The sequence below is a fragment of the Gallinula chloropus genome, assembly GCF_964237585.1.
Source record: "Gallinula chloropus genome assembly, chromosome: 19".
NCBI classification, from domain to species: Eukaryota; Metazoa; Chordata; class Aves; order Gruiformes; family Rallidae; genus Gallinula; species Gallinula chloropus.
In genome coordinates, this window is record NC_140104.1 from 8867478 (window position 1) to 9145293 (window position 277816).

Consider the following 277816-nt stretch of genomic DNA (forward strand, 5'->3'; position numbering starts at 1 on the left):
GGGTAAGAAACATTTGTTGTGTAGCTTTTTTTGGTGACTTTGGAAGAAGTGGAAGCCTAGGTAGGGGTTTTACAGAGATCCTTGCCTAGCCTGCTTAGGATTTTAGAGTCTTCTAATTGTGCTATTTCAGTACAGATTTCAGATCCCAAAGCTATAGCTGGTGCTGTGCCATCACTTCTGAATGGTTCCTGTCTTCACCCTGCCCACAGTCAGCTGCCCCTTACTGCCTCTTCCCTCCCCTTCTAACCTGCACTTCACTTTTACCTGGTGTGAAGGAAACCACTAGTATTGGTCACCTGTGATGCAGAAGACATCAAAATCAGGTCATGGTGGCTGTAGTGGCAGCAGGTGCACATAGGTGGGCTGCCTTCCATCACATCAGGCAGCTGTGGTGCTGGGTCACTGGGCTGCCCGTGTAGTTTACAGCAGGACATCCTCAGCCCTGAGCTGTTTTTGTAGCTGTTGTAGGTGTTTTGCAGTGCTTCCAGTTCCACTCCCTTCTCTCAGATGGCTTTGAGAGCCAGACTCTGTGGGTGTAGAAGAGTCTTTGGCTCTGGAGTTCAGCACTCAGCCTGACAGATGTTCCCAGTCTCCATGAAAGCCAAGTAGGAGAGGAGGGAGGCAATCAGCTGGACAGCCCTGGAGTCCCTTCCCATGTGTCTGAACTTGCAGTGGATGTGTTTCTTTGGCAGTCTTTCTCCTCTTAAAAAGGAACACCCCCACCCCTCCCCCCAATTCTGGAGCATTTGCCTAAAATGACACAGCTGTGGCTGAGAGGAGTCTGGATCCACCACGTGTGGCATGCCCAGGTTTCCCTGTGTGGGAACACAGAAGGTTGTGGTCCCTCAGACAGCTGCCTCCTGCCTGATGGTACTATGGCAGTGTACCAAACCCAGGGCAGCCACCAGGGGATGTGTCTGTGTCCTCCTGCTCCAGGGCTTGCCCCCTCTCCTCTCCCTTGGCTCTAGAGGCAGAACTTGGGTTTGTGGCTTCTGCTTTGCTTGAGTTTGAGTCAGCTTTAAGGGGAAGAGCTGCACCAGTGAGTGAGCTGGGTCTGCCTAGCATGAAAGCCAAAACTGCCTTGGGCTGAGTCCCTGCCTCCTTCCAGTCCTTGCTGATGAGAGGAGAGGCAAATCCTTGAGGTGCTGGGCAGATCCTCTTCCTGCTGTCTGGATGACTCTCTCTTTGGTCATGCTGTTTCTGCTGCTAAACAGATGGGCTGAGGCAGCAGTCTCCTGCCTGTCTGCTAGTGAGACCTCTCTCTGTCCTTCCAAAGGCTTCTGTGCCTCTCTGAAGGGAGGGGAATGCTTCACAGCTCAGTGCTGGTGCTTTCTCTGGGTTTTCAAGGTTTCACTTTCCTTGGTACAAGTGCCCATGAAACCAGCTGGTGTATTAAGCAGGAGGAGGATGAGAAATGGGAAGTACCACGTGCAAAGTACCAGCCTGAGCAATAACTCACCCTTGTGTGTCTGATCCAGGTGACTGTACCCGGTGAGGTGGTGGATGTTGCATGTGGAGTTGATCACATGGTAAGCATGGTGAAGTCTTTCACCTAGAAATACTGCACTGCACTGAGAAGCTGAGGGGAAATGGTGATGATGAGCTGCTTGGGAAGGAAGACTCACTCCATGGAGCCAAGCAAGAAGCGACTGTGAGCAGAGACAGCTGTAGAAGTGCCTGGGTGTGTTGAAACGTGCTGGCCTGGCAGCAGGAAGGAAGGACGTTCCCTGAGGAGCCTGGAAGTGCAAGGAGTGCTCTGGCTGGTTCTTGATGAGCTGCCAAAGAGCCTGAGGGCCAGCCCACAGCTGGTGAGTCCCTCTGCCTAAGGATGATGGGCATCCCCCTCAGGGGGGACTGGTGCGAGATGAAATCTGTACCACAGGATGCTCATTTATGGACCCTTTCTCTGTGTGTGTCAGTGTTGGCTTGAACCAAACTATTTCTGAAGGGGGAAGGGTTTTTAATATATATATATTTTAATATATTTAATATAATACTTTCTATGCAGAAGAAAACTCATGTTGGCTGTTGGAGTCCAGCACAGCTGGTCTCAGTGTGCACCACCAGCTGCCCTCTGCTGCTCCCCGCAGAAGCTGGATGCAGAGCCAGTGGCCTGGAGGTGGTGGTGTGTGCTCTCCCCAGGCTGTGGCAGCCTCTCCTCGTGGACTCTCAACGCTGAGCACCCAAGGAACACACCTGATAAACTGCAAGAGTGAGAACTTGTTTGCAGGGCAGAGGTGCTGCTAGCTGAGCCTGGCAGACGCAGGGTGGGCTGTGTGTCCTCCAGTGCTGTGGAAGGAGCCTGGTGGTGACAGCAGCCAGTCCGGTTGGTGTCAGACAGTGGCCAGGAGCCATGAGCCACGCTCCCTGCTCATCAGGTGCTTTTCTCTTCCCGTGCTGAGGGCAAGGCACAGCCTTTCACTTGTGTTTTGGGGAGTCCCTGCGCGCTCTCAGTCTCCAGGGGTGCGGTGGCTCTGGGTTGCCAGGAGCCCTTTTAAATGAGCCCGGCTGTGTGGCTCTGTGGCAGGGAAGGAGTCTGCAGGGCCAAGCAGCAGAGCCTTCTTTCTGCTTGGCAGAGATGGAGATGGGATGCTGCAGGGGTTTGTGCCTGTAGCAGGCGCGTATCAAATCTCACACTGCAGTGTGGGAGACTTGCCCGCTGCAATACCCCAGACACCGGGCAAGTAGCACCATTTCCTGCTGTGTGGGATACTTCTGCTCTAAATTACTTTGGGGAACATCCAGGCTAGTGTGTTTTTAATAAAGTGATCAGCTTGACTTCACTCATGGGCTGCTCTGTCTGTGTTCTGTGCTTGAGTGCCTGCCTGGTACCCCTGGAGGCACCCAGGGCACATCCCACACGCCTGCCTTTTGGCATTCTGCGCCTGTTGTGTAATTACCAAATCCTGGGGGCTAAACTCTACCTTGAATGGCTTTGTGCAAAATGTAAGAGAGGGGAAACAAAGTCCCCAGAACCAGAGATGTGCGTGAATTGCTATTACCTACTGGGTAAAGGGTATTGCTGTGGTGGGCTGAGCCAGCACGAGCAGGAGGAATGGTGAGGTTGTGGCAGAGCCGCAGCCCGTGTCCTGCAGTTGAGAGCACACTCAGAAGGTGGTGAAGGATGGGCACGGGTGGTTTCCAGCCCCAGGAGGAAGGAAGGCTCCTGGCCAGCAGAATCTTACCACTGCAACCCATCCTCAGAGCTGGAGAGGAACCAGGTATGGCCTCAAGCAAAGGCTCTGGTCCACACGACCGTGCAAGAACACCAGTAAAAAACACTGAAGACAAGATTCAGAGCTTATTTTAATAACCCCTTCCCATCCTCAACCCCTTGTCAGCTCACCTTAGGGCTGTGCTACTTTGGTTTGTGTGTTGAAAGCGGCTCCACAGACTTTATCCCCTCCCCTCCTCCTCCTGGGGCAGCACCTCCTGCACCCTGTGGGTCCAACCCAGCTCCGGGTCATCTCCAACAGCAAGTTACAAATCAGGGAACACAGAGCTGGGGCACGAGCTCCAAACATGTGGAGGTTGGGGTGTGTGTTGGGGGGTATGTGGGGGGGTGTATAGGAAAATCCCAGCATGCAGATGGAAAAGCCCATGATTTGCTGCACTGCTGTAGATGTGCTCTTCCCTGGACTGCTCTGTGGGCAGGAAGTAAGACAAATGTTTCATTTGAGAAGAAATGGCTCAGAAAATAGAAGAGTAAATACACTCTTCTGCCCTGTTATCCCTCAAAGCCACAGCCTGAGAGGCAGGCACAGTGCCAGGAGCCTGCTTGGTGTAACGACCTCCTGTCATTCCAGGGACGTGTGGGACGGCAGCTCTGCGCTCTTGCCCTTCAAAGCAGCAAATTCGCCAGCTCCAAAATACACCTGGATCCCTAAATATACCTGGGGGGGGGGGGGCAGGCCAGGAACACAGGGGGAGCAGCTCAAATTAGAACTAGAATCACCTCCTTGATTTCGCATTGATTGGCAAGAGTAATTCCCCCTCCAAACAGCGCGGTGCTCGCGGGTTTGGCTTAAAAATAACCTTCAGGACACGTCCAGCTCCCAGCACCCAGTGTCAGAGCAGGGCTGGGGGTGCTGCTGGGGTGCAGGGGTGAGAGATCCGGACCCAAATGCCCCATCCCCAGCCTGCCATGCCGGGGGTGCTGCCAGCAAATCCCTGCAGGAGATCTGCCCTTGCCAAGGGTCCCAAACCCCCTGGGCTGCCCCAGAAGCCCCCAGCACGGCCAGGCTGGGCTTGTCTCGCAGCGCCCTGCCCGATGGGAGCGAAGCACCTGAAAGGCTGGAGAGCTGATTATGTCAGGTGCCTGCCACAGCACGTGTCGTTTTTCCCCACTTCCGGGTTCGTTTTCACAGTTTCCGGTTTCGTTTTCCTACTTCCGGTTTCGTTTTTACATTTCCGGTTTTGTTTTTCCATCTTTCATTTTTTCCGGTTCACTTTTGATGTCCATTTGTTCATTGGTTTATATTTACATGGCCCTTTTCCTCATTTCCCCATTTCCGGTTTCATTTTTCCCATTTCCGGTTTCGTTTTCCTATTTCCGGTTTCGTTTTTCTATTTCCAGCTTTCATTCTTCGGGTTCACTTTTCATGTCCATTTTTTTATTTTTTTCTTTGTTTCATATTTACAGTTCCCGTTTCTCATTTTCCCCATTTCCGGTTTCGTTTTTCCTATTTCCGGTTTTGTTTTTCCTATTTCCATCTTTCATTTTTTTCGGTTCACTTTTGATGTCCATTTTTTCATTTTTTCTTTGTTTCATATTTACATTTCCCTTGTCTCATTTCCCCATTTCCGGTTTCGTTTTTCTATTTCCGGTTTCGTGATTTCTATTTCCGGGTTCGTTTTTCCTATTTCCGGTTTTGTTTTCCCACATCGCGTTTCGTTTTCACAATGTTCGGTTTCTTTTTTTCCGTTCCCGGTTTTGTTTTTCCCATTTCCTGTTTCGTTTTCCTACTTCCGTTTTCGTTTTTCTCATTTCCGGTTTCGTTTTTCCCACTTCCGGGTTCGTTCGTGAATAAATATGAAACAAAGAAAAAAAAATTTAAAAAAAATGGACATCAACAGTGAACCCGAAGAATGAAAGCTGGAAATAGGAAAACGAAACCGGAAATAGGAAAACGAAACCGGAAATTGGAAAAATGAAACCGGAAATGGGGAAAAATGAGGACAAGGGCCATGTAAAGATAAACCAATGAACAAATGGACAGCAAAAGTGAACCGAAAAAAATGAAAGATGGAAAAACAAAACCGGAAATGTAAAAACGAAACCGGAAGTAGGAAAACGAAACCGGAAACTGTGAAAACGAACCCGGAAGTGGGGAAAACGACACGTGCTGTGGCAGGCACCTGACATAATCAGCTCTCCAGCCTTTCAGGTGCTTCACTCCCATCGGGCAGGGCGCTGCGAGACAAGCCCAGCCTGACTGTGCTGGGGGCTTGTGGGGCACCCCAGGGGGTTTGGGACCCTTGGCAAGGGCAGATCTCCTGCAGGGATTTGCTGGCAGCACCCCCGGCATGGCAGGCTGGGGATGGGGCATTTGGGTCCGGATCTCTCACCCCTGCACCCCAGCAGCACCCCCAGCCCTGCTCTGACACCAGGTGCCTGGAGCTGGACGTGTCCTGAAGGTTATTTTTAAGCCAAACCCGCGAGCACCGCGCTGGTTGGAGGGGGAATTACTCTTGCCAATCAATGCGAAATCAAGGCGGTGATTCTAGTTCTAATTTGAGCTGCTCCCCCTGTGTTCCTGGCCTGCCCACCCCCCCCCCCCCCAGGTATATTTAGGGATCCAGGTGTATTTTGGAGCTGGCGAATTTGCTGCTTTGAAGGGCAAGAGCGCAGAGCTGCCGTCCCACACATACCTGGAATGACAGGAGGTCGTTCCACCAAGCAGGCTCCTGGCACTGTGCCTGCCTCTCAGGCTGTGGCTTTGAGGGATAACAGGGCAGAAGAGTGTATTTACTCTTCTCTTTTCTGAGCCATTTCTTCTCAAATGAAACATTTGTCTTACTTCCTGCCCACAGAGCAGGCCAGGGAAGAGCACATCTACAGCAGTGCAGCAAACCATGGGCTTTTCCATCTGCATGCTGGGATTTTCCTATACACCCCTCCCCACCCACACACCCCCCAACACACACCCCAACCTCCACATGTTTGGAGCTCGTGCCCCGTCTCTGTGTTCCCTGATTTGTAACTTGCTGTTGGAGATGACCCGGAGCTGGGTTGGACCCACAGGGTGCAGGAGGTGCTGCCCCAGGAGGAGGAGGGGAGGGGATAAAGTCTGTGGAGCCACTTTCAACACACAAACCAAAGTAGCACAGCCCTAAGGTGAGCTGACAAGGGGTTGAGGATGGGAAGGGGTTATTAAAATAAGCTCTGATCTTGTCTTCAGTGTTTTTTACTGGTGGTCTTGCATGGTCGTGTGGACCAGAGCCTTTGCTTGAGGCCATACCTGGTTCCTCTCCAGCTCTGAGGATGGGTTGCAGTGGTAAGATTCTGCTGGCCAGGAGCCTTCCTTCCTCCTGGGGCTGGAAACCACCCGTGCCCATCCTTCACCACCTTCTGAGTGTGCTCTCAACTGCAGGACACGGGCTGCGGCTCTGCCACCACCTCACCATTCCTCCTGCTCGTGCTGGCTCAGCCCACCACAGCAATACCCTTTACCCAGTAGTTAATAGCAATTCACACACATCTCTGGTTCTGGGGACTTTGTTTCCCCTCTCTTACATTTTGCACAAAGCCATTCAAGGTAGAGTTTAGCCCCCAGGATTTGGTAATTACACAACAGGCGCAGAATGCCAAAAGGCAGGCGTGTGGGATGTGCCCTGGGTGCCTCCAGGGGTACCAGGCAGGCAGGGTTCACATCACTGTGAACCCAAACACTCAAGCACAGAACACAGACACAGACAGAGCAGCCCATGAGTGAAGTCAAGCTGATCACTTTATTAAAAACACACTAGCCTGGATGTTCCCCAAAGTAATTTAGAGCAGAAGTATCCCACACAGCAGGAAATGGTGCTACTTGCCCGGTGTCTGGGGTATTGCAGCGGGCGAGTCTCCCACACTGCAGTGTGAGAGTTGATACGCGCCTGCTACAGGCACAAACCCCTGCAGCATCCCATCTCCATCTCTGCCAAGCAGAAAGAAGGCTCTGCTGCTTGGCCCTGCAGACTCCTTCCCTGCCACAGAGCCACACAGCCGGGCTCATTTAAAAGGGCTCCTGGCAACCCAGAGCCACCGCACCCCTGGAGACTGAGAGAGCACAGGGACTCCCCAAAACACAAGTGAAAGGCTGTGCCTTGCCCTCAGCACGGGAAGAGAAAAGCACCTGATGAGCAGGGAGCGTGGCTCATGGCTCCTGGCCACTGTCTGACACCAACCGGACTGGCTGCTGTCACCACCAGGCTCCTTCCACAGCACTGCAGGACACACAGCCCACCCTGCGTCTGCCAGGCTCAGCTAGCAGCACCTCTGCCCTGCAAACAAGTTCTCACTCTTGCAGTTTATCAGGTGTGTTCCTTGGGTGCTCAGCGTTGAGAGTCCACGAGGAGAGGCTGCCACAGCCTGGGGAGAGCACACACCACCCACCTCCAGGCCACTGGCTCTGCATCCAGCTTCTGCGGGGAGCAGCAGAGGGCAGCTGGTGGTGGACACTGAGACCAGCTGTGCTGGACTCCAACAGCCAACATGAGTTTTCTTCTGCATAGAAAGTAGTTATTAAAAACCCTTCTCCCTTCAGAAATAGTTTGGTTCAAGCCAACACTGACACACACAGAGAAAGGGTCCATAAATGAGCATCCTGTGGTACAGATTTCATCTCGCACCAGTCCCCCCTGAGGGAGATGCCCATCATCCTTAGGCAGAGGGACTCACCAGCTGTGGGCTGGGCCTCAGGCTCTTTGGCAACTCATCAAGAACCAGCCAGAGCACTCCTTGCACTTCCAGGCTCCTCGGGGAACGTCCTTCCTTCCTGCTGCCAGGCCAGCACGTTTCAACACACCCAGGCACTTCTACGGCTGTCTCTGCTCACAGTCGCTTCTTGCTTGGCTCCATGGAGTGAGTCTTCCTTCCCAAGCAGCTCATCATCACCATTTCCCCTCAGCTTCTCAGTGCAGTGCAGTATTTCTAGGTGAAAGACTTCACCATGCTTACCATGTGATCAACTCCACACGCAACATCCACCACCTCACCGGGTACAGTCACCTGGATCAGACACACAAGGGTGAGTTATTGCTCAGGCTGGTACTTTGCACATGGTACTTCCCATTTCTCATCCTCCTCCTGCTTAATACACCAGCTGGTTTCATGGGAACTTGTACCAAGGAAAGTGAAACCTTGAAAACACAGAGAAAGCACCAGCACTGAGCTGTGAAGCATTCCCCTCCCTTCAGAGAGGCACAGAAGCCTTTGGAAGGACAGAGAGAGGTCTCACTAGCAGACAGGCAGGAGACTGCTGCCTCAGCCCATCTGTTTAGCAGCAGAAACAGCATGACCAAAGAGAGAGTCATCCAGACAGCAGGAAGAGGATCTGCCCCAGCACCTCAAGGATTTGCCTCTCCTCTCATCAGCAAGGACTGGAAGGAGGCAGGGACTCAGCCCAAGGCAGTTTTGGCTTTGATGCTAGGCAGACCCAGCTCACTCACTGGTGCAGCTCTTCCCCTTAAAGCTGACTCAAACTCAAGCAAAGCAGAAGCCACAAACCCAAGTTCTGCCTCTAGAGCCAAGGGAGAGGAGAGGAGAGGGGGCAAGCCCTGGAGCAGGAGGTAGGAGAGGGGGCAAGCCCTGGAGCAGGAGGTCACAGACACATCCCCTGGTGACTGCCCTGGGTTTGGTACACTGCCATAGTACCATCAGGCAGGAGGCAGCTGTCTGAGGGACCACAACCTTCTGTGTTCCCACACAGGGAAACCTGGGCATGCCACACGTGGTGGATCCAGACTCCTCTCAGCCACAGCTCTGTGATTTTAGGCAAATGCTCCAGAATTGGGGTGTGGGGGGGGGGTGGGGGTGTTCCTTTTTAAGAGGAGAAAGAATGCCAAACAATCACATCCACTGCAAGTTCAGACACATGGGAAGGGACTCCAGGGCTGTCCAGCTGATTGCCTCCCTCCTCTCCTACTTGGCTTTCATGGAGACTGGGAACATCTGTCAGGCTGAGTGCTGAACTCCAGAGCCAAAGACTCTTCTACACCCACAGAGTCTGGCTCTCAAAGCCATCTGAGAGAAGGGAGTGGAACTGGAAGCACTGCAAAACACCTACAACAGCTACAAAAACAGCTCAGTGACTGAGGATGTCCTGCTGTAAACTACACGGGCAGCGCAGTGACCCAGCACCACAGCTGCCTGATGTGATGGAAGGCAGCCCACCTATGTGCACCTGCTGCCACTACAGCCACCATGACCTGATTTTGATGTCTTCTGCATCACAGGTGACCAATACTAGTGGTTTCCTTCACACCAGGTAAAAGTGAAGTGCAGGTCAGAAGGGGAGGGAAGAGACAGTAAGGGGCAGCTGACTGTGGGCAGGGTGAAGACAGGAACAATTCAGAAGTGATGGCACAGCACCAGCTATAGCTTTGGGATCTGAAATCTGTACTGAAATAGCACAATCAGAAGACTCTAAAATCCTAAGCAGGCTAGGCAAGGATCTCTGTAAAACCCCTACCTAGGCTTCCACTTCTTCCAAAGTCACCAAAAAAAGCTACACAACAAATGTTTCTTGCCCTCAGAATAAAAAAGACCAGGTAGAGAATATACTCTTGGCCTTGACACTGCCATCCTTACCCTCCATGGGAAATACTGGTCTTCCAATCTTCCAGTTCCCAGGCACCCTCTTAGATTCTTGCCCCATACAAACAGCTCTCCTCTGTCTACACAGGGAAAAAAAAAGAAGAAGAGGAATAAAATAGGGCAGAGTCATTAAAAAGGAAGAATTCTACTTGTGATGCTGGCAAGTGGGGCTACAGTGCTTCTGGGAGGAGAAAGGGTGATACACACAGTGTGGAAGCCATCGAGTGCAGCTCCAAGTGCAACAAACGTGCTTGGGGGAAAGGATGCCTAATGAGCAAGTTCTGGGCACAAGTCTTTGCTTCCCCCTCTCACAGCTCTTGCTTTGGAATTTTATTTGAAGAAAGAGTGCAGCAAGAAGAGATTCCAGGGAATCATTTGTGAAGTGAATCACTTGTGCTGGAAGTCAGACAATTCCAGCTGACCCACAGCAGCGATCAGCACAGCAAGTCGGGTGAGCAGGGCAGGGAGATCTGTCCCCAGCCATCACCTGGGGCTGGTGATTCAGCTGCCTGGCACAAGTGACCTTCTAACAGCAACAGGGAAAAACAACTTGTGTTCAACAGAGTTGGAGAGTTTAAGCCTCTCAGCAAAACACACAGATCTCAGATGTGTTCAGATCAGCCCCACAGCAGAGACAATCAACACATGATCTCTAATGTCAGTACAATTTAGTTGGAACAGTTTCTAATGCTGGGGTGTTCAGGGGGAGACAAGTCCCAAGTACCCTGTAACCTGACAGCATCATGAACCCCACTGCCCCAAGAAGGCCCACACATGCTGGCACACAGCACAGCATCTCATGAACTGTTCCTTCCACACCAAGAACACAGGATTTCTGTGCTGCTGCCCTCTGCTGCACGTTTTTAAATGGCTTTCAAATGCAAAACTTCCTTCAAATGCAGCATATCACACCCTCTGCTTGTCCAACACCTAGGCCTTCCCACCTCAGACTGCTAACTCTATTGGTCAGAAGAGCCAAGAAATGCCAGCACCTACCTTTGATTTACACTGGGGTTTAGTTTGTTCATTTACCACATGAATTCCTGCTGCTTCTACAGTGCAACTGGCTGGCATTCTGTACAGGGAAATAAGAAAACCTTCCCAGGTTTCCTGTTTGGGAGACATTTTTTGTTTGCCTTAGAAGAATAACCCTGGCTTAATTAAAGCATAAGTTAGCAGAGTGCCAGTGTTAGAAACCAGGCTCACACCTGTAAACCTGCTGCCTACCCCTCCTGTTGCATTCCCAGTGTGCTTTTTAGGTTTAAAGAAATATGGGTGCTTTTTTGGGTTTATTTTTCTTTCTTTTCATCTGCCAGTAACAGGGCACTGTGACTTCTCCACAGCAGTATGACCAGAAACTTACTTGTAAGTGCTGCGAAGTGGCTGAGTCCACAGCGAACGTGAGCGACGCGGATGTCCGGGCTGAAGTCTGACCAGCCAAAGAGGCTGGGTGGGATCATCTCTGGCACTGCTGTCTCCAGGAGGTTTGGTCCTTTCCCAAGAATCCCATATCCCCAGACAAAAACATTTCCTTCTTCTGTATTACAATAAGAACACAGTCAGTAAGAATCACAGAATCCCAGACTGGTCTGGGTTGGAAGGGACCCCAAGGATCACAGAGTTCCAATCCCCCTGCCACAGGCAGGGACACCAACCTCCAGCCCTGGAGCTACACAAGGTTGCCCAGGGCCCCAGTCAACCTGGCCTTGAACACCCCCAGGGATGGGGCACCCACCCCCTCTCTGGGCAGCCTGTTCCAGCCCCTCACCACTCTCTCTGGAAAGAACTCCCCCCTAAGATCCAATTTCAACCTTCCTTCCTTTAGCTTCACTCCATCCCCCTTGTCCTGCCATTCTCTACCCTTTGAACAAGCTGATTCCCCTCCTGTTTCTCTGCTCCCTTCAGGGACTGGAAGGCTGCAATGAGGTCCCCCCACAGCCTTCTCTTCTCCAGGCTGAACCAGCTCAGCTCCTTCAGCCTCTCTTCGTAGGGGAGCTGCTCCAGCCCTCTGAGCATCTTTGTGGCTCCTCTGAACCCTCTCCACCAGTCCCCCATCTTTCTCGCACAGGGGCCCCAGCTCTGGACACAGGTCTCCAGCTGAGGCCTCAGGATGGTGTGCTTGTGAAATTCATGCCATGACCAAGAGTTAATCAGATCCAAAGGGATAGTTCTTCTCTCCCAGAGCAGTCTAGCACCTTTTGATCATTTAAAAGCACCAAATAATGCATTCCCATTCAAATGTCTTTTTCCTATGCTGTGCAGAAGGATCAAGCTTCACAGCAAAAAAAACTTTCGTGGGAAAAAATGCCACCACAGTGAGGTCTGGATAAAAACCTTCAGCTTACTGACTGCTGGGGCAGAGGCTGAATGCTTTATTAACACCACTTTTTCCTTTGAGGGATGGCCAAACGAGTGGTAGGCTCCTGGCTCTGTCTGGCATTCTGCTGGGTGCCTGGGAAAGGCAGCAATCAGGCACAGATAAGTTGCCACGTCTGCTAACTCTGCTCCTTTCACACTAGAAGCTAAAATGTCTTGTCATCACAGAAACCACACCATACATAGAAACATCTTCCTTGAGATGATCCTTCATGCAAACAGTGCAATCCTTCCCCTCAGTCCTTTATCCTGGGACTTTCAAGCTGTGCTTGGAATGTCCAAGCTGGGCCATTGGCAATTCAAAGCAGCGTTCACTAAGAAGTCTGCTGCAGAGCTTCACTGGTCCCAGAACTCCTTCATTCCCAGCCTGGTTTACTAAGACTTACATGTCAGATTTATATTGAATCTGAAGGGCTCTTCTTTCCTTCAAGTGCTGCCTTCCTTCCTCACCACATCCATCTTCATTACAGGCCACACAGGGCCCACGTGTCAACAAACAAGGTATGAGAACAGCAAGCAGCAACCATGCTCTTGTTATAGTCTGTGTTAAGTGCTCACAACATGTACTGGGAGCAATCCTCTGCTGCTAGTGAAAATAGCTCCCCATGTACCTTCTTAAATCACATGTTTCTCAGTCTCTGTTTCCAGCAAACAAGATGCTTGCTCCAGGACCAGGAGGTTACAATGAGTGTTGGGTGACTGCAGGCTGAACACGAGCCAGCAGTGTGCCCAGGAAAGCCAATGGCATCCTGGCTTGTGTCAGACACAGTGTGGCCAGTAGATCTGGGGAGGGGATTGTGCCCCTGTACTGGGCACTGGTGAGGCTGCACCTCGAGTGCTGGGTCCAGTTCTGGGCTCCTCCCCATCAGAAGGACATTGAGGTCCTGGAGCGAGTCCAGAGAAGGGCAACCAGGCTGGGGAAGGGGCTGGAGGGCAAATCCTCTGAGGAGCAGCTGAGGGAGCTGGGGGTGTTCAGCCTGGAGAAGAGGAGGCTGAGGGGAGACCTTCTCCCCACCTACACTGACCTGACAGGAGGGTGCAGAGAGGTGGGTGATGGTCTCTTCAGCCAGGGGACAGGAGATGGGACAAGGGGCAATGGGCTCAAGCTGCCCCAGGGCAGGGTCAGAGCAGGTGTGAGGGAAAAGTTCTTCCCTGAAAGAGTTGTTGTGGCTGGAACAGGCTGCCCAGGGAGGGGCTGAGTCACCTTCCCTGGGTGTGTTTAAAAAAAGGGTAGATGAGGCACTCAGGGATCTGGTTTAGCTCAGGATGGGGATGGTTGGACTTGATGATCTTAAAGGTCTTTTCCAACCTTGTGAGTCTGTGAGGCCTTGCACTAAAGAGGACACTCACCTGTTAGCACAATATTGCCAGTCCCTCCACATGCAGCCTCCTTTATCTTCCCAATCTTGAATGGCAAATGTCTGGGAACATTCACCTGTGGGAGGTTGCAAGAGAGTTGTTACAGACAAGGTAGTAAACTGAAAGCCAGACATTTTCATCTTGCTCTCTAGTTCTGGTTAGAGCTTACAGTGAAATCCCCATACAGACAGGCTCTAGTGCCTGAATGGTAGAAGGGATGCAAGTCAGAAGATTAAAAAAACTACATGAAATTCATTAAGGCTGAGTGCAGACAAGGTGAAAAAAGTTACCCACTGGAAAGCTTATGTGCATGCCAACAAAGCTGGGAGTGCTTAACACCTGCCTATAGCCCTGGCTCTGCAGGAAAGATGGTAAGTGAGCACATTTGCAAGTTTTCATAACAGACAAGATCACTACAATTTGGTCTGACCTCCATGAAGCACCCAGACAGAAAACTACCACACTGTTTAATGAAGTCATTGTCTTGAGGCCTCAGGGGTCTCAGAAATTAGCCCTACACTACAGACACATCAGGAGAGGCACAGGAAACAGAAGGTGCACGTTTTATTAAAGCCATGCTAACCCAACTGCTTCTTCTTAGCCTTCTGCCAAGAATAGCTTGAGTATTAACTAATTCCCTGACTCCATTCCCTGCACTGACTGCAAGAGGAGACCATCTGCCTAGTTACCTCAGTACTACAGTGCTTTGTGTCAGGTCAGCACTGTATTTTTGCCCCACATAAGTTTGCTCCAAAAGACTTACCTGTGAGACACTGGGATCTGTTTAGGACTCAGCCATAAACCTACTAAGGTTGGCTGAAAAAAATCACCCACACACAGGTTGACTGGAAGGGACTTCCAAGGGTCATGTGGATCAACAGCAGGCTCAAAGCAGGACCACTCCAAACTCTGTAATTAGTCAAGAGACTAATTCCTGATGTCCTGAGACCAGCACAGGCACTTGAGCTGGATCCCAACGTGGTACAAAGTCCATGGGATGGGGAAAGGAGAGCACAGGGTGTAATCTTCCTTTGTGACAGACTAAGAAACCAGGGTGAGGTGGCAGAACCCTAAGCCTATCAAGAGCTGGGAAACATCCTGGCCTAGAGCTACACAAACATTTCAGACAGATTAGGTTTGTAAGCACAGGTAAAACCAGCCTGGTAGTGGTGTTAGTTTGTATTGATTGATACTGCTGTCAGAAGAGCCCTGAGCAGGGAGAAGCCTGTGATTTTTAACTCTGTGCACAGCACCTGAACTGAACCATGGAAAAACACCCCCAGGCCAACTGACCTGGGTGGTTTCTGTGATTGATGCCAACTGCAAGTATTCTGAATTTCCCCAACCAAAGACGTCTCCTTCATCTGAAACAGCCAGGCAACAGTCCCCATAGGAAGAGACCTGGATAATGTTTACTCCAGCAATGTCACCACGTAGCTTAGTAGGAACACTGGTGATGTTGTAGTGTCCCAGACCTGAAAGAAAAAAGCAGGGAGATGAAGATTTTTTCATTTTCCAGACATACCTATGTAGGAACAATTTTGTCAGGTTATCACCTTCCAAGAGAAATCTTTCTGTCCATCTTCTTTAACTACCAGCTTCAATGGACAAGTAGCCACAAACACCAGTTCTACTGGCCAAAGCTACCTGTCTAGAGCACAAAACAACCCTACACAATCACACCTGGACAACAGTCTAGGACCTCATCTCTCTCATCTGCATGGACCAAAGTGTTGGAGAGAGCAGTAACCAAGCCAGGTAGATATCCTGACAGACAAAGTTTCACAAACCAGCTGCATCTGGTCTTCTGCAAGGAAAGTCATGATACTGCAGCACACTGCAATCAGTTTAGACAACAGTAGCAAAAGAGGCTGGGAACCAAACCTGTGACATGACAAGTAACTGCCTGGACAAGAGGCCAGAACGTGGATGACAGACAAGATGGATACAGTAGGTCCACACAAGAGAACCATGGGCAGAAGCCAGCTTCAGGGTAAGGAGGACTAAACAGCAGGAAGGACTGGAAGTCCTCAGACAGCAGAAGCCACCAGAAAAAGGGCCTGGCCAAAGGTCCCCTGCTAAGGCCTAAGCCGCCTCTGTCAGTTCAAAAGGGGCAAGAAGCAAAACAGACCCTGAAACAAGACTCAGGAAGGCAAGGCCTGCACAGCACCAGGGAGCCTCCCATGTGCCAGGGTTTAGCCCCAGCCAGCAGCTCAGCCCCAGCAGCCGCTCGCTCCCGGCCCCCATGGGATGGGGAGAGAATCAGAAGTGACAAAACTCGTGGGCTGAGATAAAGACAGTGTAACAGGTGAAGGAAAAGCCCTGTGCACCAGCAAGGCAAACCCAGGCATCCCTTCCCTGCTCCCCAGGGCAGGCAGGTGCTCTGCCATCCCCAGCACAGCAGGGCTCCATCACATAACAGGGACTGGGAAGACAAACTGAACATGCCCCTTCTCCTCCTTCCCCAGCTTTATGTGCTGAGCATGACACCACACGGTCTGGAACATCCCTTTGGTTGCTGGGGGCAGCTCTGTCCCCTCCAACCCCTTGTGCCCCCCCAGCTACTCACTGTGGGGAGGGGTGAGGAGCAGGAGAGGCCTGGGCTCTGTGCAAGCACTGCTCAGCAGGAACAAAACCATCCCTGGGTTACCAACCCTGTTCTCAGCACAGACCCAGAGCACAGCCCTGTACCAGCTACAGGGAAGAAAATTAACTCTATCCCAGCCCAAACCAGCACTCTATCCTGCTTCCACATTCCTTTACAAGCTTCAAAGAGTAGACACATTCTCCTCAGACCACATGCTTGGGTCACCAGTGTGGCACCCTAAAGCTCCTCTAAAAATGCATTGGTTTGTCTCTTGGTTACAAAAGAGCACCGAGAACATCTGCACACAGCTGGAAACATATCAGCCCCTTTCTGTGCACACAGGCACAACAAAAATACATCACAAGCTCTGAATGAAGAGTTCCCTGAAATGCAAGCTGAGCTGAGCTCCTACCTGTTTGTCCATCAGCTCCCCATCCACATGCATAGACTTCACCTTTCTTGGTTCTAAACAAGCTGTGGTCCTGCCCACACACAACCTGCACACAAACAAAAAGTCAGAGCTGGTCAGGAGAGGCCACGTGTTCAGGATTGATTTAACACCACATTACTGGAAGAAAAATTGAGTAATGAACCTCTACAATGCCCATCCACTCAGATTTTGACCTTTCTCTCCAGATCAAATAGCTTTACAGACAGGGAAGGCTAAGGACAGCATGATACAGCAAAGAAAACAGCAGAACTGTCTTTGTGGAGAGTGATGCTGCCATTGACTCATTCCAAGATCCAAAACAAGACCTTATAGTTAACAGCAAGCTAAGTTCAGCAGCACAGCACAACACCACAGCAAAGAGTAAATAAGAGATCTCCCTCCCTTAGTGCTACCACAGGGCTCTCAATGCCAGCTACCAACTGCTATTGATTCCTTGCCATGTAAGCGCTCTAGGAACACATCTGTTCTCCAATTGACATTTCTGTTGAACTAGCAGTTGTGTCTGTCACAGGCTTGGCAGGAATTAAAGCCAAAGATCTTCAAAAGCAGACATTAAAAATTAGCCAAAGATTAAAGTGATCCACAAGAGAATGGCTACCAAGAGAACTAAGCACATAATCACTGTCATCAAAGTACAAACAGGTACCAATTAGTTGAGCCCTTTGAAAAAAATAAAATCATGAAAAATCCAAACAGAAGTGTACAGGCCTAATTCAAAGCATCATTAGAATGTGTCATGGCACACTCATCACATGGACCTATACAAATCCCAGAATCCCAGGGGTTGGAAGGGACCTGGAGAGCTCATGGGGTCCAACCCCCCTGCCAAAGCAGCTCCCCAGCTCATATTGCACAGGGCGGCGTCCAGACGGGGCTGGAATCTCTCCAGAGATGGAGACTCCACAACCCCCTGGGCAGCCTGTCCCAGGGCTCTGGCACCCTCACTGGGGAAAAGTTCTTCCTATGCTCTAACTTGCAGCCATTGCCCCTTGTCCTGTCCCCACAGAGCACTGAAAAGGGGCTGCCCATTTCCCCCTGCATCCCATCCTTCAGATATTTATCAACATTAAGAAGGTCCCCCCTTAGTCTTCTTCTCTCCAGGCTGAACAGCCCCAGCTCCCTCAGCCTTTCCTCAGAGGGGAGATGCTCCAGGCCCTTCATCATCTCCGCAGCCTCCTCTGGACTCTCTCCAGGACATCCCTGGCTTTTTTATCCCAGGGAGCCCAGCACTGGACACAACACTGCAGGTGGGGCCTGACCAGGGCAGAGCAGAGGTGGAGGATCCCCTCCTGTGACCTGCTGGCCACACTCCTCTTGATGCCCCCCAGGATCCCATTGTCTCTCTCAGCCCCCAGGGCACATTGCTGGCTCATGGCCACCCTGTCATCTACCAGCACCCCCAGGTCCTTCTCCACAGAGCTCCTCTCCAGCAGCTCACCCCCAGCCTGTCCTGATTCCAGCAGTTATTCCTTCCCAGGTGCCAGACTCTCCACTTGCTTTTGTTGAACCTCATCTGGTTTCTCCCTGCCCAGCTCTCCAGCCTGTCCAGGTCTCACTGGATGGCAGCACAGTGTTCCTGCCTGTCAGCCACTCCTCCCAGCTCTGGATCATCAGGTACTTGCTGAGAGCAGATGCTGTTCCCTCATCAATAACCCTTTTTTTCCAAGGATGCTGCATGAACAGGAGCAGAGTACTGCTGCAGTGCCACAGGCATGCTAGAGAACTGCTCCTGTGGCTGGAAATACTGGAGCTGTTTGCAGCCTCAGTGGCATCTAAGCTGCTCTGCAGCCCCTTGCTCTCTGAGGAACCTGTCCCAGGGAAACGCTGACTGGTCTGAGTGGATGGTATCACAGCTCCCTCATTTTCTGAGGAACTCATGTGTTTCAGTTTGTGCTCACTGCCTCCTGTCCTGTCACCAGGCACCATTGCAAAGAGCCTGGCTTCATCTTCTTTGCACCTTCCCTTTGTCAAGACACACACCCCAGCCTTCTCTTTCCTAGGCTAAACAATCCCAGCTCTCCCAGCATTCCTCACAGAAGAGGTTCTCCAGTCCCTTCATCACCTTAATTGCCCTTCACTGGGCTCCATCCAGTGTGTCTATGCCTCTGGTCAAACTGGGGAGCCCAGAAACAGAACTAACACTCTCAGTGTGTCCTTGCAGTGCTGAGTAGAAGGGAAGGGCCACCTCCCTGGACCTGCTGGCTGCTCTCCTCCTAATGCAGCCCAGAATACAGCTTGCCTTCTCTACAGCAAGGGCATACTGCTGGCTCACAGCCAACATGGTGTCCTCCAAGGAACCCCAGTGCCTTCTCTGCAGAGCTGTTTCCCCTCTGGTCAGCCCGCAGCAGCGGCTGGGGCTCTTCTGGCCCAGGTGCAGGACTTGGTCCTTCTCCTTGCTGAGTATCACAAGGTTCACATCAGCCCATCTCTCCATCCTCTGGTGCATCAGCCAGTCCTCACAGTTTTGTGTCATCTGCAAACTTCATGGGGCTACACTCTGTCCCATCATCCAGATCATTAGTAAAGATGTTAAACAGGATCAGAGCCATTATTGACCCTTGGGGTGCACCACTAGTTACTGGCATTCAACTCATCTTTGTGCCACTGATTACCACTCTCTGTACTTGGCTGTTCAACCAGTATTAATCCACCTTCAGAACTTTATTCACAAGATTCTCTTACCTGGACAACTCTGCTGTCAAACTCCTTCAGCTGGTGAATCAGATAGCTTTCACTGGACACCATCAAACAACCACCAAGAAGAGAAAAGGCAACAACAAAGGATTTCAGAGACTGCAACTGAGAAATGGCAAGGTCAGTCTGCCTTTACTGAAAGCCACTGGGCTAGGACAAAAAGAGAGTCTCTTTCACATACTCCCTTATATAGCAGGCTTGGTTTTGGGGCTACTGCATGTTTGGAGCTGCTGGGTGGGCTGTTACTAGCTGGTAGGGTGGAATTCTGAACAGTCCAATGACTAACTGCCAGTATCATGGCAAAAAGAAAAAAAACAAAAAACAAATGGGCTGAAGTACAGCTATTTTCTTAACCTCTACAGGCCAAGTCTTGCAGATCAGAGAGTGCAATAAGCAAGATCTCTTCTAGGCCCTGCCAAGAAATCAGTAGCTTTCAACATTTTGCCATTATCCACCTACATCACTACTGTCTTATAAAGCATTTTGAGAATATGCTTTGGTGTGGCCCACAGAAACCTTGTAAAGGAAGAGAACTGCAGATTCAAAGGCAGTTACAGTGAAGAGATTCAACAGAAGGATGCCTCTTCCATCATTAAACAGCAATTCTAACAGCCACTCCCACTCTGAGGGGCTAAAGGGGGAAAGACCAGCTACCAACACCAATTACCTCAGCCTATTTATGATGGGTGAGTTTTCTCACCATGTCCTGCCACAACTTGTCACCTGCTGACATCTTCTGTCTGTTGTGAACACGCTGAGCTGACTGCTCATGCCCAGCCTGCATTTAAAGCCAGGCTGTGTACATGGTGCCTATAGCATGAAGGTCTGGCTGTCCTCAGGCTCCTTCCTCTCAAGTGGCACCCCTATACCACCAGATTTCTCCCACCTCCAGGCTCTGTAGGGTTGTTTTCAGGCAATTATATTTTTAAACATTAAGTAGTTCAGGATTTTTGAATTCTCACCTGTAAACTTCATCTTCAACAACCTTCCGGCCACACTGTCCATAAGAATTGTTCCCCATGGTGAAAACTGAAAAACAAGGATAAAAAGCACTAGTTTTATTCCTGCCTGATCCCCTGAAAGCACCTTTCCAGGTACACAAAACATTTTCATGCACTCCTCAGCATGGGAAGTGGAACAGAGTATACTGTAAAAATTGCCATAAGCTTCCTTCAAACCAACTCCACTTGAATTTAAGTGACTGAATCCATTTTTGCCAACAACATCCCAGTGATGCTGTTGCAGGCACAGCAGTGGGACCTGGAGCCCATTGGCTGGTTTTCAGTAATTGCCTAGTTCATCCTGCCGTTGCCAAGGAGACTCAGAAGTAGATCAGAGCTCCCAAAGGAGCGTTAAATCAACAACCAACCAGCTCCCCCACTGATAAGCAGCACCAGATCGCTCAGCAGCACTGAAGCCACCACACCAGAGAATTCCCAGAGACAGAGGGAGACAATTCACACCCAGGATCTTCAGTATAAAGGCCTATTAATTAATCAATCACTTTTATAAGTGCTGCACCCTGGAGCATCGAGGGGAGAGTAGCACAGGAGTATTGGCATAGTCATTGAAAACTGAATTCAAAAACACATCTGACTGAACAAGACAAATGCACTACACTCAAACAAGGCCTGGGGCTAGATAAACAAGCCATGTTTTGCAACACTTATAGTGAAAAAGCCCCCAAAACATGTGCAGCTTGAGCAAAGCAGAGCTCAGCACACAGTTATCAGCTCAGGGCTCTCCCTCCCAATCACAATCCCACAGCTCCCTGCATCACATCTGCAGTGCACTCAGCCCACCTGGGTTCTAGCTCTAACAGAGAGAAGACAATCTTCTCCAGGGCTGTTAATGAAAGCATCATCAGCATCCCCTGTCACCAGCACAAGCAGTACTATACCTCCTTCACTATCTGTCAGGATCAGGGAATGGGCTCTCCCACAGGACACCTGCAAGACTCGAGTCTGCTGCGGCTTCTCCAGCGGTAACGGGATTGGAGATGGCTCCAGGACATATTCATAGCCCTTAGCTTAAGGGAGAGACAAATTTCACAAGTCAGCAGCTTCCACAAAGCAAATTAATCATGTATTTGCTGATCCCCTTGTACATACACACACTCCTTGTTTTGTTACAAAGCCAGATATATTTTAGAAAGCCAAGACACTCACCAAAATAAAAGGGTGCCTGGGATTCATGATGGGGAGGAAGAAGTTAAAATCCAAAGGGATGGGTGAAGCCAATAGTCACTGCTGTATCAAAAATCCCCCATACCTAGAGGCTGAAGGCTATTAAGGCTTCAGGTGGGCAGAACTGAGAAGCAGAGGATTTCAGCCATATGTTCAACTGCTTGGGTGAATAAGGCTGGATTACTGGACAGCTTAACACCAAGCTCAAACTAAGTGCTCTGTGCAGCTGGGGGTATCACAAACAAGGTACAATAGCAGCAATCACCAAAAAAACCCCAACCCAATATGAAAGGCAAACAAAAAAAAAAAATCTCAGGGCTTCATATTTAAGGAACAGTAGATTAAAGGCTCTTCCAGAAAAAAGGATTGCAAGAAAGATTAACAAGCCTGGCTCCACAGGGGATAGGAGATCTAACGTTTACAAAAGAAAATTACAGGCTGTACTAGAAAAAGAAGATTTAGTAACCTGAAGAATATATAATCAGTTATGGTCAACTGGGAGGGGGGGGGAAAGAGGAAAAAAGGAACAGCAAAATATAAATCAGTACTAGGGAAAAGGTTAAGGGGAGATAAAAAGCTCTGATATCAAAGGAAGCCGCTGCAACATGTGAAATCAATTCCCAGAGGACCCAAAGCAGCATTCTGCTCACACACTGCAGTGTCTGAACCAGTTCTCACTGCCTTCAGTTGAATAAAAAACCAAACCCAAACCAGGAAATCCACACCCCCCCTTTACAGTAAGGCACCACCTCACACTAGGATGGGCATCACGATGGGCTGCTGGCAAATGGGGGGTCTGCCATGCAATGTAGCAGGAACTGAAAGGCAGCAAAGTTGGTATCCAACTAAAGAGGCATGGAAGGCACAAAGCAAAAAAAACCCCTTTTCCTCCCTCTCTGTTCCTTCCAGCAGTGACACAAGCTACTGGGATCTGTGGGAACAGTTACTGGTATCTGAGGGATTTTGGAGAAGAGAGGCAGCGAGGTAGCTAAGACCAAGAGTAAAATATTAGTAGTTTAACTTAGTAACAGAGGAAGTTAGAGCACAAAATAAAGCCAGCTAAAATTCAGAGTGTTGCAAATTCCCCTGGAAATTAAGTATCTACAGGGACAGAGTGTTGGAACTAGCAGGTACCAAAGCAAAGCAGGAACTGGCAAGTCTGTAACACCGAGTAAGGAGCAGCACATCCAAGAGGAAGCTGTCTGCCAGAAGACAAATAGGGAGCAGTAGCAATCCCACTGATCTGAACTGGGCTTTCCATAGATCCTACCAAACTCTGAACGCTCCCTGACTTAGAAGGGCTTGAATCACAGAATCACAAGGTTGGAAAAGACCTTTAAAATCATCAAGTCCAACCATTCCCATCCTAAGCTAAACCTGGTCCCTGAGCGCCTCATCTACCCTTTTTTAAACATACCCAGGTAAGGTGATTCAGCCCTTCCCTGGGCAGCCTGTTCCAGGCCCCAACAACTCTTTCAGGGAAGAACTTTTCCCTCCCATCTGCTCTGACCCTGCCCTGGCACAGCTTGAGCCCATTGCCCCTTGTCCCATCTCCTGTCCCCTGGCTGAAGAGACCATCGCCCACCTCTCTGCACCCTCCTGTCAGGTCAGTGGAGGTGGGGAGAAGGTCTCCCCTCAGCCTCCTCCAGGCTGAACACCCCCAGCTCCCTCAGCTGCTCCTCACAGGATTTGCCCTGCAGCCCCTTCCCCAGCCTGGTTGCCCTTCTCTGGACTCGCTCCAGGACCTCAATGTCCTTCTGATGGGGAGGAGCCCAGAACTGGACCCAGCACTCCAGGTGCAGCCTCACCAGTGCCCAGTACAGGGGCACAATCCCCTCCCCAGACCTACTGGCCACGCTATTTTTGATGCACCATTCCTTAGCAGATCATGCTTTTATACACCATAATGAGAAAAACTGCTTCTAATATGGTTTTCCCCAATTTTTTTACAGAGGAACGTGGTCAAACAGTTAGAGGCAGGCAGTCGGTAAGGGACAGAAATTCATGGGGTTCTGTACTTGTCTTAGGCTGAAGGTGGCACAGAAATCATCATTTTAAACGTGTCTGAGTTTTATAAGACTGAATAACACATTTTTCCTTCAAAATGCAATTCGATATTAAAATAAAAACCCCAATAGGGTCACACGAAATTCCACTGACTGTATAAAAAGATCTCTATGGGAAAGGAGTTTATAAATGCAGAGGCAAGTGAAGTGAGCAAACCATCCGGCCAAAACTGTTGTATTAACCAGTCCACTGCATCAGCTCCTATCAAACTACAGGGATTCAAAGCAACACCTTAATGGACACACATACTTCTGTGGAATAAACAGCTATTTCTATTTTAGTTACATCCAGGCAAAAAACCCTAAATGCAGCACACAGAACAGGTCTGTACTTTGACCAATAAGAGCACACACAAAAGACCTGCCAAGTTCAAAAATAAAAGAGAAACCTTTAAAAAATATAAATAAAGCACAATTCTGCAAAGTCCTCCAGACATTTTTCAGGCCTTCTAACACAAATTTTCCCACACCACCCATATCACAGAATCCCAGGGGTTGGAAGGGGCCTGGAGAGCTCATGGGGTCCAACCCCCCTGCCAAAGCAGCTCCCCAGCTCATATTGCACAGGGCGGCATCCAGACGGGGCTGGAATGTCTCCAGAGATGGAGACTCCACAACCCCCTGGGCAGCCTGTCCCAGGGCTCTGGCACCCTCACTGGGGAAAAGTTCTTCCTATGCTCTAACTTGCAGCCATTGCCCCTTGTCCTGTCCCCACAGAGCACTGAAAAGGGGCTGCCCATTTCCCCCTGCATCCCATCCTTCAGATATTCATCAGCATTAAGAAGGTCCCCCCTTAGTCTTCTTCTCTCCAGGCTGAACAGCCCCAGCTCACTCAGCCTTTCCTCAGAGGGGAGATGCTCCAGGCCCTTCATCATCTCCATAGCCTCCTCTGTGGTGCTCTATCAGGCTTCAAACCACCTCAGTCCTTACTTCGATCTCTCCTGCTTCGCTGGAATCCAAGCTGGGAGTCCTTGTTCAGCCCCATGCCCCACACTTTGGTGATGTCCGTGGTTCTAGAGGCCAGCAGGGTGAATCCGTAGCCGCAGGCAGCAGAGGATATCTGTGGAGACAAACCCCACACGGCTCCGTTAGAAACTCGGGCTCCATTGAAGCGATCAGCATTCCTCACGCCTTCACCACACCCAGACCCCCCCACGCTCACAGGTCGCGTGAGCTTTGCGAAAATGACCAGAAACACCCTTCAGCGCCCGGCACAAGGGTGCAAACCCCAGGCCAGACGCGCCCAGGCGGGACAAGCGGCGCTACCGCCACCCTGTCGCGACACAGCAGCCGCCAGCCGCGGGCCCACCTTCTCCTCCGTTTCCAGGCGGTAGGGCGTGGATTGGATCCGCCGCGGCTTCTTCCAGCCCGCGTCCGGCTTCACGAAGCTGGGGACGCCGAGGGCGCCCGAGTAGCTGAAGCCCCACACGAAGACGCGGTCCTTCCGCTTGGCCGCCTTCCCCGCGTACTGGAAGACCGGGGCGGCCTCCTCGGCCTCCCTCAGCTGGCGGACGCTCTGCGGACCCGCCGGCTCGGCCAGGCCCCTGCGAAGGGCCGGCGGCCGCCACCGCGCCGCCCTCAGCGCCCGCCGCATCGCCGCCCCCAGCGCCCCTCACGCCGCCGCCGCCATCTTGCCAACCTCTCACCTGCGACCCCGCTCTCCACGCGCGCATGCGCCGGGAGACACGAGTCGGCCCCAGCGCGCGGGGGCCTTGTCTTAAAGGGGCTATGGCGGCCGTGGCGAGGGGAGGGGCCCGGCTCTGAGCTGCTGCTACGGGCAGGCCAGACCCAGACCCAGACCCAGACCCAGACCCAACCACAGGCTCAGAACTGAACCCAAACCCAGCCCAGACCCAGGCCCAGACCTAAACCCAGCTCAGAACTGAACCCAAACCCAGATCCTAACACAGACCCAGACCTAGTCCCAGGCTCAGAAACAGATCCAGATGCAAACCCAGACCCAGATCTCACCCCAGACCTGAACTGGGACCTGCCTGGGTGGCAGAGGCAGCACCTGGGCACAGCCCTCACACGGAAGGGATGCAAAGGGTTACTAAAAGACCTTTGTGAAACCAGCTGTAGCCAGAACAAGAGCCCTGAGCAAGCAGCACATCCTTGATTGTTAAAGTCCTGTTATTATTATATCTCTCTCTCTCTGCTATCCCAGTAAACTGTCCTTATCCCAACCCATGAGGTTTTGGTCTCTTGGGTTTTTCTTCTCCCTCCCTTTCCCCCTCCCTCAATTTCCACACCCCTTTCCCCCCACACCCCCCAGCCCTTCCCTGAAAGAACAAGCAGCTGTGTGGTGCCTGGCTCTCAGCTGGGGCAAAACCACTATAGCGAGGAAGAGCACACAAGGATAATGAGGAAGAGCACTCCTTGATTCAAATTAGTTGAGAGGCAGAAATATCATAGAATCATAGAATCACAGACCGGTCTGGGTTGGGATGGACTCCAGGGGTCACAGAGTTCCAACCCCCCTGTGGCAAGGAGGGCCTGGAGCTACACAAGGTTGCCCAGGGCCCCATCCAACCTGGCCTTGAACACCCCCAGGGATGGGGAACCCACCCCCTCTCTGGGCAGCCCCTTCCAGCCCCTCACCACTCTCTCTGCAAAGAACTTCCCCCTAATATCCTAATATCCAATTTCAACCTTCCTTCCTTCAGCTTCACTCCATCCCCCTTGTCCTGCCATTCTCTACCCTGTGAACAAGCTGATTCCCCTCCTGTTCCTCTGCTCCCTTCAGGGACTGGAAGGCTGCAATGAGGTCCCCCCACAGCCTTCTCTTCTCCAGGCTGAACCAGCCCAGCTCCCTCAGCCTCTCTTCATAGGGGAGCTGCTTCAGCTCTCTGAGCATCTTTGTGGCTCCTCTGAACCCTCTCCACCAGTTCCACATCTTTCTTGTACTGGGTCCTGGACACAGGACTCCAGATGAAGGGAGAAAGAAGGTGGGACCACAATTCCCCAAATAGCTATGAATATGTATTAGATTTCCCAGAGATTTGTTGAACACATACACAATGCTGCACCTACAGCCTGGTGTGCCTTGGCAGGAACGATCCCCAAGCGCCCAGCACTGCTTGGCAGTTACATTGGACTCTGAGTGTTAAGTGAGTTACTGTGTTTCAACACTGCGCTCCCTGTTGTGAAGCAGCCCCAGTCACGCTGTGATGGCTGCTGCCCTTCCTTCCCCCAAACAAACATCCTGCCTGCTGCCACCTTTTGCAAAACACCCTTGCACAACCCCCCTTTCCTGCCGCCCTGCTGCAGGGCTGCTCCCTGCTGTCTGCACTGACCAGCTGCCCAGGCAGGAGGTGAAATAAGTCTATAAAGTGTCTCTCTTTTATTGGTGAAAAATGCAAAATAATTCAAAATACAAAGAGGGGATAAAGGGGGTCTGGTGGTGAGGGGTCCCTGGTGGCTGTGGAGGCCTCGGTTCCCCAGAGCCAGCAGAGTGGTGCTGGGTCCCTCCTCACATTAGGACACCTTGGGTGTGTCATGGATGAAGATGGGCACAGGCTCTGCCGATCCAGCCAGCAGCTCCCTGGGATCTGGCTCTGCCAGAGGCACCTGGATGCCCTGCGTTGACTGGGATCCAGGGCCAGACCACACAGGGGCCAGTGGAGATAAAGCGTCATCTGGGGTGAGGGCGAAGCTGGGGCCTCAGAGGATCTTTCTGCGGGTGCTCTCAGTGCAGCGGTTCAGGATGACGTCTTTGCTGGGACGGGGAGGAACAGCAGGCTGAGCCTTGGGTTTGTTCTCCTCTTGCTCATTTGTCTCAGCTGTGGGTAAAGCAGATGGGTTAGAGTTCTCCACCACCCAACACCTCCATGTGAACATTCAAAATCTCCCTCTTCAATGGCCACCAGTGCTCCCGCCTCTCCTCCTGTCTCAGCCACAGGCAATGGTCTCCCCGAGGTCGGGATGGTGGGATGAGCCCACCAGTTCCCAGCTGGAAGCTCTTCCCAGCTGGAAGCCCAACTCTACATGTGCACGAGGAGCTGCTCTCTCTTGGAAGGTCATAGGTCCTGCACAGGGATTCCCAGATCTAAAGCATCTACCTCAAGAGCAGCCTTCTTCATGCAACGCTTCCCTCCAGGCACTTTGCTGACACCTAACCAAACCAATGGTAGCAGCAGCATGAGGTTGGGTGCACGGAGGAAAGCACAGGTCCTAAATGTGGGCTGACCTCCCACCAGGACCACATTCTGCTCCTTCTCTGCCAAACCCATGACCAGAGGTAAGAAACCTCCTCCTCGTGCACACCTTCCTGCTGGAAGATGTGTGGATGGGCACGGTGTGACCCCCCTGTGCTGCCCTACTCCAGCAACCAGCGCTGGAGGGCACAGGCCATGCCTGGGGGACTTCAACCCACATCCAGGGCGAAGGCCCTGCTGAGACTTACTGATGACATTGGCCTCATTCTGAAAGTTTTCCTTCCTGTTCCTCTGGCTCTGGATGTACTTCTTGCTGTTCCTCCTGTAGGTCTCCTGGCTGATCTGCTTCCGGCTCTGCTGGTGGATGCTCTTGGCGTTTCGGATGGTGGATCTGCAGCCAATCAGACACAAAGCATTCAGTTTCTGTGCTGGCAGCAATCACACCTCACACTCTCTCACTGAGGATTTCCCCATCCCTGACTCTCTCACAGACCTGCTGCAGCCAGACCCCATGCTTCCCCCTCTGCCTCACTCAGACCCTGATATCTGCCCCCCATCAGAGGCAGCAGGTGGATGCCAGCCCTGGAGGGCAGCCTTAGGGGAGACAGGATGTACAGCACCTGGAGCAGTGCTTTGGAAGCAAATACTGAAGGGGGAAGCCTGAGCACAAGTCTGGAAAGTAATGATGGGGATGGTGAGGGACACGAGGCGTGAGGCTGGAAGGACAAGATGGGCATGAGGTTTGTTGAGGAGAGTTCAAGCAAGTCCTGGAAGTGATGGATAGCTCCTGTTTTGGATGGACATCGAGCATCTATTCAGGCTGCAAGCTTAGCCCAGAAAGGAAACTGTGCAGAAGGAGGAGGAGAAATGTGCCTGGCTGGAGGACCTGCTGGAGCATGGAGTGCACAGCCCTGTGTGGGCAATGCCGGGGTGCCCCTCTCCTAGTCAGGAATCAGGGAGCATGGAGCTGGTTTTGTGGCAGCCCTGCAGGATTTGCCTCCTGGTCTGCCTTTGTCCCACTCATGTCTCTGCTGCCAGGATGGACAAGAGACACTACAAACCACTGTCTGGTTTCATTTCCCACCCCTTGAAGAAATGGGTATAAAAAAGCCAGGGATGTCCTGGAGAGAGTCCAGAGGAGGCTACGGAGATGATGAAGGGCCTGAAGCATCTCCCCTCTGAGGAAAGGCTGAGGGAGCTGGGGCTGTTCAGCCTGGAGAGAAGAAGACTAAGGGGGGACCTTCTTAATATTGATAAATATCTGAAGGATGGGATGCAGGGGGAAATGGGCAGCCCCTTTTCAGTGCTCTGTGGGGACAGGACAAGGGGCAATGGCTGCAAGTTAGAGCATAGGAAGAACTTTTCCCCAGTGAGGGTGCCAGAGCCCTGGGACAGGCTGCCCAGGGGGTTGTGGAGTCTCCATCTCTGGAGATATTCCAGCCCCGTCTGGACGCCGCCCTGTGCAATATGAGCTGGGGAGCTGCTTTGGCAGGGGGGTTGGACCCCAGGAGCTCTCCAGGTCCCTTCCAACCCCTGGGATTCTGTGATTCTATGTTTCTGCTGCCAGGATGAACAAGCGACACTACAAACCATGGTCTGGTTTCATTTCCCAGCCCTCGAAGCAAAGCATTAGTCCCTTTTCCCCCTGCCCAGGGATGCTCATACCTCCGTGGAGGAGCACTCCAGTTCCTCAGCCCACTCTTCATGGATGCATTCTCCTCCCCGGATCTCTGCAGGTACATGGAGGGGTAATAACCCGTGCTTTCATCCTTCCTGCAGCACAACACAAAACCACATTGTTTGGAGCCTTGGCTCTATGACCTCTACCTCCTTGCCCCTGTCCACAGGATTGCTGGAGCTGGGCTATTCCTTCTCGTGTTCCTTGCAGGGTTGGGGGGCTGCAACTGTCCCCCCCACCTCGTGCACCTGTGGCTCTCCCTAAAAGTGTAGCTTGAGTGCTAAAAGCAAAGTAGGCAGTAGGCAGAGTGATGGCTCACAGCCTTCAGGCTGTCACCAGCTCATACTGGGGTGGGTCATGGAGCTCCTGCAGCATTGCTCAGGGCCTCCAGCCAGACACTGGACAGTGCTCAGGGGACAGCCCCTGCTCCCTGACCACCTCCTGCTCCAGCCCAGCAAAGCTGCAGACCCCAGGAGATCCTGTGGTGCTGTTCACCCGGGCATGGCTGGGGCAGGAGGATGCTCAGGGTTTGCAGCCCCAATGGTGACTCTAGCTGGGTCCCCACAGGACAGCCTGAGTTGGCCGGGAAGGCCAGGGCTCAGATGGAAGCTAATGCTGGGCCAGAGCACTTGGAGGCAAAATAGCAGATCATTTATCCATCTACCTTGGATATTTGTCAAGCCCCCAGCAGCCCCCAACAGCCACAGTTAGTGTCCAGCAAAGCCAAGGGTTACTGAAATAGCCCTGCCAAAGGAAGTGCTGGGCAGCAGCCATGCACAGTCCATGGCTTTCCCAGCTCTGGTGTGTGGCTGGTTCATACCCTCCCTGTGCCCAAAATCCCACTGGCCTGTGTTGCTTATGACATCTCTCACCTGATGACCCACCAGCCATCAAGGAGCTTATGGATAACTTCGATGGTATCGCCCTCCTTCAGAGTCAGCTCATCCTCCTCCACGGCCGTGTAGCTTTTCTGGACGACATACCTCTCACCTGCACACAAAGTCAGGGCAGCAGGTTGCATGTTACCACCCTGGGGATGGGGCACATCCTCTCCAGGTGCTGAGGAGACGACGCACCAGAGCATCTACCCTATGGTTTAGGCAAGACCCAGGGTGCTTCAGGTCTGCAAATCCAAGTTGGGATTCAGACTTGCCCCAGCCTTTGCGGAGCCTGAGGCTCACCCCAAACCCCCCAGGAGAAAGCTGGTGAACACAAGTGGTGGGAGTGCTGCTACCACTAGCAAAGAGCAGGTTCATTATCTGGGTGATTAAATGAGGAAGGAGGAAGTGCTGTTAAGAGTCTGTTAGTGGCAGTGCTAATAGAGTCGTGTTTTAAAAACCACGAAGATGAAGGCAGAGAGCAATCAGCATGAGTCTGCAGGGCTGTCCCTCTGCTCCGCACGATAAGGCTGTGGTGGGCGATGAGGCGGGCTGATACGGGGAGCCTGTGCCTCAGCTCGGGTGCTGCACTGTGGTCCGTGCTCCCCCAGCCACCTTGTACCCCACTAGCTCAGCGTGGTTGGCCAGAACCAGCATCTAATGCTGATCTGCAGGTCACGGGAACCTCCTGGGGTGCCTCAGGCTCTGAGGCATGGGACTTACCCCTCCCAGCAACATCCCTGTGGCCAGTGGTCCTGCTGCAGCGTGGGCTGCCCGAGGTGGGCCTGGCATTGAGCCATCCCCACAGGGAGCAGGGGTGGGCTCTTACCCTGCTCACCCCAACGTTTTACCTGCGTAGTTGGGCTCCTGCTCTTCAGACTCATCGGGACCATCCATCGGCTCCAAGTAGGCAGCTGGTACCCAGCCCCGTTTGTTCTTCAACTGGCAAAACCACCAGCCTGCAACAAAAGCAGCCGTGGGCAAGAGCAGAGGGGGCTGTGGGGGCATCACAGGGGCACCCACACCAGGTCTGGACTTGGCTGGGGCAGGCACTGGCCTGGGAGGAAGGACAGCACTGGCGCCAGTCTCTGTTTACATGGCGCAACTGGGGAGCTCGGTCAGTTTATCCTGTTTCCTCCTGGGTGGGAAATTTCATGGGTTGAGGCATGTGAGGGGCTTGCAGTGTTTTCTAGGATTGCTCCACACCCTCCCCAGCCATCATGTGGCTCCATGTGAGTGTGAAACACATCCCAGGGGGTAGGAAGTGAAAGCCTCTTGATGGATTTGCTCTGAGCTCCTCTCCATCGGGAGACCCTGATACACCAGCCTACCCCTTAACACGTGCACTGGTGCAACTAACACACATGCTGCGCTTGGACACGAGAGGCAAGATGCGAAAATGATGGCCAGGAAGGGGGCTGGCCTTCAGGGGGGCTCTCCAGGGGGAGGCACAGACACGTACCACTTTCACTCTTCTCCACAACGTCCACCATGTCCCCAGCTTTTAGAGCCATCTCGGACCTGGAGCTCTTCTCGTAGTCAGCGATGGCTCGGTAGGTTTGCAGGACAATGGGGCCCGTGATGTCTATTGGGGAGAAGTGAGAGGCATTCCCTTTCCCCACTTCCCACACAGAAATACCCTAGTGCAGGCAGGCCAAAAGCAGCCCCAGTACAGCCCAAAGGGCTCTCCCAATCCCTTCTGGTCCCAAACCAGCTGGATCCCAGGACAGGGACTCATTCCCCCGAGGCTGCGGTTTCCTCCTGTGCTCAGGGCACCTGCTGCAGGATGGCTGCCCCTCTCCTGGCCAGGCTTTGCCCCTCTCCCGGCCAGGCTTTGCTGCCACTGAGGCAACCACGTGCACCCCTCCAGTGCTTCTTACCGGTGGCGTTTTTCTTGGCATCCTTTGGCAGGAGAAAGACCTCAGGCTTCTTGATCCTAGAAGGGGCAGAGCAAAGCTCAGTGCTGACACCCCCACCCTGCAGCGTGCCCTCCCCAGGGCTGGGGATTTCCCCTGAAGGGGAAGGTGGTTGGACTCACTGGCTGTCTGTGACAGGGTTCATGTCGTCAGGACGGACCTTGAAGAAGCTGACCACGTGCTGGCACCGGGAGATCTTGTGGGGCAGGTTGACCAGCGCGTAGCAGTACTCGGTCAGCGTGCCCTGCCTGTTCTGGGTCGAGCGCTGCCCGTCAAACCACTTCGGGGCTGGGGCAGAGGGGAAGAACCAGTGTCCCATTTTTACAGATTTCCCAAGCAGGCTGCTCTGCATCATTAATGTAGCCCTGAAGGTGGGAGGATTCAGCCCCACGGTGCCCCACAGCTGCCTGGTGCCCCTAATGCAAAGCTCTGTGGGAGCATGGGCCGGTCTCCATTCTGGCTGCTCTGCCCCCTGCCACAGCAGGTGCACAGGGGCCATGCACCGTGCCAAAAAAGCTGGGGAGAAGCTGACCACGGGGCCACAGCTGTGTTGCAGGAGCTCTGCAGCTGCAGGTTCTCCCGTTTCAGCAGCATGGCTGGGAGGTGAGCATGCTGCTGTGCTCCATTGCTCCCAGTCCTGACTGGTGGGAACTGGGGTGAGCAGTTTGTCTCAAATACTGCCTTGCAAGGTCACAGGACCTGAAGAGGTGGGATGATGCTTTGTGGATCAGGACCCGCGTCCTCCAAAGGCTGGAAGGGTTGGAGAGTCCTGTTCTCAAGGCAGCTGCCCCACAAATCAGACCTGGTGCTCAGGTGGGGTCCCATAAACCATTGGATGCTGGCAAGTGTGGGCTGGTTCAGTAGCCACCCTGACAAAGAGGATACTGTCCTTATCTGACCAGGATGGTGACAGCAAGCGGGGCTGGGCAGAGGCAGCACACCTTCTTGCAAGGCCACTGAATGGGGTCACTGCTCCATCAGTTTGGTTGGGGGGGTCAGATGACCACCTTGGACCCCCATCCCCACCACTCATTTCTGGAACACTCTGCAACTCAGGACTGAGTCTGCACAAGATACAATATGTGTGTCCCCCCCCCAAACTGGGGATGTCTGGTGCATGCCCACCATCCCAGGACCACATCTTCGTGCTGACCTGTGCTGGATCCCTGGGCAGTGATAGCTTCTCTCTCTCAACTTCTGACCTCAGCACGGAAGACTAACAGCCTTTCTACAGCTGCTAAGTTCTACTAACTGTAACCTGTTGCTCTGAAGACACAGTGTGGTGAGGGTTTGCTTGCAACCCCTGTAATTCTACCCACTTCTAAGTAAAGTTGTGCTTTGCCTGGATGTCCTGGCTGCTAACAGAGATGAGCTAAGAGAGGGTGAGCCCAGCCCCTGGGCAGGCAGAAAGGGTTACCTCCATGCATACCCATCTCCTGGGACGGGACAGACAGGTCTGAGAGGAGGGTTGTGTCTGGCTGCACCCAGGTTACTCTCAGAAAGGAGTTTAGAAAGCAAGGGGGTCTGAGCCCCCCTGGTTTGCCCACCTGGTGGGATGTGACACGTGGGCGATGGGGAGCAGAGCACCGTGCACTCATCCCCTGCAGCCTGGAGAAGACCCCGTGTGACCCTGTTTTGGTTCCGGGCTGACTCCCACGTTCATGCTCACACTGAGCCCAGGTGCTGGGCCACAAACACAGTGGCTGCATCAGAGGGGACTTGGCAGAAACAGCCGGATGGCTGCTCTGTCCCCAGCACTTTCAGTTCCCCAAACAGGACGAGGACACCCTGAACAGCCCCGCTCAGCAGCATGGGAAGGGTCCTGACACAGCGGCGTTAGTCCGGCCCCGAGGGAGCCCCCCCAAATTCATACCCACTCTGCTGCATGGTGCAGGATTCCTGCTCCTCGAGAGGGGCTGACCACAACCTGCAGCTCTTTCTCATGCTCCTTCCTGCCTCCTTGAAAGGAGGAAATCAAACAAAAGGGGGAATTTTGCTGACCTGAGCCGTGCTTGGGGCCAAACCATCAGCTCTGTGGCTCAGGATCCTGCCCGTTCCCTGCCACTGAAGACACACTGCATGGCTTCCTCTTACAAAACCCCCCTGTTGCCATAAGGGCAGGAAAACCCGATACCAGTGATGGTGTCACTGAAGCAGGGCTCAGCTCAGCTCAGCTCAGGCTCCCCAAAGCCAGGGTTGCAGCCTCCAGGAAGTGTCAGCAGGGAGGAAGGACGGGATCTCCAGGGCTGGTGAGTGCTGGGAGGAACCGCTGCTGCCCAGACAGCCCTTTCTGGTTCACGCCCGGCGGGCAGGAACAGAAACCACACCAAGCACCTGCGTGGGAAGGAGCCTGCGGCAGCCCTGGGGCCAGCAGGGACTTTCCCAACCCGCTGCAATCTCTGTGTCAGCGCCCAGCACCCGGAGCCTGCGCCTCACCTGGCAAGTGTGGGATGATCCTGTTCTCCACATTGATGTCCCCGGATTCGATGGGGAACATCTCCTTCAGCGCCTTCTGCAGGGCAGAGCCAGGCACGGCTGTGAGGTGTGAGGATGGTACTGGGGGAGCCCATCCTCACCCCCCACCACTGTGGCATCCCCATCCCTGCCTGTGTTCCTATCCCCTTCCTGGGCTCTCACCCTGCTGCCCACTGGATGGAGCTTGGGGAACCCCACCATGGCAGCGCTCCCCGCAGGAGGGGCAAGGGAGGTTGAGGCACAGGGAGCCAGAAGCCTCTTGTTTTGGGGCAATTTCAGCTAGGAATTTGCCCTCCTCTTTGTTTGCCCCCCACCCCTGGGAGGACTCACGTGGAACTCGTATATCTCAGTAAACCGGCGGTAGACAACCTTTTCGGAGAGGTCGTTCCACTTCACCAGGAACATGTAGACCTGAGGGGGGAAAGCAGGAGTGCTGCAGCTCTGCAGGTGAGTGGAACCCCGACCCTGCCATGGCCAAAGCCCCCAGGGAACCTCACAGATGTTTCTGTTTCAGATGAACCTCGTGTTTTTCTTCCACCACCACAAGGCAGGTAGCTCTGCCCAGCAAGCTGGGCACTGGGGAAGCTCAGCTGGGACAAAGAGGGGACATAAACACGCAGACAAGTGCAAATCAAAGAGGGAAAAAGCCCTTCCCAAGCCTGCAAGGCAGCCAACGGCTTGTAAATGAGGTAGTCAAAATCTTACATGCCTGAGACATTTTAGGCTCTGGCTGCCTCCAGTCGATGCCCTCAGCCGTGACCACCCCAAGGAAGGATGCTCTTAGGCCCTGGGTCACTTTTATCTAAAGATTTGCTGGCTTTTCACCCCAGCCAGCCCCGGCTACTCAGCTTGTGGGGTGGTCGCTGGGTACTCACATAGTGCTGGCTGGGGAAAAACCTTTTCTCGTAGCCCAGCAGCTCGATGTGCCGGATGAAGGCAGCCTCCATGGCTGCTCCTGCTGCAGTGTCCCACTCCGGCCCCTGCTCCTGAGTGCCCGGGGCGTCTCGGCGTCGTCTCCTCCCCTCTGCCTCTGCACAGCTCTGCTTCACTGCTAAAGCTCCGGGGAAGCGGAAGTCCTGCTGCAATCGCGCCCGTAATTGTTCACCCGCTGTGGTTTGTATTGAGTCGGTGTTTCCCATGGGGAGTCCCATGGAGCCCGTCCCCTCCAGCAGCTCCAGGGCTGGGGAGGAGACGGGTGGTGGGAGGAGACCTGTGGGATGCCCTGGAGGCACCTGTGAACTCGGGGGACAGTGAAGGGACAGGGACAGGGTGGGGGGCAGCAGCCCCAACAGCCAGGTGGCCCCTCTGCCTGCTGAGGCTGCCTGGGATGGCACAGGGTGCTGCAGTGTGTTTCATAGGGAGTCAAGCACAGAGAAGGGGCTTAGACACAGCAGCCAGAGGAGCCTGTACCCTCCTGAGCAGAGCTGGATGGGCTGAATAAGCATGTAAAGGGCTCCCCGAGCCCAGGGATGACAGCACTGTCCTCTGCATGGCTGGGAGCCCATCCTGTGCTCTCAGGCCAGGTGAGGAACCTGGGGGGCACGGTGCAGGCGGGACGATGCAGCTGTAGGGTGTGCCAGAGCTCCCACCCTCACATCTGTTTGCTTTCAGTAATCTGCAGCTTCCCCAAAATCTGCCACTAACGAGCTCCCCGAGGACTCGAGCCAGCCCCAGTGCTGCAGCTCCGCTCACTGCTGTACCCAACCACAGGGAGACCTTGGGGGGGCTGGAGATGGACCCTGCCTCCCACTGGGAGCGCATGAAGGTCCCTGGCAAAGCCCCTCTGAAATGGCAGCACACCAGCACCCTCCTCCTCCTCCACCCTCCTTCTCCTCCACCCCAGCTCTGAGCAGAAAAGACTGAAGGGAGGCGAGGGGTGTGTGCACCGACCCCACACTGCCCACAGGCAAAGCTGCACTGGCAGCACTTCTGTCCCCAGCAAGAGCACCTTCCACTGCAACAGGCACCAGTGCTGTGCTGTCCTGACACAGCCAGGACCTGCTCTCAAAGGGATGCATGGGAAGTGCCCAGCTGCAGTTGCTGTGAGCTCTCAGACCCATCCCTGACTCCCTTTCTGCAGCCCCTCCAGGGAGCCCGAGCTCTGGCATCCCCAGGCAGCCCAACCTCACCACGAGCTGGTCCTCAGCCCAGACCCATGCTCATCCAGAGCAGAGATAACGTGGTGAGCGAGGCAGCACCTGCATCCCTGTTCCTGGCTGGCAGCAGCCCCCAGGCCCCAGCAGAGCTCACTCTGGCTCTCCCCACTCGCCATCACCAGCAAACCACAGGTACAGCCCCTCTGTGGGCCAACCCTTTGTTAGCTGGAAGGACAAGGGCTTGCTCTGACTGCACTAAAACATCAAACACTAACCTGAGCTTTCTCCTGAATCTCAAGTACGTGGCTGTACCAGTGTCACCATCACAAACACAGGCACTGATTTATTATTTCAACATGAGGACTTCTTTGTACAAAGTGTAAAATTATACAGCCAGCAACATTGCAGATGAAACCTCCAGGGCTCCTTGGATTCTGCTCTGCTGACAGCTACATCACTGCTGCTTATGCAGAACCGCCTGTCATGAAAGCTAATTTCCTAATTAGGACTGCTTGGGCTAAATTTAAAACTGCTCTACAGCCAGGGCATTACTGGAAACCACTGAATTCACACATTTCCTCCCATTTCCTCAGTCCTCATCTTCTGATGCAAGATATGAAATGGAGCTTGTAGATGGCTTCAAGGCCAGGTTGGATGGGGCCCTGGGCAACCTTGTGTAGCTCCAGGCCTGGAGGCTGGTGGCCCTGCCACAGGCAGGGCCAGGTGGCATAGATCCTGTTCTAATATAAGATATTTGGAAGGTATAAATATTGGTGCAATTATTTTGTCAGTCTGATTTCTACTGGCTCTACCTCAGAGTGTCTGTGACCACAGAGAGACTTGGGTGCTGAACTGCTGCGAGCCCAGGGGGGGACAGACATGCCACACACCACCACCCTGGCTCCCAGCATCGCCGAGGTCTCCAGTCCTTCCTGTAAAACACTGCACTGGTTTTCACTTCATTTTTCCCCAGTTCCTGCACACGGAGCTGCAGGATGTTCCACTCTCAGACGTGTCAAGGCCCCAGCCCACAGCTGTCACTCGTGTGCCTCACCCTGGCTTCTCCCAGTGAGGACTCTGTCAGCAATTTGCAGCCTTACTGGGAAGGCAGCTGAGAGCAAAGAAGGGGCAGAACACCCTTCTGCTTTTTCAAAAGGGGAAGTGAAGAGGCAGCTGGCACCCCGGGGAAAGCAGCCTGCACTGGTTTCCTCTTTCTAAACATCTCTAGCAGCCAGTGTGGAACTGCTGTTGCCCCAGTAACAGCCATTAGGGAGGGGCCTGAGCAGGGCCTGTCAGTATAGTATGCTCAGCAGTGAAACACATCGGTGGTCAGGATCTGGGATGGTGCCCACAGAGCCCAGTTAACAGGTAAGTAAAGTCACAGGCTGTTTGCTGAGGCAGGATGGCAGCACCACATCATAGAATCATAGAATCCCAGGCTGGTCTGGGTCAGAAGGGACCCCAAGGATCACACAGTTCCAACCCCCTGCCACAGGCAGGGACACCAACCTCCAGGCCTGGAGCTACACAAGGTTGCCCAGGGCCCCATCCAACCTGGCCTTGAACACCCCCAGGCACGGGGCACCCACCCCCTCTCTGGGCAGCCCCGCCCAGCCCCTCACCACTCTCTCTGCAAAGAACTTCCCACTAATATCCAATTTCAATCTTCCTTCCTTCAGCTTCACTCCATCCCCCTTGTCCTGCCAGTCTCTACCCTGTGAACAAGCTGATTCCCCTCCTGTTTCTCTGCTCCCTTCAGGGACTGGAAGGCTGCAATGAGGTCCCCCCACAGCCTTCTCTTCTCCAGGCTGAACCAGCCCAGCTCCCTCAGCCTCTCTTTGTAGGGGAGCTGCTCCAGCCCTCTGAGCATCTTTGTGTCTCCTCTGAACCCTCTCCACCAGTTCCACATCTTTCTTGTACTGGGGCCCCAGCTCTGGCCACAGGACTCCAGCTGGGGCCTCAGGAGGGCAGAGCAGAGAGGGACAATCCCCTCCCTGTCCCTGCTGCCACCCCTCTGCTGATGGAGCCCAGGATCCCATCGCCCTTCCCAGCTGCCAGAGCCAGTGCTGGCTCAGGGGAAGTTTCTCATCCCCCATCACACCCAGGTCCTTCTCAGCAGGGCTGCTCCCCAGGAGCTCTTCTCCCAGGCTGTCAATATGTCTGGGATTCCTCCAGCCCAAGTGCAACACCTCATACTTGGCAGTGTTGAACCTCATCAGGTTCCCCCAGTCCTACCTTTCCAGCCTGTCAGGATCCCTCTGGATGGCTCCTTTCCTTCTGTAGTGTCTCCCACACCACTCAGCTTGGTGTCAGCCCCAAACTTGCTGAGTCACTGCTGGTTCCATCGAGAGAGCTGGAGGGTACGACTGGGACGAGTGTTTTCTGCCTGGAGCTGCCCCTGGAGCTGTCCCTGCTGCTGCCGCCGCCATCCACACCCCTGAAGGCTTGAATGAGAACACCCAGACCTGCACAGAGCCACTGGGAAAACACAACAGGTGTCCTGTGGCTCTCCCTTGCCTCCAGAACAGAGCACATGCTGCTCTGAATTCATCTGCTCCCAAAGAACACACACTTTAAGGCTCTGACATTACCCTTGAAGATGCACAACCACCTCACCTGCCTGGATTTCTGTCTGAAAGGCTTCACTGAACTTCCTCCAGTGAAGGAAGTAACTGCTACAGCGTGTCCTACATGCCTACACAGTTACTGCTCATTGGTGTAGGGTATGTAAATGTACACTGCATGGACAGGCAGGAATACCATGGGAAATGTCTTTATTTCTTAATCAGGGATAAGGTTCACCATTAGTGCATAACTCAGTCATCCCAAGCTCATGCCAGGAAAAGAGAAGCCTTTACAATGCTCTGTGTCTTCTCTATAGAGATTATCATATAGCCAGCACTTTACAGCTCTCCAAAGTTTGTGGAACTCCAAAAAATGCACACATGGGTCTCTTACATGATGTGGGGTGTAACCAGGACTACAGAGGACTTAACTTCTGGCAGGAGGACTTCCAGCAGCTTGCAGGGTAGGGTTCATTACTGTAGATGAAGGGAAGGACGTTCCCCCCAGCCTCCAGGCCAGGAGCTCTATAAGGTCCACAAGGACTGCAAGGCCAGACCCACTGTACATAAACCATGTGATACTCTGATAAAAACATGCACTTACTACTTGGGATGAATGGAACAAACTATCACAGGGTTTCATTTCCTAATCCACACACTGAAGTACTGACCATTTCACAGTCCACCTCATTAATGGGAACTAACGGTCAAGTGAACCAGTTTATCTTTTATTTATAAAAAAAAGTATGAATTGTGGTAGATATTGTAGGAAAAATTAGTTCAAATATACAGATACTATTGTCCAATCAGTGAATAAAGGAGTAAGAACTGAAAGATTCATGATTCATTCTTTTTCCATAGTAAAACCCAACAAACTGAGCTACTTGTGGGAGTTTTTCTTCGTTACAAAAGCTGAGCTGCATTCAGGTAGAGTGAAATTCAGCTTCCTTGGGAAATGCAGACAGCCTCTGTTAAGTCCCCCTTGATTTTAATCCCTGTTTCCTTCCCAGGATTACTACCATCAAAATGAGTCCTTATTAATATATCCCAAAGTCAAACCAGCTATTCCAAATCTCCAGTCGTTCTTAATGCTTTAAGTCAATTCACAGAACTGCTGAAAAAGTAGACATTTCTATCTAAAAAGTACAAAAAGGGGTTTGTATAGAAGGTACTTCTCTTGTACAGTTATATTACACAGCTCCAGCCAGTCCCAGCAGGCTCTCCTCAGAACTGGGTGCTCCAGACTAGATAAGAAAGATGAAAGAAGTGAGTTAGTTCTGTCAGATCTCATTACAAACATGAGCAGTTGGTGCTTTTTGGAATTCTTTAGGCCTCTAGATTCACAAAGCCTGCAGAGGCTTAATATTGCTCTCAAGAAATACCAGATTAAATGCATGCCTGAGTGATCTCTGAAGAATTTAAATCCAGTATTCACTTTAGTGTAAATTCAGTGGATAGCCTACAGCAGCCAGAACTCTGAAGCACCAAACTGTGGCCAGTGCTCAGCTGAAACTTCTGTGACCTTTAAGGGACAAGTGAGAGGGCTCTTTATACCTCCACTGGGTGATGTGCTTCCTCTGACAAATCAGATGTTTTTCTTCAGTCTATTTTCTCCTGCCACGGTCACTTTTATGACAAAACTGCCCAAAGCAGACCTCACCAATTTATTAGGGAGATGAGTGCTGTATTTGTAAATTCTCAGGGCCCAGAGAGGTGGCATTGCTGGTGTGTCAGTCTCTGTCCCCAGATTGTACCAAATCACCTCTGGATTTGTCCCCTCAGTCTCCAAAACAGCTGGATAGGGGCTGGAGGGAAGCCCAGAGGCCTCACCCTCCTCCAGTCACTGCTTCAGGTGAGGGGCACGCTGCACCATCACTCTCTGCCCTGCAGAAGTGAAGAACCAGAGCTTGGTTTTGCTGATTGTCCGTGCCCTCTGGACTGGAATAGCGTACAGAGGTTTTCTTCTCTGGGAAGAGGAAAATGCCTTTTTCTTACTGAAGCTACACAGGTTACAGCTAGATTATACTAAACAAAGGCATCCAACTTCATATCAGTGAAGTTCCTAGAGCATCAAACCCTACATGACAAGGAAAATGTTTGGTTTGGAGTATTATAAAGAAAAATGGAAATGGGAAGAAGTACTGCAGAGCTGTGGTAGGTTCAAATTGCCATGGTCTCTGAATGAAGAGCAGACCCACAGCCTTCTCCAGCTAGTGATGTTTCAGTCCTGTTTAACATCTTCATGGGATGTAGGACAGGACCTTCATGAGGGAACAGCATCTACCCTCAGCAAGAACCCCATGATCCAGAGCTGGGAGGAGTGGCTGACAGACAGGAACACTGTGCTGCCATCCAGTGAGACCTGGACAGGCTGGAGAGCTGGGCAGGGAGAAACCAGATGAGGTTCAACAAAAGCAAGTGGAGAGTCTGGCACCTGGGAAGGAATAACTGCTGGAATCAGGACAGGCTGGGGGTGAGCTGCTGAAGAGGAGCTCTGTGGAGAAGGTACTGGGGGTGCTGGTAGATGACAGGGTGGCCATGAGCCAGCAGTGTGCCCTGGGGGCTGAGAGAGACAATGGGATCCTGGGGGCATCAAGAGGAGTGTGGCCAGCAGGTCAAAGGAGGGGATCCTCTGGATGCTGACCTGTGCAATGTGAGCTGGGGAGCTGCTTTGGCAGGGGGGTTGGACCCCAGGAGCTCTCCAGGTCCCTTCCAACCCGTGGGGTTCTGTGATTCTATGTGATAATACCATTAGCACTGTTCCCTGCCTCCACCAAAATGGCTTTTTTAGGACTGAGTGGAGTCAAAATAGAAGGAGAGAGAGAATCAGATGTTTTTGCACTGGAAGTTAAACTAATCTTTCAGTAAAAGTTAATGGAAAGGACAAAAAAGAAGCCTTTCAAAGGAAGCCAGTTTGCCATCACAGCTCATAACTCGACCAAGCATCCCAACCCAGACAATACTGCAATCACAGTGAAGAGCTTTCCCGCCCAATTAGGATTTGGAAAGATACAGGCTTTACCAGGAATCATAATGCTCCTTCACATAATCATGCTGGAGCAATTTGTAAACACTAATTCCCTAAGCTTTCATTTACTCTGCTGCTGAGGTATGTAATTACCATCACCCACCTTTATTTATAGACCCCATTTTCCTAGGACTGCCTGCCTCATGAGTTGGAAGACCATCCTGTACATTGTGTTTGGCTAGGGCAGTGAAAGCATCCTGTGTTTTCCAGGTGAAAACCAAAGACAAATGAAATCATTCACATTCCATCCTGTATCTCAGCCCTTTTCTCCCCAGCCTGAAGGATAAAACCATTATTCCCTGACTTTAAGAAAAGAAAAACTTGCTTTACCCAGTCCTGATGAGATCTACCACGTTGGGTCTGGTTCTTGCTTTATTTGAGAATTGTCTTCTGTTTCTGTAATATCTGTTGAGAAAAAGCAGTAAAGAATGAAAGAAGAAAGGAAACTTCTCAGCCAACAGTTGTTGGCCTGGAACACCCCCAGGGATGGGGCACCCACCCCCTCAGGGCCAGGTTGGATGGGGCCCTGGGCAACCTTGTGTAGCTCCAGGCCTGGAGGTTTGTGTCCCTGCCTGTGGCAGGGGGGTTGGAGCTCTGTGATCCCTGGGGTCCCTTCCAACCCAGACCAGTCTGGGATTCTATGATTTACTGACAATAACTGAAGACACTTACCTCCTACAGATACTTCTATTAGGCTTGGTTCAGCTGGCTCTTAAATGAAAAAAAAAATATAGTCAATTGAATATTAATATAGTTTCAACAATATGAACCAGGTTAAGTATCTTAGAAAAATTCGGGAAATTCAGTTTTCCCTGAAAAGCAGCCTATTTTTTTTTCTCTTATGATCAGACTCAAATACCTTTGAGATAAATGCATGTATCCAAAGAGAAAATTATTTCTTAAAAAACCCCAATACTTACTATTTTACACTAAACACTTTATCTTCTGAGTAAGACTCACTGGCAGACATATCACCAAGCCCATGCAGATCATAAGATGCATTTGTAGGGAATACACCAAGGTTGGAGCAGCTTTACACAAACTGCTTAATATAAACCAGGAATTTTTTTTAAAAAGATAACCACTTCTGGTTATTATGGTCTTCTATGTGTATTTTGGGGAGAGGGAAAGGGCAGAACAGAGGGCAAAAAGTATGTTTTAATTCCATGGTGATTTTTTTGGTGCCAGTGCTGATGGGTTACAGACGTACAGGTGCTGGGAAAGCCATTTAACCTCTTTCACCCTGCAGCTGAGTTAAGGACTCCTCCAAGTGTGCTCACTATCAGCAGCTCTTTCCTTCATAATTATTTCTACCATACAAGCATGCATTACTCTTAAATTTGCTCTTATTTTCCCAGTTTCTTTGAGTACCAGTTCATTCAGTCAATCCCAGTCCTTCCCATACTACACCAACAGGTTTTCAAAAGGACCATGAGCATTTAGAAACTACCCAGGGTCAAAAGGAAGCTGCTCAATTACATTTACCCTAGCTATTGACAGCATAGAATTAAGTTCTCTGTTCAGACTAAGATAGGAGATGTGTGTGCAGTCCCAACAGCCTGGCAGGGGTTGCAGAGCTGTGCAGTGAGCAGAAATTCCACGGAGACCCCATTTAGGCCCATGTTACATAGGTAAACTTCACCTGGCTGAAGAGCTGCCTGGTGCAGGCACATGCTTTGAGCTAAGCAGACACCAGTAAATGGATATTGAACTGGGTTTATACACCACCCCTACTAATCCCTCTTCTCAGTTCCCTCATCTGCAAAAAATCCAATCAAGGAACATGCCAAAGACACAGCTTGAAGGAAGCAATGACTCTTTCTAATAATTTATTAATATTTAATAGCTATAAAAGTCACCATTGTGCACCATCTGTCAAAATAAAACGGCTCATCATCATGCCCAGGACATGACCACTAATATCCCTGCCAGTGAAGATGGAGAAGGCCATACCCAGGTTGTATATCCAGGCCTGGAGCCTGTTGATCCAGGCCTGGAAGTTGGTGTCCCTGCCTGTGGCAGGGGGGTTGGAACTCTCTGACCCTTGGGGTCCCTTCCAACCCAGACCAGCCTGAGATTCTCTGATTCTGTGATTCTACACCCTACCCCTTCTGCAAGGACACACGTCACGCTGGGCATCACCTGGCAGTACTGGTGCTGGTGGTGGGGCGTCTGCTTCAGCTTTCTCCATCAGCTCTAGGATTACAGACACACACAATCACTGTTTGACTTCACAATGAAAACCAGTCCCACATGTAACATAAGGGCAATCTTACTGCTCTGATCTGCAAGTCCTGGAGCTTGTGGCATGAACTAACACTTCTGATGGAGCAGCAGTGTGAGGCTTTTTGTTACAGGAAGAACATTCCCTATCTTGCCTGCAGGCACCAAAACTCTCCTTGCAAGGCTTCACATGTCCTTCAGAACAAGAATAAAGCATCACACCTACATAAACAGTAGGCTCAGTGACTTTCAATCATTCCCCTTGGTATCTATCAAATATCAGATCATAATTAATTGACAACTTTGATCAGAATTAATGGACAAGGACATAGCACAGAAATCACATGCTCAGGGACAGAGTTGCTCATCCAGTGCTGGCAGATGATGGGGTATCTGTTGTTGTTATCCAGCCTCAGTCCCAACACATGCCAACAGTTACACTGGACACACCACAGTTTAACAGGTTCTTTCACTGTTGATTCCAGCCACTGGAAAGGCTGTTACACCTCTGTCTGCCTGGAAGGGTCCCTCTTACAAAGGGAAGAGGTGTGCCTAGGAGTTACTAGTTGTAGTATCTCCCCAAGGAGAGTTGATACCTGCAGACCTCAACATGCCAACTGGAATATACTGGTGGCTGGGGCTCAGGCTGGGTAATGCCAAACCAGCAACAGCAGGTTACCCGGCCTCTGAATCTCTAATCTGACCTCAGCTGAGGAAGAACATGACAAGGGACACTGCACTGACAGTGTCTTCCAGTTTGTTTTTTCTCTTAAATAGAAGACCTAAAAAAACCAGGTCACAATTATTTCAGGCAACTTAAAAATACTAAGCCCTTCCCTCCCCCAAGCAATTCATTAACACAGTCATTACATCTCAGGTAATTACACTCTGCCTCTCTAACTGTTACAGTTTCAGCAGAATGAAGATTATTTTTTTTTACTGGGACACAATTGTGCAGCTACTGAAAAGTTCTTGCTTATTAACTGCTACCACAAAGGGTCTGAACCAAAAATACAGGTACTGTTGCTCAGTCAGGGTCCAAAATCTCTTTGGGGCTCTGCTGGTAAAAAATACACACTCAGTGTTTATTTTCAGGCCAAATTTAATGCTAAAATTACACTGCTCTGTAAATTCATCCCACTGCTCTCAAATTACTGCATGTGCATGTTTAGTCATGAGAGGGACACAGACAAGAGATCCACAGAACTGAAGTGCTGTGGGACCTCTGCCACTAAGCCAAAACACTGAAAATACAACATAAAAATACATTTGCCATCAGCATCTCATAAATACTTACGATTGTTAATCACAAGTCCTGGAAATGGTCTGTAAAAATAACACATAAGAATTAAAAATTACTGATTATCCAATAGACTGCATGGGCTCTCCCTCCCAAGGCACTGTCACCCAGCTTTCATGATCCTTCTGGATCTCTTCCAGCTCAGGATATGCTATGATTCCATTAACCTTTTGTAAAAGGTCATGCCAAAAAATGAATGAAAGTCAAATAAAACAGAAGGAATCCTGAGAGCAGCTCCTGGGCACTGTGGTTTGTTCACTAAGATTTGGAAAAGTGACACACAGAGGAAGATCTCAATCTTTCCCTGGGTCACCACTAATTAATTGAGCTCTTCTTCAGAGCTCAATTAAACACATCAAGAAGGAGTCCTTTCAGTTACACCACTTCATGACTAAAGGTTGAGAATTCAGGCCACTTACTAAAATACATTGAAGCATTTCCCCTCTCTCTGAAGATAAACCAAAGCTTTTAGATTCTGTGTAGCAGGATCTACAATTTGAGAAGCTACAAAAATATCTATTTTTATTTTCAGTCCCTGAACCAGCTCTTAGCATGATTCCAAAGCTTCACCTATTTTGCATCATGCAAACAAAGAGACCTTGTATCTACCCAAGTGCATGTGTATATGTCTTATATTACAATCCTTATACTGTAATTGGACAACACAGTATTTAAAAATACAGCAGCACACAAACTCATTTTGTAGGGAAAAAAAGCATTTATGAAAGAGCTTACTTTAAGCCAGGCTTATTAACTCAACTGAAATATTTATATATTTAAAAACCATGAACAGCAGTACTACTACAAACATGCTATTTGCTGTTAAGAGCCAAGGACTCTGTTACATAATACAAACAGACTGTGACTCAGAGTGTGCTGTGATAAATATTAATGACATGACATTGGGCATGTCCCCCAAAGAGTTATCATCTGTGCTCGTGCTATGAGCATCTGGGCTTTGTTTGGCTTGACATTGTGTTTCCACAGTTTAAGGATTCTATTCTTTTGAAGCTCAATTTATTCAAGCTACAGGTTGTCCTCACAACAGCAGCACAACCTCCTCAACAGCAGCACAACCTCCTCAACAGCAGCTACATACCTAATGACAGTAAATTTGATGAACTCTGCTGATTCCAAAATCTTCCTCATGGAGCTGATTTCCAGGTAACTGGGAGCTTTGAAGGCCACTCCTGGAGGCATCCCATCCACCACCACACAGCCAGGGTTGATGGTGATTTTTCTGTACGGGACTTTGACAGGAAAACTCATACCAATGGCTTCCCCTAAGTGAGAGAGGTCATGTGCACTTTGAACACACTGTATGACATGGAAGGAGAATTCTTCAGATTAAGAAATTAAATGCAAACCCAAGCCTTCTACTCTGCCCTCCTGAGGCCCCAGCTGGAGTCCTGTGGCCAGAGCTGGGGTCCCCAGTACAAGAAAGATGGGGGACTGTTGGAGAGGGTTCAGAGGAGCCACAAAGATGCTCAGAGGGCTGGAGCAGCTCCCCTACAAAGAGAGGCTGAGGGAGCTGGGCTGGTTCAGCCTGGAGAAGAGAAGGCTGTGGGGGGGACCTCATTGCAGCCTTCCAGTCCCTGAAGGGAGCAGAGAAACAGGAGGGGAATCAGCTTGTTCAAAGGGCAGAGACTGGCAGGACAAGGGGGATGGAGTGAAGCTAAAGGAAGGAAGGTTTAAACTGGATCTTAGGGGCAAGTTCTTTCCAGAGAGTGGTGAGGGGCTGGAACAGGCTGCCCAGAGAGGGGGTGGGTGCCCAGTCCCTGGGGGTGATCAAGGCCAGGTTGGCTGGGGCCCTGGGCAACCTTGTGTAGCTCCAGACCTGGAGGTTGGTGTCCCTGCCTGTGGCAGGGGGTCGGAACTCTGTGATCCTTGGGGTCCCTTCCAACCCAGACCAGTCTGGGATTCTATGATCTCACACTATGGAAGTTTATTATTTACAACTCCAACAGCTCAACATAAGAAGAGCTCAGAGACTGTTTCAATTCACATAGAAAGAAAAGAACAGGAAATCTAAGGGAAATTGCTACACGAAGGAAAACAAAATGTTTCCTGCAATGCCATGAAAACCCATTCCACACAGCACCAGTGAAGGACTATCAGATAAAGAAACTCAGGTCATTATTGCTGCACAGTGCAAATACAAAGTAAAAGAAAAAACTCTGCACAGCATAAAAAAGCTAAGTTTCATTTGTAGAATTACTCCAAGTATTAAGAGGTCAGGATTATGAAGCCCTAAGAAGAATCAAGATAATTGTTTCATCCGTGTTCACACAAAAATAAAGAGGGGGGGGGAAGAAGCACAAAGCAATGGATCCTCTCAGGACTTTTTGTTTCAAACACCAAACAACCTCCATCAAAAGGAATATTTGGGAAGCAAAGTCAAAGCACAACATTCACATGCAATCCTCAAATTTGTTTCATTTATCCTCATGATTCAATATGAACAACATGAATTGCATTCACACCCATGTAAAAAATGGGGAGAAAAAAAGCAATTACCAAATTTTCTGCTAAAAAGATCATTTACTTGCTCTCTCAATTGTCTGGCCTTCTCTACTTTTGACAGTCGCTCACTTTCATCATCTGGAAGAAATGGTTAGAATAGTGTCAGAATTAAGCAGATATTGGGGTTTTTTTCCTCCCTGAAGCTTGCTTATCATTGCATGTTTACTCAAGGCAGGTATAGCCAAGCAGTAGTCCAGAATCAGAGAAATATGCAAAAATAGATGGTTATTAAGAAATCCATGAGAAGTTTCCAAGTAGTTATATAGTCAACATCAAGTTTACTGTCTTAAGATGGATTTTGTAACTTAGATTTGATTTTCTTACAGTGCATATTGTGGCAGGGCAAGGTAAAAGCTCAGTGGTCATTCAGTGGATGGCACAGCAACACTCCCCATGGTTTCTAATGAATGGAATATATGCACAAGGCAGCTGTAATCAACATTAAAACAAAGCAGGGCAGTGTACATGGTGATTCAACTCAGCCTGAGTACTGAGCTCTTGAAGATGCCAAGGAAATTGCAAATCAATATTTAAAATGAGATAAAAAACATGGATACTTCTCAGTAGGTCTGTGGAGGGGATTGTGCCCCTGTACTGGGCACTGGTGAGGCTGCACCTCGAGTGCCGGGTCCAGCTCTGGGCTCCTCCCCATCAGAAGGACATTGAGGTCCTTGAATGAGTCCAGAGAAGGGCAACCAGGCTGGGGAAGGGGCTGGAGGGCAAATCCTATGAGGAGCAGCTGAGGGAGCTGGGGGTGTTCAGCCTGGAGAAGAGGAGGCTGAGGGGAGACCTTCTCACCACCTCCACTGACCTGACAGGAGGGTGCAGAGAGGTGGGTGATGGTCTCTTCAGCCAGGGGACAGGAGATGGGACAAGGGGCAATGGGCTCAAGCTGTGCCAGGGCAGGGTCAGAGCAGATGGGAGGGAAAAGTTCTTCCCTGAAAGAGTTGTTGTGGCTGGAACAGGCTGCCCAGGGAGGGGCTGAGTCACCTTCCCTGGATGTGTTTAAAAAAGGGTAGAGGAGGTGCTCAGGGATCTGGTTTAGCTTAGGATGGGAATGGTTGGACTTGATGATCTTAAAGGTCTTTTCCAACCTTGTAAGTCTCTGATTCTCAGATATGGGCTGGCCCAAGAACATTCCAGAATAAACTCTCATGAGTTAGAAAAAACTTAACATCTCTGCAAAGCCAGAAGGTTACATCCTGCTCTTTCTTGGCTGCAATTGTATTTTAGTGAACCAGCCTGGAAAGCAGCAAGCTGCAGACTGAGGAAGTGTCTCCAGGAATGTCAGCACAGAGAGTCTGATGTGAAACCAGCTGGTGTACACACCTGGTATGGTCACCTGAATGATGTTAAGGTCTTCAACACCTGCAGCTGTGTTCACCGCTGTGTTTGTCGTGCTGCTCGCTGTATTTGCAATGTTGGATGAATTGATTTTTCCTACAAGTAAGAGAATCAATTACAAATAAATAAATAAGAGAAACCCAAAATTTGGGATGTCACATGTGAAGAAAATACTACAAAATAACAGGTATTTGCCAAGTTTTCAGAGCAGACCAAGTTCCATTTTCAGCAGGGGAGCATCTTCCAACCTTGGGGTTAGACCTGATGATCTCTTGAGGTCCCTTCCAAGCCCTAAGATTCTGTGATTCCAATGAGACATATGAACTGAAGGTTCACACTGCTCTGCCTTCCAACCAAAGGGGAGAAAGAGCTACATTAAAAATAATGTTCATGATAAGGATTAGTGGTGGACTCGGCTGTGCTGGGTTTGTGGTTGGACTTGATGATCTTAAAGGTCTTTTCCAACCAAAATGGTTCTATTTACCTTGACCTAGCTGATTTTCAAGAAAGTTTATTAAAAAAAAGGGTGCATGGAGCATCTATTCTGGTGTTTCTATTAGCAGAAAAATCATGTCACTTGCAGCTACTCCAGTACCACCTCCTGATCCACATGTTCACTGAGAGGAAATCCCTTAGTTCCACTGCTGAGCCGTGCTGTCCAGTGGCACAAACCAACTTAGTTCAAGTAACTCATCAAAGCTTTACTAACCCTCAGTAACAGCTAATATATGCCTCAAAACAGGAACAGGCTGCCCAGAGAGGGGGTGGATGCCCCGTCCCTGGGAGTGTTCAAGGCCAGGTTGGATGGGGCCCTGGGCAACGTTGTGTAGCTCCAGGCCTGGAGGTTGGTGGCCCTGCCTGTGGCAGGGGGGTTGGAGCTCTGTGATCCTTGGGGTCCCTTCCAACCCAGACCAGTCTGGGATTCTGTGATTTAATCCATGACCCCCCGGCACAATTTTCTACTGGCTACCTGCACTCCCATCTGTGGAGCACTTGGCATTTAGATGACCTATGCATCAGAGGCAAATAATTTATCTCTAGACCCAAATTATTTCTGTGAATCACATGGTACTGGTTACATTTTGATAAAAGATACCAAAGCAAATATTAAAGGCATGATTATTGTGAGTAACATTAAAAAAACTACTCCCTTGCTACAGCTGCATTTCAATTGTACCTGGTGCATGCTTTCCCCATCTTAACAAACCAAACATGCAAACCAACAAGCCAACAAGGTAAAATGAATCTTTCAGGAGTTCATTACCACCACAGAGCTCCCCTGATCTGGGTGTTTAACCCTTGAAGACACGGTTATTTAAAGTGCTAAGCAGTTGCAAAACTCACTTTGGGGGCTTCTAGCAGAGCTTTCCTTAACAGCTGCCTCAAACATCTCAGGCCTGCAAACAGATCAAACATTTCATGGGCAATAATCAAAATCACTCTGTTAACACTAAAGAAAATGCAATTCTCTGATATTAATTAATTAAGACAAGCATTAAGTGATACCCTCTATGCCAAACAGCCTCAATAATGGTTGAGGCTCTGCAATTTCTCTTGCCACTGTTTCTACAATGCCCCATGGGTATCTAAACCTCCTCTACACAAGTGAAATCAATTCTTACATCTCCAACCCAGAATTCTCCTTAGCTCTTACTAAACTGCCAACAAGTTGTATGAGCAAACCCTAAGTGCTCCAGGCAGTAGGAACTAAATCAGCCATGTGGTAACTGCAATGAACTACGAAATCAGGACTTAACTCTTCCTCGTAAAAGTCTGTGGGTGTCTCTCAGAACAAAGAGATGACTGTGCTCCACCTCTAGAAGAGCTTTCTGACCATTTCCTCATTTACTGGAATATTTTGAGTAATTCAGCAACCTAATTTTATTTTTTCATCTACATTTTGATCCTCAGAGAACAGATTATCAGAGACATATGGGAATCTTACTTTTTAATAATGAACTTTATCTTAGCTTTGTTTCTCAGGATCTTCTCTAGTCTTGGAATTCCAAAAGTAGAAGGTCTGCGGAATGGCACCCCCTCAGGAAGTCCTTCCACGTAGAAAACCTCTGGGAAGGATTCAAACAGTGCAAAGGGCACCTTCACGGGTTCAGTCATCCCCAGTGCCTCCCCTGAAATGCAAGAGAGGAAATGAGCTACCAGCAAGGTAACTGCTGCACCCAGAGCAAGAAAAACCTCAGGTATAAGTGGTATATAATAATCAGGACATGGATCCTAGATTAGGCAGAACCAGCAGGCTTTGACTATCCCCTTTGTTCAGTCCACTGTTACAAACAAGGCTGAGTGAGCTGGGGCTGTTCAGCCTGGAGAAGACTAAGGGGGGACCTAATTAATGTTGATAAATATCTGAAGGATGGGATGCAGGGGGAAATGGGCAGCCCCTTTTCAGTGCTCTGTGGGGACAGGACAAGGGGCAATGGCTGCAAGTTAGAGCACAGGAAGAACTTTTCCCCAGTGAGGGTGCCAGAGCCCTGGGACAGGCTGCCCAGGGGGTTGTGGAGTCTCCATCTCTGGAGATATTCCAGCCCCGTCTGGACGCCGCCCTGTGCAATATGAGCTGGGGAGCTGCTTTGGCAGGGGGGTTGGACCCCATGAGCTCTCCAGGTCCCTTCCAACCCCTATCATTCTGTGATCAAGCTAGGCAAAGGCTGAAATCATACGATGTCCCATGCATAAGCAGAGTGAAGGCAACTCAGATGTGCCAGGATGAGGAGTCACTATGCCTCTGGGTCATTAAAGTAGTAGTAATCCAGCCACAACTTCTCCATTTCCAAACCGAAATAAAGCAACAAGTAGAAATGTGACCCAGAATCGCAAGCAACCTACATGAGAATGGACTCAAATGAGCCACAGGGATTGCAGGACCTTTGGAACGAACATGTCAACACATCTATCTGATGCATGTTCAGAAGACAGACTCTATCTCAGTTAAAAATGATCAATAAACTTACCACATTTTTCATTAAAAAGATTTTCAACTTTCTGCTTCAAGTCGGTGATTTTGGCATTCCATGCCTCTGCCAGGAGGGAATTGGAAGAATTAAATCAAGACCAACAGATGGAATCAGTCCTTGAAGATGGCAGGATGAATGTGTGCCCATTCCCACCACACTTACCAAAAGAAAACTCTCTTCCTCGTGGCTTGAAACTCACATTGGACCCGTTGGTTTGAGAATTAGTTCGAACATCTGTTGTTTGGGGTTTGTTAGGACCTGGAAAAAACACATTACAGATATGCAGCAGAGAGCAGAAGACAGACATCATCCACAAAGAACACAGACGTGATTACTGAAGAAAACTTAACTTCCAAATGAAGAGCAGAATTAAAAAAAAGCCCTTAAGAAGTTCTTCTAGGGTTGTATTTAAGCATCTGATATTACCAATCACATCTCATTTCTTTGCTCAGGACTACAGCAGTTCCCACAGCTTTGCCTGGAATGAAAGCCCCAAGCAAGCTGTCAAACCCCAACATTTTACAAACTCATTTCCTGCATAAAATCCAGTATTATTCAGAAAAAAAACAAGACACCCACACGCCACACCTCCCATCCCCAACTTGCAGCCATTGCCCCTTGTTCTGTCTCCACAGAGCACTGAAAAGGGGCTGCCCATTTCCCCCTGCATCCCATCCTTCAGATATTTATCAACATTAAGAAGGTCCCCCCTTAGTCTTCTTCTCTCCAGGCTGAACAGCCCCAGCTCCCTCAGCCTTTCCTCAGAGGGGAGATGCTCCAGGCCCTTCATCATCTCCGGAGCCTCCTCTGGACTCTCTCCAGGACATCCCTGTCTTTTTTATCCCAGGGAGCCTAGCACTGGATACTAATGAAACCATTTGCCATGTGAGGAGCATCTATAGGTTAATTATGGGCTGTGAAAACTGAGAACAGAAAATATCTGAAGAAATATTTAATGTTGTTTCTTCCATACCTTCTTCAACAGTAACTTCAATCTCTGGAACGTTTGAATTGCCTGCAGGACTTCGGGACCTTCTTGAACTCTTTGGACTGGTTGCTGGAAGTCAATACAACACAAGGTATAATGCACAACCCCCTGTAATGTATAACCTGCCCAGCTAAGGAACTAACAGCTGAAATCTGAACATGCCAACAGCCTGAAGAATGACCTGTGTCTGCACTAACACAACTCTGCATTCTGAAGTCTGAACAACACAGAGGCGCTCACAGCCTGGCACAGCAGGTTTAGTGCTCTTCAAAAATAAAAAAGCAGGTAACCCATCCACATTTTCACTCTAGCAATTTGGAACAGAAGACTTCATTGCTTCTAAATAAAAGGAACAGCTTTGGTACTTTTTACTCTCTAAATAAGGAAATTATTAAATTCTAAGTATTTCAGAGACAAATTTAAAAGATTTCCTTTAGTATTCATAGAATCCCTGCCACAGGCAGGGCCACCAACCTCCAGGCCTGGAGCTACACAAGGTTGCCCAGGGCCCCATCCAGCCTGGCCTTGAACACCCCAGGGATGGGGCATCCACCCCCTCTCTGGGCAGCCTGTTCCAGCCCCTCACCACTCTCTCTGGAAACAACTTCCCCCTAAGAACCAATTTCTACCTTCCTGCCTTCAGCTTCACTCCATCCCCCTTGTCCTGCCAGTCTCTACCCTTTGAACAAGCTGATTCCCCTCCTGTTTCTCTGCTCCCTTCAGGCACTGGAAGGCTGCAATGAGGTCCCCCCACAGCCTTCTCTTCTCCAGGCTGAACCAGACCAGCTCCCTCAGCCTCTCTTCGTAGGGGACTACTCTCTTCTTGTATTGGGGCCCCAGCTCTGGACACAGGACTCCAGCTGGGGCCTCAGGAGGGCAGAGCAGAGAGGGACAATCCCCTCCCTGTCCCTGCTGCCACCCCTCTGCTGATGGAGCCCAGGATCCCATCGCCCTTCCCAGCTGCAAGAGCCACTGCTGGCTCATGGGAAGTTTCTCATCCCCCATCACACCCAGGTCCTTCTCAGCAGGGCTGCTCCCCAGGAGCTCTTCTCCCAGGCTGTCAATATGTCTGGGATTCCTCCAGCCCAAGTGCAACACCTCACACTTGGCAGTGTTGAACCTCATCAGGTTCACCCAGTCCCACCTTTCCAGCCTGTCAGGATCCCTCTGGATGGCTCCTTTCCTTCTGTTGTGTCACCCACACCACTCAGCTTGGTGTCAGCCCCAAACTTACTGAGGCTGCACTCAATTCCATCATCCATGTCATTGATAAAGAGCTCCGGTCCCAAGACAGACCCCTGGGGGACCCCACTTGTCACCCGCCTCCACCTGGACACAGACCCATTGACCACCACCCTTTGCCTATGTTCTGTCAACCAGTTTCTTATCCACTGGATGGTCCACCCATCAAATCCACATCTCTCCAATTTAGAGACAAGGATGTGGTTGGGGACTGTGTCAAAGGCCTTGCACAAGTCCAGGTAGATGACATCGGTCACCTTCCTTTTATGTAGTATTTTCTTAGAAAACTTCAGTTCTCAGCTTTAAGGAAATATGGTTCAGCTTAATGAGGTTAAATTCCTTTTCAGTCAGTTAAATTTAGTTTCATTTGGTTTCATTAAGGAACTGTGTATTCAGGTTACAGCTGTGAGGAAACACAGTGTAGGCCATTAACAGCAAAATAAAGAGATGCTGAAACTGGGAAAGTTCAATTTCTGTGCTGGAAGAGTCTTCAAGTTAAAAAAAAGTAGATGAACTTATGTTCTGAGTAACTTTTTCAAATAACAGCAGATTTTTCAAATAATCATGCTAGATCATCTTAAATAATGCCTTTGGTTTGCAACTCCTCTCTCTCAGCCTGCTAAGGGAGCAGAAAGTATTTACACAGTGATGGCTGCAAATAAGCCTTAATCACTTACCATTAATGTTTATTTTACTAGCCAGTCCTGGAGGCAAATAGGAGGTGACAAGCTCAGGCCTAAAAGTTGAACAGAAAACAATCCAATTAATCACACAAGTGAGAACAATAACCCAGCAAAACATTAAAAATTCTTTGGATTTCAGTTGAGTTCCAATTTCTATAACATCTTCTGTCTCTAAGGAAATTCTGATGGGTGACTCTCCATTTACTATTTTTATTAGAACACAAAGCTGCATCATCTACTCTGCAATTTTCTTCTAAATTTACTTCAAGCAAACTCAAAAAAAAAAACCCCAGGAAAAAAAAGGCTCCAGGTACAAGGCTTTTTTTTCCCCTAGCTCACTGATGCATGGAACATGGAATTTATCTATTTAATTTCATAAGGAAGGGATATCCTTATATGAGATAAACACACATGCAAAGTGTTCTTTGTTTCACAGAATCACAAGGTTGGAAAAGACCTTTAAGATCATCAGGACCAACCATTCCCATCCTAAGCTAAACCAGATCCCTAAGTACCTCATCTACCCATTTTAAACATACCCAGGGAAGGTGACTCAGCCCCTCCCTGGGCAGCCTGTTCCAGCCACAACAACTCTTTCAGGGAAGAACTTTTCCCTCACAACTGCTCTGACCCTGCCCTGGCACAGCTTGAGCCCATTGCCCCTTGTCCCACCTCCTGTCCCCTGGCTGAAGAGACCACCCCCCACCTCTCTGCACCCTCCTGTCAGGTCAATGTAGGTGGGGAGAAGGTCTCCCCTCAGCCTCCTCTTCTCCAGGCTGAACACCCCCAGCTCCCTCAGCTGCTCCTCAGAGGATTTGCCCTCCAGCCCCTTCCCCAGCCTGGTTGCCCTTCTCTGGACTCGCTCTAGGACCTCAATGTCCTTCTGATGGGGAGGAGCCCAGACCTGGACCCAGCACTCGAGGTGCAGCCTCACCAGTGCCCAGTACAAAATTTTGTAGTAGAAGGAGAATTTTGGCAGCATTTAAAGCCTTAAGTTTCTGGGAAGAAAAAAAAATCAACTAACTTGAAATTCAGGAGGACAAAAAAAATAAAAGAACTGAATTCCAAACATACTTTTTAACAACAAATTTGATTTTGCCACTTCCACGGACAATTCTCTCAAGACGTGGAATTCCAAACCAGGTGGGACTCCGGAAGGGGATTCCTTCTGGCAAGCCTTCGACGTACAAGTACTCAGGGTTTGATTCAAATACAGGATAGGGAACTTTCAGTGCCTCTGAAAGCCCCAGAGCTTGGGCTGAAAATAAAGATTTAAGGAGAGTTTACACACTCAAAATGGGTGGGGTTTTTAGCTCAAGTGATTTTTAAGAAGCTTGGCTTACAGAAGCTCTGCTACTCAGAGATAATAAGAAAACCCCAAAAGGAATATTTCAATAGATTTTCTGTTATTTTCTGCAGGATAATTGTAAATGTCTCCACAGAGCACTGAAAAGGGGCTGCCTATTTCCCCCTGCATCCCATCCTTCAGCTATTTATCAACATTGATAAGGTCCCCCCTTAGTCTTCTTTTCTCCAGGCTGAACAGCCCCAGCTCACTCAGCCTTTCCTCAGAGGGGAGATGCTCCAGGCCCTTCATCATTTCCGGAGCCTCCTCTGGACTCTCTCCAGGACATCCCTGTTTCTTTTATCCCAGGGAGCCCAGCACTGGACACAACACTGCAGGTGGGGCCTGACCAGGGCAGAGCAGAGGGGGAGGATCCCCTCCTGTGACCTGCTGGCCACACTCCTCCTGAGCCCCCCAGGATCCCATTGTCTCTCTCAGCCCCCAGGGCACACTGCTGGCTCATGGCCACCCTGTCATCTACCAGGACCCCTAGGTCCTTCTCCACAGAGCTCCTCTCCAGCAGCTCACCCCCAGTCTGTACTGATTCCAGCAGTTACTCCTTCCCAGGTGCCAGACTCTCCACTTGCTTTTGTTGAACCTCATTTGGTTTCTTGGATCATCATCTGTCATGCAATTGGAAAAGCTATGGCCTAGAATGCTGTTTTAAAGTCATTTTTGTCAGTTGTAGGGAAGAGTCAATAAAAACTACCTGACAGGAGTCAAGATTTCCACCTCTGCCCTAGCCTGGTTCTGGTGTTTAAAGAATTACAGCAAGACTTAAAACTCTTTTTACAGATGGCTTTTAAAAGACAGCAACATCCTAAACCAGCTCATTTCACATGTGACTTACCAAACTTCATATTAAATATCTCTTCTACTTGCTTTCTTAGCTTTGTGATCCTGACATTCCAATCTTCTTTGACTGAAATACCAGAAATAGATATATCAGAGTATTTCCCAGTTCTAGACTGGGAAAAAAAAGTGTCTGAATCTACTTCTTTCGAATACAAGAAACTGTCAGCTATCAACACTATCACTTCTGAATATACAAGGAGTAAGAATTACTAGCAGCAGCTGAAATGATACATGTAATTCCCTCTGCAGAATGGAAAATCTGCTGAAATACAGAAATTTAACATTTGCAATGTTGCCCCAAAGTGGGAGAGTTTGTTCTTCATAGCCTTTGGGTATTATTCTAGTGGCTCTTCCAAAGTTGGACTTAATTAATTAACGGCAGTGCATAAGAATAACAGGCTTTAGAAGAGAAGCTGAGGATGGAAAGCCTGCTTTGCTAAACATTTTGATCAGCATAGAATATCTTCCATTACGTTTGAGACTGGTGGGGGGCTGAGCCTAGGTGATTCCCTTCCAACCCAAACTATCCTGTGATTCTGTGTCTGTTCTCTAGTACAAATGAAAGTAAATTATAGGAGGAAATCATTTGTAGCTCAAGTAAAGAAGAAACCAAAGCCCATTAGCAGCAATAAAACACATTGCTTTTCTGACAAATGGCATAATTCATTACTTCTCATCATAACCCACTAATTACAACTAACTGCTCCTGAGCTAACCCCATTCAGAGCTGTGGCAGCATGCAGGAAGGAAACTATACATATTTCTCTTCTTTCCAAATAGTATTAGTGACTAACAGATTACATCACCTTCTTTGCTCACAGAATCACAAGGTTGGAAAAGACCTTTAAGATCATCAAGTCCAACCATTCCCATCCTAAGCTAAACCAAATCCCTAAGTACCTCGTTAACTCTTTTTTAAACACATCCAGGGAAGGTGACTCAGCCCCTCCCTGGGCAGCCTGTTCCAGCCACAACAACTCTTTCAGGGAAGAATGTTTCCCTCACATCTGCTCTGACCCTGCCCTGGCACAGCTTGAGCCCATTGCCCCTTGTTCCACCTCCTGCCCCCTGGCTGAAGAGACCATCACCCACCTCTCTGCACCCTCCTGTCAGGTCAGTGGAGGTGGGGAGAAGGTCTCCCCTCAGCCTCCTCTTCTCCAGGCTGAACACCCCCAGCTCCCTCAGCTGCTCCTCAAAGGATTTGCCCTGCAGCCCCTTCCCCAGCCTGGCTGCCCTTCTCTGCACTCGCTCCAGGACCTCAATGTCCTTCTGATGGGGAGGAGCCCAGACCTGGACCCAGCACTCAAGGTGCAGCCTCACCAGTGCCCAGTACAGGGGCACAATCCTCTCCCCAGACCTACTGGCCACACTGTTTCTGATACAAGCCAGGATGCCATTGGCTTTCCTGGCAGCCTAGGCACTTTCTAAATTCTTAGACTGTTAATGCAAGAGGTATTAATTTTAAATTTTTCTTTTGGTTTGTGCAATCTGAACTTCTTATTTGACCAATTTCATGGGTATTTAACACCTTCATATGTGTGAGTGTGTATACACACGTTTAATAAAGGAAACTGCTGATTAATTCTGAGGGCACCAGATTACTACTTTGCAACAGAATTATATTTTGCTTAAGAAAATAAAGGTCTAATTTCCTTTTAGCAAGGTAAAGTACAGCATCTGCAGTAAGATCCTCAGCCTGGGAAATGGTTTTCACTGGGCTCTAAGCCCAGGAGGACACTTACCTGCCTGACCCTGATAAGCTTGGTGGGCACTGGTAATCATAGAATCCCAGACTGGTCTGGGTTGGAAGGGACCCCAAGGATCAGAGAGTTCCAACCCCCCTGCCACAGGCAGGGACACCAACCTCCAGGCCTGGTGCTACACAATGTTGCCCTGGGCCCCAGTGTAATGCCAGCCTCACCTCTAAGCTAGTGTGAAAAATCAGCCTAGTACAAAAAAAGCAATGTTATTCTGAAGATATAAAGTGAGTCCCTGCACACCAGCTCTTTCAGAAAGAGGATTTGATTAGATGGCTTTTACTGCTGTCATCAGCACCTGCTGTTTTGACTTCATTGTCAAATTGCCAGTTATCATGTCAAATTTGACAACAATCATGGTTTTGGCAAGAAACCAAACCAATCAACGCTGCCTTTTCCTCTGTTCCATACTGAACACAGTCTTTTCTACTGAGCTGCCCTCTTGCTGAGTATGAGCCTTCTCCTAAAAACCACCAAAATCCACAAGACATGAAGACATAAGACAACTACTGATGACAGGATTATTAAAGCATGGGTTTTTTCTTTCCACAGAGAGCTCAACACAATCATTTCCTGAAGCTGCAGATTATCTAGTGAAATGTCTGTGTGAGTAAACCCTAGCAAGCCCTGCTCTGGGTGTGTGTTACTGCTCCTAATAGATTTGTACTCTAGGTTGTACGCTTTTGTAGCAAGAAAGTATCAATACCTAATTCAGAGAAATCAATCATCTTGGGAAATAAAAACAAATCTGGACTCTCTTCCTGTCTTAAAAGTATTTCACACTTAGAAGAAGTCATTACAGTTCCATACCAACAGAGAAAAAAAAACCAAGTCAGCTGTAACCTCCTGTAAGACTTCAGAGCTCTGAGTCACACCACCTCTCCTGAGTGTAAAGGCGACCCATCCTGCTTTTCCAAGAGCTGGAGTGCACCATGATGAAGAAAGCCATCCATGCTCATAATGATCAATTTATTCTGCTCAACCCTCACCAAGAACACATCAGCACACTCATCACAGAAGGGTTACTTCTTGAAAAATGTTGTATTGACCTGAATTTGTGACCAGTCCATTCCATTCCCACCTGTCTTACCTGGGGTATTTGATCTGGGTTGAATGACTTCGGGTGACGGGAGTGTCAGCAGCTCTGGCCTGCAACCAGAAAGTGAGGAACCATAGAATCCCAGACTGGTCTGGGTTGGAAGGGACCCCAAGGATCACACAGTTCCAACCCCCCTGTGGCAAGGAGGGCCACCAACCTCCAGGCCTGGAGCTACACAAGGTTGCCCAGGGCCCCAGACAACTGGCCTTGAACACCCCCAGGGATGGGGCACCCACCCCCTCTCTGGGCAGCCTGTTCCAGCCCCTCACCACTCTCTCTGCAAAGAACTTCCCCCTAAGATCCAATTTCAACCTTCCTTCCTTCAGCTTCACTCCATCCCCCTTGTCCTGCCAGTCTCTACCCTTTGAACAAGCTGATTCCCCTCCTGTTTCTCTGCTCCCTTCAGGGACTAGAAGGCTGCAATGAGGTCCCCCCACAGCCTTCTCTTCTCCAGGCTGAACCAGCCCAGCTCCCTCAGCCTCTCTTAGTAGGGGAGCTGCTCCAGCCCTCTGAGCATCTTTGTGGCCCTCCTCTTGAGTAATCTGCCCATGATTGACACCAATTAAACACTACTACTTATTACAGCTGTTACTGAAGAGTTTGCATTTCTCTATTACATGTTTTACTCTGGGGAACGTGCTCCAAAGCTGTTTTGGAAGACTTGCCCAGATTGGAACCAACCACTTGAAAATGCAGAACATTTAATCTGCCAATCTGGTAGCCAGACACCAAATGCTTCATGATTTAATAAAACCAAGTGCTTGGCTAGACAAAGTACCCCAACTTCCCCCCAAAACCAATACTATGTTTAGGCTCTAAACCAAACATTTACCTTTTGATGACAAATTTGATTCTGTTGCCCACTTGAATGATCTTTTCCAGGCGAGGGATGCCATACCAGGAGGGACTCCTAAAGGGGATGTTCTCTGGCAGCCCTTCAACATAGAGCTCAGTAGGGTGGGCTTCAAATTTTTGGTAGGGAACAGCTTTAGGTTCAGTGCTCCCCAAGGCCTCAGCTGTTAGAAGAACATACACCCAGTAACTGGACAGTTCAGACATCACCCTTATTAAAAGCTAGCTCAGCCACCAGGCTCTTGCCAGCAAGAGTGTAGATCCTGAGACAATGCAGGATATCTAAACCAAACACAGTCCAAGTCTCAGAGCATGAAAACCATAAAAATTTACTATATTGTAGCTTGTTGCTATTGGGCAGACACAATGGACATTACTGGGTTCCTCACTGGGGGATACCAGAGGGTTTCTGCCAAGTTTTTATCCTATTATAGAGTACCATGTAATACTTTATTCTAGCTCTTGTGAAGTAAGACTTTTTATTAGAGATAGCACAAAGATTCACCTAAAAATGTTCTAATACTAATTTTAATGATACTGCAGTGGATGTAAGTAAGGAAATAGCAGTTTTATTCACCACCAAAGGAAGACCAATCCATGTAGGAAGGTGTCCTGGTTTTGAAGCAGTTACAAGAGCTGTGCATGTAAGACTTGATTATTTTTTTTTTTTAAGTAAGAATTTACACTGTTGTATCATCAGCAGAGGAATACATCCCTTACCTCCAACTGCCAGGATTTTAAATATTAAAAAAAAAAAGCTGATCAAAGGTTTCATTCATGCAGGAAATACTGAAAGCTGCCTTAGAGAAATGCAAAGCCATAAAAGAAAATAATAATAATACTGTACTCACCAAACTTTGTACAGAAGAGTTGATCCACCATCTTTCTCAGTTTGGTGATTCTGGCATACCACTCCTCTTTCACTGCATTTGAGTGACACAAAACACACACATTCCCTAGTTATATCTTTCAGTTGTTCAGTTTATAGCAGACATAACCAGCCCACATTTTCAAGTAACCCAGAAAATACTATGCAGAAGAATTATGGAACTAGGAGAATCGAATAATAAAGCTGTACAAAAATCCACTGAAACAGTGACATCCTCTTGCTACAAAACATACCCTGTGTGACCTGAAAAGCCACAGTGCTTTCATCACAGAATCACAGAATCATAGACTGGTCTGGCTTCACTCCATCCCCCTTGTCCTGCCAGTCTCTACCCTCTGAACAAGCTGATTCCCCTCCTGCTTCTCTGCTCCCTTCAGGGACTGGAAGGCTGCAATGAGGTCCCCCCACAGCCTTCTCTTCTCCAGGCTGAACCAGCCCAGCTCCCTCAGCCTCTCTTCGTAGGGGAGCTGCTCCAGCCCTCTGAGCATCTTTGTAGCTCCTCTGAACCCTCTCCAACAGTCCCACATCTTTCTTGTATTGTGGCCCCAGCTCTGGCCACAGGACTCCAGCTGGGGCCTCAGGAGGGCAGAGCAGAGAGGGACAATCCCCTCCCTGTCCCTGCTGCCACCCCTCTGCTGATGGAGCCCAGGATCCCATCACCCTTCCCAGCTGCCAGAGCCACTGCTGGCTCATGGGAAGTTTCTCATCCCCCATCACACCCAGGTCCTTCTCAGCAGGGCTGCTCTCAGACTCTCACTGTTCACCTTAACTACAGCCTTTGCTATACTTTTTACAACAGAAGCCTAGGAGTATGTCATACAAGATAATGGTGCTGCAGCAGTGCAGTTCCTACCATTCATATGGCTGAGTCCCTGTCTGAATTCCTCTGGTGTTACTAGAAATTCACAGTTCAAGCAGGCTGAGGTTAGCATTTTGGGATTGGGAGGGATTTGTTTGCTACCACTGCTTTAGGCTATACGAGCTTTCAACACTTGGCTTAATTGGACAATTAAAAAAACCCACCCTGAAGCCCAAGAGACAGAAGAATACAACTGAAGAGAAAGAAACAAGTGGAGGAAAGTAGTGCCTATAGGAAGCCACAATTCTTTCAAAACTTTATTATTTTTATTTCCACACATAACTTTTCTCTCCCAAGTTGAGGGGAAAGGAGTTCATGGGTGCTATTCTAACAAAAGTCTCTTCTTGTAGTTGTTTTTTACCTTTGGATGGGTGCTCAATGGAGAGAAAATGTGTAAGAAAATATTCCTGATGGCAAATGTGGTTAGGATGCATTTGTCACCTTCCCTGGGTGTGTTTTAAAAAGGGTAGATGAGGTACTTAGAGATCTGGTTTAGCTTACTATGGGAATGATTGGACTTGATGATCTTAAAGGTCTTTTCCAACCCAGTGATTCTCTGATTCTGTGTCTTTGCTGTGAAAATGGAACCCCATCACCTGAGTAAGTCAGATCCTGCAATTATAAATGTCACCATAACCTGTATGTATTGCATTTCAGCCCATCTAATGTTGGCAAAGAGCATATTTAAGCAATTATTCACCAAATACAGACAGTTCCCTGCCCAGTAAACTAGATCATCTCTGGGAACTACCACTTTTTCTCTACAGATACATATTTCCTTCTGACTTGCTGAATCAAAGCAGGTAATAAAGCATTAGTAACACTGCCCTGAATAGCCAGGGACAAGCTCTGGTCAATTTGTAGCTAAAGAAAGTTCACAACAAGAGGAGTTATTTGCAAGGTGTAAAGAGGAGAAGCAGCTGGCAGCCACTACTAGGACTGACAGACAGGAGATCACACTGCACTTGGACAGCTCAGATGTTTGTACAGACTTACCTCCTGCAACTGGCTTGTCCAGGGGTACATCTTCTTGTGTCAAATTCAAGAGCTCGTGCCTAGAAGATTGAAGACACACTTTGATAAAGCAGAAGTTCCAGCCTCAAGTTCTCCAACATTAAATTCCAATTAACACCAAAGCATCATCAGAGCTGTTTGGAACTCTGCTGATAAAACACATTTCTCATGCCTGATACCCATGTCCCCCTGAGCTGTACCATTTCAAGGTAACATAAGTATTCCACTGAAATTATCTCTGAGGTCTAAGAGCACTGAAATGAAAAATGTAGCCTCTGATAATTAAAATCTCAAAGCAGATATTTTCCCTAATACATCTAGTTGTATCTACATTAGAACAACAACAAACAAATGATGTTTCCCTCAGAGCTGAACTGGTTTCTGAGCTGCTCTGGTCACCACACAGCACAGAACTGATGAAGAGCATAAATTCATTGCTGCACATAGATTAATTACCTGATTTGAAGTGAGGCAGAAGGTACATCATCTTCCTCTTTTCTGCAAGCATTAGGATGAAAGAAACTGAGCATATACCTCTCAAATTTGAGGAACTAAGCACCTGTGCTAAAGGCAGCACACACAGAGGCATGGGCTGTCACTGCCACCGATTCTAAGCCTGACCACTGCCATCAGCACATGCCTATCCACTTTGAGAACTCTTGGACTAGGCCCTACACCACTGAACAATAGCAAAGTGTCAGGTATTACTCACAGAAGCCTCATCTGTGGTGTGACACATCACATATGTCTGACTCCACCCACTACCAAAGCTTCCTACTGGTCTGGCACTGCCACAAACAAGCACTGGATCTGCAAGTGCTCAGCAGCACTGGGATCCAGCACTGGCATCTGCAGGCACCAGCACCTCTCCCTGCACACTCTGAATTCAGGCTCAGTCCAGGTTCCCTTCCAATCCTACCTGCCTCTCTAGAAAGCAATGTCAGGGATCTTCTAGGCAAGACACCAAGGCAAGAAAGGATAAAAAGAGGAAGGAAGGAACCCAGAACATCTCATGAGTCTCATGTCCTCACTTCGAAAGCAGACAATACACTGCCAGACAAGTGTGGGCCAGTCACTGAGCCCTCAAGCAGCTGCTATGTACATCTAAGGTCTCCCTTCACTACACTATCTGATCTACCTCCAGACACACCAAGAACAAGCATCCAACAATCACAGGAACCAGGAGGTATTTTGGCCTCAAGCCTGCCCTGGCAGATGCTCTATACAGATACAGCCATAGACACCTTGATACAGCATTCCAGCAAGTCAAAAAAAAACCACAGGCTGAAATTCAAATTGGGATCATACAGTCAGAATCCCAGGGGTTGGAAGGGGCCTGGAGAGCTCATGGGGTCCAACCCCCCTGCCAAAGCAGCTCCCCAGCTCATATTGCACGGGGCGGCATCCAGACGGGGCTGGAATATCTCCAGAGATGGAGACTCCACAACCCCCTGGGCAGCCTGTCCCAGGGCTCTGGCACCCTCACTGGGGAAAAGTTCTTCCTATGCTCTAACTTGCAGCCATTGCCCCTTGTCCTGTCCCCACAGAGCACTGAAAAGGGGCTGCCCATTTCCCCCTGCATCCCACCCTTCAGATATTTATCAACATTAAGAAGGTCCCCCCTTAGTCTTCTTCTCTCCAGGCTGAACAGCCCCAGCTCACTCAGCCTTTCCTCAGAGGGGAGATGCTTCAGGCCCTTCATCATCTCCGGAGCCTCCTCTGGACTCTCTCCAGGACATCCCTGTCTTTTTTATCCCAGGGAGCCCAGCACTGGCCACAACACTGCAGGTGGGGCCTGACCAGGGCAGAGCAGAGGGGGAGGATCCCCTCCTGTGACCTGCTGGCCACACTCCTCCTGATGCCCCCCAGGATCCCATTGTCTCTCTCAGCCCCCAGGGCACACTGCTGGCTCATGGCCACCCTGTCATCTACCAGGACCCCCAGGTCCTTCTCCACAGAGCTCCTCTCCAGCAGCACCCCCAGCCTGTACTGATTCCAGCAGTTATTCCTTCCCAGGTGCCAGAGTCCAGTAGAAAACGAGGAGTGATTCCTTACTTTTTAATGACAAACCGGATCCGCTCCTTCGCTAGAAGGATCCTCTCCAGCCGGGGGATGCCGTAGGTGGACGGGCGCCTGAAGGGAATTCCTTCTGGCAACCCTTCCACATATAAATCTTCCACGTGGGACTGGAAGAGTGGGTATGGGATTGACACTGGACCTTTTGCTTTTATTGCTTGAGCTTTATTTAAAATAAGAAAAGAGAGAGAGAACAAAACCATTGTGTTAGCTACTCAAATGAGCTGTCTGACACCACATTACAATCAGCAGGCAGGCAGTAATCCCCCTCAGCACATTTAAACATGCAAGCCCTCATACTTGTGGTGGTATGGTTTTGTTTTATAGGAAAAAATCACTCTAAGTCACAGCAAAGAAGCTGCAGACCTGCATACATATGCAGATTCTCCTCTTTTGCCTTTACTCTGTAAACATTTAATAACAGAGACTGCACCTGTTAGTGTGAAGCTTCAGAGTATTTTGGGTTTGTTTAATAGCACATTTTGAAAGATGAAATTATCTGGACTTAATTATAAACCAAACATGTTTCGGTTCATTAGCTCTGATTATTGTTACTCCTCTTGAGTTACAAGACATTAATGCCTTGGAAGAGGAGAACACATCCCTTATTTTGGGTGAATTCTTAAAGCTTCAATGCATTTTTAGCAATCACTAATGAAATCAAAAATCTACTTCCAACACAGTGGAATAAAAGCATGGCTTTACTAACTAAATCTCTGAAGCAAATTAAAAGCAAACAACAGATCCACCCACAGCTGGAAAATAACCTCAACATATTTCCTGAAGTTCTGAGGACCATAATCATATCACTACACCTATCAGGCTGGCAAATACTGGAGAATGGCTTGATGGTTTGCAAGTACCAAGAGGTCTGATTGCTTTCTACTCACAAGGGTATGTTAATTTTGTAGGCCATGCAACAAGAACTCTCTATCTGACTAGGATGGGGCCCTGGGCAACCTTGTGTAGCTCCAGGCCTGGAGGTTGGTGTCCCTGCCTGTGGCAGGGGGGTTGGAACTGTCTGATCCTTGGGGTCCCTTCCAACCCAGACCAGTCTATGATACTATGATTCTATGACTGGTCTGCAAATAGTTTGGCTCAGTCTGTTGTTTTGCTATGGAAATGAGATGCAAACAATTATTTGAGGAGAGAAAGGCCAAATGAAGAGTTTGGTGATGTTGTGCCAGAGTTTCTGAAAGCAAAACTATTCAGCACACCTTTTCAAGCAACTTACTGTACCATGGGCCAGACATTGGTGCATATAACATGCTCACATTAACTCACAAATTCTTCAAAGCAACAAAACAATGTAGGTTTTAAAGGCCTAACAGTATGTTTGGGTAACATGTTCTTTCAGCCACCTGGAAGCAGAGCAGCTCTAGGTAAGAGAAGCTTTGAAAACACTGTGTGTATCTTATGTTCTGATGAGAACTGAAGAGCAAAAATTTTAGATACCTGTGACAAGAACTGTGTTTCAACTAGGCTTAGTTTCAACTGCCAAATATAAGCAGGCCAAAACTAGAGACTGAGAACAGAGGGACTAAAAAAACAGAGCCATTTAGAATTATTATTTCACTTAAGGACCCAATGGCATTACAGAAGAAAGGCTGGCTCGCTCAAATCCCTGTGCCCAAGACATAAGCACACTGAAGCTTCCAGGAAACTGAGCCCAACTGAAAAATAAAAATCAAGTTTCACACTTAGGTGCCAAGCAGGCACCCAATTTTGAAATGATTCTGCTTATTAAGAGCTACTTTTAAGTCCTGTGATACCATGTAACCTCGTGGTGCTGTCAGTACTAGTGTGCTCCTGAGCCAGCAGTAAGGCTGTGGTTTATGGTGCCAAAAGGACTAGCAGCAATTGTTTGGACAGGAGTGTAACACATACCATATTTTTTTTCAAACAGCTCTTCAACTTGTTTTCTCAAGTCTGTAATTCGTGCATTCCACTTCTCTGCAAAGGAAAGATGAGGAGATGTCAGAGAACAAATGAAACTGAGAATATCTTATCAAAATCTATGTTGCCACTAACTGAAACAGGCAGTGTTCTTTTACTGCTCTCTGGCACACAGGTCCCCGTGGAGTAAGAAATAGGCTTAAATTACCTTAAAACACAGGGATACATTGAGAAATAAATAGAATAGTATGTTTACTATCTGCACAAGTTTTGGAGGTAATCTTAAATCAAGTTTAAAAAAACCCCAACAATATAAACCAGGCTAAAGGCAAATCCAAACCCAGTTTCTCTTTGTTATCTCAGTCAGCAGCAGCACCATCGTCAGTTTGCAGCCAACGTTGATAATTATCTAAATTAAAATTCTTAATTAATGAAGCTGGATAAAGCCAACAGAGAGTGCATGAAGTTGTTTTGGTGTAAATCTGTAAACTATCTGGGTCGGGAGGGTACCATGTCTTCCTCTACCTTAATCCAGTATTTCTCAAAGTCCTGATGTTGCAAAACATCTCCATAAATCCTGCTTCTGAAAGGAGACAGAAATTCTCCAAATCCAATCTTGTGTGCTCCATGGAGAGCTGGATTGAATTACAGGATTTTAACATCTAATTCTCTGCCTGTGACAAAGAGTGCAGGTTTTCACAGCTCTTTGTACTCCCTCAGTTCTTGCAGGAAAACACCACAGCTCTTTTGTAGATGTTACCAGATGCTGTCTGGCCTTTTAAGAACGAGTTAATAAGCATGTCAAAATGGCATAGAATCATAGAATCACAGAATGGCAGGGGTTGGAAGGGACCCCAAGGATCACAGAGCTTCAACCCCCCCTGCCACAGGCAGGGACACCAACCTCCAGGCCTGGAGCTACACAAGGTTGCCCAGGGCCCCCGCCAACCTGGCCTGGAACACCCCCAGGGATGGGGCACCCACCCCCTCTCTGGGCAGCCTGTTCCAGCCCCTCACCACTCTCTCTGGAAAGAACTTGCCCCTAAGATCCAATTTCAACCTTCCTTCCTTCAGCTTCACTCCATCCCCCTTGTCCTGCCAGTCTCTACCCTTTGAACAAGCTGATTCCCCTCCTGTTTCTCTGCTCCCTTCAGGGACTGGCAGGTTGCAAATGCCCTTGTTATGTTGAGTAGCTTGCCTTGATCCCTGTGGACACACAAAAAGTTTGGGTCTTTTTGGTAGTGCTCATTCATGATACCTTCTGTAGAGTCCTCACTGCAGAAATGCATTTGCACCCTGTAGTTACTCTTGCTAAAGATTTGCTGTAGGTTGGTAGCCCTGCCTATGGCAGGGGGGTTGGAACTGTCTTGATCTTTGGGGTCCCTTCCAACCCAGACAAGTCTGTGATTCTATGATTCTGTGATTCATTTGGTTATCTTCCCAAACATGTCTCACATGAGCACATCTTCAGTTCATGTATGAAAAGAAAGCAGCCAGACAGGCTCCTGACCTCTGGTTTGCCATAATTCAGTTCCCTAGTGAATTCAGTCTGATCTTCTTGTCCAAGAAATCACCTGACAAAAATCTAGACTTATTTCTATTTTAGTAAATTATTTAAAGTGTCTCTTTAGATGGTCACTTTGCATAATAAGAAACAGCAGAGGTAGTCTGTGATGATGATTATACTGCTTCAACACATTTACAAGGAGTCCTGGACTCTTAAACAAATACTTACTCACGCGTGTCTCACTCTTGGAGTAGAAAGTTGTCCAATTCCTTTTCATAAAGCAAAACAGAAACATAAAACATAATCTTATTTTTATCTTACCAAAATTGAACTCTCTCACTTTCCTCCTCCCAGTACTGATGGCTTCATTAGCTGGCTCAGTGTTCTTCGGTCTCTTGTGAGGGGGCAAGTAGTCATCATCATCTTCAGGAAATACAAATATCAGTTTTAATGTCCATAGAACTCACATGCAACGCTGGAACTGCTTTGATTTTCAAAACTCAATGCAAACATTGAACTGTGTTTTATCAAGGCAAAAAGCAATGCTTCTTCTATATAGAACACGTTGCCCAGGGAGGTGGTGGAGTCACCAGGGCTCACATGTCTTGCACTTACACAGTTATATCATATTCTCTTAAATAAAACCTTTCCAGAGGGAAGTTATCACTTTTGTGGTAAATGCCATGTCTACTCCCTTATTACTGTTTCTGTTGAAATAACTTTACTACAGGACTACAAAAGGAGAAAGTAACACCAGAAGTGTCAAGTAAGTCCTACATCATACTGCTTAACTTCTGAACTGCTAATTTGGTGGTCTTAATGTTACCTATTCCAGAAGCAAGCATTGCAAAAGCCAATCTCAGAAGTGTTTTAAAGCAGTTAGAGGACATGCAATTCATAAATACAAGAGCTACAACTGACCTCCAAACAACATCCAAGCACAAAAGCAACATGGACACTGGTGAGTGGCTTTAGTGCCATTTAGAAGAGAAAGGGAGGTTAGTAAGTGTAAAGGTTTTGATCTCATATTCATTGATATCAGAGAAATAAATTGAAGCTTGGCTTACACCACCTCTAACACATCATTTCTGTTACAGCACAATTCTTCCCAGAAAACAGCACTAAGCTCAAAATTTTATATAACTTCAGTGTGCAACGTGTTCTGCAGAGTAAGTGGTGTAAAATCTTTATTAAAATCTTAAATTCCCAGCTGTTAAATACTGAGTATTCTTCATTACCAGTGCTTGGAAAAAACCCCTGTGAAAGATATAACTCTGTCAGGCATCATTTCAATACCAGCCCACTAAGTCCAATATGCGACCACATACTCTGGTTTGCTCCAATTTCTGGACTAGATACATCTAACCAAGCAGTGCATGATGCAGCTTGTGGCCAGCACTGGCACATAATCCTATTTATTGAGTGCCAAGTGATGCAGGAACTGTAAAGCATTTGGGACATTAGTGCAATGAATGAAGTGGACAACTAACCTTCAATGGTGACCTCAACCTCTGGATCCTCATGGGTTTCCGAAGGGACGTGCTGGGAGGAATCTGAAGGGGGGAAAAACACAACTGCTCAATGATGGACACAGCAAAGATTTTCAATTAAACACTCCATATTTTTCTATTTAACCTAACACTTGTCAAAAAAGCCCTCTGGCTCAATGAAAGGTTTCACAGGGAGGTGGTTGAGTGACTTTCCCTGGATGTGTTTAAAACAAGGGTAGATAAGGTGCTCAGGGATCTGGTTTAGCTTAGGATGGGAATGGTTGGACTTGATGATCTTAAAGGTCTTTTCCAACCTTGTGATTCTGTGAAATGTTTTGCATTCACAGCATGCAACAAAACCAGAAGCAAAGACATTCCACCATAAGCCTTTAAGCAGCTGTAGACAAGGGTGTGGAGGTGAGGATTAGAGTTGCTACATTGCCTGTGCAGCAGTGTGGAGTTGGTGTTAATGACAGTAGAAAATTCCTTATGCTTGGGTTAATAGGATTAATACAATCATCAATATTTTCCCCTTTCTTATCAAGGATTACTGAAAATATAAACAAAGGCTGGGTGCCCCTACAGATGATATATTTCTTTACCATTTACACAGCCTCAACAGTTGTTGCACTGGGATGATTTCCAAAACAGGCTACAAGGCCAACAGTGACAAATGAGAGGGGAACACACAGTACTTTTGTTGGGGCAGTCTGCACCAACATAATAAAGGATTAGGCCTATCAATATTCAGTGGGAAAAAAAGCAATTTGCATTTAACTGCAGTCAAGTTTAAAAAAAAAAGGAAGTTAATTATATGGGAAACTATTTAAAACTAAGTAGCAGTGTGTGAAGGAATAAATTTTAATGATTCTGGAAGATCAGTGTTGTGCTTGTGCATTTTGAAGCACATCTTCTTTCAGATCCCTATAAGCTAGGAGTATGACATCACTTTGGGAGCAAGTCTGAATGAATCTCTCTTTCCAAGCTCTTCACGTGATGTTGTGTATGGCAGAGATTGAGCAGGATCTGCTGAGGCACCTTGACTGGAATGTATTTGAATTACAACAAATATATCACCTAGTTCAGAGAAAACAGGGTGTGATGCTTCAATCTAATTCAGAGTGTGGGCTGGGGAGATCACAGAATCACAAGGTTGGAAAAGACCTTTAAGATCATCAAGTCCAACCATTCCCATCCTAAGCAAAACCAGATCCCTGAGCACCTCATCTACCCTTTTTTAAACACAACCAGGGAAGGTGACTCAGCCCCTCCCTGGGCAGCCTGATCCAGCCACAACAACTCTTTCAGGGAAGAACTTTTCCCTCACATCTGCTCTGACCCTGCCCTGGCACAGCTTGAGCCCATTGCCCCTTGTCCCATCTCCTGAAGAGACCATCACCCACCTCTCTGCACCCTCCTGGCAGGTCAATGTAGGTGGGGAGAAGGTCTCCCCTCAGCCTCCTCTTCTCCAGGCTGAACACCCCCAGCTCCCTCAGCTGCTCCTCACAGGATTTGCCCTCCAGCCCCTTCCCCAGCCTTGTTGCCCTTCTCTGGACTCGCTCCAGGACCTCAATGTCCTTCTGTTGGCTCATGTTCAGCCTGCAGTCATCCAACACCCCCAGGTCCCTCTCTGCCTGACAGCTCTCCAGCCAGTCTCCCCCAGCCTGTAGCGCTGCCTGGGGTTGTTCTGTCCCCTGTGCAGCACTCTGCACTTGACCTTGTTACACCTCATCCCACTGGTCTCAGCCCATGAGTTCAGCCTGTTCAGATCCCTCTGAAGAGCCTCCCCACCCTCAGGCAGATCAACACTTCCTCTTGTTACTAGCAAATGCAAAACACAACGAAAGGAAAGGAGGAAGTAAATAATCTTTTAGTAGATGTGAACATAATGTATGGTTATAAAAAATTATCACATCAACTGATCCCTTAAAAAAATTGTTGATTTTTTTTTGAGAGCATCAGAAAAGTTTAAAAACACTAACAATCTTGGCCAATTTCAGACCAGCCACAAAGACTTGCAAACAGCCCATCTAGTTCAGTACCAAGTCCCTGAGCAATAGTCATAATTAAGAGAAACATGCAAAAATGTTGAAGTAGATGGTAATGAAGTCCTGGAAGAAATCACCTGGGAGGTTAAAAAGCAAAACAAAGCAAAAAAGCCAGAAGCCAACCTTGTAAAAATGTGGAAAGAGAATGGTTGGAGGAGATGTACAACTGTAATTAAGGTGCCCTTTTTTACAAATATTTCTGTAATAAAAGAATCTAATGATGTTAAATCAATCTCTAACCTTCTACAGGCATTTCCACATCTGTTCCTCCACTGCAGTCAGAACCCAGGTGGCTTCCTTTAGACAAATATAAAGTAAAAAAAATACCACAATAAAAATACAAAAAAGAACTTTTAACATTGGCTATTGAAAGCAAGGATTTTCCTAAGGAAAAATCCAGAACACTAATGTTCATGTGAACACCACAATTTCTGCCTCTCAAACTGCTGCCAGCAGGAGCACTCTGATGTTATAAAGAAATTCAGGGGTTGAAACACAGATTAGGATTTTCTACTGTTTGCAAATGAGCATCTGAAAAGTAAAATTTTGGAGTAAATTTATTCCAGATATTGCTCACAGACAGTGAAACTCCTTCACCTAATCAGACTGGCATGTACTTTGGCCTGTAGATACCCATGCACCTCACACACAGCTGAAAGAAAGAAATGATCAAGTTGTACTCATAATACATAAGCACAAAAACTATCCAACTTTATAAGCAGTTGTGAAACATACTGAATTTCATGAGAAACACATCACTACTGCTTTAGTGATCAACCTGATGGCCCTTTTCCAATTTAGAAAAGGAAGAAATGAGATTCCCTCCTACATATCTCTCCACTTGGGCAACTAAAATGTTCATTAGTAATGAAATTTAAGTGCCAATGCCCTAATTCTTACTTCAAATCAAGGAAGCAGAGCCTTGAAAAGTAAATTACATTTAATTTCCAAAACAGATGTGAGGAAAAAAAAAAACCACAAACTGAAAGACTTACCTGTGTAACTCTTTGCAAGAGCAATTTTTTCATCCATCTCTGAGATTTCAGAAGGGCCTGCTTGGGAACAAAGAGAACAGCTTTTAAATTGTGTCTCACAAACTAACACAAGTAGCTCTTAACTTCTTATATCATTGGCTCATTTCTGTAACACTGAACTCAAGAAAGACCATTTTGAATGTTAAGATACCAATCCATACTCATCCAGTTCTATGGAATAAAACCACTGAGAAACTAATGGCAGGGGTGGGCATTTCTTGTACTACTGAACAGTCAGAGAATCATGCAGAACAAGCTTTCCCTTTTTTTGTGGTGTTAAACTCATTTTAAACATGAAATGTTGATGATTCTGCCTTTTATTTCAATGAATTTTTAATCAGTTTTCCCCTGTTTGTTAAAAATTTGTATTCCTAAGGAGTCATTTTTGACTTGAAAATTTCTCCCTCCATTAAACAGACAAATTCAGAGAGATTAATATCATTGACACCACTTCAAAGGTTGTTTGCTTTTCATCACAACACTTCTTTGGATGGCTGTATTGCATTGAAAAGGCAGCTGCAGAAAGTGGCACACAAAGGACACTTGAAAGAGGTGTCCAAGGCCAGGCTGGATGGGGCCCTGGGCAACCTTGTGTAGCTCCAGGCCTGGAGGTTGGTGGCCCTGCCTGTGGCAGGGGGGTTGGAATTCTGTGATCCTTGGGGTCCCTTCCAACCCAGACCAGTCTGGGATTCCATGATTGTAAGAGGCACAGAGAGAAGCACTTCAGCAACCAACCCTTTAATGAGATGAACACATATGAAAGTTACTATCATTACCTGGAATATTATACTGATAGTAGTCAGGATCATCTGATTCCTCCTTCACTGTTACTGTTGCCATTTTCAAAGAGATTCCTGTAGAAACAACAAAAGAATAAAAGGTGAAAACTAATAATAACCAGATTCTTAAAAAAATACATTCCCAAGGAAAACAGCTACCAAGATCCTAACTGGCCTCTATTAAAAATAACAGAAAGCCCCAAGAAAAAAATCCACTGCTTTCCAGGAGCTGAGACACTGCCCAGTTGAACTAAACCAATGGTAACAAAGGGAGCTGCTGATTTCTTATCTTTCAGTTCGGTCACAACCAGAAGGGATTGAGGATTGAGTGCTTCCCTATGAACTAAGGATCCTTACAAATGCTATCTTGGAGCTGAAGTATTAAAAAGAACGATCTTCTTCCTTTGTGCCCACTAACAATCAGCACCACATTTTGCTGTTTATTCCCATTTTAGGGAGAAAATGGACAGTCTGTCATTTTCAGTATTTTAGTAATATTAACAAATCTAGTTTCTCCTCATTAGGGATCAAGTGATCTTGAATTAGAGCAAAATAAATCCCAGATTTTCTTCTTCTCTATTTAATGAATTATTTAGAAAGAGAAATTATTGGTGTCTAGAATATTTCAGAACATTCTTCCTCCTAGGAATGCAAACAATTGGCTAAGTGGGCATTTTTAAGAGAAAAAAATGTTTACTCTCTCACAAAGGGTGCCTTTTTTCCACTTTTTTTTCTTGGAGCTTCCTTTCTTTGCTTAAATTCACCCAGAAAGGGATTGGGGGCTTGGGGAGGTTTTTGTGGGCTTTTTTCCTTTAGGTTTTTTTTTTGTTTGTTTGGGGTTTTTTTAACCTCAAAGAAGGACAAAGTTTTGAACATACCTGACTCCTCGTTTGGTTCTGTTTTCACTTGAATAGGAGGACAACTAGAAAAATAAACACATCAAGCATACTGATATTATAAAAATCAAGTATCACATTGCTGGCAAGTTCCTCAAGCTTTACAGGTTGTCAAGTAAAATCAAATCTCCCAGTAAAACCCAGTGCATCTTAGCTTGTCTGATTTATCTCAAGGGAACTGCCAGGAATCTCCCATCCCTACATCTTCATGACACACACCTCATTCAAAGCATGTTTGCTATTTTACAAGAAGCAAAGAACACTTGCCATTTTGCTCCCTGGCTTTGTATCAACCCATTTCTTATTCATTTATTCCACATATAATCTCTTCATTTAATAACAAACAGAAGAAACTATGTTATTTTTTTAATTGAGGAGGGGGAAGGTAGCAACATTACATCTGTTCCCCATCACTTCCATCTCTTAAAACATGACAAACTTCCCCCTGATTGACAGACTGTGAATTAAGGCACTCATCAGGCTAATTAAGCCAAGGGGAAACTTTGCCATCTGCTTAATTTCAAACAGTTTCCTTACAAATAATGGTCCAAGACAAAATTAAAACTCATACTTTTTATAATCCCTGGCAAGGAAGAGTTATCCAAAGGTCAGCTGGACAGGAAAAGCACATGGAGACAGATATATTATATGAAAATACATAGTCAATAACAAAAAACCCCGTATTATTTTAAATTCACCTTCCACCTGGAGGTAGAATTGGATGTGAAGGATCTGCCATATGAGCCCCTGAAAGTTAAAAGACAATCTTTGAATTTCCTGCACTCCATTTACCTTCAATACACATTGAAAATGTACCAGTGATTTCATGAAACAAGCCTTTATTTGAATTTAAAAGCTTCTGTTCCTATTTTTTGTGTTCACAGATAGGAAGGCAAGATCTCTCATCCAACTGCTTTATTAATCCATAAAGCAATACCAGTATAATTGCTTCCAATGTATGTTACCATCATGCTTTCCACTGCTGCCTTTCATGACACTGGGTGAAAATCTTGGGAAATAAAGTTAAGCAGAGCTTCCACCAAAACTCTGCTAAAAGAAAATGGATTTTTTTATTGAGATGAGTCCTAAATTACAACTAGACACAAACAGTTTATAGAAAGTCATTTACCACACTGAAAACCCACCTTGCTTTATTTACAGAGATCTGTTATTACCAGAATCTCTGTCATTTCCCAGTCTTCTTATTGGGGACAGGCAACACATTTCTTATTTTATTAATCCAGCATCAACTTCTGGCTGTTTCACCTCAAAATTGAAGTTTCCCCTTCTGATTATATTACTAGAGGGACTGCTTCATCCTCCTCATAAAACCAACCCTCACATATATGAATTTGGCAAGTAAAGCAACGTGATGCCATGAAAGGAGCAGGAAAAGAGACTTTCATAGGAGCTGCAACACCTCACTAACCACTTCAAAAGGTTAGATCTATTTTTAAAATGAGATATACATGCCAAAATCAGTATTGAAACAGGGAGCACTGCAAAGTCTTGTCAGCTTCTAAAACTGCAATGTACAGTCCTTCATCAGTTCACCACTTCTTCCCCTAGGATACTATCCAATTCACATCATATTTAAATTCAGCAATAGGAAAAAAAAAATGTCTCTCTAATGAGTTGCTCCTGGCAGAAAGCAGGAAGCCAAAGGTTGGAGGTCCATAAGTAAGGAAACTCAGAGTCTAGGAATTTCTACAGTATCCCACTTGATGCACATGACCAAGGCTGGTGTCTAGGTTGCTTTCTACTCTAAAACTGTTATCATCAGTGTGAGTAAGCAGTAACTTACCTAGGTGTTTCTTTGGCTCTAGGAAAGGCCTGTGTGGAAATACAGGAAGAAAAACAATAGGAAACACATCATTACTTAGCTGGTAGTACAACACTGAAGAGACAGCACTGCTGTTTAAGAGAAACAGGTGCAAGGTATTTAATTAAAATTAATCTGAGAAACTTAAGTTGAGAAGCTTAACATGAGCCAGCAGTGGCTCTGGCAGCTGGGAAGGGCGATGGGATCCTGGGCTCCATCAGCAGAGGGGTGGCAGCAGGGACAGGGAGGGGATTGTCCCTCTCTGCTCTGCCCTCCTGAGGCCCCAGCTGGAGTCCTGTGGCCAGAGCTGGGGCCACCAGTACAAGAAAGATGTGGAACTGGTGGAGAGGGTTCAGAGGAGCCACAAAGATGCTCAGAGGGCTGCAGCAGCTCCCCTATGAAGAGAGGCTGAGGGAGCTGGGCTGGTTCAGCCTGGAGAAGAGAAGGCTGTGGGGGGACCTCATTGCAGCCTTCCAGTCCCTGAAGGGAGCAGAGGAACAGGAGGGGGATCAGCTTGTTCAAAGGGTAGAGACTGGCAGGACAAGGGGGATGGAGTGAAGCTGAAGGAAGGAAGGGTGAAATTGGATATTAGGGGGAAATTCTTTCCAGAGAGAGTGGTGAGGGGCTGGAACAGGCTGCCTAGAGAGGGGGTGGGTGCCCTGCCCCTGGGGGTGATCAAGGCCAGGTTGGATGGGGCCCTGGGCAACCTTGTGTAGCTCCAGGCCTGGAGGTTGGTGTCCTTGCCTGTGGCAGGGGGGTTGGAACTGTGTGATCCTTGGGGTTCCTTCCAACCCAGACCAGTCTGGGATTCTATGACTTAAATTAAGTACAAAACCAAGTGGACAGACCAGCACAAGTGAGAGTAAATAACCTTTTGATGATAAAAGAGATCCCCGACTTGTTTTCCAAAATCCATTTCAGTGTTGAAACATCATAATTTGATGGATGTTTAAATGCAAGTCCTTCAGGCAGGCCCTGCACTACCACAGCAGACTGGTCCCTCTGAATCTTCTCATATGGCACAGGTACTACTGTTGACTTGCCTAAAGCTTTACCTAGATGGGAAGAAAAAGAAAAAAAAGCAGATATTTATGAGGTCAAGAGCATGTAAGTTAGCAAAAGGCAAAGTCCCTCATAAAACCTGTGGAGAGGACTGGAGCCAAAGCAAGGTGCAGGTGTGGATCTCTAAAAAAGTTAACAGCAGAACAACTGGAAGATTAAGATCATGCAGTACATTCCTCCCAACTAGAATCAAACCTCAGAAATCCAGAGCAGCTGCTGTGAAGACATTAAAGCACCCACCATAGCAAAAGCAGAAGTAGTCCTCCACAGACTTTCTGAGAGCTTCCAGTTCCACAATATCCACTGTCAGTCTGCTTGCAGGTGGTACAACCTTGGTTTTCTGCAGTTCTGCAGCCCTCTCCTCTTCTGTACCACCTGGCAGTTAAAAATAAGACAAAAATAAAAGAAGTTATTAAAAATTCCTGTACCTGGGCCTTCCAGTTTATGCTTGAGAGGCATTCCTGCTGCAAAGCCCTAAGAACTTACCTGCCTCAGAGGGAAATGCACTTATCTATGCACATGGACAATGAATAAATTTAAATTTACACCAAAATTACACCTTACAATCTTTGTAACTATCACAGGTGTAAGAATGATGTGTTACAAGACACTTCCAAGCAAGTAGGTAGAAATCTCTGTTAATCCCAGGGAGGAACACACAGTAGAAATAAAATGCAGAACTGCCCCAAAAAAAGGAGGACTGAAAGAGTTCACAGGGAAAAGTTATAATGCCTGTGTGGAGGGTCCCACAACTCTAGTGCTGTGCATGGTGCCTAATTAAGCAGGTACGTTAGACCCAGATTAGTTTATGCTCTGTGTGCACAACTGGGCTTTTTCTAAGAGGAATCTGCCTTTTGCCACAACAGCTCCAAGGTACCTCAGCTCTTTCACCTTTCCACAGGGATTTTAATTATACATAGAATCATAGAATCACAGCCTGGTCTGGGCTGGAAGGGACCCCAAGGATCACAGAGCTCCAAACCCATTTAAAATGTCATTTAAAAGAGAACCACCTCCTTTCCTACAGATCACACATCTGCTTTGTGCCCTGGAAAGCCACCTCCACACCACATTCAGCTCTGCAGCTCTTCAGCTCTGAAACTTTTACTTCTGAAATGTAACACAAAAATATTGCAAAAGTAGAATAATATTATTTCCCCACAACACAGGGTAATGAGAACTTCTAAGGTTTGCCTGCAGTCTGGAGGATAACAGACATCAGTTTCCATTTATAGCCACCTGCAGTGTCACTTTTTGGGTGGGCTTTTTCACCAAAGGAGAGACTGATTCACTGAAAACGCCTTTTCTGCCAGTAGCTTCTCAAAAGCAAACCCACACTTTCTAAAAATAATAAACAAAACTCAAATAAGATGATGACATTGCTTATATCCCATTGAAAAACAGACAGACAGGCAGACATTTTCCTAACTGGAAGAAACCTTTATCCTGGGGAGCATCAAGAGGAGTGTGGCCAGCAGGTCACAGGAGGGGATCCTCCCCCTCTGCTCTGCCCTGGTCAGGCCCCACCTGCAGTGTTGTGTCCAGTGCTGGGCTCCCTGGGAGAAAAAGAGACAGGGATGTCCTGGACAGAGTACAGGGTCAGAGCAGATGTGAGGAAAAAGTTCTTCCCTGAAAGAGTTGTTGTGTCTGGAACAGGCTGCCCAGGGAGGGGCTGAGTCACCTTCCCTGGGTGCGTAAAAAAGGGTAGATGAGGTGCTCAGGGATCTGGTTTAGCTGAGGATGGGAATGGTTGGTCCTGATGATTTTAAAGGTCTTTTCCAACCTTATGATTCTGTGAATTGAATAGCTGCACCCTTAGCTCTCTACAGCCAGACTGGCAGCTCCCTGCCTTATGAAGATGCTGTTGTGCTCCTGAACAGCTGACAAGTTACAGCTCAGCAGTGTTACACAACACTGAAGGTCCACTAAAGCACAATCTGAATGCAGCAGACAAAACCAGGCCAGAAAACACGTCTGTCTTCAGAGCACCTGACAGAGGAAAGGGAAAAGCTGCTGTTGGGAGGAGCAGGTCCCACTGGGTCATGCTACAGGCAAGTGACCATGACTGTCAGCTTCTCACCAAGGAGAAAGAAACAAAACCAAATCAAAAAATCAAGCTTTAGCATAAAAACAAGTTACTTAACTGAAATGAGATGCTCTGTAAACAGAAAAGCTGGTAGGATATAGGATTCAGTATCTGATGCTGATGGAGCTCAACATTCCTCGAGCAAAAGAGCTGCTGGTCCCATCATATGTAAGGCATTCCACAGCATCAGAGGGTCTTTAATCAGGTGGGGTTTAATCCAAGCCAAAAAGTCATTCTAAGAGTATGAACATCACCCCTGCACTGACACTCCAAGAGGCAACTTCAGGGCAAGGATTACTTTGTGACACCATTCATGGAACGTGTATTTTCTTGTTTGTGCTTCAGGAAAATTATTCTCTGAAAGTAACTAAGAGGAATGGAAGAGGGAAAGTAACTGTGGGTATGGCTAAAAGCCTCCTGCTTTACTTGATAATTAATGCATGCACCTAGCTCGTTTGGGAGCTTTTTAAGTCCATCCAGTTTGACAGCTGGTGAAATTGGACAATAACCTCAAATTAAAGAAAAATAAATTTTAGGATTATCAAAGGATTAACTTAAACCACAAGAAAAGCAAAACACCTGAGGCAGAATTTGGCAGCCAGGGAATTTCAAAGAGAGCTGTTACCTACAGACATTTTCTGTTTGTGACTCTGAGGGAACGAGCTGGGTGGTCTGCACCAAAATGGGACTGAACTTTCTCAGCAGTTTGGTGTTTGTTGGGTTTTTTGGAGTTCATACTCCTGAACTGGCTGGGCAGAGACAGAAGTGGGAAAGTTTTCTGACAATAAAGGCAAGCAATCCAGCTCTAACACAGCTGGAAAAGAGGCCAGTTACCCAAAAGCCTGAAATAAACCCAGAAAAGCTGCTCAGAGCTCTGAGCTAGGCAGGGCATGGAGAAAGCTAAAGGTCCTGGAAAGAGACCTGGCATTGAGAGCAGCACACAACCTGCAAGAGTGGGTTCCCAATGTGGAAAATACTGGGGAATGTTGCTTTTGCAAACTGAAATGGGTTGTGGTATTTTTCTCTGCTGACTTGGGAAGTGGAGGACTCAGGCTGCCTCATCAGGAATCCTTTAGTAAGGGAATTTAGGAATAGGAAGATAAAGGACATGTGAAGTTTCTCATCCCCCATGACACCCAGGTCCTTCTCAGCAGGGCTGCTCCCCAGGAGCTCTTCTCCCAGGCTGTCAATAAGTCTGGGATTCCTCCAGCCCAGACATATATACAGATACAAGGTCTTAATTCCCAAGTGACAGACATGGTGCAAGGAAATATTTGGGAAATGGTGACAGGCTAGTCAGTGTGGCCAGGAGAGCCCATCCATCTCTCCTGGTCTTACAAATGCAGAAATGCAAACTATTCCAAGTCACCTGCTGCAAAAAGGGAAATGAAACTTCAGGAACACAACCCAGAGGCATAGCTGAGTAAGCTCCCCTTACAAGTGACTGGGAAGAGCCTGATCCAGCAGATACCCAAATCAGCTTTTAGAGGAGGCTGTTTTAGAGAGGCCACTCCCAAATAGCCAGAAGGAAATCTGGCATGAAAAAAAGAGGTTGAAATGACAGAGGTGTAAAACTGCTCTAGCTTAGCAATAGAACATCCTGACAGTGACAGCTTTAAAAAGCAACTATTCCAACATCCTTTCTTCCTGCTACACCTTCTGTAAAGTGTGCCTGTCTTGAAGTGCAGTGCAAGACCAAAGCTAGAGCAAGAATTACAGACACCAGCCCCCACTTGCATTTAAAATAGGCAACAGATTAGCAATGGCATGCATGCAACTCCATGAGGGGTTTGTCAGGATTAATCCTCTGCCTGGCTCTCTCTGCTTTTCTTTCATTTACTATTTATGTCTGGCCTTTAATGACTGTTTTCTCTTCCAAAATACTCCATAGCATCATGAGCAACAAAAAGCCACAGAAGTCTCAGCTGGCCACAGAACAGTTTAGGGCCAAAGAAAATGACTGTGGGAAGCCAGTTTCCACATTGGCACATTGTATCATCAAAACGAACTCGTATTTTTCAACCAGTTGCATTAGAGTCAATGGATTAGCCTCTGAGTAAGGTAAAAAAAGACCTTATCTATCTATCTATCTATCTATCTATCTATCTATCTATCTATCTCAGCAGATTTAATCAAAGACAGTTAAGCACAAGTGCAGAATTAATCCAGAGTTATTCAGTTAATAAAAATGTTCATCCTACTGTAGCATGACTCCCACCTACAACCCTTCTGCAGAGCTGGTAGATGACAGGGTGGCCATGAGCCAGCAGTGTGCCCTGGGGGCTGAGAGAGACAATGGGATCCTGGGGGCATCAAGAGGAGTGTGGCCAGCAGGTCACAGGAGGGGATCCTCCCCCTCTGCTCTGCCCTGGTCAGGCCCCACCTGCAGTGTTGTGTCCAGTGCTGGGCTCCCTGGGATAAAAAAGACAGGGATGTCCTGGAGAGAGTCCAGAGGAGGCTCCGGAGATGATGACGGGCCTGGAGCATCTCCCCTCTGAGGAAAGGCTGAGGGAGCTGGGGCTGTTCAGCCTGGAGAGAAGAAGACTAAGGGGGGACCTTCTTAATGTTGATAAATAGCTGAAGGCTGGGATGCAGGGGGAAATGGGCAGCCCCTTTTCAGTGCTCTGTGGGGACAGGACAAGGGGCAATGGCTGCAAGTTAGAGCATAGGAAGAACTTTTCCCCAGTGAGGGTGCCAGAGCCCTGGGACAGGCTGCCCAGGGGCTTGTGGAGTCTCCATCTCTGGAGAGATTCCAGCCCCGTCTGGACGCCGCCCTGTGCAATATGAGCTGGGGAGCTGCTTTGGCAGGGGGGTTGGACCCCAGGACCTCTCCAGGTCCCTTCCAACCCCTGGGATTCTGTGATAAGAGGCTGGAAAAAAGGCAAAAGAGATACTTTAGGGAGTATGAGTGGAGGGGAGAAGTGCAGAGCCTCCTGGCATATTAAGGCTTCTTCAAGGCTACTCTGCTGTCCTCAAGAGTGACGTTTATTCATTTTCAGTGGTGCTTAATAGTGTGGATTCAGTCTTAACTAAAAGCCAACCATGCCAATATACATGACATTCCTCTCTAACAGATGAGTCCAAGTTTGTACTTCCAAGGGAACCAACTTCTGTCTGGAAGAGCTGACAGTAAGTCAGAAGAGATAACCACAGATTGGGTTTGAGTTGACCAAATGCCCTCTTTCTTTCTGTGAACAAGAGAAGAGATTGTCCTAACAGGACTGCATAGGTCAGCTGTGAATGAATGCTGAGGGTTGTCCTGGTTTGGGCTGGGAGAGAGTTAATTTTCTGCTTAGCAGCTGGTGTAGAGCTGTGTTTTGGATTTTAGGATGAGAAGAATGGTAATAACAGGGATGTTTTAGTTGTTGCTAAGCAGTGCTTAGAGTAAGTCAAGGACTTCCCAGCTTCTCCTCCCTACCCCCTCCCAGCAAGGAGGGTGGGGGTGTACCAGGAGCTGGGAGGAGACACGGCCAGCACAGCTGCCCCAAACAGGATGCAGGCATATTCTCAACCATAAAACATCACACTCAGCATCTGAACGGTGTGGAGTTGGCTGAGGGTGACAGTTGCTGCTTGGGAATGGGTTAAGCATCAGTCAGTAGGTGGGAAGCAATTGTGTTGTCCATCACTTGTTTTGTATATCCTTTTATCATTATTTTCTCTTGCTTTGCTGTCCTATTTAACTGTCCTTACCTCACAAGTTGCTCCCCCCATCCTGCTGGGATGGAGGTGAGCCAGTGGCTGTGTGGTGCTTAGTCCCTGCTGGGGTTAAACCACAAGGATCTTCCAACTCTGTGAGCACAAGGGTGACTGTGCTACAGAAAAGCAGAAGGGTAGATCTGCATCCCAAGAGAGCTGCTGTGCTAGGTTAGCTAAGAAATGTCAGATTCAACTTCCTCTGAGCCACAGGATCACTGAAACAAATGGGAGGAAAAGTAATACAGTTTTTTAGCCAAGATCTGCTTAAAAAGATTAATTAGTACTTAACAGCTTGTGGGTGTTAATGTGTACAGTTTGGAAAGAAGCAACTTCTGGCCTTAATCAGAAGGCCAACACTTGGGCAGAGTTAACTATGATGAACTTGTGCCTTGGCCCAGAAGGCAGGGAAGCCAAGGGCTGAAAGCTGCAGCAGCCAAGAAGTAGTTGAGCTTCCTTAGATGCTTTTTGAAAGTGGCATATTTTGTTTTGTTGTTTTTATTCCAGCTTTGCAAGGAGATGAGTGCACACCAAACAGCCCCAGATACTGACAGCACTTTTGCTGTGCTGCAGTATCATGGCCACAGACACTTGGAACATCCAGGTAGCTTTGTCCTGTGTAGTCATAGTTTAAACATTTATATTTAATGTAAGGACAAAGTGTTTCTGTCACTCAGAGACAGCACAGGCAAGATTTCCAAAGGAAAATCCCTAGAAGCAGCTCAGGAAAGCAAGAAAAGAGGGGAAAGCTGAGAGAGTTATGACACTTCTAATCTCTGGTGTCTAGCACAGAGAGCACCCAGTAGAATTCTGCTGCTGAAGGGAACTCAGACCACAGGGACAGCCCAACAGTTGCAAATCCAGTTAGAGACTTGCCAATTTCAAGTTCTTTTTGGTTTTTTAAACCAGTAAGATCTATCCCTTCAGGTTTCTTTTTTTTTTTTTTGGTTGCTTATCCCACCCCCTTCTAAACTGCTGAAGCATTTTATCAGTCCAAGAGATGAGGGAGCACAATGCCAGAAGAATTCCTCAGAAAACCCAATTCTTCTGTTTGCTGAAAGGCCAGAAGGATTCCATGAGATTGAAGCCTAGCCATAGATCTTCAAGGAGGTTCATAATAGCCTATTTTATGGGCAGAGTCATTTTACTTGCCTGCAGATGATGGAGGATATCCAAAAAAGGAACAGTAATCCACATACCAAAGACACTGAGCAGCCACAGATGAGCAACCTTTCCCATAAGGTCTTTGGAGCATCGTGTACCATTCATTCATCAGGAGCAGGAGGAACAGCTGTACCCATTTAAAACACTTGGATTCTGAGCATTCTTGAAGGTACAAGGAGCTCTTGCAACCTGTGGCTGGATGGACATGGAGGTAGAGGTAAGAAGAGCGGAAGGTACTGGGCCAAAGTCTCTAGCAGGACTTCAAGCCAAACTCTGACCCACATCAGGTGTATTCAGAGCAGCGTGGAAACCTGAGCCCACCAGAAGGATAAATGAAAGCTCCTAAAAATAAAGGACCTATTATCCAAGATGGAACCACCTACAGATGTGAGACAGCCCCAACCTCAAGCAAGTGAGCCCAGAGCCCTGACACCAAAGAAGGGAAAAGCAGCAGGACTGGGACAGTAGACAAAAGTTGCAGAATTAGCAGGATTGTGAGTCCATGCAAGCAACTCAGCGATGGTGCAACAGCCAGTACCAGCAGAAGAGCTAGCAGAGGCAACCAGGATTCTTGGAGAACAATCAACTCCTTGGCAGATGGGACAGAACACAGAGTGCTGGTTAAATCTCTTTTACAGTTCAGAGCAGATGACCAAAAAAAGGTGTTTTGAGTCAGGAAGCTCTTCTGAGAGTTCACTTCTGGGAGGTAAATACAACCTGGGGATGATGAGGCCTCTTCTGGGGTTTATGTTTGTTTTATAAACCACCTTCAGCTCCATTCAAAGGAGAATTAATTCAACAGAGCTCATACCAAACCCCCACCAGACCTCAAGGCAAACTGCCAAGACAACAAAGATAGATGCATGAAAGGAAAAGCATTCTTGAGACACCTGAGGCACAAGTCCCCTGTTCAGGATGGCTGATGACTCCACAGCTCCAAGGGTGAGGATGCACCTTGTCTTGCTGAGCCTGTTCCAAGAGGATCATGAAATACACTTCAGCAGGAAACAGTAACAAAACCAAAGAGGTTTAGTAGGGCAAGACAGCATGACCTTGATTACTTACAAGGCTGAAAGCCACCTTAATTAAGCACAATTCAGAAGAAAATCGGGTCAGATAATATATTAAGTAAATAACACCCGTTGCCTGTTCCTTCAGCACTCACTACACAACATATACTAAGATAAAAAAGCAGCACCTCAATAGTTTATTTCTAACACATTTTCTCAGGGTAACAAGGTAGGTGAGATGTGCTCAGGACTGCTCCTTCCCCTGCAGCTAGGCATTAGGGAACCCACATGGGTGAAAGCTGTTGTGAATGAAAGCCACAGAAACCAAACTCCAGCACCACTTTCACTGACCGCTGCTATTTTCATCAGGCCTATACTGCTACAAAGCACACATGTTACTTCCTTCATAAACCTCATTTCATCTATTTAGCCCACAAAATTATACTCCTTAAGCAGGAGGTTTGAAGCCTGAGCCCTCCAAATTCTGAAAACTCTTCAGATTTACTTAAACTATACAAAAGAGTTGTGGGAAAAGCAGAAGTAAAGACTGCAGACACACACTGGCTTGCTACAAGAGTCAGACCTAAGCACAGGAACACTTGGGAACTACACTTCTGTTCCCATACTTCAAGAAAACTGAAGATACCCACACAAGTAGAGAAGTGATTTTCAATATTGCAGCACCACATCTTCCAGAGACTGGTACCACAGCTGACTTTTCAAAGGTTTCATTCCAAGAGCAAGGTAAGAATCTCTTGGCAGCCTTTATTAATCCCAAAGGAACAAAAAGGGCCCAAGTCTAGCTTGCTAAAAACACAGAACTGTCACCTTCCTGGATTTCTTTTTCACAGAATCATAGAATCCAGACTGGTCTGGGTTGGAAGGGACCCCGAGGATCACAGAGCTCCAACCCCCTGCCACAGGCAGGGACACCAACCTCCAGGACTGGAGCTACACAAGGTTGCCCAGGGCCCCATCCAACCTGGCCTGGAACATCCCCAGGGAAGAAACAAAGTGTGAGGGGAAAGGAATTGTTGCCTACACTGTTCTGTGGTTTAGATCAAACAATATTCACTATAAACTCCATCAAGACTTCAAAGTTGTCAAAGGCAGCGACCGAATCAGCATTGCCAGGAATGAATAACACTGTTATTCCCAAAAACTGGTGTTCTGAAGTCAAATTGCCTGGAATTATCAATGTTTGTCAGTCACAAAGTCAGCATCAGAACTCCCTGGGAAGTACTGAGGATATGAAACCATGAAAGCCAGGACTGAGCTTATCAGGAGTACTGCTGAGGTTTAAACACGTTCACATGCCCATAGAAACCAGGTCTGATAAGAGTCGAGCACAAGCAGGGATGAGACACCCTGTGCTTCCCCCACAGAGAACCAGACATGCAGATCTAGCCAGGGAGATCAAACAGCAAACCCCAGTGAAGTCAGACTCCCTACCAGTAGATGTGCACAGTATACAAAGCCTCCAGCATAACAGGGCCCAGGATAACACTGTGCCAGCAATAAAACAAAGCATCTAGGACCTCAGGGAAGCCCTTCAAAGAACAAAACCAACCAAAGAGAAGAATTCAAGGGAACAACTGAGCTCCCTCCCATTATTCAACCAATAGTTTTCATAAATACCAGTATCAGAAGACTGACCCTTTAAATATATATATATATATATAAGGAATTAATTCATCTTATAGTGGAGTCCTCAGTGAGGTTGTAATTCTGCATTTTGGTACCAGTTGCAAGGCAACACTGTGGTGACTCTCCTTAGAGCAAATATACTTATGCACACAGAAAGTCACTGTCCAAGAGAGTAATGTCAGCAGCAAAAGCCCAGAGCTCCACCTGACACTCCATGATGTTCCATACCTGATGCTCTTTCCCTAGGCAGGTAAAGGTACATTTCCTTATTGATTAAGCAGCATCCATCAACAATACTTTACTAAACAAGCAGATCAATGCTCCCCCCAAAGAGTCACTGAATCTTTGAAACTTCACCCATAAGCATACTACCTTGTGCTCAACAGATCAAGGTTTATGATCACAGAAGTTCCACTGTCTTACCCTAAAATTAAATTAAACAAAACCCTCCCACTAAGTAGACATACTTAAAGGAGTACAGAAGTAATGCAGATATCATTTTTAAGTCATTAGAGCATGATGCATGTTTCTGCCCACTAAACAACAGTGATATAAAAAAGTCACAGAAAAATATCATCTTGCTAAAATGCACATCTGCTTTAATAAGGCATGAAGATCCCAGACCATCTGAGCTGACAGAAGTAGTCCACTACCTGTTCAATGTCCTGCCAGCCTTTATGAGTAGGAAAAAACAACTTGGAGGAAGGGATACAAAGAGAAAATAACAAGCACTGGGAAATGCAGGATGTGTTGGAAGGTGGACAGTTTAATACTTCCTGTGGAACTACTTTGTCATGTTATCTACAGAAAAAAAGCAAACATTTCCAGCCACAGTTGAAATAACACACCAAACAAGACCACTGGTACTGATAACTTTTAAACAGCTGCTTTTGCCATAGCCAACATAAGGATAGCATGTAGCCACCATACACAGAGCTCTGCTCCCCAAAGTTACTCCTGTTATGCAATATACAGTAAGCAGCTTGTGAAATACAAAAATACAACAGTGAAACTTACAGTATTTAATAAAATCCTTCTGAAAATCTTTCCTAGAATTGACAAAGGCTCTTCCTCTCTCAGTTCCAACTACAAACACATCTGTTTCATAGACAGCAATACAGGCAACTTCTGCCTTGGACTTGGCAAGCTCTTTACACTATAAAAAGAAGGGAAAAAAAAAGGTTTTATTACCATAGTTAAAGAGTACAGTTAATAGAAATGTATGTGGTATCATGTAAAACAGTCATTACTTCTGCTGCCAGCATCCACCGTCCAGAAGGCACCACAAGTAACACAACATCAGCCATTAGCAAAGGATAATTTATACATCTGGAGAGCTTTTCATCAGGAATCTTAAAAGCATTGTAGTAGATGCATTAGTGAAATGCAGGCCTGGTCTAGACCCAGAGATTGCACTGGTTTTAATTAAAATGATTTATGGTATCAATCCATGTGAAAGTATCACTTCCCTGTTAAGATGATAATTTTGAGTGTCTCACACCAACTCCCAACTTTCAGGAGGGTTTACAGGAGTTTTGTCATCCAGAACACATAACTCATGCATCATGTTCTGCTCAGGCAGGTGTGGCTGCCAGCAGGAAGGCTGCCCCCAGTCTGCCTTGTCCTGCCTGCTGTGCTCAGGCTCAAGTGAATTCCTCCAGAAGAAGGGCAGGAGTGCACCTTCCCTAGGAACACCCACGTGTGTTCTGCTGGGAGGAATTTCTGGCAAAGAATCCAACAATCATAGGGGTTGAAGGGACCTGGAGAGCTCCTGGGGTCCAACCCCCCTGCCAAAGCAGCTCCCCAGCTCATATTGCACAGGGCAGCATCCAGACGGGGCTGGAATATCTCCAGAGATGGAGACTCCACAACCCCCTGGGCAGCCTGTCCCAGGGCTCTGGCACCCTCACTGGGGAAAAGTTCTTCCTATGCTCTAACTTGCAGCCATTGCCCCTTGTCCTGTCCCCACAGAGCACTGAAAAGGGGCTGCCCATTTCCCCCTGCATCCCATCCTTCAGGTATTTATCAGCGTTGATAAGGTCCCCCCTTAGTTTCTTCTCTCCAGGCTGAACAGCCCCAGCTCACTCAGCCTTTCCTCAGAGGGGAGATGCTCCAGGCCCTTCATCATCTCTGTAGCCTCCTCTGGACTCTCTCCAGGACATCCCTGGCTTTTTTATCCCAGGGAGCCCAGCACTGGACACAACACTGCAGGTGGGGCCTGACCAGGGCAGAGCAGAGGGGGAGGATCCCCTCCTGTGACCTGCTGGCCACACTCCTCTTGATGCCCCCCAGGATCCCATTGTCTCTCTCAGCCCCCAGGGCACACTGCTGGCTCATGGCCACCCTGTCATCTACCAGCACCCCCAGGTCCTTCTCCACAGAGCTGCTCTCCAGCAGCTCCCACCCAGCCTGTACTGATTCCAGCAGTTATTCCTTCCCAAGTGCCAGACTCTCCACTTGCTTTTGTTGAACCTCATCTGGTTTCTCCCTGCCCAGCTCTCCAGCCTGTCCAGGTCTCACTGGATGGCAGCACAGTGTTCCTGCCGGTCAGTCACTCCTCCCAGCTCTGGATCACCAGGTACTTGCTGAGGGTGGATGCTGTTCCCTCATCAAGGTCGTCGATGAAGATATTAAACAGGACTGAACCCAACACCCAGCCCTGGGGAACACCACTAGTCACAGGTCTCCAGCCAGACTCTGCCCCACTGCTCAGCACAACAGCAGCAAGGCAGAAAGCCGACCATGCAAGGAGAGGGCAAAGAGCCTAAGAAAGTTTGTGAGATCATCAATAAGTGGTGACAATGAGTTAACTTCTCATGGGAATTCAGAAGATCAGAGTTTGCTGCAACATAGAAAGACACCAACAACTGTGACATGAGAGGAGAAAGTGACACAAAGCCTCCAGAAACCAAACACTGCCATTGGGAAAAAGGACTTTGCCATCAATTCTCTTAGAACCACCCTACTCAATGTTTCATTGCTAAAGAAAAAAAGGGGTTGTTCTTGCTTATTATTTAAGAAATAAATTTTAAAGAACCAGACCTTTGACAGTGCCTCAACTTTAAGGTAAGAGGACAGGCATTTCCACTCAGCCTTAAAACCCATCACACAATGATCAAATAACCTCTAAAAAAACAGGTGATATGTCAAACTTTTAAAAAATAAGAAAGTCTTTTCTGAACAAGTTTTACTGACTTGGTCCAGCAGCTAAGGACAAAGCAGTTGCCTCCAGACCATTTATTCAGTCTCTATTACAGATGACAGAGCTCAGAACACACTCTTGGTCTTTCAAACCTGTCCTGAGCAATCAAGAAATTATTTCCTCTTTGTTTATTTGACAATATGTATATTTTTCCAAAACAACCACACCAAGTTGAACAGCAAAAAACCCACGATGACTGTTAAGAAGGTGGTTGGCATGATTTTTCCACAAGCAAGGAACAGAGTGACAGCTGGTTGGCCAGCACACAATAAGGTATAGAGGTAGGACATTACACCTTTCCTTTTTTTTACACCCAGCAGGCAGCAAAATACTGGTGTAACCCCTGCCTGTGCCAAGAGAGAGTTATAATGCATCTGCTTAACTCCTCCACTGACCATTGACTCAAGTGCTGACATGAGGAATGTGACCACCATCCTGCTTTCGGAGTTATCCTCATCACAGATGGATGCTGCTGCTGTGGCAGTTTGGGACATTTTTCCTCCTGTAAAATGAAAAGAAAATATCCTGTTCAGATATGCACAACAATGCAAGAAAACTAAAGCACCTCTCAAGCAAGCAAAGAAAAAGAAACAAACCCAAACATTCCCAAACCCAGAACACACCCCACCACAAACACACACAAGGAGACACACAGGTAAATTAGCAGTAAATGCTCAATCTTATTTTCTATTTCCTGCTATTTCATCCAAAGCTGGAGCTAAACATTCAAAAATTAACATGTCAGGCCATAACTAGACCACAAATCCTTTGTGCCTAGAAAGATGCACAGTAATTCATTACCTAGATTTACATTGATTTTTCTTTCTAAGCATGTCTGAGAGGATATACCCAAGGCAAAAAGCCACCAGTATTAACAGTGCTGAAAAGAAATGGCAAGTCACAGTTATAACACAAATATCAGAACAATCCTTCAGGTAATTTTCACTTTAGGGTGGCCTGGCTCAAAAAAAAACCAAACCCACCACTCTGCCCCAAAATCCTGGCCACAGAGATGACAGTATCAGTAACCAGAACATGAAACTTTAATTCACCTACTATTCAGCTGTAGAATTAACTCCAAAACTAAGCAGTCCCAATTAAGCTGCTAAAATTAAAAACTGAATTTGAGTAGTGACACAAGAAAACCTCACCCAAAAAAATCAGATTTAAACCTACTTTTTTATGTCATTCAGGAGACTTTCAACATTTAAGACATAATTAACCCTCAGGATTTGTTTATGCTTTTGCCAGCAGTTGGCATACTTTAAGAGTGAATATAAAGGAGTAATAACTGTCAAACAATTTTGACTGCTTCACTGAACTCAAGAGGCTCAGCTGGGGATGGGGCAGCAGAGGCTGGTGGGGTTATCCTCCAGAAGAAGGAGGGCAGCTTATTTATTGCAGTATCAGAAGGAAAAGGGAGATTATGATGTGATGTAAATAAATCAATCTTCATTGAGCCATGATTTTTGATACCTAATGGAGTTCTCAAGATCAACTCTTGTAGGGTTGAGAAGCTGACAGAGATTTCAAATATTATAGCTTGTAGACTTTTCAAAAGAATAACAGAATTGTAGGGGTTGGGAGGGATCTGAAGGGATCACTGAGTCCAACCCCCCTGCCAAAGCAGGGTCACTAGGACAGGTTGCACAGGGAGGTGACCAGATGGGGCTGGAACATCTCCAGAGAAGAAGACTCCACACCTGCCCCACTCTAGATAAAGTCAGGCTGTGTAAAAACAAGACTAAACTTATTTTCTATTTTGCAGAGGTATCTTGTCCAGAAAACAGACCAAGCAATCATCTGAAGGCTGTGGTGCATGAGCACACCAGCACAGTGCCAGCACAGGATGTCTCCCCATGCAGAGCTGCTCCCATCCCTGGAAGGTGGTTTCTGATCCATGGGCACGCACAAGTAAACCCAGGGAGTCTGTCCAGGGAAGGGGGAGGAGAAGTCCCAGTTTGATTCCCTGCACAGCCACACAAACAGCCATCCTGGCTCAATATAGGACAGACAGGACATCCTCAGCTACCTTGCTACTGCTGCACATGATGCCACAGCCTTGGCAACTTGGACTCAGATTTAGACCAGCACAGTTAGGTTAGGCTATCATTGCACTGCTCTCTTAATAACATCTGGAAGGGCCTTTCCAACAGTGCCTTGGCATTTTAACACACCCACTATCCTTTGGCCAGTTTGTATGGTGCCAGATCAGTGTTTAATGTAAATTCAAGAGACATCCTACTGCACTATGGCAGCACAAGAGTGTTTTTTCCTACTCACTTGGCAGCAAGTCACACATGAAAGATTTAATTTTTACCTCCACGTTTCACCAGTTTCTCCCTTTCAAAAAACCCCAGTTTTCTCCACTATCCTTATCTGTACCACTGGGGCAGTGTTTATTATTAGAAAGAGTAAGCTATGATTCAGTAAGTCTAATGAAACCAGTTGCCTTTCTAAGATCAGGCCCTTAGGAAGTGTGTGACAGCACCATCACCCAGTGCAAAGCCTTGAAAAAAAGAGTTAACACCTCACCTATTACCACCATGCTACAAAGGTCCACCAGAACACCATCCTTCCACCAATTACAAGCTGGCTGCTGGAGCACCACTGATGATCTATCTATTAACCTTATATTGCTAAAAAAAGAACTTCCAGATCAGTTAATATTGGTGTTAATTATCTATAAATCCTTCAGTATTACTGTGCCAAGATGAGTCTTTACCCAATAACTGGCTATAACTGTGAAGAAAGTCTTACAAAATCCACAGGTAGAGTGCCAAGGATGGAGCACTTAACGATTTGGGCTGGGGGGAGGAGTGGGTTAACCCAGCCAGCAGCTCTGCCCCAGCAGCTGCTCACTCCCAGCCCCCCATGGGATGGGGAAAGAATCAGAAGAGTGAGAAAACCTGTCACCTACCAGCACCCCCAGGTCTTTCTCCACAGAGCTCCTCTCCAGCAGCTCCCCCCCAGCCTGTCCTGATTCCAGCGGTATCCAGTTGAGCTACGCCTTCCTGGGAAGCAAGAACTATTTACCCATCATTTCACTTCACTTTTTCCTACCCTAACTGTAAACATTTTATAGTATTTCTTTAAAAGAAAACATTCCTGTGAAAAAAAACCCCAAACCAACTGAGGAGAAGTCTGCATGTAAAGTGAACCCTCCTGCTCCTTTGCTCACTAAAGCCCCTGTTCACCTCCCTAGCCTTAAGCTGTATCACCTCCTAGTTCGAGACAGGAGGATTACAGACATGTGGCTTCAGCACTCAGGGCTTCACTGAGGAGCCAGCTCCCTGGAAAGCAGCTCTGGCCATTCACACCCGACCCCATTACTAGCGACAGTGACCCATGAAACCCTGCAGCTGGGATGTTTGCCCGTCGCCATTTCCACCCAGCTCCCGCAGCAGGGATTCTACTCACAGCAACAGAAGCAACGAGACACAGCACTGAGCATCTGACAACAACACACACCAGCAACACCACTTACAGCTCCACATCCCACTCATTAGTAACACGATCTGCAGAATCAAAGTCAAGGTATAAAAATCTTGCTGCAAACCAACACGCTGCCCAAATCCCCCTGTAGTGCTCACTGATTTCAGCTTTCTCTCTCTTTTGTCTCCAGGGGTAGCTGAGCATAAGGTCAGTAAGGAAAGGCAGTGGGAAAGAGAACAAGGGCCCTAACAAACAAAGCTAAGAGGAAACACCTGAGGCTCAGCACACCCAGTAGCACCCAGACACCACAAAGCCACATGAAACCAGCAGCATTGTGCTGGGGAGGGGGGGAACACCCTTCATTATGCAGCTGGGAGACACCCCTATTTCATGCCCCTAAACCACATAATAATTAATCCCCATTTTCTAGGTATTTTTAGGATATTGAACAACTACTCTTAAGAACCATTAAAAAAAGTAAAACCTGTTCCAGCAACTGTTAGTGTAAAAGCAGCTCTGATTTCTCTCATTCACAAGTCTGCATAACACTGGCAAAGAGATATTTAAATATGATTGTCACTCTTTCTACAGATGCCAACATAGACCAACATTAAATAATGACATTTTAGATAAAATGAAAACACAGTATCTAACAATACACCTCACAAGGCAACTGCATACAGCTAAATGCATTACCCAGCTTGGAGCAGTTAAGAAGCAATTAGCATAAAAGTCTATTTCTGTATTAAATCCAGGCAGACTCAGAGAACAATTCATTTAGATTTTGAGTCTTTAAGTACATAGTGTCCTACTGCAGCATCAAGGAATTTGCGAATATCATGTTTTAACCCCAGCCTGTAGTTGAGCCCCACAAAGCTGCTCCATCACTCCACCCCCCCGCCCAAGGGCTGCAAAGTGTCCAACAGGCAGGAACACTGTGCTGCCATCCAGCGAGGCCTGGACAGGCTGGAGAGCTGGGCAGGGAGAAACCAGATGAGGTTCAACAAAAGCAAGTGGAGAGTCTGGCACGTGGGAAGGAATAACTGCTGGAATCAGGACAGGCTGGGGGGGAGCTGCTGGAGAGGAGCTCTGTGGAGAAGGTACTGGGGGTGCTGGTAGATGACAGGGTGGCCATGAGCCAGCAGTGTGCCCTGGGGGCTGCACGTTTTCCAGAGCGAGACATTGTTGACCTCACTGGTGTGAGCTGATCAGGACACCCTGGGAAAGCCATGAAACTAATCACCCCAGCCCTCTTCAGCAGTAACCAGTCCCCTCTACTGGGTCACTGAGCTCCCTCTCTCCATCTCCCTCCCCTGTTCCTATATTGTATTTAACCAAACCACCAGAACACCAATTTCCACATGCTCTTCCTTGAATTAAAGCGCTTATGTCAATCCTATTAGAAGCCTCTCTCCATCCAGGCAAGACCAGAAATAAAAGCCAAAAGAGTTTGGGATTGCATCACTAAGGTTTGGGGTTTTTTTCAGAAAACTGCAAATTCATAGTTCTTCCAGAAGAAAACAAGTTCCAACAAAACTTCTATGAAAAGGTTCTCGTGTCCTGAGGGATAAGACAAAGGGCTGTGAGTAGCCTCTCACCAGGGTGTATGGGGGGGGCAAACTTTTATGCTAATTTACTTAAGGGATTTACAAGCCTTTCTTTTTGTTGCCTTTTTTCCTTAATGTTTTATAGGATTTTGTTAAAGTTAGACAAGCAAAGTATTGCATACATTTAAAAGCACAGCCTAAGAGTTGCTCCTTATTGTGGGATTTGCACACACTGACAGCAACTCTGCGACACGCTCAGCTTACGAGGGGATGGTCATGAAACAGTCACCACGCAGACATTTCTCTCCAGCAACTTAAGACACAGAGCCTCTGGCCAAAGAAGCTGTCAAATACAGAACTGGAAACACAGCAGGTGATACCCAGAACGCTGTGATGATTAAAAACACCACCATAAACCCCAGAGAGGCAGGAATGTTACACGCTGAGGCAGGTGTACGGCTTTCTGTCCGCCTGCCTTTAACCATCAGGCTGACGGACTCTCTGTGACCAGTGGGAGAAGCTCTTCGCTGCTGCACACACACCCACCTTTGCTGGAGCCCTGCCTCCAGCCCCCAGCCTGCACAAGGGCCCTCCTGGGGCTCTCCGGGAGCTCTCCTGGGGCTCTCCCGCCCTTCCCCAGGCAACCTGCTCCCTGACAGCTGACTGGAGCGCAGATCTGCCGCCTGCAGAGTGAGACACAAGCGCCAGGCTGGAGTCACAGTTGAGTCACCTGGCATACAGGTTGGATGGGGCCCTGGGCAGCCTTGTGTAGCTCCAGGCCTGGAGGTTGGTGTCCCTGCCTGTGGCAGGGGGGTTGGAACTCTCTGATCCTTGGGGTCCCTTCCAACCCAGACCAGTCTGGGATTCTGTGATTCTATACAGAAGAGACGGTGGGAAAAATAAACCCCCAAAACACCCAAAAGCGTCAGGATTTTGAGAAGGATCCACAAGTCACCGCCCCTCCGCTCGCTCCCCCCGCCCCAGGCGCTGCTCACCTGCACGACCCGAGCGCTCCCTCCCCTGAGCCCGGGCGCCAGGCCCTACACGGGGCTGCGCTGTGCCAGGCCTCACAATCCCAAGCGCACCCCCCACCCATCAGGGAGGCTTCGGGACAGGGACCCGGCGCCGCCCGGCTGGGGGACAGGCCGCTGCCGCGGTCCCACCAGCACTGAGCACCCTGAGGAGCGGGACCCCCCCGCGGCTGCCTCGCGTACCTTGCCCCGCCCCTCCGCTGCCGCGTCCAATCGCCGCTGCCACCCGCGGGACTCCGGCACGTTCGCGCCGCCCCGCCAGCCAATGGGAGGCGGCGCTGCCGCAACAGTGCCTCCTCCTCCCAGCGGCCGGGGTCCCCGGGGGAGGGGGTGGGCGAAGGGCGCGGAACCCCGCCCCCCGCCCCCCCCGCACACGGCGCTGAGAAGGGGGCGGGGAGCGGCGAAGAGACGCGGGGGGGGTGGATGCCGGTAGCCGCCCCGTCTAGCCCCGGCCCCTCCCGCACCCCGCGAAGCGGCGGCAGGAGCTCCCCCTGGGGCGCGGGGAGGAGACGCAGGCCCCACCGTGCCGCTGTCCCGTTCTCACCCCCCCGTATCCCGCCGCGCCGGGGCCGAGGCGGGGGGACGGCCTCCCCTCAGGGACCGCGGGGTCCCGGTCTCGCCCCCCTACTCACCCCGCCGCCGGGCGCAGACAGCCCGGTCCCGCTGTCCGGAGGCGCGGAGGCGCGGGCGGGCTGCGGGAGAGGGCCTGGGGGCGGCGGGAAGGCGGCTTCCCCGCGGCCTCTCGGCAGCGGGCGCGGCGATGGGCCCGGCCGCCGCACGGCCCCGCGTTCCCCTTCGCGGTGTCGGGCTGAGCCCAGCGCCGCTGCGGGGGAGGGGAGGGGGCGGGAGGAGAGGGGGGAGGTTTTTTGTTCGCCGAGCCCCGGCCGCGCAGGCGCGGCCCTCGCGGGGACCGCCGGGAGCCGGAGTCCGGCGGCGGCGGCCGGGCCGGGCCGCGGGGAGGGAGTGGGACTGCGGCTCCCGGCGAGCCCCGCGCCGGCGGGGGAAACCGGGCCCGGGCCGGCGGTGGCCGCTCGGGAGGGTGCGGGCGAGAAGCGGCGGCGGGGGAGGGGTGAGGGGAGCCCCGGGCAGAGGATGGCTCCCTCCTTCCCTGCGGCCTGGAGCGGGGAGAGCTCTCGGCTGCCCCGCGGGGCTTCGCCGCCTCGTCTCGCCCTCTCGCTCGGGTCATCGGCAGCGCCGAGCCCCGAAAACGCCTCCGCACGGTCGGAGTGGGCGGCTGCTGCCCCCCCCGCCGCGCCCCCAGCGCCCCTGTGCCGCGGCCTGGGCTCGGTGGCAGCGCCGCGATCGTCCCCTCCCTTCAGAACTCGAATCACAAGGGATGGAAGGGACCTGGAGAGCTCCTGGGGTCCAACCCCCCTCCAAAGCAGCTCCCCAGCTCATATTGCACAGGGCGGCGTCCAGACGGGGCTGGAATATCTCCAGAGATGGAGACTCCACAACCCCCTGGGCAGCCTGTCCCAGGGCTCTGGCACTTTTAAATGTAGCTGCAACGTGCATAGAAAGTTTCCCAGAGGGAAACACTGTGTTTCTACGTTTTCAAACGAGAAAAAAAGCCCCAAACAAATCTTGCTGTTGAAAATAGATCGTTTTAGGACCAGCCATGCTTTCCCAAAGTATCAACATGTTGGTTTTAGCCATGCAAAACTCTTTCTGGTGTTGGTGCCGTGACAAGCCACAATCCCAACTCGCTGGCCTTGGTGACGAGGCTGGAAGGATGCTGAGATGCTGGAGCACATCCCGAGGAGGGTGACAAAGGTGGGGAAGGGTCTGGAGCACAAGCCCTGTGAGGAGCTGCTGCGGGAGCTGGGGCTTTTAGTCTGGAGAAAAGGAGGCTGAGGGGAGACCTCATCGCTCTCTACAACTACCTGCAAGGAGGTTGCAGAGATGTTGGGGTCAGCCTCAGGTGACAAGCAATAGGATGAGAGGAGATGGCTTAAAACTGCCCCGGGGGGGTCCAGGTCAGATATCAGGAAGAATTTCTGTACTGAAAGGGCTGTCAGACGTTGGCACAGACTGCCCAGGGAGGTGATGGAGTCCCCATCCCTGGAGGTATTTAAAAGGCGTGCAGAAGAAGTGCTTAAGGACATGGTCTATTCATAAAATATACATATTCCCAGGGTTTCAAGGAAAGGTTAATTTTTCCATTGTGAGAACTTATTATCGCCCACCCACCTACCCCACCCCAGTAATCTCTTGGTGGGCTTCAAAGACATTGCATGGCCTTTACTTCTTTTCTTCCTTTCCATTACAGGTCCTTTTGGTGAACTTCAGCTTTTGCCCTCCTAACAGAGCCACAGAGCTGGTTCTGCAGACTTCAGGCTCCCTCCTGTTCTTCCACCCTCTTGCTATCTTCTCAGAGATAAGTGGTTTCTCCTGAGGTAGCACAATGCACACCATGTGCTAACACTGTAGCCCTCTAGGCAGAACTTTACACATCCTTTACATAGTTCCTTGCTGACCAAGCAATATTTATCATGTTCCCCACCTCAGTATTATCCTCAAGGTTAACAGTTTGTTGAGAGTTGGCCAAGAGGAATCACCAAACACTACAATTCCAAGTAAATCTCCTTTGCAAAGGAAGTAGAAGCCTGCTTACTTGAAAACAGATAAATCAAGCCAGGCATTAAAGCTCAAAAGCTGTCTGCTGGGAAGGGACTAGGTTGGACTAGATGATCTTGGAGGCCCCTGGCCCTTGGGAGGTTCCTCCTGTGGAGAAGGGTGTAACCTCTGGTGTGGGGGCTGCAGCACCCCAGGGTGCCAAACCTGTTGTAGCAGCCACAACCATTTTCTAAATCAACACATCAGCTCCCTTTGCCTTTTAGATGGCTGGTTTAGTGGAAGATGTCACCACTCCACAATGTCCTCTTCCAGCTGTGCCTCACTGCACACCCAGCCCCAGCCAGCCATTCCACACAGATTCAGATGTCCTGGGTACATCCTGCACAAAAAAATCCCTCAAGAGAATTCTCCTGGCAGGCAGGAGGAGTTTTAGCAGACTAAGAAATGGGAGCTTGTTGCCCAGACACCATCCAGAGGTGGCATCCAGACAGGTAAGAGCTGTTCTGGTTACAGAGAAGATGCCTTCTGGTTACACAGTGTCACATCACAATTTATTTTGGGACTCAAACGTGGCAGTTGCTCCCTGCTGGGAAGGCTGCTCTTGCCCTGCCTCATTTGGGTCCTCAGGAGAGTGGGAATTTGGTGTTTCTCCAGGAAAAAAGAGTCTTCCCACACTTCTGTGTCCCCTCTCTACCAGCCACATGTGCCACTGAGTGGGATGAAGGAGTTAACTGAAGTCAGAGGGTGAAGTCATGCTTTGTGTGGAACATTGTTTACCCATTGTGGTTACAAACCAACCAACTGAAGAATCAGTTCCTTAAGGCTTCTAAATCCATCAGAGACATTGGCTGGGCGTTGTAAAATCAATGCTCAGACTAGAAATAACTCCTACAGTTCTAGTAGCTAGAGTAATTAACAACTGTAACGTGCCACCATGGACCACAAGAATCTCTCCATTAGTCCAGAGCCTGGGAATTCAAGCAGCTTCCTTCAATAAAAGCCACCCAGTGTGTTACCCAGCCTCTGTGGGTTTTTACCAGCAGATTCCTGAACAAGTAACATCTGACCAGTTCATCTTGATATTCTTTCTAGATTTCAAATTCAAGGACCAGCCTTCTGGCAGAGAAAGACTTTGATCTAAACTCCCTGGCTTCTAAAGTAGTTTGTATTGCCTTGGTTTTCCCTCGACACGTTACCCAGCTCAGCTTCATCTCCTGATTGAAGAAGATGTTCACACAACAAGCAAAACCATTTCTTTTCAAGAAGGGAGACAGCCTGCAAAACCAAAAACTGGAGGAGAGGAGTCAAATTTGGAGTTAGTTTTATCATCATTTAGCATCATATCAAGCTGAGTGGAGCACTGGGGATTCCAGCCAGCTCCCCTTAAAGCCTCTGTAGGTAAATCTCAGTACCTCTGACAACTGCTGTCTCACCTCTGAGAGGCCTGTTGGAACTACTGGAGTCATTCAAAATTTGTGAAGGGGTGACAGCAAGTGAACACCCACCAGTCTTACACCAATCACCAGCACCCTGCTTTTCTGGGCAGGAACACATCCAGACCCCAGGCGTGGGGGATTTGGATCTGATTCTTCTATATGTGACCTCTGAATCGTGGGTGAGAAACTTCCCAAGAGCCAGCAGTGGCTCTTGCAGCTGGGAAGGGCGATGGGATCCTGGGCTCCATCAGCAGAGGGGTGGCAGCAGGGACAGGGAGGGGATTGTCCCTCTCTGCTCTGCCCTCCTGAGGCCCCAGCTGGAGTCCTGTGGCCAGAGCTGGGGCCACCAGTACAAGAAAGATGGGGAACTGGTGGAGAGGGTTCAGATGCTCAGAGAGCAGGAGCAGCTCCGCTACGAAGAGAAGCTGAGGGAGCTGGGCTGGTTAAGCCTGGAGAAGAGAAGGCTGTGGGGGGACCTCATTGCAGCCTTCCAGTCCCTGAAGGGAGCAGAGAAACAGGAGGGGAATCAGCTTGTTCAAAGGGTAGAGACTGGCAGGACAAGGGGGATGGAGTGAAGCTAAAGGAAGGAAGGGTGAAATTGGATACTAGGGGGAAGTTCTTTGCAGAGAGAGTAGTGAGGGGCTGGAACAGGCTGCCCAGAGAGGGGGTGGGTGCCCCGTCCCTGGGGGTGTTCCAGGCCAGGTTGGATGGGGTCCTGGGCAACCTTGTGTAGCTCCAGGCCTGGAGGTTGGTGTCCCTGCCTGTGGCAGGTGGGTTGGATTGCTAAACTTCTCAGAACATCCTTAGCTGAGGGCAGAGGAATAAATTATGGGAGAAAACAGTGCCTGTGCTTTTAGTAGCCAAATATTTGTACTGCCCACGTGTTCACCAGCCTTATCACATGCACCATGTTCAAAGGCAAAATACAGGATGTCCTTATTTACTGTTTAATGGAGGAAAAGCTTAGTGAAAGAAACTGCAGAGGAAATGAGGCAACTGGAGCTAAGGAGAATTGGTAAAGGAGCATGAAATAAGCTTATCTGGAGCTGCCTGCTGGAAAAATGCTGATTGCTACGGTCTCATTCTGTCCATCCTCACCGCTGGTGTCTGATACCATGACCACATTGCTGTTCCTGGGCTGTAGTGGGGCTACACTGGTTTGGGAGCTGAAATTATGAAAAATAAATAAACTGGGAGAAGGAAAGAGATTCTATTTGTGTAGAAGAGCAGCTGTGCACAGTGAGGAGCGAGGAACGCTGTTGGGTTGGGTTTTTCCTGAGAGACTGGGGCTTCTTACCTCCTCTCATTCTGCTCTGCCCCTCTAATCATAGAATCCCAGACTGCTCTGGGTTGGAAGGCACCCCAAGGATCACCGAGCTCCAAACCCCCTGCCACAGGCAGGGCCCCCAACCTCTAACCCTTGCTGCAGTACCCAGGGAAGGGGGTTTCTGCACATCCCAGCCACACCAGCCCGTTGGGCTGCAGCCCACAGCCCGTGATTGCTCCGAAAGGATTTGCACAGCATTTCCTCTCCAATGCATTCAGGCTCCTGAATAAAAAGCCCAGATGCTGTTTATGCTGTTCTCTAGCATCTCAGTGCACTATATTTTTTAAAAAATGATTTGAATCAAAGCTCTCATTCTTTAATTAAACTTCATTTAGCTGCCATCTGCCTGGGATCAAAATGGCTTCATGTTTTGCAACTCCTAATGAGGATTGTTATTGGATTTGTAAACACATCAACAACAACAACAACAGCAAAAAACGCTCACCAAAGTCTTTGAAAAGTAATAATTGAGGAACGTGGCTCAAGTGTTGAGCTCTGCGTCTTCACTTGCCTAATTGTAACGGAGCAGATCCCATTCAGCAGATAATCATGTTACACACACAAAAAAGAGGGGTATAAAAATACCCTGTGACTGCAGGATCAAGATTAGGGAAGCTGCAGAAATTACAGCTGAGGGAAAACAGTAATAAAGAGATTATCTGTTGCTTTTCCAAAATGGGAAGGGTCAGCACCCCTGAGCTGCGAGGAAAGGCAGGTACCAAGGGCTGGAGGTTCCCACCCCAACCATGGGAAAGGAGAGGTGGATATTGTCTCAGTGAAGCTCCCTGAAATCACAGCAGGAATTCCTGCTACTCTCCCCCAGAACTCTGACACCAGAACCCAGCAGCCTTGAAGCCCAGCTTGGGGGATACTGGAGGTGCTGGGCAGCCACAGAGCTTCCCAGCTGAGCAGCCGGGGCTGGACATGAGCTGGACACAGGGAGCTCTGGCAGATGGATGCAAAGGCTGTGGGGGGACCTCATTGCAGCCTTCCAGTCCCTGAAGGGAGCAGAGAAACAGGAGGGGAATCAGCTTGTTCAAAGGGTAGAGACTGGCAGGACAAGGGGGATGGAGTGAAGCTGAAGGAAGGAAGGTTGAAATTGGATAGTAGGGGAAAGTTCTTTCCAGAGAGAGTGGTGAGGGGCTGGAACAGGCTGCCCAGAGAGGGGGTGGGTGCCCCATCCCTGGGGGTGTTCAAGGCCAGGTTGGATGGGGCCCTGGGCAACCTTGTGTAGCTCCAGGCCTGGAGGTTGGTGTCCCTGCCTGTGGCAGGGGGTTTGGAACTGTGTGATCCTTGGGGTCCCTTCCAACCCAGACCAGTCTGGGATTCTATGGATCGAGAAGCTGAGGGAGGAACAGCTGAGCCCAGCACTTAGCCCAAGCCACGGTGGCACAGCCAGCCTTGCCGTGCTCTGCGCTGGGTAGAGGGGAGAAGCAGAGCAGGGCAACAGCCCTACACTGCCCAGCTTCCACCCCCCTTCCCCATCCACAGCCTTTATGATTGCATTTGGCTTTCTGAACCACATCGTTAGTCGACATCGTTAGTCCCCAGCGTAGCTCCTGCGCCCTAATTTCTCTCTGCTGCCTGTGCTCTCCTTTCAGCAGCAGTAATTAGGGCCCCGTGCAGGGTGCAGCGTTCCAGACCTGCACCCTGGGAGCAGCCTTCCCCCAGCCACCGGCACATTCGCAGGGTGCTGGGGCCAGCAGCAGACCTCAAAGGTCTCCACTCATTACCGGAGCGTGCCGCTGCCTCCCGTGCTACAGCATCAGCCCTTGATTTCTATACTGGGGACAAAAAGCCCTAATCCAAATATAATGAGTGTGCCCTCTTAGGAGACACCTACTCAGCGGGGTTTGATCCGGGAATAAACCCCTTTCAGACATTTTTGGAAGAGAAAATTGCATTTTTTACCTCTAGATCGTGTTTCTTTGTTTCTTAATTGGAGATGCCACAGGTTTGAGCATCAGGCAGAAGCATGAAAGACGTCAGAACTGATGCCAGCTGCTCAGAAGTCAAACTGTACCTCTAATTGGGGTCACTGATACAGATCTTGGCTCTCCTTTCAGCTGCCACCTTTGTGCCGTTTCCTACATTTTTATTTGGGCTTTTGTTATTTCATGTGAGCATTTGCATCCAACTCCACAGCAAATTCAAGTCCAGAGCCAGGAAATAAAACTGCAGCTGCCTCCAAACACTTCTACTCATCATCAAGATGCTCCCATGGCCTGAAAAGATAAGGACTCAAGCAGACCAAAACCCCATAAACCAAATCACAGAATCCCAGAATCCCAGGGGTTGGAAGGGACCTGGAGAGCTCATGGGGTCCAACCCCCCTGCCAAAGCAGCTCCCCAGCTCATATTGCACAGGGCAGCATCCAGAGGATCCCCTCCTTCGACCTGCTGGCCACACTCCTCTTGATGCACCCAGAGCATCACGTCACAGAGCATGGCATCATACTCAGGAGAAGCTGTCACGAGTGACTTCAATCCTGTCCCTGCTCCTGTCACCCCCAGCAGACCCCAGCCACTGCTCTGGGGGCAGGTTTGCTCCATGAAAAGGCCAGTCCCAGATGCCCAGCAGCACTCAGCCCCACTGTGATGCCGTGTGTTGCTGCGCCGGATGACACCAGCACTTGGTTCTGTAATGCTGGACCAAGTGCTGGTGGAGCATCAGAGGGCTCAGCCTGCACTTGCTGTAGGTATTTCCCTCCCCATAAGGCATCAAAGCCTCTTAAAAAATCATAAATTCACCTGATTAAAATCTTTTCCTGGTTCCCAAGTCGGTGAAACGCACCCAACCAAAACTGCCTCCGTGCCTTTCCGTGTCTGGGGTGGCAGAGGCCAGAGGTGAGAGGGCTTGGGGGGGAGGATCTCACTCCCTGGGAGGCCCAAACCCCCCTTCCTGTTTAATCTAAACCTGCTCCAGAGCCAATGGGAGTCCCAGGCACAGGTCACCGTTGCTCCTAAGGGCTGGTTCTCTCATCAGACACTACTGCAGCTTGGTCCCACTTCCCCTACAGCTCTGTATGTAGCATTTGATGCCTTTGATCTAAATTAAATGAAGCATTAAAACATGTCAAACCTCTTGGGTTCAAGCACTGGTGACACCCAGGATTTTAGGGAGCAGCCAAAGCACGACAAGGTCTGCCCAGGGCCACACTTACTCTTCCCAATAAAGGTTATCAATAATATGCATAAGAAGTACTTTTAAGAGCAAGGCAACACTTTTTATTTTTATTTAAAAAGGCCTTGATGGCAGGAATATAGTGTAAAAATCATTGGAAAAACTAAAAGGCATTGATACATATTGGAATATACACTTTTTACATAAATTACATTTATTTAGTTATTTTTTCATTTGAGGTTCTTATTCGGTATTGAGGTCTAATAGTTAATAGGTCCTGGGATCTGGACGTTTAGACCACCATAGTCTAACATGTACATGTTCATGGGCCATTGCTGCAAGAGAGGGAGAGAAAAAGAAGGCAGAAGTCTCTGTTAGGACACAACACAAAACCATGCATACCTCAAATCTCTGACACGTTCCCACACGGGCTGTTGCTCCCACTTTCCAAATAAGATAAAAGAACCAACCCCAAACCAAAACACCACTGGTAAACCTGGCAAAAAAACCCCTTTTCTATATTTATATTTCACTTGTGCTTAAAAAAAAAGTCTTAATCTCATAACAATATGATATATTAATTATATTAATAACTATATTGCTATATATTTTATTATAGATCATATAATATATAGTATGATATATATCAATATAATATATAATGCCATTTTATTGATTATTTTATTATATTTATTTCATTCATTGTATCATTTTATTATATAAAATAATAAATTCATGTTGTTATTTTTAAAATAGCATTTGGTATCATCCACAATTGAAGCTATTCCCTATCTGCAGTTTGGATGCACACCCAGAGCTCTACAAGTCTCCCTGGATGGAGCTGGAGCAACGCTCCAGGCACAGTTCAGACCACGTGGACCCGCTGGGTCCAGCTGAGAGGTGCCACCACCAGCACCAGTGTTTTACCCACTGGGATGGGGGGATTTGCTTGGGTCTCATGTGTGTGTGAAGCTCCTGCTAATGCTGAGCAACCCACTGAGGCTCCTGCTAATGCTGAGCATCCCCCTGAGGCTCCTGCTAACGCTGAGCATCCCCCTGAGGCGCTCGGATGCAGGACAGCCCCGAGGGGCAGCAAGTGCTTTGCTCTGCTGACCCCCCCCAGACAAACCCAGCTGGAAAAGGGGCCCCCAGAGCTGTGTCCCCTCCTTCACCAAACCTGCTCGTGCCATTGAACACCACATGTGTGGTGTTTGTCAGGCGGAGGTGCCGGGTCAAGGAGAGCAGAGGGCAGCATCCTGAAGCAGAAAGATAGGTAGGCAGTAACCCCCCTAATATTTGGAAGGCTTTACCACAAGTGAGATCTGATTTGTTGATGATGTAGACTCCATATTGGAAGAAGAGGAAGAGGAAGATGAGGAAGAGGAAGATACCGAGTTCCCTTCGGAGATCCTCTTCCGCTTCCGCTTGGGAACGCTGGTGTCCTTCTCTGCAGGGAGAGAGGGGCAGCATGAAGTGTCCGAGCCCTGCAGTGGTCCCTCAATGCAGGGACCCTCCCACCGCTCTGACCTCACCTCCCACCAAGCAAAACCCAAATTCCAGCACTTGCAGAGCCCAACATCCCACCAACTGGCGTCCGTGCTGCTCGCTGGGGCTGCCATGGTGCTGGCTGCAATGACAGCCCTTCCCAGGGAGGAGGGAGGCCCTGGCACAGGGTGCCCAGAGAAGCTGGGGCTGCCCTTGGATCTCTGGCAGGGTTCAAGGCCGGGTTGGATGGGGCTTGGGGCACCGTGGGCTGGAGGGGGTGTCCCTGCCCATGGCAGGGAGGCACTGACTCTGAGGTCCCTCCAACCCAAACCAGTCTGGGGCTTGATGACAATGAATTCTCTCTGGGGCTGATAATTCTGACAAGTTTGATTAAAACTGCTTGAGAGTTACTGGGGAGGATGGGACAGAGAGAGAAACACCTCCACAGCGCTCACAGAAACCTTGTTTCCTTTGAGCCATCATTTAGCAGTTTAGCTTCTAATTAAAGTCTTCGACAAGTGAATAAATTGCTCATGGTGAGCTAATGGGAAAGGGATAATCAAATCCTCTGGAATATGATGAAAGTTTGAATCTCACAGCCCCTTCTCTGCCCAGCTCACAGTAGCACAATCGTCTGGGGGTGGTTTGTTTGCTCCTGAGCCTGACTTTTTCTAGGTAGTATCTGCTCCCCTGGGAACGAGGGAGGTTTGAACACCCCCCACAACCCCCACCCACTCTGCCCTACGTTCTCTCTGCCACAGGGCAGGGAAAGCCATGGTTATTCCTTATTCCTCCCCTTACCTGTTTGTTTGGCCTCGGTGCAGATTTCAGCAAATGGCCTGTGTAAGAGAGAAGCAGGGTCAGAGCAGGCAGACCCCATCCTTTCTCCGGTGGAGATGGGACATGGAGCCTCCCCACAGGATAGGCATCCAAAATAACACAGCCAGCTCTCTGAGCTATCCCAGTATCTGCCCCTGTGCAAGGAAGAGGGGGACAAACCACCCTGCTGACACTCTGCTGTGCCCACCCGTGGCTGAACACATCCCTGTGGCACAGATGCTGGGGGTGGGTCCTCCCGGGTGTGCTGTGGTGCATCCCCACTCTGGTGGCCCCATGGAGAAGCAAGGGCAATGCTCAGTGAACAGAAACACTCCCTGGTCACAGAGCTGGGGGGACTTACTGGAGCTGGTTTATAATCACCATCCGGATGTTCTCCCGTGCCTTCAAGATCTTCTCCAGCCGATGGATGTCGTAGGTGTTGGGGTTCCTGAACGGGATATCATCCGGCAGCCCAGTGACCTCCACAGCGTCAGGACTGTCCCTGATGAGTTTATAGGGCACCATGACAGGCCGATTCAAGCCCAGAGCCTCTCCTGTAACAGCAGAGGACAACACACCAGCTTTACCCCACAGGCTTCCACACCCAACCGATTGGAGGACCAAGAGTGGTGGGAGGACGTTGGGAAAGTCACGGCTGCTGTGGTGCCCAACCTTTGCTGCAGCCACATCCCACCCAGCTGCCACATGTTTTCCTGCCCAATTTATTACCTGCTCCATTAAGGATCCTGCCAGGAGCATCACCTGAGGGCTGTTTTGTGACATGTATTCTCAGACACCCTCTGTGCTCTGTGCTGAGCACACCCATTGCCACACACTTGCACCAGCCCATGTCCAGGCCAGCAGCAGCATGGGAGACAGCCCAGGAGAGAGGGCAAGATGGGAGAGATTTGTCCATCTCCTCTTGCCTCTGGCTGTCAGGGGGTTTGGGGCTTACTGGGGTGGAGATCACATCCAGTGTGTTGCGTTCAACAGCCCCCAAGAGAGCTGAGCTGCAGGAATTGCTCCAGCCTGTTCCCGCTGCCCATCTCTCTGGGTACACTTTAGTTCCTGCACTGTGGGGAGCAGTGAACATCCCTCCTCCTGTGCTGGTCCTGACTGTGAGCACCTGAAAGTGCCTTGTGTCTCAGCCACCCCTGGAACCAAAGGCACGAGCTGCCCCTTAGCCATAGTTCTGGCTATTCACAGCATCACAGGATCACAAGGTTGGAAAAGACCTTTAAGATCATCAAGTCCAACCATTCCCATCCTAAGCTAAACCAGATCCCTGAGTACCTCGTTAACTCTTTTTTAAACACACCAGGGAAGATGAGTCTGTCCCTCCTTGGGCAGCCTGTTCCAGCCACAACAACTCTTTCAGGGAAGAACTTTTCCCTCACATCTGCTCTGACCCTGCCCTGGCACAGCTTGAGCCCATTGCCCCTTGTCCCACCTCCTGTCCCCTGGCTGAAGAGACCATCACCCACCTCTCTGCACCCTCCTGGCAGGTCAGTGTAGGTGGTGAGAAGGTCTCCCCTCAGCCTCCTCTTCTCCAGGCTGAACACCCCCAGCTCCCTCAGCTGTTCCTCAGAGGATTTGCCCTCCAGCCCCTTCCCCAGCCTGGTTGCCCTTCTCTGGACTTGCTACAGGACCTCAATGTCCTTCTGATGGGGAGGAGTCCAGAACTGGACCCAGCACTCGAGGTGCAGCCTCACCAGTGCCCAGTACAGGGGCACAAGCCCCTCCCCAGACCTACTGGCCACACTGTGTCTGACTCAAGCCAGGATGCCATTGGCTTTTCTGGGCACACTGCTGGCTCATGTTCAGCCTGCAGTCACCCAACACCCCCAGGTCCCTCTCTGCCTGACAGCTCTCCAGCCAGTCTCCCCCAGTCTGTAGCGCTGCCTGGGGTTGTTCTGTCCCCTGGACAGCACTCTGCACTTGGCCTTGTTAAACCTCATCCCACTGGTCTCAGCCCATTGGTCCAGCCTGTTCAGATCCCTAAGAAGAGCCTCTGTTCTTGGCAGGGGGTTTGTCCCTACAGCGCCCCTTGTGCTCCATGAATGGTGCCGGCACCGTGGGAACACAGGGAGCTGCTCAGGGCAAGTGCTGCTGGGGACGCTCAAGAGCACGGGCACCATCCCTGCCACCTCCAATGGCACAAATCCACCCCCAAAGCAGCACAGGGCCCATGCTGTGAGCAGCACCCCAAAGTGAACAGGACTGCAGGAAGGGCAAGGAGCCTTAACTAGGGGACACTTGAGAAAGGAGGGAACTTTTATTTCCCACTACTCTGCTGGTTTTTGGCTATTTTCCTTCTCCTTCAGGCAATCACTCTGGGGAGGGAGGCACAAACCACAGCTAATTACGCTGTGGCTAAACCATGACAAGAGGGCCCCAGGGTGGTGGGGTGCCACTGAGCCGCTGTGGTCCAGCTGTGCAGCCCTGGGGAGTTACAGATTGAGAAATAACCACCCAGCACTTCCACAAGCTGTGCCCCAACAGCGTGAGGGGACAGCCAGGTCTGAGAGGGTGATGCTGTTCAGGCTGTGCATCCCGTGCCCACTTCCCACCCTCTCTCTGCCTGGCTGCTGTTCCTACTGCGTCTTTTCCCAGCCAGGGGGTCGCTAGGCAGCGCAAGGAGCCTGCAAACACCACTTTCAGATCTTCTTCAGTGTCCTGACCTCCTTTTCTGCTGCAGCTCCTCACGTTGGGGCTGCAGCTCCAGCCCTGCTCCCAGCCCAGCGGGCAGAGCAGAAAAGGGGCTGCCTGCCAGCGGGCCACACTCAGCACACACACCACAGCTCATACCAGCTCAGGACACATTAAAAACACCTCAAAGGCTGATGCCAGACAGAACAAATCCTGCTTCTCAGCTGTGGTTTTTTTTTTCCCCCCATCCTCCCCCCCCCTCACCAAGGAGGATCCATCAACAAGAAGGTCACGGTCCCACCTGCCGGGAGCGAGACACAGGAACATCCCTGGGGACAGGCTGTAACGTGAAGCAGTGGGATGAAACCCGCTGCTGTGAGCTCAGCCTATAAATAGAGGCCTCCAGTGGAATTAATTTTAACTATGGCTGCTGTCAGCAAAACCAGACCAGCTTGGCAACGTGTGCAGATGGGAGACTCACCGTATTTTTCATTGAAAAGCTCTTTCACTTGCTCTCGGAGAATCACCTTCTCTCCGAGCCTGTTGGCATCGTCCTCATCTGCAAAGGGAAAAACAGGACAGGGAATAGAATACCTGGAAAACCCAGCACAAGGCACAACCATGTGTCTCTACCCCTCTGCCCCAGCATGGCGTGGGGACAGCTCTGAGGTGGCTATGCTGCGCTTGCACCTCGCGTAGGAGCTATAAAACGCTGCCAAAGCTGCATCTGCCCCATGCTGCTACGGCTGAGAGTGTTTTACACCCACTCTGTGGTGCTGTAAATCACAGAATCACAGGGGTTGGGAGGGACCTGAAGAGCTCATTGGGTCCAACCCCCCTGCCAAATGACTGCACAATGTGCAAAGCAATGCAGGCGCAGGCCCTCAGTGTCACCAAAGGCACCCCCAGGTGATAGCAAGGAATGAGATAGCACTTTGATAGCTGGGCTCCTAAGTACAGTGTTGTTTTATAATATGCCATATAATCAGCTTGGTTTTTACTACCTTTTAAAATTATCCTCATCACAGCAAACAGTTTCTCCTCTGTTCTCTCCTTTCACATGACATGCCCTCTTTCAGTAGATTTTTTTCCACCCCCAACCATTCAGCATCCTTGGGGGCTCCAAGAAGAACAACCAGGGTCAGCACCTGACCCCTTTTGATGCTTTTTTTCACCCTACAGGTACAAAGCACCAACCTCACAGTGGGATCACCCCTCCAGCACAGGGATGGCTCAGTGGGATGCACGGTGGCATCACTACCACAAGCCCTGCAAACCTCAGCACCAGGGCCTGAGCATTCTCTGCTCCTGGGGCTGCAGCTATTTAATTTGATTTTGAGTGATCAGATGATTTTGATTTTGGGTTTAAGCAATCCCATGGCTTGCAATCATGTCATAAACACAAGCTGGGAACCTGTTGTGAGTCCCTGCCTCCCTGTGCTCAGCAGAAATCCCACGCCTCGGCCACCCTGCTGCTGAGGGTCCTGGGGAGAAGCTGGCACCCTTACATCTCCACACCCCACTACTGCAGGGTACAGCCTCAAAACCCTCTTCTCCACCTGGAAAACAAGAGTTTTGTCTGAATAAATTAGGAAAAAAAAATTAAAGAAAAAAATTTAAAGAAAAAAAAGGGAGAAGTTTTTTGTGAAGGAACCTCAGGGTGCTTCAAATCCAGAAATGGCAACAAGGGATGGAGCAAAAAACAAAAAGAAAAAGAAAAAAAGGAGAAAAAAGAAAATCAAATAGATGTTGCCAATGAGCTCTGATTTCAAGAGCCAAGACCTTGCCTCCGGTGCTGCTCCCAAGGCCCTGGCAAGCCAGTGGGACAAACCCTGCGGGCTCCCTCTGTGACTTCCTTGTCACTGATGCTCAGTCTCTGGGTGGTGTGTAGATGGTAGCAGACAAAGAAACACCAAGGGAGTGTTCTCACTTGTTCAGTTCTCTGGGACTGAAAAACTCAGCAGCTTTTCCCTTTCCCCTCACGCCCTGAGCGACCCAAGTGCAAGAAAAAAAGATCCCAAGGGGGGCTTTTCCACCTTGCAGTGGGCAGGACTCCCAAATTCCCAGCTAAGGACACAAAGGAATTCCATGAAAAACCTGGAACTGAGCATGCATAACGGAGAAGCCAGAGAGGAGGCTTCAGCTGGTGCTGTCACTTCATCCCAGGGTCCTACCCCTCCATCCTGGGGTTCTACCCCTCCACCCCGGGGTCCTACCCCTCCACCCTGGGGTCCTACCCCTTGTCCCCAGGCAAGAGGGATTTCCATCTACCTTTGAATTTGGGAAACAATCGACTGGAGGAAGCCACTGGCACCCCTGGGATGTGCCAAGTCCTTCCCATGAAGCAGCTTTACACAAACTGCTGGCTTCACCTCTGTGCATCAAGTTTAGGGTTTTTTTTAATTAAGTAGCCAGTTGATTGCCTTTTTCCTTTCCAATCCTGCTCGCCTGGAGTGAGGAGCCCCATTCTTTCTGTAGGTGCTCTGTATAAGTGGTCACATTTTGAAAGCACCATTTTATCTTTCCCAGCAGGACCTGGCAGAGCTTGACATTGCTTTTAGAAAAGCCAGGTCATATTCTGTAGTTATCAAAAATGGCCTTTGGGTGTCTGCTGTTGGACAAGGGGATCCACAACACCGCCTGTTCTTCCAGTGACTTTAAAAAACACACCACAAAACCAAATCCACATTACCTATGGATAAGTAATGGTTTTGTCTCTGTGATGCCACATGCAAAGCCCTGATCTTGGTGGCAAAGCTGCAGCACAGCCAAGCAAGGTACCTGGCAGAGCCTTCCTCCCCCTCCCCGTGCATCTCGGGGTCCAGGCAAGGCACAACCTCCACCTGGCCAGCACATCCAGAATAACAACCTCCTGTTATCCAAACTGTCAGCATGAAGCCTGTTCCATCAGGGAACTGGCCACCACTACCACCTCGTGCTGGGAGAGGGGCTCAGGTCCCTTCCCAGCCGTGTTGAAGAAACACTCAGCCAGGTGATCTGAAGGTCAGGATCTGGCCCCAAATCTTAAGAGGATAAACACATGCCTCTTCCCCACTCCTCCCAGCTTCAATGGGTGCAATTCTGTCACCTCCCTGATCAAATCCAGACTAAATCCACTGTCTGTACTGGGGCTGTTCCCAGGAGCTCAGGTTTAAGCACAGTTGGAATGAGCTCCACGTGTGTGTGTTTCCAAAGCGGAGCTACAACCTCACAGAAGCAGGCAGCTCACATCTACACACTTGGCCAGACTCCCAGCTGATGGGACTAAGGCTGGATCTGCTGGAGATACACCATGCCCTGCCACAGGTACAGGCAGCAAGCTCTCCTTAACTCCTTAAATTAGTGTGTACATTAAATCCCTGGAGCCTACACGACCGCACACCGGCTTTAGTCCAGAGTATTTGTTAAAGCACAGCAAAAAAACCTCCCAGCCCAAATCCCTGCAAGAGCTCCTTATGAATGGCAAGTGGATTTGTTAACAAATTCATTGCTTGGACACGTGGATGAGCTGAGGATAATGTGGCAGGTGGGTTTGTCTGGAACAGAACTGGCACCGATGCCCAGGGACTGCAGAGAGGATTAATAACAACAATCAAACACTGGTACACACATCCTGCATCAGGCAGTTCTTGGCATCACAGGGAAACAGAGCAGAGAGGAGAAAAAAAAAAAATACCTGAAATTTGGGGGTTTAAGACATTTTCATTCCCATATTAAAAGGCAAGTGCATTTCTTGTCTGCTACCATCTACGATGCATCAACTGAGCTACGTACCATTCAAGGCAGCGTAGGCTTTTTCCAATGATGTTATCCGTCTAGGGGCTACAGTGAGAGTTAAAAGGAGACAAAAAAAAAACAGAGAGAGAAAGAAAAAGAGAGCCATGAGTGCTGCAGCTTGTTTTCTTGGTCACAAACAAAGTAAAACCTAGGATGACACTGTCCCTAGCAGCTTAAAATTCCTCTGGTCCCGAGGCCCCTTGGCACAAAGATGCTAAATAATGGCCTGGTGAGCTGGGTGGATGGGCTGGGCTCTCTGCTGCATGCCAGGGAATGTGGTTTGGGATGTGCCTGACCCTATGCACACCCCTCCTGAGCTACACCACACTCCTGAGCAGCTCAAGGTCCGCACGTGCCCGGGGAAACACAGCTGAATAGCAGCACTTACGGCAGGTGCCAGAGCAGCAGCGTGTGTGCTGTCTGACAGTGCCAGAGAGGACACAAAAAGAGAGCTGGGGTTACAGGAGATGAAAAGCAAACAGGGAAATGGTGTCAGTTCTGCAGCAGCGGGGCAGGGGGGCGGCAGGAAGAGGAATCCCTAAGGAGAGGCTGGCACTCGCCACCGACTCCGAAGTGAGGAGTGGTATCAAATAGAAATGAATTTCCTGGGGAAAGCAGCAGGGAAGGGCCAGGGCCAGGATCTGCACGATGGGCAAAAGGAGGAATGCAGCAGCTCATCACCCAGAAGCCGGCAGGGAGGATGGGAGCTGCAGGTCGTGGCGTCAGGGTGAGGAAGGGGCTCAGCGGGGAGGCTCGTGCTGCCCAACTGCAGCACACTGGCAGCCACAGACTGGAGGGGTGCATGCCCAAATTTGCTGAGCAGACACATAAGCAATCTTAGTATCCCAAAATCACAGAATCCCAGGGGTTGGAAGGGACCTGGAGAGCCCATCGGGTCCAACCCCCCTGCCAAAGCAGCTCCCCAGCTCATATTGCACAGGGCGGCGTCCAGACGGGGCTGGAATATCTCCAGAGATGGAGACTCCACACCCCCCTGGGCAGCCTGTCCCAGGGCTCTGGCACCCTCACTGGGGAAAATACACATCAAGCATCTCCAGGAGGCTCAGGGAAGCAGCCACTGTGGCACAACGAGCTCTGCCAATGCCTCCAGCCCAACGTCTGCATGGGGAGAGCCCTTGGGTCCAGCGGCACAAAAACACACCAAGGTTGCACCAGGCAGCTGCAGGGGTGTCTGTTTCGGTGCAGAGCAGGGTGAGCTGAGGGGCTGAGCCAGATCCTGCACTGCTGTAGCTGCAGACAGACAAATCCCCCTGGGAGCAGCCAGCAGTGGCAGCACAGCCACTCGCTGCCCCACAGCAGGACCCAGGCAGTGAGTGAGCGATGCTGCCCATTGCAGGGTGACACCCTGCCCACCAGGCAAAATATGGGATGTATAATATGGCAAATCTTTAAAATAAAGGCAAATATGGAATGTGAAGGGGAAGAGAGGCAGATGGGTCTTGCCAGCGCTGGGAAAGCCAAGCTAGAGTCCAAGCTGAGAGGAAACAAAGTCCTGGCACAGCTCCTGCCAAGGAGGAGTGCAGGCAGGAGCACAGGCAGGCAGTGAGGAAGAGGAGCACACAGCAGCATCTTCCCAATAGGAGTCAGAAAAGGTTTATGGAAGGGCAGTGCAGCGTTTCCTTCGGTGGGAAGCAGCTCAAAGGCCTTTTCAGTGTTCCAGGTGAAAATTTCAAGATGCCATTATGAAATCAAGGATAATTAAGAAAGATAATTAAAGCTTCTTGTCCTGGTAACCCTCATGGGCTGCTCAGCTTTAACCATGGCTCATGGCTCCTGCCCTGACGGGTACAGAGCACATCCCTAAGTGCCAGACCAGAGCTGGCATGGAGCAGCATCCAGGACAAGCACCCTGACAAAAGGGGGTTCTGGGGTCTCTGAAGGACATGACAGGATATGAGGGTGGTGGGGATATGAGAGTGGGGAGGGAGGCAAGAGCAAAGCAAACACAAGGTCAGGGATGAGCTGAGTGATGGCACGAGGATGCCAAACACACAGGGAGAGGGAAAAAGTGACAAAAAGTAGGCAAAGGAAAAGGTGACTCAAAGCACAGAGGTGCTTACAAACAAGCTTTGAAGCTCCACAGCTACTCTTATTACCCTCTTGATTCTCCACCTGCAGACTGAAACCACTAACCAGCCAAACACTAAAAACCAATTCACCCTGGATAATGGGAAGGTTGATCAGAAGGAAAAATAATCCAGCTAATCCCACATGGGTTAAACATCAGGGCTGGGGCAGGGAGTGAAGGGAGAGGGGAATGGACCTCAAAAAGCAACCTGGTGATGGAGTGAGATGCTCCCTGCTCCCACCACCGCCCCATCAAGTGCTTTCCTCTTTCCTTTTTCTCTTGCTAGGAGTTTCCAGCACGAGGCACATCTCATCAAAGTCTTGCAGAGGATTGTGCTCTTGTGATTAAAAAAAATAATAATATAAAAAGGATGCCTGGATGTGTGGTGTTTTTTTAATTAAAGAACACTGCCTGCCCTACTTTATTAATTGGAGTGTGGGAAATAATCTATCAGGGTGGTAGGGAGTTTGGGGAATAGGACAGATGGAGCTGGTGTACATTTTCAATCAAAGCACAGAAAAATTAACATACAGAAAGATTTTTGTTTGTGTGTGTGTGCTAGATTATTATGCTTGATTTTTTTTTTCTTTTCCAAAGGCTCAAATTAAGCCTGTTTTGTATCTCTCTGCCTCAGGAACAGAAGAAAAGAAAGGCTAAATGCTGTGTTTATAGTGCTGGAGCATCCCTGCTTCTCACACGCTTCTGTTTCAGTGTCAAGAGATTGTTCTGCTTTCAAGAAGGGGTTTTTAAGGTCTTTTTTTGCTGAGCAGAGACCAGTGGTGGGGAGAAAAGAAGCTGGAAATGAAAAGGGAAACCTCTGAATGCCAAGGGAGTTGTGTTCCTAGGCTGGAATCCCTAGGGAGCCAGGTGGCAGTGGTGACCTTCAGGCCATCATCCCACCTTCAAAAGCAGCTGCAAACCTGCACTAACCTCCTCCAGGAGCTGGGCAGCACTGCTGGCTTTGTTAAAAAACAATAATAATCCCCTAAACCCAGCCTGATTCTCCCCAAAACCACCTGCTTCTGCAAACAGCATCCCTGCAGGCACGCACCCCCCAGGCACCTCTGCACCAGCAGCATCACTCCCCACGGCCACCCATTACTAGGGAGTTATCATCTCAACAGAGAAATTACAGATAACCTTGATCAAAAGCACACTGGGCACTCAGATTATATTGAAATCCTTGTATCAGTTTCTTTTGCACTTAAAAACTGGGTGTCCCCAAAAGAGAGAGGTAAGGAGGCTGGTCCTCCGTGGTCCTACAGCTAGTTGGGATGCTCCTGGCAACACAGGAGGTGTGCCACTTCTTAAAAGCCAATTAAATCCTGTAAATTAACCTAAAGGCAACTAAAATCATGGCAAAGTGATTTAAAAAAAAAAAAAAGTAAATGTCCCTTTTTCCTTAAGATCTGTACTTCTTGGCCAAAATTATCCACAAAACCCATAACCTCCTGTATATTGATGCAGCCAGTTCCTGGGCTTTCCAGCTTTTGCAATGCCATCCTGCTTGGGAGTAACTCCTGCTTTCATTTGAACACTCCTCTGTGAAATAAAAGTGATTTTCATTGATTTTCTTGTAATGCCAAGCATGCCCTTCAGCTGCTGCTCTTCATTTTACATGTCAGGATTTTACTACACAAGATTGAGGTAAAAGGAATACTCTTAAATTTAAATTTTTAATGATTTATGGCTAGTTGGAAATCATTAATTTTGTTAAGGCAGATGAAAAGCAATCAAAGCCAAGGCAGTGAATGTACCACTGTGTTACCACCATCCACTTTGGTGTAATGGGGTGGAAAAGCAAATAAAAGGTTAATTGCCATCAATGGGGATTTTTTTGGGGGCAAAATACAAATAGCCTTTTTCTCAAGGAGACATTCCAGTGGTAGTCTGACTACTAGAGAATAAGTCCTGCAGTTGTCTCTGATGATTTAGCAAATATGTGAAATAGTCTATAAGGAATTGAGATGGAAAGTAAGAAAAAAAAACCCCTCACCTGTGACTGCTCTTATTTAAATCCTCTGTGGGAAGAGAGGGCACAAAGCCCTGAGCCCAGCAGGGATGCTGAGACCTCCTCCTGAGCCTGCTTGGGTACCACAATACACAGAATAAAACAGGTCTTTGGGTTTGTGCTAGCATGGGCTAACCCATAGTGGGAGTGTTCAGCTGGAGAAGGGAGAAAAACCCCTGTTGTGCATCAAAAAGAAAACCAAATTCCCCTACATCTCTCTCTCTCAGGCCGTGCTGCCAGGCCAGCTGGCTGGCTGAAGGATTTGCCTTCTGATATGCTCCTTTGTTAATGGTGTGATTTGTGTCAGATCAGCGTCTCTTAAGGTTAATTATACTGACTACAGGGGAGAAAGGGGAAGACAAGATGGGGCTGGAGGAGCAGACACTGCTTGGCTCACTCCAGTGCACTTCTGGGGAAAACCAGAGCTCTGCAAAACTTGCATTGCACCCAAGGGCTCATTTAAGGTCCTGCCAACAGAGAGCTGGGACCTTGCAGCATAGCACCTACAGACTGCCAGGCTAAGGCCAAAATCCACAGAGGTCTCAGGGGACCTCCCAATTGTCTTGGCAGGGCCATACCCGGGGACCATGCCCTGGGTTGAGCTTCTTAGACAGCTCATTCTTTGTTAGAGCCCTCTCAGGCGTCTAACACCTCTTTGCTGTTCCCAGTGAGGGCACAGAAATGTTTTCCTCTCTGTCATATTTGTCTTCCCTAAATTGTGCCATCCCCATGGAGGCCAGCCAAGGAAATGGGAAGCCACCAATAAAGATGAGAACATTTTCTGCACCCATCTGTGCTCTTCCAACAGTTTGTAATCACAGACAGTTCAAACAAGGCAGGTTTGTACCCACATTTCCCTCTCATGCAGCAGTCTTTTCTCAGCAGCCAAGAAGTGAGAGACAGAACTACCGCAGCGACGCACGGGGAAGGACGCGGATCTGGGATGGGATTTCTGCAGCTGGGTTTGGAGAGCACCCTGGACACCCCCCACCCTCCTCTCTCCCATATCTCCCCTGGTATATCCACACATGGGATCCCTGCTTTCTTCCATGCAGAACACAGATCCCTGGCCTACATCAGCTCTTGAAAAATGCTGTCATTTCAAGGCACATGGGAGCAGTACTGATGGGTGATGCTGAGGCCCGCTGGCTCAGTCAGGGAAACATTGCAAACACCCCAAACGACACCAAAAGCCAAGTAGGAAGCCCAGGACAGTGGGGTCAGGGGCACCCTTCCTCCAGCTGATAACATTATTGCTCGCCATCCACAGCTTACAACTCCCTGAACACCGCTAAACACTTGGCCACTGCATCACTGAAGCAAAAAGGCATCAGCACTTACCAGGTTTGGGGATGAGTCCTTGGAAAGGCCTGCAAAAAATGAGGAAAAAAGGAGATTTTGAAATGAAACACCCCTGGGAAGCCAAGACATCTGGACCAAGCATCCTCCTGCAACCCAGGGAGGGTAAGGATCAGCCTGTGGTCCTGCTTGGGACAGCACGCACCCCCTTGGTAAGATGATGGGCAGTGTGGTCCAGCAAGAGGGCGATGGAGCCACTTTTCAAAACAGTCCCTGTCTCAAGGTGATAGCTCAATGAAGTGCCTTTCCCCTCCCACAGGCACCCATCCCTTTTGGCTACAAAACCCACAGGACCCTGCCACAAACTGCCGGTGCCTCTCCAAGCACTGCGGGTCCCTGAGCGCTGCCTCGCACCAGCAATACACCAAACAACGGTGTTCCCATCTCAGGCCTCCCAGAAAAGGAGCTGGGATTGTTCTGCCTGTACATTCATTGCTCTGAGCACAGTTTTCTCCTGCCAGTGCTTTCCCCACCACCTCTCCAGGCAGCTCACAGGAGGAAAGAGCAGGGCTCTCTATTTTGTAGCCCCCTCCTTCCTGTTGAATCATTAGCTGCCAACTTAATTGCTGTCTGGGGAGCATTTAGTGTATTTAGAGCCCTGCCCCAGTGGGGCTGGAAGAGCTGGGGGTGCATTTAGGTTGGCTCCCTCCTCTCCACATCCTGCTGACCCCTCTCACCACGTACCTCGTCACGGTGAACTTGATTTTATCGGCGACGGCCAGTATCCTCTCCAGGTTCTGTGAGCCAAAGGTGCATGGCTTCCTGAAGGGAATCCCAGGGGGCAGCCCCTCTATAATCACCGACCCTGGATTGCTCTTGATCCGCTTGTATGGCACTTGCACGGGGTATTTGATCCCCAAGGCCTCACCTGGGAGGAAAGGGAGCAGGAAGCAAGCAGTAAGTGTGTGTGATGCCAATTCAACCATGGCTCTGGCTCCAGCCCCGGCCTTGCCAAAGCATGAGCAGGCTGCTCCAGGCACCAGGTCAAGTGTTAGATCAAGGATCAACACTTTCAGGGAGCAGGGTGGGCCCAAGGCAGCCACACACACCCACAGCTGAGCTGGTGGGACCAAGGAGAAGCACCACCCTGTATGATGGCCCCCGTGCAGGGCAGTAAGAGGGATGGAAAGCTGCTGCTTTTTGCTCTGAGATGCTATTTGGAGATAACTCCATAGGTATGTTCCCCCTCTGAGGTCTGGTTGCAGGAGCAGAGAAACAGGGGGGAATCAGCTTGTTCAAAGGGTAGAGAATGGCAGGACAAGGGGGATGGAGTGAAGCTGAAGGAAGGAAGGTTTAAACTGGATATTAGGGGGAAGTTCTTTCCAGAGAGAGTGGTGAGGGGCTGGAACAGGCTGCCCAGAGAGGGGGTGGGTGCCCCGTCCCTGGGGGTGTTCAAGGCCAGGTTGGATGGGGTCCTGGGCAACCCTGTGTAGCTCCAGACCTGGAGGTTGCTGTCCCTGCCTGTGGCAGGCAGGGAATGCCCTGCAGAGCCTGGGCAGGTGCCCTGGGGCAGGAGGAACAGCATCTACTCATCCCCCAGCACTCCTGCAAGTGTTCTTTCGTTCCTTCCTTATCCCCTTCCCACCTCCTGCCATGGCCCTGCGCTCCACCATTCCACAGTTCTCTACTAATGAATTTACCAGTGTTGTTCTTTGGGGGGGAGTTAAAAAAAACAACCCAACCAACCCAGAACATGGCCAGGAAGGGCTAGCAGTGGGAATGGCTGCAACACGCTCTCCATCACAGGCTCCCTGGGAGCCATCCCAGACCTGCTGTTCCCTCCCTGGCCCTGCAAGCTGCCAAGCACTCAAGGGGGAGGTGAGAGAAAGCATCCAGCAAAGAGGAATCTGAAGTAGAAGGGAGGGATAGGGAGTAAAAAATTTGGGAGGGGAGTAAGGTGGGAATAAAATCAAGTCCCCCCTCTGGTTTCTCACCGTATTTCTTATTGAACAGGTCCTGGACTTGTTCCCGCAGCGTGTTAGCAATGTCTATTCTGGAAAGCCTGGCATCATAATTTTCTGTAAAATAAAGAAACAATTATGGCCTTCTGCTGGTAAATTAAAAGGCACTCTGTGACTTTTAAGTAATGCCATTTTTCTAATTATAGGAAAGTCCTTATCTTGCAATTAGCTAATCTCTAGAGTGGGCCATTCAAAGCCCTTAAAAATAATCTAAACAGAAATATGTTTCTTTTCCCCCTGCTTGTTTGCTAAGAATAAAAGCCGCATGAAATCGAAGATTCAGTCGTGATAATTACCAGCATTAAAGTAAAACATACTCCAAAGCCTCTCTGAAAAGCCAAAGCCTTTGAAAAGTCTCTGACCCTCTCTCTGAGAAGCCTCCCATGGCCAAGGGAAGGGATGCTCAAGCAGGGCAACACTGTCCCTGAGCCCACGAGCATCTCGCCATCACTCCTTCCCCCAACGGAGCCGCTGTGCCGGCTGCTGGTGCCCACCGAGCAGCAGTGCTTCTACAAACAGGGTTCAAGTGGAAAACCCCCAGAAAAGGCAAACTCTGAGGCTTGGAAGACTTAATTATGCATCCCGCAAGGTCAGGCAGGGAGATAAGCAAAGCTGGTTAATTAGGGCACCATCCAGAGTGCTTCAAGCCTCTTCCTTGGACCTCTGGGACTGTCTGCCCCGGCTGTGTCTTCTGGTTGTCCATCCTTCCCATCCTCTCACCCACCTCTTCCTCTCCTCCCTCCCATCCTCTGCTGACCCACGGAGCCCTGATGCCCTACAAAACTCCCTTCCCACACCTGTTTGCACTTCACAGTGGGCTGGAGACTCTGCCTCAACACCCCCCAGATGCCTCCAGGCCCTCACCTTGAAAGCTCTGTCTCTTCACAGCATCCTCCAGCAGCGCCTCGCTCGAGTCCCTTTCGCTGGTGGCTGCGACAGGGAACACAAGAGGAATGAGGTTTTGCAGTGCTGCCAAGAGGGACACACAGGACAAGCCCAAAAACCCGAGGTGGGGAGGGAAGGCAGGAGGTGAGCTGTAGGGAAACGCTCTCACTCCTCTCCTACCTAGTCCTTAACGGCCCGGCTGCCGGGCGTCTCGCAGCCTACCTTTGGCTGCCGGGCTGTCCAACACAGGCTCCTTTACACCCTCTGCCAGCAGCTCTGGTCTGGAAGACAGCAAAAAGCAGAGGGTACATGTGAGCGACACGCTGCTGCTCCAGCAACCCCCAGGACAAGGTTCCTACAGCCACAACTTCCTCACCGTGCCTGGCTAATGCAATTTTAAAGCTCCTGCAATGCAGCCAGGGGAACTCTGGAAATCATTTTCATGCCAACAGACTCTTTAGTGAGCTGATGCGATGCTCCTCAGGGTGAGATGAAGCTGGTGATGGCTGAGCAGCTTAAATCAGCAGGTAGAGGCTTTTAGGAGATATGGTCCTGCATGTTTCTCAGGGATGGGAGAAGCTGTTCACAGCTCCTTTCAACGTACAATTGGCTCCTAAAATTGTCACTTGGGTATCTGGTGCTAAAACCCCACAGTGAGGTGATAGCAGGGCTCGTTACAAGCCACACTGAAGCTGCATCACAGAGAAACAGGTCTGGTATGGGAGAAAGCCTAGAAGGTGGTCAGGCTGACCAGGGAGCTGCTGGTCTGATGCCACAAAATCTCTGTGATCCCAACACTGATTTTCTGTTTCAGCCCCACCACATCAGCTGCATTAGCCCTCTCCTCTGCAAGGGAGGCTGAACTGCCATTTGGGTGAGAAACCCCACAAACACCTAAAGACATTTTTTAATCCACCTCTGCTGGATGTGTTCCCTCTTTCAGGGCAACGTTGTGGTGCTACATTGGTCGTGGCTTCTCACAACCCCTGCAGTTCCTGTGAGATCTCCAGTGCAAGGACAGCATCTTTCCCGATGCCAGCAGCATCCCACGTGTGCACCTGGGCTTCGGCCAGAGCTACTTCCCATAAGAAAACCCTCTATGGCTCCCAGCCCCATTCCCTGTCCCACACCTGAGCATCCAGAAGGACAAAGACTCCGGATCCTCTCAATCACCCTTGGGTGCTCCTCGCTGCTGTGGGCAAACCTTCACAAAAGAGGGTTAAAAGCCCAAAAGACATCAAGGGAGAGGTAACAGCACCACAGCAACCTCTCAGAGATGGTACCCACAAGGCAACAATCTTTAGCTGCTTCTAATCAAGCAAATTTATTGAAGGTGAACAAGTGATGGATGCTCCCCAAGACACTGCACAGCAGCAGGAGCTCCAAGCAGAAACACCCTCCCCAGGAGACAGCCGCTCCACCTGCCTTACCTTTTAATGACAAACTGGATGTTGTTGCTTGCTTGCAGGATCTTCTTTAACTTTGCAATCCCAAAGCAGTTGGGGCGCCGCAGCAGGATGCCCTCTGGCAAGCCCACAACGAACAGGTCCTCAGGGTACATCAGGAACTTGGAGTAGGGAACTTTGACTGGCTCCGATATTCCTATGGCTTTCGCTGCGTGGGGACCAGAACTCATTAGTTTGCTGGACTCCCACATTGGGTCAAAGCAGCAGAGAGACGGTGTGTTGGTGGATATATACCTACAGGGATGTCCCTCTGCCAGATGAGGGGATGAGGAAGGTGCCTGGGGGTGCCCTGCCAGCCTGTGCAGCGTGGCATGGTGGGGGCTCCCCTTACCAAAAGCATCTGGACAGCCAATGCCAAGCAGCCACGTGTAGCCAGAGGTGAAAAACCAGGACCAAATCCAATGAGTGTGGCTGAGGACTCCCAGTCCCTTATTAAATCATGGGGTACATTGAGGGTCATCACCCCACGAGCTGTTCCAGATGCATCCCCAGCATCCTGAGAGCATCCCAGCACTTCTCCTTTTTCCCAGGCACGAGGGGCTGTCCCTCCCAACCCAGGGGTCACAGCTCAGGTCTGTCCCCACCTTTTGTGGACCAGCCCTGGCAGTGGCAAAAGCTTTCTGCCAGCTCTCAAAAAAAACCCTGAATTTTTCCTGCATTACAAATAACCTCTCTGAACAGGGCTGAGCAGAACATGCAGAGTGCCAGCCCCTGGTGCCATGGGCCCACCAGCCTTCCTGAGCCACACCATGACCACCCTGGGTGAAAAACCCTCTCTGATATTTCAAATGATGTTGGGGGAACCACTTTGGTCCTTCCCTCTGCGGAAAGAAGGATGAAGGTCACAGTGGCAATTTCTGGGCTGCAGCCAGTGAAAAGGCACTAAGGAAACCAAGGGGAAGAGCAGCAATAACAAGGCCCAGGGAGATTTAAAATGCATTTGTAAGCCCAGAAAGACAGCAAATGAACAAATTAGATTGCACCTTTACTCAGCTGCTGTTTTGGAAATGGTAGGTGACATTTCTGAGCAATTAGGAGAGCTCCCTGTGGCAGAGGCCAGCACTGGGCATGATGAGCGTGTGTTAATGACCATCTTACCGTATCTCGTGTTGAACAAGATTTCAACTTGTTTCCTCAAATGACTTAAAACATCCCCTATGCCATCTGCAAAAAGAAAGGAAAATAAAAGAGAGAGAGAGAAATGCACTGAGAAACCAGCTGCCTCCAGGACAAGCAATGCACAGTGAAGGCCAGTAGCCCCCTGATCTCTGGCAGAGCTGGCTGTGCAATGCTTCACACAGCCCAGATCAGTGCCAGTCCTCTGGCAGCTGCCTCCAAACTCATCCCTGAACGAGGAAGGGCAGAGATGCACCTGCCACAGAGCTGTGCTAGCAGCAAGGGAGGGGAAAATAGGGGACGAAGTAAATCCAGGCAAGAAAAGGGAGGACAGAGCCAAAGAAGCTGGCAGTGCCCTTCCATGCTGAGCTTTTCAGTGGTTGGATGCTTTGCCAATAAGGTGGGAAGCCCAGGAACCCCAGCACAAACACACCCATCTCCCTCCCTCCTTCCAAAAACTCAGAGGTATCAGGCAGTGCTCGGGGTCCTTCACACACTCACCTGCTCCCTCCATCTGCTTTTCCTCGTGCCGGGACTCTTCGCTGGAGCCCTTCTCTGTCCCTGCTGAGGAAGAGGAGGGTTAATAGTGGCCAGTGCCAGCAAAACCAGTCCAGCTATGAGCAGGAGGCGTCTGCATCCCCTGCAGCCACCCAACCACCCCCTCCCTCCCCTTGCTAAGCTCTGAGCACACATCCCCAGCGCAGACTCAGGCTGGCAGCATCACATAAGGAGCTTCCTAAGCACAGTAAACCCATCACCTACATCCAGGAGGTTTGCCCACCCTTCAGTATAGGCTTCCTGGGAGAGGCAAGACCCAGCACCCAGCACAAGTGAGAGAGAGCTGCAGTGCTGGCACAAATCTCCCAGGGTAAATCCTAGTTGTGAGCTGGGCAGAGGAGATGGGGTTTGCAGTGAGCTGTGGATGGAGAGAGACTGGGAAGGAGCAGCAGTGCTGGAAAAGCTACCAGTATGTCTACAAGAGCTCCCAGCTGGCCTGGCTGAAGCCATGACTCCAGGAGTGGGTCCTGACTCCATCACCTTGGCTCATGAATGGCCTTTCCACTTTCCTGACCCACACACAAACCACTGTGCCCCCGTGCAGTCTCCTGGAGGCTTCAGCTCTGGTACCTGTTCCTGTGTCCAGGATGTAGCTCGACTCCTCTGAGGCCATATTGGAGGGTACCGGGTCGTGCATCTCATCCGAACCGGGCGATCGGTCTGCGGACAAAACCCCACAGGCAGCTGTTGTGTCAGTGCTGGAGAGGGGTGAGGGGGCACCATCCCCAGAACAAGGTTCTGGTCTGGGCCCATTGTCAGGAGCTGAGGGAAGGGCTCCCCAGCTCTGGGAACCCTGCACACCACAGCCCTGCACCAGAATCTGTGTTCCAGGGGTGCATCTGCCTCCCCAGGATCACCCAGAGCTCATCCCTGAAACATGTGAACTGTACCCCCCCAGGTTTCTCCTAGTCCCTAGCTGTGATTGAGAAATGAATGGGAAGGAAGTTCTTTCCAGAGAGAGTGGTGAGGGGCTGGAACAGGCTGCCCAGTGAGAGGGTGGGTGCCCTGTCCCTGGGGGTGTTCAAGGCCAGGGTGGATGGGACCCTGGACAACCTCGTATCGATCCAGGCCTGGAGGTTGCCTGTGGCAGGGGGGTTGGAACTCTGTGATCCTTGGGGTTCCTTCCAACCCAGACCAGTCTGTGATTCTATGACTCTGGGGAAGGGACTGTTGCTCTACCAGCAGTGAACCTCTCAAGGTGCTTTATGCTGCACTTCCAGTTGCAGTGTGGCATGGGATTATTTTCAGTTGATTTTAATTAATTAAGAACCCCACAAAAGAAAATCCACCCAAAAATATGAGGAAAGACTCATGTAAACTCTCAGCCCAAGGGAAAAGAGCAGAAATTTCTCCTACCCTCTGCAGAAGATGAAGAGCAAAAATAGTTCAAAAGGATCTACTTGGTTTAATTCCACCCAGACACTTGATTTTGACTTCAAAAGTTAATGCTGCTTGACTTAGCTATTCCACCATCTCACTAATGCTGTCTTCCTCCCCAAACTCCCACCTCCCTGGGTTTCCCTTACGTGATCTGTATGGCCTCTTCATTTTAACCTGTCTCCCCTAACACCAGGCTCTCCAATGCCCTCAAAGAGCTATCCAAATTTAGCTTGAAATAAACCTTCAGCCAGTTTAAATACCTCAATCAGGTCACTCCTTTATCATCACCTCTCAGGATAAATAATCCCAATTTCATCCATTTCTCCCTGTAGGTGAGCACCTCTTTTCTACTCATCCTCCTTGCTGCCCTGAGCTGTACTCCCTCTGATTGAACTCCATCTTCAAATAAGGTAAGAAAAGGTGGACTCTGGACTTGAAGTGTGATCTACCCAGCACTGGAGAAGTGATAACACCTCCTCCTCCTCCTCCTGCTCACAGGCACTGCCAGCTCACCCCGTATTACCTTTCTTCTCTTCCATTAGCTGCCAAGTTGAAATTTCAAGTGTTTGATCTACCACAATACCACATTCCTTCTGCTGCCCCTGTATCAACCATACATTAAGTCCATTCTGTGATAATCCTGGAGTGACTCCCCAGGTATCACTGTACAATTGGGGTGCAAGAGATTGCACCAGGGTGGCAGGTATCACTGCCGTCCCAGCATCGCTCGCCCTCAGGCACATCAGGAGTCCCATTGCTGCCCTCATTCTGGTGAGATGATTAATTAATGTTTGTAAAGCACACTGAAAATGCAAAGTCCTAACTAGCCACTCATTAAACCCTGAGGATCATCCTACCATTTGCTGTGCTGTCTAGGTCAGCTAAGTGGAAAATGACTCTCCCAGCTTCCTCTCAAGAACCCAACTGCTTGTCTCCACCACCACTGACCTCTCTGGGCAGAACATCAGCACCACCAAATTCAGCACATGCTTAATATTTAACCTGTTCTTACAAACTGGATACCTGGGATCCTCCAAGCCCATGATGTGAAGGAAAGCAGCAAACCAGACTTGCTTTTTTCAGGGGAAAGGCAACATATAAAAGCCATGAAGGAGAGAGAAACAAGAACAAGCCCTAAACCACCTTCCACCACCCCCAGGAAACCTGGGGATTCCCAATAAGCCCCTTGAAATGATCTTTGGTGAAGAAAGGTGAGCACATGGGCAGAGGGGGACTGTGGGAGCCTGGCTAGCTGATCAAGGCCACAGCTACCTGTGCTTGCAAAAACAGCCTTAAGAATTCACCAGCAAGGGGGTGAAAATCTTGGGAATGAGAACCTGTAACTCATGGTACTTCGAAATTCCATTGTAGTGATAAAGACCTGATAAGGTGTAGATGGCCTTTTCCCCCCCTATTCTGGCCCCTAGTTACGTAACCCTCAGATGTATATAAGCAGCTACCAGCTTGAATGAAGTGAACTGATTGCTTTCAGCCATACTGGTGTGCAGTCTGTTCCTAGCGCCGCTCCGCACTGCCGGGGCCCTGGGTATAACTTCTTTTCCAAACCCTGGGTTTTGGACACAGGACCTCACAACAGGGGACCTTCTGCACTTGGGAGACACCCCACAAACTCCTCAAAGCAACACATGGAGACACTGCACACAGAGGGTACCCCAGCACCTACCTGGCACAGTAATCTGGATGATGTCCAGCTCATCCGGCTCGATTTTGATCTGCCTGATCCCACCCAGCTCTCCTGAGGTACCTACCAGGGAAAGACAAACAACAGACAGGAACCAGCAGAGCTGTGTCTGCCCACCAGTGCAGGCAGGGAAACCACAGTGCCAGCTGGGCATCCCACAGCAACAAGGCTTCAGCCCAACAGCCCAGAAGCATCAAGCCTGTGGCATGGAGGTGTTCAAAGGTTGCCTGCAGGCATGGCCTCTGCAAGCAGCTCAGCTGGCAGGAGCTGCCAGTGCCCTCAAACTGGCCACCAGCCCCCATCAAGTGCTTGTTCCCTGGCTTTCTTTGCTTAAAACAACCTGGTTCATCAACAAGCATTGGTGGGGATGCAGGAGGACCCATCCCCACAGGCACTCTTGGCATTTTTAATACCTCAAATGCATGTTTGAGACAAGCCCCTCTGCAGACAGGTGCTCTCAGAATGCCAACCACAGCCACATCCCACCAGGGCACAGCCAGCAAAACTCAGTGTGGTTTGAAGCCTCACCAGACAGGGAGCCTGCAGTGCCATAGCCACCCCACAGAGCCCATCCCAGGAAGATGCTGCATGTGGTGCTCAGCCCAGCTGGCTCTTATCTCCAGATAAATACCCTCATTTAGGGTGGGACTGATTCAGCAAGGTGCTGAGTCACAGCTTGCAGCTTGGGCAGGCAGAAGAGCAAGGCTCAGCATGGCTTTGCCTCTTTGGTGGTGATTCAATGGGGCCAAGCACCCAAAACAAGGGAAAAGTGCTTCCTTCTCATCTGCAGTCCCCAGGGCACCAACACCATGGATTTCTTTCAGTTTTTTAGAGAAGGGAGCTCCAAGACTAAAGACTTCCCTTAGCACTACATTTAGGCATTTCCTTAAGTCTTGTTATTTCCATTTATGCACTTTTGGGATCCAAGTGAAGGGTCCCAGGGTAAGTCCCTTCATCTCCACATCTATCAAATGGGGATAAAACCCTGAGAGAACTGCCTCATGGGGCAACCAGGTAACTTGTGCCACATGTCCAAGGTACTTTGCAGGCAGCTTTCCCTAGTACCCCCACAATATCACTATTTTGCAAGGAAAAACAAATTATTCCTCACCTGGTTCACAGCTTTCAGAAGCACTACACTTCTCAGACCTGGAAAGGAAAGGCAGATGAGAAATGATCAAAGGGCAATAAAAAGGAAAGCTTAAAACCCAGTGGTGTGCTGAGAACTGACCCGGCAGGAGGGAGAAACACCAGAGCCCCCTGCAATGCCAGGCAAGGGCTGTGGAGGGGTCCCTAGGGCCACTGCACCCATGTCAGCAGCAGCACAACATCTGTGGCTGCAAGGGACAGCCATTGCCTGTGGTTTTCTCTGCAACCAAGCCCTGCTCCCAATCCCTCCCCAGTCCTGCACCACCACTGATCACAGCCCTGCCTCTAGACACTGATGGATGTAACCACAGCAGAGAGCTCCAGAAAGCAAGAGAGGGTTTCAAGCTCAAATCCTTGTTGACTCCATCCCTCTGCAGCAGAGAGCAGTGCATAAAGCATCATTACCATGTGGTTACTCATGGAGCTAAAGCAAACAGGGAGAAAGGAAAAAAAGTCAATTGATTTGGTAAATATTTATTCTGCCCAAAGCTTTTTCTCCCCTGAAAACTGGGCACTCTCCCAAACTCACATCTACAGTTAACTTCCCATGCTCAGGGATTTACACAAGGTGTTCAGCATCCAAATGAGATTACTTGGCATTCTCAGGACTCCTCCATAACGCTGGTCCTTCAAGAAGAAGGAAAACCCTTCTGAGCCAGCACCATATCCCCTGTTGGCTCAGGGAGATGTTCAAAAGCACTTCTCACTTGCCTAAAGCCACTCAGCAGCGTCAGCAGGACAAACTATGGGCACTGTGAAGGAAGCCAAGAGCGCTCTTGAAATGTTCTTCCTCTATTCAGTCTGGGTAAAAGGGATTTCTGGTCTAAAAAGTTCTGTAGCTCTCACCTCAGAGTCCTGGGAAGGGTTTTCACCTCTCCTGCTTCAGGGCAAAGCCAACCTTTCCTTTGAGAAATCTGTGAGGGGGGCTCCCTTCCCTGGGGAGTGAGTTACCCTCCACGGGGTGTGGAGCATCTGCACTGCCCCTTCCCTGGAACTGGACTCTCTGGAGTCCACTGGAAATGCTCTGTTCCTAACCAGGGAACAGAGGTTCCTCATTTGCAGGGAGAGCAAAGTGGGATTGGAATACCCACTGGGAGACTTGGGGAGATGCCTGTTTCCCCTGTGCACCACCGCTGCGGGTCACGACTCCCTTGCTAAGCAGAGGTGCACAGGAACCTGGGGGCCCTGGGGGGCTGTGGCCTGATTCAATAAGCACACACAGAGCACAAATTAGGAACGAGTCACATACGTACACACAGACAGGATAAACCCTCAGGGACCCCAGGATGACCTTCAGTTCGTGCCAGATTCACACCAGTGGAAGGTGCTCAGCCCAGCCCCAGCCCAGTGTGGGCCACATCAAAGCACCACCATGAAGAGGGTGATGTGAATCCAGCTGGGTACAGACCACCCCTAAACCTCCTATTTTTCCCCCCCCCCAAGAGGGACTTGAAAAGCAGTTTTCCTGCTCTGTGCAACCTCTACCTGGCTCACAGCTACGAGCAGGGCTGTGTGGGGACCATGAGCCTTCAGCTGCCCTCAGAGCTCTGCAGCAGCACACCTCAGCTCCCACCCTGGCAGAGTGCTCCTGCAGAGACAGGCAGGGCCTGGGTGTGTACCTATTGCTTTGCAGAAACCAGCTCGGCCTCCCATCCTTCCACCTCCTTGTTTCCAGTCACACCAATTTAACTGCACAGTGGGACCTTCTGCGGCAAAAATTAAATGTCCTAATTGCAAATGTTAACAAATGAATGGGAAAACAAGAAGCCCCAGGCCAGGTTTCAGCCCTGCAGTGTGTTTAGAAGCCAGTGATATTTGAAGCATCACCATTTTCCCTGGAATCCAGCATGCAATGGATGCTCTGCTGCTCCCCAAGTCTAAACAACTCCAGACACGGAGTGATTCAGCAAGGTGCACAGAACAATCAAGAGCTGCCTGACCTGAGCATCCTGGAGATTCAAGTTTAAATCCCCTTAACATCAGTGAAGCACCTTCACGACCATGCCCAGGTGAGTCTCTGGCCAAGGCTTTCATGGGGTATGATTCATCCAGTGAGACCTGGACAGGCTGGAATGCTGGGAGAAACCAGATGAGGTTCAACAAAAGCAAGTGGAGAGTCTGGCACCTGGGAAGGAATAACTGCTGGAATCAGTACAGACTGGGGGTGAGCTGCTGGAGAGCAGCTCTGTGGAGAAGGACCTGGAGGTCCTGGTAGATGACAGGGTGGCCATGAGCCAGCAGTTTGCCCTGGGGGCTGAGAGAGACAATGGGATCCTGGGGGGCATCAAGAGGAGTGTGGCCAGCAGGTCACAGGAGGGGATCCTCCCCCTCTGCTCTGCCCTGGTCAGGCCCCACCTGCAGTCTTGTGTCCAGTGCTGGGCTCCCTGGGATAAAAAAGCCAGGGATGTCCTGGAGAGAGTCCAGAGGAGGGACAGAGATGCTGAAGGGCCTGGAGCATCTCCCCTCTGAGGAAAGGCTGAGGGAGCTGGGGCTGTTCAGCCTGCAGAGAAGAAACTAAGGGGGGACCTTCTTAATGTTGATAAATATCTGAAGGATGGGATGCAGGGGGAAATGGGCAGCCCCTTTTCAGTGCTCTGTGGGGACAGGACAAGGGGCAATGGCTGCAAGTTAGAGCACAGGAAGAACTTTTCCCCAGTGAGGGTGCCAGAGCCCTGGGACAGGCTGCCCAGGGGGTTGTGGAGTCTCCATCTCTGGAGATATTCCAGCCCCGTCTGGACGCCGCCCTGTGCAATATGAGCTGGGGAGCTGCTTTGGCAGGGGGGTTGGACCCCAGGAGCTCTCCAGGTCCCTTCCAACCCCTGTGATTCTATAATTCCTCCAGCCTAGTTTAAATGGTTGGATGGGGCTGGCTCACCTGGTGCACTGACCTTGCTGCTGCTGAAAGGTGCTGGAGTGACTCAGCCAGCGCTGCTCCAGCACAGACACCCCAAAGGCAGCCACAGCCACCAGCCTCCTGGCAGAGTGGTGCCATGGCTCTGCTTTATCACCACAGCATTTGGGGTCACTTCTTTGGGGGTGACAACTACACGCTGAGCACCGACTATTTCAATACACAGACAACATCAGCACCCAGAGCAAACCAACATTGCCCATGGAGACCCCGTCCAGGCAAGCCAGCCCAACCATGTGCTCATCTTAACCCCCTGCCCATGCCTGGGGCTGGCTCTGCCTTGCATCAGTCTCCAGTGTGGCACAGCTTGTGGCACTCAGCCAGCAGTACAGGGAAGTGGGGTCAGGCTCTGCAAAGCACAGGGAACGTCACTGTGGGGTGACATGGGGCATGAGTGACACCCATGGGGGAAAGGGCGAGATGAACTTGGCTTGGTTCATTTATCCAGGCCTGGAGGTGGGTGGCCCTGCCTGTGGCAGGGGGGTTGGAACTCTGTGAACCTTGGGGTCCCTTCCAATCCAGACCAGTCTGTGATTCTATGATTTAGCAAAATAAAGTCTAGGTGAGGACATGGTGGTGTCCTGCTGCAGCAGGGCAGCATGGTTGTGAAAGAGCCATCCCAGCCTTGCAGGGTAAAATGACCCCCAAACACTCCTCTGAAGCTGGAGATACACAGATGGCTGAGACATGCCTGTCTCAAGGACTGGGCAGGGCCAGAGGTCTCTGCCCTCCAAAGCTGTGAGAGTGCAGCTCCTGCAGCACTGCTGGGCTCGCTTGCTGCCTGCTCTAATGCTCCCCCAGCCAGGGCAAGCCCAGCTTTAGGGGCACACAGCAGCCACATCCGAGGGGACAAGCCTGAAACAGCCCTGGGGAGAAACAGGAGGAGACTCCAACCCCGCCATGGTGGAGCCACCTGTTGTGGACAGGGCTGGGAAAAGGCTCCCTTCCCTGCAGCACAGCCTTGCCTGTCAGCATCACTGCTGCCCTGAAGGAAGATACCTTCTGGATCTCCTAGCACAGGTTGGAAAGCCGTGCTGTGCACTTCCCAGGCCCCGGCAGCATGCTACAGACCAGCCTAGCTCATGGCATGGGTGTACCAGAAACAGGTGCTCTCATAAAAAGGCTACTGCCCTGCTGAACTCTATAACCCCACCTTTATTAAAACATCTGTTAATCTGCTATTAGTCTCCCTGTGAGCTTTATAAACAAGTAACACTTGTTACAAGCTGGGCTGGTTCAGCCTGGAGAAGAGAAGGCTGTGGGGGGACCTCATTGCAGCCTTCCAGTCCCTGAAGGGAGCAGAGGAACGGGAGGGGAATCAGCTTGTTCAAAGGGTAGAGACTGGCAGGACAAGGGGGATGGAGTGAAGCTGAAGGAAGGAAGGTTGAAATTGGATATTAGGGGGAAGTTCTTTCCAGAGAGAGTGGTGAGGGGCTGGAACAGGCTGCCCAGAGAGGGGGTGGGTGCCCCGTCCCTGGGGGTGTTCAAGGCCAGGTTGTCTGGGGCCCTGGGCAACCTTGTGTAGCTCCAGACCTGGAGGTTGGTGTCCCTGGCTGTGGCAGAGGGTTGGAACTGTCTGATCCTTGGGGTCCCTTCCAACCCAGACCAGTCTGTGATTCTATGATTCTATGAATTAGCAGGATGTTGTGTTATGGTGCTGGCTGAGGGTGAATACTTGGGCCATGCTTTAACAGCAGAGATCACTCCTGCAGATAGTCTCAGGACACAGCCCAATTTCATCAGTTTTGGACAAAATCATCGATTCCAAACGTTGCTACTTTAGCTGGCAAAATGATGGGGGTGCCAAGTGCCCCCTGTGCCAGCCATACCACCACAGCGGGGCTTGGGGGAGGCAGGGAAGCATCACCCTTACAGCAGCACAGCAATAACTTGCTGGGCCACATTAATGCCCCCCCAATAACTCCAGGAGGGATGTCACTTTGCAGCAGCCAGGGGACAGGAGTGCCACTCACCTGCTGTTGGCCTGAGAGGTCCCCGCCAGGTCCAGCACGGCCCCGCGGTGTGGCTCAGGGGAGATCTCCCCAGGGGGGCTGGAGGGCTCCAGCTTGGTTGGATCTTTGGTAAATTTGCTTCCTGGTGCCACAGGGCAGGTTTGGAAGGAAAAGCAAAACCAGAGTTAGCAACCAGAGATGCCAACAATGCAGCTTGGCCTCCTCCATTTGTTCCCCCTCTGATTCCCAGAGCTGGGGTTGGGGCAGGGGGCAGCTTTTCAGGAGTCCCCTGCTCACAAAGAGAAGGGCACAGGTTTAATCTGGTTTACATGCTTAAAATAACAGGAAGGCTTTTGCTTAAACCTCTGTGTAACTACAAATGCACTAAGAAGCCTTGCTGGGGATGGAGCACCTCTGGGCAAGGCTGGTTGCTGGGACAGGGTGCCAAGAGGTAGGGGAAGGGGGGTGAGAAAACCCAGGCATGGCTAGGACCATGGACCAGTGTTGCAGGAGCAAGCCCCAAAGCAGCAGAGCCCTGTCCCAAGGGAGGGGATGGGTGCTGAGCAAAGCCTAGAGCAGTGTGTCGCAGGCAGCTCCATCCCAGCAGCTCCAAGCCCCACATGCAGTGGGAGAAATCTCTGCTGAAGTGATGCTGAGGGGAACAAAAGCATCCTGTCACCAGGAAAAAACCCCTCCCTCCCTTCCCTGTTCCTCAGCAACCTGAAAGGAGCTGAAACGAAGCCTCAGCAATGACCTTGGAGATGAAAAGAGTGATCTGAAAACAGGGTAGGAGATGAAAATCGGGCAGGGAAGGTGAGCAAAGAGCTGAAGGATTAGTGCAGAGGGGGAAGGAGGGAATGAAATTATGCCACGAGGCTGCAGAAACCACCTAGGTGTCTTGTTCAGTAGCTGCTGCCAAAGGCTCTCTGCTGGTGTCCAAGTGCCATCGCCACATCCCCACCCTTCCAAAACATGTCCCATCCGTGGGAACGAGAAGCCTCTTTCCTTTCAGCTCCAGCCTGCAAGGAAGGGCAGGGCTCTGGCAATGGCACCAGCAGCAATATAGAGCCTTAAAGACACTATTTATCTACTGACAGTCCAAAAGGCCCCTTTTAATTTGTGCTTTCTATGGACCAAATCTTGTTCTTGCAGCAGCAGAGCCTGCCTGAAGCTGCTCCCCAGGGGAGCAGCAAAAATAGGTTTCCTAGCAGTGGTGGGTATTTTAATTAAAGGGTGAGCAAAACTGTACAGGGAAGCTTTGGGATCCTTCACAGTCGGCAACTTAAAATACAGCTCTGCTCAGAAAATAGTGTCTTTGCAAAAATGGCACCTCCTGACTCAGCAGATGCTTTTTTTTTCATCTCAGATGTGCTGATGCGAATCACAAAAAGCCAGGTTGAATGTGTTTCGCTTCTGGTTGCCCTGCAGGGACCAGGCAGGGAGGGGGAAGTGCCATCATCCACCCCAGTCCTGCTGGATTTGCTTCCTCATCTCCTGATTTCCACTTGCACCACCCTGCCATAAAACCCCCAAGCTCAAAGCACTTTGCTTTTTCCATCAGCAGCTCTTGATGCTTGTGATGCCTCCCCCTGATCCCAACCACTGTGGATTTGCAAGGAAAATCCAAGCATCCCAAGACACAGAGCAGTGCTTTAGCCCTTTAGGGGGTGGGGTAAAGCTTAAAAAAATCCTTCTCTTCAGAAAAATATAATTTGTGGGGCTGGAGACAGAGAAACTGCCCCCTCATGGAGGTGGGACACCCTCCAAGCTCTGCTGGATGTCCCTTTTGTGTGGTTCTGGCATCATCATCCCCAGGGAGCACCCTGGGCTGGGGCTGTCATGGGACCAGAGGGGTTAATTTGGCCAGTGAAGATGTCAGAGAAGGTGGTGTTGGGAAAGCTGCCAGTGTGTGGGGTTGGCAGCTTGGGCAAAAAAGCCAAAGCAACAAACAACAGCCCCAAAACACGTCTTTACTTGCAAGCCAAGCCCAGACAATCCCTGAGCAGGGCTGGGTGGTGATAAATTGGGGTGCAGTGCCATAGCTCAGGCAGAGAAGCAGGGTGGTGGGACAGAGGCAGCTGCTGGAGCGAGGGTCAGGTTGGCCCACTGTGCCAAGAAGCACTTGGCCTGGCTTCTCCAGCTCCCACCAAAAGGAGTGAAAGAACAAGGCAAAGGAAGCCAAAAAAACCCCTTGCTTCTTGGGGGTTTGTCCTTGAAAAACATGGATTCTCATTGTTTCTCTTTTGGAAACAGCCAGTGACTGAATGATGCCAGCACTTCCCAGCCAAAAAAGAAGAGAGACTAATTTACCAGTGAGGAACCCAGCAGTGATTGTCCTTCCTCCTGAAAGCACAGGCACACCCTGTGTGCTACCTGTAGCTGCAGCTCAGCCCAGCACAGGGAGCCAGCCCAGCCTCACACCCCAGGGATTTCCTGCTTCAAACTTCAAACCACAGTTTAAGGGGTGCACAGCACTGGCACCAAGCAAGGCAAAGGCAACCTCATTGCACTGGGGTGTAGGGCATGGCCAAGTCTTCTCCTGGGTGGGTGAGAAACTCCCCATGAGCCAGCAGTGGCTCTTGCAGCTGGGAAGGGTGATGGGATCCTGGGCTCCATCAGCAGAGGGGTGGCAGCAGGGACAGGGAGGGGATTGTCCCTCTCTGCTCTGCCCTCCTGAGGCCCCAGCTGGAGTCCTGTGGCCAGAGCTGGGGCCCCAATGCAAGAAAGATGGGGAACTGGTGGAGAGGGTTCAGAGGAGCCACAAAGATGCTCAGAGGGCTGGAGCAGCTCCCCTACGAAGAGAGACTGAGGGAGCTGGGCTGGTTCAGCCTGGAGAAGAGAAGGCTGTGGGGGGACCTCATTGCAGCCTCCCAGTCCCTGAAGGGAGCAGAGAAACAGGAGGGGAATCAGCTTGTTCAAAGGGTAGAGACTGGCAGGACAAGGGGGATGGAGTGAAGCTGAAGGAAGGAAGGTTGAAATTGGATCTTAGGGGGAAGTTCTTTGCAGAGAGAGTGGTGAGGGGCTGGAACAGGCTGCCCAGAGAGGGGGTGGGTGCCCCATCCCTGGGGGTGTTCAAGGCCAGGTTGGATGGGGCGGCCCTGGGCAACCTTGTGTAGCTCCAGGCCTGGAGGTTGGTGTCCCTGCCTGTGGCAGGGGGGGTTGGAACTCTGTGATCCTTGGGGTCCCTTCCAACCCAGACCAGTCTGGGATTCTATGATTCTCCTCACTGAGCATAACTACATGTCCTGCCCTTTCAGTGCTTACAGGTGACAGTATTTCAACTCTGCTTCTCTGGATAATCTTTTCATTTTGGGGGCAATAAATCAAAGGATGTGGAGAACCTACCTGTAAAAATTCTCTCATCAAACATCCTAGGAGGGAAAGGAAAAAAAAGGGATTAGAAAGACATGCTTCTAATAACTGAATTTTAGGTTTTATTAATGAGCAGCATTAAACCAAGTCAAAACAGTCATTTTATTCATTCTCTAAAAAAAAGGGATTGAATTTTTCAGCTAAGAAAAAAAAAAGCCTTTTAGCCTGTTGTGCAACCAAGCAACCTTACAGCACATGCTGTATGACTAAAGCACCCTTAAATCTGCTTATAAGTCATTCTTTTAATTTAATTAACTTATTAAATGAGGCTGCTATAGGCTGGCTTTACCAAAAGAGACAGTGGGACTGAAGTAGCTGTTGCTGGACCTTCACTTCACAATACAGACTATCAACCAGATGTCACCTGTCTCCTGAATACCATATTTTGGTGCCACCCCCAACCTTGCTCATGTGTTCAGGGGCACATCCTGGGGCCTGATCCAGCTTGGTGTAGCCACAGCTGTGAAGGACAAAGCAGCTCCTCCACTGGCTGACATCTGGAAAGCTAATTCCTTTTAAGATGCTCAATGATATCCGTGATTTTAGTGCCCTTGGGAGCCCCAGCCAGGGTTTTTTCTGCCCCATAGTTTCACACCTCTAGCAGGGGAACACCACCAGCACTGCACAGACAGGGACTGAATCAATCAATAAATAAATACATTATAAAGCAGAATTTCCTGACAGAGAAGCTGCTGTGGTTTAGCCCCAGCCAGTGGCTCAGCACCACGAGGCAGCTCGCTCAGCCCTCTCCCCAGCAGGATGGGGAGGAGAACAGGGGAGCCAAAGGCAAACCCTGAGGGGTGGGGTAAGTGCACTGTGCTGGGACAGCAAAGGGAGGGGGAAATAACACCAGGACTTAACAAATCTACACAACTGGTGATACATGATGCAGTTTCACACTGAACCACACAGCTCAGACTGCACAGCTCAGAGCCATCCCAAAGATGGACTGTCCCCAAACAGCACATCCTGGAGACATGTGTTCCTCCCTCACCAGCCCCCTTTAAGCTGAGCATGATGCCACGGTATGGAATACCCCCTTGGGTTAGTTTGGGTCATCTGTCCCAGCTGTGTCCCCTCCCAGCTCCCTGGGTGTCCCCCACCCTTCTTCCCCTACAAAGAGAGGCTGAGGGAGCTGGGCTGGTTCAGCCTGGAGAAGAGAAGGCTGTGGGGGGACCTCATTGCAGCCTTCCAGTCCCTGAAGGGAGCAGAGAAACAGGAGGGGAATCAGCTTGTTCAAAGGGTAGAGACTGGCAGGACAAAGGGGATGGAGTGAAGCTGAAGGCAGGAAGGTTGAAATTGGATATTAGGGGGAAGTTCTTTGCAGAGAGAGTGGTGAGGGGCTGGAACAGGCTGCCCAGAGAGGGGGTGGGTGCCCCATCCCTGGGGGTGTTCAAGGCCAGGTTGGATGGGGCCCTGGGCAACGTTGTGTAGCTCCAGGCCTGGAGGTTGGTGTCCCTGCCTGTGGCAGGGGGGGTTGGAACTGTGTGATCCTTGGGGTCCCTTCCAACCCAGACCAGTCTGGGATTCTATGATTCTTATTAGCAGGGTAGGATGAACAACTGAAAAGTCCCTGACTGCTTGGCAACAACTAAACCATCCCTGTGTTCTCAGTACTGCTCCCATCCCACCTCCCAAACACAGCATCCACAGGCTGCTAAAAAGGGAATTAACTCTAATACCAGAAGTAAAGAGGGGTTGTGTGGTGCAGAGAGAACACAGAATCCACTCCTCATACTCCAGAGTAAACACAGGCACCAAGACAAACCGCCCTGCCTGTAGGCCACACATCCTCATCATCCTATGTACAGGATGTGCAGAGGTGATCACTGCAAAGCAAGCTGGAGGGGAATACCTGTGCATTGTGAATATTGATGCTAATCCTCTCTCCCAGAGGCACTGCTCCCATTTGTCAAATGCCACTGGAGAGAGTTGCACTCTAACTGGAGGGTCCAGTTACCACCTGAACTAGCAATGGACTTACAACTGGGTGGCAGGGCTCAGGAGTGACTGTAGTACAGCCAGACCTGCCACAGTCTCACAAAAAGGGAGAGATCCACCTGAAATGGTTAGGGTGGCACTGGCAGTGTCTGCATGGACTTAAAACTGGGTGGCAGGGCTCGGGGGGTGACTGTAGTACAGCCAGACCTACCACAGCCTCACAAATAGAGAGATGGAAAACAGAGGGTTGGGGCAGGAGAAGCAGGGAGAAAGTTCAGCTCTTTTCCATAAAAAAGGATAAAATTAACTTTGGGCATCAAAACAAATGCTCAGAGCATAGAGGGAACACAGCTTAAATCCCCAAGCCCACCCCCCCAGACCACCCACCTTCTGATGACAAAATGGTCACCCACCTTTTGATGACAAAATGGATGTTGTGTCTCTCCTCCAGTATCCTCTTGAGTTTGGGGACACCGTAGGTGCAAGGTCTTTTGAAAGGGATCTTGTCTGGGATGCCAATGATTTCCACTGCCTCGGGGTCACAGGCAATCTTCCGGTATGGGACAGGGACCATGTGGTCTAACCCCAAGGCTTCAGCTGAAAGAGAAACACATGATTTTCCCTTAAACACATGGTTTTCCCTTTGCAGATTGAGAAAAGGAAGGTTTAAAGGCTTGAACCCCCAAATGCACCCAGTGTTGCTCAAACCAGGGCTGAGCTGCCTCATATGCTGTACCCAACCGCCCTGAGACTGTGCCAGGTCCCTCAGCTATATAAGTTGCACAGCACATATACACACCATGAGTTACAGAGCCCATCTTTGCCCCTTACAGAACTCACAGGGACACAGCACACCTCTACAGCCCCTCCATAACTCATAGAACTCATGAATTACACAGCTTGATTAGGACAGTACAGGCGACAACCTCCAGCCCATCAGCCCATTGCAGTGGAATGTCCTGAGCTTACAGCTGCCCAAACCCCCAGGAACGAACCCAAAAGCCCTGCCCAGGGTGAGGGGGTGGGCATACATAACACCCATGCAGGTGGGAAAAAGAAAAAAGCAGCTGTAATAACGACAGCTTTCTTTTTCCCAGTCACAGAATCATAGAATCCCAGACTGGTCTGGGTTGGAAGGGACCCCAAGGATCAGAGAGTTCCACCCCCTCTGCCACAGGCAGGGACACCAACCTCCAGGCCTGGAGCTGCAGCCCTGTCATCATATTTGTGGCTCCTCTGAACCCTCTCCAACAGTCCCACATCTTTCTTGTATTGATGGCCCCAGCTCTGGACACAGGACTCCAGCTGGGGCCTCAGGAGGGCAGAGCAGAGAGGGACAATCCCCTCCCTGTCCCTGCTGCCACCCCTCTGCTGATGGAGCCCAGGATCCCATCGCCCTTCCCAGCTGCAAGAGCCACTGCTGGCTCATGGGGAGTTTCTCATCCCCCATCACACCCAGGTCCTTCTCAGCAGGGCTGCTCCCCAGGAGCTCTTCTCCCAGGCTGTCAATATGTCTGGGATTCCTCCAGCCCAAGTGCAACACCTCACACTTGGCAGTGTTGAACCTCATCAGGTTCACCCAGTCCCACCTTTCCAGCCTGTCAGGATCCCTCTGGATGGCTCCTTTCCTTCTGTTGTGTCACCCACACCACTCAGCCTGGTGTCATCCCCAAACTTGCTGAGGCTGCACTCAATTCCATCATCCATGCCATTGATAAAGATGTTAAAGAGCACTGGTCCCAAGACAGACCCCTGGGGGACCCCACTTGTCACCCGCCTCCACCTGGACACAGACCCATTGACCACCACCCTTTGCCTACGTTCTGTCAACCAGTTTCTTATCCACTGGATGGTCCACCCATCAAATCCACATCTCTCCAATTCAGAGATAAGGATGTGGTGGGGGACTGTGGCAAAGGCCTTGCCATGTGAATTCAGAACAGCCATGTGCCACCGCTCCCGCTCGCTTGCCAGCGCCCACGGTGCCACTTCAGGCTGGGGCCACCTTACTGCCCAGCTCTAAATTCCTTAATTCAGGGGGGTGGGTGTGGGTCTCCAAATGGAAATATTGACATAACCTGCAGCAGACACCCAGAGCCTGGGAAGCGCTGGGCTAAAACGTGTTAGGAAGATAAGGGAGCTCTAGCATATGGCTTCTGCTGCTGTGTTAGGGAACAAAACTGATTGCTCTATAATGATATGCAAACCACAAGCACTGCAGATGCATAATGGGATATTAACTCCTACTCACCATATCTGCTGTTAAACAGAATTTGCACGCACTCCCTAAGGGTGTTGATATCTTCAGTTTCTTTTATAAAACTGTCCCACTTATCTATCAAAACAAAATAGAAGAAATAAGGAACTTCCATATGGTTTGTACACAGCAGATGCACTTTTCTCGTGCCGGGAAGCAGGAACAACAATTTGCTGCTTTAAAGAGAATGATTTCTCTCTTCCTGAGTGGATTTCACCAGGCTGGAAGATAAGGTCTGGGCTTCCCCAGCCCCAGCCCCAGCCCCAAGCAACCTCCTCTGCAGCCATGCATGTGCAAAGTAGGTTCCTAAGAAATGACCCCATCAAACTTCTCAACCCCTGAAATGAAAGACCCTCTGGGACAGAGCAAATGCAACCTGAAACAAACCTTTGAAAGGCAGGGCCCTTTCAGAGAGTTTTTTCACCTCCTCTTTCCCAACTTTCTCACCCATTTTTTCCCCCCCTCCTTCTTAATGCAAGCAGGGGAGGGGTTTTGATGTAAACACCTCAGCATATTCAGGCTGCATTTCCCTTGGGTGGGGTAGGGGTAGGGAAATGGCAGAGTCTCCTCCCTGCTGATGATTCCCTGAGGCACCATGGCAGAATCACACCAGGGTTAGTGGGTTCCAGTTGTTTTGAAATAACACCCAGCTTTTGACGGGTATTTGCTCACCCAAAGCCATGGCTCAGTTCCCTGAGCACCAAGCAGGGATGGGATTTCCCAGCCAGCCATCAGCGCTCAAGGATCGAGTGTCACAGAGATGGCAGGAACAGAAGCGAGCAGGGATCAAGCTGTAACCCTCTTGTAGAGCAAGTAAAGGACCCAGCACTGCCAGGTCCCTGCTGAGCACAGGGATGGCTGGGAGAGCCAGGGCTGGAGGGGTGAAGCTTCTCCCTAAAAGGCAGCTGCCAGCTGCCTCCAGTGCCTGAGCAGGACACAGACCTGTCTTGTCATGGACAATGGAGAAGAGGATGCGCTTGGACGAATGCACGTTCTGGATGAGGGGACCTCCGGAGACTGACGATTTCTGTCCTGGACAAGAGGGGAGACAAGAAGAAAGGGCTGATGAGAGCCTGACCAATGCTACGGGCACCCGAACAAACCCCCGCTGTTCCCCGCTGGGAACGCTGAGCCGGCCCCGCCAGCTCTCCTCTGTGCACCCTGGCCTATGGCAACCCAGCGGGGTTCTGGCCAGCCCCAGCCCCACCATCCCCCAGTCTCCCCTCCAGCCTCGTGGCACAGCACCCACAGTTCAGGGCAAAAATGGAGGTGTGCCCTGTCAGCACCTTGCAGGCACCCAGGGAAGGGCCGGGGCGGTGTGACATGGCACAGCGGGGAAGGGCGGGGGGGGATGGGGATCTGCTCATCTCCATACGGACCAAAGCTCTGCACCGATTTTCCTCCAAGGACCGCCAAAACACCCGGGGCCTGTCCCCTGTCAGCGCTGGGGGACGGGGCTTTGCACCAGGCCCTCGTCTGTGAGCAAACTCCAGGCTATTACCACAGCAGTCGCTGTACTCCTGTGAGGAAGGCACCTTCAGCTCTCCCGCGGGCCTGGGCAGCAGCGCCTCGCCGGCCGTGTTAGGCCCGGGCAGGCCGGAGGACACCTCTTGCTTTAGGTCGACGGCGATCTGGGTTGGCAGCGAGACGCCGTATAAGAAGTTGGTGACGGCGATGGCAGAGGGGGTGTCCTGGCTGGCAGGTTTGGCCATGAGGCCATTGGCACCAGAGTCCCGGACGCTCTTGGAGGTGAGGGAGGTACAAGTCAGCTCAACGCTGGGGTTTGGCTCTCGGCTGGGCTCATCTGCCGGCCTAAGGGGAAGGAAGGGAGAAAATAAAAAAGCCCCAGGTTCCTTTGGGTCCACAGCACTGCTAAGCCAAGACAAGCAAGGATGTGGAGGGGCAAAGAGAGCTGTGCCCACAAGGGTGGGACACGTTGCACTGCTGGCTGCCAAGCTCTTCGTTTTGGGAATGAGAGCCATTACCCAACCTCTTCCAATTTTTTCAGGCACCTGAACCATTTTCTTCTTCTTTAAGTGAAACAGGTTGGTCATATGGTAGCCCAAAGAGTTTATATTGGCTAGGATAAAGCCACCTAAGCTCCACAGCTCAGAGGTTTTAAAGAGTATAACAACTTGTGTGACCGCAACTGCTTGACTCCATTGCCTGCCCAGCCCCTAGGATCCACAGCACGTTCAGCAAGCACCTCAGTCAGCCCAAGGATGAGCTTCAGACCCAGAAAAACCCACGTGCTTCACATGAGACAGGCGGCTGCAAGCTCACAGACAACTTGAATTCTGCCTGTCCTACTTTTAGCTGTCTCAGCCTGATTTTCCAGGAGGTATTTGGTAGCACTCAGCATTTCTCTCAATGGATCCGAGGTGCTGCCAGCCAGGCAAACACAGAGGAAATGTACCCAAAACCACCGAGGCCCTTGAGAAAACCTGGCCCAAATGGAGCGTTCACCCTGCTGCAGTCCCACCCCCCACCCTCCTCCTCCCCCCATTTCAGCCTGGGAAGAAGCTTGTGGCTTTTACACTGGAAACCCCTCTGGAGACAGAAAAGCACTTAGCTTACCACAGCGGAAACTCTGGCAGAGACACATAAAGCAAGGCGGTTAATGCACACGTTTACACGTGCTTATTATAGGACTAAGCCCAAAAGGGTCTTGAGCCACCCACCACCCATGAACCTATGTGCAGTGCTGGGTCTGGGATGGCTGGACCCAGGTTTCTTGGTCTGGGAGAGAAGCCAGGACAGGGGAGGGACCCCAAAATCTCTGCCAGGCGCTGGTGTTAGAAGAGCTGCCATCTTCAGGGCTCACTGACCTCCCACCTCTTTGGGGGGCCCCTAAACTTACCTTTTTAGCCGGAAGCGGATGCTGTGGCTGTGCTCTAAGATGGCCATCAGGGACTTCACGTCGTACTCCATGGGTTTCTTAAAGCTGATCCCCTCGGGCAAGCCGGCAACCGCCAACAAGCCCGGCTCTTTGAGGAACCTCTCGTATGGCAGAGGGACCACACTGCTCTTCCCCATGGCTTCACCTGGGGAGGGGGCAGAGTTACACACCGACAGACACTCAGCACCCCTGAGCACGGCTGAGCCGGGCTGGAGGAGTGAACGCAAGAGCAAGAGATCCCGACGGAAGCGTTATGCTCTTAGCATGCAAGGCCCTCCAAGCCCTTTCTAAAGGCACTAATTAACAAAAAGCTCACAAAAGCCAATAGGCAGATGTCTCATCTTTTGGGTTGCACAGTAAAATCCTCTGTTGGGGTCTCTTGGCACAAGCCCCCCCCCCCCCACCCAGGAGCACCCAGACACGAGCCAGCGTGGGATGTGGCCGCTGGCAAGCTGTGAGGGAGCCAAGAGCTGACAAAGAAGGCTGAAGGGCTCGTGCTGATTTTCAGCTTATGTTTACTGAGATATTCTGGGAACCTGATTTTCAGTCAGTTTTCTGATTGTACCTCCTGGAAGAATGGAAAGCACTTTGACTGCCGGTGCTGTCAAGCAGCCTTGATGCACTTTGAGAGACAAAAAACCCCAACAGTCCCACCATTCACAGGCAGCATAAACATCAACATGTTTCATGTTTCTCCAGCAGCCCAGAAATCCTCCCTGCTCCCCCTGACGACAGACACAGACTCCTCCTGTATCCCCACCACCCAGGGCTGGCTCTGTTGTACCTCTGGCATCAAAACCTCAGCCTAAGAGCTCAAGTGTCCAAACTGGAGATGCTAACCAGTCCTCACTAGGCAAGAAAAACATCAGGAAATCAGCCCCTTTTGAAGGATTTCAAGGAATGGCCAAATCCTTGAGGGGAAAAATTACTTTGGAAACCAACCCAAGTCACTGCAACCAATAAACCTGGTGCTGAAAGCACAAAGCAGAAGAAAAAGCCGTGCTGGAATGCGACCTGTCTGGCAAAGCAGTGTCCAGATGCAGAACATCTGGCCGCGTGGCAAGGTGTCTGTGCCTTTGTCTCTAGGCTGAGGGGCAGGCAGAGGAGATTATGGGACCTTTAAATAGCTGTGGGATTTCATATTATTGCTTTTCTTTAACAATCTTTTCCTTTTTCCTCTCTTGCTTGAAAAAAAAACCCAACAACCACCATAAGGTCTTACAGAAACCCTCAAAATTTTGTGCCACTGTCAGCAAGCCCCTAGGAAAAGTGATTTCTTCACCATGTTCTTTGAAGCAATGCATGACAACCAAAAACATGCCGCTTGCACGAGCCATCGAGGCTCCTTATAGGCAGGATGGATAATGTTTTAGTTAAGCCAATAACACAAGTTTCAAAATGAACCTTTCATAGAATCATAGACTGGTCTGGGTTGGAAGGGACCCCAAGGATCACACAGTTCCAACCCCCTGCCACAGGCAGGGACACCAACCTCCAAGCCTGGAGCTACACAAGGTTGCCCAGGGCCCCAGCCAACCTGGCCTGGAACACCCCCAGGGATGGGGCACCCACCCCCTCTCTGGGCAGCCTGTTCCAGCCCCTCACCACTCTCTCTGGAAAGAACTTCCCACTAATATCCAATTTCAACCTTCCTTCCTTCAGCTTCACTCCATCCCCCTTGTCCTGCCAGTCTCTACCCTTTGAACAAGCTGATTCCCCTCCTGTTTCTCTGCTCCCTTCAGGGACGGGAAGGCTGCAATGAGGTCCCCCCACAGCCTTCTCTTCTCCAGGCTGAACCAGCCCAGCTCCCTCAGCCTCTCTTCGTAGGGGAGCTGCTACAGCCCTCTGAGCATCTTTGTGGCTCCTCTGAACCCTCTCCACCAGTTCCCCATCTTTCTTGTACTGGTGGCCCCAGTTCTGGAAACAGGACTCCAGCTGGGGCCTCAGGAGGGCAGAACAGAGAGGGACAATCCCCTCCCTGTCCCTGCTGGCCACAACCTTTGAACCATAATGCCCCAAGTACATTTCCTGCAAAGCCCTGAGTGTACTGCTAGTTTCCTTGCCTCGCTGCAGCAGCTCTAGCAGCTTCCCACCTCTCTCCATCACCACCTCTCTTCGTGCTGGGGAGAAGCTCCCAATGCCCACTGTGGCTCCTTATCAACTCAATGCTCAACAGCTCCCCAAACATATTTATGGGGAGTGTGATACTGTCAAAGTGACCTTCACCAAGCCTCCCGCTGCTGTGCAGAGGCTCATGGTTTAGCTAAAGAGAGACAATAATAATCATTAATGCCTGTTTAATAGAAGGTGGTGGTAATCAGTCATCCTGGTGTGGAGATTACCCAGCTCTGGAGGGAATATGCAGCCTTTTTTGACTGAGACTTTTTGTTTCCAATCCCTGTTGATGGGAGGTGACCAAAAGGATAAAAAAATCCCCAGGACATATGAAAGATAACTGGTTATTTCTGACAGTTCTCTTTGGTGTTGGAAACAGAAGCAGCCTGGGACACCTCCTATCTCCCCACTCAGCCAGGAGAAGCTCTTCCCGGTGGGCAGGCTGGGAAGGGAGCATCTGCCCAGGGGTTTCCCGACCTGGCAGCTCAGGGATGGAAACAGCCAATCCTCCTGAATTATCAGCAAAGGCAGAATTACACCCAACACCAGAATTACACCGAAAGCCAGAACTACACCGAATTCCAGAGCACAATACACTGGCCCAGGGATGCTCAACTTCCTTCTGCCATGGCAAAGTCAGCCACCCCTGGGTTGGGGACCCAGTCAGCGTGTCCCCACAGCACCCTGACAAAGAAAAGAGCATCACAAACTCATGCCAATGGAAGGGCAGTCTGGGCTGTATATCCTACACAGATGCACCCTGATCAGGCTTTTTAAAGCAATTATGTATTTATGGTATGTCATATATGAGTAATTCCCATATTCCCAAGAGGCTTGTGGAGCATGGTGCTCTCCCAGCAGCAGCTCTTGACCTGCAGGTTGGAGCAGGGATCCAACCAGTGCCGAAACGCCCTCCCCACCCCATTCCTTGGCTCTTCTGCATTGCCCCCTCCTTCCTGCCTGTGCTCAGCCTGTTGAAGGCAGTGAGAGGATTTGATTACCCCTGTTAATGGGAATATTGCCTCCAAATCCTTTAAGTGGTTTCAGAAAACCTCAGTGACTGTCCATCCCCAGGGGAATGGATTCTATCTCCCCTTGCTGTCTGTGAAGCCCGCAGCAAGCGCTGGCACAGCGAGTGCCAAATGACAGCCAGCAGCAGCAAATCCTGCACACAAGCACAGGGCAGCACCTGTCCCCCCCCTTCCCACTGTGTCGGAGCATCCATTCCCAAACTCAGCACACAAACATGGGCAATGCCTCTGTTTCAGGCTCAGGGATACCCGCACATCTCCAGCAGGGTTTGGTAGCTCACCCCAAAACTGGGTGATGGGGAGCTGCCACCCAGGAAAATGAAATGCCCAGCTCTGCAGCTGGTCAAGCCACATGGCCTGAACTCTGCTGAGCAGCATGGGGGAATATTTGGGCTCATCACCCTGTTTTCCCAACCTCACTTTTCCTACCCAGACCAGCACAGTCCTATATGTGCAGCTGGGAGATGAGCCAGCAGTGCAGCCACCACCTTCAGCTGCTCTGCGGAGGCTTCAGTGGGGACCTCCTGAACGAGAAGCAGGCGCTGCCGCCGCTCGAGCCTCTGCAGATTGGGCTCAGAGGGAGCTCTCTGCAACCCACTGGGTTACGTATCAACAGCCATATGGTCATCTACATTTTAATTGCAGAAGCTTTATTGCCGGGGATGATGCATGTGCTGGAACGGCACCAGCTCGTCTCTCGGAGCTGGGGCTGCAGGGCCGTCTGTGAGAAAAATCATCTTTTCTCCTTTTAAATAGATTTGCCAGGGAAAAGGGGTGAGAGAGGCTCTGCAGAGCCCAACATTGCACTTGGGAAAGAGGAGCTGTAGAGGTGGAGTCAGGGATAAAGGTGTGTTTGAAAAAAAATAATCACACTCAGGGCATGGCAGAGGCGTCCCCTGGCTGGGGGCGCAGAGGATGGTCCTCTTAGCACAGGGATATTTTTGCCTGGTTTGGGGCACTGGGAAACGAAGCAGCAGTGGCTGGATCCCACCTCAACACACCACCAACCCTACGCAGGAGCACATCCCACTATGCTGCCCCTGCCAGGGAGCCAGGCTGGAGCCAAAAGCCGCATCCATCCGGCAGCGGCGCCGGGCAGCTCAGCGAGCCCTGGGGGCAATCCAAATCCCCAAATGGAAGCGTGAAGGTTCTTACTATAAAGCACATCAAACACTTCCTCTACCATCTTCCTGAGGAGGTACACGTCTGATCCCTGGTCCGGGGAGACCCTGAGCACGCTTCGCCCACACTCCTTTGCCTTCTTCTGTGCCTCTGCATCCTGCTCCTTCCTCTGCTGGACTCCTGCGGGGAGGAAAGGAGGAAATGGGAGACACTGCAGTGAGCAGAGGGTTCATGGCCAATGCTGCACATGCTTTTGGGCACATGCAAATCGATAGAACCCATCAGTCTGGTTATGCCAACTTCAGCTGGGGCTGAACACATCCCTGCCTGCCAAACCCTGTCTCGAATGGGGATCCTGTGGTCGCTCGGCTCCTCATCACCCCCACAGCATCAGCAAAGTCCTTTGGCCAGGCAGAAGGGTGCCCCGGGTTGTCCACCCCCCCCAGACCTGGACTCAGTGCCCAGCAGCTCCCAGAGTACAGGGGAAGGTGCCAGCATGAACAGTGATGCCAAAAGCGCTGCTGGGAGCAGGGTCGGTCCCTGCCAGCTGGAGACGTGCTCACCCTGCGCGTGCCCCCCGCTTCCCTGGTTTTACCCACTCAGCTTCACTGGAGCTGTTGTGATTAATTGGGCAGCTCCTTGCTTTTCTCTGGTTTCAATCTGCTTAGCCTTCAATCTCTCAGGGAAAGAAAATCCGCCTTTCTTAGAGGCTTTTTTACCCTTCAGTGTCACGTAGCTCGGTAATACCAGCTATTTCCTGCTAATTTCCCCCATTAAACCTCAAATAAAGCATATCTTCAGCAACCACTTCCTTGCATCTCTAAACACACAGAAAATTAAACACTACAAGTGCATTATTGCCGTGCTATCCAAAGTGATTCACAAGGGATTTTTGGTGGGGAAGGACTAATTCCTTCATCATCCTCGACAGGCTGCTGCTGGTGATCAGCCCTGGATGCTGCTGCCTGGGCACTCAAGGAAGAGCTCATGGATCCCTCCCATGGAAACAACTGGCGGCTTAGACATCACTGGGATGGGGGTGAGAGTCACAGAGGGTACCCACACAAATGGCCACAGGAAAGGGGATGACCACCCAACGCTGCACAACCCCTGGTGAGCTCCACACCCTTTGCACAGCACAGGGAAATGGCCCCTGGAAACCTTTTTTTGGGGTGTTTTGCCAAGGTGGTGAAATTCATCTTCATCTACACCCTCCTCCAACTGACTCTCCCTCCTGGCTGGGCAATAACTTTCCTCTGTTGACATTAATCCTGATCACTGTCAAGTTCCCCCTGCGTGCCAGGAAAGGCTGAGCCAGAGGTTCAGATAAAGGAGGGCGTTCAAGCGAGGTCTGCACGCCCAGAGAGATAAGAGGCTTCTTACATCTCCCAGCGATGTCTGCTTTAGATTACTTCAGATCCTTTCGAAGGGGGCAGCCAGATCATAAATCAGAGGTACTTCCAGGGATGCTCTCCACTGCGTGCCAGTTGTAAGAGCTTTATAGAGCGGAGTTGAGCCTGGGCCATTTATAATTCAAGACAGAGTTATCACGTTTCACCCTGTCTCCAGCATCAGCTGCTTCACTATCGTCAAGATTTTGTGCTTTCAAGCAGACATAACCATTTCGTTTTGACAAAGGTGTAAATGAAACCAAGGAGAGGGGCACAAGGATCAAATCAGCACAGTGGGAGGTCACTCGCCAGGATATATGTGTGTATATATATTGATCAAAGTGAGGTTTGCAGGAGGTCATCAAATATTGTGAGCTCTAGGGACACAGTTGGTGTTTAGTATATAGGATGGAGCTCCCTCCCACTGGCCACCCCACTGCCAGTCACTGCTCCGGTACCACCTGCCACCCATGGGTGGTGGGAAGGGGAAGCAGAGCTGCCCATGAACGCTGGAAACATCCCCAAAAAGCCTCCTGTCCTGAAAACACCATGTGCCAAAGCAAAGGAGAACTAACAGCATCTCTCCCTGGTGCATGTGGCACGGTGGAGATGACAGGCAGCTGCCTGTGGCAGGCACAACGGAGGAGCAGAGCAGAGCCTCGGCAGGGAGCTGGCATGCTGGGGATGATGCCATCCAAGAAATGCAGGTCCCCACACAGAGCATGGCTCCTGCCTGCCTCAGCTCCCAGAGTGTTTTTGGAGAGCTGGCAGAGGCACGGAGCTGGCACAGAGGGTTGGGTACAGCCTCACCGCACACAGGGCTGCCACCAGTTACACATGTCTACGCGGTACCCGGTGACCCCAATGTGAGACCAGGGGTATCACAGCTCTTGTTCAAGTCATCCCTTCATCACTGTTAACACCTCAAAAGGACCAGTAGCTCCACAACCAACACTTCCAGCTTCCAAATCCATCCCTGTTTTCCCAAAGCCAGGAAAAAAAGCCTTGGATCAAGAATCCTCTCTGCTCCTGGGGCATTGTTAGGACAAACCCTTCCTGCTACGATCTCAAAAGCCACTCCAGTGCACCAGCACACAGGCAGTGGTGCCACAGCCCGACAGCACTGGGGGAGCCGTTCAGCCCCCTGCTGTCACAGGAGTGCTTTGGAGAGGAGAGTCAGGGTGCGGGGTGCCCTCCCTGGGAGGGCAGAGGCTCCAGCCATGGTTCCTACCTGCTCTCTCCATCACTTCAAACACCTCTCAGTTCCACAAACAGACGGCATCACAGCACATCCCCTCCAAACCACAACCCCCTTGGTGCACAGTGGGGATCACAGCTGGCACAAGAGGAGCAGGGGAGAAAGGATACTCACTGCAAAACTTCTGGAAGTCGGCTTGCAGCTCCTTGCGGGCGCTGAGGAAGACCCGGCCCTTCTCGGTGCCCACCACGAAGGCGTTCTCCTCATGGACGGCGATGCAGGCCACCTCCGCGTTCAGCTTGGAGAGCGCTGAGCACTGCGGGGAGGCACCGGCTCAGCGCAGCCAGGGGAGCCTCCCCGCTTTGGCACCCCTCTGCCAGCTTCCAGTGGGGTTTTTTTTTCTTCCCATGAAAAGTTTCCCATGTTTTGGTTTGGGTCAAAATTTCACAGGGTTTATGACATCCCCTAAACAGTTCAGCAACTTTACAGCATCAGAATCATTGGGCTTGGAAGAGACCTGGAGAGCTCATGGGGTCCAACCCCCCTGCCAAAGCAGCTCCCCAGCTCATATTGCACAGGGCGGCGTCCAGACGGGGCTGGAATATCTCCAGACATGGAGACCCCACAACCCCCTGGGCAGCCTGTCCCAGGGCTCTGGCACCCTCACTGGGGAAAAGTTCTTCCTATGCTCTAACTTGCAGCCATTGCCCCTTGTCCTGTCCCCACAGAGCACTGAAAAGGGGCTGCCCATTTCCCCCTGCATCCCATCCTTCAGATATTTATCAACATTAAGCAGGTCCCCCCTTAGTCTTCTTCTCTCCAGGCTGAACAGCCCCAGCTCACTCAGCCTTTCCTCAGAGGGGAGATGCTCCAGGCCCTTCATCATCTCCGGAGCCTCCTCTGGACTCTCTCCAGGACATCCCTGGCTTTTTTCTCCCAGGGAGCCCAGCACTGGACACAATACTGCAGGTGGGGCCTGACCAGGGCAGAGCAGAGAGGGAGGATCCCCTCCTTCAACCTGCTGGCCACACTCCTCTTGATGCCCCCCAGGATCCCATTGTCTCTCTCAGCCCCCAGGGCACACTGCTGGCTCACGGCCACCCTGTCATCTACCAGGACCCCCAGGTCCTTCTCCACAGAGCTCCTCTCCAGCAGGTCACCCCCAGCCTGTACTGATTCAAGCGGTATCCAGTTGAGCTACACCTTCCTGGGAAGCAAGAACTATTTACCCATCATTTCACTTCACTTTTTCCCCACCCTAAATGTAAACATTTTATAGTATTTCTTTAAAAGAAAACATTCCTGTAAAAAAAAACCACCAAACCATGTAGAATTTTCCACCAGCTCTAATGAAATAAGGAGCACGGGAATCTCATTGCAGCTGCAGAGCACTAATATGGTCAAAGTCTGGATTAGTGCAACGATTCTTCTTGTACAGTTATGCAAAAATTAAAGAGATGGAAGACTTCCTCCATTAATCCATTTTATGTAACGTGAACTTCCTGCTCTACATAATACACATGTATATGCATTTTTATGATTATTTTTTATATTATAATAGTGAGGCAGTGCTGGCAGCCTGAGTCATATTCCCACAGCTACAGCACCAGCACAATGAAGGTGCTATACCCAGGTCACCATTTAAATGGGTGAAACAGGACTTTTTCCCATCAGCAGCCCTGGTTAGACACATCACCCATCCCTGGTGCTGCAGAGGGGCCAGAGGATGCGGTGGCTTGGGGAGAGAGCAGAGGAAGACAGCTGCCCATGGACTAAACCCCCTAGAGCTACCTTCATAGAATCATAGAATCACAGACTGGTCTGGGTTGGAAGGGACCCCAAGGATCACAGAGTTCCAACCCCCCTGCCACAGGCAGGGACACCAACCTCCAGGCCTGGAGCTACACAAGGTTGCCCAGGGCCCCAGCCAACCTGGCCTGGAACACCCCCAGGGATGGGGCACCCACCCCCTCTCTGGGCAGCCTGTTCCAGCCCCTCACCACTCTCTCTGGAAAGAACTTCCCCCTAATATCCAGTTTAAACCTTCCTTCCTTCAGCTTCACTCCATTCCCCTTGTCCTGCCAGTCTCTACCCTTTGAACAAGCTGATTCCCCTCCTGTTTCTCTGCTCCCTTCAGGGACTGGAAGGCTGCAATGAGGTCCCCCCACAGCCTTCTCTTCTCCAGGCTGAACCAGCCCAGCTCCCTCAGCCTCTCTTCATAGGGGAGCTGCTCCAGCCCTCTGAGCATCTTTGTGGCTCCTCTGAACCCTCTCCACCAGTTCCCCATCTTTCTTGTATTGGGGCCCCAGCTCTGGACACAGGACTCCAGCTGTGGCCTCAGGAGGGCAGAGTAGAGAGGGACAATCACCCCTCATGTATTTACAGCGAGCTCAATTCACGTGGGCTTACATCAGTCTTTATATGGGGGTCATTTTACCTGCTGCTCACCTTTGAGGAAGTGGTATTGAATCACATCCCCCAAACCCAGACATTTTTAAGAAACCTCTTGTCAAATCCCCAGCAGCCAATGGAATTATTTTGCTCAAAAAGCCCAACGCTCAAAAAACAACTATAAACCCTAGGGGACATGAGATTTGGAGGCAGACCAAATCCAAACCCTAAGCCCCTTTCAGCCCCGTGATGTATTTATCACGCATGCAGGCAGCCAGGTTTCAGCGGGTGCAGAGCCCAGCCCTGGTGAAGCTCTGGGATAAAGGGTGAATTTCAGGAGCAGCACGTAACAAGGACTGCAGAATAAATGTATGTTCGTTAGGAAGCTAAACTACCATAACACGATTTGCTGGGCAGGATGGCACGTCCATAAATCATCAAAGCTGCCTGGGGTGCTTCACCTCAGGGGAACCTGCTCCTTAGGGGAATCAGCTTGTTCAAAGGGTAGACAATGGCAGGACAAGGGGGATGGAGTGAAGCTGAAGGAAGGAAGGTTGATATTGGATATTAGGAGGAAGTTCTTTCCAGAGAGAGTGGTGAGGGGCTGGAACAGGCTGCCCAGAGAGGGGGTGGGTGCACCATCCCTGGGGGTGTTCAAGGCCAGGTTGGATGGGGCCCGGGGCAACCTTGTGTAGCTCTGGGCCTGGAGGTTGGTGTCCCTGCCTGTGGCAGGGGGGTTGGAGCTCTGTGATCCTTGGGGTCCCTTCCCACCCAGACCAGTCTATGATTCTATGATTCTATCATTAAAAGTAGAGATGGTTAAAATGAAGGAAATTAATGTTGGTGAAGAAAGCACCCTAGAAGTAGAGAAGACGACGCATCCAAGGTATATGCATTCAACACGACTTGCCTTTTGAAAGGTAGGGCTATTAAGCATGTCTAAATGCATTAAGACATTTGTTACTACACACCCACTCTCCCTTCTTGATCACATTCACAGTTAAAAATAAGATTAGCTCTGGTCCACGAGACTTAATCCAGACAGTTATCTTGTTTATGTAAGCAGGGCTGACTTAGGCAAGGTTTCCACCGGGAATTCGACGTCAAAAGATATGAAAGTTATTTTCTTTGTTCTCAGAGATAAAAGCCATTGTTCTCCTGTTGTGTAAAAGCTCACGGTAACATGGGTAAAACATCAAGAAAAAAAAAACACCACCCCACCACCCAACCTCCCTACATTCAGTTGATACCAGCATAAATATTAATGGAGAAACAGTACCCAGCTGAGATTAACTTGGGCTGACTTTATGATCCTTACGGCTGTCAGGGCAGGAGAGGATTTTTATTTCCCAGCTCCGGCAGCTCTCTGGGCTTTCCAGCAGCAGAAGGGAGCAGGATGAGCTCAACAGCCCTCCTGCTTCAGCACAGCTCCCAGACTGCCCCTTTAAAGGGAGGTGAAATGAGGGAGGGGGACAGGGACGCCGCCAGCCTCTTACCATGGAGTCTAAGGCAGACACTAAGCTGGTGATGATTTCGTCTTTCTGGGGAAAAACCATATTCCACTGGTCAGGTCTGGAGGTGCTGAGAGTCACATCTAAAGGCTTCCCTGCCAGGGCCATATTCACCTGAAAATAGGAAAAAAAAAAAAGATAAAATGGTCTGTGTGTTGCTGGAGAGCAGCACAGCCCCAACACCAACACCCACATGGATATGCAGGGGAAACTGAGGCACGGAGCGAGGCCAGGGCCAGCCCAAGCCCTGCGATCCCCACGTCTCCTCTGCTACCGTCAGGTAATTGCAGACGCTGCCAAGCCATAACCAAAGCCTTGGACCAATGCTGTGTGTCCCAGCAGCAGCCAGGCAACCTCCAGCCTCAGGACCAGGCCCTGGGGAGATGCCACCACCGCATAGGGCGTGCCAGACAACCAGGCAGTGGGACGCCCCAGGTGAGCAGGATGTAGCCGTGCTGAGCCAGAGGATGAGGTGCTGAAGCAGATGAGAAGTGCTCTGGTGCCCCAGCTCTGTAGGCAGCAGACAGCAGTGGGTGGCACACATGACCCCAACAAAGATGCTGTGCCTCCCTGCCTACCCTGGGCAAGGGGAGAGCCCAGCACCCAAAAATGGTCCTGAAACGGGCCAAAGCCACAGGGTGCTTTGCCTTCAGCTTGTGGCGAGGGGCTCAGTCATCAAATCATCCCACTTTGCAGCTCCTGTGGGACTGTGCTGGTGGGAGCAGGACTGGGTGGCAGACTGGGACCCCACAGCCAAGAAAGGGCTCATCCCTGGGAACTCCATCCCACACTGCAAAATGAGGAGAAAAGGGGGAAAAACACCAAGGCCCAGTCACACATGCAGTGACCATGACAGGTCTCTGCACCCCAATGCATATGTCTCACTGTGACCTGTGATGATGCCGATGCTGCTGGGGAAACTGAGGCAGGGGCTCACCCAACATAAATCACCATGGTCCCATGCCAGGACACCCACACTGGGTACAGCATCACCCCCCTACTCCCAGCACTGCACTCAGTCCCTCCCAGCTATCACCCCTACATCCGCAGGGCAGCATCACGCTGCCTGGCTTTAATCCTGCGAGTAAAGAGTGGCAAATTAGCCAGCAATGCTCAGGAGCCACTCGAACCAGCTCGTAAATCATGTGCTCGCAGCCACAAGCAGATAAAAGAGGCTGGAGAATCTCTAACAAGGCAAGACGGGCAGGAGCTGGGGAATATGAATGAAGCTGCCTGTGCATAACTCGATTTGCGGCCCAGCCAATAACCGCGGCCGCTGGGCCCTGCTGAACACAAGGGTTAAAGCCATCAGCAAAGCCCCAAATTCACCTTCTGGGCCCAGGCCGCCCCCATGCCACGCAGAAGGAGTCTGCAGGCGTGGTGGGGCTGTGCCTGCCCCATGCAACTGGGGAAATGGTGGATTTTGGCCCAAAATAACCATTTCCCCCGACGCTGCAACTCTGCAGGTGCCTGAGCTCACACAGAGCAGGCGGCTGCTGAATGTGGCCCTGCAAAAGCTCGCTGTTATGTGGGCACACAGCGAGCTAACGAGGGCAGCAACAATTCCCTGTTCACAGAGAGCCACTGAATGTCAGAAATTGCTCTTGGTGAGACCTCTGGGCTGGCTTCCCTTGTGGTGAGGGCAGGCAAGCAGCGCCGAGGCCTAGCCTTCGCTGTGGCGTTTGGACAGCCGTGCCAGCACTTCTGCTGCACCACGCTGACAGGCACCCAGCAAAATCCTCTGACACCCAGCTGACACTTCTTAACGAAGCAGACAGACAACTCTTCTCCCCCAGGACAATCTTGGGGAAATAAAAAAGATAAAATAAAATAAAAGCACCAAAACTAGGTGTCAGCTTGGAAAATAAAGCAGGAAATGGAACGCACGGTCCTGCAGCCTGGTAGTGCCGCCCTCCAGCACAGCCCCCCGGGGCTGGGCACAGGGCTCTGCCTGCCTCCAGCTTCACCACTGTGAAGGGTTCCAGCAATGCCAGGACAGGGTAGGCTTTGCTCCAGCCCTGCAGTTCACAGGTGCAGGCTCCCAAGCAGCTGGTGTAGGAACTCAAGGTTCCTTCTTTCAATCAGTGCTGTGCTACTAGGAGCTGCTTTGCTGCAGCTGGCAGGGAGCAGCAAGGTGACAGAGCCAATGCTGGCCTGGAGCCGCTCTCCTGGCCTGCAGGACACAGGGCATCCCCAGTTCAGGGGCTGCGATCAGGAACAGACTCAGTCCAGGGAGCATCACTCACTATTGAACCCACCCCCGAGCACCCACTTGGAAAAAAGTCTTATTTTGATGCTTGGACAGATTTCCAAGTGCCCTAATTATTATGAAGTATGACTACCACAGCATGGGTTCTTGTTGCCTTCCAGCAATGTTTTGAAGAGCTTGTCCCTGCCTTGGTGGGACTGGTCACAGCCCCTTGGAGAGCTCAGGCTGCACCAACCTGCTCCACCACGGCCTCCCAAGGGAAGAGATGTTCCTCCCTTGGCTGCAGGAAGCAAAGCCATGAGCTGCATTTGGCCCCGGGGGGGAAGAACCAAAGGCAAAGCCCAGGATAATGTCTGTGGGAAGTGGGGCAGGGTCCCTGCACCCCCTCCCTACCCACTCCCTGCTCTGCAGGAGACCAGGGCTAAAATAATCCCTTTCACCTGATGGAGTAAGGAGAAAAAGGGAAAAAAAAATAATCACTCAACAAGGGGAAAAAGGGTCATAATGAAAATATGACCCAAGTAATACAACAGGACTTTAAGGGATGGGAGGACGACACGATACTCCTGTAAAGCTTTTCATCATTTGTGGGCATGAAGAGCAGAGATGGTGGGTTTAGAAAAGAAGGGAATAAAAGAGAGGAAAAAAACTTCACGGCAAAGCACTTAGGCTTATTCAAATCAAATTAAGACGTTGTTTGCCTAATCAAAGGGAAAGTAATCTTTAGGAAAACTGGGGTAAACCATTCTTACAGCAGCTAAGGCTGGCGGCAGAGAGCAAGGCGGGTAGGATGGGTGCAAACATACCCCTCTCCCCTTCCTGGGGCTCCACACACCCATTCTGTTGAAGTCCCATCACCAAGGGGTGGATTTTCCCCTCCCAGCCTGTAGCAGGGGCTCAGCTCCCCTCTGCAAGCCAAGTCCTGTCCCCAGGGGACAGGGTGACTATGGAGCTGTCACAGGGCCAACACTTACAGGCTGGTTTTATTTACTTTATATTAAAATAAACAAATAAATAAATAATTTATCATTATTTAATTATTTCTCCCCTCCTCCCTGCCCCCCCCCCCCAAAATGGGTCTTATGGGGACAGGACAAACAGCCCTGGGACAGGGGTGCCGTGACATGGCCAGCATGGGACACGGGCATGCGCCATCGCCGGCTTGGCTGTTACAACACCTCCTTCCTCACCTCCCTTCAGAATCCTGGGAAAGATTAGAAATTTGGCCCTGGGGGAGTTTCACTTGTGAATCACCTGGGCTGCAGCAAAGGAAAAACCAGGTACAAGGGAAGCTCCCAAATCCCTGTAGAAATGACAGTGCCCCCCCCTCCCCAACCCCCCCTCCTTCATCTCCCAAGCCCACATCTTCTCTCCATCATCCCCCACGTCCCCCCGCTGCCCCAGGGCAGCCTCCCTCCCCAAAATAAACATCCTCCAGTCTTGAGTGCTGCGTCACTGCTTCCAAAGTGTTTGGAGCAAACAAAACAGCAAAAAAAAAAAAAGACAACAACCACTCCCCCCCCAAAGGAAATTTCCAAGCAGAAAACTGTGTTATTAGATCCCTTAAATTATAAACAGGTTCAATTAGGAGAAACCGAGGGGAGTTTATGCGTGCCAGCAGCTCACCCACTGCAGCCCCAGCATCCTTCCAGGCTGGGGCTTGGTTTGTGGCAAAGATGGGTGCTGTGAGTCCCTGGGTTTGACTTCAGTTCCCCTTCCTCACTCATCTTTTTGAGCCTTCACAGCTATTTCCAGCCCCAGTGCCACAACCTTAAGCAACAGTATCTTATTAAATAAGCTGAACTGGTGTTTCCAAACTGCCCTGGCAGAGCTTGAAGGCAGCCCCTCCGCTGCCACCCTCCCCACTGCCTTCCCCTGGTTGCATACAAGAGTCTTCATAGAATCACAGAATCATAGACTGGTCTGGGTTGGAAGGGACCCCAAGGATCACACAGTTCCAACCCCCTGCCACAGGCAGGGACACCAACCTCCAGGCCTGGAGCTACACAAGGTTGCCCAGGGCCCCAGCCAACCTGGCCTTGAACACCCCCAGGGATGGGGCACCCACCCCCTCTCTGGGCAGCCTGTTCCAGCCCCTCACCACTCTCTCTGGAAAGAACTTCCCCCTAATATCCAGTTTAAACCTTCCTTCCTTCCTTCAGCTTCACTCCATCCCCCTTGTCCTGCCAGTCTCTACCCTTTGAACAAGCTGATTCCCCTCCTGTTTCTCTGCTCCCTTCAGGGACTGGAAGGCTGCAATGAGATCTCCCTGCAGCCTTCTCTTCTCCACGCTTCCTCAGCACAAGACCCAAAGCCCAGCATCCCAAAAGGAACCAGGTACTCACCCAGGACTCACAGAACTGGGCTGAACTTCTTGCCAGCTTTCCCTTGCACCCCCTGCTCAGTACAAAGGCAATAATCTATTTTTTTGGGAATTATCCAAGGCCAAACCCTGTGCAGAGTAGGAGACCTGTGTTTAATGGAAGCCAGAGATGGGAATAGCCCAGGGGACAACCTGTATCTCCTGCTACTTCTACTGCTTTCTCCCAATACTGGTTTTAAACAGAGTGATTTATTGTTGTTCTTCCTGCAGCCCTACTGTACATTACCAGTGTAACCCTGGTGATTCTCTCCACACAAAGCAGCTCCTCTCCTGAGGACACCAAACCATTCAAAACCATCACAGGGCAAAGCATCTGATGGCCAGTGCCCCAACCCAAACCCACCAGCGTTGGGTGGGTGAGACATCTTCCAGCTCAGCCCTTAAACCATCAGCTCCAACCAAGGGCGGCGAGCAGGAGGACACCAGCTCAGCCCCCAGCACAGAGATCTGACTGCAGCAAGGGAGAAGAAAAAAACCAGGGGGGCAGCACAGAGAGCTCCAGACAGATGCTACCAATGCTCCCCCCTTGCCCTGTGGACATCACCACGGAAATCCCCCCGTGCACCCAGCTGGGATGTTTATAAAGCCTCCGGCCGCGTGGGATGACTCCCAGTTCAGAGAGCCAAACTGGAATTTAAATTATTGAGAGCTTTGACCCTTTGGCACGTTGCAGGAGGGGGAAAAGTAGCAAAAAAAAAAAAAAAAAAGAAAAAAAGAAATGATAAAAAAAGAGCCCATCACACCAGTCCTGCCTGCAGCTCCACACAAGAATGGCTGGAAATTATCCACTTAGTCAGTTTTCCAGCAAAATTCTGCCTGTTGTCTCAGCAGTGCCTGTGAGAGAACCCAGGAAGCCCAAGTGAGCCAGCTCCAATTCCACCAGTTTCAAAACAAAATAAATCAATATCTATTGAAAATAGATATTCAAATAGTCTATGAGAGATATAGAAATAAATACACATGTATTAGAGGCAGGTCTTGCGGTGGATTTACAGCCTATTTCCCCTTCTGGGGGGGCACTAGAACAGGGGAAGGCACTGCTGGGTGGGGGGCAATTAGGCCACCAGGCTTCAAAAGGGCTTTTTTGGTGACATTTGGGCTTCTTGGCCACCCAAAATACTCAGTAAGCCAGGGTTCATGTTCATGTTCAGCCGCCTCCATCCCCCTGGGACTGAGGGAGCAGGGCCAAACACCCGCAGCCCATCCGTGGGGAGCTGGATGTGACACACGGGTGCAACGATGACCCACATGTAATGATGAGATGACAGTGATTTTCCTTGTAATTGGCTTTTACTCTGGGAGGGCATATTTAAAGGGGATTTTTAAAAAATTACACTGGTCCTGGAGGACATTTAAGCAATTAGCCCTGGCTATCATTAAACAGGCGTTAAAATCCATCAGGAGCCTCCTGATACGAGTCAGAGGGACAAATTACATCCTTCACTACTGCCCAGACAGCATTCTCCCTCCAAGTGAGGGGACTGTCCCCTGCCTCTGCTGGGGACATCGCGCTGGGACAGGCCCCATACTAAGGGCTATCTCAGCAGCATGCTGGCAAGGAAGGGGCACTGACTTGGAAGCTATTTCTCTCCCCCACTGCATCTTAGGGACCTTTGAGGTCCTTTTCTGCAGGGAGGTGCCTAACAAACTGGAGTCACTTGAGCAAAAAGCACATGGAAACCACACAAACCACAGCCAGGGGTACAGACCAGGCTTGAATTTCAACTTGTGGTTTGTTTGTAATCACTTAAGCAAACACCGGTATCAGCAGAGCCGGCACATGCAGCCGAAGCCACCCTGGGTGCTGAGCACCATGATACAGCCCCCACCTCACTCAATGAGCAGCCCTGGGGTTTTGCTGCAGTGGTGGCACAGATTTCTGCTCTGCATGGGTGACTTGCTCGTGGCACAATGGCTTTAACACACCTGTGCCACCCTGCTCAACCCTAATCCCTTATGCCTAATGACCTCCAGCCCCCACATCCTCTCCATCCCAAGCTGGTGGGGCCTGAAGCCACCCAACTCACACCCCAGTAGGTTAGTGCTTCAGTGCAATGCTTCCTGAGCAGGCGACTGGGGAGCTGTGCAGTCAGCACCGTTGTCGGGGTAGGGTGGGTAACCAGGACCTGGAGCATTTGCAAAATGCCCAGAGACACCTTCAAATGTCTAAACACCCCCAGACTCCTAATCCCTGCCCCACGCTGCTGCGAGTGCCCTGTGGTGCTGCCCTCCCAGACCAGGCAGGGACTCTGTTTTTTGGGGTACCCCGGGTGTCACTGGCCCAATGCAGCCACTGTGAACAAGGCCACATCAGCATCCCGCAAAGGTGGGTGCCAGTGCATCCCCAGCCCCATAACCTGGTCCAACTGCTGTCCCATAACTGCTGCCACATCCCTCCCCACATACGTAAATGCCCCTTTTTTTTGCTACTTTTCAAGCCAATACCTTTTTCAAAAGGCTGAAAGCAGCAGGGCTGGGACAAAACCAGCCCCCAGCACAGTCCACGGTACCCAACTGCTTGTGCCCACATCCTCACCATGCCAGCAGCCCTCACTCTGCTAGATCTGCTGGCTCTTCCAAACCTTGTATTTCCCCCTCCACTCCTCCTTCCAGCTGGGTAGTACCAGGCAGAAGCAGCTCCCACCACCAGACACCTCCTCCCCTGTTTTATTTTACCCACAAAACCCAGGGCACCTGCTGGAAAAGCTCCTCACGTACACACCGGCACCACGACATCCACCGCCTCAGCTCCGCTTTCCCGGATAATCCGGCGCCCGCCGCAATTCAGTCCCGCTTATAAAAGCAGCAGAGAGCAAACCAGGGGCTCCTGTGGTGGGACGTATCCACAGCAGGAATTTAGCTTCCCCCCCTCCTCTCAACCAGGGCGTTGCAATCTGCTGCTGCCTTGATTTTCCTAAGCCTGGCCTAGGCGCACACGCCAATATAATATAGTAAAATTACAGTAGGCTGCTGTCTAGAGCAAAGAGAGACGGATTGAGGATCAAGTGCCCTTCAGAAGCTGAGTCTCATCTCCCCCAGGATAAACACTTTCATGTCACGGCGGCTGCTGGGGGAACGCTCTGCCCATGGAGCTCAAGCAGCGCAGCTTTCAGCTCCAGACAAGTTTCCACGCCGCAATCTCACGGCAGGCAGGCACAGAAGCTCTGGCTTCCAGCAACTGCCTCTCTGTTTATTAAAGAAAGAAATAAAAAAGGGGGGAGGGGGGGAGCTAAGTAAGCGTTAATCGGAGTGTTCCTGCCATTGCTGGAGAAGGATGCTGCGAGCACCGTGCATGGAAAGCAGCCCTGGCTGAGCTGCATCCTGCCCCAGCCCAGCATGGGTGGCTGGGGGCAGCGAGGCTGAAGACGAGCTTCATGGTGCCTGATGGGTGAGGGGAGCCACCCGAACGTGGGACCTGGGTGCTTCTGTGGCTCCCAGGGTCAAGCTTCCCCACCCCAGCCCTGAAACACAGCATGGGGTGGGGAGCTCAGCACCCCTTTTCTGCACAGCCCGGACAAAAGCCAGTGCTTTACAGTTCCTAGAAGGAGAGGCAGGCAGGGCATCCCACGCGCCTGGGCTCGGGTTGCACTTCCCAGAAGCCAGCGGCCAGGAGAAGCCAAAATTAGCAAGCGACTAATTCTGCCCCTTGGTACATCCCCTGCTCCGTGTTGATGAGAAGATGCCGGCAATCCCTTGCCTAGAGAAAAAAAAATGAGATGAAACGAGCCCCAAAGCCACAGGGTGACCTGCAAGGCAGGTCTGGGGGTCGTACTGACCTCAGTCCCCAGCCCCGTATCCCCTCGCACCCCTCTCGACACCCAGATCCAAGTCTGCGCACCCCAAAGGGCGCTGGGGTGGAGGGAAGGAAGGGAGATACAGTTTCCAGGCTCTGGTTCAGCGGTGCGTGAGCTAATGCTGGGGTTATTTAAAGCCCCAGTTTGAGCAGCGTTCAGCTACTGGTTGCGTGATCAGGATAAAAAATCGCAATCCTAATTCCTGGCCCCCCGGTGCCTATGGCAACTGGTATCTGTCTCCTTGGAAACTAATCTCGTGGTATTTGAACAATGTACCAAGGGCCTTTAATCTCCCAAACACTGTAAATCTTTATTCTAGCCTGCTCTCCTCCTACCCCAAGAGCCAACATAAAAAGCCTGTTGTTTTCCGTGCAGTCACCCTGAGCGTAACTCAAATTTTATATTACACAGGCACAGGCTTTTTTGCTTCCTTCTAACCCCACTCCTCCCCCCACCCCCTTTCTAAATTAAAGCAACTCTCCCATGAATAATGTTTGCAGGTGATGGTTTGCCTTCTCTGAATGGTACCCGATGGCCCATCAGATCTGTCGCCCCAGTTTGCGTGCCCACCCTGTGTCAGTCTAACTGGGTGTTGCTCCAGTTAATAATAGTGATTCTGAATTATCTAGCAGAGAGACCCCAAACTACAAAGACACAGAGCCCCGACTGTGGGCAATGAGTACACAAGGGCTCAGCAGAGGAGGATCTAGCTGGTGCTTGCCACAGGAGCTGGTGCTGGCAGTCCCCTTGCCTCGCTCCTCACCACCCTTTTTGCAAAGCCACTGCTGATGGTGCTGACCACCCCCAGCTCCCAGGCAGGGCTGGGTGGACCCGTCCCCACCATGCTGACCCCAGCCCCTGGCCACCACTGCTCATCACCTGCTTTCTCCTCTGCCCAGGTAATTACCTCTGCGTAAGGAGGTATCCGATAGAGAGCTGCTACCTAATCTCATTATGATTTAATTTGATCTCTAATATTTCTCTCAGGTTCCTGGTGTCTCAGTATCGCATATTCCCTGTGTTACAGGATGGGCTAATCCCAGGCCTGACCCTCCACCACATAAACTCAATAAAAAACTAAAATGCCTTTCTAAGGGGATGAGAGGAGGCTCAGAGATAGGAGCATCCTGAGCTCCCCGCTCCCACCCTCTCCCTTCTCCCTTGTTTTACAGGATGAATAGGAAAGGCAGGAGCAGATCCCGTGTCATCCTGGGCTGGCCCTCTGCTTCTGCCCCATGGCAGGGAGCACACGTGCCAGAGCCAGCACCGCTGTGCTGATGCCTGCCCTGAATCCAGCACCAGCAGGTGCTTCACCACCAGCAATGGAGGAGTCTTTGGTGAAGCCAAGCACACGCTCATCCCAGTGTGACCCTTTGAGGGGCCCAGGCAGCGCAGCAGTGCCGCTGGGGAGGAGGGATGCCGACAGCCCTGGCCAGCTGGGATCCCCATTTCCTTCCTGGGCAGCCTCTGGCCGTGGCAGCAGCCCCAAACCTGCTGTTTGGCATGCAAACCCCAACATTACTGCGGCGCTATCAGGGCTCGGCATCACCGCCGGCTGCCAGGCGCAAACAGCCGCGGGTGCCCCCACCCACCCCATCACCTCCGTGGGGAGCTGACACGCCGGGAGCCGCGGGGTCTGGATGAGGACAGCGCTGGCTTCCCCGTGCATCACGACCTGGGCTGCAATGCCAAGTCCTGCCCGGCTGCTCCCCTGTCCTGGAACAACAGCTCCACAGCTCAGGGGGTCCCCAGGGAGGACAGAGACACACGCCCCCAGCTGAGGTGTCCCCAGCACTACAGGTCTCCTGGGGAGATTCACCAGTGAACCAGGGTGGAACACAGCTTGGGTGTGCACCCCAAAACTTCCCCCCCCATATGCACAGAGCCTCGGCTTCTTTAATGCCGTGCCCTGAGCACTGCAAGCCCTGGGTGGCAGCTGGCCAGGGATGGGCAGACAGATGGATGGGACAGACCCACGCCCAGGGATGGTGACTGCACATCTGTGGGTCCCACAGTGCTGATTCCCTGGTGACACCTCTGCTCCTTGGGGCTGCAGCGAGCTGCCCATGCACAGCACTGCCTTCATCCAGTCAGGGCAATGCAGCATCCTGCGGGGTCTCCAGTGGTGCTGGGGTCCCGCCTTGCCCCCACAGTGGGATTGGGGTGCGGTGGGGTGGGGACAGTGGCAGGCAGGGGTGGAGGTGGCAGGAGCGGCTCTGATAGCTGCCGATTTGAGCCGTGACTCAAGGGCAGCCTGGGCTGCCATCGGGGCTGGCCCTGAGGAGCCCCAGGAGTGCTGCCCCGGGCTGGCCAGGACACAGCCCTCTCCTGCGTGCTTCTGGTCTGCGTCACGGCGCGACAAGGTGACCCAGCCACCGCCACCTCCTCCCTCCTGGGACGCGCCAGCACTTGGGCTCCCACACATTGGCCTCGGCAAGGATTTCCCTTCCCCTGACGCCTTGACCCCCCCCATCCAGGCACATGAGCCCCTTGCTTCCCAGGAGAGATCTGTCCCTGCATCAGCCCTGGTACCTATGACCTCAGGGGGGGCACCGGCCCCCTGCCTGGCCGGTTCAACTCCCTGATCCTGCAGCCAACCAGCCCTGCCCTTGTTCAGGGCGGTTTAGCAAGGCAAATCCATCGCAGAGGTATTCCCTGATGCCACTGAGATGGGACCCCCCAAAGACACCGATCCCTGGCCTCGAGTCCCCATGGCACCAGCACCGCCATGACCACGACACGGCACCCAGGCACAGCAGAGCCTCAGGTCTTGCAGAAACACATGTTCCCTCCTGCTAAATTCCAGCTTAATTCTCATTTCCATTGTGTTATGAAACACATTATCTGTTGAAACTAAGTCAACAGTTGTTTGCATTTACGTGTAAACACAGCGAATATTAGGAATGGGGCCAGCATCATATTTGCATACGAAATGCTGCCTGCACTGCCCTCTCTCTCCCTGGCTCCTCTCCATCCCTGCAGTTAGACACACAGGGATGCGGGGAGATGCTGAAACCCAAGACCTGAGCAGCAAAAAAAACCCTACAAAAAAATCCCCCACTAAACCAAACCACCTTGTTTTTCCCCCCTCTCTAGCCTTGTTTTTGTGCAGCAGGAGAAAAACACATGCCTTTAAACCACACAGCGCACCGACACGCACACCCCTTCATCTGGGGCCCAAACTGCAACCGCTTCAAATTCCCAATGATACGCATATCTTCTCGGGCCTGCTTTGCATAGCACATAAATATTGATTTGCTTTTAATCCTGCAAAGCAAACCTGCCTCGTGGCACATTTCCCTTCACCGCCAGCACCCGGCACCCAACGAAGCGACGTCCCAAATTCAGAGCCTGCTTTAGGTGAGAGGGTGGGGGAATAAGTGCCCAAACCTCCAGCACCCGCCACCTCTGAGGGTGCCTGAGGTGGGTTTTGGGGAGGGTGCTGAGGCAACTGTTAAAGCACCCTGGTTCCTCACCACCATGGAAATCAAGAGCCTGGCTCAGGCGTCCCATAAATAACAGAAAATAAATACATGTGCAGTGTAGATTGGGTGTGGGAGGTGGCTCCGTGCTGATTTAGCCCCAGGATGGTGATGCTTGCAGAAGAAGTGACACCAGGGGTAGGGACTAGCCCCTCAGAACAGATCTTGAGGGCTGTGCAGAGGGAAAGTACCTTGCCATGGGGAAGGCAGAGGGCACGCAGCTTATTTTTTGAGGCTTGCTGCTTACTTTTTGCATAAAAATAAGCTTGTCGGGCTGAAAAAGTGGAAACCCTTTGATGTCTTCATCCCTGAGATGGGTTACAAGCAGCTGCACCACCAAGGACCGGCTCAAGCTCTCCATCATCCCAATTCAGGATGCCAACAAGCACAGGCCTGTACCCCAGACCCTGCAGAGACCCATGCAGCCTCACACACCATGAAACTTGCAGAAATTGATAAAAAAAAGAGACTGTTTTCAAACACCAAATCATCCCAACACCAAAAGCCTCTGAATTAATCCCCTCTTGCCTCAGCAAGAAGAATGGGATCAGCCCGCTCGACCGCATCCATCCCCTCTCCGTTACCATTGAGGCATTCAGATGGGGACCCAAAGAGCCTGAGATGGTGAATTCATTTCTTAATCAGTTCCCCTTCAATAGAACCATAGAATCACAGACTGGTCTGGGTTGGAAGGGACCTCAAGCATCACAGAGTTCCAAACCCACTAACACAGGCAGGGACACCAACCTCCAGGCCTGGAGCTACACAAGGTTGCCCAGGGCTCCAGCCAACCTGGCCTTGAACACCCCCAGGGACGGGGCACCCACCCCCTCTCTGGGCAGCCCCTTCCAGCCCCTCACCACTCTCTCTGCAAAGAACTTCCCCCTAATAGCCAATTTCAACCTTCCTTCCTTCAGCTTCACTCCATCCCCCTTGTCCTGCCAGTCTCTACCCTTTGAACAAGCTGATTCCCCTCCTGTTCCTCTGCTCCCTTCAGGGACTGGGAGGCTGCAATGAGGTCCCCCCACAGCCTTCTCTTCTCCAGGCTGAACCAGCCCAGCTCCCTCAGCCTCTCTTCGTAGGGGAGCTGCTCCAGCCCTCTGAGCATCTTTGTGGCTCCTCTGAATAGGAGGCAAGCAATGGCTGCCCGCTGCCTGGCAGCGAGGGTGCCGAACCCTGGGGAGCTCTGGGCACGGCTCCCCGTGTCGCACGCGCTGCAGAGGGGCAAACAGGAGCTATGTTGTAATGGGAGAGTAAATATTTAAATTGCAGGTTTATTTCGGCTGCCACCGTGCCCCATCCTCTGCAAAGGTGCTTCCCTGGGCAGAGCCCAAAAACCTGATTAAAAGCAAAATGCTTGTTTTTCCTGAAGGTGGGAGGAAGCTCCTTCACTTCTCCCCAAGGCTGATCTGGAATGGGGAGGAGAAATGGCACCAGCTGCCCTACGAGAAGCTTTCCCCGTGATCCTGCACCTCTCCAGCATCTCCAAGGAACAGTCCTCACAGCCCAAAACCACGAGCCCCAGGATATCAGCACCTCCAAGGAGAGACACCCCTTCAGCCCCACAAATACCTCCCCTAGCCCCCCCACCCATTGCCTCACTGCTGGGGACACGAAGCCCTCCGAGGCAGCAGCCTGGCTCTCCCCTGCATCCTTCCAGCTACTCAAAATACCAAGGGCAATAAAAAGAGACTCGAGCAGAAAGCAAAATCAATACTGAGAAGGAAGGTTCTAGGCTGAACTGCCTTTCGTAGCCTTGCTGGTGGAAAGCAGGTTAGGGAAGGAGGTGGGGTGGAAGGACAGAAAAACCCTCAGCAGCCCCCAGCACACGGGTTTAAGAGGAGTGGTATTTGCTGTACTGTTTTTCATAGGCATTACTGATGGTTTCCAGGCAGAGAGTGTGCAAGGGGGCACAGACCCAGCCCAGCACCCCCCTGAGCCTGATCTGACCACAAGTGAAGAGTTACAGGGAAGAGGAAGGGCAGCACAGCACCACGTCCTGGCTCCCACCCACCCAATGCTGTGCACCCCAGCCGCTGCCCTTTTGCTTTTGGAGGGTGCAGGGCTTCAGGGAGGGCACATGCAGGGACAACCAGCGCTGGGAGGAAAGCCACCCTCCCACTGCTCTCTCTATCCATTCCCTTGTGCCTCCAAAGGATGGGATCCAGCTGCCCATGGGCATCATCAGCTCCCTGCCCCAGGGGGACTGCAGCTGGGGACAGCTGGGTACCTGCAAAGCCCACCCGCTGCTCTGGGTGCAGCAAGACCCCCTGCACCACTGGGAAGCTGTCATCCCAGAGCATCCTCAGCAGCAGCTACTCACAGCCTCCACATTATTTTTAATTTTAATTATCGAGTTTAAAATAATAAAGGATGCCTACGTGCTCCAGCACATCGATGGCAACCCAGCACAAGCCCAGCTGTTAAAAATAGCCCTTTCCAGGAGCGTGGCTGCCAGCCACCCACAGGCACCCCCTGCCCCATGGGACACACACTCCCTCAGCATCACCACATTGGGTCCACAGCACCCCAGAAGGTCAGTGAGCATGGAAATACAAATCTTGCAGAGAGAAAAAAAAAACCCCAACTATTAAAAATCAACCAGAAAACAAAGGGAAAAAATAAAATAGTTCAATGACACCTATGTGGCTAGGGGAGAAAGAAATAAATCAAGAGGAGGAAAAGGTATTGGCCATGAAGCCACAAGCCAAGCAGCCTGCTTCCAGAGAGCATCTAAAGCTGAGGGGATTTGTGTGCTACAGGGTGAGGAGGGAAGACAAGCATCCCTCTCACCGGCAGCTAAAGTAGAGGAAACTTTTGCATCACTGCTGCAGGGCTGATGCTGCCTTTTATCATGGAGAGCCTCACACACTGGCAGTGATAGGGCTGGATTTCGGCACGTATAATTCCCACGGAGATAAAGACCTTGTTTTTCAACAAGCAGCAGCATCGTCCATAAATTACAACAGCAAACAGGGGGAAACAAAGAGGTTTTCAAGAGAGCACTGTAATCCCTGGGGAGGCAGCTCCGGGGAAGCCGCGGGGTGGCTGTAGGAAGGTGATGGGGGAGAGGAGAGGGGCTCATCTTGTGCTCTCCCACCTCCCCATAAAGCAACAAACCTTCGGGCAAGGGGGAATATGATAAATATTTGAAGGGGCCAAGATGGAAGAGAGGGGTTTATTTGTCAGAACAGTGCCTGCTCTTCTCTGCAGCAGGATCCAGCAAGGAGCCGTGGGAAGGGCACAGATGGATGCTGGATGCTCCCCCCACCCGGAGCTGGGTCTTTGCTCCGGGAGCTGTCACAGGGAGGGTTGGGGATGCACTGCACCAGATCCATCATCTCCTGCAACTCTCAGGTCATGCTTGCCTGTCTTTCCCACACCCCCCCCCCCCGCCCTTCGACTCCCCTTTTTAAATAAAATAAATAAATACAACCTGACACTAATTCTAACAGTTTTAATAAATGTTTAATGTCCTGTTAAAGGTTGCCCTCCTCCTGCTCCCACCACAGATCTCCATTAACAGCACACGGGCCGCTTGGTTTGAACCACACTGGGTTTCCAACGCCCAGCACACTCCTCTCCCCCAGCTCAACATCACCACTGCGTGCCAGAAACCCACAGCAACCCCTCCCACCCCTCTGCTTCGACACAAGCCCACAGCCCAGCCTCCTCAGGGGGCACAGGGGGGTTTGCATGCTGTGGGGCACATGCACCGTTCTCTGGATGAGGGTGAAATGCTGTGATTTCACTCCAGGGGTTTCTAAGTATTTTTTTCCCCAGAAAGGTGAGATGAAATTACAGCCCAGTGATGCCCTGAAAGGGTGAGGAGCAATTTATTTTCAGTGATCCTCCTCTAATGAAGCTAATTTATAACCTTGTCAGAACGCACACGCAGACTTGGGGCACCGGCACAGCTCCCTTCCCCCCACCCCCCCAGCCTGTCTTTCCCAGGATGAAAACCTCCAACCCAAACCCCAACCAGGATGTTTATTTAAGGCCCAAAACCCCAAAGGCACTTTAAACAAGCAGAGTTCCTCACATATTTTGCCGACCGAGCACGATCCTTCCTGCCGGTGATTGCAAAAGGGTTTCCAGTGCCCACGGGGGTGTCCCTGCTGTCGCTGGGACAGGGTTGTCCCACCTCTCAGATGGGAATGAGAATGATGCCATGGGACCTAATGACATCTTGGAGCACCCTCACATCAGGGTCTCCACAGCTGGGTAACACAGTTTTTGAGGACTTGCTGATGACCTTAATGCCACCCCAACGGCTCCAACGGGAGTCAGAAGCGTTCCACAGCTCAGCCCCGAGCTGGTTAGAAGGGAGGAAACTAAGAAAAAGCCCTTTTTCCCATCCACACCCACCACCTCTGTTTCCCTGGGACACACAAGACCCCCAGCAGACCCTGGCACGAAGGAGGCAGCTCCCACCACACCACACAGCAGCGCTTCAGCAGATGGTGGATCACAACATCTTCATGTTTACCTAACGAGGTTGCTTTATTGTATCCCTCCAACAAGAAACTGAGAGGTCCTAAAAGGCAGCAGACAACTCCTGAGCTTCACCAACCCAGCTGCCAAAAACCCATTAATAAATATAATATATATATATTTAAATTGCCATTTCAGAGGTCACATTAAGACACTGATGTTTATTTTTTCTCCCCATGCTACCACACATGCACCAAAACTGACCTACAACTCAACATTTCACCTCCCTCCAAGCTGCAGTAGCAATCTGGGTGATGCCAGGGGTGTGCAGGGCTCATGGTGCCTCCGCTCTGCCTGGCCAGTGTGCCAGGGATGCCGTGCCTCTGCTCGCTGTTTGCAGGGCAAACAGGGGCCCAGCCTGCTAAATACTAATGCAATACAAATAATAAAGATAATTCCCACATATTTAATCATTACCCAGAGCTCTGGGTAGAAATGATAATCAGGTCCTTTACTAATTAGGGAGACATAATCCTGCTTTTCCTACGGATTTTTCCATCCCTGTCTCCTACCCTGCAATGAAACCAGTGGAAAACTGACCTGATGGGGAGGGGGGTGACTTTCAGGAGCCTCAAATACATCCCAAAGCCCAACCACAGCATCACAGCCCGGTGTTGAGACAGATACACCAAAATACCCATCAGAGGTGCAGGGGTGGTGGTGGTGGTCCAGCCCCATACATAAACCATCCTTTAGGACCAGCACCATCCATCTGGGACCTACCCCTGCCAGCACGTCCCTCTGGGATCTCTGCTCAGCAGTGGGGTCTCAAGCCTCATCCTAAACCTTTTGGCATCCCAAGGTTCTCCCCAAGAGCTGGCAGTGGGCAAGGGTGCTGCCATGGATGCAACATGCCATGGGTGCTCCCCAGCACCAAGCCCTTATAAAGTGGCCGAGTTCCATTTCAGGCGTGAGGATCGCTGCTAATTAGAGCAGGGCTGGGTTTGCCTCTTTCATCTGTGTGTGTCAGCACGGGGTGGGGGCTCTGCCTACCTCCAGGAGCCACATCCATCCCAGCACAATAGCCAGAGCTGTCCCCAGCACCCAGGGCCAACCCTTTGGTGCCGCCAGGCTGGAGCTCCAGCCAGAGTCCCAAGGTAAGGTGACCCCAAGGCAGCACCAAGGAGCGGGTGGCTTCCCAGACACGGTGTCCACGCAGGCACAGCTGGAGGTAAAGGCAAGAGGAGCTCTGCTGAAACACATCCCCACACACCACACTTTAAAGATGGGCAAAGCACCTTCTCCCACAACAACCAGATTGAGCCAAGGAGATCACCTGCACTCGTGCAGTGGTTTCATTTCCCCACTGTTCCCCTGCTCCAGAGGACCCCCTCTCCACTTGCCAGATCTCCCTAAGCCATGCCAACTGCCTCTACATTCTCCTAACCAGCAGTTACCAGAGGGAAAGCTCTTAGGGTGTTTTTGCCTTTTTCCCTGCATTTTAAGTGAGGAAGAAGGACGCCAAGGGATCCTCGACGGCCTCATCACAATGACTGGGATCCCAGATGTCCATTCCCTTGCCTCAGCCAGGGATGGGGCTCAGCTCCATCCTGCCTAACAAACACCTCTTCTCACATAAAGGGATTTCTCCCTTCAAACTACCCCCCAAAAGCAGCTGGTTACCAGGGCCTGAGCACCACATGTTCCTCTCAGAAGTGTGCAAACTCCTCCAACCCCCATCTACCCATTACAAGTTTCTCCTCCAGAAACATCCCAGCTAAGCAGGGGACACAAGCCCTAGCCACAACCAGCACCCTCAGGCACCACCAAAAAGCACAAGAACACCCAAAAAGAAAGAAGTTCAGAAACATCCTGCCTACCAGCTTCCATCTCTAGAGGGATCTGTGTCCCAAAGCTCCCTCTGAGCTCCCCAGGTTTTCCAGGAGTGGATCAGCAGGAGATCCGTGGTGTTCACCATGAGCATCTACACCCACCCGCTGCCCAGATGGCTCAGGGGCACAGTCAGACCCCAGCACATCCCGTGTGGGATGTCACCACAGGCAGAGGATGTTTGAGTTTGTCCTCTTCAAGCTTCTGGGGCAGAGGTCCCCAGCACACAGGTGGACATGTTTCCAGTGCCTCTCCTGGGTCCCACCAGCTTCCCTACTGGTTTTGCACCTGCTGATGTTACAGACTTAAAAGAAAACCAAGCCAGACACCTCATCTCATGCAAGAGGTAAAGATCAGCTCCAAAGGAGGAAGCCCTGGTACAGGATGATGACATCGTGTGGACATGCAGCAGCAGGGTGACCTCTCTTCACTGGTCCCCTGCTCATCCTGCTGAGGTCAATTCTGCCCCAAAACCAGCCAGACCAGCACAAGAACAGAGACAAGGCAATGTGAGGCCAGAAAACTCCAAGAGAAGCTGTTTGCGTGCAGGAATGTAAATCCCACCTCAGCTCAGCCTGCCCTGGAGGAGGGGACTCTCTCCACAGCATCCTGGCCACGGGAAAGCCGGAGGTAAGTCCCTTGGAAAGCACCGCCAAGGTGTCTGCAAGGAGGTGTTTGGCAGCAGCACCCAAGCCAGGACGGGACACAGGGGCATTCCCATAGCAGCAACACCCTTTGGGGTGCTTTGGGGGATTGGTCCAGCTGCAGCCCCCCCAGCCCAGCCCACTGTTCCACCACGCCAGGGCCGGCACGCAGCGGGGTCGAGCGCCCACCCGCACTCACCTGGCATTTCTCTCTGTGGCTCAAAGCAAATTCGACTCAACGGGGCTGCACTAAGAAATGAAGCATCCAACTGGGAAGGGAAAAGCCCCAAAGCCCCAATCCATGAAGCCCACCTGAACTCCCACCACTGCACAGCCCTGAGCATCCTGCAGCTTCTGACCGGGCCAAGAGCTCCCAGGGCTCTTTTCAATGACAAGGGTTCAGGAGCTGTAAATAAAGCATGTCCTGTGAAAGGAAAGGCTCCCCAGCAAACCTCTGGCCAGGGCTGCTCTCTGACCCCAGCCCCACTCTCCACCATCCAGATGGACACGAGAGGCCCTTCCCTACAGCTTCCAGTTGGGCTCTTCCCAGTAAATTAATCAATAAATGTATTTTTAGCTCCTGGATGGATATCTCCATCCTCAAAAAGAGCTCCCACTAGGTCTTTTCCTCACCTCCTCCCTGTCTCCTAGAAGAAAGCTTCCAGTGGTGGCAAACTGACCCCATGTGCCCTCAGCACCTGCCTCTGCTCCCTGCCAAAGCCCTGGAGGTCACCGTCATTGCCAGTGAGGTGCAGTGCAGGCAGATGATGGCCAGGAGCAGAGCACGGACAGCGACACAGCCCCTCACCCACCCATTTGCCTTCCCCACACCCAAGCCCAGCCATCCTGGAACCAGCAACCCCAGTGAAGAAGACTTCAATGATGAGCCACCACCACGTCCACCCACCACAGGCATCTGCAAAGAGATGCAGGTGGCACAAGGAATAACCACGTCCGTCAGCCGACGGGCAGGGCAGGGCACCGCTGCCCAAGCTGGGGAGTCCTGCGCCCACCCCAGGGCTCAGCCCTGCAGCAGGCAACCAGCTGGGGAGAAGCCTGGCCAGAGTCCCTCCACATTCCTCCAAGCCTGGCCGACGGGGTGCAGCCGCTGAAATTCCCAAAGGAAGTACAGGGCATTGATAATTGCTGAAAAAAATCCCAGCTATTTCCTGCGGGAGCAGCAGATGGGAATCCCCCATCAGCTCCAGCAGCCAGGAGACACTTGGTTTCATCTGGGCTTTTGGGGTTCTGGGGTTTTTCTCCTTTCTTTAAAGCAAAGTATCGCTCAAGTCATACACGATGCACATCACAGTCCGACTGTCACCTCTGTGCTGGCCCCAAAGGCCACCCTGCTCACCACCTTCTGCCCCACGGAAGGTCCCGATGACGCCTGCCGGCGCCATGCTGGGCTCCTGGGACAGCGCCAGGCTGCCAGCGAGGGCACCGCACCTCTCACCTGGGCTGGTAGGGCAGGTTGCTGAATACGTCCCTGAGCAGGTTCCTTCCCTCCTCACCTGGCTTCTCATTAGCAAACTGAAATGAGCAACAACACATCAGCTCCTCCAGTGAGATGTGACAGCCCTCCTGGGCAAGACAGCAGAGGGGACAGCAGCAGCCATGGGTGCATGTCCCCTTTGCCACCCCGCAGCTCCTGCAGGCACCCTGGGAGGGCAGCTGCCCGACCCCTGCCTGCACACAGTGCTGATGCACCCTGGGCAGGGTTCACCCCGAGAGTACGGCCTTGGATGGCAATGCCAGCAGCACTGCATGGGAAGGGCAACCCCAAACCAGGGCACCCTGTCCCCAGGGGTCATCAGGACCCCGGCTCTGTACAGGTGAAAGAAGAGGCTTGGGGGACCTGTGGTTAGCCGCAGAGCCACACCATGCTGCCGTGGTCAAACCCAACCCTGACACCTTGTATTGTCCCACCAGCAGCACAGGCTGCTGCGCCAGGGCTCAGCTCTGGCAGTGGGGGATGTGGCAGAGGTGTCGGGCTGTGGCTTTGGGCATCCCAGCCCCTCAGCCACTGGTGAGGTGGTCTGGTGCCGGCGGCTGCCGCACCGCTTTCATTTCAGAGCGAGCTGGCTGTTCCCTCAGGAGCAGGGCATTCCACGGGCTCGAATGGGCAACAGCCAGCGTGGTGGGTCTGGCGGCGGCATCAGGGACCAGAGACCCAGCATCCCGTGGAATTAAAGGCATGTGTGTCGGCAGGGTTATTCCCCAGCGCTTCCAGCTGCCCCTCTGGCAGGAGCTGTGCAGGGAGCAGCCACCCCAAACCTGGGGTTCTCCCATCGCACAAGGCTCCGTGCTGACACCCCCAGGTGCTGCCTCTGCCTGGAGCTGTCACACTGATGGGCGATGGATGCTGCAGGAGGCCAAGTCACCAACCCCGAAGCGCCCGCGACACCCAGCCCCGTGGCTCTGCAGTGATGCTCGGTGGCACCAACACCTCCCAAAAGCGCTCTGACCAGCTGTGCCCAGCGCCTGCCGCCGACACCTGGGGACGACCTGTGTGGCACCACTGGCTCCAAGGCTCGCTCCAATTTACAGCTTATAGCAGACAAACCCACCACCGGCCCTGCACTGGAAGGACAAGGGCACCGGCTCCCTGGGGAGCAACTTTCTCCCCATCACGGTCACCCCCTGCGCACCCAGAAACCTCCACTTGCGTCCACCAGCACCAGGGAGCTGCAGCACTGAGGACGTGAGGACGCCTGTCCCTGCGCCCCACGGGCCACGGTGCCGAGGCCAGGTTACCAGCCCAGCCTGAAGCCCCGAGCGCTTCATCAGCTCAGCCCTGCGTTTCTATTTCCAGCCCAGCCGCTGCCTGCGCCGGCAGAGAGGGAGGGAGCCCCAGCAAACCCCGCTCGCAGCATCCCTTCCTGCCCAGTGCTGCCAGACACAGCCAGGGCAGGTGGTGGCCCTGGAGCTGACTGAGGGGTTGGGGGCACCGTTGTGGTGATGGGTGCTCTAGGGCCAGCCCAGCACCCCATGCCTGACTCTCCCAGCACCCTCAGTGCTGTCACTGCCCCCCCCCCCCCCCCCCCCCAGCCCTACTGCTCCTTGCATCCCCCTGCATTACCCCCCAAGCACTCCTGCAGCTTTATCACCCAAACTCCTAATGCCCCCTTGCCCCCCACCTTATTGCCTGCTGGCACCCCCCCCCAAAGCCATGACAGACCTCACCAACCCCAAGCTCCATCACCACCCCTAGCATTCCCCTGCCCCCTCAGCCCTACTGTTCCCCCCAGCACTGCCCCAGACCTGATGAGCTCAACGACCCTGAACCACAATATCCCCAGCATCTCCTACAAGCCCTAATAGCCCCCAGCATCCTTGCCAGCCCTATCACCCTGCAGCATTCCCCAGCCCTCATGCCCCCCACCTCTCAGCCCTATCGCTCCCCAGCGCCCCCCAGCCCTAATGCCTCCCCACCGCGTCCCCCAGCGCTATCATCCCCCCAGTATCCCTGTTGCCCCCCGCACTCCCCCAGCTTCATGAGCTTAGCACTCCTCCCCAGCATTCCCCAGCCCTATCACCCCCCAGCATCCCTCAAGCCCTAATGCCCCCACCCCGCACACCCCCATCCCTAATGAGTTCAGCATTCCCCCAAACCCTACTGCCCCCCAACACCCCTCAAACCTCGGCGCCCCCCTGCAAGCCCTATCTCCCCCCCAGCAGCCCTAACATCCCCCTGCATCTCCCAGCCCTATCACCCTCCGGCATCCTCCTCTCCAGCCCTAACGTCCCCGTGCACTCTCCCAGCCGCAAAAAGCCCAGCACCACCACCCCCCCAGCCCCAATAACCGCCCCCCCCGCAGCCCCCAGCCCATCGCACCTAGCATCCCTCAACCCCCGCATCCCGCCCCCGGCGCTCCCCACCGCCACCCGTAGGGCCGGGACCGGGGACGCTGATGGTGTTGATGATGGGGGGTGGGGGGGGAACCGTGAGGAAGGACGAGGAGGAAAGGGGGGGGGGGGCAAAACTTTTCCTTACCGCGGGCGTCTCGGGCGCGGCGCTCCTGCCTCCCCCGGCGAGGCTGCGCGGGAGCGGCGGGGGCGGGCGGGCGGGGGCCGGGATGGAGCCGCCTCCTCCCGCCGCCTGCCGCCTCCCGCCGCTTCCCTCCTCCCCGGGCGGAGCCGGTACTACCCGGTGGGGGCTTAAAGGAAAGGAGAGAGGAAGGGGAGGGGGGAAGGGAAGGGGGGGGCGGAGGGAGGGGTGGGGGGGTGTTGGGGAGAAAAAAACCCACCCAAACCCCAGCCCCCCCCCCAGGCTGGGAAGGGAGAGCAGCTCTTTGTTCTGTAATCCCAGTAAAAGTGCCAGCCATTCGCCCCGCCGCTAATCCCAGCCCCGCTCAACGGCACCATCCATTGGCTGCCATTTACATACGGGATTAACCAGCCCGATAACCGGACGGGGGGGTTGGGTTGGAGGGGGGGGGGAAGCGGACGGACGAGCCGCGTTAAGTCTCTTCGTGCCGTACCGGCTCGGCTCGGCTCGGCTCGGCTGGTCCCGGGCGCGATGGCCCGGTGGGTGCTGGGGGGGGGTCACAGGGGTGCGGTGGGGACCTGCCGCCACCTGTTGGTGCGGTCATGGCCGGCTTGGCTCGGCTGGCTGCGTGTGGCATCGAGTGGCATCGAGTGGCTGCCCACACTGCGGCCCGGACGGCCAGGCTGGGCTGGGCTGGGCTGGCACTGCACAGCTGAGCTGGGCTTGGCTTGGCACGGCACGGCTTGGCATAGGCTGGTCTTGCGTGGCTTGGCACAGCACAGAACAGCTTGACATGGCACAGCACAGCTCAGCATGGGCTGGTCTGGCATGGTTTGGCATGGCGCAGCGCAGCGCAGCTTGGCACTGCCTGGCATCACATGGCTCAGCATGGCACAGCTTGGCCAGCTCGGTTCAGCACAACCTGGTACATCTCGGCACGGCTTGATGTGGCCTGGTCCTGCGTGCTCAACAGGGCACAGCACAGCTCACCCAGGCGTAGCCTTGCCCCACATGGCTCAGCTTGACCCTGGATGGCGTTGCTTGGCATGGCCTGGCCCTGCATGGCTTGGCTTGGCTCAGCATGGCATGGTCTTGGCATGGCTTGGTTCAGCATGACATGGCCTGGCATGGCTTGGCTTGGCCCTGCACAGCACAGCACGGCTTAGCACAGCTTGGTTCAGCACGGCATGGCTTGGCATGGTTTGTTTTGGCCCTGCACAGCAAGGCATGTCCTGGCATGGCTTGGCTTGGCTCAGCATGGTGTGGCATGGTTTCGCTTGTCTTGGCCCTGTATGATACAGAATGGCATGGCTTGGCTTGCTTCAGCATGACATGGCCTGGCATGGCTTGGCTTGGCCCTGCACAGCTCAGCACAGCACAGCATGGCTCGGCACAGCTTGGCCCTGCATGTCATGGCCTGGCATGGCTTGGCTTGGCTCTACACAGCATGGCATGGCCTGGCATGGCTTGTCTTGGCCCTGCACAGCTCAGCACAGCACAGCACAGCTTGGCTCAGCACAGCATGGCTTGGCTCAGCACAGCATAGCTCCCCTCAGCCCAGCCTTGCCCTGCACAGCTTGGCTCTGCGTAGCTCGGCATGGCTTGGCATGGCATGGCATGGCTTGGCATGGCATGGCATGGCACAGCTCAGCCCTGTATGGCTCAGCTCAGCTCAGCACGCGGTGCCTTGGCACGGCACAGCATCCCAGCCACTCCTGCCTGGTGACACAGAGGCCAAGGCTGTGTTTGCCAGGCGGGAGGACGCCGTGCAAGGAGGAAATGATTCCTTTCCGAGCTCCTCGCTGCATGTTAAGGATGGCAAATTAAAACAAATGAAAAACTATTAAAAATAACTTGACAGCGTTTTAACCTCCAAAGTTGGGAAACTGCTGACAGTTTTTCTTCCCTTTGAAGCACACACATTATGCAGCTGCTCCATTAGCTGGATTTTGTTTTAAATAAGTGATGATTTATTACAGCTCCGGGGCCATGGGGAGAAGAAAACATTTTAAGAGAAAAGACCTTTTTTTGCGGTTTCTGGAGGAGTGGGGAAGGGGGGGGGTGTCTCAGTTCCATTGAGCCCCATGCAGGCACCCGGCACCCCCCTCTGCCTCTCTCCCTGTGGCATCAGGCCTGGCAAACTTGTTTCACTCGTAGCAGCAGGCTGGGACCAGGGCAGGGTCCCAGCACAATCCCAAGAGAGATGACAGGGGCCATCTGGGCAGGATGAGTCCCACTTGGGGTAACTGGAGCTGGACCCTGATTTACACCCGGTGTTGGCCGTCCCTGGGAGCATAAATGGTGAGCGAAAGCACGCTTGCTGAATTATTAAATGGAAGATCATACTCCCAAGAAAGAAATCAGGGCATCTTTTGGCTAATTATCTTTAAGCCAGGCCCCCAAAAAACAAAAAACCCACCAAAATTAATTTAATTAGGTCACAGAGCAGAATGAGGGGGAGCTGCTGCGAAGGCCGGGCAGGCCTCTGGTGCCTCCGGCTCTCGCCATGGCTCTCCATCGCCTCAGTGGCTGGCTGGAACCCACCACCACTGACCAGGGAAACCCATGCAATTCATAGAATGAATCCCAGACTGGTCTGGGTTGGAAGGGACCCCAAGGATCACAGAGTTCCAACCCCCCCTGCCACAGGCAGGGACACCAACCTCCAGCCCTGGAGCTACACAAGGTTGCCCAGGGCCCCAGCCAACCTGGCCTTGAACACCCCCAGGGACGGGGCACCCACCCCCTCTCTGGGCAGCCCCTTCCAGCCCCTCACCACTCTCTCTGGAAAGAACTTCCCCCTAATAGCCAATTTCAACCTTCCTTCCTTCAGCTTCACTCCATCCCCCTTGTCCTGCCAGTCTCTGCCCTTTAACAAGCTGATTCCCCTCCTGTTTCTCTGCTCCCTTCAGGGACTGGAAGGCTGCAATGAGGTCCCCCCACAGCCTTCTCTTCTCCAGGCTGAACCAGTCCAGCTCCCTCACCCTCTCTTGGTAGGGGAGCTGCTCCAGCCCTCTGAGCATCTTTGTGGCTCCTCTGAACCCTCTCCACCAGTTCCCCATCTTTCTTGTACTGGTGGCCCCAGCTCTGGCCACAGGACTCCAGCTGGGGCCTCAGGAGGGCAGAGCAGAGCTGGTGTCATGGCTGGAGATGCTGGCACTGAGCCCCAGGGCCTGGCTCTGTGCTGGCTGGCTTTGGTCTGTCCCACTGTGCTCCTCACCCTTGGGGACTGTGCCCCCAAATAAGGCTGGAGACCTGCAGGTGCCACCTTTGCTCACTGGTTTGTGCATGGAGGGCTTGCAGAGCTCCCAGCAGAACCTCTTCTGGGTGCTGTGCCCATGCAGGGGAGTAAGGCAAAATGCATGGGATTTGGAGAAGGAGCTTGGGAAGATTGGGAGGGAAGGGGAAGGGGGAGGAGAAGCAGGCTGTGTGGGCTGAGGTGCACGAGTGCCTGGAGGGGTGGGCTTGGGGAGGTCTGGGGGCTATGGACTTGAGGGGGAAGGTGTCAACGTAGGTGTTCTCCAGATGTTCTACTGGGAGGGAGTCCCTGCACAGGCAGCCTCAGCGCCCCTTGAAGCCCCATCCTTGAGGGAAACCTGTGCTCCTCAGGAGGCAGCTGCAACAGCTTCAGCCCTTCCTCACAATCTCACTCCTCAGCACCTCTCCCACTGCAGGAGCATCAGAGTGGGGGGCAAGGCATTTTATTTGGGGGCTGATCGATGAGCTGCACAAACTCACCCAACTGGGAGTGAGAGCACTGGTTTAATCTGCTCTGTCTGCAGCAATAAAGAAGTTCCTTGTCACAGCACTGACAAAAGAACAGGCAACATGGGCAGCAAACAATCCTATCTGCAGCAAGATTTCTTCTTTTTTTTTTTTAATTTGTTAATTAGTGACTGCTGGGCATCAGAAGGATGGTTGGTTTCTCTGATATGCTGATTTCTTCTGTCTCTCTGTGGAATTGGAGATCACAAAAATAAAAAGAAATAATAAAAAAAAAGAAAAGCTGCTTCTTTAGAAGAGGGAATGGGGAAGAAGTTTCAGTGAGGTCAGAAGAAATTTAATTGAAAGAATGAGTTTATTTCTCCTTTCCTAGAGGGGTGTTGTGTTACAGAGGGAGTGGTGAGGGGCTGGAACAGGCTGCCCAGAGAGGGGGTGGGTGCCCCGTCCCTGGGGGTGTTCAAGGCCAGGTTGGATGGGGCCCTGGGCAACCTTGTGTAGCTCCAGGCCTGGAGGTTGGTGTCCCTGCCTGTGTCAGGGGGGTTGGAACTGTGTGATCCTTGGGGTCCCTTCCAACCCAGACCAGTCTGGGGTTCTGTGATTCTTCTGCCACAGCAAATGGCTGGTTAGACCAACCAAGGCAGGATGGTTTTTCGATCACAGATCAAAGAGTGGGACGTGTCTGGAAGGAATGGTGTCCTGGGAAAGCAGTGTGGGGTGTGGGGAGCTGGTGTCACCCCGAGCAGGGCTGGGAGGTGCAGATCCCATGCAAGGAAAAGGCTAGATGAGAAAGCACTGAGCTCAGGGGCTCTGGGTGGGAAGCTTTGAGGGTTGGGGTGGGGAGAGGGAGACAACTTCTTCCAGCCATTGCTCGTGCTTGGAGGAACAAGACTTCACCAAGCTGGGCTCTGGGCTCCATTTGCAGCGAGCACGTCCTGCACTAACAGCTTTTCCTAAGCTGCTGGTGTTGCTGGGGTCTTTTTTGGCTCATGGGAGCAAGGGGTGGGGAATCCTTTGCATACCTGTGTGGGCAGGAGGGCTGCCGTGGGTACCAGCAGTATCCGTTGGCCGGGTCCAACAGTCCAACTCCTTGGCCCCAGGCTCCCTTCTGCAGTCTTCAGACATCCATCCAGGACCAGGGAGGCCTCCTCTGTGGAAATCCCCCTCCCTGGTGTGGGGGTGCAGGCACTGGGGTTACTTTGCTTGTTCTTGGCTGAGAGCATCACCTCCTCTGGCTGGCAGGGGATGGGGTGGGTGCCAGCCCTGAGCCCTGCCCAAGGTCAGGCTGATATTCATATATTTTTAATGGAACCCACAGCTAAGGTTACAGCCCCAACCCCTGAAATCTCCATGTGGTTTCACGCTGAGGCTCTGGCTTTGGCTGCCAGCACCTTGCCTGTAGCCCCAGTGAAACTCCTCACTGCCATCCCCTCCCTGCTCAGGCTGCTCTCACCCTGTGCTTGCAAACCCCCAACTTGCTGCTCCATCCCCACCAGCACACCTCTGCCCTCACAGCTCCCCTGCTGGGGATGAACTGAGAGCATCAGTTCTCTGCAGGTGCAGGGGGTATCCCTGCTGCACTGCCAGCCCTGCACAGCCCACCCCATGCCCACCAGCTCATGCCCTTGCAGTGGCAATGCCAAGGGCAGGAGGCATTGACATTCCCACTGGATCCACGCAGTGCAAGAGTAAACTTAACGACGTTATCCGCCGATCAGGTAATTAATACCCTGGAACGAGCGAGGGCCAGGACATGCCGGGGGTTTTAATGAAGGGCCGTGCCAAGAGGCACATTCCCCCTCGTTTCCCCTGCAAGGGGATGTGCTGAGAGGAGGCTGGGAGGTGGTTTGGGGTCTAACAGGGCTGTGGTCAGTACAGGGTGCCTTGTGCCCTATGTCGGGTGCCCTGAGATGGTCCCAGCCCTGCGCCCACCTCGCCAGCCCGTGCGCCCCGCTCCTCCTCCTGTGGTTAAGCACCACGGCAGCCCCTGCTGGGTGGGCTTTTTAATGAGATACTTGGAAGATCTTTAAATATTAGGCAAGCAGTTGTTTCCCCAGGCTGGTGCTGGGGCACACCTCACAGCCCCCATGCAGGGCAGGGGATGGGCAGAAACCCACTGCCCCACAGCGGCGGGGACACGGGGACCCTTTCGCTCCAAAACTGCTGGGTCTTGAGTTGATCCCGCTGCTATTTTTACTACAGATGCCTTATTGAGATTCAAATGAATGTTTCAAATCCTCACTCCTTTGCATAATTCTTTTTAATTAACACTTCAAAGGTTTGAACACAAGATCTGTGCTATTTCCCTAACGAAGTTGACTGAAGCTCCTTTTCCCCCAAAGCTCCCCCACCACCACCACGCTTCCCAGGGCTGAAGGCAGGGATGGGTCTGTCCCCCTTGTCCCCTGCATGGGGGAGGAGGGCTTTTGGGGCTGAAGGCAGCAATGGGTCTGTCCCCCTTGTCCCCTGCATGGGGGAGGAGGGTTTTTGGGATGAGAGGGGTCGTTGGCTGTGGTGCTGGGCAGGGGCTGGCGTGCCCATCACCCACCACACCCCGTGCAGCTCCACACATGCTGGGTGGCAGAAGAGCCCAAGCTTGGTGCAGGAGCAGTGGCTTTGGAAGCGATGGTGGGCAAGGCCATGGCTCTGTCAGCCCCTGCCCCAGCACCAGCTGCTGCTGCAGCAGCCACAGCACCCAGGTTGAACAACTCCCTCCCAAGAAAGAGCACCCATCTCCAGGGTGCGGTTTGCTGATGTTTTTAACCTTCTTGGAGCCCAAAAAATGCCAAGAGAAACCTTTCTTACTTTAAAAATAAAACCTGAAATTGTCATGCTCTCACCCTGTGTGGTAAGAGCTGGAGCTGCTCCTCAGCCACCCCCTAGAGCTGGGACTGATGCACAGCCCCGAGGAGGGGAGAAAGAACAAGCCCAGCTCCCCATCCCACCTCTCCCCATCTCTGTACCCACAGGCTCCCCAGCTCCTGAGCAGGAGCAACCTCTGGGTGCAGGATGGAGACCCCAAACAGCAGCACAGTGCAACAAACAGGGAAATGAGCTTCAGTTCTAATTTCTGCAAGTGCTGAAATGATTAGACACAACAAAATTGTATAATTAGGATTTAATAAGAGACTGTCCCAGACATGCAAAAGAAGTAGGTTAGACAGTGGCCTTTGTTCAGCTACAAAAGACATTAATTTGCAAATACTCTTAATATTCATTTTTTGTTATTTAGGCTGATATTTTGAAAGTCTCTGATAAAATGAGAAATCTGGACTAAGCATTCCAGTTGCATTTCCAAGCACAGGAATCCAGCTTTGATGTTCCCCTTGATAACATCTTTTTAGAGCATTGACTGCATCAAATTAAATTCTGATTACCCTGATAGTGCAATACAGCTTCCAAATGTATTCAGGTGACTTTTTGTTCTGGAAGGAAATTAGCTATTTTGACAAGGATGCTTGTTAGGCAGCAAAGAGATGGGGAGGAAACAGCCGTGCCAGGGAAGCAGCACGTTCCCAGCCCCAATTTCAGCCCTGGGGCTGCGTGTGCTCCCTCAGCTCACTGGTGTTGGGGTTGCAGTGGGGATGGCAGGGACGTGGGCAGCACCTATAAAAGCAGAACTGCACTTTGGGTGGCCCTGGTCTCACAGCACCCAGCAGAGATGCGGTATGTCCACCCCTCTGGAGGGGACAACCCCAAGAGAGACCCCTTGGGTGGCTGCAGGAGGTGGGGTTAGAGCGGGGTGGCCACAGCCACACAGAGATGTCCCCTCTCCCCATGTCCCCATGCAGAGAGGCCACTTCATATCTAACCCCTGGATTAAACCATCCCTGAAGCACCTACCCTGCTGTGGGAACGAGCCCAGCACCCCGAGGGGGATGAGGTTCCCAGCATGGATGAGGAAGGACAGCCCACACACTGCTTCTTCTGGGCCAGCCACGGTCCCCATGGAGCAGGTCAGGAGCCCGGTGCCACACTCTCCCCAGCCCTTGTGGTGCAGCTGTACCCTTCTCCAGCCCAGGCTCTGCTCCTCAGCTGGATGCTAGGAGGAAAATAAAGTGCAAATATTATTGTTGGCAGAGATTACCAGCTCCCCCACTGTGATTTAGACATCTTTAAACTTCATGTTTTATTAATCCTCACCGTACCATTAACAGCACCGAAATGGGATGTCTGCAAACAAAGGCACGAGCCACAGTGCTGGGGCTGGGAGGCACCGGGCACCCCACAGCAAATACCCCCATGGATTATGGAGTGGAACTACATAAAGGGAGCCAAAGTCACCTGCCCCGTGTGAGGACTCGGTGCTCATGGCCTCTGCCCCCAGCACTGGGCAGCCCACCCCAGCCCTGAGCCCAGCAGAGGGTTTGGCGTGATGGAAACGGGGCTGGTTTCTGCCAGCTGCACCAGGAAGAGCCTCCTGCCCCCCAGAAACCCCCCAAAACCCTGTTCTTCCCAGGCACATCACCCCCAGGAAGGTTGGCTACAAAGAGGATGTGCATGGCGACTGCCAGAGCCATCCTTCCCCTTGCTGGCAGCCCCTTGGGTGGGGTGGGGGTCACAAACCTGGAACCAGGGCTGAGCCGTGACAGCCCCACACTTGGTGGGGACAGGATCCCACCCTTGGGGTCCTGATGCTGTAGGACCTGCTGCAAGACAGCAGCAGCCACCTTGGAAAGCAAAGGGCAGGGGGAAGAACAACTTCCTCACTCCCACCCCCAAGCACCGGTGGGGCTGAGCCTGGACCGACCTTCCTGAGCCGCAGGGTTTCCCCAAGCCGAGGTCCCACCATTCTTTCTCCTTCCAGCCGCTGGAGGACAGTGGTGCTCACACAGCAGCAGCAGATGCCACCAGAGCCCTCGCTAGAAACACGTGGTGACCCAGGGACCCAGCATCTGTTTTAGGGGATCCCAACCCCCCCGGGATGCATTAGGCCCAGGAGCTGGTGAAGAAACAGACAGTCTATGATCATTCGGGTTTGGGGAGCAGCTCTTACACCCCTTGAAAAGATAAACTAGCACAGAGCTCAGAGCACACCCAAACAGAGCACACTACAGAGCTGGAGTGAAGCTGCATGGCCGGTCTCCTTGTCACTGTCAGGGACCTGGGATTATCCCGGGGTCTCACTCAGGAATCAGACCATCACCTGCCACCCTCACCAGCTATTCCAAAAGAGTTTAGAAGTCTCAGAGATTCCTGGCAGTGGTGAATGAGCCAGCAGTGTGCCCTGGGGGCTGAGAGAGACAGTGGGATCCTGGGGGGCATCAAGAGGAGTGTGGCCAGCAGGTCGAAGGAGGGGATCCTCCCTCTCTGCTCTGCCCTGGTCAGGCCCCACCTGCAGTGGTGTGTCCAGTGCTGGGCTCCCTGGGATAAAAAAGACAGGGATGTCCTGGAGAGAGTCCAGAGGAGGCTACGGAGATGATGAAGGGCCTGGAGCATCTCCCCTCTGAGGAAAGGCTGAGTGAGCTGGGGCTGTTCAGCCTGGAGAGAAGAAGACTAAGGGGGGACCTGCTTAATGTTGATAAATATCTGAAGGATGGGATGCAGGGGGAAATGGGCAGCCCCTTTTCAGTGCTCTGTGGGGACAGGACAAGGGGCAATGGCTGCAAGTTAGAGCATAGGAAGAACTTTTCCCCAGTGAGGGTGCCAGAGCCCTGGGACAGGCTGCCCAGGGGGTTGTGGAGTCTCCATCTCTGGAGAGATTCCAGCCCCGTCTGGACGCCGCCCTGTGCAATATGAGCTGGGGAGCTGCTTTGGCAGGGGGGTTGGACCCCAGGAGCTCTCCAGGTCCCTTCCAACCCCTGGGATTCTGTGATTTTTTAGAAGTCTGGGAAAAGCAGCAGTCAGGAAGGAAGGAAGGACAGACAAAACCATCCTAGTCTTTTCCTATAGCTTAAGAGAGCTGGGAAGCCCCTGCCTTTGAATAAAGGATCTGCAGCCCATGGGTGCAGGAAAATGCTAGAGGAGGGATTGGTGTTCCACTGCTGTACCACGTGCCACTGAGCTGGGGCACAGGCCAGGGGCAGACAAAGAATTCCCACCTACAAGATGGGAACAAAGCCCCAAGCCCTGGAATAAGTTCCTAGAGACTTGCCTTGGGGTCCCAGTGTAACCCCACAATGCTCGGAGCACCCGTAGGGACGTGTGGTAGGCAGACAGGGTGAGGGGCAGGGGAGCAGCGTGGCTGGACACTTGGACTCTGGTAGCACCCACAGCTCCTCCCTGGAACCAGTCCAGCACAATCCTGAGTCCCCCTCACTCTAAAGGTCTGCGTTGAGCTGGAAGGGATGGAGACAACCCAGTCGCCACCTCCGCCCCTGCAAAACCAGGGTGGCACTGCTCAGAGGAGCAGGTGCCAGTCTGGAGATGAGGGGAGGTGGGCTTGGCCCAGGAGAGCCCTGTGCCACTCCCTGGTGCTCCTCAGCAAGAGACTGGAGAGTAACAGAGGGAAATACCCACAGCTTGGGAAGCAGGGAATGGCACAGCCCCGGCAGCGGCAGCCTGGAAGGGCCACCCCAGGACAGAGCCATGGCTGCTCCAGCGCAGGGTGCCCAGGAGTAAATCCATCTCACCCCCTGGGCAGGGCTCTTTGCAGGCTCTGCTCATGGCAGGGTTCAGGTGCTGACAGCTCCAGAGCCTGGCTTGGGCCTGGGGCAAGAGAGAAATGCCAAAGCCCCCCCCCCACCTTGCCCCCAGCCATGTCCCTCCAGCACTGCTCGTGCACAACACCCTCACAACCCTCAGCAGCCGTGGGCTTCCCCACTTCAGCCACAGATTTTATTGTTCAGTAACGAGCTCACCACACCAGCAAGAAGCCAGGACAGGGGGTGATGGTACATGAATACATCTCTGTAGTAGTTACACAGACTGAGATTTGTACAGCTTTTGTACAGAGGAGGGAATAAAATGAATAACAAAATAGACATTAGCAGTCAAACCTCTTTTTTTTTTTTGTCTTTTCTTTTTTATATCATACTAACAAAATCTTGATAGCCAAAAAATGACTAAGCTACAAAATTGTAATACATACTGTAGGGGTAAAAGGTTATCATCCATTTATACAGCTAGTATCATCTTTATTCTGGTAACTTACATGAGGCCTATAGGATCTTAGTGTGTTAATAATTCCCTACAAGATAGTGTTGAGCTGCTAAAGCTTCCAAACAATGGATACTGGGAGGTTTTGTTAAGACTTTTACAGTGTCATTTGCATCATTTTGTTTTAATGAAACCCTCATGCATCTCTACTGCAAGCCAAGGCAGCTGGGGGTAGGCAAGACCTGGAAAACCTTGGCTGGCGACTTGGCACCTGCTGCCCCTCGCTCCAGCTTTGTGGATGCTGTAGGAGGGATAAAGCTGGAATCACCAAGACAGATCCTTTTCCCTTTGGTCTTGTGGGTTAGAGAAGAAACCACTCAACATGGAACAGTCTCCAAAGGCTTTTTATGCTGGGCAACGTCTTGGCCTTCAGCAGAAAAGCACCACTAACCGTTGGGGTAACCCTCAGCCTCCCAGCCAGGGTGCTGGTCCTTCCTTCCCCTGGTGCTGAGGGCTCCAGCAGGATGCTGAACGGGCAGATGGCCCGTCCCCTGCTCCCCACCTGCAGCAGTGCTGAGGCACGCTCCAGCCCCAGCTCTGGGCACAAAGCCAGCACAGCTCAGGAGGGGTGCTGGGAAGAACACAGAACCCCCTCCCATACCAGCTCTGGGGGTGCAGGTAAGAGTGAGGCTGAAGCCAGAGAGGGAGCGAAGGCACAAACTGGAACCAGTCCCTGCCGACAACGGGAGATGGGTGCATTGCTGCTCCACTGCCCCCGAACCTCTGCCCCAGAGAACCAAGTCAGTAAGACCAAACACTGAGAAGTACTTTATACACCACCACAAAGGCAAAAATAGCAATTAAACTTACAAATAAATAAGAGGGGCTGGGGAATGGCCTCCTTGTCCTTTCCAGGCTTGTCCTAGCCCGGTCCTTACAACCTTGGAAGAGCAGCTGGAGGAGATGGGTGCCCTCAGGGAGCCGGTGCCAGTTTTGGTGAGGGAAGATGTGGCTGATGCCCAAACCCCATCCTGGCTGGTGTACCTGGGCTGGAGCTGGGAGCCAGCCCCTCCTGCCACTGCACCTCCTGCTGGCACTGCCATCACTGGGGGAGCAGCTCCCCTGGATCTGTTCCCCAAGGGTGGTGCAGACACAGGCAGCTGGCTTCACCCTGTTCTGGTGCAGCCCTGCACAGCCTCCACAGGACACCAAGACCTTGTGACCTGACAGTTTGGAGCCAATTAACGAGACGTGTGGTCCCCATAACCTCTCCAGAAGGGACCCTGCCCTGTGCAAAGCCAAGTGCTCATCCAGGGAGGTGGCAAACACAGGTTTCTCTCCTCTGCAGAGGAAGGCAGCTGGTCACAAGTCAGGAGAAGACCTACCTAGCAGGGAAAACCAGTGACAAACCAGACTGGACTCTCTCACCTGCCCTGGCCTGGGAGACAGGCGGCACTGCAAGCAGCACAGCGCTGGCTCCGCTCACATCATGCTTCAGAGACCATCCAGCCAACAGGAGCACATGGGAAGCACCAGCCCTGAATCACCAGCCAGCAGCTCCCAGTCAGGTATTCACTGTGCAGGCTGTAACAACAAACCTTTCCTCTGGGATCTTCCTAAATGACTTCAGAAAGGAACACACCACCCAGGAGGGTTCTGCAGGCCACCACTGCCATCCCTTGGATAGTCCCTGAGCAGGGCAGAGGCAGAGCAATCTTTCTGGCGATCAGTAACCGCTGATTAAACACTCTGAGGAGGCAGGATGGGATTCCACTTGCATTCTTTCCAGCCAAGCAGACCCCAAGCTCTGCCTCCCTGTGAGTTAAGCTGTGTCCTCTGACTTGCTTCACTCCCCCCTGCCATCACCTTCCTCTCTCATCACCCTTTGACCGGAGAAGGTCGCCAATCACGCCAAGCGAGCAGGGTCCAGTGCTGTGTCATAGCCCAGCAACATCCTCCCCAGGGCAGGGGTGCAGGCAGGAAGCCCCTGCCTTTCCCTGCCATCACCCCAGGCAGTAAGAGCCTGGCAGCCCACCAAGGGCCAGTGGTAAGGCTTTGCAGAACATCAGGGCAGAAAGCAGTGAGGCTGACACGCCATGAGGACCACTGACCTGTGTCCTGGCTCGGATCTCCTCTCTCAGTGCTCTCTTACACCTTGACTTTTCACAGAGGTCCCATCATAACACAAAAGTTTGGAGGGTTCAGGCACGAGCCAGGGGAAGCCTGGTAAGAGATTGCTGTGACTTCCCTGTGGTACCCAACAGCGAATCTGAACTGGACTCTCTCACACCTTTAAGACCATATGTATCCCCTTCCTCCACCCAAACACCCCTTGGGAGCTGTGGTGCAGTTAGAAGAGCAAAGCCTTCAGAAGAAGGAGCAGGACCCTTGCCTGGGGCTGCCCTACTGAGCACAGACACAGGAGCTGTGTGGGCTCCAGCCTTGGGTTCCTTCTGCCCCAAACACCCACACTCAGGTCACACACAGAGGACAGCTGCACCCACCCATACAGACCACCATCTCCACAGCAGCACCTTCGTCTCCTTCCCTGGTAGCAGGGGATGGGTGTCACACTGAAGAGCCAAGGACAGCTCCAGAGAGGCTGAGCAATCCCTGATCAGCTGTTAACAGGCAAGGAGGGAACCATCTCCTCAAGGCAGCTGTCCTTTCCCAGCTGCAGCCACCAGAGTCCTCAGGTCCAGGAGCCTGTGGAGCTCACCAGGACCCAATAAAGGGCACAGAGTCTGGGGACCAGGTGGTTGGGATCTCTGCAGGAAGATGCATCATCTACACCTGGGTGAGGGGTGCCTGCCCCCAGACTCAGAGCTACACCAGCTCCTTCCCCAAACAGCAACTGGTGAGAAACAATTAAATATCCCCCTGAAATCAGATCATTTCCCCCAAAACATGCTATGATACAGGTACTGAGTGCAGCCTCCACGCTCTTAGAACAGCAATGTCTTCTACAAGGCAAGGAGGGAAACACACAGGTCCCCAACACGTCCCCAGCACCCTGCCCTCCTCAGCCTATGCATGCCAGTGTGGTCAGCCCTGGGCTTCTGCTTGCTTGTGAGGCTCTTCAAGCCACTGAGGGGGAGCGGAGGGGGGGACGGGGTGGGACAGCCCAGACTGGAAGTGTGCAGCCTCAGGGCACACACTCTGAAGCTGAAGACCACAGGCAAAGCCCTTCCCAGCTCCTGTGGAGTTACTGGGACTCACTGACCCAGACTGTGCTGGCTGGTGGGACAGGGGCAGCTCAAGCAATACAAATTCCACAGTCAAAACCAACACAGGTAAGAAACCAAACCCAGAGAGACCTTTCTGCTCCCTCCTGAAACAAGGACTTCTTGGCCAACTAGACTCCAGGATTGTCCTGATGACACCAGTTAGTGTATTATAAACATTGTCCTGCTTTAAAGGGAGGATACTGTGTGTCTAGTCTTTTGGAGGTGCTAAAGCCAGATGGGGTATCCTTTTTCCTGACACTGCATAGGAGCCGGTACTGGTGTGAAATGATCCTCTCTCTTCACCTCTTCTCTATCACAGCTTCTCCTGGAAGGAAAGAGACATTGTTAGGCAAAACGTGGGCAAGCACAGAGTGCTTTTTAGGGAGAGGGAAACTGGGGCACCCAATGGGCTGCCAACAAGCCTGGGAAGTCACACCACCTCTTCCTCAGGCTGGCCATCCTACCTATGAGGGCATCAGTCTGAAGGCCAGGGGACACCAGGTCCCACAAATGCCACCTGTAGAGCAGGGGCAGCAGAGATCTCTGACCAATCAGGCTTGAGGTGGGGCTGCCAGGAGTCCAGGCACTGACTCAGCAGACTGAGGGGAACCCTCCCTCCCTCCCTCCCTCCCTCCCTCCCTCCCTTCCCTCCCTCCCTTCCCTCTGCTTCTCCCAGAACCAGCACCCATGGCACCTCAGCGTGCACCTTATCAGCACCCTCCCCATGGCTTCAGGTGGTTTTATGGTGAGGTGAGGTTCCCAGCATGCTGGGGAAGCAGAGCTGTGCAAAGCTTTCCCTGTGGGAACAGACCCAGTGGAGCTTTGCTGGCAGAGCTGTCTCCATCCCAGAGCCATCCCCAGCACAGCAGGCAAGAAATCACAGGGAGCAGCTGCTGTTCTAAACAACGTTCTGCTTGTCACTTACCTCTTGCTTGTGGGGTTTATCCTGCTGGTGAATCCCATTAGCAGACCCAGAATTTCCAACAGTCTGCAATGGAGAAGGAACAGTACTTACTGAAGAGGGTCACAGAGCCTTGGGATATCTCCTACAAGGTCTGGCAAGGCTGCCATCTCCTTCCTCAGCAGCTTGCTCTGCTCAAGGAAAGGAGAAGGCAAAAACCCCACTCTGGTTTTGGCAAGAAGCTTCCTGCCCTCTGCAACTTCCTGCCCAGTCAATCCCCCAACGTGGAACTGCTACAAAACATCCCCCTCCTCACTTCTGACTCTTAAATCCTGACAAACAAACCCTCAGCCAAGGGCAGCAGTAGCTGCAACACACAGTGCAGTGAAAAGGACATTTGCCATCCCTCACATCCCATCTCAGGGGACAAGCCTGGCAGCCAGAATGGGCTGTTCAGTCTTTATAAAGCACAAGAACTGTTAAAACATTTATAATGCTTCTTTAGCAGGGATAATGTGGAGCCCTTCAGCTTGAAAATGATGGTACACCCAGCACAAAGGAGCAGAAAGCTGCAGCCTGAAGTCAGGGCATGCCAGATGTCAGCTACTTGGGGCTTGGTAATCAGATTCAGTTGGTGAATCACTGACAGCAGCAAACCCAGACGTTATGGGCAGACAAGGCTGCAAGGTTTAAACCCATTGTTAGAGGAGTCCCAGCTACCCAGCTGCCATCCTCACCATGATGGTGCATAACCAGCCCTATGGGACAGAGGTTTAGCTTGGGCAGAAGCAGCAGGCAGAGATTCAAGCTGAGCTCTGCTCTGAGCACCTGAACCCTCTGCCAGGCAGGGAATCCTACAGTGCTGCTGGAGTGACACGGTTTGGGCTCTGCACCCACAACCATGGGTGATCCTCCCCCTCTGCTCTGCCCTGGTCAGGCCCCACCTGCAGTGTTGTGTCCAGTGCTGGGCTCCCTGGGATAAAAAAGACAGGGACGTCCTGGAGAGAGTCCAGAGGAGGCTACGAAGGTGATTAAGGGGCTGCCCATTTCCCCCTGCATCCCACCCTTCAGATATTTATCAACATTAAGAAGATCCCCCCTTAGTCTTCTTCTCTCCAGGCTGAACAGCCCCAGCTCCCTCAGCCTTTCCTCAGAGGGGAGATGCTCCAGGCCCTTCACCATCTCCTCTAGTTAATAACTCTGCTACATAAGGATGGACAGACAGCACACTGAAACCAGGGAGCTTTGATCCAGACTGCCTTGTAACCAGGCACTTAACACCTGACATCAACAGGAGGCTGAATCCTGGCTTCCCACAGTGATCTTCTCTCTGTCTCTCAGTACCAGGCTAGAAGACTATCTTGTATCTCTGAGATTTCTTAAGCATGGAAGTATCAAAGCAATCCTGGGGACAGATCAGCTGACCTCATAAGGTCCATTCCAACTCCCTGTGTGTAAGATCAGTTCTTCTCTACAGTTGGGGAAGAAATCACTGCCACCCACACCACGCCTGGAGACAGGGATGCCAGCGGGAGGAGTTCCTGTTCTGGAGGGGGAATAACTTCCCCAGTGCCTCCCAGAGCTCACAGCAGCTGAGGCTGCCACACAGCAGTTACAGCAGAAGCTGAAGTGGCTCTGGAGGGACTGACAGATTATAGCACATCTTGGGCTGCCACAAACTTGTCATCAGAACCACAGCTGTCCTGCCTGGTGCTGGAAAGAGCTGCTCTGCAGTGCACAGCTGCTCAGCTGAGCTAGCAGAGCTTCCAGGGCTGCAGTTTTTAACCATGCACCCTCCCCTCCTGCCTGCCTCCCTGGGAGTACTGCTGTGACACACACAGCCCTTGTGCCCTTGGTGTGTCACAGCAGGCAGCGTCATGGGAGGAGGAGAAGACTTGATACACCTCCAGGTTACCTACCATCACACATCTCTGCCCCCAATCAGGGAAAACAAGCTCTCTGCCTGTTCTCCACGCATTGCAGCTTGCTCTGTACTGTCCTAAGGTGCCTGCTTGCAGGGGAATTGCAGCTCATTATTGCCAGAGAAAGGTATTTTTCAGGCTAAGAATTTAAATGAGGAAGTGCAAGGGGAGCACTGGGGCATCTGGGCTCTGAGAGCCATGACCTGGGTGGAGACAGAAGGGAAAATGCAGCTAGACAGGCAAAAAAGGACAAGAAGCACAAAGCTTGGCCCAAGGAGCTGGTGGCTTTGCAGTCAGGGCTTAGACACCACAGGCATGGGACAGAAAGAGCCAAGTGCAGAGTGAAGTTACTTACAGCCCTCAGCCTCACACAGAAGGTTGCAATACAAACAACAGGGGCAGGTTTGCTTTTGTCAAAACCAAGGGGAGACCAGAGGAAGGTGGGAAAGGGGAGACAGCAACTGGAAGGGAAATGTTCCTGGTTTATCCACAAATCTAGATCAGATGGAGAGATGCCTCTGAAAAAAACCCACAAACATTTCCCTAGTCACCTCCAGCAGGAAATAAGCTTCTCAAAGGATGGCAGAAACCCTCAACTTTAATATTATAAAGCCCCTTTACCACAGTGATACAGAGCCATGCCTTACTGCACAGGAAAAACAGTTACCTCACACTGCAACCTTCCCCAAACCACCACACTCAGTGACCATTCCTGCAGAGCACAGAGGGGTCCACCATTACCAATTAGCAAGGCTTTTCTTAGTTTTAAGCTACATCCAAGAGAAGACAAGTCTTGCCAGGCTGCTTCCACCAGAGGGAAAGGGATCTGGGTGACTGAAGCATCATAAAATCATAAAATCACAGACTGGTCTGGGTTGGAAGGGACCCCAAGGATCACAGAGTTCCAACCCCCCTGCCACAGGCAGGGACACCAACCTCCAGGTCTGGAGCTACACAAGGGCCCCATCCAACCTGGCCTGGAACACCCCCAGGGATGGGGCACCCACCCCCTCTCTGGGCAGCCTGTTCCAGCCCCTCACCACTCTCTCTGCAAAGAACTTCCCCCTAAGATCCAATTTCAACCTTCCTGCCTTCCTTCAGCTTCACTCCATCCCCCTTGTCCTGCCAGTCTCTACCCTTTGAACAAGCTGATTCCCCTCCTGTTTCTCAGCTCCATTCAGGGACTGGAAGGCTGCAATGAGGTCCCCCCACAGCCTTCTCTCTCCAACAGTTCCCCATCTTTCTTGTATTGGGGTCCCAGCTCTGGCCACAGGACTCCAGCTGGGGCCTCAGGAGGGCAGAGCAGAGAGGGACAATCCCCTCCCTGTCCCTGCTGCCACCCCTCTGCTGATGGAGCCCAGGATCCCATTGCCCTTCCCAGCTGCAAGAGCCACTGCTGGCTCTTGGGACGTTTCTCATCCCCCATCACACCCAGGTCTTTCTCAGCATGCCCCTGGTATGATCCCAGGGGACTGCTCCAGAGAAGCACCCTGGAAAACGACTGCTGATGTTGTACCTGTGTTTTCTCTGAGGAGAGCCTCATGGCTTCCATGAGCTTCTCCATCTGGTGGCCCTGCTCCAGCGCGTTGCGCAGCACGTCCTCCGTGCTGACCAGGCGGTGCTGCAGCCGGATCACCTCCGACTCCGAGGAGGGGTCGATCAGGGAGTATCGCCTCTGATCCGTCACGGATTTCTCCTTGTCCTTACACAGCAAAGGGAAAAGAGGAGAGTGTCAGCTTAAAACCAGTTAGCTGCAAAACCCAAGCAAAGCAGAAACCCGCAGGAACTCCTATAACCATGTTTGGATCTGAACGGTAGGTGGGGTCAGAGCACAACTCTGGAGACAATCACAGCCGCCAGCCGCAGCTCCCACTCCTTCCCAGCAGAGTTGCAATAAATTATTCATGTTTCATCTACTGGAGGATGCTGAAATACACAGGACTTAGAGGACATTGCTTATTCCTAGGTCACAGAATGGGTACAGCAATGCGGGGCAGCTGACCCATCTTCAGTATCTCCCACAAGTTTTAGCCCTATTTAGCCAGTGACCTAAAATCCTGTGGGAACAAAGAAACACAGGAGAAGGACATATGGGCATTTTTTGCTCCTTAGTGAGGTGCTGCTAAGCCAGGCCACAGCTCACAGGAAGCTCCCATCAGATGCTCAGTAGCACAAGGGGACAGCATGAAGACCTGGAGCCAGGGTGAAGGGCTGGGACACTTCCTGACCCCATCCCCATCCCCTCTCTCCCTTCCCAAGCAGCACAGAGCCCTCCAGTGCCAAGGCCAGGAAGGCTTTTGGTTCCCTCACCAGTACGACCAGTTTCTCTCGCAGCCCCTTGATGTCATCCTTGAGCTTCTGTTCCTTCAGCCTCCACTCGGCTTTGTGCACTTCCCGGCTCAGGTCTCGCTCCGGCCCGGGCGAGTGCCTGTTGGCCTCCAGTAACAAGGCTCTCAGCTCGTTCAGGCTCCTGGAACCAGTGGCATGAAAAGGTGAAGACATTTGCAGAGCCCACTGGAGTCCTGCTGCACTCCACCCCACCTTCCCATCACCCACAGAAAGGCCAGCGAGCAAACCTGACCCAGCTCCCACCACTTCAGGTCTTCTGTCCCCCCACGCTGCACCAGAGACTGGGACCTGCTCAGGACAGGTGGTTCAGAGCAGGGCAGCAGCCATCCTAGCTGCCTTGCAGAGGACTTGATTCAGTATCTACACAGGCACCCAGCTGTCTTGCAGCTCCTGCAAGCAATGAAAGGGCAGCCCCTATTTTAACCACATTCTCACAGGGACATCTCTGAAGAACAGCAAAGCTGGGGGCTGGACTTGGACAAGTCAACCTCTGAACGTCTTCTGGGGTGAAGTGACAGGACCCTGAACAAACACAAACACATGCAGAGGCCCTTGTTTCCAGCTCCCTCCTTCAGACTGACCTTTCCTTCTTCAGTAGCTCCTGGCTAATCAGGACCAGTTGGCCTGAAGCATCGTGTGTTTTCTTGGTTAGGGATTCCAGTTCCCCTTCCAGCCTCTTCTTTTCTTTTAAAACAGAATCTGCTTTCTTTTCTGCCATTTTGCACTTGTTTTCCAAAGCTAGGAGAAGCAAATGGTACAGGAGAAGAAAGGTCACTTCCCCTTCACTTGGCCTTCTCCCAATCCCCACTCCTGACAGCACAGGCCTGAGCAGCTCTGGATCTGGCCCCACTTAAGATCTCAGAAATGACATGCCCAGCTCTGGTTTTATTTCTGCCTCTCAACTTTTGACATTCAATGAGCCCCAAACCCTCTCAAAACAGGGTAAGAAATACCTTCCATACTCACCTCCTGAAAAGGGACCAGAACTCAACACATTTTTAACCAGCTATATCCATTAGCAGACAAGAAGCATTGTGGTTTAGACCTGCCCCTTTCAGCACCTGGGCCCTGGTTCTGCACCAGCAAAGAGGCCAGGCAGGGAAACACCTCGTTCCCACCAGCACTGGATTAGGGAAACTTACCACTTACTTGGGCCCTTAGAGTTTCGGTCTGGGACACCAGTGATGAGACCTCTTTGTCTCTTTTACTCAGCTTGTCTTGGAGGTCTGTGGGAGAATGAACAAAGATGAAAAGCTTGGGAAATGCTCAGTGGGAATCAGGAGGGTCTGGAGTGCATGGCATGGGGTGGGTGTGACGGGCACAGAGGTGGGAATGCAAATCCAAAATCCCACCTGTCACAGCATCACAGGATCACAAGGTTGGAAAAGACCTTTAAAGATCATCAAGCCCAACCACTCCCATCCTAAGCTAAACCAGATCCCTGAGTACCTCATTTACCCTCCAGCCCCTTCCCCAGCCTGGTTGCCCTTCTCTGGACTTGCTTCAGGACCTCAATGTCCTTCTGATGGGGAGAAGCCCAGAACTGGACCCAGCACTCGAGGTGCAGCCTCACCAGTGCCCAGTACAGGGGCACAATCCCCTCCCCAGACCTACTGGCCACACTGTGTCTGACTCAAGCCAGGATGCCATTGGCTTTCCTGGCCACCTGGGCACACTGCTGGCTCATGTTCAGCCTGCAGTCACCCAACACCCCCAGGCCCCTCTCTGCCTGACATCTCTCCAGCCAGTCTCCCCCAGCCTGTAGCGCTGCCTGGGGTTGTTCTGTCCCCTGTGCAGCACTCTGCACTTGGCCTTGTTAAACCTCATCCCATTGGTCTCAGCCCATGAGTTCAGCCTGTTCAGATCCCTCTGAAGAGCCTCCCCACCCTCAGGCAGATCAACACTTCCTCCCAGCTCAGTGTCACCTGCAAACTCACTGAGGGGTCATTCAATCCCTTCATCCAGGTCACTGATGAAGATGTTGAACAGAACTGGACCCAGGACTGAGCCCTGGGGGACGCCACTCGTGACCGGCCTCCAGCTGGATCTGGCTCCATTCACCCTTTGGGCCCATCCAGCCAGTTTTTAACCCAGCTGAGGGTCCCCCTGTCCAGGCCAGGGGCAGCCAGTTTCTCAGTCAGAATGCTGAGAGAAACCGTGTCAAAGGCTTTCCTGAAGTCCAGGCAGACACATCCACAGCCTGACCCTTGTCCATCAAGCCTGTGCTCAGCCAGATTAGGCAACAAAAAGCAGGCAGGCAACAAATACCACCCAGCAAAATGTGAGAGGCGACACTGCTTCCTAAGGCACTTCCAGAGCCACCCCTGTGAGAGCAGGACCTTAGGGGAAGGGAATGCCCAGGAGTCACTAGAAGAGGGTGTTCCAAGATGCAACAAGAATATTTCCTACCTTCCATAGTCTGCTTCATCTTGATCTTTTCTTCTGAAATGTCATTCGTTTCAATCATCTGAAAGAAATATAAAATGCAAGATAGAAATCAGCCCCTGACCCAATGGCTCAAAGCAAAGTTAACAACCACAAAGCCCCATCCAAAGCAGAAGTGTATCTGGTACCCAAGTTCTGACTCTTTACATCCTTCCCAAGGGAAATGAACACTTTCGAGGAGCCCCCTCTACAGCCAGGTACTACAGGTTAGCCATTGTCTGAGAGGGCCCTTGCACAACAGCAGGATTCAACCAGGAGGGAAAAGAGATCACAGAATCACAAGGTTGGAAAAGACCTTTAAGATCATCAAGTCCAACCATTCCCATCCTAAGCTAAACCAGATCCCTAAGTACCTCATCTACCCTTTTTTAAACACACCCAGAGAAGGTGACTCAGCCCCTCCATGGGCAGCCTGTTCCAGCCACAACAACTCTTTCAGGGAAGAACTTTTCCCTCACATCTGCTCTGACCCTGCCCTGGCACAGCTTGAGCCCATTGCCCCTTGTCCCACCTCCTGCCCCCTGGCTGAAGAGACCATCGCCCACCTCTCTGCACCCTCCTGTCAGGTCAGTGGAGGTGGGGAGAAGGTCTCCCCTCAGCCTCCTCTTCTCCAGGCTGAACACCCCCAGCTCCCTCAGCTGCTCCTCAGAGGATTTGCCCTCCAGCCCCTTCCCCAGCCTGGTTGCCCTTCTCTGGGCTCGCTCCAGGACCTCAATGTCCTTCTGATGGTGAGAAGCCCAGAGCTGGACCCAGTGCTCTCCTTCTGGCCAGTCGCTTGTGGTTTGTATTGCAGGAGCCAGGATTCAGGCCTTCAGCTTCACACCCAGCAGCTTTCAGTGGGACCTCAGCACATGGCCCAGATGAGGCATTTGCTGTGGCCATCAGCGCTGAAAGCCACGAGGGTCAGTCCCCGAGAGTGCGGGTGGGCTGCAGGACACGTCCTGGACAGAAGCAGAAGCACACCCCAAGGGGTAAATATGCTGCCTGATGTATTTTTGGTAAGGAAAAACTGTTGAACTGGTCTTTGGAAACACGGTTGTGGTTTTTACTGGAAGGTCTGGGAAAAAGAGCACATTGGTGGTCACAAGACACGTTTGTTTAAAATGTTTGGATAGTTAATACTGCAGTCACATTACATTAGCCAAGACCTGGGAAGGAATAACTGCTGGAATCAGGACAGGCTGGGGGGGAGCTGCTGGAGAGGAGCTCTGCAGAGAAGGACCTGGGGGTCCTGGTAGATGACAGGGTGGCCATGAGCCAGCAGTGTGCCCTGGGGGCTGAGAGAGACAATGGGATCCTGGGGGGCATCAGGAGGAGTGTGGCCAGCAGGTCGAAGGAGGGGATCGTCTGGACACCGATCTGTGCAATATGAGCTGGGGAGCTGCTTTGGCAGGGGGGTTGGACCCCATGAGCTCTCCAGGTCCCTTCCAACCCCTGGGATTCTGATTCTGTGATTAAACTATCCAAGACATTCTAAAATAGAATTCACCCTATGACACCCAGCAGGCTGTCTCCCGTGCATTTCTTCCCACACTTTCCTGATTTGAATCCACACATAGTTAAAATAAGGATTTCAAGGTGCCCTGGTTCTCATCCAGCAGCCACGTCCCCCAGAGCCCTCTCATTTATTTAAAGGGCTCTGAAACAAGTCTCCAGTTTCTTCTTTTACATTCATTCCTGCTTGAATATTGGCTATAACATATGACATGTTGTAATAACAACACAGTTCTCCCAGGGCCCCAGCTGTACTTATTGTTCATGACTGTCTTTAACAGATGAAATATGTTCAGCAACCCTTGAAACACCGTTAATGCTATAGATTCCTTCTCAGGCTTTTGCCTCTCCTGGCCTGTCAGAGATGCCTTTTTTGAGGCACAAAGCTCTGACTTGGCCAATAGTAATTCCTGGGCTTGATTTTGCTGCCTAGGGGTTCAACCAATTTCAATGGGGCTGTTCACAGTGGCTAATTAAATACAGGCATTGTATTTACTCTGCATCCTCAGAGGGATGAGTTTCTGCACAAGGAGGGGCTGAGCCACCTTCCCTGGGTGTGTTTAAAACAAGGGCAGATGAGGTACTTAGGGATCTGCTTTAGCTTAGGATGGGAATGGTTGGACTTGATGATCTTAAAGGTCTTTTCCAACCTTGTGATGCCATGATGCTGTGACACTCCAGGCTGCATCAGTGCCTGCATTGCCTGTGAATGACTGCAAATTAGTATTCTTAAAATGAGCACATTTCATGGCTTGTTTTCATTTCCTGCATCCCCACAGGGATGAGTTGCAAGTCAGGTCTCTGCTCGTTTCTCATACAACATTCAAACACAAACAGGGGTCCAGCCTAGAGCCCTGGGTACCAGCATCCACCTGTCACTCAGTACACAGCCACATGTCCCTGTATCATGCACAAAGGCAGGATGGCATAGGGTCCCAGAATCTCCTGAGTTGGAAGGGACCCATAAGGCCCATGGAGTCCAACTCCTGGCTCCATACAGGCCCAGCCCAGTCAGAGATGGCACTGAGGACATCATCCAGATGCTTCCTGACCTCAGCCCAGCTTGGGGCTGTGACCCCTTCCATGGGGAGCCTGTGCCAGTGCCTGACCCCCTCTCAGTACAGAACCTCTTCCCAGCCTGAACCTCCCCTGGCTCAGCTTCACACTGTCCCCTTGGGTTCTATCCCTGGTCCCCAAAGAGAGGAGAGAGATCAGCACCTGCCCCTTTGCTCCCCCTCATCAGGAAGCCACAGACCCCACGAGGTCTCCCCTCAGCCTCCTCTTCTCCAGGTTGAACAACCCCAGGGACTTCAGCCTCTCCCCATAAGCCTTCCCCTCCAGACCCTTCCCCATCCTCGCTGCCTCCTCTGGACACTCTCCAGGAGTTTCCTGTCCCTCTTGTCCTGTGGTGCCCAAAGCTACCCCAGGACTGAGGTGAGGCCGCCCCAGCGCAGGGCAGAGCGGGACAATCCCCTGCTGGCCCAGCCAGGCCGTGCTGGATGCCCCAGGATGGGGGCTGCCTCCTGGCTGCCTGGGCTCGCTGCTGCCTCACGGGTGACTCGCTGGCACCCAAGACCCCCACATCCCTCTCGCCACAGCTGCCTCCAGCGCCTGAGCCCCCGGGCTGGGGGTGCAGCCAGGGCTGCCCCTTCCCAGGGCCAGGATCCAGCACTTGCCCTTCTTAAACTTCATGCTGCTGGTGCTTGCCCAGCTCTCTGACCTGTCCAGCTCTCTCTCCCAGGCTTCTCCACCCCCAGAGACAATAGCTCCTCCCAGTTTGGTGTCACCTGCAGATTTCCTTTAGACACCCTCTAGTCCTGAGTCCAGGTCGTGTATGGAAATCCTGACAAGAACTGGGCCTCACATGGAGCCCTGGGGAACCCCACCAGTGACTGGCCACCAGCCAGATGGAACCCCGTTCACTATCTCCCTCTGGGCCCAGCCCTTCAACCAACTGCCCACCCAACCCAGGATGGCTTTGTCTACTGGTAAGCTGGACATTTTGTCCAGCAAGATACTGTGAGACACAGTATCCAAAGCCTTACTGGAACCCCAAAAAATAACACTGGCTGGTTTCCCTTGGTCACCCAGCTGGGTGACCTTGTCATAAAGGGAAATCAGACTGGATAGACAGGACCTTCCTCTCCTGAACCCATGCTGGCTGTGACCAATGACTGCCTTGTCCTTTAGGTGTTTTCCAGTAACTCCCACTATGATTTTCTCCATCATTTTACCAGGCCCTGAGGTGAGACTGACAGGCCTGTAATTACCAGGGTCTTCTTTCTTGAAAACTGGGACAACATTTGCCAGCTTCCAGTCAACTGGGACCTCTCCAATTTCCTAAGACCGTGGAAAAATAATTAGAGGAGGTCTTGCAACAACATCAGCCAGCTCCCTGAGTACTCTGGGATGAATTGGGGTGCCCATAGACTTATATGGATCTAAGTGAAGCAGCAAGTTGCCCACTAGTTCAGGGTTCGCTAGGAGTTTTATCATTACTGCAGTCATAGTGCTCCAACTTGAGGCATCTGGAGTCCTAGAGCCCATTAACTGTGTTGAAGACAGGGGCAAAGGCAGCATTAAACATCTCTGCTTTGTCTATGTCCCTGTCAATAGGTGACCATTCTCATCAAGTAAGAGACCAATCTTCTCTCTCTGCTCCTCCTCTTGTTGTTAGTGAATTTGAAAAACCCTTTCTTATTGACAGCCCACCCCAACAATATACAATGCTCCTAGTCTGCTGCCACAGCACTTTGGTGCCTTCAAGCCCAGATGTGGCCAAACTCCTCCTCTTGACTCTTATTTCTTTGAGTTGTGTCACCCTACTAGCTTTCAAGACTGGGAAGACACCTTCAGCATGGAGATGCAGTGCAGAAAAAGCACTATACTGATACAGTAAAAACACCCAGGTAACTTTGAGGCACAGAAGCCTCAGAAAAACTGTACAGGGCATCAGTTAAGGGCTACTCCTAGGAAGGGTTACCAACAATGACAATAAACAAGTCAAATGACCCAGGTATCATACATTTGCATGCTGAGAAGGATGCAGGGCCTCCATGGACTGCAGCTTATTCTCTAAGACAAGAACCTTTTCCTGCAATCTGTGGATCTCCTGTTTGCTCTGGGCTTCTGTTTTCTGCAATGTTTCATAGTCCAACATCTTCTTCTCAGCCAAAGAAATCTGCTCTTTCAAGAAAGCTATTGCTTGTGTCTGATCTGTATATTCACCATGAAGTTTCTCCAGTTCATGCATCCTCAGCTCAGCATCTCGACATTTGTCCTTTGCATCTTGGAGCTCCAGAAGGTGCTGATTTGTTTTGGCTTCCAGTTGCATTTTCCAGTTGCTGTTGCTTTTTTCCACTTCATCCACAGCCTCCTGCAGCTTCAGTTTGAGGCTCTCTTTCTCCTTTATATGAACAGCCGTCTCAATGTCATGCTTTGCTTTCAGGTTCTCCAACTCCAGCTGGTGTTCCATCTTTATACTCTCCACCACCGCCTTCAGTTCCACAATCTCCTTGTGCTGGGTGTCAGGGCCCGTGTTCAGTGTGGCTTTGAGGTCCTCCAGAGACTTCTGGTGGTCAGAAGCTAACGTGTCCAACTTGGACTTCCAGTTGTCCATAAGCCCCATGTTCTCATTCGTGGCTTGCTGAACTTTATGCTTCAGGTCAACAATTTCCTGTGAGTATTTCTCATTGACAGCCTTCAGCTTCTCCATCTCCTGCTGGTACTTCTTTAATGTCTTCTCATACTTCTCCTTTAGCTGGCTGCTCTCCTTTTGATGCTCCTTGTTGGCAGAGAGCAGCTGATCTCGGAGACGAAGAGCCTCTGACTGCAAGCCCAGGTTCTGCTCGGGGGTCTCTGCTTGGTGCAAGCTCCTGAGGTGCTGCCGCAGCTCATCCACCTCACTGCGCCTGAGGCTCAGCTCCTCCTCCAGCTGCAGGATTCTGGACTTCTCTGCTACCGTGGTTAACTGCAACATGACAGAACAGACAAAGTCAGGCCCCACACCTCTCATCCCTGCCCCCTTCCTTCTAGTTAAGTGTGCTCTCCAGTGGTAGTAAATCCAAAGGACATTAGTCAAAGTTCAAATAAAGAAGGAGAAGGATCCCCAGCACCCTCTGGTTTGAGTAGGGCTTTGCACCAGGGTAACTATCACCAGTAACTAACAGTTCCATCTCTGTGCCAATTGCAATTTGTCTTTTCTAATAGGAACCTCTCATTTTCCACAGAGAAACAGACATCTGCCAAAACAACCCTCAAAATTCGCTTAAAGAGCAACAGTAGTTTATGGAAAAGAATGTTCTGGAAAGGGCCTGATATTTCCAGGCTGGGCAGCTTGCCAGGTGATGCACATGCAGGATTATCACGAGCACTGAAACCAGCATTAAGCGTATTGTGTGTCCTTCACTGCTCAGCAATCCTCAGCCTACAGACCTCTCTTGGTTTACCCTGGTGTAAAAAAGGAAAAGGGGGTTTGATCCACTTGTTAGGTTGTTTGGCAAAGTAAAAATAACACAGAAGGGCTAGAGGGTGCAAGACAGTACATCTGGCCATGGTTAGCATCGAGTGTGAGGGCTATGGATCTGAATGTGACCTAACAGGGCTGAACTACCTGCCAGTCCCAGGGAGTTCAGGGTGCTGCAGCTCTGGATGGAGAATTGACTAGAGAGAATATTAGAAAAAAAAAGGCAGAAGAAACAAGGCAACCAAGCAGATCTTCCAGTGCCAAAACACAAGCCATCAATACCATCTCATTGCAATTGCAATTCCTCCCCCAGCCCAGCCATCAGCTCAGGAGGCTGGGTATGTTTTATTTGAGATGGGCAAGGGCTCATTCAAAACATCCTGCCCTTTTGGCTGTGCTTTCTACAGCTCCAAAGCAGCTGCCATGAGGAATGAGCTCATTATAAGCAAGTTCACTGCTTCCCACATCCCACCAGTGTGAAAAAGCCCCACATCTGGCTGCTTTGAAAGACAGGGTGTGCTGTTCTGGGCAGCCTGTCCTGCTGCAGGCACGGGCAAGGATCAGAGCTGGTCCACCTGCACTCACCGGTATCTCCCATTTCAGATGGCAGCTCCCACAGGTGGAGGGAGGACAAAGGGAATGCTGATTGCAATGGTGCTTTCTGTTACAGCCTGGGAGGGGGCCTGGAGGCAGAATGAATTGTGCAGGGTGCAGATATTATTTGGGCATGTTAATTGAGAGATGAATTGTGAAGAGCTCATGTGTCAGATGGTGGCATGGGGCAGAGAAGCAAACTCAATCTGAGAAACAAGTCCCCACAACAAGAAGCAAAGCTAGAAATGATATTGTACTACCATTTCCAGGAGAGAGAGAGAGCAAAGGAAAAAACCAAAACAATAATCAGGGAAGCCTAAATTCAAGCCAAACCAAATCAATCCCCCAAAGAAACCAAAATCCCAACAGAAAAAGAAACCCAAAGCAAGGCATCATGAGCACCAAGGCAGGGGGATGCACGCTGGTCTGCAGGCAGGGCAAGTGGGGGTTGATTACCCTGGTGTCCTCTAATTCTCTGAGGAGTTTTTCAGCCTGTGCCTTCTCAAACAGCAGGCTCTGCTCGAGCTCCCGTATTCGGGCATGCTCCAACTGCGTCTGAGTCTGGTCACACAGAGGGGAGAAAGAAGAGTGGAGATGGGAGAAGGGGAAGGGGGAGAGAGAGAGAAAGAGAAAGAGAGGGGAAGAGAAGGCTGCAACATCATCTTCAGTGTACAAGACAAGGACAGGCAGTTCACAACAGGAGGAGAATAAAGGAAAAATCCAACCAAAGAGAATGGTCACTATGGACTTCACATGGTACTCACAGTGACCATGCACAAGAGAACACAACCTGTGATGTGAAGACATCCCTCTGCATTGGAAAGGAGCTTTGGGGCTTTCCTGCACCAAGACTATAGAACCATAGAATCATAGACTGGTCTGGGTTGGAAGGGACCCCAAGGATCACAGAGTTCCAACCCCCTGCCACAGGCAGGGACACCAACCTCCAGGCCTGGAGCTACACAAGGTTGCCCAGGGCCCCATCCAACCTGGCCCTGAACACCCCCAGGGACGGGGCACCCACCCCCTCTCTGGGCAGCCTGTTCCAGCCCCTCACCACTCTCTCTGCAAAGAACTTCCCCCTAAGATCCAAGTTAAACCTTCCTTCCTTCAGCTTCACTCCATCCCCCTTGTCCTGCCAGTCTCTACCCTTTGAACAAGCTGATTCCCCTCCTGTTTCTCTGCTCCCTTCAGGGACTGGAAGGCTGCAATGAGGTCCCCCCACAGCCTTCTCTTCCCCAGGCTGAACCAGCCCAGCTCCCTCAGCCTCTCTTTGTAGGGGAGCTGCTCCAGCCCTCTGAGCATCTTTGTGGCTCCTCTGAACCCTCTCCAACAGTTCCCCATCTTTCTTGTATTGGGGCCCCAGCTCTGGACACAGGACTCCAGCTGGGGCCTCAGGAGGGCAGAGCAGAGAGGGACAATCCCCTCCCTGTCCCTGCTGCCACCCCTCTGCTGATGGAGCCCAGGATCCCATCGCCCTTCTGAGCTGCCAGAGCCACTGCTGGCTCATGGGAAGTTTCTCATCCCCCATCACACCCAGGTCCTTCTTAGCAGGGCTGCTCCCAAGGAGCTCTTCTCCCAGGCTGTCAATATGTCTGGGATTCCTCCAGCCCAAGTGCAACACCTCACACCTGGCAGTGTTGAAGCTCTTCAGGTTCACCCAGTCCCACCTTTCCAGCCTGTCATGATCCCTCTGGATGGCTCCTTTCCTTCTGTTAACTATAATACCACTGACGTGCAATAGTTGGCTGAATGCATCTCAGTAAGAAAGGAATGTCATTTTGTACTGAGTGGCTTCTCCCTTTCCCTGCAAAGCTCCCAGATCCACAACTCCATGTGGCGCTCCAGGCATGATTTTATTGACAGGGATAATTATTCCACTGATACTAATGAATTTTCCTCAATTTAGGCTACCTCAAAATCCCCAAGTGAAACTTAAGTTTGAGCTGCTGAACTGGTGCTTGCCTGAAGATGCTGACCTGTTGCAAAACTGACCCCTGAACCTTTCAAACTGACCCTCTCAAGACTTCCAAGGGTGACACTCAAGTTCCCAGCCAAGCTTTCTCAGCTCCACCTGATGTCCTTACAGAGTATTTACCAATCCTGCTACCCAAGTCTGGAAAAAATCAAGAAAATAGGAGAGAAAAATAAGCAGGGAAGACAGTTTCATGGTCCTTAACTACAGCTTCACGTTGGATTGGCATCACGTCCTCTGTTACTTCTCATGTTATGCAAACTGGTTTGCCTGCCCAGTAAAACTTGAAGTCTCAAATCCAAAGTTTTCCTGCATTTCAAGGAAGTTCAGGTCTGAGTTTCAGACTTTTTGCTATTAACCTTAAATGACTATTCACAAATTACAAACTAATGTCCCACTAGTGTCCAAGGCACGAGGGAGGTTCCAGGAGGTGAGCATGAGACAGTTCCTTGAAGAGGTTAATATTTCCTATAACAACACAGGCTTCCAGCATAAAACACCTTTCTTAAGAGGTTTTGGTTTTCTGCAATTGCTTTTAACCAGCTTGAATTCACAACTGCATCTCAAGGCTCAATCCACAGCTCCTCCTTTATCAGAGGTCCAAAAACTGGGTCTATATAGCCAGGTTTCAGAGACACTGATTTATTTGACCACACTCAGCATCTGAAAGTCACAGCTTTCTTCAAAACCCATATGACATTATGAAAAATACCATGGGATTAGCCTGTCCTTCAGCAGACACCCTAGATCCAGAGGCCATGGATGGAGAATCTTTTCTTACCATCCTGTCTGTGAAGTGCAGATAAACGTTCTCCTCCAAGTACTCAGAAGAGGGCTCTTAGCATAAGGGGACTACAAGACCAGAGGAGGGGAGACAACTGTCACCAGGGTCTGCTTGTGGTATTTGGGTGGTTAGTTGAGCTCTGGCTAGGGATGCAAAGTGATTTCCATGAGGAGTATGAGAGACATCCACCTCCCAGGAACAACACAGCAACACAAGAAGCACTTTTCTCCCTGATTTCCAAGGAGAGATTATTTCTTTAGGTGAATCACTTGCTTCTGGGAATCCACAGCATGAGAATTAACTCTAGTGGGTCAATCATTTCATCTGAGCATCCAAATTAAGATGGGACAGAACATAAGAACTGGAGTCTGTACTGTTGCTGGTGCTGGACCCACAGGGGAATATCCCAGTCCTCTGGATCGCAGGACACCAAGCAGCTCCATGTCTCCTCCTTAGGAAGATGTTTCTTCTGTACAAACAAAGAAGCAGGGACAGGACCCTGGCAGCCTGCAAACCTGGCCACATCCCCACTGCAAACCACCCCTTCCCAGCCCACATGAAATCAGATCTCTCCTCAGTTTGTCAGTCCAGGAATCGACAAAGCTGGCTGTGCACCCACGCAGAAGCGCTCGCTGCCCTTCACCCAAGGTCTGCTATCAGTGCACAGCCAGTTCATGCCCTGTCAAACACATTACTCTGCTTCAGCTGCCAGAGAGGTTTATGTCTAGAGGGTCAAAGCCATTGCACCACACTCCATTGCCTAGTTTTCACATTTTCTTGGCATTTCTGGCTGTTCCTGACCTAGCACTCATAAAGTCATCTTTAGGGTTGGAAAAAGACTTCTAATGTCATCAAGTCCAACACCACCATGTCAACTAAACCATGTCCCTGGAGTGCCATTCTACAGGCTTTTTGAACACCTCCAGCAATGGTGACTCTACCACATCCCTGGGCAGCCTGATCCAATGCTTAACCACTGTTTCAGTGAAGAGATTCTTCCTAATATCCAATCTAAACCTCCCCTGACAACTCCAGACAATTTCCTCTCATCCTATTGCTAGTTACTTGGGAGAAGGGACCAACCCCACCCAACTACACCCTCCTTGGAGTTGTAGAGCATGATCAGGTCTCCAGCTGAAGATAAGGAAAAGTGCAATCTACACATGTAAAGCAGAACCTTCCTTCCATAGGTATATTCTAGGCAGCTCCCAGCATTATTAGTCATTGGGCAACAGACCAAAGAACAATCCTCACAGTTTATATCACAATGCTTGCAGCAGGCCCAAAGCCATCTGTAAAGATAAGGGATTGGGTAAAGTTGAGCTAGAGGTGGCAGAAATGACTGAGCTGTGGCCCCACATGCAGGCTTGAACCCCATTTTTGGTGAAGGGATTACCTCCAGATCTCCTTTTGTGATGGATTCTTCCTCCACACGGAACTGCAAGTCCTCCACTTTCCTGGGGAGGGGAAAAGATGCAGACAGCAATCAGTAACACCCAGAGCAGCACCCCATCCCTGAGCAGCAATTGCACATGGGCCTCCCCTGCACGAGTGATGTCAGAGGGGAGAGGGGAGGGGTACAAACAGCTCAGCAGAAGGCAAATGGCATGAGCAAGCCAGCCACTCAGCAAGCTTCTCAGGTAGCAAACCTTGGACTTTGTGGAGGTGAGGGCTCCAGACATGCCATTCCTACCACACCACCTCTCAGCAAACCCAGCTGCTGCTCACTGACACTGGGATCCTGAAACCAGGAAAGCCACAGCCAGGTTTCACTGGTTTTCTTACACTGGCACCGCCCTGCAGAGCGCTGGGCAAGTCCTGTGCCAGAGAAACAGGGGCTGTACACAACATTCTGCAGGGGTCAGAGCCTGTGCTTTCCTGGCAGAGGGTGGACAATGTGTAATTCTGCCACAGCATGGAAACTGTGGGCTAGGCTGGCAGAAAAGCCCACACCAGAGATTGCACAGGCCAGTCATGCATAAAGGCACGTAAGAATCCCACCCAGGCACTGCTGTGCCTCAGCCTCTTGGGCAAAGTCTGAAGAGAAAAACCAGTAATGACAGATGAAACAAAATAATTCAATCTTCTACCAAACTCAGACCCCTTTGTTCTCCTTACTGATTAAAAAAAAAGATGATAATGAGGATGTTGAGCTGGTAGCCAGATGTACAGACTCTGATTCCATTACAGATAAATATAGCTCTCTGTGTACATATCTAACTTCATAAACAAGCTTCCTTGTCTAAACCTTCTCTAATTAGAGGAGGCATCTGTTGATATTTAGGAAAGAACTCAGCTGTCTTGGGTTAAAGGGCCTCCTGGAGCTGGGAAAGTGAGCTGCCCACCAGGAGAACTGGGAGACTTGTGCACTAAAGGACAATTTGTCCTGAGGAGAGGCATCACTCAGCTGAAATAAGTAACTGAAAACAGTCCTGAATCCACAGAAACTTCTTCCTATTCCCACTGAAGAGTTTAATTATATCTATGAAGCAGTTGGACTCCAAGAATGACAAGCAGATCTTCACTCTTACTCAGAGAGGAAATGTACTCATGATGATGTATACATGGATAGGCCTCTGTGACACAGAGGTGAATTGTGCCAGTGAGGCTGCACTCCAGCCTGACTTCCCTTCCTCAAAGAGAATGTCCTTAAAAGGGGGACAAGGGGGATGGAGTGAAGCTGAAGCAGGGAAGGGTTAGGTGAGATATTAGGGGGTAGTTCTTTCCAGAGAGAGTGGTGAGGGGCTGGAACAGGCTGCCCAGAGAGGGGGTGGGTGCCCCATCCCTGGGGGTGTTCAAGGCCAGGTTGGATGGGACACTCCATCTCCCTGCTTTGTGTCTGGAACTACTGACAGGGGAGAGAGCTGAAGACCCTCAATAACTTCACTGTCCAGCAGACCACCAAAACTATTTGCCCTTCTACAGGCAGCAGGAGATGTTGTACTGTACCACCATTTACTGGCAGGACCACGTTTGCCATGGTCAAATGGTTCTCAGGCAACAGACCTCCCCCCTCCCCCATGACTTCACCTCTTCCACACCCATCCACTCCCACTTTACCTCTTCTCCTCTTCCAGTTGGTTCAACAGCTCAATCTTCTCCTTCTGCATCCCATCCACCAGTGTTCGTGCTCGCTGGAGGTTTCCTTCTGCCTCCGTGACGTACTGCAGAGAGACAAGAGCAGAGCCCAGTACTTTTGTTACTGGTAACTACTGGAAAATACTGTGCCCAAGGAAGATGTCAGCTTGCAGTTGACTTGCCAGTTTCTCCTGTGTTTCTGACACGCAGGTGTGGGCCACCAGAGATGTCCTGCACTGTCCCTGCTCCCTAGCAGCCAGCTGGGGTTTATAAACATGAGGAAGAGCCACATGTTGATGGACAGCACAAACACAACTCCTCTCTTGGAGCATTCAACTGCATAAAACATCATTTGGACAAATGTTTGTGCAAGGAAAGCTAACATGGGAAGCCTTTTTCCCTTAAAGATCTCTTGACCTCATTAATGTGATAAAAACATCCTCTCTGGCAGGAAAGGAGCGACACATGAACTGAGCTGATGTTCTCAGCAGCATCTGATAGCAAAGAACAACTGCAATACAGTCCCAGCCAAGGCCAGATTGGGTGGCTAAGGGAAACAAGTTTGCCCTCCACTTGCACTTCATCATCCAGCAGTATTGATCCACCAGCCACAAACGATCTACTGTCCTTTCTCTAGCACAGCCCTTTTTCTGCTCTTGGCTCAGGGCAGAGGGAGCACATCTGACTAGCAGGAGAGGAGAAAGAGCTTCAGCTTGACCCATCATGCTTTCTCAGAAACAGCAGAAACCCAGAGCCCAGATTTCACATCAGGAAGCTATAGGGGGTAACGTGACGATCTGAACCAACACCACACCTCCTACCTGCTCATGTTGGGCCTTCATGATGGCAATCTCCTTCTCCACCTCACAGATGTGGCTAGTGGCTTTGGCAACCTCAGCCCGCTCCAGGTCACGCTCTGCCAGGAGCTGCTCAATGTGCTGCTGCTTCTCCTTCAGTGCCTCCTGGAGAGCTGTGGTGCCAGAGATTTTTCGTGCATATCGAGAGGAGGTCTCTGTCAGCTGGAAGGAGAGTTAAGGAGAGATGGGTAAAGCCATGTCCTTCCCAGTCCCAAACAACTTGAAATCCCTGCTACATCTGGAACACAGCTCACCCTCTGATCATTTATGAGGCTGCACAGAGCTGCAGTTCCAGCTCTGGATCCTATAGGTAGGGTTAACAAGCCTGCAAAACATCTGGATGCTGCTCCCAAGCTCAACAGCTCTTCAGCACTGCAATGAAAGGACCGTTTCCCGAAGGACAGGACGAGGGGTGGGAACTGGGTCAGGAAACATTCTCACGTGTTGCATCCTCTGCCTTCTTAAATATCATTTATCCATGACCTGCAGTGGTGCAGTGCTGAGCTGTGAGCTCAGCTGGGAGGAATGATGTCAGCTGGAGCCTGGCATGGGCTACTTGGATCCACTCCCAGGAGCGGATACTGCACCCTCATCCCAGCCAAGATGACTGCAGGTGCTATGCAGCACACACTACGGCAGAGACAGAGCTTTAACAATGCTGCTGCCTGCTCTGGTGTCTGCCTTCCTGAGCACCTGCCAAAGCACAAGGTGTGGGATCCAGGACAGTGTCACCCCTCAGCGCTACAGCCCAGTCGTCGCGGGAGCTTTCGCAGAGGTGTTTGCCACAGCAGCATGCTGTTACACAACCGTGTGGGACAAGAGGCAGCAGGGTTTTCCTGCAGGGATCCTACAAAAAAACCTGTTCTTGGATGAGGAGCTGAGCATTATCCCACTGCAAAGAGCAGCTCAGCCTGGAGAAGAGAAGGCTGCGGGGGGACCTCATTGCAGCCTTCCAGTACCTGAAGGGAGCTTATAAGCAGGAGGGGATTCAACTTTTTAAAAGAGCAGATAATGGCAGGACAAGGGGGAATGGACTAAAGCTAAAGGAGGGAAGGTTTAGATTAGATATTAGGGGGAAGTTTTTTTACAGAAAGAGTGATGAGGTGCTGGAACAGGCTGCCCAGAGAAGTAGTAGATTCCCCGTCCCTGGAGGTGTTCAAGGCCAGGTTGGATGGGGCCCTGGGCAGCCTTGTGTAGATCCAGGCCTGGAGGTTGGTGTCCCTGCCTGTGGCAGGGGGGTTGGACCTCTATGATCCTTGGGGTCCCTTCCAACCCAGACCATTCTATGATTCTATGACTCTTTAATGGTCACAGTTGCTCCGTGTGTCTTTATGACCCTCATGTCCCTGGAGGGAGTCCTAGCTGTAAGGTGGGTAAGACTATCTCATGCTCCACTCCCCTCATCATGGTGAAACAAAACCCCAAGCCTCCCCGCTTTGCAGAGCCAGGTCACACAAGTGGATGGAGGCTGCAGAGTTTGCAGAAAGAGTCACTTACCAGCCCACTGCGGCTGGGCCTGCCCCCAACAGATGATGCCACCGAGCTGACGGAGCTGATGGAGGAGCTGCTGGGGCTGTGGGTTAAGGCAGACACTCCCATGGCCATTCGCTTGCTCTTCTTCGCCTTGGCCGGGCTGGTTGATGGGAACCCAATGCGGATCACCTTGTGGATGGGAGCAAAGAGCCCAAACTTGGGAGGGCACTGAAAATACCTGTAACAGAGGAGATGTACCAACTCAGAGGTGGTAGAACATCCATCTCACCCAAGCATCACAGAACAGCATTGCTAAGCAATACGTAACCCCGGCTTCTCAGCTCATCTCTTGGTGATTTGCTGTGATGTTGTCTCCTGTGTGCAAGTGGTTGGATTAGTCTCCTTTCCTGCCACTTAGAGTAGTGGCAATCTCCATGTTTTCACTTGTGGTGCTTAAGCAGGGAAACACGAGATAATTACCATGCACTAGTTGCTGCACGTTTTGATGAGATGCCAGGAAAGCTCCATCCAGTAGCCTGGATAGCACAGACATCCCAGTACATCAACCCAGTGAGAGCACACACCCCCTTCCTTACAAACCAACCTTCCCACAACCTGCCTGTGCTCTCCACCCAGCTTTGCAAGGAAGTCACAGAAGTCACACACCTCTCTGTGTAAGTGTTCTGTAGGGTTGTCGCGGTTTTGCGTAGCTGTGCTGCTGAGATGGCTGCCGAGCCAGAAGCTCTCTGCAGGCCCCAGACTGTGAACATCGGCCAGTTCAAGGCCAGAGTGGCTGCTGACCAAGGCTGAGCCCATCAGCGATGGTCAGAGCACCTCTGGGAATCACACATAGCAAAAAAAACTGCAGGCAGAGGCATTTTTTCCTCCAGAGAAGGGAGTGAGAAGATGTAACAAGCTGCACAGATACCAAGGCCAGGCCTGAAGCCTGGGGGGCAAGAATGGGGCCCTCCACATGCCAGAAAGAGAGATTCCCCTGCAGCCTGTGGAGAAGACCATGGTGGAGTGGGTGTCCCCCATGTACAGCCTGTAGAGAGATTGATCCACACCACAGCAGGTTTGCTGGGGGACTTGTGACTCTGAGGGGGGACCAGGCCGGAGCAGTCTGGGCCCAAGGGTCAGCGCCCTATGGAAGGAGCCGTGCTGAGGCCTGTGGTGAGAGGACTCATGCTGGAGAAGTTCCTGGAGGACTGTCTGCTGTGGGTGGGACCCCACGGTGCCACAGGTGAAGGGGGTGAGTGTGGAATGCCCCCCTCCCCAGCTGAGACAGAAGACAACTCAGGAGGAAGAGACTGAAAACCCCCATTCCCTGCCCCTCCCTGTGCTGTGATGGGAGGATGAAGGGAGTGAATTTAGGATTAAAGTCAAGTGTGTGAAGAAGAGAAGGGTGGGTGGGGAGTAAAAGTGTTAAGATCTGGAGGAGGAAAGCAGCTTGTAAGGAATTGACCAGAACTCCCTATTCCCTGCCCCTCCCTGTGCCATGTTGAGGGGGGAAGAAGGGAGTAAAATCATGATGAATTTTAAGTCTACTAAGAAGTAGTGGGGGGAAGGTGATTTAAGACCTGACTGCACTTCTCATCACCTGACTCTGGTTTCACTGTGTTTCTTGTAGTGTAATAAATCACTTTTCTTCCTTTTATTCTGTGCTGAGTCTGTTTTGCCCATTGCACTAATTGCAGAGTGATCCCTCTGTCCTTATCTTGAATCCTAAACCTCCTGATATATATTTTCTCCCCTTTTTAGCTGAAAAGGGGAGTGAGCGAGCGGCTTGGTGGCCATTTGGCCTCTAGCCAGGGCCACCAGGGTAAAAATCTTTCCTCCCAAAACAGAAGGGGCAAAAATGGCAGATCCCAACTGTGAAGCTAAAAATACCAATGCAGCAAACCCCAGCGTGTGCCATCTCCTCTGGGTGGCAGAGGAAGAGGAACTGGTTCCTGTGCAAGCAAACTTAGAAAGGAGCAAGTATTAAAAAAAAAGGAGGATCAGGTAATTACAGTGCAAACTCTCTTCCAAAACTGCAGCGAGATGATTATGTCTCTCTGGAGCCCTCTTTCAGAATACAAACGAGCAAACCTTGGGAAGCCCTTCAGTGCCTGGGCTGAGCAGCTCGAGCTGGGCTGTGGCTGGCCAGCTGTACCATGGCAAGTACAGCCCATCACCTTCAGGCCCTGTGTCCCCTGGGGCCAAGATCCAAAACTGTTTCAGTGAAGAGTTGTTTCTCACAGGCTTTGTAGGAAGGCTAGGACTAAATACTGGGCCATAGTGTAGTATGTCCTATGTTAACATAAAAATCAGGTCCTAACGAATGAGTGACACAAATCCAGCTTTGCCAGCTCAAGTCCTCTCTCTCCGGATGTGAGGAGCTGCTTCCCCAGCTGCCTTTCGTTCTTCTGTGCTGGCAACCCCAGGGCTGTGTCACTGGCAGACCTCTGTGCACTCAGGAGGCCAGAGAGCAGCCTGATCTCCAGCCAGATGAGAAAGCAATGCATTTTCAAACATCTGCTCAAGTCCATTGTTATTTTCTCCTATAACACCCCCCCATAACAGAAACCCCCCTCTACAACCCCAGGTCACTTAGCCCCTTCTGCTTGCTGCCAACACAGCCCCTTGGGTTCAGAAAACCAGCTGTACCACGGGCTGACCTCTCTGCAGAACAGGAACCCAAGGCAGAAAACTCAGTCTGACCTCTTGCAAAGCCCTGCTCAGCACCATTTCCTCAAGCTGTGGACCAGTACTTCTGGCTGTGCAACACTGCCAAAGGCCAAGTCCCTCAAAAGCACCCCCCCCAACAACTCTTATCAAGTCCAAACTTGCATCATTAGGTCTGCTCATTTTCTTTTAGTCCAGACTAGAAGTGGTTGTAATTAACTTTACAGTACAGAAGCAGGAATTGGGTCCAGAACACTTGGCAGAAAAGAACCCCACAACCTCCTTGAAAATCAAGAGCTGCTCTCAGGGAGCGTTAAGGAGCTTTCCACTCACATCACAGGAAAGAAATGGGGAAAGAAAGTGGTGTTGTGATGGCAGTGCAAGCTGCAGGTGGGAAACAGCACAGGGAACTTTGAAATAGAGAAAACAAAAGCTCCAGTGTCCAAGGCCTACATGTTTCAGACTACGTGAAAGCAAAGGTTGGAGCAGTTCAGTGGGCAAAGGCTCCCACAGGAGCAGGAGCAGAGAAGGAAGAACAGTAAAACAAGCAGGTAAAGGTGAATATATTGGAGATGATAAGTGTAACGTGCTTGTCTCCGTGGAGGAGACCAAAAATCAACCTCACCAGCACCTTTCTAGTCTCCTGAGCAGACAGGAAACCAGAGGCAGCAAACCTCAGTGTCTCTGTACACAGAGAGGGGCTCACCACAGCGATGTCCTGTCCTCTTGGGCACTGCTACTGACCCACAGCCTGCAGACAGCCCCCACCAGAGCCCTGCACTGCCTGGGGAACCCTGTCCCTTCAGCCACCCCGTGATGACATTCAGACCTAGAGCTCCTTCCTGCACCTGCAAGATGTGGGCAACCCTCCACACACCTCAGGTACCAACTCAACTGGAGTTGCTGGCTCTTTGGACTCAACTCTCCTTCCAAAGCAGACCAGACTGTAGCAGCAAGCACCACTCTCAGCAGCCAGGCCAAGGATGCTCACTAGGTGGCAACAACCACCAAAGCTGGAGTGTCTCCGAGTCCTGCACCATCTCTGCCCACACTGATTCTGGCAGGACAAGCTCAGGGCATCAGGAATGTCACAGGACCACCATGGGGAGGACTGTCTGAGGGGCGCCTGCATGCACCAAGGGAGTTGGTTTTACTTGGTTGGCTTCTCCTCCAAAACACTGCCCCTGAAATTGGCACACACTATGGGAAAATCAGGAGGCTGGATGATGGCTCAGAGGACAGACAGGGACAGTGCTGTGAACCTGTAGCCAGATCCATGGTGGACCAGGAGCTGGAGAGTCCACATGTACCACTGCTGTATCAGCTAGTGTTCACTATTGCTAGAAGATCTGCCAAATCAGCATGGACACAGGGGGCAGGGATGCCTTACAGCCTTGCCTCCATCTCCCCTGGTCAAACCAAACCTCTCCATTCACTCCTGGTCTCCGAGAGCTCAAGTTTTCCTGCTCTGGGTAAAGTGTGGAATAAAGGAGAAGCCTGGCAGAGACAGTGGGTACCACAACCACCTCAGCCAAGGCGTAGCAGTTTCAGAGGACAGGTGACTTCCAAAAGCTGGATTTTCAAAGCACAGCAACAGAGGTGTGGGGACAAGAGGCAGAGCACCCTTACACTCACATCTGCCTTCCCCATGCCCAGAGACAATCAATCATTTGCCAGCACCCTGAAGATGAAGCTTAGAGATAATGTGTAGCATATGATAAAGAAAGCAGGGACTTGGATTCAGTCCATGACTTATTCTCTACCATTCCAGGCTTTTTCTCTTGAGAACAGGCTGGAAGTCGGCCATCTGCTGCTGATCATTTGCTGCTTGCTTGTCCTGACATAGGACAAAGCAGTGTTTCTCTTATTTTAAACAAAAACACCTGGCTGCTGGACAATCCAGCCTGACCAAACACAAGAAACCTTTATCAGAGAACCCGAGATCTAACAAGGGAGGAACTCTCAGCTCCTCAGCTTTAAAGTGAAACCTCACCTCTAATGTGAGGTTCCCTGGGGGCTGAGAAAGACAATGGGATCCTGGGGGGCATCAAGAGGAGTGTGGCCAACAGGTCCCTTCCAACCCCTGTGATTCTGTGATTCCCCTAAGAAGTGCCAAGGAAGCAACAGCATTTACCTCTCAAGGAGCTGTGAAGGTTGAGGAATCAGACCCCACCTCTATCTGAAGCAGGGTCAAAGTGCTGCTGTATAACTCACATCTGAACATCCCCTAAGCTCAAGATCTGAGGGTGGTCATTCCCTTACCTAACTACCACGTGAACAGAAACAGCCTCCCAAGGAAGCCTACAAGATGTCCCTGCCCAGTTCTGTAGATACTAGCAAGGGTTTTTTTCCCCAAAGAGAAAACAGTGGAGGTGCCTTTGGAGTCAGAGGTGGCAAGAGCAACAAGCAAACTGCTGTCACATTACCGCATCAGCGCAAGGACAGACAATGCCACTGACTGTTCTTTCAGATCACTGGAAATTTGTCCCCAGAAAGAACAGAACAAATATAATTAAGCTGAGGGGGTGGGGAAAGGAAGAAAAAAAAAAATCAAATCTTTATCTTCCATAGTTCTGAGTTAGAACACAAAGAGAAAGACTGTGAAGGGAACGTGTGGTAGACAGCAGAACTAATACCATCACAGAATGGGTGTCTAGCAAAACCTACATCCCACTGCTCTCTCCTGTTCCCTGAAGCCACTTGGGTTACTTCTCCACCAACGTTACCTGATCCATCTTTAAGATGCTCCAGGTTTCTATCCATCTCCCTGCAAAGCTATCCCACAGCCTGCAGAGCTCAAGGCTCTTCCAACCTGCAACACCCAACCAAACCCAGCCCTACCTCTCCCGCCCCAGGAGGTGTGGAGGATGCTCCGTGCCCCAGCCGGGGCTGAGTCACAGTACCTGGTGCCAGCAACCGCCCCGTCGTTCTTGCCCAGGGGCTCGTCCAGCTCCACACCACACCACTCGCCTTTGGCAAAATCCGTCTCTCCCACGTAGCGCACAACTCCTGTCTTTGTCCCACCGACCTGTCGGGAGAGAAGATGTTGCACATAAGATGCTGAGGGTTAGAGGATGGAAGCTGGAACCATTATGGAGGGGGGGTTGTGGGGGGAAAACATCTGTATTTTCACAGAATCCCAGGGGTTGGAAGGGAGCTGGAGAGCTCATGGGGTCCAACCTCCCTGCCAAAGCAGCTCCCCAGCTCATATTGCACAGGGCGGCGTCCAGACGGGGCTGGAATATCTCCAGACATGGAGACTCCACAACCCCCTGGGCAGCCTGTCCCAGGGCTCTGGCACCCTCACTGGGGAAAAGTTCTTCCTATGCTCTAACTTGCAGCCATTGCCCCTTGTCCTGTCTCCACAGAGCACTGAAAAGGGGCTGCCCATTTCCCCCTGCATCCCATCCTTCAGCTATTTATCAACATTAAGAAGGTCCCCCCTTAGTCTTCTTCTCTCCAGGCTGAACAGCCCCAGCTCCCTCTGCCTTTCCTCAGAGGGGAGATGCTCCAGGCCCTTCATCATCTCTGTAGCCTCCTCTGGACTCTCCCCAGGACATCCCTGTCTCTTTTATCCCAGGGAGCCCAGCACTGGACACAACACTGCAGGTGGGGCCTGACCAGGGCAGAGCAGAGGGGGAGGATCCCCTCCTGTGACCTGCTGACCACACTCCTCTTGATACCCTCCAGGATCCCATTGTCTCTCTCAGCCCCCAGGGCACACTGCTGGCTCATGGCCACCCTGTCATCTACCAGGACCCCCAGGTCCTTCTCCACAGAAGCAGCGGCTGTTTCGTGCCTAACGAAGCCAGGACAGATAGCTTCCATATCAAGTTCTCCTGGCACTAAGGATGTCTCTCCAATAACTACATGCAAGTTGATGAACTGGCACTTCTGGGCCTGCCTGCCTGGGAGATGTCAGAACAAATACAACAGAAACCTATTTCAAGGCATCAGCTAATTGCAGGCAGCTCCTCGCCTGGCCGTGAAGGAGCAGCTGACACACGCCTCCTGCAGAGAACTGCAGACTGCACCAAGGGGGTTCAGGCCTCCTGTGCTCTTTCAGCTGGGATGAGCTGAGCCAGGAAGGTGCTTGTCCCTTTTTGGCTTGTTCCCACGCTGGGTTTGCTTGGACACAGCAGACAGACCTGGTGCTTTGTACAGAGAAGCCCTCTCCCTGCTTTACCTACATGTCCTACGTGAACTCCTGGCACTAATGTGTTTCGTGGGAGAGGGTCTCATCTCACTGCCAGGCTTCCAGCAGCACAGGCTGGTTTCCCCTCCATGGAGAAATGAAAATAAATCACACCCTTTGCCCCCATATGTACACCTAAAGCTTTGGGCATGCTGAGGGGACTCAAGGAGAGTGTAAGTCAAGCAGGTAGGAAGCTGTGGTTTGTTCACTGCTAGGAGAGCACATTTCACCCAGCAGCAACTGCCTTTGCACTAGAAGCTCCTACTTAGATACTCAGGCTGAGGAAAAAAAGATGGACAAGTGGGAGGGTGGCTCTAAAGGTTTGTACTTCACCTAAATCAGTGTAGGAGTTAAACCTTTTTTTAGCCTGTCTTTGCTAAAGCCTAGGTTCAAGGAAGAAAACTTGAAAAGTAAGTTTAAAATGAAGTTTGTGGCTTTATCTTTAATGATTTGTGGTTACTACTTTCCTTTGTGTAAAGCTCCACATAAACAGGTAGCAACAGAGCAATAAACTCCTGCAGAAACCAGTGGTAGCTGAATGCAGGAACCTCCAGTTCTGTGAACTCCTGGATAGGGATGTTACACATTCACGAACTCTGAATCCCTAAAAATGTTGAGAATGGCTTATGCAGAGGAGAAGGAGTTTTCCCAGCCCCAAAACAACTGCACCTGAACTGACAGGAGAATAGGGCTCTGAAGTCTGGGTCCTACCTCACATGCTGGGAGGCTGTGCTGCAGCATGCAGCTGGAGTTGAGCTTTTGTCACTTCCCTCTCTGGGGATTCGAAGCTCTGCTTATGGAAAAACCTATGTGGATGTTCTTCTCTTTGCTATAGCAAGGAGGAAAATCTTGAACAGCAGGAAAAGCATCCCAAGAAACCTTTCTGGCCCTGCACTGCATCCAGGAGTAAGAAGCTGGTTGCAGTAGGAGGCAGTTGCAAAGCTGCAGATTCCAACAGCTGCGGTACAATTCTTTCCCTATCGCAGTGGAATGGCAGTTGAACCCTCCTTTGGTTTATTTGAGTTTATACAGATACAGTCTTTTAACATTAATGCAGTGAGTTAGTGCCATTCTAACATGTTTCTTGAGCTGCAAGTTGAATTCAACACTGTGTAAGTCATCTCACCGTCATTTCTAGGGCTCTATCGCTGCTGGTAGGTGCTCTAAGGGTTTCTTAATTGAACTTTTACAGTTATTGAGATTTCCTTTACCAAACCACCAGGTCTTCTGACTCCACAGAGCCTCAGGTAAACACCTTAAAAACCTCATGTCTGGGGCCTCAGGAATGGGGCAACACTTCTCCATCCACTATATGACCGCTCCAGCTGCATCCCCATAGATACTATTCATTTCCAGAAAGCTTTTACTCTCAAGTTCTTTTCTCTCCTGTTTAGAAACCAGTCCTTCTGACTTAATACACACATTATCTACTTCTGCCATTATCAAAAGCACACAGTAGGAGTGCAGCTCACACTCCTGTCTGAAAGGTGTACGCTAGCAAAGATGCTGAGCATGGGTCAGGTCTATCCCTGCCCCACAGAGCGATGCAACTCTCTGCTTCCAAAGCTAAGTATTTTCTTGTTCCAGCACTAATTATTCTGACAGGTTTCTATAAAATACACCCTCACCACACAGCATTATCTTCTCCCCCCAAGTCAGACTGGACACATCTGCGCTCCGAAGCTGATACGGGACTGTCACACCAGCACTCAACCCTCCTGCTGAACCTCCCGCCTTTTGGCAGGCACACAGAAACAGACCCCAGAAAACTCATTTGACTCAGACATGCAGATTTATTCAGGCCTGATAATCTGCTAATGCTGCTAAAATAAATAATGGGGTTTGGAGAAAGCCAGCTGGCAGGTCGGAACAGCCTTGTCACAACAGAACAACATTTGTTTCTATCAGACTGTACAATAAAGGAGAGGCATCGCCTTGGAAGGGGGCAAGATCAGCCTGTGAAGACAGAATCCCAGGGGTTGGAAGGGAGCTGGAGAGCTCCTGGGGTCCAACCCCCCTGCCAAAGCAGCTCCCCAGCTCATATTGCACAGGGCGGCGTCCAGACGGGGCTGCAGTATCTCCAGAGATGGAGACTCCACAACCCCCTGGGCAGCCTGTCCCAGGGCTCTGGCACCCTCACTGGGGAAAAGTTCTTCCTATGCTCTAACTTGCAGCCATTGCCCCTTGTCCTGTCCCCACAGAGCACTGAAAAGGGGCTGCCCATTTCCCCCTGCATCCCATCCTTCAGCTATTTATCAACATTAAGAAGGTCCCCCCTTAGTCTTCTTCTCTCCAGGCTGAACAGCCCCAGCTCACTCAGCCTTTCCTCAGAGGGGAGATGCTCCAGGCCCTTCATCATCTCCATAGCAACACTGCAGGTGGGGCCTGACCAGGGCAGAGCAGAGGGGGAGGATCCCCTCCTGTGACCTGCTGGCCACACTCCTCTTGATGCCCTCCAGGATCCCATTGTCCCTCTCAGCCCCCAGGGCACACTGCTGGCTCACGGCCACCCTGTCATCTACAGGGATCCTGGATGACCCGGGAGGTTGGCAACAGTGTGGTGTAACTCATGGTAGCTCCTAGCCACCCCTTCCAGCTCAGTACCCCCCAGACCACAGACCATGGTACAGAGGACAGCTCCTCCTGCACCATGACTGCCACCATCATAGCAGAGACTGGCTGATTTCCATCCTGTGAACACCTCAGCCTGCCACTAGCACCAGTCACCAGTTTCCCTAAGGAAACCTCCCTGCACACCTCCAACTTGCTCAGCAGGCAAAGAAGAGCTCACAGGACAACCCCTCTCTGCTGCTGCACAGCGCAGAGGCAGCCTGGCTGCCTGTGAGCTCAGGTCAGGCCTGCCACGGCTTTGGGGGCTGCTGAGTTGAGTTCAGAAATGAGCAAGACTCCCAAAGTTTTGCTGAGCAGCTCTTCAACAGTTACCCTACCAAAGCTATTCCTGAGCTTCTTCGTGTCCAAGAGAATGGGATTCCACCCAATGGGAAGTGTTAACAGTTTTACTTACATTTGGTTTGGGGAAGAAAACCCCACAAACCTACAGAAAAATGACAAACAAAACCCAGCTCAAAATAGCTCTTTCTGGAGGCTCCTCAAACCACAAACAACACTGGCATAGCAATAGAGGATTTTTTTTCTTCTGGAGAATGTTTTGACCAGCATTGACAATCCAAGTCTCTCTCTTTCAGGACACTTACAATCTACTTTAAACAAACTCATGGGGGTCCACCCCATCCAGCTAGATCCAAGCAGCCTCAGAGCCACACATCTCCGGCCTCTGGACCGAAGTTTCTGCCCCAGCTCTGATGCCCTCTGCACGCCTTTGACTAAAGATCAGCTTTCTGATCTGGCCTTCCCCCAGAGAAAGATCTCCAAAAGTCCCAAGAGACAGTTTGGCCTTGACCTTCAGCACAAAACAAAGCCAGGAACGTTTAACAGGTCAGCATCCTCACCGGTGATCAGAGCAGCAGCGTGTGCCCACGGGACGCGCACACGCTGGCCGCGCTGTGCCTGACATCATGTTCCACTGTGGTTTCCTCATCCAAATGACAAAATTGGATTCAGACCAGTATCCCAGGGCTGAAGAGACAATGATGTTAATCCTTCCAGACACTGTCTTCAGCAGAGCTGCTAATATATCATTTAAACAATTGACTGAATTAGCACCAGGCTGTATCTCAGTCTGGCTGCTGCAAGTCAGCCCCATCCAGCCCACGGCTGCTCCCTTCCACTTCCATCCTCCCTGCTCGCCCCACAGCAGCTTCTTGCTCACAGTAAGAACCTCTGCACATGCCTGTGGGCAGCACACAGCTTGCAATATGCTCGGATACTGCTTGGGGAACAAAGAGAAGTGAAATTTTAAGCATCATTCTTGCCAAAGAGGAATGGTTCCCACCACATCACGCCCAGTTCAGGACTCAGCAAGGGCTGTAGGTGCTGCTTGAGCAGAAACCCAGGCACAAACCACAGACACGACAAGGTGCTGTTGGCTTAAAGTTCTCATTTACCCATTTAAAATGTATACATAAAGCATATAGCAGAGGACACTGCTGCTGCCCAGAGGGTTAAGGTGGGAACTCCAAGCGCCCAGGTATGGCACAGCGACTGCCTCCTCCACAGGGCTCCCATGTCTCGTGCCAGGTCCTGGGGGAGCCTGTGGAAAGGAGAGGATAGGGATGGCAGGGAAAGGGCAGGCAGGATGCTTTCTTTGCACTGAAAGTAGTTGGAGACGCTCAAAGAGAGTTTGAGTGAGCTGGGGCTGTTCAGCCTGGAGAGAAGACTAAGGGGGGACCTTCTTCATGTTGATAAATATCTGAAGGATGGGATGCAGGGGGAAATGGGCAGCCCCTTTTCAGTGCTCTGTGGGGACAGGACAAGGGGCAATGGCTGCAAGTTAGAGCATAGGAAGAGCTTTTCCCCAGTGAGGGTGCCAGAGCCCTGGGACAGGCTGCCCAGGGGGTTGTGGAGTCTCCATGTCTGGAGATATTGCAGCCCCGTCTGGACGCCGCCCTGTGCAATATGAGCTGGGGAGCTGCTTTGGCAGGGGGGTTGGACCCCAGGAGCTCTCCAGCTCCCTTCCAACCCCTGAGATTCTCTGTGACTCTGTATCATCTGTGGACACCAGGACTGGCTTTTCAGGTGAGTGGAGAAAGAGGCAGTGAGGAATTACAGAGCAGTCCTCCCTCTGAGAAGCTAGAGGAATTTTTATATTCTTCTACACCCAGCCACTTCTCTCTGTGCCCTCCCCTCTCCACAGCACCCGTCAGCACTGCACAGGGACAAGTCTGACAGTGCACACGTATCTTTCAGGCACCAGGGAGAAAATGATGTCCTGGGGATGTGGTGTAAGGGGAGAGCCTGGAATTACCACATCCCCTCCCAGGGCTGCCTCCAGTACCAGGTCTGCCCACGTTAATAACACAGCTTGCTCCACACAGCCACCTGCAACTCCTATTTAATGACAGGTACTGAATGCAGATCACCTAATGTGGTTCAACACTGCCAAGTGTGAGGTGTTGCACTTGGGCTGGAGGAATCCCAGACATATTGACAGCCTGGGAGAAGAGCTCCTGGGGAGCAGCCCTGCTGAGAAGGACCTGGGTGTGATGGGGGATGAGAAACTTCCCATGAGCCAGCAGTGGCTCTGGCAGCTGGGAAGGGCGATGGGATCCTGGGCTCCATCAGCAGAGGGGTGGCAGCAGGGACAGGGAGGGGATTGTCCCTCCAGGCCTGGAGGTTGGTGTCCCTGCCTGTGGCAGGGGAGTTGGATCTCTGTGATCCTTGGGGTCCCTTCCAACCCAGATCAGTCTATGATTCTATGCCAAAGGCTGGGTTCAAATGAATGGCTAGGAGGGTGTGTAGGGCACAAGAAGCCCCCAAGGGTTAAGGCAGACATAGGGCAGGGCTCTTGCTTTGAGCTATTCAATTCCTCTGGGTTTCATGCAGTGACAGGGCACACTTGCTCCTGTGGCACCTTGCTGCTGTGGCACAGAGTCGTGCTTGTATCCCACCCCACACATGGGCAACAATCTTCTGTGGTCAGAAAGAGCTTGGACTAGGAGACCTGAGGTGTTTTCCTGTCTCTTGAATCCTGCACAGCAGCTGGGAGGCTGCACTTCCCACTATCCTCCCCAGGGACAGAGATCCCCTGTTCCCACGCTCCCTGCAAGAGCTCAGGCTCTGCTGAGCTAGCTGTGCTCTCCATGCTGACTCAGCATCTCCTGGTCTCCTTAGGGACCCAGTTGAGGCCCTTCTGATGGAAAGGATTCTCCACTCAGGTAGTTAAAGGCTTTCTGCAGCTTCAGGCTGGGGCAGGATGGTGCAGGGAGGGATGCTGAGGAGGAGGCCAGAATTAGCTTATTCATGAGAATTTGCTGTCATTTGCCAGAAGCCAGAGGCCATAACACACCACAGGCAAAGGCCATTTTGCAGCATATGGAAGAGAAAATGATTAAAATCAAATGTTTGCTCAAGGAGGGAGCCCAGATCCCATTTCCAGCAGCCCAACCTGCTGCAGCAGCAGTCCTGCCTGTCTGTCAGCAGAGCATCCCTGCCAGTCCTGCTTCAGCTGCTCCAGCATCTGTTCTGGCTTGGGGCACCAAGCAAAATGACAAACCTAGAACCCATCTGAGGTGGGTGACACCCCATGGCAACAGCATCAATCAGCCCCTGGGATATAACCCAGCCCTTCAACACCCTTGTTTAGTACTACATTTCAGCAGTGAGGAGTGCAACCCAGCTAGGATGGCCAAAGGGCAGGATGTTTCTGTTAAAGGTTGTTTTATCCTTTTAAATGACTTTTCATTTAGACTGATGTACAGTCACCACCTTCCCAGCCCTCTTCAGAAAGCAACCACATCTTGGGAGGAAAAAGCTCAGCTGCTGAGAAAGCCTCCCCCAAAGCATGCAAGCCACGTTTTCTGAGGCTAAAACCACAGCAGAGATTCCTCCCAAGCAGAAACTGTTCCTCTGCTCCACTGCTCTGTTTCCATCCCTTCTTGCCCTGGAGAAAGGCACCAAGCCAGCCCCACGTTCTCAGCAGCCCTTCAGCCATTATCATACTTTTGGAAAGCTCTGCTCTTACTAAAGCAAAGGTTAATTGTTCCACATTCATTTGCCAGGCTTCAGGAGATGAGTCCTCCAATATCAGGGCTGGTGTTTCATCTCTTTAATGCAATTTTTGTATCTCTGGGAAAAAAAAAATCCGAATGAGAAAGTGCCAGAGGCAAACACTGCCTAATTCTCCTCCTGGAAAGCTTCTAATGGGAAACTTGAAAGTCCCTTTTTGCAACTGCTGCAGAGTCAGGAAGGGTCTCAGAACAATGTCACTGAAAAGCACAAATGTCTTCAAGCTCTAATGGAGACTTTAATGTAAAGTCCAAGCAAGCCACCAGCAGGAACGGAGTGGGCTGCAGGGCAGGTGGGGAGCAGTCTGGGAGGGACCCCTGCAACCCCCCCGCGCCATCCGCCAGCGCTCGCAGACAACACACAGCCTGCCTCTCACTTGGAAAGCATTCGGTGGCTGCCCAGAGAGGGGGTGGGTGCCCCATCCCTGGGGGTGTTCCAGGCCAGGCTGGAAGGGGCCCTGGGCAACCTTGTGTAGCTCCAGGCCTGGAGGTTGGTGTCCCTGCCTGTGGCAGGGGGGTTGGAACTGTGTGATCCTTGGGGTCCCTTCCAACCCAGACCAGCCTGGGATTCTATGATCCCATCTGCCTTAAAGCCACTCTCAAATAAAAAGAGAATCTTCCCAAAAAGCACAGATGAAGACTAATAAAGACACCTGAAAGCACAGCAATCCACAGAGGACAAAAGCAAAGATTTACTCAAGGTATTTGAGGCAACCCAGAATCTTTGTTTACATATTCCAACCCCAAACATGATTAACTGACATCTCCATTACTGGAAAGAAACATCTGCCAAGCCAAGCACATGGTACTCAACCATAACAGCAAATTATTTCCTCTTGTTGTCATTATCTGGGGCCTTTTTCCTGGACCTCTACCACTGCCAGCAAACAATTCCTGGTGTTTCCCTAGGCTGAGTGCTCCTGCTACAGCCAGCAGGATGCTGAGCTCACTCCAGATTTGCTCTTCTGGAGCTATTTATTACACTAACAAATCACAGCACAGATTTTATCTTCTAAAACATCCGGGGTGGGTAAGTTAGCAGGCAGGGAGTGTGGGTTTCTAGGTATGCACCTGCATTAAAACCAAACCAAAACACACCCCAGCCAAAAGCAAGCCCAAAGCCCAGCTTGGTGTGTGAGTGCATTGCTGGATTTGAAAGGTTATTTAAGTGCCTGACATGTGGACCTGACCAAACCTGAAATCCTCAGAGCAGATTGTGCCACATTAAGCTTTGGCTTGGAAGGCCCATGGGGTGCATTGTGGCCACTCAGTGTCCCCCCAGCCACCTGTGGGGCTGCAGAGAGCGAAAGAATCAACTTCATCAGCTTCACTGCAGCCTGCCCAGCACTGCTTCCAGAAGAAAGACCCACTCTCCAGCGCCACAAAGGACATTTGAGACTGCCCCACACCCCCTGCCCACACCCTTCCTTCCCATCGGCTGTGGACCCAAGGTTAGCAAACCCCTCCTTAACCAGCGGCACATTCCTCAACACTGCCCTGCTACCATCAGTGGTAATAGAAGCAGGTTGCCCCAAAGGGTAACACTCCATAGCTACATGGGAGCCAGACTGACAGGCTGCACAAAGACCAACCCTCTGCAACCCATCACCACTGACAGAACCACCCTGAGATCCAGGGATGTTACTGGGGACACCTCCAGAAGAGATCTGTGCTCAAACGCTTGGCTCTTCCCATGTTGGATATCACAGTCTGTTTCACACACACCAACCAAACCTGAACTCTCCTTTCAGAGCTGGAGAACAAAACTCAGTCTTCCTATTCTTTGATATGTTTTTTTTTTCCCCCCTTCTCCCCTGAAAGCTGCACTCCTTTGCTAGGACACAAATGGTGATGAGCTTGAAGGCAAGTGTCCAGTAAGCCATTCCTAGGGCAAGTGCAGCATTTCAGGATGAAGGCACCAGGTGCTCTTCAAACAACAGAAATCTGCTGTGGAGAACCCATCCATCAGCTCAGCGACCACTCCCAAAGTCACAGAGTCACAGAATCCCAGACTGGTCTGGGTTGGAAGGGACCCCAAGGATCACACAGTTCCAAACCCCCTGCCACAGGCAGGGACACCAACCTCCAGGCCTGGAGCTACACAAGGTTGCCCAGGGCCCCAGCCAACCTGGCCTGGAACACCCCCAGGGATGGGGCATCCACCCCCTCTCTGGGCAGCCCCTTCCAGCCCCTCACCACTCTCTCTGCAAAGAACTTCCCCCTAATATCCAATTTCAACCTTCCTTCCTTCAGCTTCACTCCATCCCCCTTCTCCTGCCAGTCTCTACCCTTTGAACAAGCTGATTCCCCTCCTGTTTCTCTGCTCCCTTCAGGGACTGGAAGGCTGCAATGAGGTCCCCCCACAGCCTTCTCTTCTCCAGGCTGAACCAGCCCAGCTCCCTCAGCCTCTCTTCGTAGGGGAGCTGCTCCAGCCCTCTGAGCATCTTTGTGGCTCCTCTGAACCCTCTCCAACAGTTCCCCATCTTTCTTGTATTGAGGCCCCAGCTCTGGACACAGGACTCCAGGGGGGCAGGGGGGCAGAGCAAAGAGGGACAATCCCCTCCAGCCCTTTCATAAAGACAATTACAAGTTCCTTTCCTGTACAGGAATTAGTCACAGCCAGTACACAACACTGCAGCACCTAAAAGGGGAGCAACCATCTAGGAGAGATTAATGCCAGTACTTGCAGGGTATGTACAACCATGTGCATCCCAACTGACAGCAAACACATGTCCAACGTGTCTTTGGCCCGGCCACCCCTAAGCCCCCACTGCACCCCACACTGTGTCAAGCACCTCTTTCCTCCTGTAGTCCTGACCAGGAAACACGGAGAGAAGGAACAAACTCCTGCCCTTTGCCTTTTCAGGGGAGCCCTGCCATCAACTCACCAGCACGCGATCGCCGAGCCGCAAGTCCTTCTCCCCCTTCTTCACAGAGCCGCTGTCCGAGAGGTTGGACCCCGACTCGTTGCCCGTCTTCATGGTGCTGTTCAGGACGCTCTCGCGCAGGGGGATGACGCGAGTGGAGAGAGGTGGGGTGGCCGTCCCCGAGTGCAGGGACAAGTTCTGAGCTGTCAAGGAGTCCACAGAAGGGGCGTCGCTCCCCGAGCCCTCGGCCACCGGTTGCCGCGTCAGCTTGGACGGTCGCGTGAATATCCCCTGCAGCGGCTGGCACTCGAAGTAGCGCACTCCACCCACGGAGCCATCGTTCTTCCCCACCGGGTCATCCAGAACAACCCCTGCCCACTGGCCAGGAGCAAACTGCGTCTCCCCAAGGTACTGGATCACACCTGGCTTCACTCCGTTTACCCAGACACGTTCGCCCACCACAAAGTCTCCCAGGAAATCATCGCCCACCTCGGCAACCTTGGAGCCCGACTTCTCAGCGCCGGCGGTGGAGGTGGTACCTTGCTTGTGTAAAGGTGAGCCTGTGAACCAAGGGAAAAGAGGGTTTGGTATAAGTAGAAATCCTAAAAAGGCAACTAAAACACTGGGAAAGGGCATTTAATAAACAAAACATCTGGGACCACGACTTAGTGGGAGGTTTACACCAGGTGAAGGTTAAAACCTGGTTACTCACACACCTCCCTGGCAGGAAAGTGTGCTGCCTGGTTTCTGGTCTCACATGCAGCACTGAACTGAGCCCATGTCTTCATCCCTCCCTCCTTACAATGGCCATGCACCCCAGTCCCGTTGCAGCACTGAGGGGTATTTCTCATGGCAGCACCGGTGCAAAGGAGCTCCAAAGGCCAGAAGCAGGGGTAGGTGCTTAAGGATTGAAAGGAGACCAAGGAACTGCTGCTTTGAAGAAAAATGCCAAAGTCATCCTTTCATCCAAAAAATAAAGTAATATAAAAAAAACCAATAAATGTGAGAGGCACTGATGTTTTAGTGCAGGTGCCAGAACTCCCTGTGTATGGATACAGGCACATGGTCCAAGTGTTTATAGAGTCAAAGAATCACAGGGGTTATAAGGAACCTGGAGAGCTCATGGGGTCCCACCCCCCTGCCAAAGCAGCTCCCCAGCTCATATTGCACAGGGCGGCGTCCAGACGGGGCTGGAATATCTCCAGAGATGGAGACTCCACAACCCCCTGGGCAGCCTGTCCCAGGGCTCTGGCACCCTCACTGGGGAAAAGTTCTTCCTATGCTCTAACTTGCAGCCATTGCCCCTTGTCCTGTCCCCACAGAGCACTGAAAAGAGGCTGCCCATTTCCCCCTGCATCCCATCCTTCAGCTATTTATCAACATTAAGAAGGTCCCCCCTTAGTCTTCTTCTCTCCAGGCTGAACAGCCCCAGCTCCCTCAGCCTTTCCTCAGAGGGGAGATGCTCCAGGCCCTTCATCATCTCCGGAGCCTCCTCTGGACTCTCTCCAGGACATCCCTGGCTTTTTAATCCCAGGGAGCCCAGCACTGGACACAACACTGCAGGTGGGGCCTGACCAGGGCAGAGCAGAGGAGGAGGAGGATCCCCTCCTTCGACCAGCTGGCCACACTCCTCCTGATGCCCCCCAGGATCCCATTGTCTCTCTCAGCCCCCAGGGCACACTGCTGGCTCATGGCCACCCTGTCATCTACCAGCACCCCCAGGTCCTTCTCCACAGAGCAGGTCCTGGAATCCCACCAAGGGCATTAATAGCTCCAGTGGGACCATGGGGATGTCTCTGCAGATGACTCCATTTCCCCAGCTGCTATGCCCTTTGTGGGAGCAGACCCCTGCACAGCACAGCTATCAACAGGGAGCATCCGACACGCTGAGTGCAATACAACCCGCTGTGAAGAACACTTTTACTCTGGTATCAGCCTGTCAAGCTGAAGCCAGACCTCCTGCAAGGCTTTGTTGCTCTGGGAAGTGATGCCCTCTCCCCCACCTGCTCTCCAGCACACCCTTGATGGAATAAACTCTCTGTAACACACAAGGAGTCCCTTAAATACGTGACAGGCATCTGCATCACAAGGACAGCATAAGCACATCGGTTTGTAGGGATCCCAGTGTTGCTGACCCCAGTTGTCAAAGTCTCCTATCGCAAGCTTTGGGCTGTCAGCCTAGGCTCCAGGAGAAAGAAAGACAAGGACAAGGAATCACAGAATCACAAGGCTGGAAAAGACCATCAAGTCCAACCATTCCCATCCTGAGCTAAACCAGATCCCTAAGTACCTCATCTACACTTTTTTAAACACACCCAGGGAAGGTGACTCAGCCCCTCCCTGGGCAGCCTGTTCTAGAATCTTCAGTTGCACACCCTGAAGGATAAAAGGGGAGGTTAAGTAAACAAAAAAACCCCAACTCCCAAAAAACACCATGTAAGAGATTGGGGAAATAAGCTCTCAAAGTATGATCCTGAAAATCATTCAGCATGGACCTTCAGTCACCCTCAGCTCTTGGCAGCACCGAGGTCTCAAGAGTGCTTGGTGCAGGATGTGTGCATTAGACAGGGTCCCACACATCCTGCACTCAATGGAAGCTTCCTGCACTCTTCAGCCCAACTTCAGGCTGAAGTTTCTGGGTGCCACCAACCAAGAAAGCCCAGGGGACACCCAGGAAGAAGTTTTTATTCCCTACCAGACAATTTGGCAGCGAAAGCCTAAGCAGCTGCAGAGACAAGTCAAATTGGAGCACTTATGTGAAATGAACTGTGAAACTTGTTCAGCCTCAGCCATCACTATTGCTCAGCCTGCACCATTTCCACAGCTCTTCCAGAAGTAATGGGCCTGACAGACTACGCTCAGCTCCTAGAAAGACTGAAGAACATCAAAGCTCTACAACCAAGATTACTTCAAAGCTTTGCTAAAGGTCTAATGCCAAGGGAAAGCAAAGGGCACCAGCGCTTGGAGAAGGAACCTGCAGTTTCTGCTAAAGTCACTGCACAAGAGGGACTAATGCTGACAACTCTGCATCTCATTAGGCTCCAGAGTCCACACTGGTGACAAATCCCCACAGCACCACTGCACCAGCTGGTCATGGCTCCTGTAAAGAGCTCTACCTCTGCCTGGGCTGAACCGGGTTGCAACAGGGATGGAGCAGCAGTTACAGCATGATCACACAGACTGCCTCCAATAGCTCACTAGCCTCAGGGGGCTGGAGCTGGAACAGCTCTCCAAGGAGTTCTAAAGGGGCACACACAGCCATTCCAAAGGCCCTTCAGAAAGGGCAGTGGCAGAAATACCCTTCCCAACTGAAATGGTTAGCAGCAGCGGAGCCTGCAGCACTCCCAGCAGAGCTCAGCCCTGGGAAGAAGGGATGTGCTGTGGTCCCAGACCTGCCCTCTTAGGGCCTCTGGGCCCTACTCTGAGAGCTTCCTCAGCCTCATGCAGTCTTCATTAACTAATTTCTATTTTTTTTTTTTGCACTAGTGCCAGACTTCCAAGCTTGTGTTTGTCTCCATCTGGTCTTGTACAAGGCAGTACCTCTACAGCAGCACCATCAGGGGCATGGCATTACACTCAACAAACAGTTCCACCTTAAGAACTGAAACCCAAAAGACTCTAAAGACACTTAGACCTTTCACTCTTTACAAGAAGCTTTAAATAAAAAGGAGAAGCAGGGTTCCACCCATGGGAAACAGAGCAGAAAGGCAGGCAGCCACCTTCATTCCAATGCTTAGCAGCACAGGACAGCAAAGCAGTTGGATTAGCTAGAGTTAAACCAAGCCATGTTCTGAAAGGCCTTCTGGTGTAACAGCCAGAGATGGGGCAGGAGTGACAGGCATAGCTCTCCTTTTGGTGCCACGAGTAGAAGTTACATCAGAAACACAACTTACACCCTGGTTTCACCCCAGCAGAGCACTGGAACACACCGATCTCGTGCCGGTGACATGTTTGTGACAGCCAGAGGCAACAGGCCAAGCACAACAGCCAAACTCAGCTCTGGGGTGTGGGGAACTGTAAGCACAGAAGTCTGGGGGCTCGGCATCTGTATCCACAAGAGATCAAAGCTGGTTTTCTAGTCCTGCTGGAGCCAGAGTTTCAGGATGCTGGCAGTCTCCATTTGGGATGTTAGGTAACGATCAAGATACATCACATTAGCTCTCAAACACCTCTGCACTGCCCCTGGGGTAACCAACCCCTTCAAGCAGAGAAAGGCAGGAAGGGCTGCCCAAGGCTGAACAAAGAACCCAGCAGGGTTTAAAGCTGTGTCTAGACTGGCCAGATTTCACTGAGAGAGCAAATACCTTCAAAAACTTACTTGGACTGGGGGAAAAAAAAAACCCCAACAGAACAGTTCACTGGAGGATTGGTGTAGTAACACCATGATCCCCACAATGCCGAGATTTTAGTGGGACTTGATACACTTTGCTAGGTTTAGGTGTTTGTCTGACAGGCAGTGTTGCCAAACTACAGTGATGAGACCATCTGAGGGAAACAGTCCGATTTCAGGCTCCAGGGCGCTGCAGTTGGAAGCATTATTATTCTTTAGCATGAGGTGAAAGATTCAGAAGGATAGGAGGATTTGAGTGAGGATTTAAGTGAGGAGCTCCTCACTGCTGCCCAAAGGTTCAGCTAACAGGCTTTTGTGCACTGGGTTTCCTGAGAAGCCAAGAGAGTCACTTATGCTCAAGCTAAGCCCATTCTTCTTGGCTTTGGGTCCAAGGGACCCATGAACTGAACAGCCGTTCAGCATCCCAAGCAGTCTGGGTGGACTAAGCTCTGATCCTCCCAGGCAGATATCTAGTCACCAGCCCTTCAGAAGGTGAAAGGTATCCATGATTAACTTGTCTTCAATCCCATGAGTATTTTAGGATAGCCAAAACTGACATTAGCTGGTGGCACTGCCCTCCAGGACCTGACATCCGAGATACCTGCTCTCCAAGCAGCAATTACAGCCTAGGGAAAAACAAGCCAAGTACCCAGGATTCCTGAGCTTTTTCCAGCCTACAGGCACTTAAAGAGCTGGTTTGTGTCTGCACTGGTTGTATTCTGCTGTTTCTGGACAAGGAAAAATCTTCTTGTTCTATTCAGACCCCACAATTAAATGCTGAGTTCCAAGAAACTCACTAACAGAAAACCAAGGGTACACACCTCAGCTACAAACCAGAGAACAGTTTACACAAGAGAAAAACTAAAGATAAAATAAAAATACCCCAAACCACAGATTTATTTCCTACTCCAACCCTGCCACAACCTGGTTGGCATCACCAAGAAGCCATGGGAACACTTTGAACATTGCTATTAAGCACCTAACTCAGCAGCTCACCTGGAAGCCAGCGATGGAGAAAGCTCTTTCCTCCAGGATGATCTCCTGCTGCTGCTCTGTTCAACACCAACCTGGGGTCCTAAACAGGGCTGGGACAGCAGGTCCTGCCTCCCTCCCTCTGGCTGGGATGGGGCTCCAAGACCCAAGCAGCAGTGAGCAGGACCTCTTCCACTCGGGCTTTCCAGCTTTGTGACCCTATTGTGTTCATCAGCAGCTCATTCTTTTCAGTTTAAATGGGCTTCCTGTAGGTCACAGCTTTCAGGGCTGAACAACAACTTATAAATCAAAACCACACAAAGCATCCCCTAAACACACAGCTTATCCAACTCCAGATCTCTGTTTTCCCTTTGGCTCTCAGAAAGCCCAAGCACAATGCAGGACCTGGGCTTAGGTTCCTTTTTGCAAACTCCTCCCTTCAGTTTTAGGAGCTCACACTAACAGGACACCGATATTTCAGGACCCAAGCAAAATCCTGAGAGCCAAGAGCTGGAGGGGTTAAAGGTTTTAGTCAGGACTTCAGCCTCTCATTACTGTGCCAATGAGAGCCATGTGTCCAAAATCCCTGGAAGCACAAGGACTCTCTGGCCTCTTGGAAACACCTGCTGTAGGAAGAAGTGAAGAGACAGCTTTGTGGGGTGAAGGAGCAAGGAACCTCCTTTCAAACCAACTCCTGAAGTAGGAGGAACAGAGCACTTGCTCTGCAGCATCAGCCAGGAGTTAGGTCCTTGCAGGATCCCCAGTGAGAAGCTCAGCCTCTCGCTGCGTGTCAGTGCCATTGACACCCAGTGAAACCAGGCGTCCCCTCCCTCCCTCCACTGCTTTCCACCTCCCACAGCACTTCAGTTGCTCATTTCTTATCACCAGGCAATTGAAACAAAGGAGAAAGGAAGCTGATTTCTAAAGGGGAGGAGGGAGAGGAAGGAGAAAAGAGTTTAGCATGAGAAGCAGCGCACAGTGAGTGCTGTCCATGCATTTCCTACTCCCCACGGGACCCTTTTGTAATCTTACTGCTCCCAAGACACATGCCAGGCATCCCAACTGCCAGAGGAATCAGAAACACAACAGCCTGTTGTGTTGCCATGGGAATCAGGAGATGGGCAGTTCATTGATAAAAAAAAAACAGAGGCATGTTAGATTTAAAAGAAAGAAAAGAAGAAAAATAAAGAGGAAAACCCACATATACCAGAGTGGTACCTACAGCAGAAGGGAGGGAGAAATGAGAAGACACATGGTGTTTATGAGAACCTTCTCTGTTCTAATTGTCAGAGTTTTTACTCTCAAATCTCACCACATGAGAAGACAGCCTGATGTGCTGCACAGAACTGCCTTCCCTCCCCATAGCAATCAGCTTCTTGTCTGCTGGAGAAGCCAATACCCAGCAAGACAACCTGTGCCAGCCTGGGAGAAGCAGCATCGCTGCCACAAGACCTCAAGACACCATGTCATCACTGCACTGGTCCCCTGTGACCTCTCACACCTCTCACTGGGTGGTCCTGCAAATGAATTAACCAGTCAAAAAACTTGGGTACCAGCTCTGCTCCCAGGCAGGGCTTCAGGGCTGTCCCACAGCCAGGGGACTGTAATGCCTGTCTGAAGCCAGAACAGACTTTGTCAGCTGGAAACCCTGCTGCTGGTCACTGGGCTGTCAGCTAAAGGGAGTAACGGATGTTTTGACCAGCCCAAGGATTAGGTATGAGCCCAAGAAGCTTTGGAGCAGCCTGGCAGTTGCTGGGCTCAATGCCCAGGTGATGGCACAGGGCTCTGCTCTCAGCAGGGAAGTCAGACCCTGCCTAAGCTGCAGCTGTACAGAGGGCACCAAACACTGGTGATGGATGGTACCTTCCCACACTCCACACATGCTGGTAGATAGAACAGCAGGGCATTGTTTTCACAGCCAAGCAACCATCAGCTCCCAGTTCTCTGCTGCTCACCTACAGCTTTACATTCCAATTCCTATTTGGGTAGGGAGGCTCTTCAGAGGGATCTGAACAGGCTGGACCCATGGGCTGAGACCAGTGGGATGAGGTTTAACAAGGCCAAGTGCAGAGTGCTGCACAGGGGACAGAACAACCCCAGGCAGCACTACAGGCTGGGGGAGACTGGCTGGAGAGCTGTCAGGCAGAGAAGCACCTGGGGGTGTTGGGTGACTGCAGGCTGAACATGAGCCAGCAGTGTGCCCAGGAAAGCCAATGGCATCCTGGCTTGTGTCAGAAATAGTGTGGCCAGTGGGTCTTGGGAAGTAATTGTGCCCCTGGACTGGGCACTGGTGAGGCTGCACCTGGAGTGCTGGGTCCAGTTCTGGGCTCCTCCCCAGCAGAAGGACATTGAGGTCCTGGAGCGAGTCCAGAGAAGGGCAACCAGGCTGGGGAAGGGGCTGGAGGGTAGATGAGGTACTCAGGGATCTGGTTTAGCTTAGGATGGGAATGGTTCGACTTGATGATCTCACAGGTCTTTTCCAAGCTTGTGATCCTGTGATTCTATAGGCCTGTCTGGGTCTGCTCTATCATTCCAACTCTGAGCACAACACTACAGAAATTCAGTAATGGATGGTGAGCAGAGCTGGTCAGAGCTTCCACTACAGAGAACGGAAGGGAAGAGGATGGTTCAGAGTCCCTGCTGACAACAGGAGCTGTCTCCCATGCAAGAGGGAAGCAGCAACACCCTGCTGCTCCTCCAGATGCTGCCACCTGCATGGCCAGGGAGAAGGGGCTTCACTTGGCAGTGGCAGCAGTAGCCAAATTCCTCAGAGCTGACGGGGTGTGCCAGGGGAGAAGGGCTGGCTGCCTGCTGCCTTCACAGCGCTCGGTGGCAGAGAGGCCCCACCACATGTACTTGGAGGTGCCCACACAGGGACTGGAGCTTCTCAGAGCAGCTTGGATTACACAAACACTGCTGGCAGTCAAGGCCAAGTTGTCCCACTCATTCATACCCAAATTCAAATGACTGAGCACAGCAATGAAGCAGCTGTTTCCTGCAAGATTTCACGCTGCAGGAGAAGGCAGAAAGAGAGAAGAGGCGACTGTGAGAGAAAGCAAAGCTGGGCAGGGATAGCCGGATGCCTGGCAGGGCGCTGGGGGAGGGAGCAGCCCAAGAGATTTATGGCTGACTTGGAAACAAGGACTGAAAGCTCTGCAAGTTCAAAGCTGAAGAGTTGGGGGCTGTAATCTGGCACAGGGGTGAGGTCTGCAGCTGGCACCCTGAAAATCTATAGCCCTGCTGCTCCCTGGAATAACCCCCACAGTGTGGATGTTAAGATCCAAGTTCAGCATCATCGGCTGTAGCTCCTTTGAAGAGAGGAGACCTACTTAGAAAGAAACCTGTGATGAGGAGGAAGGAGAAGAGGACAACAGAAAAGCACACAAGAATTACAGATGAGCAAGCAGGATGGAAGGAGCACCACTGCAAGGCTGCTTTGCACCAAACGCAAGGAGATGCCCATTGAGGCAGAGATTTGTCTTCACAAAGGCAGCTGAGAAGGGCACTGAACCTCAACAGAGGAACTGAACAAAGGCTTTCAGATAAAGGTCTCATTCAGGAGGCTGGCTGGTACAAAGTCTGCTCTGCCACAGGCCAGACACGCATTCTTGGTGCCCGCTGGAGATGGGCGGGATGGAGAACTCTGGGTGTTTGCAGCTCTGCTAGATCAGATCTAGCCTCATTGTTCAATTACGACCAGCAAAGGTGTGTTGGGTTTGAGGATTTGAAGTTTTTCAGATAAACAATGGTGTTGTGTCTGAAACACACCAAGCAGATTGGTTTCAGCAGCACAGGGCACTAGGGAGGCACGTGACTCTTAGAAAACGTATGAGGGTTTTTTTTCACAGAGGGATAATTAACTTGCAGCCTATAGATAGATCTATTCATCTCAAGATTACACTCCTAATTTTTTACATTTTTTAAACTGGAAGTATATTCTTTGAACATTCATGTTTCAATACAACATTTTCCAGCCTGAAAATAAAGTCTGTCTACCACACCTCTGGAGCAGCACCCTGCCTTCCCAGCAAAGGATGAAAACAACCACCCCACACTGAGTGTGAAGGGTCTTCCAAGTCTGGGAAGAACAGAGCACCCATACCCTCCTCCACAGCTTGTGCCTCTAGAAATAAGTCGCAGGCAGGTCTGAAAAACTAGGGCTGTGCTAACACAACCCCAGGTGCATCACAGAATAACACAGGCTTCATTCTCACATAAATAAGGAATAATTTCAACTAGAGAATATCCCACTTGGAAGGGTTATTCACTTTATTCACCACTGCTTATTCTACCTAGATGGTGTATTTTTCCATTTACAGAAGCCCTCAACTGTAAAACTTCATTAAATAAAATTCATGTCCCCCTAGCCCCATACCAAACTGTTTTATCCTTGCTCACAACTCCTAAGAGACTTAAGGACAGAAAGGAGAGTTAGAAACCAGCAGCCCAAGAGTGAGAATGCCAACTGGGGGAGATACACTTACAGGGATGGCTCCTTCCAGGCACGGGGAGCTTCCTTCCAGCAGCCCGAGCGATGCACGGCGTAACACAGCCTCCCCTCCAATCACCAGCACGCCCTCGCACGCATCTCTGGCAGCACAGCTGTCATCACACCATTGTGTTCATCTTCTTTTTAAATCTAAGCACAGAGCTAACTCCTCAGAGCCTCTTCTTTTGGTGGAAGCACAGGAGCGCTGGGGGACGAGCTCAGCCTAACCCCGCCATGCCTGCAAGCCGCGGCGCGGGCACACGCGCGCAGTTGTCTGGGCTTTCTGAGGCTGTGGGAATGTGCAAGGCACAAGCGTGGTTTCGGGGCTGCTGGTGCAGAAGGGAGGACAGCTGCTCTCAGCCAGCTGATCCCACAACAAAAAAGAAAGCAAAGGAGGCAGGCACAGGTCTTTAAAGACACTTTAAAAAGGGTTTCCCAGGCAGAGCACTGGCACACAGAGAGGAGCAGTCTCAGGACACCTCCGCAACTGGAGAAATTCATCTTCAGTACCAAACGCTTCACAGAGCAGCCAGGCAGCAAAGCAGAGTGCTTTCTCTCCACCAGAAAAGCAATCAAGCAGCAGGGCTTTGGATTTTCACAGCCTCTTTAAATGGAGGTCTACTTTTTGCTCTCATTCCCACGTATTTATTCACGTGGAGATGATGGGATCAGACCACTACCAACAAAATGCAGAGGAGAAGATACCAACAAAACAGCCTGGCTTGGTCCTTTGAGAAAGTAATTATTACTTTATGGTCAGACTGAGCCAGAGCAGGGGATCAGCAGCTCCATGAACAGCAGCCCATACAGGGAACACGATGCAGGAGAAGCTGCTGTACACATGTAACTGTGTATTTACTCATGGTACATAACCTGAGTAGCTGTGCACAAGCAGCGTGGCTGTACCTCAGCAGCCCAGGGGAAAGGCAGGTTAAACAACTGGGAGAGAGCCCAGCTTGACTCCAGCTTTGGCACAGACCACCTCTGGGTAGAGTACTTACTCCAGCCATGTAACAAGTGATGTAACTCTCTCTTACATCCTCCCAGCACTCAGATGATCTGGGTACCCCATTCAAGACCGATTAGCTCTACAGCCTGGTGTGACAGCAGATGAGCCATGCCACTCATACCTGTGCTCCTGCTGCTCCATCAGCTCAGGACCAGCAGCTCCTCGGAAGCTCACATCCCTCCAGCACAAGCTCAAGCTCCAAGCACCCTTTAATCCAAGCCAGAGATGCATCTGCATGGCTGGAACTTGCAAGCTCAGGCAGCAAGTGCTCTGCTGGCACCTGGGAGGTCTGCCCCATGCAAAGGGGGGTAAGATCTTTCCCACTCTTTGTGTCTCTTGACAGGTAACAACTTCTCATTTCTACCTGCTGAAGCTCAGAAACATTTCCTAGGTACCAGCATAAGCTTCTCTCTGTTTCCAGTACCACTTTGCTCTGCTTCCCTCTAGCAGGAGCAGGGCTAATCTGCACAGAGATCACTCCTTGCAAGAGCTCCCAGCCTGGGGCCACGAAAGGTACTTTCTCACGCCCTGTCTATAGCCAAGCTAGAGGGGAAAGGGACAAACATCCAACACCTGACATGTTCCTGTGGTTTAACCCAGCCAGCAGCTCAGCCCCAGCAGTTGCTCACTCCCAGTCCCCATGGGATCTGCTGAACAAGGGGGATGGAGTGAAGCTGAAGGAAGGAAGGTTTAAATTGGATATTAGGGGGAAGTTCTTTCCAGAGAGAGTGGTGAGGGGCTGGAACAGGCTGCCCAGAGAGGGGGTGGGTGCCCCATTCCTGGGGGTGTTCCAGGCCAGGTTGGATGGGGCCCTGGGCAACCTTGTGTAGCTCCAGGGCTGGAGGTTGGTGTCCCTGCCTGTGGCAGGGGAGCTGGAACTGTGTGATCCTTGGGGTCCCTTCCAACCCAGACCAGTCTGGGATTCTATGATTCTATGAGTTGAAGTGGATGACCAGCTGTGTGCCTAATGACAAGCACCATGCTTTCCATCTTGTACATGCTATTTTTCCTTCCTCAATAGAAACATGACAGCAATACCATCCCCTTGACTCACTCACCCCACTAGCCCAAGAGAGAGACAATTCAGGGGCCATCTTCCCCGGGGGGAGGGGGGGAACTGTAGGAGAGGTAAAACCCAGCATCTCTTAATTGCCAAACAAAGTTGTGCACAACCCCAGGGCTGCCCTGTGCTGAACAGAGCTCTGATTCATTCCTGCATCAGCCATTCACTGCTGCAGCCATACATCCATGCGCAGACCCCACAGGCCATACATCTCCTGCTGCTGCACAATAGGCTGATTGTACACTGATGCAGAATGCAGACTCTGTTGGGCTGCCTTTGTTTTGCCTAACCTAATAGAAAGGATATTTGAGAGCAGATTAACACTGAGTCATCTACTTTAGTCCAGATATCTGGCTTAAACAGCTGAGTATCCGATTCAAAAGGCAACGAGCTGTGCACGAACAGGGACTATCTGCAGAAAACCCAAATCCCCTATTTGCAGTGGGTATCTAATCTTTTTAATTTTATGGCTTTTTCTAAGAAAAAAAAAGCATGACCAGGTTGTAGACCTGGCCCTAAGAAAAGGGCTGAGCTATGCAATGTGCATATCTGCCATGGGTTTCTATCTCAAGCCCAAGAGCTGTCAGACTCGGTGATGACCACAGGTGACACACCACACACCTTCCCAGGGGTGATGAAAAGCAAGGAGCAGCATGCCAGGGGGAAATCTATCATGTGGAGTGAGAGATCAGGGACAAAGCTGTGGGAGTGGGATTGTTGAACTGTACTAAAACCCCAGCACATGGTCCCAACCAGGCATCCTGACTACCCTGGAGCACACAGTATGCTCCCAGTCCCAGTACATCTTACTGGTTTGAAAGACTCACAGGTGAGCTATGGTTCTGCTTATGGCATGTCTTCAGCAGCTGGTCAGTTGTCTGGATGCATCCTGCCTGGGCAGCAGCAGGACAGTGAGGGTGACATCCTCAAGCCCTTTCTCTGGGTCAGGATTTTCTTACTATGGTACCATCCTTACCTGAAATTTTTTGTCTAAAGTCCACATGAAGCCCTTCTAATTGGTTTTTTTTTTGAGCAAATACCTCCAAATGTAATCCCCTGCAATGACCAGTGCTGGGAAATAAATCACACAGCAATACACAAGGCTCCTCTCATCGTCAGGGCTGTAAATCCTAAACAACTGCATGGGTTTAAGGGTGAAACAGGAGAAGCACAGCCCAAGTGCAGGGCTGAGACACTTGCCCTGTATGCTCAGTGACTGGGTACCCTCAACTGCATTACAAATGCTGGATGTTTTCAGACACAGAGAGAAGGATGAGGGGAGCAGCAGGGGAATGGGAAGCTGCTGCTCCTGCTGCTGGGACTGGGAAGGCGAAAGGCCAGGAATCATAGAATCCCAGACTGATCTGGGTTGGAAGGGACCCCAAGGATCACAGCGTTCCAACCCCCCTGCCACAGGCAGGGACACCAACCTCCAGGCCTGGAGCTACACAAGGTTGCCCAGGGCCCCAGCCAACCTGGCCTGGAACACCCCCAGGGATGGGGCACCCACCCCCTCTCTGGGCAGCCTGTTCCAGCCCCTCACCACTCTCTCTGGAAAGAACTTCCCCCTAATATCCAAGTTCAACCTTCCTTCCTTCAGCTTCACTCCATCCCCCTTGTCCTGCCAGTCTCTACCCTTTGAACAAGCTGATTCCCCTCCTGTTCCTCTGCTCCCTTCAGGGACTGGAAGGCTGCAATGAGGTCCCCCCACAGCCTTCTCTTCTCCAGGCTGAACCAGCCCAGCTCCCTCAGCCTCTCTTCGTAGGGGAGCTGCTCCAGCCCTCTGAGCATCTTTGTGGCTCCTCTGAACCCTCTCCACCAGTTCCCCATCTTTCTTGTACTGGGGCCCCAGCTCTGGACACAGGACTCCAGCTGGGGCCTCAGGAGGGCAGAGCAGAGAGGGACAATCCCCTCCCTGTCCCTGCTGCCACCCCTCTGCTGATGGAGCCCAGGATCCCATCGCCCTTCCCAGCTGCAAGAGCCACTGCTGGCTCATGGGAAGTTTCTCATCCCCCATCACACCCAGGTCCTTCTCAGCAAGGCTGCTCCCCAGGAGCTCTTCTCCCAGGCTGTCAATATGTCTGGGATTCCTCCAACCCAAGTGCAACACCTCACACTTGGCAGTGTTGAACCTCATCAGGTTCACCAAGGCCCAATCATAATAATAATAAAATGGGATAATAAAAATCCAGTTTCCATCTAGGTATCCTTGAAGTTGATGACAGTGTCTGCTGTGGTTAGGATTTTAGTGATGTGGATACTTGGCTCTGAAATAGAAAGGAACAGCTCCCACTTTTGAAGAATGGCACCCAGGGGAGTCAACAAGATTTTGGGATGCAAACTTCACTCACCACTTCAGTAGTCTTTGGAAAGGAGGGGAGTGAGGAGGCAGCAAGGAGCTGGCCAGGCCTTCAGAGGGATTTGCAGGAAAAAGAGCAGGTGCAGGCAATGCACAGACAGAGCAGCAGCTCTTGTGCAGGGGACAAGATGATGCTACTAGTGCTGACAGCAAATACGACACTACAAGCCCTACCACAGCCACCCACATAGCACAGTGGGTGCTGGACAAACCAGCCCATTGTCCTCTGCTGTCACCTTGCAGGTAGGAAGAGCTCAGTACTGGGGCTGCTCTGGATACTCTGCCACTCCTGCAAAGCCCCTTGGTACCAACCCACCATCCCAAGACATCTCTCTCCATTTTCCAGGAATAAAACTCCTTTTAGAACCTCTCAGGCAAAGGTCAAACTCGGTGTGGGGCAGTTTCTGCCTGCACTTGGCCAGCTTTGTTGCACATCTACCAGGGTGACAGATGACTCAAGAGGAACAAGGCACAAAGAAGCCCCAGCAAACAAGCACTGCATTCAGCTGGAAGGCTGCATGGCACCCCCAGTGCTGACTGATGCTTTCAGACTGCAACACATGCCCTGACTGCATCTCTGTGCAAAGCCTCCATGGAGAAGACAGGCCTGGGGTCTTTCCTCTCATTTTTGAGTGGGATTCTTTTGTGGGGTTCTTCATGAATTAAAATCAACTGAAAATAACCCCGTGCCACACTGCAACTGGAAATGCAGCTCAAAGCACCTTGAGAGGTTCACTGCTGGTAGAGCAACAGTCCCTTCCCTGGAGTCATAGAATCCCAGACTGGTCTGGGTTGGAAGGGACCCCAAGGATCAGAGAGCTTCAACCCCCCTGCCACAGGCAGGGCCACCAACCTCCAGGCTTGGAGCTACACAAGGTTGCCCAGGGCCCCATCCAGCCTGGCCTTGAACACCCCCAGGGATGGGGCACCCCCCTACTCTTTATCAGCAATCCTGGCAGACTGGGGCAGTTCCACTCGACTGGAGGCTGACAGATGTGACACCCATATACAGGAAGGGTTGGAAGGAGGATCCAGGGAACTACAGGCTCACAATCAAATCTACCTACAGGTGGTGAGTTTCAGGTCCTATTGAACCACAGAGGCCTTTGCTTTCATGCAGTTGATCAGTTAGGCCAGCTCATAGCCCTGCTGAATTAAGTCCTTACCTTCCTTTGAACTGGTGGTGACAGCAGCTGCAGCAGTCCCTGATGCCCGTCCCACTGGGCTGGAGTGCTTCCCAGCCCGGCCAGGGATTTTAAGTCCACTTGGCTTCAGCATGTTTGCTACCTCTTGTCTCAGGTCCGCACCACCAAAGCCTCAAAGAGCTGCCCAGGATCACTGGTCAGGTTTCTTGATGCTGATGGACCCCTTCTTCCATTGTCACAGACCTGGGGGAGAAGAGCACAAAGAAATCAGCTGGGGAACAGGTGGGAGAGCACCCAACAGGCTCCCAGAAAGCAGCGTCCAGCTTCCTCCTCACATCCCTAGCAGAGTCAGGATCTTGCACGGCTTCTCCTGTAAAACAAGGGCAATCACAGAATAGACCCCAAAGATCATCAAGTCCCAACCCCCTGACACAGGCAGGGACACCTCTCACCAGCCCAGGCTGCTCAAGGCCCCATCCAACCTGGCCTTGAACACCTCCAGGGAGGGGACATCCCCCACCTCTCTGGGCACCCTGTGCCAGGGTCTCACCACCCTCCTAGTGAAGAATTTCTTCCCAATATCCAAGCTAAATCTACCCCCTTACAATTTAAAACCACTCCCCCTCATCCTATCACTCCCTGCCCTTTTGAAAAGTCCCTCCCTAGCTTTTCTGTAGCCCCTTCAGGTACTGAAAGGCCACTGTAAGATCTCCCCAGAGCTCCAGACCGGCAGCAGACCTCCCCAAGAATAGGGTCTGCTCATGTTTCAGGGAGCTCAGGGTGTGGGGTCCACCAGTCTACCTCCTGTTCTGACTTCCTGATGCTTCTTATGCTGTCTACCTCCTCCCTTGGCTCTACCACCAGGCTAAGCTGGACCCCACCTGACCTCACCATACACAGCTGTTGTCTCCACTGCCCTCCATTTCCCATGCAAGCTGGTGACACTCCCTGCAGCCAGGAGCATGGACACCCACATGTTTTTTCTGGGAGCTCTGGATGGATTGGTGCATCCCTCCTGGTAGCTGCAGAGGGTGCAGCCTGCTGCCAGGTGGGTACCATGGCTGGGCTCCCTCTCACCACAGAATCACTGTGTTGGAAAAGACCTTTAAGCCAGGATGCCATTGGCTTTCCTGGGCACACTGCTGGCTCATGTTCAGCCTGCAGTCACCCAACACCCCCAGGTCCATCTCTGCCTGACAGCTCTCCAGCCAGTCTCCCCCAGCCTGTAGCGCTGCCTGGGGTTGTTCAGTCCCCTGTGCAGCACTCTGCACTTGGCCTTGTTAAACCTCATCCCATTGGTCTCAGCCCATGGGTCCAGCCTGTTCAGATCCCTCTGAAGAGCCTCCCCACCCTCAGGCAGATCAACACTTCCTCCCAGCTCAGGGTCACCTGCAAACTCACTGAGGGAACATTCAACCCCTGCCTTGATGATGATAAATTGATGAATTTCCTTCATCTCCCATTTTAACATGACATTCTTTTCCTCAACTTCACAGTCCCACTTGAGGAGTCCTGGGCCATAGCTGAACCCTCTTAGAGCCAATAACCCAGAATTTCAATCAGTTTGGGATCTGACTGAAACCATTTACCAGTTCAGGCACCAATCAAGCCCCAGCCATGCCAGACCCCTCACCCACAGCACACCAACCATGCTCAGCACTAGACCTTTGGCACAAAGCCCCATTTTTACAAACAGCAGGAGGAAGCAAGAGGCCAGTGTCCATGATGGGGCCTCCAGCTCCTCCTTTTAAGAACAAATCCTAAACCATGTACAGAAAAGGGGCATCTGACCCTGTGGATCTGCAGGAAGACTAAAAAAATACATACACTCAAAACCTAAGTGTGACTACTCCTCCATGAAGCCACACATTTAGTTTCATTATACTCAGCTCTGGTGATGTTGCATCTTGAGTCCTGTGTCCAGTTCTGGGCCCCTCGCTACAGGAAGGATGCTGAGATGCTGGAGTGTGTCCAGAGGAGGGTGACAAGGCTGGGGAAGGGTCTGGAGCACAAGTCCTGTGAGGAGCAGCTGAGGGAGCTGGGGCTTTTAGTCTGGAGAAAAGGAGGCTGAGGGGAGACCTCACTACTCTCTACAACTACCTGCAAGGAGGTTGCAGAGATGTTGGGGTTGGTCTCTTCTCTCAGGTGAGAAGCAATAGGATGAGAGGAAATGGCTTAAAACTGCCCCAGGGGGGTCCAGGACAGATATCAGGCAGAATTTCTGTACTGAAAGTGTTGTCAGGCGTTGGCACAGGCTGCCCAGGGAGGTGGTGGAGTCCCCATCCCTGGAGGTATTTAAAAGGCATGTGTAGATGAAGTGCTTAAGGACATGGTCGCTTCATCTTCAGGGTCCCCCAATACAAGAAAGATGGGGAACTGTTGGAAAGGGTTTAGAGGAGCCACAAAGATGCTCAGAGGGCTGGAGCAGCTCCCCTACGAAGAGAGACTGAGGGAGCTGGGCTGGTTCAGCCTGGAGAAGAGAAGGCTGTGGGGGGTCCTCATTGCAGCCTTCTAGTCCCTGAAGGGAGCAGAGAAACAGGAGGGGAATCAGCTTGTTCAAAGGGTAGAGAATGGCAGGACAAGGGGGATGGAGTGAAGCTGAAGGAAGGAAGGGTGAAATTGGATATTAGGGGGAAGTTCTTTCCAGAGAGAGTGGTGAGGGGCTGGAACAGGCTGCCCAGAGAAGGGGTGGGTGCCCCATCCCTGGGGGTGTTCCAGGCCAGGTTGGCTGGGGCCCTGGGCAACCTTGTGTAGCTCCAGGCCTGGAGGTTGGTGTCCCTGCCTGTGGCAGGGGGTTGGAACTCTGTGATGCTTGGGGTCCCTTCCAACCCAGACCAGTCTTGGATTCTATGGTCTAAAGATGGACTAGACTGTGGTTAGACTCAATGATCTAAAGGGTCTCTTCCAACCCAGGTGATTCTATGATTCTATAAGCCTTCCCTATGCCACTCACTTCCCAGTAGACAAATGGAATAAAACCTCCAATCTCCTTGCAAGGCTGATGCAATAGAAGCACACAGCTCACCCAGCAGAAATTTCATGACAATGGAAAAAAAAAAAAGAAAGGGAAATGACTAAGAAAACAAAAATATGCAAAAACATTCCAAATGGATCAAGAAAAACAATGACAAATTTGAGACCATCAGCCAAAAGGAAGCTGACGGGGATGCAGAGGGAAGGAGGTGGCAGCAGAGCAAGCCAGGGAGAAGGCAGACATAATGGGAATCACAAGGAGAACATGCCAAGGACCAGCCAGAAGCTGGGGGACACCCCAACCCGCTCCCACAGCCAAGGAAGAGGCAGCCTGCTGCAGGCAGCACTCTGGAGAGTTTAACGGAGCATAAAGAGCTACAGATGCTGCGAGGGGGGAATTGCAATAGCGGGACGGGAAGTGATTAAGGCATGAGTAAGGATTTCAACACAGGCTGGGGCAGAGCAAGGGGAGGGCTGGCAGTGCTCCAGACAGAGCTGCAGGCAGACACAGAGGAGGAAAAACCCCAAGGAGAATTGCAAAGCTGTGTCTCTGAGCAGCTCCCAAATATCTGAGCCGCCTGAAAGGGCTTCAGCAACAGGAGTCAGTCATCCCACACCGGCTGTGCGAGGCAAAGGACCCATGGGCTGAGACCAATGGGATGAGGTGTAACAAGGCCAAGTGCAGAGTGCTGCACAGGGGACAGAACAACCCCAGGCAGCGCTACAGGCTGGGGAAGACTGGCTGGAGAGCTGTCAGGCAGAGAGGGACCTGGGGGTGTTGGGTGACTGCAGGCTGAACATGAGCCAGCAGTGTGCCCAGGAAAGCCAATGGCATCCTGGCTTGTGTCAGACACAGTGTGGCCAGTAGGTCTGGGGAGGGGATTGTGCCCCTGTACTGGGCACTGGTGAGGCTGCACCTTGAGTGCTGGGTCCAGTTCTGGGCTCCTCCCCATCAGAAGGACATTGAGGTCGTGGAGAGAGTCCAGAGAAGGGCAACCAGGCTGGGGAAGGGGCTGGAGGGCAAATCCTCTGAGGAGCAGCTGAGGGAGCTGGGGGTGTTCAGCCTGGAGAAGAGGAGGCTGAGGGGAGACCTCCCCACCTGCACTGACCTGACAGGAGGGTGCAGAGAGGTGGGTGATGGTCTCTTCAGCCAGGGGACAGGAGATGGGACAAGGGGCAATGGGCTCAAGCTGTGCCAGGGCAGGGTCAGAGCAGATGGGAGGGAAAAGTTCTTCCCTGAAAGAGTTGTGGCTGGAACAGGCTGCCCAGGGAGGGGCTGAGTCACCTTCCCTGGGTGTGTTTAAAAAAGGGTAGATGAGGTACTTAGGGATTTGGTTTAGCTTAGGATGGGAATAGTTGGACTAGGTGATCTTAAAGGTCTTTTCCAACACAGTGATTCTGTGATGCTGTGAAAGGAAGGCAGGCTGAGCAGAGTGCCTGGGGAATGAGCCCCAGAGAACATCCAAGGGATCAGACCCCCATCTCTCCCCTACATCCCCACAACGTGTGTTCAAAACCCAGGGTGCTGTCTGCAAGTGTCTGAAGCCACCCACTAGGGAACATTTAGCTGTCATGAAGTCAGGGCTGTTTGAGAAGTGGGATGCTCAAATCACATCACCCAGTTGCAGGAAAAATGGACAGGAGCAAACAGTCCTTGTCAAGGAAAAGAGAGGATGGCCTTCGTGCAACAGCTACTGAGGACCAGATGATGCAGAGCTGGACAAGAGGCTGCAGTTTCCAGCTCCATTTCGCATAAAATAGGGAGACAAGTAACAGAATCTGGAGGTGAGAAACCCTAATCAGCCTGATTCCTCCTATCTGTCAAGCCATCAGACATCTCCCTCCCGCCCACTTCATCTCATAGGACATACCTTGCCCAGGGCTACCTTTGATTTTCCAGAGCAACCTGATTTCTGCTGGCAGGTGATGTGCTCTACCATCCTCCCATCTCCATCCCCTTCATCCTGAAGGTTTGCTCTCTTCACAATACGCCCTTACTCCCAAGATTTACACATCTCACCACCCTGTCTTACCTTCTGGTTACACAGTTTGATGCTCAGCTTTGGATTAAGCAAGTTGGGGATGCTGATTCTTCCAGATAAAAAATGATGGCTGGTTGAATCCACAACCAGAAGCGTGGATGGGGGAAGGATCAAAGGACTCAGGAAGTATAAAGCAGTAGCAGAGAAAAATTTAAGCAGGAAAGGGTGCCAGAAGAATAAAAACATCTTGGTTTTTAAAGCTTTTGTGAGCAGGAGCCTCTGGCTCTCTAACTTTGCAGGCAGAAACACATAAACCTTAGGGAGACAGTGGACTTTGTTCATTCCTCTTTTGCTGCTCACCTATGAGGAGACAGAGAGCTTCAGTTCATTCTCCCTCCACTACTCATTATCCCTGAGGACCAGCTGGCCACACCAGTAGCTGGATATTGTGCTGTTCTGCTCCCTCTCAGGATGACTGGGTTTTACTTTTAAGCAGGGGGAGGGAAGCCAGAGGAAATGCATTCCCAGCACTGGCAGACTTCTGCCAGAACCCTTTCTGCAAACAGACCATCTTTCAACATGCTAATGCTGAAAAACAAATGAACTCCACAGGCTGCTAGTGAAGCTAATCTCTGGGCTGATAGCTGCTTTTACCCAGAAATCCCAGCACTGCCACCAGCTCATGGCCACACACCAGCCCCAAAAACATCTGCAGTGCCACCCTGCAGCACACCCTGGTACCACACTCAGCTTGTAGGGTATCTGCTTGGGGTGACCCAGGCATCTGGAGTTCACTCTCATCTCCAGGAGCTGCAGAACGACCACAGCCAGGATGGAGGAAGGATTGCCTCAGCACTGCCACACTGGGAAAGGCGACAATTCTACTAGGAACACAGCTTGTTAGAAATCCAGAGATAAAAATACATGTCTGGGGCATTTTTAAAGAAGCCTACAGATGCTGCTAGGGACAGATACGCCTTCTCTGTCGCTTGTTTCTCCCATACTTCAACATAGAATTACATAAGAAGGTTTTCAGGAAGCTCTGAATGCCAAGCACTGAGCTCTTCCAAATGACACCATTAGGTCATCTCCAGCACCCGAGCAGCGCTGCCCTGAGCCAGCCACGTTATCGTCCCAGTGATGCAGCTTTTGTGCTGCAGAGACATCCTCGGCCTGGGAAACCAGCCAGCATCTCCACAGGGTCTGCCCTGCTCCATTAGAGATAACAACTTGCCCTGAGCCCCCTTGGCATCCCAACAAGTGCTATCAGCAGAGCCCTTGGGAAGAACCTGTTTCCAGGAGTAGAGGCTGAACGCAGGCAAAGATGATGCTGCATATGGTGCAGAAGCTCTTTCCTACCCCCACATTACCTGCACAAGCTGTAAGCTTTGCCTCCCTGTATGGCCTCATGGAAATGGGACTTTACCCAGACACAGAATCCCAGGGGTTGGAAGGGACCTGGAGAGCTCCTGGGGTCCAACCCCCCTGCCAAAGCAGCTCCCCAGCTCATATTGCACAGGGCGGCGTCCAGACGGGGCTGGAATATCTCCAGAGATGGAGACTCCACAACCCCCTGGGCAGCCTGTCCCAGGGCTCTGGCACCCTCACTGGAGAAAAGTTCTTCCTATGCTCTAACTTGCAGCCATTGCCCCTTGTCCTGTCCCCACAGAGCACTGAAAAGGGGCTGCCCATTTCCCCCTGCATCCCATCCTTCAGATGTTTATCAACATTAAGAAGGTCCCCCCTTAGTCTTCTTCTCTGCAGGCTGAACAGCCCCAGCTCACTCAGCCTTTCCTCAGAGGGGAGATGCTCCAGGCCCTTCATCATCTCCGGAGCCTCCTCTGGACTCTCTCCAGGACATCCCTGTCTTTTTTATCCCAGGGAGCCCAGCACTGGCCACAACACTGCAGGTGGAGCCTGACCAGGGCAGAGCAGAGGGGGAGGATCCCCTCCTTTGACCTGCTGGCCACACTCCTCTTGATGCCCCCAGGATCCCATTGTCTCTCTCAGCCCCCAGGGCACACTGCTGGCTCATGGCCACCCTGTCATCTACCAGCACCCCCAGGTCCTTCTCCACAGAGCTCCTCTCCAGCAGCTCACCCCCAGCCTGTACTGATTCCAGCAGTTATTCCTTCCCAGCTGCCAGACTCTCCACTTGCTTTTGTTGAACCTCATCTGGTTTCTCCCTGCCCAGCTCTCCAGCCTGTCCAGGTCTCACTGGATGGCAGTGCAGTGTTCCTGCCTGTCAGTCACTCCTCCCAGCTCTGGATCATTGGTTACTTGCTGAGGGTGGATGCTATTCCCTCATCAAGGTCATTGATGAAGATATTAAACAGGACTGGACCCAACACTGAGCCCTGGGGAACACTGCTAGTCACAGGTCTCCAGCCAGACTCTGCCCCACTGGTCAGCACCCCTCTGAGCTCAGCCTGACAGACAGTTCTCAGCCCGACAGACAGTTCTCAGCCCAAAACACTGCAAGAAAAAAAAAAAAAAAAAGTCTGTCCCTGGGGATCCTCCAGGACCATCAGCTCTGTTTTGTTTTCCTCCTTTTCCCAAGCTGACACAGATTTAAAGGATTTTCTAGATCTCCACCGGATTTTTCCCCGCAGTCTTCGCATACTGGGATGAATGGTTCTGTCTGTTCCCACAGCCCAGAGAAGCATCCCAGGAATGCACAGCATGAAAGCTTGCTTCAGATGACCACAATATTCTTTTCTCCATCTTTCCATCAGCAAAGAGACCAGCTGGATCTGAGTCACCTAGGCTCAGGTTCAAAAAGGGGCACAACTCCCAAGTACAGACGTACGCCCACTAAGCACCTTGCACCAGAAGCAGTGAATCTGGACACACAAGTACCCACCACACCAGCCAGGCATGGGAACAGCACACATTAATAACAGAGAAACAAGCCAAGAAGCTTAAACTTCAATTATTTCTCAAATGTGGCAGATGAATAACACCAAACAAGGTACCCAACCCAACCCCCTAGGCAAGGCACAGGTGTTTGTTACCAATGCAGGCCCTGGCAGAACTTTGGCTGTATCCAGGTTTCTAGTTTTCTAAATTAGGAAATCCAAATATTTTTTAAAAAGGGAAGAATCTGGAAAACCAGATGGAAAAAATTGGAAGAAATTACATTTGAAGCTTGCACTATCTAGTTACCAGAGTGAAGGAAATGGAAGTTAGGTTGTACAGGTTAATGCTAAACAAGGACAATGCAGAGCAGCAGAAAAGCACTTATTTTAAACAATCCTGACTCATGCAGATAATCATTGACTTCAAAACCAAGTATTTGGATATGGAAAGCTTTGCACAACACAGTCTCTGTTTTTATCTACCCCCATCTGAGATAATCTTTACCAAAGCAGCTGTTTGTGGCAGTATTTAGAGCACCGTGCCAGCTTTCTGCATGATCGTAGTAAGGACAAGGAAGCCCTGGTTTGGGGTGCCCCGTGGCAGCACATCTGCAAGCACAGGGGATGCAAGGGGAGGTTCAGCCATTTTTGGGGCTGTCCACAGGCTGGTGCATTAGTAACAAAAACACAGTTTGGAAAGACCAGGAATTCTGCCTGTAGCTGCTCGCACAGTGGTTCCCCAGCTGCTGGCACTGAAGGACCTCTAGATGAGAGTGGACCTTTCTCAGCATCCCCAGAGAACAGCCCTGCTCCCTGCAGACATGCAACTGCTTGATCCAGACATCCCTTCTCAGGCGTGTCATGGTCCCCATGCGGTGTCTTTGGGAGAGAGCAGCTCTGCTGCTGGAGGAAACGTTCAGCGTGAGGCACACTGAATGCCAAGAGCCTAACATCTCCCTGAAAACACACCACTGGTGAAGAATTTGGTCCAGTGATGGCTGGAGGAGCTATTCACTCACTTTCACAGTAAGCACGCAGGAGAAAGGCAAAAAGCTTTCAGCACCCACTCTGTTGCTGCTTTACCAGGCCTCACACAAACCCCTTCCTAGCCTAAAGGCCCTGCTCCTGATTGTAGTCACATTAAGACATTGAATTTCTTGTTTCTGAGCATCTGGCTGCATCATAGAATCATAGAATCCCAGACTGGTCTGGGTTGGAAGGGACCCCAAGGATCACAGAGTGCCAACCCCCCTGCCACAGGCAGGGACACCAACCTCCAGGCCTGGAGCTACACAAGGTTGCCCAGGGCCCCATCCAACCTGGCCTTGAACACCCCCAGGGACGGGGCACCCACCCCCTCTCCGGGCAGCCTGTTCCAGACCCTCACCACTCTCTCTGGAAAGAACTTCCCCCTCAGATCCAATTTCAACCTTCCTTCCTTCAGCTTCACTCCATCCCCCTTGTCCTGCCAGTCTCTGCCCTTTGAACAAGCTGATTCCCCTCCTGTTTCTCTGCTCCCTTCAGGAACTGGAAGGCTGCAATGAGGTCCCCCCACAGCCTTCTCTTCTCCAGGCTGAACGCTTCTCTAGGCATCCACTTCATATTCCCAAGCTTTTCTGTGCCTTCCTTGCTCCAGGAAAATGAGCTTCTCAGGCAATGGAGCTCCATCTCCCAGAGTTAGAAGCTGCCTGACCACCCACATGCCAGAGGCAGGGGTGGGTAAAGATCCAGGGGCCCACACTCACACCCATGCTACAGAGACAGGCCAGGGATTTAACAAGGGGATTTCTGCCTTGAAATCAAAACCCAAAGGCCAGGCTCAAACCTCTCTGCCTGCCAGGGAAGGAGCAGGAAATGAATCCGATCAACAGAGAGATCGTTACCAGATCCTTCTGATAAAGCCAAGCCGCAGCCTTGCTAATACAGGCCGAGATTACGCTGAGAAAAGGCAATTTTACCTTCTAATTCCTTAAGAAGTCCCATCTGATCCAAGGTAATCCCACCATCCCACTTCTCACTCCTCCCAAGAAGCAATCAAACCTTAGCTCTGCAGCACGTGGCAGATGAGGATTAAATCCCATCACTTCATTGAAGGATGGAGGAAATAAGGGAGGCTCATTCTTAATTAAGGTCAGTCTTCTCTCCCAAGAAAGCTTTTCCTTCTCCCATAGAGGGAACAGAGCTGGAGTGCTTCAGGAATTAAAGAAAGGAGTGTTTTGCCTTTCTTATACCCCAGGAAAACCAGGGGATCCTGGTATCCTCTGTCAGCCATCAGGTTATTTTCTTCCTCACAAGGGAAGAATTAACGTAAATTCTTGAGCCAGAAAGCTCTGGCTTTCCCATGTAGTCTGCCCTATGTGTCCAAGGGGTTGTCAACCTCTAAAAAATCCTGTGTTTAGTCTTCTTGATGAAGTTTTGTTGCAAATAGCTCAGAAGTCAAAGGGAAAGCCCAGAGGGCTTTTATTTAAAAGCTTAGGTATTTTTTAGGCTAGTTCTACCCACTCTGACAAGACTCATCCCCCTGCAGAAACATCCTGTTGTGTACTAACTAAAAACCACAATGCAAAACCTGAGGCAAAGTGGGGGAACAAACAACACAAAGGACATTCAAGGAAGTCATCATATACAAACCAGGGAGTAATTACAGACTGGCTGATGAGCTCACATTCCCCACACTGGCTAAACTCCTGCTGAAGGCTGATACAGCAGGCAGGAACAATTCAGCTTTAGTCACAGAGAAAAATCTGTCTGATTTGAGGGGAAAACTCTGGAGATGGTCTTGGATCTATGTGAGCTTCTGCTCCCTGGGGGCAGGGGACAGCGACCCCCACGGAAATATATAGGGGCCCCCAATACAAGAAAGATGGGGAACTGGTGGAGAGGGTTCAAAGGAACCACAAAGATGCTCAGGTCCCTTCCAACCCCTGTGAGTCTGTAAATGGGAAAGGGAAATCAGCTCCCTCTGCCCCAGGGCATACTGCACACCAGCCTGCATTTTTGTGCCACATCTTCTACTGTTAGATCTCCATTAGGAACAGCTGATGGACTGGTCATCACCTACAAGGGCCCAACCTTACCTGCTGGGAAACAGAAGTCACCCAGAGGGGTAAAAAAAGCCAAAAAAACCCCCAAAAAAGCAGCAGCACTTACTCAAGGTTGCAGACTGACCTACTCCAGTTTGCACAGTAAGGGTCCCAGTTACAAAACAAAGAGCTGCATGCTAAATATAGCCAAGGAGAAGACTTTAATCACTAGGATAGGCTTCATGTGGGGGTGAGGAGAGCCACTGAGGTAGTATAGCACACAATAGATGACAGCCAAATATGAGGTCAAAAAGCCCATTAAACACATCTTGTGATTTCAGTGCACCTCTGTGTCTTCCCAGAGTGGGGGGGGGGCTTGTTCCCAGCCAGGATGAGCAGGGGATGTGCTTGCAGACCATGAATGGGACTCTTTGCAAGGGATGGGGAAATGCTGGTTGTTTCAATGGGCCGCTGCTGTCAGAACTGCTGAGAAGTTTCCAGCACTAATTGGAGGGCAGCAAAGTTTTCAGAGCATGATGCAACAAATAAAGGGGGGGGGGGGGGAGGAATATGTCAAGGGAAGAAAAAGAACAGAGCAGCCCAGAGGAAAGCCTTTGTCAGTGACTATGCTAGAAGTTGGTGCCTTGGTTTGGAAGGAAGCCTTCCTCTGCCCTGCCAGAGGACATGCTGCAAGAGAAGTTTGTGCTGCAGAAGAAATTGTGCTGGTTTTATCACCAAAACACCTTTGTACAGGAACAGCCAGAGACACAGTGCCAGTGACAGCAAGCAAAAAGGGAAGACACACACACCACACAGTCCTGAGCACATCAGTTCCAACTGAGCCAGGCTCTGCAGATGCTGTAGGAGCTCCCACAATGGCCCTTCTTGACAAAAATAAATCCAAACACCCTTAAAACCTCTGCCTTAAATGCCAGAGATGAAGGCAGACCTAACCTGGAACAGCAGATGGATCAGATGATCCCTTAACTTTTCTGCCCCCCCCTCAAACTGTTGTGAAGCCCTTCTGGTGTAACCAACAGCCACCCAGCCTTTACTACACGGTGTAAGTCTTTCACCAGAATAAAACAGGATTCAGTCTGACTGAGAGCTCTAGCTCAAACAATGCAATTCCATTTGCATTATCTTTTTAAAGGAGGATTAAAAAGGCACCAAAAAGTGATTTTTAAAGAGTTCCAAGGTCCAAATACCCAATATCCCTGAGGATTTAACTCATGGCCCTCAAAGGAGGCCAGAGCTGCAGTGCTCACTTTGTACATGGGAGAAACAGACACAGAGAAGAACGACCTTTTCCCCAAGTTTACTCAAAAACCAGTGGCAGAGATGAATAGTTGCCCGACTCCATTAGAAATCCTGACCTCTCTGAATATACAACACATCAACGGATTTGGGAAGCCTTTCCAAAGTGTTTATTTTACAGATACAGAGTGTAAAGGCTTCCTAAAAAATAATCATTTGGCTTTCCCAGGCACAACTGGAGTTATCAAGGGAGTGAGCACCAGAGTTCAGAACGTTAACTCTCAAAATAAACCCAAAAAAGAAATTGAGGTCCCCTTGCTGGATCAGACAGATGGGGATGGGGGGGACAGGGACTGAGCTGGTGGCTCAGGTTCCAATGCAGGGCATTTCAAATTCCTCTACAACTGTGCAGTGGGTAAACACTATTAAAAATAAACCACTGCAAGTACCACCTAAGCTCTGTGCCTGTTCAAGTCAGTGTTATATATGATTCTTTGCTCTGCCCTCCTGAGGCCCCAGCTGGAGTCCTGTGGCCAGAGCTGGGGCCACCAGTACAAGAAAGATGGGGAACTGGTGGAGAGGGGTCAGAGGAGCCACAAAGATGCTCAGAGGGCTGGAGCAGCTCCCCTGTGAAGAGAGGCTGAGGGAGCTAGGCTGGTTCAGCCTGGAGAAGAGAAGGCTGTGGGGGGACCTCATTGCAGCCTTCCAGTCCCTGAAGGGAGCAGAGGAACAGGAGAGGAATCAGCTTGTTCAAAGGGTAGTGACTGGCAGGACAAGGGGGATGGAGTGAAGCTGAAGGAAGGAAGGTTGAACTTGGATATTAGTGGGAAGTTCTTTCCAGAGAGAGTGTTGAGGGGCTGGAACAGGCTGCCCAGAGAGGGGGTGGATGCCCCGGGGCATCCCTGGGGATGTTCAAGGCCAGGTTGGATGAGGCCCTGGGCAACCTTGTGTAGCTCCAGGCCTGGAGGTTGGTGTCCCTGCCTGTGGCAGGGGGGTTGGAACTCTGTGATGCTTGGGGTCCCTTCCAACCCAGACCAGTCTGGGATTCTATGATTCCATTACAATGAATTAAAAACAAAAAACAAAACCAAACCCACAGAATGGTGCTAATGAAATATGACAGCGCTTGGGTTAACTTCTTCACACACCTTGCTTTGTTTATGCTGCAGCTGAAACAACCAAGGCTATTTTATAGGCACAGTTTTTCACTCATTTAGAAGGAGGTAACAAAAACAATGCCAGTGCGTGGGAGTGATTTCCAAAAAGCCTGATGCAAAAATATTGTGGGTTTGATTTTTGGGGTTTCTTTAGCATTTTTTTGCTGCACTAGCAGTAAGTATCAGTTTAAGGTGCCAGACTCAGTCACATGCAGTGAAGTCATTTTTCCACTGGAAGCTACAGCAAGAGCTGCCACACAATCACATAAGAGCAAGAAATTAAAGGCAACTACGAGGAGCGTGAATTTAGCTTGCTCTGCTTGGCATCACAGTTCAACAAAGTACAAAAGAATCACAGAATCCCAGGGGTTGAAAGGGACCTGGAGAGCTCCTAGGGTCCAACCCCCCCCCTGCCAAAGCAGCTCCCCAGCTCATATTGCACAGGGCGGCGTCCAGACGGGGCTGGAATATCTCCAGAGATGGAGACTCCACAACCCCCTGGGCAGCCTGTCCCAGGGCTCTGGCACCCTCACTGGGGAAAAGTTCTTCCTATGCTCTAACTTGCAGCCATTGCCCCTTGTCCTGTCCCCACAGAGCACTGAAAAGGGGCTGCCCATTTCCCCCTGCATCCCATCCTTCGGATATTTATCAACATTAAGCAGGTGCCCCCTTAGTCTCCTCTTCTCTGCAGGCTGAACAGCCCCAGCTCCCTCAGCCTTTCCTCAGAGGGGAGATGCTCCAGGCCCTTCATCATCTCCGTAGCCTCCTCTGGACTCTCTCCAGGACATCCCTGTCTCTCTTATCCCAGGGCAAACACAAACACTCCACACAGGGTCTTCTCAGCAGAGCAGGGAGAGATGCTCTGAGAGCACAGCAGCCCTCCAGAAAGAGCCTCTGTACCTCAATGCAGTGACAGACCCCTGTGTTTCTCTGTATCTGCCAGAGATAAGAGCTTCCACGTGGGGCAGGGAGGACAGATGAACAGCTCAGGCAGGGTTAGAGTGGGACTCAGGGGATACAAATGCCAATTCCTCTCCTAATCAGTGGGCTTGGACAGGCTGTCTTCATTCAGCAACTTACCTTGTCTGGCTCTTTTAAAGAGCTGACCAGTACAACAAAGCCTTGGGCTTTCTGGGGTCCAGCACCACCAGCCAAGGTGCTCCCCCAGGAGAACACAACCCCAATTGTACTGTAAACATCACAAGAGCAGCGATAAGAGACCAACAGCCAGAGAGAGACTGCTGGCTAGCTAACAACAGCAGAAAACACGCTGTTTCGCTCCATTACAGCACCTTGCCTGGTCATTCTCGTGCTCAGACCCCTTAGGAGATGCAAGTGGGAAAACTAATCACAAGACATAGGAAATATCTCCTATATCTTGTTAGTTAACTATCTCCTCTAATTATTACATGTAATTATATATTTATTCAGACATATATTGTAGATAGTTATATAATTAAATATATATAAATTACAATTCTCTCTCATAATTATTTCTTTTTAAGTATCTCCATAAATAAATCAATCCATACCAATGCCTAACACAGGTTAGAAAAAGCTATGTTCAGGTCTAGCTACCTACACCTGGGCTTTCCCAGAGCCATAGAAGTCAGCACACAAACCTTCATACACTCCACAAAGTGGTCCCAATACCACGTATGGGTGGAACTTGCTTTAAGTTTCTGGTCCTCACCAGAATTATGACCCACTCCAAAAAACAAACTGGTAATTTTACTGAGTTTCATGGCAGTATTTTGACAAATAAAAGCAGGAGGCTGAATTCACACCCTTACCCATTATAAGCATCCAGTAACACAAGGGAAGAACCACTGCCATCATACCCTCACACAGCGCATCCCTCGACACCAGAAAAACCCTCTTTGGTTTCTTCATCATTTCTTCTGCCAGAGCAAAAACATGAGCTGGGGAAAGAGGAAGCGCAGCAGGAACTGCTACTTGCTGGAGTAAATTATGGCAGCCTCCAAAGCTAAAGGCAGCAGGAAGCCAGGCAGAAGAGAGGCACATACCAGCCCTCGGCCTCAGGAGATAATCCAGTCCACACTTATCTCAAGAGCATCTCCTGAAACACAGAGGTTTCCCCCTAACTGAAGGCAGGCCCCACACACAAGTGCTCCCCAGATGACTGCTTCCAGCACAGCTTCTGACATGCCTGTAATGGCTGGTGCTAAGGCTTTTACCTCTTGTCTCAGGGCTGAGCCTTTGAAGTCCTGTGCTCTCTGGGTGCTTCCTGGCAGGCACTGTGACACTTTGTCATGAGAAGGCAGCTGTTGGATGCAGACTCCTCCCAGCCCTGGCAGGCTGGAACAGCCGGCAGGTAATTCCCCAAACCCCAGGTCTAAGCACCCAACCCCAGCGCCGTGTTTAGAGCATCACCGATGGGATGGGACTGGCACCTGTGGGTGCTCCCCTTGGAGCACGCTGGGTAGGGAAACGCTGCCTGGGGTAGAGGCCAAGGCACCCCAAATACCTCTGTCCACACCCTCCTTGATTCTTCTCAAATGGCAGGGCACCCTGAAGGAGACACCCCTAGCCAACGGTAAGGGCTGGTGAGACTTGACATCCATTCCAGCGGGACGAGCTCCTGAGGCTGGGCTTGCAGGCCTGATGCTCAACAGAGCAGCAAATAACAGTCGGTGCTGACACAGTGCTTTGTCTCCAGCACTTCCCAAACGCAGTAGCAGCCTGCCTGCATGCCCTGCAGACAACAACGCGTGCCTCTGCCTCCATCCCCGGCTGCTCCGCCGAACACACCGTTTGCGGGTGTGGACTGGGAGATGCAAGGGGCAGGGACCCACCTCCCCTGCCCGGCCACTCACAGCCCGAACCAGCCGGCCTTCCTCAGGAGCACACGCATCTCCTGGCCACAGACAAAAACCCCAGCCGCAGCCCGCAGCGTGGAGTTAACGTGGGTACCGGCAGCGCTGCAGAACAAAAACACCGAGGGAAGGCTGAGCCCCGCAACCAGTCCTGCTGCCCGCAGACAAAAGAACATCTTCCTCCCGTTTCGAGCCCGAAAGTCGCTCGGCACTGAGCGACTGGCCGCGACACCCATTCATCTCCATCTTCTCAGCATCAGCCCCTGCCTCTCCAGCTGCTGCCAGCCACAGCCATTTGCCATGAGCCCCCCCGGGGGAGGGGGGGTCCTATCGCACCAGCCCCCGGCCGCAGAGGTGCGGGGGGGTGTGGGTGGGTGTGTGTGCAGGTGGGTGCGCACCAAGCAGCCCCTCCCCGCCGGCCGGCCGGTGGGTGAGGTGCCCCCGGTCCCGCAGAGGCAGAGGGGACCGGCACGGCAGCGACAGCATCCCCGCTCGCCCCACACTCCGCCCGTGACAAGGACGGTGCCTCTCGTCCCCCGCCAAGGACAATGCCGAGCCCCCTGCGCGGAAACGGAGCGGCGGATGGCGGGCTGACAGCGCCCCAGACCCGCTTGGCTCCGGGATTTCATCCCCCCACCCCTTCCAGCTTCGCTCATCCCCTCCTTTGTTGCCGGCGCGGGCTGGCAGCGGCGCTCCCCCCGGCCCCGCTCCCCGCGGTCCCCCTTACCCTGTGGCGACCCGCCGGGGAGCGGAGCGGGAGCCCCGGTGCCGCCGCAGGCTGCAGCCCCTGGCAGGCGGCCGCCGTGCCACTCCCTGCACGGCCGCGGCGGAGCCGAGCCGGGAAGGAGGGAGCTGGGCGGGCGGCCCGGATTGGCGGAGGCGGATGCTGGCGGAGCGGGATGCGGGGCCGGGGGATGCGGGGCCGGCGGCCGCCTCCCTTCCTCCTCCCGGCCGCCGCCTGCGGGGACGCGGCCGGGCCCTGCGGCCCGCGCGAACAAAGGGGCCGGGCCGGGGCCGCCCCGCGCCGAAATCCTCCTGGTTGCCTGGCCGCGGCGCAGGCGGAAGCCGGGTGGGAGGGTGGAAAGGCAGCGCGGAGGCTCCTCCCGGCTGCCCGCAGGACTCACGCCTCGAAGAAGAAAGAGCGGTGAAGCTCACCTTTTGCTCGGCCGAGGTGCAGCCTCCCCCTCCCCACGGCTCTGGGGCCAGTCCCTGGAAAGAAGGAGCTCTCAAAGCGCACCTGAATTTACGTGGGAGCGGATCTGATTGATAGAGAACTCAGGTGCGTCCTGGAAAAGAGAGTGCCCTAATTACCGGGGGTTTTCTGGGGGATGCAGCAAAGAGAAAGCACCCGCAGCCTTGGAAACTCGTTCATTCTCAGCTGGGAAGAGTAGGCTGAGCCGGTGATAATCATTCTGCTTCCTCGCCACCTCTCTGCTGATACCTCCCAGAGCCGGCGCTGGGCTGGCGTTAGATGCAGACACAACACTACAGGGTCATCCCAAGCACCTATCCCCAAAGACTGCAGCTTTAAATCAGACAGGAGGGGAAGTGCTTTGTACAAGGGCCACAACTCTATCCAAAGTACTTTACTGCCTCTTGAGACACCCCACGTCACCCGACGGGAGCGATTTTGCACATCAGATGCAGAGGAGAGAAGAACAAAGCTGAGGTCAACTAAACATCATCCAGAATATAAGATTTGACAGCCCTGGTCTCAGCAAGACACTCCAGCCCCACGAGGCAGCCACAAGCATCCTCATTTTCCATCTTGCCCAAGTCAAAAATAGAACCTGAAAGCACCTGACTCCAACGCCTCTGCTTCAACTGTTCCTCTTTCCCTGGTATTTTCCCTACATCCAAGCTCAACTCATTGCTTTTCGGTTCTGGATACGAGGTTTTTTGTCTCCTCTCTAATCTGTAGTTGCCTAGGGAGACAGTGTGTCACCAAGAGAAGAGCTAAAGGGGAAGGAGCCCACTGAATCAGGCTCCAGAGGGAGATCTCACATCTCCATCCAGCTTCGCCCCTGGCTTGCCAGCTCTGCCAGTCTTAAGGTCCCAGTTCCTCAGGAACACAGCGATGGAGAGATGATGTGACATCCCCCTGCCAGCTCCAGAGAGGCTAAGGAGCAGTGTTACTGCAGCCATGCATTTTGTAAGGAGGGAGAGTGTAAAATTAAGGCAGTTTTGAAAAAGAAAAGAAATCCCCTTTAATGTTTTCAGGTGCTTCAGGGTAGGATTTCAAAGTGGGCATTGCTCAGAAGTTAAACCTCTTCATTGGTAATCAATTGCACGCTTTTATGCTGGATCCTACATACCCTAATTTGTTCTCATTACAAAAACTTCCACATAAATGCTTCATTTACAGCCCTACACCATGACAAAGGCAGTCAGCAAGTCTGGGGTATTCCCTTGCCTGCCAATAGTCTGTGGCACACACAGTGGCTCAGCACTGTTCCTGTCTTCAGTCTCTCCCTGATGCAGGACAGGGGCCCAGGACTGATGCACAAGGGGGCTGACACAAACCTGAGGGCAGAATTAACCCCCTGGACTCAGCAAGATGGAGCTGGAAAAATTTCACAGCTCTTAAATCAATTCCTTGAGTCTTTTGGACAAATTTGTCTCTCTGACTAAACTTTCTCTGGGGAATTTCCATGGAGAGAAGAAAAGACCACAGAATGGTCCTTGGGGGTGTTCCAGGCCAGGTTGGATGGGGCCCTGGGCAACCTTGTGTAGCTCCAGGCCTGGAGGTTGGTGTCCCTGCCTGTGGCAGGGGGGTTGGAACTGTGTGATCATTGGGGTCCCTTCCAACCCAGACCAGTCTGGGATTCTATGACCCCAGAAGTCCACAAAAGCTTCAGAGTTGAATCCTTTCAGCCTTTTCCCTCCCACATGCCTAGAACCCCCTGCCAAACAAATCCCCTCACCCTGCCCATGTACTGGGGGAACTGAGTGGTGGCAGAAACAGTGACAGTTGAAAATACTGTGCAACTTCATTCCTGTCAACTGGCAGTGATGGGATTTCCATCATCTCAAAGATGTGGCTGCAGTAAGATCCCAAGTTCTTAAGACTCATTCAAGCTGACACTATAAATACCCGCTGCGCTTGTTGCAGAGTCCAGAACTCCAGTGTTGGTGGGAGAAGCAAGATGAAAGCAGTGATTTACAGAAAAGCTGGGTTTCTTCCTTTGATTACAGAGCTGCTGGAAGAACTACTTATCTCCAGGATCAGTGGCTGCTCTAGGCCTTACTCATTCCAGGTCAGGACTAAAACTCAGAAACTCCATGTAAACAGCTTTTAAACTGTTAAGATCTTGCACAGTTGCAACAATTCAGCCAAACAGCCCCCTGTTTTCAGGCACTTGTGATCTAACCCAGAGCTGCTGCAAAGCCTCTAATATCCAGCAGGTTCTGTTGTATCTCCTTAGGTGAAAGAAAACCTCTGATCTACAGACGTTTGTATCCCAGCCAACTGTCTAGACTTTCCTATATAAGCAGTGCAGAGAAACTGGGGTGCAAATCCCCTCATCGTAGAGCAGAGACCTAAAGTGGACTAATTGCTCCCTAACACCTGCTTCCATCCAGGAATTACAGGGTTAGTCAAGAAGTAGGCCAGATGAGATGTTTAAAGTGAAGTGATACGGATCCTACTCATCTCCCTTCCAGAACTGCTCATCACTGGGGTGCTTGTAGCTCAGCCACACACATCGGGTACATTCATAGAATCACAGAATCCCAGACTGGTCTGGGTTGGAAGGGACCCCAAGGATCACAGAGTTCCAACCCCCCTGCCACAGGCAGGGACACCAACCTCCAGGCCTGGAGCTACACAAGGTTGCCCAGGGCCCCATCCAACCTGGCCTTGAACACCCCCAGGGATGGGCCATCCACCCCCCTCTCTGGGCAGCCCCTTCCAGCCCCTCACCACTCTCTCTGGAAAGAACATCCCCCTAATATCCAATTTCAACCTTCCTTCCTTTACTTCACTCCATCCCCCTTGTCCTGCCATTGCCTGCCCTTTTATAAAGGTGCTATCAGAGGACAGAATTTCAGGAGGCCTCCACTAACATGTCCTGAATTTCTCTGAAGATCCAGTTGTCTTTGGACCTTTGGATAAGGAACAGTCTTTGTGATGAGAGTTACAAACCTCCACCCACCACGTGGTGTGGTCCATGTTCCTGTGTGGCACTTGTGTGGAGTGCTGCCCCCCGTTCCTCTGAGGCACTGCCACGGGGGCACTGTGGTTTCCTTGAAAAATGTCAAACAACAGGAACCAGACTGTGCTAATGATTAAATTACACTGATGGCTGGAGTTTAAGTAACAGTTGCTGCACTGATTTCAGTATAGGAAATACACTGAAAAAGCAGTAAGAGCTCCTCTTGCTCTTCATAATTAATGAGAACTGCCATGATACTTCAACAGATTTCCACCCACACTTGCTTTTATGTTAACAAGTGAGTAGGAACACACAGCAGTCAGCCTAGTAGAAGCCCTTCTTTAGCACACTTTCCATCCCCTCATACAAGCCATGTGCACTCCCCAAAGGCCCCTGGAGCCAAGATCTTCCTCCAGTGAAACAGAAAAAAGTCAGAAGAAAGAATGTCTTGGGACTGGTGCTCTTTAACATCAGTATCAGCGACAGTGATGATGGGATTGAGTGCACCATCAGCAGGTTTGGGGATGACACCAGGCTGAAGTGGTGTGGGTGACACTACAGAAGGACAGGAGCCATCCAGAGGGATCCTGACAGGCTGGAAAGGTGGGACTGGGTGAACCTGAAGAAGTTCAACACTGCCAAGTGTGAGGTGTTGCACTTGGGCTGGAGGAATCCCAGACATACTGACAGCCTGGGAGAAGAGCTCCTGGGGAGCAGCCCTGCTGAGAAGGACCTGGGTGTGATGGGGGATGAGAAACTTCCCATGAGCCAGCAGTGGCTCTTGCAGCTGGGAAGGGCGATGGGATCCTGGGCTCCATCAGCAGAGGGGTGGCAGCAGGGACAGGCAGGGGATTGTCCCTCTCTGCTCTGCCCTCCTGAGGCCCCAGCTGGAGTCCTGTGGCCAGAGCTGGGGCCCCAGTACAAGAAAGATGGGGAACTGTTGGAGAGGGTTCAGAGGAGCCACAAAGATGCTCAGAGGGCTGGAGCAGCTCCCCTATGAAGAGAGGCTGAGGGAGCTGGGCTGGTTCAGCCTGGAGAAGAGAAGGCTGTGGGGAGACCTCATTGCAGCCTTCCAGTCCCTGAAGGGAGCAGAGAAACAGGAGGGGAATCAGCTTGTTCAAAGGGTAGAGACTGGCAGGACAAGGGGGATGGAGTGAAGCTGAAGGCAGGGAGGTTTAAACTGGATATTAGGGGGAAGTTCTTTCCAGAGAGAGTGGTGAGGGGCTGGAACAGGCTGCCCAGAGAGGGGGTGGGTGCCCCATCCCTGGAGGTGTTCAGGGCCAGGTTGGCTGGGGCCCTGGGCAACCTTGTGTAGCTCCAGGCCTGGAGGTTGGTGGCCCTGCCTGTGGCAGGGGGGTTGGAACTCTGTGATCCTTGGGGTCCCTTCCAACCCAGACCAGTCTGGGATTCTGTGATTCCAGTAAGGAAGAATCACCATGAGAATGCTGCCAGTGGGGCTTTGTTAGGCACGCTGTGGGGGGACACATCAGATTTGGACTTCATCTAGTTTCTGTTTTTACTGCTGGTGCAAAATGGAAACTCCCTCCATCTCAACAACTGTTTCTGGTGACAGTGAAAGAGGAACAATGATGCTGACCTGGTCTGTAAAATGCTTTGAGTTGCCCAGACTAAATGTAGGAAATATTAAATAGCTTATGCTGCCCTCTCCAATATGCCCTAAATACCCCCAGACAAGCTTGGTGAATGCTGCCAATGCTCAGTCCTGCCTTCTGACAATGCAAATGCACTATGGCCAGTGGAAAATGCCAACTTGCCAGCTGTGAATAGAACAAATATATACAAGAAAATCATGCATTCCTCTACCCTCTTTAGAAAGAAACAGAATCTAAGGAGGGTGGTAACAAATATGAAGCTAACAAGTGGAAAAACAAAATTAAGGTAAATTAACCTTTGGAATTCAATGCCAGAGTCTATTACAGGTAATTCAAATCATTCTATTGCAGCAGTAGCTGTGTTAATTAGAATAAAAACCTATGAGACAACCCTTAACTCTCGATGAAAAATAAACTCCTCTAAACAAATCCTGTAATTGATATCAAAGTTTGCCTCTCTTTCCTTTGAGTCTGTGAGCTTCTCAGAGAGGCTGTTCCATTGAACAGGCTACTGCTGTGTTCCAGTAGGCAACTGACCTGTGCCTTTCATCTTATGGTCCTTGCAATGCATCTGAGAATGTTCATGGCAGAAGAAGGGAAACAGCTGATTGTTATCTGGGGTATTTATTGAAGGAAGGAAATATAATAGAGCCTTTTTTTTTTGGTGAAAAAAACACAAGTATGAATGAATTGCTGAGACCAATGGGATGAGGTTTAACAAGGCCAAGTGCAGAGTGCTGCACAGGGGACAGAACAACCCCAGGCAGCGCTACAGGCTGGGGGAGACTGGCTGGAGAGCTGTCAGGCAGAGAGGGACCTGGGGATGTTGGGTGGCTGCAGGCTGAACATGAGCCAGCAGTGTGCCCAGGAAAGCCAATGGCATCCTGGCTTGTGTCAGACACAGTGTGGCCAGTAGGTCTGGGGAGGGGATTGTGCCCCTGGACTGGGCACTGGTGAGGCTGCACCTGGAGTGCTGGGTCCAGTTCTGGGCTCCTCCCCATCAGAAGGACATTGAGGTCCTGGAGCGAGTCCAGAGAAGGGCAACCAGGCTGGGGAAGGGGCTGGAGGGCAAATCCTGTGAGGAGCAGCTGAGGGAGCTGGGGGTGTTCAGCCTGGAGAAGAGGAGGCTGAGGGGAGACCTTCTCACGACCTACAACTGCCTAAAGGGAGGGTGCAGAGAGGTGGGTGATGGTCTCTTCAGCCAGGGGACAGGAGATGGGACAAGGGGCAATGGGCTCAAGCTCTGCCAGGGCAGGGTCAGAGGGGAGGGAAAAGTTATTCCCTGAAAGAGTTGTTGTGGCTGGAACAGGCTGCCCAGGGAGGGGCTGAGTCACCTTCCCTGGTGTGTTTAAAACAAGGGTAGATGAGGTACTGAGGGATCTGGTTTAGCTTAGGATGGGAATGGTTGAACTTGATGATCTTTAAAGGTCTTTTCCAACCTTGTGATTCTGTGAAGGCATGTCACACCCATATAACATGTAAATTGTTACCTATAGGAAAAGAAAAGTGATGAAGATATTTGCAAACTAGGCTTAAAATGTCATGGAAACAGCTGCCCTCCCAGCAGACTGAAAATTCATTTCCTTGTTGTACGCAGGCAAGCAGGGCAGAGAAACCCACCCACTCACACCTGCACCTGTGTCACATCAAAGCTCTGATGCTTCACCTGACTATAAATACTGACCAAAAAACCAACAAATCGTCAAATCTCTCCTGGGGGAGGGGTGTGGGTGTGTAAATGGGGTTTTTATGGGGTGTTTTTCCAAGTGGACTTGTTTTAAAAGATTATTAATAGTTTGTGACATCAAGGTCATAAAACAAAGCCATGGCCATGCTGCAATCCTGGAGAAGATTGCCTTGAGAATGACATACTGCCATGACCTTCAGGGCTCACAGCTGAAGCCCAACTATCTCCCCACTTATAATTACCACTCATGCAGATCCCCCTTCACCAGGCTGACATGACTGGCCAGCAGAAGAACAGCCAAGGAGATTTGTGGTGTAGGGCTCTGTCCTGTGGTTGTTTCCATTAGAAAATATGGAGGAGATTAGATGTTAATCCCTGTAAACAGTCCTGCAAACTCACAAGGGCAGGTTCACTCCTTTTACCTAGGGAGACTGCAAAAAAAACCCCTTCCTGCTCTATTTGAAGATTAGTTTGGGTACCTGGTAGAAGGATGTAAAGACATTAATCTGGGCAGCAGATGAAAAGAAATTAGAACCTTTTTAGATTAATTCCATCACTGTTGTTGCCTTCAGACAGTATCACTCTGAGAGGCTTGGAGTGCCTAACAAACACTGTCAGCCTGTATCACAGAAGCAGACAGGAGGGTGACATACCTGTCCCATGCCAGTGTGGGCTTGAAGGAGGTGGGTGTTATTCCCAACACACAAGACCTGTCCCACAACAGCTCAGGTGTTTATTTTCCCAGGACTGTGCCTGCAGCCTGCCAAAGCCATGGGCTTAGCTGGGCCATGCTGCCACCCAGCTCTGCTGGGAGCCAGTCTCTGCTCACTGCATCAGATTGGGTGCTGCCACTTGACATCCTCACAACCCTCTGGCCTACAGCAGGCTGTCAGATGTTAATGAGAAGGATGGCTTTGTCACCCAGTGCAGTGCAATCACATCCCAGCACCCGGTCCTGGGAAGCAGCCACCTCCCAGCCTGCTGATTTCAGTGGGGAACTGAGACCCCAGTGCAGTGGAAGCCCTAAGTGCAGGTTCAACTGCACCTGCAGTCCCTGTGGCATCGATTAGATTAGACCCCAGCACCACACCAAGTGTGTGTGGTGGGACTGGGGCTCGCAGGTGCACAGCCCCCTGTCAGGATCAGGCTTTTCCCTGCATGACAGTGTTTTGAGGCAGCAGAACATGAGTGCAATGAGATGCTGCCAGAAACAGCACTAAGCCTTTAGTTTGTAAACTAGTTATTTCCTCAAGAAAGATGCACTTTGCTGCAGCATTTCATTTTCCAATTATATTCCAGCCTTTCACCCTGTTTCCCAGCTGCACAGGGAAGCCAACTGCCTTGCTCAAGGTAACTCTGACTGATGTGCTGGGGAAATAAAGACTATTTCTGGCAGCTGAGATGTCTTACCATAAACCTCTGGTTTTAATAAACTGATTTATAACCTGTGTCTAGTGCTGCTTTCGCTGGATGTGCTTGTGTCTGCACACCCCATTCTGTAGTACCTTTAGCATGAGGTTATTTTCACCCTAATGACTCTGTGGACGGCCTTCTGGCCTCAGCACCTTTACCAGCTCATGTCAGCATGCATTTCAGGAGGCTGTTATCTAGGAATTCACTGATCAGAGGAAGACAGTCGTGTCTAAAGGACAATATAGTCACAGAAGACTCAGGGTGCACTCAATTTCAACAGCCCAATCTGTTTGGGAAGCAGCCTACCTGATAAAGAATCCTCCTGCAGTGCAGCACTGAACAGTATCTTACATTAATGGCAACTGAAAGACTGAACAAGTAACTAGACATGCTTATTAACAGAGAATCCCAGACTGGTCTGGGTTGGAAGGGATCCCAAAGGATCACAGAGTTCCAATCCCCCTGCCACAGGCAGGGACACCAACCTCCAGGCCTGGAGCTACACAAGGTTGCCCAGGGCCACATCCAACCTGGCCTGGAACACCCCCAGGGACAGGGCACCCACCCCCTCTCTGGGCAGCCTGTTCCAGCCCCTCACCACTCTCTCTGCAAAGAACTTCCCCCTAAGATCCAATTTCAACCTTCCTTCCTTCAGCTTCACTCCATCCCCCTTGTCCTGCCAGTCTCTGCCCTTTGAACAAGCTGATTCCCCTCCTGTTCCTCTGCTCCCTTCAGGGCTGCAATGAGGTCCCCCCCCAGCCTTCTCTTCTCCAGGCTGAACCAGCCCAGCTCCCTCAGCCTCTCTTTGTAGGGGAGTTGCTCCAGCCCTCTGAGCATCTTTGTGGCTCCTCTGAGCCCTCTCCTGCACAAACATAACTGTCTCAGTAATTAAAGGAAGAACTCAGTTGCACTCAATGTAGTGGACAAAGGCCACATCCTGGTCCAAAACTGTCTTTTCTTAGGCAAAACATTTCAAAATTTGCTGTTTCAGTTTTGCTCCCTGTATATTTGTGGTATCTTTTTCCCAGGAAGTGTGCTGCCAGGATGGATGAGGATTTCACCCATGAAGTTCAAAATTGTATCAGAACGTTACTAACAAGCATACATGCAGAATTGGAAAGCTAAATCCCAGAGCAGACTTGGAAACCAATTTAAATGTATAATTCCATCTAGCAAACTGGCCTGCCCTCAGCTGATATGAGCACTGGAACTATGTAAGAGGGTGATGAAGAGAGGGAAGCAGTGCTGGTGTAGCCATCAGCCTTTGTTCCCAGCTCTGGTACCAGTCTAATAGTCAAAAGCAACACCTGCATGAAGAGCTTTGCTTGGCAGCTTGGAAATCTCTGGGACAAATGGTAATTTGGGAGATGCTAGTTCCCAAAGCCCAGGAGGAACATGCTGAACACTCCTGTGGGTAAGACTATGCATTGCTTATGTGCTTGTGTGGATAAGAGTGTGTCATTCAACACCCCTTCACCTCACCAATTAAGTTTTGCCTTCAAAGTATGGGAGCACAAGTACCAAGAGGGTAAATGCTGTTATTTAACAGTGTAATTTTCATATCATGTCTCTTAAATCTGATCAAGATGCCAAGAGAAGAAGAGCTGCAAGAAAAGCAGAAAACCAAACCTAATGCAAAACCATCTTGATAAACTTTGGAAACAGATGGAAAAATCAAGATGTAATTCAGTTAAGAGAAATGATTGTACAGCTCTAGATTCATCTGGATGAATAATTAAAAAATGGGGGGGGGAGAGGGAGGGGAATGGGACACACCAGGGAAACATCCACTGTCTGCAACAGACCGAAAAGCCAGCGCCAGCCAGTGACGTGCTCTGATCCAGAGGTAAATCAGAGACCATTTCAGTTCAAACTGAAACACTTCAATTCCTCTGTTACAAGCTATTTGGAACAAGGTACACACAAAGTGAGCTGAACTGGCTTTAGACTGCCCAGTTCACCCTGGGAGCAGTCCCAGGACTAAACCCCAAGCTGTTCTCTGACTGGGGTGTCCCTGCCTGCAGGGGCGGAGGCATCAGCAACCACAGCAATAAAAAGCAGTGGCCACACCAGCTGGCAGTGGTTTCCTCCCTTCGTGGCTCCAGGAGAACAGCTCATATTTTATTCATGAAAAATGAGGCCTCAGGAGGTCTAAGCAAGAAAAAAAACCCAACCAGGAAGTAAATATTTCTTGGGGGCACTCGGCAAACGTCCAAGACACCAGGGAGAGGCAGAACTGGAAGCACAACAGCTCCCTCCACACCAGCCTTCCCCCAGCGGTAGGAAGGAGGGTCACAAAGTGCAAACTGAGCGTCCCACAGGGTGCCCCAGCGCTGCAGTGGAACAGACTGGGCTGGTGTCTGGCTGTGGGGTGAGCAGGGAGTCACTGCATCACAGGGGGAACGTCTGCTGCAGGCTCAGCAGGGATACATGCCCAGGGTTGCTTTGGAGGGGCTGCAGTCCTTTGCAGAAGCTGCTGCTCTGAGTTCTCCAGGTAATCTCTCTCCACGACTTTGCCACACTCCCCTCAGGTCCTAAAGCCACAAGGACTGTTTGGCAACATGTGTTTGAGAACAGGAGCGTGCCTGAGCTCCAAATAAGCATCTTCCCTGGGAAAAGAGACCTTGTCCTCCCACACAGCCCTCTATCTCCTCCTGCTCACAAGCCCATCCTTTCTATCAGCAGAGAAAAGAACCTGCTGCAAACCTTCCCTTCCCTGAGGTCTGAAGTTGCAGGTGGTGTTTCTGGCACCTGAGCCCCAGCTGTGTGCAGAGGAGCAGTAGCTGCTCCCCTCCCAGCTCAGACCTGAGGCTGGCTCAGGACTCCCTGCTCCTCAATTCCTCAGCCTGGCTGGCTGCTTTGCACAGACCTTTCTCAGAAGATCCAACTCCTCCTTGCAGAGTTCTGGTCCCTGCAGGGAAAGCAAGCAGCTTCCTATCCCTTTCCCACAGATTCCTAGAAAAGGATACATGCAGGGGAAGATTTATTTCTTGAAAACCACTAAAGCAATGTAGCATTTTACATTTACATCCAGCCTTCATTGTTTTAATTACTGCCTAATGAATATTAGTCCTCAGAATATCTTCCCTGCAGGGCTGAGCAAATGAGAAACGAGTCACAGCACGGCAGTCAAAATGAAAGGGGAGGAAAGGGAAAAAACAAGACAATAAAAAACCCCCCATGCATCAGGAGAGGCAGAAAAATGCACCCTGGGATGCAGCAGCCAACATTCATTTAATAATGCCAAGATTTTATAGGCAAAGCTTTCCTGTGGGGCTGTAAAACATGGATTGATAATGGCATCTGGTGGGATTAGATAAAAAATAAATTAATATTTAAGGTGCTCTTCATGATGGGAGGGAGGGCAAGGGGAGGGAGAGACAAGTCTCATCACCTAAGTTGACTGTTGGAGAAAGAAACTTTAAAAGGAAGAAAACCTCCTAAAGACCACCCCCAAATTAGGTTCTGGTTTTACTCACGTCCGTGGGAGGTTTTTTCCTGCACTACCACAGACTGGAACCACACTCCTTTCTCATTAGTGAGCTCAGTCTGAAAACCCTGCTCACACATCCAGCATCCAGCTGCCTTCAGCATGCTCAAAGCCTGTGGGAACCTCAAGCTCAGGCAGGACATTTCTCTGCTCCTCAGTTACTGACAGTTTCTCCCTTCCAACACACACATCCCCAATTTCCCCCTCAACAAACCTCAGTCACCAAGAGCTACAAACCAAACTTCTGAGCTCCCAGAACAGAGGAGTAGTTTAGGTGCTCTAACCAGAATCCAATTTAAACAGATATTTGTAAAACTCATCTCTTTCAAAGCTTTACCAAAAATCAAGCTCTGAAGAAAGAAAACATTTGAATAAAAGGTGATGAGAAATCCTGACAGTGATTGCAGTGGTCTCACTCCCAGAGGAAGCCCAAAGGCATTTACAAAATCTGACACAGAACCTGCAAATGTAAAAGAACATATCCTCAAGACAGCCCACCAATTAACCAAACAACAATTAATCAACCAGCCATACCTAGGCAGTGGCTTCAGGCTCCCCCAAGCCAGTTTTGACAGAAACACTGTGTCCTGTGACTTGCAGTGTGGAAGCTGTTCAAACCACTGAGGAAGATGAAGTTTCTACCTCACCAAAGTGCTCTTAGATGTGTGAACCAAAGGAGAGGGATGCAAGGATTCTCCCTTTTTCCTACACCTAAAGCTGCTTTGTACAATAAAAAAACCCCAAACCCTAGAGAAGGGCTATATAAGCTAATGTTTAACTTTAATTGATTAGATTAACTGTTACTCTGACACACCATTAAAGCCAGATTTAGGGGTGACTAGACAAGACAAGCAAACTGTCTCCTTTTGTTATGTAGCATTTAAACACTGTCACTGAAATGACAAATTCCTCTGCTGCTTCAGTGGAGCTCTCTGGACAGGGGAACTCACTGTCCTTTCCCTCTGCCTTTGTGTTTGAGGATCATCACCTTACATCCCCTGCTGCAGGGAAATCCAGCGTTTCCAAGGAAGTCACTACATACCCAGAGATACTCCAACCTGTGTTCAAACCTGCCTGTGAGGCCACTGACTGGGCTTGTTTGCTTGGGAGGAGCAAACTCCAGATGACTCATGCAGGAAAGAGAAGGTTTTTCTCTCCTCACACCCATTTCTCAAACTTATGTGATAACTTCCAAACCGTGGCATTAGGATCAATGAGCAACAAGTGTCTTTAATCAGGGGATGTACTGAACAAGGCAAGGGGAATTCAGGGTTAGCCCAGCTGGAACAGAGCCTGGATTGCAGGGTTAATCTCCAAAGGTTTATCTCCACAGTCTCCTGTTAGATCTTGTTTGAAAGTTGCTGCCTGGAGCTCTAGGGCCACCCTGGCACCACTGTGCAGGACTGGCCAGTGCAGCACTGGGCCTTTGCTATACTTTAATGCCATAAACCAGAACACACCTTCACTCAGTAACTCAGGACCCTTCCCTTTCCTGATCTCCCAGACTAAGGAAAAGTTCACAAACCATTTTCTCAGACATATTGACAGCCTGGGAGAAGAGCTCCTGGGGAGCAGCCCTGCTGAGAAGGACCTGGGTGTGATGGGGGATGAGGAACTTCCCATGAGCCAGCAGTGGCTCCTGCAGCTCAGTCTGGCAATAGAAGTCACTCACACAATCACTTTCTCAAGGCGATGGAGGAGTCCAGAGTCCTGCCCGGAGGCTCCTACTTGTGGGAATGACCACTGACAGTGACACCAGATCCTGGCATGGAGCAAGCACAAGTGGCTCACAGGGTGACTGCCATACAGAGAACAGCATGGCAAGCACAGAGGGTCATT

General features: G+C 51.1%; 5 protein-coding genes across 6 annotated transcripts; all 5 read right to left on the reverse strand.

Moving 5' to 3' along the window:
- Positions 1-6937: 6937 nt before the first annotated feature.
- Positions 6938-25139, reverse strand: LOC311198988 (RCC1-like G exchanging factor-like protein). Of its 2 annotated transcripts, XR_014617727.1 has the most exons (12): positions 24828-25139; positions 24449-24578; positions 21167-21295; positions 20229-20295; positions 19255-19306; positions 16534-16618; positions 14828-15009; positions 13526-13610; positions 11163-11336; positions 9794-9879; positions 7883-8212; positions 6938-7708 (listed from the first exon to the last, which is right to left on the reverse strand). XR_014617727.1 is itself a non-coding variant. In XM_084273034.1 (11 exons), the coding sequence occupies exons 1-11, from the start codon at positions 25110-25112 to the stop codon at positions 8135-8137; spliced, it is 1353 nt and encodes a 450-aa protein (XP_084129160.1). In that variant the 5' UTR covers positions 25113-25139; the 3' UTR covers positions 6938-8134. The 2 variants fall into 2 exon arrangements, 1 of the variants encoding a protein (XP_084129160.1); XM_084273034.1 differs by having other exon boundaries at positions 6938-8212.
- Positions 25140-26862: 1723 nt separating this feature from the next.
- On the reverse strand, positions 26863-35626 carry NCF1 (neutrophil cytosolic factor 1). The gene is made up of 11 exons (XM_084272985.1): positions 35498-35626; positions 34953-35033; positions 34584-34659; positions 32270-32435; positions 32112-32167; positions 31694-31816; positions 31083-31190; positions 30226-30343; positions 29341-29448; positions 27924-28066; positions 26863-27300 (listed from the first exon to the last, which is right to left on the reverse strand). Exons 1-11 carry the CDS (start codon positions 35567-35569, stop codon positions 27182-27184), a joined length of 1170 nt encoding a protein of 389 aa, XP_084129111.1. The 5' UTR covers positions 35570-35626; the 3' UTR covers positions 26863-27181.
- A 4371-nt stretch (positions 35627-39997) lies between these two features.
- Positions 39998-92164, reverse strand: GTF2I (general transcription factor IIi; the record flags this gene model as incomplete). Its single annotated transcript, XM_084273140.1, has 34 exons — positions 39998-40526; positions 42641-42715; positions 42983-43021; positions 44453-44506; positions 45831-45859; positions 46933-47116; positions 48351-48434; positions 49686-49796; positions 51045-51097; positions 51646-51829; positions 52670-52735; positions 52835-52930; positions 53646-53729; positions 55580-55638; positions 56660-56843; positions 57781-57852; positions 60633-60691; positions 61474-61657; positions 62345-62416; positions 64238-64296; positions 66311-66494; positions 68219-68284; positions 70056-70157; positions 71225-71287; positions 73513-73569; positions 74268-74327; positions 75083-75160; positions 75964-76007; positions 76680-76728; positions 77786-77814; positions 78675-78858; positions 79106-79240; positions 89486-89624; positions 92066-92164. The coding sequence occupies 33 exons, from the start codon at positions 92162-92164 to the stop codon at positions 42657-42659; spliced, it is 3021 nt and encodes a 1006-aa protein (XP_084129266.1). The 3' UTR covers positions 39998-40526; positions 42641-42656.
- Positions 92165-106283: 14119 nt separating this feature from the next.
- On the reverse strand, positions 106284-179633 carry GTF2IRD1 (GTF2I repeat domain containing 1). Its single transcript, XM_084273329.1, has 28 exons — positions 179478-179633; positions 156630-156758; positions 152917-153058; positions 150187-150333; positions 145847-146030; positions 144488-144798; positions 143929-144018; positions 142981-143064; positions 141143-141326; positions 138762-138787; positions 135438-135558; positions 130516-130553; positions 129387-129467; positions 126893-126982; positions 126266-126325; positions 125747-125812; positions 124613-124796; positions 123405-123463; positions 123162-123227; positions 122271-122354; positions 121021-121204; positions 120319-120347; positions 114875-114922; positions 111582-111659; positions 108813-109005; positions 108434-108471; positions 107458-107594; positions 106284-106482 (listed from the first exon to the last, which is right to left on the reverse strand). Exons 2-28 carry the CDS (start codon positions 156750-156752, stop codon positions 106408-106410), a joined length of 2922 nt encoding a protein of 973 aa, XP_084129455.1. The 5' UTR covers positions 156753-156758; positions 179478-179633; the 3' UTR covers positions 106284-106407.
- Positions 179634-193746: 14113 nt separating this feature from the next.
- Positions 193747-247669, reverse strand: CLIP2 (CAP-Gly domain containing linker protein 2). Its single transcript, XM_084272839.1, has 16 exons — positions 247555-247669; positions 232188-232726; positions 221364-221488; positions 215818-216031; positions 214285-214482; positions 213446-213549; positions 211782-211842; positions 208083-208187; positions 205593-206537; positions 201038-201095; positions 199771-199854; positions 199210-199366; positions 198590-198749; positions 197796-197981; positions 194382-194444; positions 193747-193781 (listed from the first exon to the last, which is right to left on the reverse strand). The coding sequence occupies exons 1-16, from the start codon at positions 247664-247666 to the stop codon at positions 193770-193772; spliced, it is 3123 nt and encodes a 1040-aa protein (XP_084128965.1). The 5' UTR covers positions 247667-247669; the 3' UTR covers positions 193747-193769.
- Between the last annotated feature and the right edge of the window lie 30147 nt (positions 247670-277816).

What these genes read in the sequence shown, in the direction of transcription:
- LOC311198988 (XM_084273034.1), bottom strand. Translation starts at nt 25,112, where the DNA reads ATGCGGCGGGCGCTGAGGGCGGCGCGGTGGCGGCCGCCGGCCCTTCGC. An exon ending in GCCTGGAAACGGAGGAGAAG is followed by an intron (nt 24,579 to 24,827) that starts GTGGGCCCGCGG and finishes TTGTCTCCACAG; the next exon opens with ATATCCTCTGCTGCCTGCGG. An exon ending in TGGCAATATTGTGCTAACAG is followed by an intron (nt 11,337 to 13,525) that starts GTGAGTGTCCTC and finishes ATTGTAATACAG; the next exon opens with AAGAAGGAAATGTTTTTGTC.
- NCF1 (XM_084272985.1), bottom strand. Translation starts at nt 35,569, where the DNA reads ATGGAGGCTGCCTTCATCCGGCACATCGAGCTGCTGGGCTACGAGAAA. An exon ending in AACCCTGTCACAGACAGCCA is followed by an intron (nt 32,168 to 32,269) that starts GTGAGTCCAACC and finishes TGCCCCTTCTAG; the next exon opens with GATCAAGAAGCCTGAGGTCT. An exon ending in GAATGAGGCCAATGTCATCA is followed by an intron (nt 27,301 to 27,923) that starts GTAAGTCTCAGC and finishes CTTTACCCACAG; the next exon opens with CTGAGACAAATGAGCAAGAG.
- GTF2IRD1 (XM_084273329.1), bottom strand. Translation starts at nt 156,752, where the DNA reads ATGGCCCTGGCAGGGAAGCCTTTAGATGTGACTCTCAGCACCTCCAGA. An exon ending in CATCCAGATTACTGTGCCAG is followed by an intron (nt 126,983 to 129,386) that starts GTAGGTGCTGGG and finishes TTTTGTCCGCAG; the next exon opens with ACCGATCGCCCGGTTCGGAT. An exon ending in ATCAAGTTCACCGTGACGAG is followed by an intron (nt 120,348 to 121,020) that starts GTACGTGGTGAG and finishes CATTTTTTGCAG; the next exon opens with GCCTTTCCAAGGACTCATCC.
- CLIP2 (XM_084272839.1), bottom strand. Translation starts at nt 247,666, where the DNA reads ATGCTGAAGCCAAGTGGACTTAAAATCCCTGGCCGGGCTGGGAAGCAC. An exon ending in TGAAGGCCCAACATGAGCAG is followed by an intron (nt 213,550 to 214,284) that starts GTAGGAGGTGTG and finishes GTCTCTCTGCAG; the next exon opens with TACGTCACGGAGGCAGAAGG. An exon ending in CAACTGGAAGAGGAGAAGAG is followed by an intron (nt 211,843 to 213,445) that starts GTAAAGTGGGAG and finishes TCCCCTCCCCAG; the next exon opens with GAAAGTGGAGGACTTGCAGT.